Here is a 282,993-nt window from a genome sequence, read left to right as displayed (position 1 = left end):
ATTCCTGAGAGGCTCAGGTCAGGGCTGTGTGCAGAAGGCAGTTTCCCCTGGAGTCTGAGCCAAGATGTCTGGTGTTTTGACGCTGACCGGAAGCAATGCTTGCCTAGTGACCTCCTGTTCTTATCTTGACAGTAAGACACCAGGAATGTGGACCAAAGCCACATCCTGGGAAGGAAAAAGGAACAGGCATAAAGCAAGATGGAGTCACGAATGGCAACAGCCTGTCAGAACACTTCTGGCCAATAAGATCCAACCGGGAAACTGCACCAGTGTGGGGAACTCCTGTGGTGTTTGCAGAATGTTCAGATAAGATCAGTTCTTAGAGGCAAGGGTAGAAGCAAGCTGTGGTGGGCAAGGAACTGATTTGTCCTAACCAGCTGATCATTGCAGTCTGGGGTTACAGGATGAAAATGGTTCTGGAAATAGATGGTGGCTTTAGTCTATAAAGCATTGTGAATGGACTGGATTCCCTGTGTTGTATACATTAAGAATGGGGTCAGGATGGGCTGGAAGGATGATTCAGTGCTTGAGAGCATAGACTGCTTTTGCAGAAGATCCCAGGTTGGTACCCAGAACCCACAGGTCAGCCCACAACAATCAGTAACTCTAGTCTCGCGGAATCTGCCTTCTTCTGGCCTGCACTAGCACCAGGCATTCATGTGGTGAACAGACACACATGCAAGCAAAACACTGACACGCATCTAAATAAACAAAAAACAAAAAAGTAAAAATGGGAGCTTTGTGTGTGTGTTATTGTATTTCTTTTTAACAATGGAAAGAGCTAGGTGTGGTTTTGCACACCCTTAGTCCCACTACTCAGGAGGCAGAGGTAGCTGATCTCCATCGACTGTGAGGCCAGCCTGGCTCTACATACTGAGTTCCAGGCCATCCAGAGCTACACACTGAAACTCTGCCTCAAAAAAGGAAGGAAGAGAAAGATCTGGTGTGAACTTTTACATCGTATTCCAATCATTCCAGGAAGCTGAGGCAGGAGGGTTGTTGTGACTTCAAGACTACCTTTGGCTATAGAGCAAGACCTTGTCTCAAATTAAAAAAAATAAGGAGGGATGGTCTATAGAGATGGTTCAGGACTAGACCCAAACCAAAAAGACAAAAACAGAGGGGGCTTGAGGGGTGGATTTGGGAAGAGTTAGGAAGAAGAGAAGATGAGTATGTTAAAAATATACTCCATGGATCTATGAAATTCTTGAAAAACTAAAACTATAGTATTTCTTTAAAAAGAAAACATTTAAAATTGTCTAAATCAAAATGGAGACACTTACACCAGACCCTGATAGTGTAGAGTGGGGGGCCATAATAGAGATCCCTTGGGGTAACTCCAAATGTAGCCTCCGTGACTCTGCCAAGAATGTCTTAGAAGATGGTGCCGAAATGTCCCCAGTGCCAGCCACCCCTGACTGCAAATGTGCCTTCGAGCCCACTACCTTGCAGTCAAGAGTTGGTTACATAAGATCTCCTAACACAGCAAGCATGCATCACTGCCCGTGACAAATCACTGTGAGCAATGAACTATACTGTCTCAAAACAACTCCCATAGACTTCTAAAAATCTCCCCTTGCCTCAGCCTCCCCAGATATCCCGATGATCTGGCATAGCACTTGATGTGTGCACAGGTTCGTGTGTGTGTGTGTGTGTGTGTGTGTGTGTGTGTGTGTGTGTGTGAATTTTAGAAAAACATAACTCTCTCGTGCCAGGTAGGACTGGTCACACTGCAACAGTAGTGTGTGTGAAGCAAGAGTGTTGATACAAGTTAAGACCTGACTGGGAGCTGGAGAGCCACTCAGTAGTGACAGCACTGGCTGCTCTTCCAGGCCCCGGGTTAGATTTCCAGCACCCACATCAGGCTGCTCACAGCTCCCCGAGTCATCCGTCCCAGATGGTGCCACACCCTCTTCTGGACTCTGTGGGCATCAGGCACACATGGTGCACAGGCATATGTACAAGCAAGTACTCATGTACACAGAAAGAAATTTAACATTTAAATTTTTAAAAGGAATAGCAAAGGACTGTTTTTAAAGGCGGGAAGGAGATGACTGTACTACAGACAGTTCTAGACACACAGATACCCACCTTACACCCCAAGACCCCAGATGCTTCATAAAGACTGGATGTTTTTAACATCTTTGCAAAAAAGAAAGAAAAAGAAAAAATAAAGAAGCCTAAGCTATAAATCATGACGTTACCAAAGCAAAGGGAAAGAGGAGGTTTCTGTATATTGTAGCAGGGAGCCAGGGGGTTGGTGTGCTCAAGGGGCATCATGGGACGATTCACTATTGCCCCCGTTTGGTAAAAGCAAATAGAACCTTGAAACCATTCAGGTTATAGCTGCAAACCAAGGGCCAAGGGCAAGGTTAACTTGCTCCAGTAAACGCACTACCCCAGGACAGCCGCTACAGGGCCTCTTCATGACCACAATTCTCAGGTTTCTGATTTTCCAAGGTCTGTCTGACTCTTGCAGCCCAGTCTGGTGAGTATGTTTGGAAATGATTGGCATCTCCATTCCTGCTCCAAGGCTGGGCATTGAATGTGCTGAACAGGTCCTCTTAGACTTTGCTACAATCCTCAGCCCCTTCTCTGCTCCAGTATTGTTTCTTGTGGGAAAATGATACAGCAATGTGGTCAGGGTCAGGACCAAAAAGAGGCAAGTTAGACACCAGACACAAAGCTCAGAGAGACACTCACAGGACCGTCTGAGCTAAACCACATCTGATTTTCATCACTCAGGGACCTCATTCTTAACCAGCCCCTCACTTCCCAGGCCTGTGCTGGCTGACTGCATGGTCATCTTGAGATGATTAAGCTGAGAGACTCCTCCTTCTAGCAGGCACAGGCAGGGACTGGAGCCCTGCAGGCCAGCTATGGAGGTCTGGTTCTGTAAAAGCTGGGAACTGACCATCTGTGGGGTATGATGTCGTACAAGTCTTGCAAATAGTTGAGTTATTCTTCTCTTTGTATCTTCGTCCCTGGAAAGAAAGATGGCCCACTTAAAATGAGTCTTCATTAAAAGATGGATACACCTAGGAACCAAAATGAACAGGCATCTGACCATAGCCATAATGCAGAGCCAAGCTGAGCAGGAGTCTGACCCGCAGTACAGACAGATGCAAAATGAAGACGGAGAAGCCAAGCTCTCACTATGTGTATTGGGTATCTTCAGACCCAAGCCAAGAGTCTTTTAGTAAAACCAGACATTAAGTCCCTGTTCTGGGAGCAGAAGACACAGGCGAGAACAGAAGGCACTGGCTAGGGAGAGGAAGTACCAAGGTAAAAGACTGACATAATCCTTGCCACTGTGATCATGGCTTCCCGGAAAGCACCTCTTAAAGAAGAGTAGAGGTAAAGACAGACCTGTGTCCAGGAGTAGATTTCCGGGAGAAGGATCCATCTTCCTGGCCTCCGGGGTCAATACACCCATCCCATGGCGCCAGGACTCGCTTTGGATAAGATGTGTGCACCAACCTCTACTTCACCGACACCAACATCCTTCGTGTGATGTTGGTGGATTCACAACACAGCGCCTGCTAATGTGTGCCAAATTCTACTGGTCCCCCAGACCCTCCCCATCCCCCAAGCTCCAGCCCCTTGTCACAACCTCAGCAGGGCTTCCGCTGTGGGTGTAGGTCTGGTCCATTGTCTTATGCCCAGTGACATTATCAAACTCTCTAAGGGATTTCTGGGTAAAGCCTCTTACCATGTGGAGGTGAGTGGTGAGTTCATACATGTATCGTACATGTACATGTACATGTAATATCTGTACAAAGCACTGTGTATCGTGTAATATCTGTACAAAGTACTCTGTACCCCTCCCTTGAAGGGATTGTTTTCTCACTTTCCCTTAGTAAATTCTACATTCACTCTGCTACAGACATACATGCACACATACATACACATGCACACACACAAATGCATGCACCATATACACACATAGACACATACATACACACATGCACACATGTACATTCATATGCATGTACACATGCACACACATACACACACATACACACATACACATACATACACACACATACACACATGCACAAACACATGTGCACCCAATACAAAGCACATAGAAAACATGCAGAAACTGTCAATGTAGAATTTTCACTGTTTGTTGGAAGAAGCAAGAGGAACCGCCCTAAACACAGCCTGAGAGTGCAGAACCTGACCTTGTTGACAAGCATTGGTACTCTTTTGAACAGTCATGGCTGCCTGTGTGTTGGCAGTGTGCTTCCCTTGGAGACAGAAGAAGGGAACCATTAGAACACCATAACTAAAAGAATAGAGCAAAAGGCTCAGTATCTTCCCCAATGGCCAACCAGGGAAGCCTCTGTGCCTGGGCTGGCTGTCGGAGCATGAAAGATGAAGGTTAAGGTCACATCCGTGTGATGTTCCTACCCAGGGTAAAGGACCTTCCTTCCTCTCTTACAACTTCACAAGCCTCCATTGTTGGGTACACTATAATTGTTCCCCTGCTGCCCACTAAGGGCACTCGGGGAGTTTCCTGAGTGTTTCTGTAACAATGGAAGTGACTGATGTGGTGCCTGTGTCATTTTGCACAATTGCTACAGTATGGATCAGATGAAGTCCCAGAAAGGGCATAGCTGGCCTTGAGGTATGAGAGCTGTTGGCTAAATCCCCGCCCTCGGGGGCTCTGAAAATGATATCCTCACAGCAGTGAGCGAGGGAGCCTGGACCCCACAGTTTCATCACTTTTAAAAATATGAAGAATCTTTTAAGAAAGTGGAGTAACAGGTACCTAGGGTTGGGGAGGGGGGGGAGGTGAACCGGACAAATCACAAAGCCGTGACGAAACTCTTGGTGACAAGGACCGTGTGTCTTTCTCTCTTTTGTCATGATAGTTGCATGTGAATACATGCATGAAGGCTTACTAAGTGATATAGGTCATGTCTGCTCAGCACATAAGGCATACATTGGGTCTCAATAAAACTGTTTTTAAAAAGTGCCGGGCAGTGGTGGCACACGCCTTTAATCCCAGCACCCAGTAGGCAGAGGTAGGCAGATTTCTGAGTTCAAAGCCAGCCTGCTCTACAGAGTGAGTTCCAGGACAGCCAGGACTACACAGAGAAACCCTGTATCAAAAAAAAACAAAACAAAACAAAGCAAAACAAAAACAAAAACAAAAAAACCAAAGAAAAATAGGTTACTTTTTGTCCCATCAAATTAAAAAAAAATACAGTAAAACCAGAGAACTGACCCTACATGCTGTCATCTGTACTTCATCTTCAGTGTAACAGTGCATCTGTGTGCAGTCTGTGCAGTGCATCTGTGTGCAGTCTGTGCAATGCATCTATGTGCAGTGTGTGTAGTGCATCATATGTGTGCAGTGTGTACAGTGCATCTATGTGAAGTACATCTGTGTGCAGTGTATGCAGTGCATCTTTGTGCAGTGTGTCTGTGTACAGTGCTATAATGCATCTGTGTATAGTGTTGGAGTGCATCTATGTGCACTGCATCTGTATGCAGGGTGTGCAATGCATCTGTGTGCAGTGTGTCTGTGTGTGCAGTGCACCTGTGGGCAGTGCATCTGTGTGCAGTCTGTGCAGTCTGTACAGTGTGTGCAGTGTCGTGTACACATGACCACCACCTCACACAAGCTGTGGTCTGCCCTGCATCTGTGGGCAGTGACATGTACACATGACTACCACGTCACACATAAATGCAGAGTAAACAAATGACTGAATGGGATTTAAAAAAAAAAAGGCAGGCCAGGCAGTGGTAGCTCACACCTTTAATCCCAGTGCTCTGGAGGCAGAGGCAAGAGGATCTCTGACTTTGAGGCCAGCCTGGGCTACGTAGTAAGACTCTAACTTAAAAAGCTTGTATTGATCTTGCACAAAACCCAAAGTTGGTTTCCAGCACCCATGCCAGGCAGTTCACAACCACTATAACCACAGCTCCAGAGGATCCAATGTGTTCTTCTTCAATCCCTAGCACCTGTACAGACCCATATACAGACACACACATAGCACGGCAATTAAGAACACTGGCTGCTCTTCCAGGGTCCTGAGTTCAGTCCCCTGCACATGGTGGCTCACAGCCATCTGTAATGGGATCTGATGCTCTCTTCTGGAGTGCAGAGGCACATTCAGGCATAACACTCATATACATAAATATGTAAGGGTATATACATATACCCATAAGTATATAAGGGTATATACATATGCCCATAAGTATATAAGGGTATATACATATACCCATAAGTATATAAGGGTATATACATATACCCATAAGTATATAAGGGTATATACATATGCCCATAAGTATATAAGGGTATATACATATACCCATAAGTATATAAGGGTATATACATATACCCTTAGGCCATCCAGATGGCTTACTGGTAAAAGCACTCCACATACAAATTCAAAGACCTGTGCTTGATTCCCAAAGTCTGCAGAGGAAGGAAAGAATTGACTCCTGTAGGTTGTCATCTGATCTTCACATGAACCTCATGGCTTGATTGCAATCCCACACATGCACATATAAGCATACGTGTGTGTACATACACATACAAATAAATATGTGTCATGTAAAATGCTATTCCAAAAGGTCTATGTCTATGCCAATTTACTCTTCCACCAGGTAGTTGGTATCAACATATCTTCACACACACACACACACACACACACAGTGATAATTTTTTGAAGTGTTTTGATTTTTGTGGGATTAAAATTAATTATAAGCACTATTTATTCAGCTATTCCCAAGACTTGATTTCTCTCTTTTATCTCAGTAAAATTGAGTCCCACAGTGCTTTCTGTTACTTTAAAAGTAAATTATTGATTCTCCAGAGTCTGGCCCTGAAAATTGTAATACATGTCTTTAATTCTGGCACTAGAGAGGCAGAGGCGGGTGGAGCTTTGTAAGATCAAGGCCATTCTTGTTTGCAGAGTGAGTTCCTGGCCAGCCAGGGCTACACAGAGAAATCCTGTGTCAGAAGAGAAGAAGAAAAGGGAGGAAGGGGGAGGAGGAGGAGGAAGAGGAAGAAGAGGAGGACAAGGACGAAGGGGAGGAAGAATTCACAAGTAAGAAAAGTAATCCAGGACAACATGACAGTTCCCTTTTCCCTGAACATCACTCTGAATTCCAAACCCCAACGAAAGCTGCTGATTGGGTAAGCTTCTCCATTATAACCATAGTATAAATTTTGTTTCCCCATGAAAACTTGAAGTTGTGTGAAAATTCATAACTGTTCTGAATTTGCTGATTTCTTGGCAATGCAGCTGCCAATTAAAGAGTAACTTAAGGTTCCATTACTGTGAGACCAGGCTGTGGCAGTGTATGCCTTTAATCCCAGCGCTTGGGAGGCAGAGGCAGGTGGAGTTCTGAGTTCGAGGCCAGCCGGGTCTACAGAGTGAGCTCCACCTGCCAGGTTGTCTTTCTTAAGGTGTGCTGCTGTTGAGGGGGTGGGAGAGGCTTCTGGGATCCTAACTGGCTCACTGAAAACAGGAGATTCTCAAACAAGAAGGGTCTGCTCTCAGCCAGATGTCTCCCATGATAAGGGGCGGGGCAGCTGGTCTCACCTTGACCTGGCTTTTGTTACAGGAAATGTCTGTTAGCAGAAATAATAGAATATGTCATCACACATATAAAGATTCTCATTGTAGGGAGACCTGGAAATTCCCAAAACACCCAGGAAAAGGAAGAGCCAACAATGAGAACAGAGCACAATGGGTCCCCCATAATCAGTCCGCGCCCCCAGAAAGGCAGGGGCAATGATCAGTAGACAGAGCACACACACACACACATACACACACACACACACACACACACACACACACACACACACACACCCGAGGGCCCAGGGCCACACAGACCAAGCCTTTGCCCCAGGGTCTCTGAATCAACTCTGCTTCCCTGTCTCCAACTGCCAGGAAAACTCCACTGTCACACTCTGGGGGACCTGCAGCTTGCCTGTGGTGAGGGCAGAGCAGCCTGAGGAAGGACTCCAGGGGCAGGATGGTCGTCAGAGACCTAGGCCCGAGGGCCAGTTCTCAGGCTTAGTCAGAGTCCAGGACTTCAAGCCAAAGGCTTCAGGACTGGCTTGTGGATCCTCCTTGCCCTCTGGTGTTCATGACTCTTAACTCCACTCCCTGGCAAGCTCTGCTCCAGAGCCCCAAGGTGTGCGGAGTCCCTGGGGCCTTCACAAAGTCCAGGTTTTAGGAGGGAAGGGTTCTGCCTACCCCACTAACCTACGGGGCTGGATAGGAAGGGACCACTGGACAGGAGCCCATGTCCCTGGAGTCTGGAGGAAAGGCTATAAGCCATTAGTTACCTCAGCCACTCCACACAGAGGTATAATTTAGAAGAGCAGGATCTAAGGACAGTTCCAGCATCCTTTGGTAAGGATCGTGCTGCCCTGTGAGTTTCTAGACTTATTTAACAACTAAACAAGGGCCAGTGGCAGGCTCAGTGTGTAAAATCACTTCCCTGCCCAAACTGACCATCGGAATTAGATCCTAGGAACCCACGAGGTAGAAGGAGAGAATCCCCAGACCTCCACAGGTGTGTGAATACACACACACACACACACACACACACACACCTAAATAAAAATGCAAACTTTTTGTTATCTCTGCCAGTTTTAAACCAATGGGACCTTTCTGATCCCAGAAGATATGGGGCATCAGGCGGAAGGGAAACCGCTAACTCAGGGAGAGGGGCCACATCTTACCCAGGACAGTAGCCAACAGTGAGGTGGCCAGTCCAGGCCCATCCCCTCCCACTTGGCTCTGGGAGTAAGGGACCAAGCCCAGGACAGAGCAGAAGCTGGGTTATGCATAGAGTCACCAATCTAAGGTAGTGCGCCGCATGTTTTCTTCGCCGTTAGAAGAAAATCTGTAAGATCGCATTTGGAAGAGTAGGGTGACCCAGCAGAGTCCTTGATGGCCGATGGCAGATCCATCAACCCCCTGCTATTAAGGCCTGGGGCTCCTTCTGGATGTTGTCTTGACAATGCATGTCAGGTCCCTTCTGTTTAAGAGACTGTGCCTCAGATTGCTGGCCCCAGACAGGTTTCTGGAATCCAAGATCCTCTGTAAGGCAGTGGGCCTGGGAACTACAGGGGTAGGGGGAACACTCAGTGCCTCGGGGCTGGCCCTGGATATCGCGAGCTTCAGAAACTCATCTGGAGTCTCCGAAAGTCCCAGGGTCCTTTGAGGAAAAGGAAACTAGGCCTTGATCCCAAAGCTGTAGGAGGCTCCCCAGGGTTGCAGCCAGGTAAACCAGCTACCACAGGAGAAAAGTCGTCCAAGCGCAACTATTCATTCACTGAGCTGGTTTCGCCCCCTAGTGGCGAGCTCAGGTCCTCTTCCAGGTATGTCCCTTCTAGGCTTGGGTTAGCTATCTGGACAGCTGAGCAGCTGAGGGGTAGGTTAGGGTTTGGGCGTAGGTGAAACCCAGACCTCGGCCACTTTTTGCTAATGAACTCTCCCGAGTGCTTGGGTTATAAGAGTGAGTCAACAGAACTAGCTGTTTCTCTATTTTTATGATTTCATTGTTGTTTTTGGAGACAGTTCTCTGTGTAGCCCAATGCCTTGGAGCTCACTGTGTAGACCAGTCTAGCCTCCCTAACTCAAGAGATGCGCCTGCCTCTGCCTCCCAAGTGCTGGGATCACAGGCGTGAGCCACCCCTGCCTGGCTAGTGCATTTTTAAGTGTAAGTTTAAGTTGTTGTGAAGAATGTAACACCTAACTATTGGAAGCACTGGCTGTTTTTGCTGTTTGTTGGTTGAGTTTTCTTTGTTTTGTTTTGTTTTGTTTTGTTTTGTTTTGAACTGTTCTGAGAGAGACTCTTGGGTAGACCACACTGGCTTTAGAAGCTTGTCTCCCAAGCACTGGGATTACAGGAATTGGATTTTTAAGATAAGATCTCATTTTGTTGCCAGGCCAGGCTTAAATTCTTGCAGGCTGAACTCAAACTCACGGCAATTCTCTTGCCTCCATCTTTGAGTGCTGGGGTGACAGATGACATCCACCACTCGGTCTCACAGAATTGTGCGTGCCCCCACCCCTGTGACTTACCGTTCTTGCCTTGCTCTTTCGGCAGACCTGGGGCACGTCCTGGTGTCTGTCTTCTGCAGTCCTTGCAGAGTTCTTACATGGCTGTTGTACTGGTAGGACAGTCTCTCCATCGTGCACATCTGAGCATTTCTGCAGCTGGCTTTGCATGTGAGTGTGTGGTCTTTATTTTCCCAACTCAGGCTTCATTCACATCTTACACTGCTAACAGTTTTCATCATTTTTTTAAACTTTGGGCTGACTCAGCCGTTGCGCTTGTAATGTTTTGTCCAGTCCCCTCCTTCCTTCTGCGGAGACTCCGTGCACATGTAGGGAAGGCTGGATGAAGTTATCTTATGGCCCACTAATGTTCCACTTCTACTTTTAAATATTGCTTTTATTTATGTGTCGGCAAAGTGGACATGAATGTGGGTGCCCAAAGAGGCCGGAAGAGGGGAGGGCTACAAAGCTGGAGTTATGGGTGGGTTTTAGCCACCTGGTCGGGTACTGAGAATTGAACTCAAGTCCTCTGCAAAAGCAGTATCTACTTCTTTTTTTATTTATTTATTTTCTATATTCTTTGTTTACATTCTAGAAGCCTTCCCCTTTCCCAGTCCCCCCCATATGTTCCATAAGTCCTCTTCTCTCCATCCATTCTCCTGTCTTTCCCCCTCCCTTTTCTCTGTCCTGATACTCCCCTACTATGCTGGATCAAGCCTTTCCAGGACTAGGGCCCTCTTCCTCCTTCTTCATGGGAATCATTTGATATGCTAACTGTGTCTACTTCTAACCGCTGAGCTCTCTCTTTGGTGCCCTGTGGTTCTTCTCCCCCCCCCCCCCCCCACAAGACACGGTTTCTCTGTGTAGCCCTGGCTGTCCTGGAACTCACTCTGTAGACCAGGCTGAGTTCGAACTCAGAAGTCCACCTGCTTCTGCCTCTCAAGTGCTGGGATTAAAGGCGTGCACCACCACCACCACCCAGCTGTGGTTCTATTTTTAAAACTGTCTTTTCTTTGTGTTTAATTGGGGATAGTTGCTGTGTGTGTGTGAGAGAGAGAGAGGAGGGAGGGAGGGAGGGAGAGAGAGAGAGAGAGAGAGAGAGAGAGAGAGAGAGAGAGAGAGAGAGAGAGAGGAGTCTTGCTATGTAGACCAGGCTGTCCTGAAACACACAGAAATGTGGTTGAATCTGCCTCCAGCATGCTGGGATTAAAGGTGTGACCATTGGGTAGTTCCTGCTTGTGATGACTAATTGCAGTTGACAGTTTGACTATATCTGTGTATCAGCTAAATGGAATCAACTAGAACCCAACCAGTTCAGCATGCCCGTGTTGGGATTTTCTTGATTGCATCATCGGAGGTGGGAAACCCCACCTAAATCTGGTGGCAGCTCACATAAAAGGGCATGGAACAGGACGCCTTCACTTTTTGCCTGCTTGCCCTCACTCCAGCTGGCAAGTTCATCTACTCTGCTGCTGAGGCATTCCTTCAATGGTTCTAGAGCCTACTTCTTTGGGGTTCCAACAACTGAAGACAAGCTGAGACATCTAGCCTCATTAACTGAACAACAGCAGTAGTTTTGGCCTTTCCATGGAAAGACAGTCATTTTTGGATGAGCTGGGCCACAGACTGTAGGTCACACTAACAAATCATTCCTTCATTGTCATTTCTGTCCCTTTAGATAACCCTGGCTAACACACTTCTGCTGTGTCTTCAAGGTCAACTCTTTTCTTCTGCAGTGTTTATTTGGCTGTTAATATTGACAGCCTATCAGAATTAAAAAAAAAATGAGTCATTTGTGTCAAACTCTGCTGCCAGCCAGCAGCAGTGTGGCGGACCTGCCCAAAACATTAGCCTCAAGCTTCACTGTTATCTTTTGTACATGAAAAACACCTTCTGCTTGACACACTTCACTGAGCAAGAACAGTTAGCGAGAAGAGAAACTACAGAAGCCAAGAGGCGAGGTTTGTTCATTTAGGGACTTTCTTGGGTCCTGGAACTATGGACCAGGTTTTTGATGGATTAGGTCTTTGCACTCATTGGGACCTATATGCCAGGTTCTAAGGTCAGAATGGGGTCTCTAACATGGCGTCAGTCGTGCTAAGATCTCAGAGCCTGTTATGATATGATCCTTGTGATGAGAGTGTTGTATACCCCCACACTATGATGCTGACACAGACTCATGATTGAGGAGTCTCCTACGTTTAATACAGGTTATATATTCAGTATGGATCCCCGGACCAAAGGTTTGCACACCAGGTGGGATGGAGGAAAGAAAGCGGGAGGCGATTTCATTGTGCTGTGGGAGCATCAGAACAGCTTAAAACGCGTGGGTTGTTTGCTTTTGGAATTTTCCTTCATTACTTTTGAAAGCTGGCCGTGAGTAACTCAGACTGAACCTGGGGTGAGTGGGGATAAAGGCAACTGTTTGAAGCCAGGTGAGGGAGATGGGAACAGAGAGCCTGGCTCAGCCGCCTCCTGATTCCTGTCTGAACAGATAGGATGCGGAGATGAAAGCACACGTGGGTTCCTGAGAACAGTGCGTCCTGGGTATTCTGTGGGATAACGGGCCAGGCCATCAGTTTGCATGCAAAGCACAGCAGGTCCAACAAGGCCTGGAGCCAAGAGACATCATGAGGAACAAGAGTGTGTGAGGATCCTGGTCGCTGTCAAAGGACAGAACAAGGAAGAAAGGAAGGGAAGAGGGGGAACCACTTAAATGACCCAACTTTGAAAACCAAACCATTGAATGAAAACAATGGTTTGGAATAGTGCGTCTCAGTCTTCCCGGTGAGTCAACCCTTCCAGTAAGAGGTAGAGCCTGACAGGGTGCTTTATAAACTCCACATGGGCCCCAAGTCCAAAAGTACCCTCTAACATCAAAGGAAAAGTTCAAGGGTCAAAACTGGCAAAGTATGACAAATGAAATAGAATGACCGGTTTTGACCGCACCTCTCCGAACATGTGTGAGTGGACGCCAAGCAGGAGGGTCGCAGTGATCTGAGAAGCAGGGGGGAGGGGTTCTCCAGAGCTGTCCACCCTTGTGCAGCACGGTTGGCCCTGCGAGGTGCCATGGTGACATGGAAGACTCCCAGATCACGAGTGCTTTAGACAGAAACTTCAAAGCCCCGCATGTGGACCTCCCGTTTCCCAGAGATGAAAGGCCCGGCCTCTGCCCGCCTGGTCAGTGAAAGCTGAGCGGAGCAGGCGATCACAGAAAACCCTGCCTGGGCAATCCTTACATCAGACTGACATCAGGAGCTCTGATGAATGCACTAATACAGCTCACAAGCACAGCCACGGCCCATTCGGCAGTGCACGGGTGCAAGGTCATTGCCCTAGGCTGTTTTTCACTGACAGACCTCAGGGACCATCTCCGAGCGGTGGAGAGATCTAGCAGGATCTCTGCAGATCCGGAGAGGTCTAACCATCGTCGTGGAAAGTCAGCTTTATGGATGATGAGGTATGGTACACGATCAGCGCAAATCATGAAACCACGGGGGTTTGTAAACCTAGCAGAGGCTACCTAGGAGGTTGCATCCGGGAGGCCCGTGGGGACAGAGCTCAGGGATGTAGCGATAACTCTATGTCTATTTCCAGTGGTTGTCTGCCCTTGCGTCTCACCATCAAATGCACAGCTAAAAATGTGGCCCGATGCCCTGCCTGCCCAGGTCTCCTCCATCAAACACAGGGGTTTCTGCTTGAATGTCACCTGCCAGTTAAAAACCAGAAAGTTTTCAGGAAATATCTCTGCTTGTGCACCCTGCCCTGGGATGGGCAGGCAGGACCAGAGAAAGCTGCATTTTCTGATTTCAAAGCCAAGAGAGTCTGTAATTCAGCAGTGAGTCTGAACTCCAATTTCTTACAGCAGAGCCAGGATGAGAACCCTATAGCAGAAAGGACCCTATGTTTGTGTGATGACAAGGACAGTGACCCATGGACTCCTCTCCTTCTAGAAACTGCCCACAAGCTCTGTTTTCCCTTGGTGGGAGTGGCCTCCAGCTTCTCTCTCTCTCTCTCTCTCTCTCTCTCTCTCTCACACACACACACACACACACACACACACATGTGTACACACACACACCTGCACACCGCCCTGGCAGTGAACTTTACACTGACCTTTAGTATAAGTTACAGACAGCTGCCTTCACTCCTGCTCCTCCAGAGCGCTCTTGGCAATTCTCAGTCCCGAGAGCGTATTAACTTGTCCTCTTTTGTAAATGGACAAAGACTCAAAGGAGAAACAGAAATGGATGCTGGACGTCACTCAGGTGAGTAAGGAACACAGATCAATGTCAGCTCTGTCTGATTCGTGGGAACAGTCAGCCTCACGGGTTCACAGAAGGTCTGAGGGAAGCCACCTGTGAGTGTGTGTGTGTGTGTGTGGGGGGGTGTGTGTGCACCGTGCTGCCTGACAATGTGTGGGCTCAGCAGATGTCAGACTCTGTTGAAGCACTCTGTAGAATTAATTGGTAACAGGAGTGACAAAGACTGCTGGGTGGGGGTGGGGTATGTTGCAGTCTGGTACAGCGGTTCATGACTGCAGACCAAGAACGTGGGAGGCTCGCCACTTGGGAGGACAGCCAGGAACTTACTCTTGGACTGTACGACTGGAGCGTTACCCAAGAAAAATAAAAACAGGGATGGGAGATGGCTAGCTAAAAGGGTGAGGCCAGGTTCAGTGAAGAGAGAGTGGTGGAGGGCTGGAGAGATGCCTCAGCCGTCGGCCCGATGCCCTGCCTGCCCAGGTCTCTTGCCAGGCAGCAACAGCCTCTCTTCCAGAGTCCAGTTCCGGGCACCCACAGCCTGATGGCTCCCAAGCACCGGGAACTCCAGCTTCAGAGGCTCTAACGCCCTCTTCTGGCCGTTGCAGGCATTGGCACGTATATGGGAAATGATTTTTTTTTTCTTAAGGGTAGTCCAACAAGGGCCCCTAACTTCCCTCTAACCCCTCTCACTGATTCTCCAACTGACAGTGGAGCTCCCCACCAAAGGAATGAGACACAGTTATCACCAACGCTGGGGGAAGGGACAGAAGCCATCCTAGCCATGTGTGCTACTTGCCTGCCTGGTCTGGTTCTGGCACACACACCCGCTTTTTTTTTTTTTTTAATTTGGTTTTTTTGAGACAGGGTTTCTCTGTATAGCCCTGGCTGTCTGGAGCTCACTCTGTAGACTGACCAGGCTGGCCTTGAACTCAGAAATCTGCCTGCCTCTGCCTCCCAAGTGCTGGGATTACAGGCGTGCGCCACCACCGCCCGGCCATGCACCCGCTTTATAAAAAGAAATTGCCTTGCCTCGTTACTTCCATATTGTTCATGTGTTCCTTTGTATGATGCTGAAATTGCTCTCATGGGCATTCATCCCCCCCCCATGTATGTAGGAAGACATACAAACATACCCCAAAAAACGTAAATAAACAGTCCCTAAAATTACCATGGAGTAATGTTCACATCTAGGGCAGAACTCAAACCACCACACCCTGGGGTCAAGGGTAGCCCTCGTGTGCTGTGTAAATAAAGTTTGATCTGAACACAGTCTGTTTATCTGCTTATGTGCAGAGCGGCCCTCACACTCAGAAGCGGAGTGGTTGCGACAGATTGACAGCTCTTCAAGTACCCACTTCCTGTCCCTAGACCGCAACTTAGCTAATGACTGGAGTTTAAACCTGCAAACAAAAAAGTGGACCAGAGGCTTCAGTGGCCACATGCGGAAAAGCGGTGACCTTTTATGAGTCATTTGCTCCACCTGGTGACGGGCAGCCCCTGAGATGGCAGCAGTGGTCCAGTCTTTCTGCCAGTGGTTTCTCCCATATGCTAATCCCAGTGTCCCCCCAAACTCCTTTTGTATCTTACTCTCTGGCTTTGCAGGCAGATATATGACCGACAGCTGTTCTCCCCAAACACACCTCCAGATAGACGAACGGGAGCCCTTGGAACAGACACCCAGCGCCCCAGGATCCAGGTCACACAGGGCTGACCTTGGGTCTCCATGCCCTATCCACAGTAGTGACTTTAAACAGAAATAAGAAGTTCCCCGTGGGCCCCTAGAGGAGCCAGCCTTCCATACAGGAGACCTCTCCAAGCGAGGGGAGGGGCAGGGCATACCTGCTGGCAGAATCACTTTGTCCCATTCCCTCTTGGGGATCTGCAAACCTGGAGTTTTGGGGGTGGGACCTTGAGGCTCCATGGCATCTTGGCAGTCTCCTGGCAGCAGAGGGAGGCACAGACCTCAGACATCTCTAAGAAAAACAGCACAGGCTGCACCCTCGGGGCGGTCTCTGCTCGGCTGGCCCACCTCACAGGCTTCCATGACTGAGTCAGCCAGTTCTCCTGACCTCTTGCTGGGAAGGCATGGCTTTCTCTTCCCCATCTCCCTCTTCTGGGCAGCCTCTGAGAGCTCCAGCTTGTCTGTCCACACCGCTTTCCTTTTCTCCTTGACTCCAGTGCCCTAGGGTCTCCTTCAGAGTATGTTTTTAAATTCTTTCATCTTGGAGAAACTTTAAGAATCTACAAAAAGGACTGTGTAAAGAGATTCTGTTTCCCAGTGACAACATCGTGACAGTTAGTGTGAGCACACTCGTTCCATGCTGTGTCCGGCACCATATACCAGTTTGAACCTGAATATGACAAGGTTTCTTTTTCTCTCCCCTCCCCCCCCCCCCAGTTATAACTCCTCACTAAAACCAGTGGTCACTTGTTTAAAACTACCTTTTGCTTGTGGTCATTAAGAACCTGGAAAGTGTAGTGGAGCATGCCTTCAACCTAGCATTCGACACAGAGGCAGGTGGATTTCAGTGAGTTCAAGTCCAGCTTGGTCTACAGAGTGAGTTCCAGGACATCCAGGGCTATACAGAGAAACCCTGGCTCTACTTCCTGACTGGTGGGATTAAAGGCCTGTGCCACCACTGCTTGGCAAATAGGCAATTCTTAGCACTTAAGCAACATCTTAATTGTGTAGAGCATGGTTAATGATAAAATAAGTAAAATATCAAACAAGGCAGAGTTTCTCTGACTATCCTGGAAATCAGTCTATAGGTCAGGCTGGCCTTGAACTCACCAAGATCCACCTGCCTCTGCCTCCCGAGTGCTGGGATCAAAGGTGTGCACCACGACCACCCAGCTATTTAATGTGTTTACCTGAGCCTGTAGCCCACAGTGACTTCTCTGCAGACTTTATGGTGTGCTCACACTTGGAGAGATTTGTTCTTGGATGTCTATCACATTGGAAGGATTTGATCTTCTGGTATAGAAGAATACAACCCTGACCTTGTTCTAGTGGCTACATCTTCACTGGACAGTGGCTGAAGAATCAACATGTGAGGCGATTTTACAAGGTTTCCATATAGTAAAGTACACATTCCCCCTGGGCTGCTGCAGCCAGCGTGCCACAGGTCTATATACAGTATGATCAGCCCAGGAATGCTGGAGAAGGGGTCTCAGTGCACCCTGACCCAAGAACTCTGCCTCACGAGCCTGTCAGTTTTATTTCTATAATTTTTTTTAAAGATGAAATCTCACTATGTACTGCCAGCTGGTCTCGAACTTGAGACAATCCTGCCTCAGCCACCTGCGTGCTCGCTGAATTCTAGGCATGAGGCATCACATCTTGTTTCCTGCAAATGCATATAAAAAATTGCTTAGGGTTCGTCAACTATTTTGTCTGAGTTTTTGAATATCCTGGTGGTTACCCGAGTCTCCAGGACCCCAGCCTCTCAGAACGTGAGACCTTGATCTGAGAAAACACCACCTGATCCTGGGGCATCCCTTGAGCCTGTAGACATGAAGGCCACTCCTGGTTGGGCGTTAGGGAAGAGTCAGAAAGAGAGAATGACGTCACACAATTTAGGATGTTAGAGGTCTTCCCCGTGCTTTCCCTTGTACCCCAGGGTGCTCTCAGACCTCTGTGGTTCCTGTGCCTCAGTCTCGAGGGGATGCTCAGGCAGGATGAGGCCTGAGGTCATCGTGACTCCCATCTAGAAGAGAGGGATGAGGGAGGCTGCCACCGCATGGTGGGCTTCTGTGCGTGGGCAGTTGGTGTTCCTGCTTCATCTCTCTGCAGACAATATTGGAGGGGGACCCTGATCTTGTCTTGCTCTGCCAGTTCGAGAGAACTATGATATCTGTGTTTACCAGAAGGATGCCAGAGTCTTTCTGAAGAAGCGAGGCCTTCTCAGCTGTTCTGTCCCTGCAGACAAGCATGTGTTCAGACTGAGAAGCACCACCTACTGTGGCCAGAAGCTTGGAAAGACTGTTGTCCTAGTACTTGGGACTGCAGCAGGTGCAGCCAGTTGACAATTATCTTGTCCATGCCTACTGTGACCTCTCCCCCCATAATTCAAACCTGTGACCTCACAGGGAGGTCTTTGAGGACAATCTTGAGCCTGGTGCTGGACAATCTAGAAACAGAGGCCAAAGCCCAGCAGTCCTGCTGAGGGATAGTCACAGGAGTAGATAAGCCCACAGGTCAGAGCTGGCCATCAGACACCTCATCATCAACTTTAATTTTTAAAATATATTTTAATGATTTTTTAAATGCTTTAACATTCCTTTTAACCTACAACCAACCAGAGATAATGAAAAAGAACAGATACAGAGGAAGTGGACCTGTTTAGAAATGGTTCTTTGGAGCAAATCTTATCTGTGTTGTCAGGAAATTGGCAGTTTAGTTCACAGGAGTCAGTGGTGACAGTTCAATCCACTCATAAACACTTTACAGATATGTTAGTAGTCCAGTTGGGATAGCAAGCACACATCAGCAGTGGTGACCTATCTGGAACAGCCAGGCCTCAGCTTCCACACAAGTCAGTAAGAGGGACCAGGGAGAAACGCCAGAAGTCCTCAGCTGTGCTCTCTCAGCAAAGGGAAGATCAGCGAAGACTCAAGACTAACAACCATTGTACAGCCAGCTCTGTAAGCAAGCCAAGCCCAGCCTCCATCGCTGTCCACCAAGTCCTATTGTATTCGTCTACACAGCACGTGTCCTCCACGGGTCTTGTCTCACCCACCATGAGGGTTACCTCAGCACGTGAGACTGTCTCAGCGGACATCACTCTGCCAATCAGCCCGAGTATGTGGACGCTGCAGGGAACTCCAGCACACCACCACAAGTTATTTGGTGCGTTTCTCTATGGAGTCCAAACATGTGGCGCTTATCTATATAATTTAAGACAGAGCAATATATGTGTGCCATTAGTAAAGCACCCTTCGGGGCTGGAGAGATAGCTCAGAGGATAAGGGCACTGACTGCTCTTCCAGAGGTCCTGAGTTCAATTCCCAGCAACCACATGGTGGCTCACAACCATCTGTAGAGGAATCTGGCGCCCTCTTCTGGTGTGTCAGAAGACAGCAATAGTATACTTATCATATATATCAAATAAATAAAATCTTTTTTAAAAAATCCTTCATCATGTGCCTTTTTATGTGTTTCTTTTAGCAGAACATCCTTTCAGCTGTGTCTATTTCAGTTAAACGTTCCTTTATGAGTCTGTTTTAGTCTTTCACCGTGCCCACTTCAAGAAACCATTCCTTCCCATGTTTGTCCCAACAAAACACCATCCAGTATAACTGGCTTTTTAAAGGACCTCTACATTTCCACTTCACATCCGGGCTGAAAATATAGTAGGCCTGTACATGTTTGTGATAGTTGCTAAGACTTAAAACAGAATGGGAAGATTGATGAGGTACCCAGAGAAGAGGGAGGGAAGATGAGATTCTCACTGGTGTATCAGTGACTACATCTGTCACATCTGTCACCGCAGGGGCATCTACTGCAGGTGAGGAAGCCAATGACAGGGTGTGTGAGACAGTCCTTCCTGTGCAGTCAGCCTGTGCCCAGCCATTGAGGGCCTGTGTGGAGGATCCAGCCAGGCGGTAGGTAGGCTTAGCCTGGACTCAGCCCAAATGGCCTCGCCAAGCTGGTGTCTACACTGTTGGGTGTTCACTGCCAAAAGCCGTCAGCAATGCTGAGTCCTTATGTGGCTCAAGTAACAGCCAGCTCCTTGGTGGGAAGACTTGCCTTCACCACCACTGTGTTTTCTCCAGCATCAGCATCCAAAGGCTCATCCCTGCCCAGGCACCTTCACAGTGCTGTTCCAGCAGGTAGGGCATTAGGGAACCGGAAGGGAGGTGTCTCGGTTAGGGTTTTACTGCTGTGAGCAGACACCATGACCAAGGCAAGTCTTATAAGGACAACATTTAATTGGGGCTGGCTTACAGGTTCAGAGGGTCAGTCCATTATCATCAAGGCAGGAACATGGCAGTGTCCAGGCAGGCGTGGTGCAGGAGGAGCTGAGAGTTCTACATCTTCATCTGAAGGCTGCTAGCAGAATCCTGATTTCTGGGCAGCTAGAATGAGGGTCTTAAAGCCACAGTGACACACCTACTCCAACAGGGCCACACCTAATAGTGCCACTCCCTGGCATATACAAACCATCACAGGAGGCAAATTCTCAAAGATGTAGTCTATTAGTTTGTTCCCCCATCACGGCAAAGCACTTGGCAGAAAGCAACTTGAAGGTGAGAGGGTTTGGTTTTTAGCTGGGAGGATGTATCCTGGTGAGGAAGACATGGTAGCCGGGGCCGAGGATGCTTTCTCCTGACTCATCCATTAGAAAACAGTGGGATGGGTTCCTGCACTCCTTCCCGTTTTATACTGTCTGCTCCAGCCCTCATTACATGGTGCCGCTCGCTCCAGAGAGGGTCTTCCGTCCTCAGCTAACCCTTTCTGGAAACACCTCATGGCCATGCCCAAAGGTGTGCCTTACTGAGAAAACTGAGAAAACTTTAAGTGTTTCTTATTCCAATCAAAATTAACAATGCAGACAGCTTAGTTTTCCTGCGCAGACTCTGAATGTGCAACCTCGCCCGACTGTTGCTGTACAATGAATGGACTGAGAGTGCAGCTTGGGCCCCTGACGTGGTCATGGAACTAAAGGGTAAACTGGTAACAGCAAGCACAGTCAGCCGTGCCTTCCTGGGCCAGCGCTGACAAAAGCCACGAGAGAAAAGATCACGTTCACTCAGCTGCCATCCTGCCTCCACATCCGCCTGGAGCCTCACAGGTCAGCCTTTACCTGACCGCACAGCTGAAGGACAGCAATGGAATTCAGAATGGAGAGACCAAGTACACACTCACCTCATCTGAAACACACACACACACATACACACACACATTGAATCTTAAAAAAAAGAAGACCCACTAGACAAAATTGAACACCATCTCAAGATAAATGCATTCAACAAACTGGGGCTAAAAGGAAACTATTCCAACATGGGAAAGGCCATATGTGAAGTTAATTGTGGACGTTGTACTCCGCAGTGAAGCCAGGAGGCTGGGGGTGCACATCTTTAACCCCAGCACCTGGAGGCCACTCTGAATACGAGGTCATTCTGCTTTACATACTATGATGAGCCAGACGATAGTGGGTCATCTTTAGGACACCTTTAGTCCCAGTACTAGAGAGGCAGAGGCAGGTGCATCTTTCTGTGTTTGAGGCCAGCCTGGTCTACAGAACGAATTTCAGGACAATCAGGGCAAAACAGAGAAATCCTGTGTCAGGGGTAAAATACTGTAAAAGACTAAGCCCTTGTCAGCTGGCCTGAGGAAGTGGCGCTCAGGTTTCATGCCAGGGCTCATGTCACCCAGGACACAATGTATTTTTCATTCCGCCTCAATAGACAGACCCCGCCCGCTGGCTGGGGTCCTTTTGTAGCTCACCTGACCAGACTTCCCTCTCATCTAAGCTTGCTTAGTCTCCTTGGGAAAGTGCTTTAGAGACCGGGTGTTTAACCTTAGGCTTCTCCAGTTCTCTGGTGAAGGAGTTAATTTCACAAAGAAGTGAAGTCCCACCCTCATGCCCTCCGGACCCAGGGGCAGTTGGTGAGGTGGAGGATCAGAGGGAGTACTTTCCACCCTCACTTCGCTAAGCACCTGAGCACATCCTTCTTCCCAGAACTGAAGGAGCAGTTTGCATCTACGTGATGATTCCCCCACACACACCAGTTGAACTCACTCTCGTTTTCTTCCGCAATGGAGAGAAGCACAAGGTCCCAGTGGTCACTACAGCCATTCCAGAGCTATGATGTCAATTTCCAGACTATATTAATCATTCCATAAGCCAAGGCAGTGTCAGCTAATGTGCTATGCTTGGAAACAAAATCCTAAACTCCAGCTCTTGAAAGTCTGTAAAGTACTGGAAAGGAGGTGGCACCTGAAGTGTGGGTCCCCGTGTGCACAGTGTCCTTCGGAATGCAGACCCATGAAAGTCACAGTGACTTGCCTGTTGTACTTACTGGTTTTATGTCAACTTGACAGAGGCTGGAGTTATCACAGAGAAAGGAGCTTCAGGTGAGGAAATGCCTCCATGAGATCCAGCTGTAAGGCATTTTCTCAATTAGTGATCAAGGGGGGAGGGCCCCTTGGTGCCATCTCTGGGCTGGTAATCCTGGGTTCTATAAGAGAACGGGCTGAGAAATCCAGGGGAAGCAAGCCAGTAAGTAACATCCCTCCATGGCCTCTGCATCAGCTCCTGCTCCCTGGCCTGCTTGAGTTCCAGTCCTGACTTTCTTTAGTGATGAAGAGCAATGTGGAAGTGTAAGCTGAATAAACCCTTTCCTCCCCAGCTTGCTTCTTGGTCATGATGTTTGTTCAGGAATAGAAACCCTGACTAAGACAACTCACCTTCAGCCTTCTACTGGGAAACCTCAGCAGGCCACGGGCTACAGTGGGTCACCTTCAGCTTCCCAGTGTGTGGCAACAGGGCTCAACTAGGTGTTCATTATTCTGCAATCCCAGTTAAAAAAAAAATCTTTCACTTCCTTCTGAGCAGTCTTCCACACCTGGCATCCTTAAAGGCCGTCTCACGATGTCCTGCCTGGGGAAACTTTCACTTTAGTTACCGAACTCCTCAGAGAACAGAGCCAGGTCTACGTTTTCAGAGGTTTGCAATCAGAACCCCTTCCAGCCTCAAAGCTATCTTGGATATTTACTGATGTAAAGCGGAATAAACCAAAACCAAACTGACTCAAGCTCAGTGAACAGTAGTGTGGGTTCTCCATGCTGGGGGGGGGGGGGAGGGGGAGGGGCTTAGGGTCACTTTGGTCTCTGAAGATGTGATCAGAACTCCATCTTCTTCAGGCTCGCCTTGGAAGGACCCACCTCCAGGCTAGCCTGAGCAGCTGCTGCTGGCTGGAGACACCAGATCCTCGCTGTGCTCACAGGGCCTGTCAGCGAATGTGTGTGCTTCTCAAGGGACAAGCATGGCAGACGGTGACCCTTTTGTGATTTCGAAAGTAGCATCTCATCCCTTAGGTCATATTATGCCTCTGAAATAAAGAGCTCTAGTAGGGCAGACCAGCCTTGAGGGTCCAGGTCAACTAGGGGCACACACACTGGGGAGTGTCACTGGGGTATGGCAGAGACTGCCACCACAAGATGACACCACAGGTCAAGGTCCTGTGTTAACAAGGCAGAGCATGCAATGTAACACCAGTGAAAGGACTGGGCATTTCTCAGAAGAGGAAGTGATGTCACTTTAACCCCCCTCTCCCTGCCACCAGAGGTCCTCAGCCCCACAGCAGCCCTAATCACAGGTGCTTAGACAGCTCTGCCACGCCCAGGGCCGGGCCACTCACTACCTCCTTCTCTTCCCACTCCTTGGCCACTTGGGGCACATATTCCTTAGTTACACAGGATAGGGCCACAGTGCCAAGACTTAGAAAGGTTTCACCTCACCTGAGGTGCCTAGCCTGGGAACAGAACCTGCAAGAACCAACCAACCAACCACCCTGACCCTTGCAAACTCACTTTAGAGTCATTTAGGCCAGCCACTCTTGTCACCAAAAGGACACAGGCAACTTATGCCTGGCATACAGATGTTAGAAATATATGAAGGAAAATCCTGTGTGTATGTCTTTAACTGTGTGCATGTACATTTGTATCTCTGTGTATATGTGTGTAGATAGTCCTGTATGTATGCCTTTAATTGTATGTATGTAATCCTGTAGTATGTCTGTGTTTGTATATAATTCTGTGTATATGTCTTTAACTGTGTACATGTGTGTGTGTTTGTGTGTGTCTGTGTGTATAATCCTGTATGGATGTCTTTAATTTGTACGCGCGTGTGTGTGTGTGTGTGTGTGTGTGTGTGTGTGTGATTCTGTATGTCTCTGTGTGTCATGCTGCTTCTTCCACACTCCTGGGCACACTCCTGAGGGTAGAGGAGTTAGCCTCACACTCTGCTCAGTCAGGCCCACCAGCCAGTCAGGAGGAGCCTGGACTCTCCACTGGAAACTTGGATCTAACTGGGGGTATATGAGGTCATCCCAGAAGGCACAGGCAGAAAAGCCTGGCTGGAAACGATTCATTGGATCAAGGCCTGATACTCATAGGGACTAGGACCCAGGGACATATAAGCAGTCTTTGAAGACCTCAGCACAAGCCGATGGAGGACTGGAAGGAGCCACCCTGCTTCTGGTCCTGAGGCCAGCTTCTCAGGCTGGGAACTGCATTCCCTGCAGAGCCTTACTCTGCAGAATCTTACTGCTCATCTGCTCCAATAACAGGACTGCCTTTGACCACAATGTGGAGGCCAAGGAGTGTTCCCACTGTCCCCACAAACTCCTCCTCATCTCTGAAATGGAGCCTTAGAGAGATGGTTGAAGTCTGGAGGGAGGGACACACATACACACACACACACACACACACGCACGCACACGCACGCACGCACGCACGCACGCACGCGCGCGCACTTTCTTTTATTTATTTCATTTATATGAATACACACCAGAAGAGGGCATCGGATCCCATTATGGATGGTTGTGAGCCACTGTATAGTTGCTGGGAATTGAACTCAGGACCTCTGGAAGAGCAAGCAGCCAGTGCTCTTAACCACTGAGCCATCCCTCCAGCCCAATTCTAAACTTTCTTGTTTGTGTTAGAAGGATATTTAATTGGGTGAGGCTGCAAACTGAAAACTATGTTGTGGCTAAAGAGGACTTGTAGTAGCATCATCATCATCATTATTTTATCCACTTTACATCCCACTCACTGTCCCCCTCCCACAATCCTTCTCCCATCCCCCAGCCCCTTCTCCTCTGAGCAGGTGGGGACCCCTGGGAATCCCCCACCCTGGCACTTCAAGTCTCTGTGAGGCACATCCTTAGAGAGGACTTAACTGTGCACATGCACACCGCAAAGGTCAGTTTTTAAAGCTTATCCTGAACTACTAAAGTAGTGCACTAAGAACTCCTGTCACAGGGAAACACCGCCGAATGATCTACTGTCCTGCTAGATATTCAGACAGAAACAAAATGAAAAAAAAAAAAAACCGTTTGGCTCCTGGCAGCAACTCTGCAGGACTACACCAGGAGACAGGAGGCCCACTCCCCTTCTCCTTACAATCATTCATTTCCTGGAAAATAACACAGAGACAAGGTATGTGAACACTTTAGGAGTTAGTGGCCAGGAGGTGGCTCACTGGGGAATTCACTTGTTCTGCAAAGCTGAGGCCCTGAGTTCAAATCTCAGCCCGTGTCTATAATTTCAGTTCTCCTTCAACAAGGTGTGACAAGTGAACCCAGAAGTCCGTGAACAACAAAAAACACTCAGTCTCAAACAAGAGCGGAGGACCAAACCCTGGTTACCCCCTTCGGCACGTGTGCCCCCACACGATGTACTCACAGCACACAATACACACAATAAAATGTTTGTTTTTTTAAGTAAAGCTTTAGCAGTGACAGGTTTACACACAAGCTAGAAAGCCACATGTTAAAAATTACCGACTTCTAATTTTATTTCCAATGCAGGGGACGTGGAAACCAGCTAAATGTCAATTACAAGGTAGGGCCGAGCTATCTTTGAGCTATCTTTGTGTGTGTGCATAGTTGTCCCCCGTACAGTATCCCCTTTCAAACCAACATGACATAAGTCATAACTATATTTAGGAATTCGTGTTGAGGAAAATCTTACTGCCGGATTCAAGGCTGTAAAGGAGAGAAAACCCTCCTAAAGCTGAAGAAACCTTCAGTGCACACTTCCCAACCAATCAAAAGCTCCCGAGGTACTATTTACAAAAATTAGACGGGTGGTGGGAGTCCAGAAACAGACTGAACAGGGCTGTAAATTCTCTCTACGGTAAAATGTAAATTTTGGTTTCTTCTCGTAGCACAGTCGGAGGTCAACGGCGGGGATGTTCCGAAGTTTTTGCCTAACTTTGAGGAAAGAGAGGCAGGCCAACTGAAGCACCAACACCCTTTGCGGTGAATATACAGAAAAGCAGCCACTTGTTTACGGTTGGATAACTTTCTGGGGAAAGGCACAGGGCCAGTGGACCGTGGCGCGCTAGCCAATGAACCTCTCAGCAGGCCACGTCTCCGGGGCGTTGGCGGGGATGCGGGGAGCCTCCTGCCCCGGCGGGGCCAGGGCCTCCATCTCGCGCACCACCTGCGTGAACACGCGGTCCACCATCATTTTGCTCTTGGCCGTGATCTCCAGGAACGGGCAGCGCCATTCGCGGGCCAGCGCGCGGCCCTGAGCCGTCAGGACCTGGCGCTCGGCGTCTAGGTCGGCCTTGGTGCCCACCAACACGAGCGGCACGGCGCGCGAGCCCCGCAGCCGGCCCATGCGCTCCCGCAGCGGTCGCACGGCCTGGAACGAGGCCTCGTCGCACACGCTGTAGAGCACCACGAAGCCGTCGCTGTTCCTGATGTACAGGTCCTTGAGGGTGACCAGATGCTCGGCGCCCACCGTGTCCACGATCTCCAGCAGAGCGGGAGCCCGGTTCACCTCGATCACTTTGCTGAACAGCTCCTCCACCGACGGCTCGCAGCGCTCGGGGAAGCGGCCGCACGCGAACTGCGTGGCCAGCGCCGTCTTGCCCACCGCCACGCTGCCCAGCAGCACCACCCGGTAGTCCTTGGCGGGTCGCAGCACCAAACCCTCCATGGCCCGGACAAGGGGACGCGGGGAATGGCGCTGGGAGGCGGCGCGGGGAGGACCGGAGGGCGGGGCGCGAGGACGAGGGCGCGTGCGCGTCCCCTTGGCGCCCGAGAGGAGAGGTCCCGCCGCCGCCGAGGGTCCCCGGGTCTCGGCCCCGCGAGTCTGTTCGCCCAACGGCGCGCGCTGCTCCGGATCCCACCGCCCCACGCTGCGCCTTGGCAGCAGCCTCCCCTGCCAGCACCTCCTCCGAGCCTCCTCTCTCCGCTAGGTCCCTGGCCCTGCCTGGCCTCCCTCCCACACCCCGCAAACCAGCTGGGGCCCCTCAGTCTGTCCTGACCTGGCTATCCCAATGAGGGAGCCCCTCGGTTGACAGAGCAGAAGGTAATCTGATCCCTTCCTGGCCAACCCAAGAAAGACAGGGATTTCCGCAGCATTCCAGATGCAGACACGCCCGCTCAAGGTCACTCTGCTCCCTACTGCTGGCCCCTCCAGGCTGGAAAGACCCCAGGCTCGGAGACAGATGAAGCTGGTCAGAGAGAATCCCAATTCCCTCCGGGGCGCTGTGATCGCTCACCCTGGTCCCTTCTCCCCAAATTTTGTACAATGCAAACCACATAGCCTCTCCCACGCCCCCCCCCCTTCGTGGTTTCCCATCCTGGTGAAGACACTCCAGCCATGCATACACTTTGTGTTAATGAAAACTCACCCAACAGCAAGTAGAACCTGGGAAGTACCAGGCAAAGCCCATGGCCACCTCCTGCGTGCCCTCCCATCTGGGTTCCCTCACTGGCTGCTGAGGAGAAAGCCTGGGCCCCATTTCTGGCTTTGTTTCTCTGAGTGGAACTCTCTTCCGCCTCCTGCAAAACACAGCTGCCTAGGCTGTCTGCCCTGCTCTGGCGAAATTGAAGTGGTTCACCAGAGGAAGGTGTTTTTCAATAAACTGTGTGGTGACATCCTTAATGTACAGTGATTCCCAAAAAGAGATCTTACAAGGCATTCTGGGACGGGAAGTTAGCAAAAGTAGAGACAAAGATCAAAAATAAGTAACTAAACATCCCCTGAGACACTTGAGCTCCATCCAGGTTCAAAAGCTTCCTGCAGATAACTTCTGAAGGAACGCAGAGCAATTTACAACCGCACAGAACAGGCAAGGAAACCCCACACAGCACGACCACACCCAAATCTGTGACCCTGGCATCATCTGGAACAAAGAATGACTTTTGTTTTTTTTTTTTTTTTTGTTTTTTGTTTTTGTTTTTTTTTTTTTGGATTTGGGTTTTTCGAGACAGGGTTTCTCTGTGTAGCCCTGGCTGTCCTGGAACTCACTCAGTAGACCAGGCTGGCCTCGAACTCAGAAATCCACCCGCCTTTGCATCCCAGAGTGCTGGGATTACAGGTGTGCGCCACCAAAGCCCGGCAAGAATGACATTTTTGTCTGAAGAAATAAAATAAATGACAGGAATTCTCAGGGGACTGGTTTGGGAAAAATTCCACAAGAACACTGTAGAAGTGAAAAATACAGGGTTTTGTTTTAGTATGTAAACTAATAGGTACAATATCATTATATAAGAAATACGTATCTTGCAGGATTTTTGCCTAGGAGGGATCTGGAAGATAGAGGTTAAAAGGCACGGAGCTCATTCTCCAAGGAGCCGACTTTTACTGGGCTCACAGCAAGTGACCAAGAAAGCTCCCATACCAGCTCCCCACAGTTCCCACCCCTGAACATAGCAGACATCTTTAACTGTGCCTCAGTGACTGCTCACTAGGGCTCAAGATCTATCCTGCTGACTGCTGGTGTTCCCTCACAGGATTCCAACCACCCCACCTGTTAGCTTGATGTGATTGCACAGGACCTTGTGGTCTTGGGAGGTGCTTAAATAAATAGTGTGTGGGAGGTTAACAGAAAGTAGGGGGACCCCATCTATGGAGAAATTACTATCCATGCTGGGTGGCTGCTCTAGGGTCACCCACTCTTCTAAGTAGCCCTTCACGCGGCTCTGTCAGTGAACCAAAGAACCTCATTGGTTCCCCAAGTTGGACTTTGGTGGACTCATACTTTCATTTGCAATCAATGCCCTTTAAGTAAGGGGTACATAGCTGGATGATGGTGGCACACACCTTTAATCCCAGCACTCGGGAGGCAGAGGCAGGCAAATCTCTGAGTTTGAGGCCAGCCTGGTCTACAGAGTGAGTTCCAGGACAGCCGGGCTACACAGAGAAACCCTGTCTCAAACAAAATAAAAGGCAAAACCAACAGCCACAGAAAAGGAAGGGGTGGACAGCCTTCCTTTTGCACACAAAGACATGAACTTGAGAGAGATTTACATGTGAATTTTTCCACTAGAGAGTCCAAGCCCTTGAGGTTGCCCTGGAACTCACTGTTTACACCAGGCTGGCTTTGAAAGCCACCAAGTGCAAGGGTCAAAGGCATGTGGCCCCACTACCGGCTGCCTTTGAGATTCCTGTGTCAAATGCACTTCCACCCACTGGTTCTTGAGCTTCTGTTCATGCACTGACTGGCTGGAGAGGGAACTATCTGAGTAGAAGGCTGGGGATCCCAGCCCCATGTGAGACTCGTGGTGTTTATGGGGCTGGTGATTGAGTCAAGCCAATCACCATCGACTTATTAATCAAGGCTATGGAAAAGGACCACCATGAAAATCTTATCACAAGGGATTTGGAGAACTCCTGAGCTGATGCAGGAAAGTGGGACACCCCAACATCTGCAATAAGGACCCTCCGAGACCTCACCTCTGCACCTCCACCCTTCCCGAGGAGGCAGGTAAATGCATGGAGATCGCGCCCTGATTTCCATGAACCTTGAGAGTATGTTTATAGATGCTGCCCTGTGGAGTGTGGGAGGCCCAGGATTGTCACTGGCTCTGAACTGGAGGCCGTGCTGTGACCTGGGCCCCCAGCTTACCGAGTCAGCAGCCACAGTGTCCGGATCAGAATTAAATAACAGCTCCTCACTCACTGGCCTGTGGGGAGTTGGTCGGTGTGGAAACCCCACCCACAGCGCAGGCAGGGTGGGCAGCAGTTTCTTTAACAGTGGAGTCGCCTGAACACAGCTGACAAGATGAAACATCATTTGAAATTATAGACCATTCTGCTTCCCACCAGCAGCTGCCCCATACTGACAGACAGAAGGAAGGAAGGCTGTCCCTGCAGCAGGCCACAGAAGGTCTTGAATTGACAGGTGGCTGCTGAAGGGTTTGTTGTTGCTGAGGCTTCGAAGACTGCTGACAAAAGCCAGCTTGCCCCAGTCATTCCTATTTCTATTGGTAGAGTGGTCATTACTTGTTATTGATGAAATGAAACCATGATCCCACCATAGAGACACAGGCTTCACCTTGCAATGCCATCGAGTCCACCTGAGCACTCCACTGCACCTGTGTGACAGGATGAGGCTCCCTTTAGATCCTTCACCCAACACCAGCAAAGTGGACTTCACAGCGTAGCATCCAGACATATGATTGGCTGTTCCTGCAACCCTGTCCTGACCTCTGCTCCCTAATCAGAGTTCCCTGAGTTCACAGCATGGACTGTGAGCTGGGTACAAGTCACTGGTCTTTAGAAGTGGATTCAGGATCCAGGAATGGGGACCCTGGGCAAGTCAGGAGCACGGCACAGAGAATCCAATGCCAGCACGCATGCGGAGTAGGCCACTAAAGTAGAATGTACCTTAAAATTACCCTCTGCATACCCAGGAATGGACCACACTCGCCCACAGCAGCCACACACTGTCCACACTCATGGAGGGAGCTGGAGAACTTCTGGGTAGTGGCTGCAGAGAGCCTGGGGTGGAGCAGGCAGGCCGCACCTGCACGGCTGGCTGGCTCCTGCAGCCATGACCCGGGTGGGCACAAGAGCAAATACAATGCATAGGGGAATAGAAGCGGCTGATTTGGGGGTGTGCCAAGCACTGTGGAGGTCGGACTCACTTGCCAGTTTGATGACATGGAGGATCACTTGGAGACAGGCCTGTGGGATGGTGGTGGGTGCCACAGACTTGACATTCCAGACTATATTAAAGGAGAGAGCGCTAGGCACCTGCATTCTGCTTCCTGGCAGAGTATGCAGTGTGAGCAGCGGCCCCAGACTCCTGCTGCTGAGTCAAATGAGCCCCTTCTCTGTCCGGGTGCTAATGTCAGGGCACTTAGTTACATAGTAACAGGAGATAGAACTAAGACAAGTACAGCCCTCAGGTCCTTCCAGTCTAGCTTTAACTGGAGTCTGAAACAAAACCCAGCATCCGTGCCCTGGGGGATGATGGAGATGCTTCTGCAAGACGGTGGATTTGAGGCAAACTGCTATTCCCTGAGCAAGGTACCTACAACCCAAGGATGTGTTTTGCACACTTCTGAGTCAGGGTTCTTTTTAGGAATGAGCATTTGGTTTTTATAATCAATAAGTTAAATAAGAACACCCCACACACTTAAAGTTGTGATTCGTAGGTGTAAATTCCCCGCTACTGGCACTTCTCTCACCTCTGCCATCCAGACTGTCTTCTGTTTTTTGCTTTGCTTTGCTTTGTTTTGTTTTATACTGTGCTTAGCCGTGTCCGTCTTGGACCTTACACACTGGTCCTCCTTTGGAGTGCTGTTCTCTCAGAAGCCTGCATGATTTGCTTGCTCGCTGAATTCAGGTTTCTTGCTGCAATCTCCCTGGCATTCTGTGATCCTCCCATGCTGACTGTTACTTTCTCCCTGCAAGTCTAGCTCTCGGGATCTCGGGTGGCCTTGCAGATATAAAATTTAAATGCAGAATCAGTGCGGATCTATTAAGGTGAGCTCAGACTAGAGAAGAAGGATCCCTATTCCAAGATAACTAGGGTTTGATGAGGGTAAGGGGCAGACATTATGGCTCGGTCCGTCAGGTGCTTGCCTTGAAAGCATAAGGACCCAAGTTCAACACCCAGTACCTGCATAAAACACGCTGGGGTGGGAGCATGTGCAGAAGTCCCAGCTCTAGGGATTACAAGGCTCTTGGGTCTTGAAGGCCAGCCAGACTGGCCTACTTACCAAGTTCCAGGCCATTGGGGGACCCTATCTCAAAAAAAGAAAAAGAAAAAGAAAAAGGAAAAGGAAAAGGAAAGAAAAAGAAAAAGAAAAGAAAAAGAAACAAAGAAACTTGTCCAGTGCTTGGGGAACAATGTCTAAAGTTATCCTCTATCTTCTACATGCAAAGGCAAGTATGTGTACTTGCACACATACATGTACATGCACCCACCCACACACACATACACATATAGGAGAGAAATCTGGACACAGACATGCGTGAGTGGGGAACAACAAGTGAAGTCCGGGACAGAGCTGGAGTCAGCCCTCACAGAACCAAGAACCCGCAGCACCAGCAATGCAGTCAAAGCGAATGCTCCCTGAAGGCTCTGCAGCGTCCTGTCAGCATCTTGATCTCACACTTCCTGCCTGGAAACAGAGGCAGTCTGTCTGTCCAGGGTACCCAGTCCACACAGCTTGGTTAAGAGCAGTCTAGGAACTGAGCGCCTTCAACCTGAAGATGTCAGCACAGCCTTCCCGTCCCTCTGTTCAGACTTCCCATTGACCTGGAAGGTCACGGATTTATGGTTGAGTGTCCTGGTGTCCTTGCTGCAGTTCCTCTGGGGCCCAAACCTGAGAGGTGGTCCCTGGCACAGTGAGTGCCTGAGAGTGGGTCAGAATGGTATCAACAGCACCGGAGAGACTGGGGCAGGAGGGTTCAAGACCAGCCTGGGCTGCATGGCAAGATGGCAAGATGGTCTCACAGAAAAACAATGAACTCTCCTGTGCTGCTCACGTTGCTTGGAAAACGTGTTTGTCCGAACACACCTGGACAATTAGGGGCCAGCTGGAGCATACTGTGAAGTTTGCATTTGAGTTTGTCTTTGACAGTGTGTGTGTGTGTGTGTGTGTGTGTGTGTGTGTGTGTTCATGCACATGTGTGCACACGTGGAAGCCAGTGTCTTCCTAATTACTATTCACCTTATTTTTTTCTAGCTTTATTTTTTTAAGATTTATTTATTTATTATATGTAAGTACACTGTAATTGTCTTCAGACATGCCAGAAGAGGCCATCAGATCTCATTACAGATGGTTGTGAGCCACCATGTAGTTGCTGGGATTTGAACTCAGGACCTTTGGAAGAGTAGTCAGTGCTCTTAACCGCTGAGCCATCTCTCCATCCCCCTTCTAACTTTATTATTAAAAAATGTTACAAATAAAAAAGTTATCACTCTCCAAAATTAATCAGACCCAGGGACCATACAACTCAGAGAACTCCTGTACAGTTAACGGAACAGACGCTGTGGCTTTTTGTTGTTGTTGTTGTTGTTGTTTGGTTTTTTGGAGACAGGGTTTCTCTGTGTAGCCCTGGCTGTCCTAGAACTCACTCTGTAGACCAGGCTGGCCTCCCACTCAGAAATCCGCCTGCCTCTGCCTCCCAGAGTGCTGGGACTACAGGTGTGCACCACCACCGCCCGGCTTGATCAATTTTTCGAAGGCAGGTTCCACAGTCTCTACCTTCTCTCTACCACAAGGTCTAAAAGCCTAAGAAAAGTCAGCGTCAAGTCTGAGACAGGCATTCCCATCTTAATGCTCTGCACTACAGTCCTAGAGATATTCTTCCTCCAAGTCTTAGCACCCACATAAACATCCAGCATTGGCACTATTCCCTGACCCACAGCAGTGTAATTCACCAATTTGGAATACTCTTTACTCTCAGACCAAGGAAATCCTAACAGCTGAGTACTATTAGAGGTCACAAGTACTTCCGGATTTGACCACACAGAAGGATGCAGCACAGGGGTCAGGCACTATGTCCAGCACAGCTTCCCTGTCGCCATCGTCCGGGCGCTCAGGGAGCGCACATTCAGCATCATTCTCTGTCCCGGCATCAGCGTGGCTCACCAATCGCTCTGCCAGCAGCCACCGTGTTCCTTCAGCATCCCGTGGAGAACACAAACATGCCCTCTTCCCCATAGTAATGCCAGATCAGGGACCATGCCATATGCCAGTAGCAGATCCTTCCATTTCACTTGGGCATAAGTATGCCAAATTGTAGGGTGCCACAGACCCTCAGCAACAGAGAGCCCCTTGGCATCCAAGGTCAAAAACTTCAAAATAAAATTGTGTGGTGAAGGAGTATATAACACCCCTCCTTTTTTATAACTGATATTTTTACAGTTCTATGGCCTCATTCCATAATTCCTTGTCCTTGCGGAAGTTATATATTATATAGATTATAACTTATATTTTATAGATTTAACTCATATTTAATTCAAATTTTAACATATATAATTAATATTTAATGTATATAATTTTCATGTAAAGTATATACTTAATATCTGATGCATATTATTTATATTTACTGTATATGTTATATATTGATGTATATAATATATATTCAGTATAAATATCTCATATTTAACTTGTATAATTTATATTTAATGTGGATAATTTATAGATACACATGCATGTGTGAATATGTATGTAGTTATTGGGGACAGGTCATCTACTGATGACACATGAATAAAATATACATTTTACACACGTTTCAATATATATAAATTCCAACTTTATGATATATGTTATTTTTATATCATTTATATTTGGGGCCACCTGCTGGATTGGATCAGAAGGTGTACTTCTGTGTACTTAACTGGAGTTGGTTTGATCTGTGACAGGAGGGTCCAAGTCTTAGGACTCTTGGTTCCCTGAAGCTTATGTGAACTTTAATTGACAAAAGGATGTACATTAGTACTTAACATTGTATTGAAACCCATATTTTAGAAACATAATTGACAGGTGTTTGTTAGACAACAGTAGACTCATGCCTTTGAGACCTGGTAAAGCTATAGGTCTGAGTTAAAAGACACAGAACATTTTTTCCTCAATCCAGAGGTCTAGATACACAGATTGAACAGAGATGTTTTTAGCATGATGAGAAGCATCTTTAAGATCCTATTCAGAAGACAGCCAAAGGGAAGTTAAAATCTTAAGCTTGGGACTGAATTGTAAACTGCCAATATTCATTAGCCTCTCAGAACTCCATCGATCAAGGTTAAAATTCTGAACTTTGAAATAACAATAGCATGAGAGGGATATGAAACATTTCCCCTTTATATCTTAAGTCATGTCTTGCATCTCTGTAGCTTGCATTTAAATGATTTAAATCATCTTCTTAGACCCTCCAACATTTAAAACTTGCATTTACCAACTAACTTTAAACATCTTTCATCTGAAGCATTTTTTCATTCTAAATCATCATCCTCCAAGTTCTTTTACACCCTCTAACTTTCATTATTTTCACTTACCAATCTCAAACATTTTCCATAAACACTTTTTCTTGGACCTTAACCTGCTGGATTGGATCATAAATCACCTATGCCAGAGCTCATGAGGTCCACTTGAGGGCGGGTCGCTCAGGACTCACAACCTGCTCACTCTGCACAGACTCCTCCAACCCTGCCTGTCAGTTTCCTTCCCTTGTCCTGCCTACCGCCATCTCCTCTCCTCTGAGGGGTCAGACGGCATGCCCACAGGATTTAAATTTTTTAAAAAAAAGTTTTTCTAGCCGGGCGGTGGTAGGTTTTTCAAAACCCTGTCTTGAAAAAACCAAATCCAAAATCAAAAGAAATTTTCCCCCGAGACAGGGTTTCTCTGTGTAGCCCTGGCTGTCCTAGAACTCACTCTGTAGACCAGGCTGGCCTCGAACTCAGAAATCTGCTTGCCTCTGCCTCCCAAGTGCTGGGATTAAAGGCGTGCGCCACCACTGCCCTCAGTTAATCAATTTTCAAAATGTAAATCCTGTGTGCATGCCGGCCGTCTGACCCTCCAGAGGAGAGGAGATGGCGGTAGGCAGGACAAGGGAAGGAAACTGATCGGCAGGGTTGGAGGAGTCTGTACAGAGCGACATACAGACATACAGACAGGCATATACACTTAAACATAAAGTAAAAGTAGACATATACATACATACATATATATGCGTGTATGTGTGTGTGTGCGTATGTGGTGTGTGTGTGTGTGTGTGTGTGTGTGTACATTCATAATTAGGGGGGGGCCTGCTGGAGAGGTGGCTCAGTGGTTAAGAGCACTTCCTGCTCTTCCAGGACCATCTCTAACACCAGTTCCAGGAGATCATATATTCTCTTTTGGCCTCTGTGAACACGGCATGCATGTGGTAGACAGGGATACACGCAGGCAAAACACTCATGTATATGTAATGAAAATAACTAAAATCGCCGGGCAGTGGTGGCACACGCCTGTAATCACAGCACTCCAGGAGGCAGAGGCAGGTGGATTTCTGAGTTCGAGGCCAGCCTGGTCTACAGAGTGAGTTCCAAGACAGCCAGGGCTATACAGAGAAACCCTGTCTCGAAAAAAAAAAAAAAAAAACAAATCCAAAATGCCACAGACTGACCCAGCCGGGGAGTAACGACCGAGGGAAAATCAGGGCTTTGGTATTCAGGAAGGCACAGGTGCAGGGAGATAAAGACAGACAGACACACCAGAGAGCGGTTTGAATCTGCTGCAACTTTACTTTTTAGTCAGGCATATTTATAATACATTGAGGAACAGATCAAGGTTGGCACACCTCCAAAAACACTCAAACAATTGCTAAACAAGGTACATTTCCATCTTAATTAGAACAGTAAGTAGATATGACATTATGCTCACAGGAACTCTTACTCTGTGAACCGTGATCAAAAGCAAACTATGATCATGAACCTCAGACATATAGTGTTCGATTCTAACTTGTGGTTATTTATTAAAGTTGTGTTAATAATCAGCAGAAGAACTTGGGCCTTCAGACCAATTTGTATGCTTAAAGCCTTCTTCTGTCATCAAAAGTCAAAATGCTTTAAAAATGAACACATATACATTACAAGAGCCTTCTCTACTGCCTTGGACAGCAAACACCACGGTGGTCTGGCTCAAGCTAATCTATAATCTCAAGAACATTATAGGACCTTCTAACTTTCAATGTTTTTATCCATTTATTACCTTCTTATCATAAGTACCTGTATAAAGCAATAGCTCATCAGTAGTCTTATATTTTTTCATATTCTTTCTGCTACAAACTATTTATCATTACCTTTACTAAGGCTAGTGATAAAGACGGACCCTGTTGAAAAGCATTCCAAGACTTTCTTTCACTAAGGTTCAACATGAATTCATTGAGTTTAGGACTGGAAGCAGTAGGCATAATCGCCACATCTTCTTTTTCCTTCCACCGGAATACCAACCAAGTTTTATCAATTAACCGGCTTGTAGGCTGGGATTGTGCTGTATAAAGAATTAAGAATAGGAAGAAGAAAGACACAGTGCAGAACCCATAACCCAGGAAGCGCAATATCCTTAGAGAACATCAAGGCCCTTTCTAAGGCCAGAGGTGGGCACACCCAGGGACCTCCAGGGAGCCTAGCCCTGAGGGGCATTTTTCTCCCGTCTGCCTTAATGATGTACTGTCATGTCTCACAGACAACACTGGAGTTGGTGTGGCACCAAAAAGCAAAAAAAAAAAAAAAAAAAAAAAAAAAAAAAAAAAATGTTCTGAGTTTGTTCTAGGTAAAATATTACAAACTTTAAAATTGAAAAGCTTTCCCTGGGCCAAGAGTGGTGGCCAATGAATTTGATACAGCCAATGCTAGGGACAGAGGTCCTGTCTTAAAACAGAGCAGCTAGAGACAGGACCCAAGATGCTGAAGAGGTTTGCAGCCCCATAGGAACAACAATATGTACCAACCAGTACCCCCAGAGCTCCCAGGGACTAACCCACCAACCAAAGAGTACACATGGAGGGACCCATGGCTCCAGTTACATATGTAGCAGAGGATGGCCTTGTCTGTCTGACATCAATGAGAGGAGAGGCCATTGGTCCTGTGAAGGATGGATTCCCCAGTGTAAGGGAATGCCAGGTCAGGGAAGTGGGTGAGGAGAGGGTTGGTAAGCAGGAGGATGGAGGATGGGATAGGGGGTTTTCAGAGGGGTAACAAAGAAAATGTAAATAAAGCAAATATCTAATAAAAATTAAAAATAAACAAAAACAAAGAAAAGCTTTTTCTTTTTTTTTCTTTTCTTTTTTTTTTGGGGGGGGGGTTTGGATTTGGTTTTGCCCAACTTAAAACAAGCAAACGAAAATGCTTACCACACAACATACAATTAGTGATGGCTCTGACTCTTCAAAATACATTTAAATATTTACAAGAGCAGCAACTGTCCTCCCAGCTCCCTCCGTGACACTCACCAGGGTAACTCCCCTCGTCCTAGTACAATGACTGATCCCTTGGATGGGATTTGGAAGGGACCAGACCCCCTCCTCACTACCAGAGTTTTGTTTGTGTCTTCCCACAGGACCAGCCCAGGCATATTTGTCAGAAATGCTCCACCCTAACCCACCAACCAAGAAGATGGCCTGCCCCTCGCTGACAGACGAAGGACTGAGGAGGCAGAGGAGGCACCATCAACAAGATGTCCTGGCAGGACAGGCATAACCTAGTGGCAGCTGCCTAGGCCACGGGCCCACCACAGGCTTCCCTCTCCTTTGCTCTAATGGCTGTCTTTTTCTTCATTCCTAACCCTCCCAATACCCACCAGAGGAGATCCTTTGCTAGGGAGGCATATCATAAACACACACACACACACACACACACACAAAATCATAGGAACCCAGGACTGCCCGCTTGAAGGGTGTCGGACCAGGATTGAGATTCCTCTACACCCTAATTGCATCTCCACTACCCTCAGCCCTTTCCTCTGCTTTCCTTACCACAGTGCAGGTAGCTGCCTTCAGACAGCCTCCATAGATGGAGGCTGCAGATTTTGGAGATGCTGAATTGAATCCACCCCACTGGTCAAGGTGGTACTATTGATTTATTTGTTTGGTTGTTTGGTTGTTTTTTGAGGCAGGGTTTCTCTGTATAGCCCTGGCTGTCCTGGAACTCAATCTGTAAACCAGGCTGGCCTTGAACTCAGAAATCCTCCTGCCTCTGCCTCCCTAGTGCTGGGATTAAATGTGTGTGCCACCACTGCCCCGCCAAGGATGCACCATGCTCACTAATATTAATACTCATTTTCAGCCTTCTGAAATTGATTATCCCTGGGGCCAACGATGAGGTGTGGGTGTAGCCCACCTACACCTCTCCCAACAGCTCTTCCCTGCCTCCAAGTTGGTCTTTACCCAAGTTAACATCCTTTAACAGGAGAATCAACCTCAAAAGGAGGTTCAGCCCACCCTCTCCTGGCTACAATGTATCCAAAAGACAGCCAGCCTCCTCCCCAGCCCCTCCCCCTACCTCTCAATGCCTTTTCCTCTGCACTTCCACTCCCATCCACCACTGGCAGCTGTTCCCATTGACAACTCACTTCATGAACCCCCGTGGGCCTTACCCACACAACACTTACAAAACATTCCACCTTTTAATCTATCCTCCCCCTTTGCCTCATAGGCCCTCTTCAAGGTCCCATCCTATACATTCCTGCACCATCATCGTCACCACACCAGTGTTAACCCTTCCCCTCGCTATTCTCCGTTGCAATAACATTACCAGTTCCTGTGTTAAAAGCCCCTTTTCAAGGTTTCTGCACCCCTGTAATGATTCTTACCCAGGTTTAGCTCTATGAGCCCAGAGAATGCACTTTACAGCTGGGAGGGGACCGAAAGAAAAGGGGGGTCTCCATCCCTCTGCTCATTGGACTGGGTCTCACTAGCTCACTGCCAGAGCAGCCCAGGACCCAACACCAGCTGCTGGCGATTTCCAGGATAAGCTCTACGGGGCTGTACCTTCCACCTTGGACAGTGTCTAGTCCCTCCATCAACGGATCGCCTCCCTTGCAGAGGTTGTTCTACATAACCAGAGAACTCTGGGCTTATTGGCTGATGAGCAGGGAGGGGTGTGGCTTGCGTTGTGTTGGGGAAGAAAGTGGCTTCTATGTCAATGAATGTGGCTTCTCTGTCTGGGCTGGTGGAACAAAACATACAAATGCTCAAAGGTCCCCAGCGAGATCTGAGCATGCTATACATCCAGCACCCCTACCCCATGGTACTGGAATCCCCTGATGGTTTGGCCTCTCCCCTTCCTTGGTCCTGCATTGGTTCTTGGGACCCTTCTCCTCCTGGAACTTGCCTCATCCAGTTTCTAAAACAACAGATAAGTAGCATTGCAAAAACCACTGCCAAGCAGGTTCTGGTCCAATATCAAACCATTCCCCACATGGATGTTAGCTATGACAATATCGACCCTTTATAAAGCAAAAGGGACGAGCTGTGGGGCCTTAGTGGCCCAAGGTTACAGAGGAGGGTCAGGGGAGCTTCAACCCAGGATACCTCAAACTTGAGGACAGCAGGAGTTGGCTCCCTCCTGCCTCCCAATCTGTTCCATAAAGCCAGCTTCCCCCCCAACCCTAGTAAGAATTTATTATCCTGACAGCTCTCAAGCTTTACCCTTGTTTGATCTTATAGGGTTCCTACACACACACACACACACACACACACACACACCTGAGTATGTAGATAAAGCATCTTCCAACACTCCTGCCCCCTCCCCTGGCCAGTGGTACACACACAGCCACATAAACCTTGCTGCAGAGATCCTAGCCACCTCCCCAGGAGCATAAGTACCCCTCCTCAGTAAATAGAACCATTGCTCTGAAGCTGTTCCTAGGTGCATTCATTGCCCAAGCCAAATCCTTCAGCCAGCTAAGCCTGCACTGCACCCCCCTGCAGCCAGCTAAGCCTGCACTGCACCCCCCCTGCAGCCTGCTAAACCTGCACTGCACCCCCCTGCAGCCAGCTAAGCCTGCACTGCACCCTGCAGCCTGCTAAACCTGCACTGCACCCTGCAGCCTGCTAAGCCTCCCTCCCTCTCCTCCAGCCGGTTGCAGAATGGGCCTGGCTACCCTGGGGGAAAGCAGACACAGGGCAGACACAGAAGTGCGTGGCTGAAAACTCAGCTCAGGTCCTCTGAAGAGCGGTATCTCCCGCTTAGCCTCTAAGCCTTCTCTCCTGCCCCAGGTATTTTTTTTTAAAGCACAGGTAACCAGGTATGGTAGCCCATGTCTCTAATCCCAGCACTAGGAGTCAGAGGCAGATAGATCTCTGTGGGTCTGAGGCCAGCCTGGTCTACATAGTGAGTTCTGGGCCATCAAGGGCTACAAAGTAAGAACCTGCCTTTTAGAAAAAGTCACAGGTAAGCCTCAGCACAGGGTACACACCTCACAATGCTCCTACAACTAGGCCCTTCTCTCTTCATGCCCATGTGACTGTGGTATTCAAACAGCACTGCCATGAACCACCAAGGGGACCCTGGAGACCCCATCAAGCAACAGGCCGCAGAGGGAGTAGGCCCTGCATGCCAGAAGGACCCCCACAAGCTTCGGCACTGCCTCTTTGTCTTTTATTCTTCCCTCCTCCCCCGAGACAGGGTTTCTCTGTACAGCCTTGGCTATCTTGGAACTTGCTCTGTAGAGCAGGCTAGCCTTGAACTCAGTGCTGACATTAAAGGCATTTGCCACCACCACCCAGGCTCCCTTTCTATCCTAACACTACTGACATAACAACATCCAGCTCTGGCACTGTGCTAAGACCCAGGGGATTGTGCACTTTGTTTAATGACTTCTGTCTCTGCATACACACACATGAAAATGGGAAAAGCAGCGAGGGGGAGGGGAGACTGACAGTGGCTCTACTGATTTTTCAGCTTCCAAGTCGATATTCTGAACAGTGGATCAGTGGGGCTGAAAATGAATCAGGGATTAAGAACATTTGCTACTGTTTCAGGGGACCTGGTTCTATTACCAGCACCCACATGGCTCCTCACAGCCATCAGTAACCGCAGTTCCAAGGGATTTCGTGTCCTCTTCTGATTTCCTTAGGCATCAGGCATATGGTGCACAGACACACACATACATACACACACACACTGGAAACTTCAGGGTTCTTTGCAAAGTCAGTCGTGTCAGATGGTGTTTTTCTGGGGCAAACCCCCCAAGGAGTGTTTTCCTGAAGTGGACACAGGTGAAAGGCTGAGGCAGACACGTGAAGGAACGTTTAGCTGAAGCAGACACAGGAGAGAGGCTGTTCTGCTTAAGCAGGCACGTGAAAGGACACGTGATTTAGGATTCTTCGCTAACAACACGCATGTATTGGTCCACCTTACATTGAGTAGTTGAGCCGCATTTGTCGGGACTCTGTAGAGAGAATGCACCAAAATCTTCTGGTGGTGTGCTGCTGTTTCTTGCTACTTTCTCAGACAAGGACTGATTGGCAGAGTGATGTCAGCTGAGACAGACACACCCACTTCGAGCTGTGCACACACCGTGGTCTACCGCGCGAGCTGTGCGCACCCCGTGGTCTACCGACGCGAGCGCGAGCTGTGCGCACCCCGTGGTCTACCGCCGCGAGCTGTGCGCACCCCGTGGTCTACCGCTGCGAGCTGTGCGCACCCAATGGTCTACCGCCGCGAGCTGTGCGCACACAATGGTCTACCGCCGCGAGCTGTGCGCACCCCGTGGTCTACCGCCGCGAGCGCGAGCTGTGCGCACCCCGTGGTCTACCGACGTGAGCTGTGCGCACACCTTGGTCTAAGGCGAACCCTTCTGCAAAGACTCATAAGTGAACAAAACTTAGCTCTGGGGTGAAGACAAGGAAGGCCGGGCTTTTCATTCTAGACTTTTCTGCCTACTAAACTTTAGCTTGCGAATTAATTTCCCTTAGGTGCCAATATGCTGCTGAAAATAAAAGACTAGGTCATTTCAATTTTTTTTTACTTCCTTGGTTTATTAAAAAAAAAAAAAGGTGGGTGGGAGAGGAAGGAAAGGAAACAAAATGAAACAAAATTAAACAAACAAAGGGGGGGGGGAGACAAAGGCAGGCAAGGTGGCACCTCACAATCCAGGACTAAAGAGGCAGAGGCGGGGAGATGAGGAGTTCAAGGCTCTCAGCTACCCAGCAAGCTGGAAGCACGCTGAGCCCTGCTTGGTCTTAAGGTCCTCCACACTCAGGGCCCCTCCCACAGGGTCCACTCTCTCACTGAGACAGTGAGAGGGGTGTGTGCTCAGACCTGTCTGTGCTCTCTGAGGCAGGCAGCAGAAGCAGCCTCGCAGAAGATGGTTTATCTGGAAATTACCTGGTGGGGATAAAAGGGCTACCAGGGCCTCAGCTTTGCTGGGGTTACTCCCTGTCTCCCCACAACTACCCAGAACTCACACAACTGCCACGGCCACTAGACAATCCTTCAGGACCCATGATCCCCAACGAGGTTCAGTGCAGACATCTCTGTGACAGAGGTGAGGCAGACCTGTGACTCCCAGCCTGGTCACCTGGAACGGTCACAGCAAGGTCTACTACTCTGGTGTGATTAGCAATAATGGCACTGGGAGCTGGAGAGATGGCTCAGCGGTTAAGAGCACTGACTGCTCTTCCAGAGGTCCTGAGTTCAAATCCCAGCAACCAGTTCCCAGTGATGGTGGCTCACAGACATCTGTAATGAGATCTGATGCCCTCTTCTGGTGTGTCTGAAGGCAGCTATGGTGTACTTAGATATAATAAATAAGTAAATCCTTTTAAAAATGAAGTTTAAAAATCTAAAAAGGAAAAGGATAGCGGCGCTCTCCCTGTCAGCGCTCTTCCTATAGTCGCTCTATGTTTGAGCCACTGTTCACAGATTATCACAAATCGGATAGATCACAAGCACACACTATAGTTGCGGTGAGGGTAGGTAAGTGAACGATGTTCAGTTCCTTCTTCAAAGGATCCCTAACCCTCGCGCATTCGCTGCTGGGGTCACGATCAACCAAAGCTCCTGAAGCCCAGTCTGTCAAACAAATGCCCAAACCAAAGTATGTGGGTCCTGGAGTCAAACGCCCGATGACAAAACCCCAGTTAGCGGTAAGCAAGTCTCAAGAATGCAGCATCAATTTCGCCAGGACTACTGTAGTGAAATTCGTTCCCTGGCCCCACACTCCAGCCCAGAAGGACTTCTTACACCTACCCACAGAATTGGAACACGACTCCCGGAAGATAATCCCAGGGAAGACTCATCCGCTGGCTGCGCAGCCAAGAGCCGCCACCAACCGCACTCGGAGATCACAGCCAGGTTCGCCACCTAGCGGCGATGGGTGGAAGCATCTCTGGGGTTTGGCTCTCTGTCAACCTGGCCAGGATGTAGTCCAGGGAACCCTGAAAGCTGGGCAGTGTCTTAGGCTTGGCGGGAAGGGAGAGCAGCAGGGAACATTTTTAAAGAAACAGGACCGTGGACATTAAAAGACTCGGAATTCCTAGAGAACATCATACTAAGTGAGGTAACCCAGACTCAAAAGGTGAATCATGGTATGCACTCACTAATAAGTGGATACTAACCTAGAAAACTGGAATACCCAAAACATAATCCACACATCAAATGAGGTACAAGAAGAAAGGAGGAGTGGCCCCTGGTTCTGGAAAGACTCAGTGAAGCAGTATTCAGCAAAACCAGAACGGGGAAGTGGGAAGGGGTGGGTGGGAGGACAGGGGAAGAGAAGGGGGCTTACGGGACTTTCGGGGAGTGGGGGGCTAGAAAAGGGGAAATCATTTGAAATGTAAATAAATTATATCGAATAAAAAAAAAAGACTCGGAATTCTTTCCAGAAGAACCCTCTGGGGAAGAACAAAGACAGAAATAACAGTTCTTAGTACTCCCTGGCACTGTGAAGGTTCAGAAAATGATGTCATCGTAGTCTCCCAAGAACCCACCAGACAACTAGTGCAGTGTCTTCTCACCATTTACTCTAATCTTTAGCAAGGTACGAATTTGACACCTGTGATTCAAAACACACCGGCGAATTTGAAATGAGACACACACCCCCTTATAGACCCTCTGAAGGTTTTAAAGTGTGTAATCCACCTAACGACTATAATAGTGCTCATTTAAAAATAACTGCTAGGTGGTGGGGGTGGTAGGGGTGGCTCACACCTTTGATCCCAGCACACAGGAGGCAGAGGTATCTCTGAGTTTGAGGCCATCCTAGTCTAAATAGTGAGTTCCAGAACAGTCAGGGATATGTATGGAGACCCTGTCTCAAAAATACAAATTATAAAGGGGCCCAGAGAGGTAGGTCGGCATCTGAGAAGTATTGTGAAGACCAGAGTTCAGACTCCAGCACCCATGTGATAAGCTAGGTGCCCTGTACATGCCAGCAACCCCATCTTTGAGATGGGAGGAGACAGGAGGATTAGTGGGGTTTACTGACTTCCAGCCTACCCAAGAAAACTCAAACCCCACATTCAGAAAGAGACTCTTCCCCAGTGGGGTTTAAGTGAAGGGGCTGTAGGATGGTGTCCCTCTTCTGGGCTCCGTGAGAGTGTGGCTCTCAACCTTCCTGATGTCGTGACCCTTTAATGCAGTTACCACATGAGTTGTTGTGACCCCCAACCATAAGTTATTTTATTGCTACTTCATAACCATAATTTTGCCACTGTTATGAATATGATGTGATTACTGTTATTCAAATATCTGATATGTGATCCCAAGGTTGAGAAATATTGATATACAGCTACTCACACATATATAACTATGCCACACACATACAAATAAATAATTTATGCTGATGAGGTAATACAAACTTGTAACACAAGATCTCAGAAACTGAGGCAGGAGGATTTCATGTTTTAAGCCCCTGTCTCAAAAACTACATTTGTTATTCTGTTTATAAGTTCAGTTGAGGGGCTAGAGAGATGGCTCAGAGGTTAAGAGCACTGTGTGCTCTTCCAGAGGTCCTGAGTTCAATTCCTAGCAACCACATGATGGCTCACAACCATCTATAATATGATCTGATGCCCATTTCTGGTATGCAGGTGTACATGCAGACAGAGCACTCATATATGTAAAATAAATAAATTAAAAAAAATAAGTTCAGTTGATTTTATGAGGGGTTCAGTCTCATTTGCCAGCTGTTCTAAATAAAAACTCTTAAATCTTTTTGTATATGTAATTACTTTAAATACAATTGAACAGCTGACAAAATATTCTCTAATGTGTAAGACAGGTTTCTTTTTAAATTTTATTTTAGCCAGATGGGAGGCAGAGGTAGGCAGATCTCTGAGGTTGAGGCCAGTCGGTCTACAGATCAAGTTCCAGGACAACCAGGGCTACACAGAGAAACTATCTTGAAAACCCAAGGTGTCCTTCCTTTCCAACTTGGGCCCGGCAGGATGGCTTCTGCAAAGCAGGGAGTCGAGAAGGGCCATTCTGCCATCAACGAGGCGGTGACCCGAGAACACACCATCAGCATTCACAAGTCCATCTGTGGAGTGGGCTTCAAGAAGCGTGCTCCTCGGGCACTCAAAGAAATTCACAAGTTTGCCTTGAAAGAATGGGGACTCCAGATGTGCGCACTGACACCAGGCTCAATAAAGCCATCTGGGCCAAGGGAATAAGGAATGTTCCGCATCGCATCCGAGTACGTTTGTCCAGAAAGCGTAATGAAGATGAGGAGTCACTAAGCAAGCCCTGTACACTGGTAGCTTATGTGCCTGTTAACACATTCAAAAACCTACAGACGGTCAATGTGGATGAGAAGCAACCTGCTGAACGTCAAAGTTGCAGAACTGCCAGAAAGAAAGAAAGAAAGAAAGAAAGAAAGAAAGAAAGAAAGAAAGAAAGAAAGAAAGAAAGAAAGAAAGAAAGAAAGAAAGACAGAAAGACAGAAAGAAAGGAAAGGAAAGGAAAGGAAAGGAAAGGAAAGGAAAGGAAAGGAAAGGAAAGGAAAGAAAAGAAAAGAAAAGAAAAGAAAAGAAAAGAAAAGAAAAAGCAAACAAAATATCTATTGTTATGGCTGTGGCGTTGGCTCGATGGTTCAGAGCACTGGGTTCTCTTCTGTAGGACTCAGGTTTAATTCCCAACATCTACACAGTAGCTCACAACCATTTATAGCCCTGTTCTGGGGATCTCCCGCCCTCTTCTGGCCTCTGTGGCAACTGTATGTATATGGTAGGCGCACAGGCAAGCAGGAAAAACACATACATAAAAGTTAAAGAAGAATACACTTTTTGTTGCAGGATTTTCACATCCAGTCATATTAGGGCAGTGGACAGCCTATGATTGGACAGGAAAATGGAGGCAGAGCGAGGAGTTGAGAACAGAGATCACAGAAGGGAAGAGAACCGAGATGGCTTCAGATGTGGACCTGTGTGGCATTTACTAGCCACAAATAGCTAAGATTTTATAAGGTTAGAAATATTGGGATAAAGTTTTTATCATTAACAATTAGCTCTTAAGCCAGCGGTGGTGGCGCTCCCCTTTAATCTCAGCATTTAGGAGGCAGAGGCAAGTGGATTTCTGAGTTCGAGGCCAGCCTGGTCTACAGAGTGAGTTCCAGGACAGCCAGGGCTACACAGAGAAACCCTGTCTCAAAAAAAACTAAACCCAAAAAACCAACAAAAAGAAGAAGAAGAAGAAGAAGAAGAAGAAGAAGAAGAAGAAGAAGAAGAAGAAGAAGAAGAAGAAGAAGAAGAAGAAGAAAGAGTTTTGATTTACTTGGTTACTGGAAAGTGGGTCCACCGATCCGATTAAAGCGGTTTACGACAGAGAAAAAACACAGCTGGGATGTGTGGGAGTTGGCTGGGAGAGAATGGCCGGGCACCGAGCGGGACCCCACCAGGACATGGTATTGTGGCCTGGTGGGGCATGAGAGATGGTGGGCCATTTTTACTATTTCCCACAACACATTTTAAATGTTTATTTATATTATTTTCTCATGTGTGTTGGGGTGGACTGTTCTCATACAGGCCAGCCGGAGGCATCCTCTCTCCCTAGAGGTGGAGATATGGGTGGTGGGGTACCAGATTGGTGCTGAGCGCCAAATTCGGGTCCTCTGCAAGACACTGTTGAGAGCTCTTGGAATTTGGCACCTCTAAGAATTTGTCCCTGGGCTCTGACCAGGAGGCAGGCTCAGGTAAGAATATCAGAAACAGTGACAGGGCTTTGTTTACTGCTCTGCTTAATCACTACCTGTGTGACGTCCTTGCTTGCTGCTTCCCTTGGTTACTTTGTCTTTGATCTAAGAACTGACCACGTTTTGGGGATGTACCTAGAATGACGTGAACGTGGGCTGGAGAGAGACAAAGCTCCTTCAGCCGCAGCACTGGCTGGACTCATGTCATGGTTTTGTCTAAGTTTTGTTTTTCTTTTCAACCCTCACTCCCTCCCTTGAGACCCCGTTGACTGACTGAGCTGGCTTGGTCAGACTCTTAGTTTCTGAGCTATCTCTCCAGATGCCAGGATGGATCTTAAGTCTTAAAACACTGGCCAGTTTTTCCTATATCCCTCAAATCACAAAAACATGAGACCCAATTAATCATTTGACCTCCGTCTTCCAGGGACAGGGCTTCAAGTCTACAAAAGGCAAAGGTTTCATTTCAGCGGTGCTGGTCTCAGGTTAATCACAGCTAAGTCTTCCACCCAAGCTGACTAGAAACCACAGATTCTTAATTCAAAAGTATGGCAGGACTGACCTTGATGGAAGTGGTGACGGACTCTCAAGCTTCCCTGTGAACTGTCACAAGCCCAGCCTCCATCTGTGCTGATCTCCACGGAGAATCTCCCAACTCCACAGAGCAGTCATCTAAGCTCTGGTGCTCAAGGGCTTTTCCAGCCCTAAGCTCTGAAATCCTTCCACAAACCTTTCCCAGAGCAACACAGTCACGGCCTTCACAGCAATATCCCAGTTAATACGTGTGTGTTTGTGTCAGGGTGTGTACCAGTTCTGTTCTAGTTTGCCTTCTAGGATAAGCAATCAAAAGCAACTTGGGGAAAGGGTTTGTCCGCCTGACATCTTACTGTCCACCATGAGGGGGAGTTGGGGTAGGAGCCTGAGGGAGGAACCTGGAGCCAGGAACTAAAGCAGAACGGCAGAACCACGGAGCGCTGAGGTTCGCTGGCTTTCTTCTTTTGGCTTGTTCAGCTTGCTTTTTACGTAACCCAGGGCCCACCTGCCCAGGGCGGCACTGCTCACAGTGGACTGGACCCTCCCATCCACAGCTCACCAAGAGAATGCCCTGTAGGCGTGGCTCTACGGCCAATCTGATGGAGGCGTCTTCTCAGGTGAGGCTCTCTCTTCCCAGCTGACTTGGCTTGTGTCAAGCAGGGCCTTGGTGGGAGTGAGCAAGGATAATGAAGGGTAATGGCGAGTGTGGCTACGATCACAAACATTACAAACGTCTGCTAACATCTCATCGTAAACCCATGATTAAGAATAATTAATATGTGATCATTAATACATCATAGCACAAACAACCTTAAAAGGAAAAATGTTTTGTTTATGAAGAGGAAAAACAGTGCCTCTAACAGATGTACAGGCCAAGGATTCCAAAGACTCCTTCCTCCAGATGCCACAGCTTGACAGAGCCAATGCCAGGCTAGAGCTAGAGCAAGTGTGTTAAGGCCCGGGATCAGCACTGATCAGTCCTGGGATCAGCGGAGCGATGCAGGTTCTGCGATGTACTGTCTGCGATGAGCAGGCAGTAGCATCAAAGATCACTGCTGTCAGATCCACAGACGTGGAAGGCCACGCTAGGCTTCAGATGGTCTCTTATTGCTTAATCTTTTAATTTAATTTTTTAAAAGACTTTATTTTTAATTACACATAGATGTGTATGGATGTGTGCATGTCAGCGCAGGTGACTTCGAAGACCAGAAGAAAATATCAGATTTCTTGTGATCTGACTGATGCAGGTGCTGGGAATTGGGCCCAGAGCCTCTGCAAGAACAACCAGGACTTTAGCTTCCGAGCCATCTCTCCAGCCCCTGAAATGTTCACATTCTTACTAAGCCGTCGGCGACCCTGGTCACTTCCCTTCATTTTACTTCTTTATTGTTTTTCTTTTTAAAAAAAAATTATACACACACACACATGTATATATATATATAGCCAGGTGGTGGTAGCACATGCCTTTAATCCTAGCACTCAGGAGACAGAGGCTGACATCTCTGTAAGTTCAAAGCCAGCCTGGTGAACAAAGTGAGTTCCAGAACAGCTAAAGCTACACACACACACACACACACACACACACACAAAACCCTTGTCTTGAAAAATATATATGTGTGTATGTATATATATTATATGTGTGTGTGTTTATGTTTGTATGTGTGTATGTATGTATGAATGTGTCACCTGCATATCTGTTGGTGTACCACATGTGTACAATGCTCATGGAGGAGAGGTTGAAGGGAGTGTGAGCTCCCATGTGGGTGCAAGTGTTCTTGACTGATGAACTGTCTCCACAGCCCATGTAAACTGTTTCTAAACATGAACCATGAGAAAGCATGAAGGCTCCTTTGGATCCATGTAGCTAGGGGGATGGTAAGAATGAAGAGCGTGGCGTGGTGGTGGTGGTGGTGGCGGCGGCGGCGGCGGTGGTGGTGGTGGTGGTGGTGGCGGCGGCGGCAGCGGAGGTGGAGGTGGTGGCGGCGGCGGCGGCGGCAACAGAACACACCTTTAATCCCGGCACTCGGGAGGCAGAGGCAGGCAGATCTCTGAATCTGAGACCAGCCTGGTCCACAGAGCAAGTTCCAGGAACATCTAGCACTGCTATTACTTGAAAGAATGGCTTCCTTTGCCGTACACCTATTTACTTACATTGCTTTTTAAAATTTGTTGAATGGTAGCACTGTTTCCAAGCTAGTCTCCACCTGCAGACTGGATTGGATTCTCCTGTCTCAGTTTAGGCTGGTGAGATGGCTCAGCGGTTAAAAACACTGACTGCTCTTCCAAAGGTCCTGATCCAAAGGTCCTGAGTTCAAATCCAAGCAACCACATGGTGACTCACAACCATCAGTAATGAGATCTGATGTCCTCTTCTGGGGTGTCTGAAGACAGCTACTGTGTACTCACATATGATAATAAATAAATCTTTAAAAAAAAAAAAAAGCAAGAAAAAAGACTATTTGGGACTACAGGTACTCAATGATAAGCCAGGCCAAGGGAAGGTGACCATGACAACCAAAGGACTCGGTGAGTCTACTTGCTGTGCTCGTGTGACTGCCCAACCCAATTCCAAAGCAAATCGTTTTCTTTCAAAAAATAAGCAGGGGGGCTGTGGAGATGGCTGTGTTTGGATGCCCGGCACCCACATAAGAAGTCATGTGTGGCGTGACACTTGTAATTCCAGGGGCTGCCAGGAGGTGGAGCCAGGAGGATCCTAGAGGCTTGCTAGCTAGCTAGCTCTAAATCTACTGAGATACTGAATCAAAAGAAAAATGGCGGCGAGCCACAGAGGAGGACAGCGTCAACCTCTGGCCTCCACACACTCAAAGCAAACAGAAGACGGAGTCGGTGCTGGGAAGTTACACACCTAGGAGTGTGAACATTGTGGGTCTCTCTACACACAGCACCCCACCCCCATTCCACACAGGATGAGTTTACATCGCTCACCAGCTTTGGTTCCTCACAACCTTCTTTACTGCCTCACACCAAGGAAGAGGAAGGGCAGATGCCCAGTGATGGCAGCAAGGAGCTGAGCCGTTCTTAAATCCCTTCCGTGACTTGAGCCTCATGAGCGGAGAGCATCTTCCAGGAGTCCTGAGATCAAGGCTCCAACCCAAGACAGCAGTACAGTGGGAGCTGGCTTTGCTTCTCCCTTTAGGTGACCTGACTGAGGCCTGGCCCTGGAGAAGTGTGCTGAGATCTGCCTTGGGCCCTTCCAGAGTGACCAGCTAGCTCTGTTCCCAGCTAAGATCAATGTCCAATAGGCAAGGAGCAATGGCCCCGAGTGATTCTTCCCACCTGAGAAGCTCTCTGCCGGAAGACAGATGGGACTGCGTCAGACACCTCACTACACACACAGAAGGGCCCAAGGCAGAGTCCCTCTAACGCATTCTTTGGGCTGTGGCCCACTGTAAGATGTGCATTTTACAGTATTGCTCAAGAATTGTGTGTACACACTCACGTCTGAAAACACTGGGGTCTTGAGGACAGTAGCAGACAGGGGTCTGAGGTCACACGACTGGGCCTCTTACAGCCAACAGCACAGGGACATCCTATGAATAGGGGCCAGTTTTCTGGAGCAACCTCCCACCTAGAGCTCTGGGGATCCCCTCTTCCAGGTCAGTTGGAAATGTGGGAATCCGGGCTCAGCTTGCTTCTGTTCCTTATCCAGGAAGGAAGACACACTGGTCTGAAGACACTTCTGCAGGGGGAGAAGGCCTCGGCTCACAAGTGACTTTACGGGGTGCAGATGGAGCACAGAGCTGTACGGCTGGCCAAGGAACGTGTGCAACGTGCGACTATCACAGGAGAAGTCCTCCCACGCGTCGCACCTTACCGTAACTGCCCGCAGTTACATCAAACGGGTCACCTGGAAGGGAAGCTGGGGATGGATGGGAAGGCGGCAAAAAGAGACCAAGACAACATTGCTGTTCAAGGTCTCAAAGTTTAATGAGGAACTCCCAATATGTATAGGCAGGGGGAAAAGTCTAGAAGCTTCTCAGCAGAGTCAGTTCGGTTGCTCCACAGGTGGCTAGTGTGTCTCAGGAAACTGCAGGTCCTTGAAGAACAATAGGCTTCACCTTGGTCTGAGCGCTCCACCCTAGGTGGAGGGGATTATGGCTGACATAGGAGTTCCCTCTCAAAGGCTGGGAGAGGAACTTCATATTGGTCAATGTCAAGTTCCTGCCAGGTGGCATAGCACCTCAATAAGGCTCTGTACACCTTACTGTGGTCTTTCTTTCTATGTCCACACCTATCCATGGACATGTCTTTCCGTGTCTCTGGCAATGCCTAGAACACACCACCCTGGGAGTTCAAATAATAGCATTCCAGAGAAATCAAGCCTCATATGGCTGTGCAGAACTGAAAACCCAACCCTTGGGAGTGGTTAGAAGGAGGGGAATCAAGAGTTCAAGGCCAGCCTGGGCAACACAGCGTAACAGCCACGTGCCAGAGAGCCAGGAGCGCAGTGGGAGGTGCTTGCCTGGGGCTGAGGCTGGAACAAGCTGGATATAGCACAGTACACCTGTGATCTGAGCTCTCCGGAGCAGAAGCGGCAGAATCATTTAAGTGAGTTTAAGGATAACCTGGGCTACGTAGAAAGACCTTGTCTTTGCCCCGTCAAGAAAAAGTGGGCTGGGGACATAACTCGGGTGACAGTGTTTACCAAGCTTGTACAAGTCCCTGGGTTTGGTGTCTAGAATTTCATATAAACTAGTACTGTATGCACACTGTAATCCCAGCACTAGAGAGTGTGACAGAAGATCAAGGTCAAGATCATCCTCAGCTACACAGGGAATGTGAGGCCAGCCTGGGCTACATGAGACTCTACCTCAAAAACAAACAAAAACAAATAGCATAACTCACCAAAAAGTAAAATTAAAAGCTAAGTATCAAAAGCCTAAAGTTGTGCTAACAGTGTTGGTGCACACCTTTAATCCCAGCTCTCAGGAGGCAGAGGCAGGTGGATTTCTGATTTCGAGGCCAGCCTGGTCTACAGAGCGAGTTCTAGGATAGCCAGGGCTACACAGAGAACAGCCTAAGCCTGTGCCCAGCCCTTCTCCAGGCCCACCCCTGCCATCGAACTCGCCCCAACCACCCTCCTCAAACACTACCCACTGCCTGCTGCCTGAGCTATGAACGTCTTCAAGCAAATAGTGTGTGTGTGAACAGCTGACCCAGATTCCCGACTTGACAGAGGACATCTCCCAGGCAGTTGGGGAAGTGTGGGGATGAATTTAAATGTTACTCTCTGAAGCAGAAAGGCTGGATGGCAAGGTCAGGCTGCTTTTCCCAAGGGCGGGGGCTGGGTGAGGATATTGGTGCCAACATTCTCCAAAGGCCACAGCCCCAGGCTGGCAGTACCCAGTCAGCTCAGGGCCTCTCCTTCAAGCTCCGGGCCATCTGCAGAAGGATGTATGCTTTAGACCTTAATTATCCCGTATTTTATCCAGTCCCCGTGACCTGATTTTTTTCTATCCTCAGAGACCTACAGGGTAGAAGTAGAATTTTCTGTTTTAATCATAACGCTCATCAAATGAGGGCGTGACCCTTAAGCAAAAGACAGACACATCAGGAAGTAGGAAGGAGGCTGTGACAGACATTGCAGCCAAGGCCACTGTCCCCTTGGCCTTTCATCTATCACCGTGGAAACAGGGATACAGACAGGCCCAAGCCAGTCAAATCTAAGGGTGTGTGTTGGCATGAGACTCACCTCCCTCCTCCCCAGCTCCAGGGAATGTAAATGGTCCAGGAAATCCACGCTTCCCGCAGCCAGTGACCTAGTGTGGCAAGAATATTAAGGCTGGCAGCCGAGAGGTGAGGAGTCACGATGGTCAGTCCTGGTCCCATAATTCATCGGTGACCTTCCTTAGGCTGCTTGACCCCTGAGGACACTGCCAACCTTTTATCCTTCCTTGGAGGCTGACCTAGTCTCCCTCCCTAGGGAAAGCATACCTTGACCTGCAGGCATAGTCCGGGCTCAACCGCCCACCCCCTGGACAAGGCTAGCAGAGTAGCTGATGTCTCTGAGTGTGTGCAAAGCCAAGTGCCCAGCCCACAGAGGGCAGGACCAGTCTAAGGGAGAGGGACTGCCGACTGTTCCACGCTATACCGCTGCAGTGGGATGACGGGCCCGGACTACTAAGCAGAGCAGGCGGGGTGAGGGGAGATACTAGCAACCCACACATAACAATACGAAAGAGGGCCACCCGAAAAAGGAACCTAGCAAGAAAGCTCAGCCGTGGAAAGCACAGCTGGAAAGTCAGAATACAATAAATAAAGGGCTGACCGGACACATCCGAGGCACACATCAGCGGATGGGAAGATCTCACGGAGGAAGCAACCTAGAAGGAGAAGAACTAAGACGGACAGAAACTGAAAGTGCCAAGCGGGAGATGGAGTGAGAGGGGCAGTGCGGACCAGGCGTGGTGACCACGTTGTCCTCGGCTGCACGGTGTGGGAGTGGAGCTGGGGACCAGCTTGGCCTACATGTGGCCCCATCTCAAGACAACAGCAAGACAGAGAGAGTGCTGACCAAGGTGGTAGGGAAGGAACACAAGTCCCAGGCAGCCATGGCGGTGTGCACCTCTAACCCTGGCTTTCGGGAGGTGGGAGCAGTGACCACAGCTTCCCAGCCAGTCTAGGTACATCGGAGATGCTGCTCTGGATAGAGAATTTCTCTCAATCCTTTTCCTTTTTTAGATTTGTGTGTGTGTGTGTGTGTGTGTGTGTGTATGTGTGTGTGTGTGTGTGAGAGAGATATGTGAAGATTCCCATCAAGCCAAAAGAGGGCAGTGAATCCTTTGGTGCTAGAGTTAAGAGGCAGCTGTGGGCCACCCAGTGTGGGTGCTGGGAACTGAGCTCAGGTCCTCTGGAAGAGCACCAAGTGCTTAACCACTGAGCCATTGCTCCAGCCCTCCAACCACCCTTAAGGTAAAGATTTTATGTTGTAATTTTTTTGTTGTTTTGAGACAAGATCTCATGAAGTAGACCAGGCTGGCCTGAAATTCGCTGGTCTCCCAAGTGCTGGAATAAAAGGTGTGAGCCACCACAGTCAGCACTGCAACTATATATTTGTCATTCAATGAGTTTACACTAAGGCCAGCCTGGGTTAGGTAAGACCTAGTCTTGAAATAAACAAATAAATGAATGAATGTATTAGGTTGACTTATATAATATGGCTAAAGAGTCCAGCAATGGCTCTCTGTGCTCTGGGGAGGCAGAGAACCCAGAAACTTCTCATCCTGGGAGGATGGAAGCCTCAGCACTCCCACTGAGGTGCTGAAAGTCTAGAAGCTCCCTGGAGAGCCACCGGTTTGGAGTCCATATTGGACCACTGAAGAAGCTAGAGTCTGGTGCCTGCGGACAGGTCGCTCCAGCCAATCAGGAAGCAACAAAGGCAGGTACTTGCAAGACTGCTTTTTTCCTTGAACTCTTAATCTGGGCCACTGGCTGGAAGGTGCCACCCATATTCATTATGGAACTGTCCTCGGTCACTGTCCCTCATGGCAATCCTCTCTGGAATCAGTCCTCCTCAGACATACAGGGGAGTTTCACTAATGCTAGGTGTCTGTTAGCTTAGCCGAGCTGACAGACTAACCATCATACCCACAGACTAAACTGAAGAAATAGAAAAACCCTAGCCAAGGCCAAAAGGAGGAACATGCCGATGTTATTGAGAAGCGGAGACAATGAGCAAAAAGGAAGGCTGTGGCAGCTGCCTCTCCTGCCCTGCATGGGCTATCCCACAGGTGTTAAACACCAGAAGCCCAGGAAGAACAACAGAAAAAGGGTGGACGTGATCGTTCTCAGCTGCAGTCCCAGCACTCGGGAGACAGAGACAGGTGGGTCTCTGAATTCAAAGCCAGCCAGGGCTACGTAAAAACAAAGAAAAAAGAAGCCCACCGTGGTAACACAGGCCTTTAATTTGCCTTTAATCCCAGCAACCCAAGAAGCAGAGGCAGGTGAATCTCTGTGAGTTGGTGGTCAGCCTGGTCTATACAGTGAGCTCTAGAACAGCCAGGGCTATGTAGGGAGACCCTATCTCAAAAACAAAAATAAATCAAAATACCAAAAAGAAATACAGAAAAGGTGGAGCAAATGGCTCTAACGGTTAATGTGGTAGAGAAGTGGAAATGCGTCAATAATTACAGTAGACTAATCTCCTGCTAACCTCCTGATGCAGTTGACCACAGACATGTGAAGAGCGCTGAAGGGTGCATGGGAGGTGGGGAGGGGAGCGGGCCTTTCTGCGTCAGCAAGAAGCAGCTCAGAGAGACCTTGGCAGATTTGATTAGGGACAGAGACAACTCACCAAGATGATGACGTAGTTTAAAATCAGTATGTACCCAGTGATACAGCCTCACAAATACATGAATATCAAGAGGCCCCATGGGCTCAGCCGTCACTTATCGGGAGACTGTTGGTCTTGCTATACAGCTCAGGCTGGCTTGGAAGTCACTATGTGTTGCAGTAAATCTCCAACCCAAAAAGGCCTGGTTAAAGAAGTCACAACTCAATTAGTTGGAATACAAGGTACACGCCTACATTGGGCAGATCTAACGCTCCACAGCTCTATTCCCATCTAAGAGATCCCATGTCACCTGTGGTTTCTCCAAGCCCGGTGCTTCTCTCCACTCTCCTCCCACCTCCTCGTACATCTATCCTCCCCCCACCCCCCCAAAAAAAATCACTTTCCAGCTCCACCTTTCCTCCTCCTGCCCAATCTAGCCTTTATTTGAAAAGTTAAGGTGGGGTTCTCAAGGAACCGCTATATAAGATTCCTTCCTTATCTGCAGCCCCTCCCAGGAGTGGAATTAACACCAAAATACAAGCCCTGGGCTATCCACTGCAACTATGTGGTCACAGAAAGGCCTTCAACTAAGAAATCTTCGGGCCGGGCTCGGCCTCTGGAATGTCAGATTTACGGGTGTGAGCTACCACTCTACCTGGCTTCGATTCCCACACCTGAGACTACAGTGGCTTTGGCATTTTTATTGCAGTGCTGTGGATGAAACCCATGGTTTTGTACAGGCTAAGCAAACATTCCACCACTAAGTTATAATGTTTAAGTATCAATCATTCAAGGATTACATCTAATTCTAATATTAAAAGTGTAGCATGTTAATCTTAGATTTTTGTTTGTTTGTTTTTTGTTTTTCAAGACAGGGTTTCTCTGTGTAGCCCTGGCTGTCCTGGAACTCACTCTGTAGACCAGGCTGGCCTTGAACTCAGAAATCCACCTGTCTCTGCCTCCCAAGTGCTGGGATTACAGGTTTGCACCACCACCGCCCGGCGGTTTAATCTTAGATTTCAAGAAGTACAGACAGGTCCCAAATCCGGGTTCATCCAACACCAGCCACCTCCACCATGCCAGCCAAGTTCTCAACGAGATCGAAGTTGTGTACTTGAGGTGCACCGGAGGCGAGGTCAGCGCCACATCTGCCTTGGCCCCTAAGACCGGTCCTCTGAGTCTGTCTCCAAAAACAGCTGGTGATGGCTTTGCCAAGGCTACTGGTGACTGGGAAGATCTCAGAATTACAGTGAAACTGGCCATCCAGAACAGACAGGCCCAAACTGAGGTGGTGCCCTCGGCCTCTAGTCTGATCATCAAAGCCCTCAAGGACCCACCAAGAGACAGAAGAACATTAAATACAGTGGAAACATCACTTTGGATGAGATGGTCAACATTGCCTGGCAGATGAGACACCAGTCTTTGGCCAGAGAGCTTTCTGGAAGTATCAGGGAGATCCTGGGTACCACACAGTCTGTGGGCTGCAGTGTGGATGGCAGCCACCCTCATGACATCACAGATGACATCAGCAGTGGTGAGGTAGAGTGCCCAGATAGTTAAGAAGCAACAAGAAACATTTTCTGTTTTGTTTTGTTTTTCTGGGCTTTTTTTTTTTTTTTTTTTTTTGAGACAGGATTTCTCTGTGTAGCCCTGGCTGTCCTAGACTCACTCTGTAGGCCAGGCTGGCCTCGAACTCAGAAATCTGCCTGCCTCTGCCTCCCAAGTGCTGGGATTACAGGCATGCGCCACCACCGCCCGGCTAGAAACATTTTCAATAAAAGACTATATGATTAAAAAGAAGGAGAAGGAAAAGGAGAAGAAGCAGAAGAAGCAGAGACAGGAGGATCTCAGTGAGTTCCAGTCCAGCCTAGTTGGTCTACATAGTGAGACCCTGTCGCAGGACATTTATTATAATCAGGAAATTAAGCTGGGAAATTAAGCTACAGAGTGAGTTCCAGGACAGCCAGGGCTACACAAAGAAACCCTGTCTCAAAAAACCAATAATAATAATAATAATAATAATAATCAGGAAATTATATCCAAAAAGCACAGAACAGTGTGTCTGCCACTAGGGAATCTCATAATCCACAAAGAAGTACTAATAATAGGTGCTTTCAAAATCCTGCCCTGAGCTTCCTGGACTTTAGCATGTCGAGAAAAGTAGTTCTCACGTTGTGGAGAGCAGATCTGATGGGGAACATGAACTCAGACCATTTGCCACTGTCTGAGCTATTCCTAACACAACGGATGCACTTGAGACCCTCTCTGCAGAGTGGGTGGAGCATGCCTCTAATCCCAGCACTGGGAGGCAGAGGAGAGGAAAAGTCACTAACACACAGACACGGGAAGCCACCCTAACTCTCCCTCCGAAACCTGGGGCAGAGACTGTATTCCGGGGTACTAAGTACAACTGGAAACGCTCATTCCGTTCTTAGGAAATGAGAGTGCACCAGGATCATCCAGGTGGCACACAGATAAAATGTTTATTCATACACACTTAGCGCCAGAAAAGCCACCCCCTTCTGCTGATGCCTTCTCTGGCATGTGTGGCTTTGATATGAGTGGTTTGAGGGGTTGGTAACAGCATCAGACATGTTTGTCATGAAAGATAAGTGGTCCCCACTGGAGGCTGTCCCAAGGTACACAGAGCTCACAGCCCAGAGAGGCTCCAGCCCCAGAACACAATCACCGGCTCCTTCAAAGGCCCAGCTCAGCCATCACTGAAAGCAGCCCATATAAACGAACCAGCCTCTGTCTAAGCAAGGTGAATTGATCAAGTCCCTCCTCCTTTCCCAGAAGAGATCAACAATCAGGAGCCAAGTGTGATGTGAAAATGCCTTGGATGGCAACACCACTTACAACACTGAATGAACGAACGTGTCCCAACTCAAGAGCTGTCCCATCACTGCCCACACACACACACACACACACACACACACACACACACGCAGACCTTGATGGGGGTATGCGGGCTCACACTACTCTTTTCCACAGAGTACAGTCACTGGCCCTCAGCTTTGTTTCAAGGACAGAAACCAGTCGTCTCACCTGCCTGCTGCACTAAATTTAGGTGCAGGCCACACAGGCCTCCACAAATGACTATGAGACTTCTCTGTGCCCAGGTGAGTTCCTGAGGTAATCTTATGCCACCAGGTTGTCTGGGCCAGAAGACTTCAACGATCCCTCTGTTTGGTTTGCATCCAGACAGCATGTAGTGACGCCTCATGCATGCCTGTAACTCTCTTCAGGTTTCAGCATCTCATGTAAAACCCGAGTCTTCCTGAGGGGCACGTCCTGGATCCACAATAGGCAAACACACTCCAGAAAACTTCACAGTTCAGGCCTCTGCACTACATCCTAACGCCCTTCAATCCACCAGGCTCCAGACACTGTGCGGCTTCTTTTAAAGTTTTTTATTTAATAACATTGTGCAGGCTGGGCACGGTGACACGTGCCTTTAATCTTGGGAGGCAGAGGCAGGGAGATATCTGTGAGACTGAGCTGGCTATGTAGACCAGGCTGTCCTCGAACCCACAGAGATCTTCCTGTCTCAGCCTTCCAAGCTCTGGGATTAACGGTACACATCATTTACATGTAAGTCCTTCCCTAATTGCATGTGGCCTCATGCTCTTAGGAAGTTCAGGCTTTAGGGCGTTAACTCTGGGGGGGGCAGATGACAACTCTATCCACACAGCTATGTGCTGCTGAGTGAGACTTTCGGATGTGTGAGCCTTGGGGTCACCCATGCTTTGTAAGAAAATCACTGGTTCCCAAGTAAGATTTTGTGGAACTATCCATTGGCTTGTTGATTGATGCCACATGAGGAAGGTGTCGATGACTGCCTATGTCTCCCCAGAGAGAGAGAGTTCCTGCAATACCATTCCTCATCCACAGATCCCTCATCACGGCTAACCCCAAGATGCGAACTCTCCCAGTTGCCAGAAAGCAGCTTGGTGGGATTACAGTGTGAGCAGGGAGCCTCCCATGGGCCCTGGCCTCTGTCACACGCCACCTCATGCCCAAGCCGATGGAGGACAACCCACCTGTCCTGAGTGCACTGCTTGTACAGTGTCTAGTCGAAAAGTACCAACAACTTGTCCACAGGCAGAGGCACACATACCCAAGTCAGAGAAAAGTGTTTTGTTTTCTTTAGTCAACAAGTTCATGGAGTCCCTGTCATGCCCCAGGCAGGATATGAGCATGACTCTTCTGTTTCACAGGTCTGGTGTTGGGAACCAGTGAGCTTAGCTCAACGCCCCCAGCTGAGCTGTATGCACATGTTTCCTGAGAGTAAAACATCCTGCGACTTACCTTGATTCCTGCCTTCCCGCCCGCCCGCCCGGTGTGGTAGGGACTTCCCAGATGCCTGACCTATGGCTATGATTGTTTTTCCCTGTTGTTCTCCCTGGCCTCTAGTACATATTGCTGGTCCCTCAGTAAAGCTTTGGCATTCTCTAAGCTTACTGAATGACCCGTGTCTGTGCTTTCTGTTAATCCCCCAGGCCTACGCCCAATAGCGGTGCAGGCGACGTCAAGTGGAGGTTCTTGTTCTCAAGAGGTTCTCAAGAGGAGCTCCTGACGGGATCGTTCCAAGAAAAGCTGGTGAAAGGAAGAGGAACATATTGGGGAACATGTGGTGCCAGAGACAAAGTGAAAGCAGCAACTGCATCAAGCAAAGTGAGTCCAGGATGGCGCTGTGGGGACAAGTTCCACCTGACAATTAGCGGATCAGCTGGGGGTTCTGCTTAAGCAACAGGTCCTGGGATTAAGGTTAAAACAGCTAGGGTGTGACAGCAAATTGGGGTGGTAAATTTTATTAGGCAAACTGTCCCCAGTCTAGATCTGCATCAGGCAAGAGGAATAGGGCATAAAATAAAATAAAAAGAGTAAAAAAACAAAAACAAACAAGCAAAAAAGATGGATTTTAGAAACATGAGAGAGAAAGAGAGAGAAGGAAAATGAATTTCAAAACTCTCCTAGGGACAAGGGGAAACATGAAGACGCCCTGTTTCCTCTATGGACCCTACTGGAGATATTCTTAGTACTGGTTACAAGTGCTCTATTCCTCTCTATGTTATTGTCTTTGGTGCACCAATTTGTCTGTTTGTGTCTGTCTTTGTTTCGTTGTTTGAATGATTGTTCTACGTTTCATGTTAAAAAAAAATGGTAAAAAAATTGCTGGAGATCCATCTCTTGATCCAGTCTCAGTTTACACAGTGGAGGCTGATTTAAGCTGCCCTGCATTTAAATAGGAGTCAAGCACAGCTGGAGAGTCTGGGTTTCTAGAATGTCTCATCCTGTGGGTCAGTTGGTGGAGTACTTCAACGTCTGTGTTTTCAAAAGGAGTATCAGGTCCCTGTCAGACACAGGATGGGAAGTTCCCTAAACCGTGAAGGCGGCCCAGCTCCTGACAGCCATGCTCCTGACAGCACTCTGGCCCAGTAGTGGAGCCTAAGAACGCAACAGGGCACAGTCAGCATCTTCAGCCAGACAGAAGACCCAGGGAGCCGAAAGGTAAGTCTTCCTGCTGTTCACAGTTCTGCCCCCTCTTCCCTCAACAGTGACAGATTCACCATAGTTCCACAGTGTGAAAGGTCAGCACAGTAAACACAGGGGTGCTATGGGTGCTGTGGGGGTTGGGGTGCTATGGGTGCTGTGGGGGTTGGGGTGCTATGGGTGCTGTGGGGGTGGGGTGCTATGGGTGCTGTGGGGGTGGGGGTGCTATGGGTGCTGTGGGGGTGGGGGTGGTATGGGTGCTGTGGGGGTGCTATGGGTGCTGTGGGGGTGGGGGTGCTATGGATGCTGTGGGGGTGGGGTGAGGTGGACCTTTCTCCAGGTGCAGGGGATTGGAGGGACATAAAACATCTGCTCCTCTCTTCCCACGACCCCAGTGACAACCCAAAGTTCAATTCCAATAAGTTCACCCTTGGGAAGCTTGACTTTATTACATAAAATTATTATTATTATTATTACATAAAGGTCAAGCTGGGTAGTGGTGATGCATGCCTTTAATCCTAGCACTTGGTAGGCAGAGGCAGGCAGATTTCTGAGTTCAAGGCCAGCCTGGTCTACAGAGTGAGTTCCAGGACAGCCAGGGCTACACAGGGAAACCCTGTCTTGAAAAAATTAAAAAAAAAAAAAAAATTACATAAAGGTCATGGGGGAGGAGGTTGCCAGCAGAAGGGAAGCTTTAAGGGGCCCGCACTGGAAGGTGTAGGATGGTGTCTCCCCATGGTTCGTGGACAGCACTAATCCTGCACTAATCCCTCCCTCCCTACACTTCAGCCCTTTCCCTAAACCTCAACCATGGACAATGAGGGCAGAACCACATCCAGCGGGCTGGGAAACTCTGTTGAGGGAACCCCACGGGTCAGCAAGCCCAGCTGTGATGACCTATCTCACGCAGGCCCGGCTGCCGTCCTGGAGACGGTGTCTGCCCGACTTCAGTTGTCCTGTACAGTGGCAGGTATTGTCCCTTGCTACCCCAGGCTAGCCATCCTTCTGAATGGGCCCCATCCCTGCCCCTCCCAAAGCTAGGCTATAGATGGCTGCCAATCTGAAGCCAGACCATAATAAGAACCAAGTTGCAGTGTCTTCTTCCCCGTCAGTCACTGTGTCGAGGGTTTCGGAAAGTCACTCAGCTGATGCTCAAGCCAGCTTGCCCAGGCAGGTTCCTGCTGCCCCACCTCTATACTGGACGTTAGTAATATGCTGGGGTCAGTGAAAGGCCACCCCTCCAAACCGACCTGGGGATCCATAGCGCGCGCGCGCACACACACACACACACACACAGTGAGACTTCTATCCCCACGATGCCCGGTTCAGGTCAAGGTCATCTGGAATTTCTGCTTTGGGCTCAAGTGGTGACCCAGAGGTCATGATGGAAGCAGAGGCGAATGACAGAGCTGCTCACCTCATGCAGTCAGAAAGCAGAGAGGAGAGACAGAGGAGTGAGGGCCACCCCAACGACCCTCTCCCTCCAAGCAGACCCCACCTGCCACCGTTCTACCACCTTCCAAAGGTTCTCTTACACTTTATCCATTCATGGGTTAAGCTCTGGAAACACCTAGCCACACCCAGAAGGAGCTTCAGCAGTCTCCCCTTCAGCCCTCAATCCAACCAAATCGACAGTTTAGATAAACTATCAAACCACAGGGTGAAATCCAAGAACCAGCCACCCGTGTCCCACCCCTGCCCACAGCCCTTCCTTCCTGTGCCCTTCATATATCTGCTGTCCTACAACCCTCACCCTGCACTCTTGGGCCTTCCTTGGTTTCCTCCCTCCTCCTTCTGTCTTCCCAGGTCTCGGAGAACTCCTTCAGAGCTCCCTCACTGATCCCTGGACTGCCATGCTGTCCGTAAATGTTCTGTGACCCCCCTATCCCACAGTGAAGGAAGTTTTCCTCGTCATTAAGGAAAAGTCTCATGGGCAGTCTAAATCAAAGGTTTTATAGGACAATACTGTAGCCATATGCAGAGCACACACTGACTGCGTCTAGTCTATTTCATTTGTTTAAAATGCTCTTCTACCGGGCAGTGGTGGCGCACGCCCTTAACCCCAGCACTTGGGAGGCAGGCAGACTTCTGAGTTCGAGGCCAGCCTGGTCTACAGAGTGGGTTCCAGGACAGCCAGGGTTACACAGAGAAACAAACAAACAAACAAACAAACAAAAATGCTCTCCTGTACAGAACAAAACCAAAACTGAGTCCTAAAGTAAGTTACAGAGTATGGGTTACAGAGGTAGGTTTGTTCATACATATGTCAGAATTACAAATCTCATAACATCTCATAACAGATGTTAAACCGAGAGCCAAAGAAACCCTTGGCTTCTTTAAGACATGTTAAATTTCACTAAAGGTTACAGGGTCATGATTTCGATATAATGCTGACAAACAAATCCCTTTGGCATTTTAACCCAAAGAACAAATGAAAATAAATGCAAGGCTGGACATGCATTTAATCCCAACACTTGGGAGGCAGAGGCAGGCAGAGCTCTGAGTTTGAGGCCAACCTGGTCTACAGAGTGAGTTTCAGGATAGCCTGGGCTACACGGAGAAACCTTATCTTGAGAAACCCCCCCCCCCAAAAAAAAAAAGAAAAAGAAAAAAAGAAAAAAGAAAAGAAAGGCAATTCTAAGAAGCTAGCAAGCACTTATAGTAAGTATGCAGATCAAAGCGTCTGCCAAACAGAATTTGGGATTTAGTTGTGAAATGGCAGCTAATTTTTTTAAATGAGTCTGCAGAAGCAAACCCCTAGTGACTTCTTTTTTTTTTTAATATTTATTTATTATATGTGAGTACACTGTAACTGTCTTCAGACAGCTCCAGAAGAGGGCATCCGATCTCATTATGGATGGTTGTGAGTCACCATGTGGTTGCTGGGATTTGAACTCAGGACCTTCGGAAGAGCTGTCAGTGCTCTTAACTGCTGAGCTATCCTTCCAGCCCAGAAGTGGCAGCTATTATTAAAATAGAAAAGTATCAGACATGATAGGCAGTAAGATGAAATAAAATAAATTTATTTATATTTTTTAAAGATTTAAATTCAAACTTGGAAGGCTTTTTTTTTTTTAATCTAGTGGGTTGCTAGCTAGTGGTGAGGTAGAAGAGAGTCCTTAAATTGTCTAAATTGAGATTCCCCGCCAGCCCTGGCTGGACAGGCTGTCTCTTAGTCAAGCTTCTCTTCTGAAAAGCAGGAGTTCAGACTGAAGGCTCCAGTCCCCTTCTCCCCATTTCACAGCAGAAACTGCCAACTGGTACCCACCAGTTAGACACTGCCCACCTTGTTTGGTCCGTGGACTTTTAATCTGAGGGTTTATCTTCAGTAACTGAATGTCATGTCTTAGATGTTTTTAGAGTCACTGCATAGCTCAGCTAGCCCTGGACCTACGATCCTCCTGCACCAGCCACCAAGCACTGAGGTTACTGGTATATGCAGCCTTGCCCTGGCAAGTGTAACGCCTTTAAATCAGTCGTCCAGCTTGCAGCTGTCCCTGACATTCTAACTGCTACACCTAGGCTGTCTCGCTCTGACACCCCCTGCCCAGACCTGGAAGGACTGAGTTTACAGCACCCGCCCACTATGGAGTACTTGCTGCTCACCAGCTAGAGTTAGCAGTAGCAAGGTTCCGACGGAGAACTTCATCCTGCACTGAACTAGCTGACAGTGATGGCAGGAATTCTCGCCCCTGAAGAGCCATCTTGCCAGGAAACTGATCCAGAGATGTTTTCTGAGTGACCACTGACTGACTGATGGGTGAGGTGGAGACTTCTGGTTTCTTTGGAAAGTCAGTTATGTCAAATGATGTTTTGCTGGGGCACACGGGTGAAAGGATGTCTTGATAAAGCAGACATGAATGTTTTGCTATAGCAAACATGAAAGGATACATGGTGTTCAGAAGGAATATAAATATGACCCCACAGACAACGGGAGCTGGAGCATTGGTTTGCTTTTGTTATTCTTCACTAACAACACTCATGTATTGGTTCACCTCACAGTGTTGCTGGACTCTGTTTATGGTGATGGCTTAGGAGGAAACTCACAAAAGAACATCTCATGCAGTTCCTGCAACTTCTTACCACTTCTGCGGCCTTGGGCAGGCTGGTGAGTGTTTCGAGAAATAGTAAAAAGGACCAGCAGTCCCCACACTATGCGGGATGGCTCCGGCCAGGTGATCTCAACTCAGCTCTCTCTCTCTCTCTCTCTCTCTCTCTCTCTCTCTCTCTCTCTCTCTGGGCTGGATCTCCTGAGTTCTCTGGCAGATCGCTGCCAGATCCATGCAACAACCGTCCACCCTGCAGTCAGCCACCACAACACCCAGCAACCTAGTAGAGACAAAACTCTTGGTCCTGCCACCTCTACCTCTAGACGAGCCTCGTCAGCGACTGGTTGCGATCTTTCCAGCTCTGGCTCACTTGTCTCTTAGCCACGTGTACTGTCTCATCCATAAACCCTGTGGTTGGTCATCCCACGTTCTGGTAACCCAATTTAACAAAACTCTTGAAGCTTATAATTAACCAGTCAGATTTATATATCAACAAATTCTCAATTCACAAGATGCCCACACAATAATTTCTGTGCCAATTGATAATGATACAAGCTGCCCACCTGGATTAGACAAGTTGCCCCAACTATTCTATCCCTATATAATAACATATGCACCTGAGGCTATTCAAAGCCACGCTGCTTCTGAATCATCCTTTCCATCATCCATCCTGCTGCTTCTGAATCATCCTTTCCATCATCCATCTAGCTTCCTCAACCTCTGTGCTCTGTTCTGTCTCTCCAACTCTTAGCTCCACCTCCCTTTTCTCTGTCCAATCACAGCCCTCCTGCTGCACTAATCTTTAAACTAATTTGGAGAGGGAAAATCCTGCCACAGGTGAACCTTGTGATTACTTCTGGATTGAACTGCCCTTGCTGGTTTTTGTGTGGTGACGGCTGAGTAGAGACTGGACTGCAGCCGCTGTATTTGGCATTGCTACTGTGCTGAACTGCTGACACCCTGACAACAAAGACTGGACTTGCCCTCAAAGAACTATTTCCAAATAGGTCTACTTCCCCTGTGTCCTAATAACTTTTCTCTTCTACTGCCGCTGGTTGGGTGGTGGCCTAGAGGAGAGGTTGAACCCCTATTAAAGTAGGTTGAGAAAATGTATGCCTACAGAAGGGTGCCTTCTCACAGTCAGTCATGTGCATCTGATCCTGACGGCCAAGCACAAGATGTTTCTTGCCTGTGCACTTGTCAGTAATGAGCATTACTTCTGTGGGCTGTTCTCATTATGAAATCCTTTGCCCACATGCAGTTCCTGACATATGATGCAATGGGCAGGTTAGGAGGCCACCAGCCAAGCCCTTCTTCTAGTGGCCAAAATCAGGATGAGAAGAGAAGGCTGGCTTTACTTGGTTACTGTAGAAAGCAAGTGTTTGTGAGGTAACCACGGGATGCGGTAAGACCTGCTCTCAGGGCTCAGCCTCTTTCAGCCCCATTTAAATTTTGCTGGAGACTGATGCATGGTGTCCGGAATGACAGGGAGGGTGCGGCAGTGGGGGTGGGGGTGGGGGGTGAGAGATCACATCTCACACACACATTGGAAGCAGAGTGACAACCGGAGAGTGGAGCCAAGCTATAAACACTAAAAGCTCACCCCTAGTGAGCAAGACTCCACCACCTAAAGCTTCCGTGACCTCCCCCCAACACAGACACCGATGTGGAGGTAACACTGAGTGTTGAAATTCTTAAGCATTTGGGAGACATGTCTCATCTATACCGCTACAACTGATCTTAATTTACTTGTATTTTATTTGTGTTGCTGAATAAATTTACTGGCTTTATTTTAGATTTATTTAGTTTGCTTTATCTTTATGAATGGCTTGCCTGTATGCATGTATGGGCACCATGTGTATGTCCGTTAAATCTCCTTGAACCAGGTGGGATTACAGATTACAGTGAGCCACCAAGTAGGTGCTGGGAATTGAACCCTTGTCCTCTACAAGAGTAACAATTTTAACCACTGAGCCATCTCTCTGGACCAAATTTCATGGCTTTAAAACAATTCTGAGGGGCTGAAAAGACAGCTCAACAGTTAAAAGCACTAGCTGCTCTTCCAAAGGTCCTGAGCTCAATTGCAGAAACCACATAACTCACAACCATCTATAAAGGGATCTGATGTCCTCTTCTGCCATGCAGACATTTATGCAAATAGAGCACTAATATACAAACATACATACATACATACATACTGTACTAGCTGGTTTTGTGTGTCAACTTGACACAAGCTGGCGTTATCACAGAGAAAGGAGCTTCAGTTGGGAAGGTGCCTCCATGAGTCTAGCTGTAAGGCATTTTATCAATCAGTGATCAATTGGGGAGGGCCCCTTGTGGGTGGTGCCATCCCTGGGCTGTTAGTCCTGGGTTCTATAGGAAAGCAAGCTGAGAAAGCCAGTAAGGAACATCCCTCCATGGCTTCTGCATCAGCTCCTGCTTCCTGACCTGCTTGAATTCCAGTCCTGACTTCCTTTGGTGATGAACAGCTGTGTGGAAGTGTAAGCTCAATAAACCCTTTCCTCCCCAACTTGCTTCTTGGTCATGATGTTTGTGCAGGAATAGAAACCCTGACTAAGATACATACATGCAATACATACATACATATATATATACTTAAAAAAAAAATTGAGGCGGGCATAGTGGTGCATACCTTTAATCCCCGCACTCAGGAGACAGAAGCAGGCAGATATCTGTGAGTTCAAGGATTACCTGGTCTACAAAGCAGTTTCCAGGACAGCCAGGGCTACACAGAGCAATCCTGTCTTAGAAAACCAAAAAAAAAAGGGGGGGGTATTATCATCGGCATGTGCTGGCTAACAGTAGCTCAGAGCACTAATGTGGTTCCTCACAAGCACAGGGCACTAATGTAGCTCCTCACACCCACAGGGCATGAACACTGCTCCTCACACAGAGCTAAGTCAGAGCTTTTTTGCTGTTTGCCAAAGATGAATTATTTAATCTGAGAAAAAATCCAAGATAGAAAGCCAGTTTTGTACAAATAATCTTTGCACTGTAGGTGTGTGGACTGTAGGGAGATGAGCTTCACCTGCCATCCTCTGTGCAGATGTGGATATAGTCACTCTGGCTACCATTGTTGTAAGGCTGTGATAGGGTCTTTGATGGGGATAAATAGAGATATAGATGCGTAACACCCACCTGCACTCATCAAGTTTGCCTTGTTAGTGCTGTGCTATGCAGCCAGCACCACCTTCCTTTCCAGAACCGTTTTCCATCTTGTAAACCAACACTGTGAGACACAAAAGGGCAGCCCGTGCCCTGGCCATTGCCCTGTATGCTGCACAAGCTTGCTGTTTTAGGGAGCTTAGTTTTTTGAGACAGATTTCTCCTTGTCCTTTCATAATCCCTTATTTCTTGGTGTGACGGGTGAGCTTCGGAGATAACCTGTGAAGAAGACACAGCCCGTCATGGCTTTACAATCGACTGGGATTTTAAGGCAGCAAAAGTCTGTGTTAAAAATAGTTGATGGGCAGTGGTGGTGCACGCCTTTAATCCCAGCACTCTGGGAGGCAGAGGCAGACAGATTTCTGAATTTGAGGTCAGCCTGGTCTACAGAGTGAGTTCCAGGACATCCAGGACTATACAGAGAAACTCTGTCTCGAAAAATCAAAAAAAAAAAAAAAAGTTATGATGGGTCACTGAGGTGCCTCAGTGGGTAAAGACAGTGCCACCAGGTCTGGAGACCTAAGTTCCACCCCTGGGACATGCATGGTGGAGGAGAGAACAGACTTTCAGAAGATGTCTCTGGCTTCCACACATGCACTGTGGCACACGGGCACCCACACACATACAAACTAGTAAATATTTAAAAAAAAAGTTTTAAAGTCTGACTCTGAGTATTAACAGAAAAATAATAATACATGAACAACAACTGAGAAAAAGCCATGGACTTTGTAAAGCCCTGGCAAGAGAGACTTCCTTCTATGCAAAACACCCGGTAAGTAAACAAGCAGCCTCATGAGCTGGCCCAAAGAGGTGCTCTGCGCACCTAAAGCTCCAGTCACCCTTTAATAACACAGAAAGTCCCACCGGGAGAGCTGGACGTGGGAGCTCACCTAATTTAAGAAAACTCAGCGTGAACCCACTCTTTCCTTAAGAATTCTGCAGTCCCATCTGGCACTTGCTATATTTACTCAGAGCTGTACCAAAAAAACTAAAGGCTATTTAGAGCATGTTGTGAGAGCTTCTGAAAGGTCCTTCCATCTACTAGAGACTATCACAGACACATAGAAATGGGTTCTAAGAGGATATCTAAAAGCAGTGCCCCTGGCCAGGCCGAGAGAGAGAGAGAGAGAGAGAGAGAGAGAGAGAGAGAGAGAGAGAGAGAGCTATGTTGTGCACCACAATCTCAGCATGACCTGGGAGGCCGAAGCACCCAGAAGAGGCTTGCTCTACCTCTCAGGTGCTTGGAAATGAGGTTCCGACCCCACCGTGAGCACCAGATGGGAGGGTGGTTTCCTGCTGTCACTGTCACAATGACGGACAAGCGAACAAGCGTGATGGGAAAGGATGCAGCTCACAGAGCTTTCCATACAGACGCAGCAAACCTGCTCTGTTCACACCAAGCAACCTTGATCAAACTTCATAGCACCTCTGTGCTTCAGTTTCCATATCTGCCAAGATTTTAACAAGAGAATCTATGCCAGAGGGACTGTCGTGGGGAGTGTATGAGTAATACATAGGAAGCACTGAGCCCACCGCACCAGCCACGAAAGCTTGACGAGGAGGAGCTGCCCGCCCCCCCCCAGCACTAGCCAATCGGAGGTGGCTAACTTGATATAAACATGTAACACAGGGCATTCTTTAAGATGATGAGGTACCGACAGGCTCACTCAGAGAGAATGCTATGTGAAGACACAGACACATGAGGACACACAAACCACGTGACAGCCTAAGTGCAGGTCTCGGCTGGCTTTTCAATGATTTAATCTTTTTGAAACAGTCTTGCTTTGTTAGCACAGGCTAGCCTTCTAGTCTCAGTCCCTGTTCTTTCTCCCTAGAGCTGGGATCACAGGCATGTACCATCATTGCCAAGATCAGAACTTTAGCTGAGCATGGTGGTGTATGCCATTAACCCCAGCTCTTGGGAAGCAGAGGTAGGTGGTTCTCTATGAGTTCCAGGCCAGCCAGGACTACATAGTGAGACTCTATACTACTACTACTACTACTACTACTAATAATAATAATAATAATAATAATAATAATAATAATAAAGTTTGCATAGGTCAGCAAGATGGCTCATTAGTTAAAGGTAATTGCCACCAAACCTAATGCCTGAGTCTGATTCCCAGGACCCCCATTGTAGGAGAGAAATAATTCTCTCAAGTTGTCCTCTGGCTTCCGCTTGATGCTGAGTGTGTGTGTGTGTGTGTGTGTGTGTGTGTGTATGTAATAATTAAATAAAATATAATTTGGGAAAAAAAGAGCTTTGTAAATACAAGCAAGGAACACCAAAACTTGCCAGCATCCACTGGAAGCAGAACAGACAGCACGGCCTTGAGATCTAGGGCCCACTTACCACTTAAATTAAGGTAGGTCCAGCCTGAGAAAGTCCGTTTCTGATGTAACTCCTGCACTACGTAGTGCTCAGTTACCTGTGATGCTTAATCTCAACTGCCAACGTGATGGGGAGATACAGAATCTCGTGGGAAACAAGCCTCTGGGCAAGCATCTTCACCAAGGTGAAGGCGACAAGAAGCCCCACCCACTGCAGACTTGCCACGCTCCTGTGATGGTGCCTGCTCTACCAAGATAAACTGTTCCCTTAACCTCGAGCCAAAGTAAACCTTTCCTCTCTTAAATTGCTTCTGTCGGGAGATTTTATCACAGCAACAGGAAAGGAAATGAATGCAGTGCTCCAGTCTCCCTGGTTTCCCGGTCAGAGGCATGATCTGCTAATCCCAGTATGTGTGTGATCACTTATACATGTTGCCTTCGTGACACTGAACTTGTGGGACCACCTGTATTTTCAGTTTCCAACACTATGCAATAAATAGATCTCTTCACTCTAAAAAAAAAAAACATTAGCCTGCCTCAGCTATTTCTTTTTTTTTTCTATATTCTTTGTTTACATTCCAAAAGCTTTCCCCTTTCCCAGTTCCCCCCTCCCCATATGTCCCATAAGTCCTCTTCTCTCCACCCATTTTCCTATCTTTCCCCCTCCCTTTTCTCTGTCCTGGTAGTCCCCTACAATGCTGGATCAAGCCTTTCCAGGATTAGGGCCCTCTTCTTCCTTCTTCATGGGAATCATTTGATATGCTAATTGTATCCTCAGTATTCAGAGCTTCAGGGCTAATTAATATCCATTTATCAATGATTGTATTCCATGTTTATTCTTTTGTGATTGTGTTACCTCGCTTAGGATGATATTTTCCAGTTCCAACCATTTGCCTAAAAAATTCATGAATTCATTGTTTTTAATTGCTTAATAGTACTCCACTGTGTATATATATCACATTTTCTGTATCCATACCTCCATTGAGGGACATCTGGGTTCTTTCCAGCATCTGGCTATTATAAATAAGGCTGCTACGAACATAGTGGAGCATATGTCCTTATTGCATGCTGGGAAATCCTCTGGGTATATGCCCAGCAGCTATTTCTTTATAGTAAGAATACATATCATATAGTAAGAATGTAGTATACTATTTCAGACTGAAATGTTTTGTTGAATGTTCAAAATCTCTAAGGCTGGAACATGGAGGACATGTAAATGTATGAATAAAATGAATAAAGATTAAAAAAGGTGGCCGGGCAGTGGTGGCACATGCCTGTAATCCCAGCACTCTGGGAGGCAGAGGCAGGCGAATTTCTGAGTTCAAGGCCAGCCTGGTCTACAGAGTGAGCTCCAGGACTATACAGAGAAACCATGTCTCAAAAAAAACCAAATCCAAAAAAAAAAAAAATTAACAAAGGTAAACTAAGCAACAGTGAATGCTGAGGCAGGTGTGGGTCCATGCACACCTGGACGGGGTCAGTGCACAGGTGTGGGTCCACACACACCTGGATGGGACAGTGCACAGGTGTGGGTCCACACACAGCTGGACGGGGTCAGTGCACAGGTGTGGGTCCATGCACACCTGGATAGGGACAGTGCACAGGTGTGGGTCCATGCTCACCTGGACGGGGACAGTACACAGGTGTGGGTCCACACACACCTGGATGGGACAGTGCACAGGTATGGGTCCACGCACAGCTGGACGGGGTCAGTACACAGGTGTGGGTCCATGCATACCTGGATGGGACAATACATAGGTGTGGGTCCATGCACAGCTGGACAGGGACAGTGCACAGGTGTGGGTCCATGCATACCTGGATGGGACAATACATAGGTGTGGGTCCATGCACAGCTGGACAGGGACAGTGCACAAGTATGGGTCCATGCACACCTGGACGGGGGCAGTGCATAGTTGTGGGTCCATGCACAGCTGGACGGGGACAATGCACATACTTGGGCAGAGTTCATGCATAGCTGAATGGGGACAGTGGTGCTCCTTCATGAGCACTCAAGACCTTAGCTAGGGCTCTGATCATCCGGTTAAGACAAGACTATACAAGTTGTCTTATGAGAATGTCCATTATGCTGAGGATTTGAATTTTCCAAGTGCCAGAAATCTAGACATATATGTAAAATCCCCCATTTTTAAGACTCTATTTTTCATTTTATGTGCTTTTGCCTGTATGTAATTGTACCACATCCTTGCCTTTAGAGCAGTGAGTTCTTAACTTTTCTAATACTATGACCCTTTAGTACAGTTCCTCATGTTGTGGTGACTCCCAAACATGAAATTATTCTTGTTGCTACTTTCTAACTGTAATTCTGCTACTGTTATGATTCGTAATATTTTTGGAGATAGAGATTTGCCAAAGGGATCGTGATCCCCAGGTTGAGAAGTACTGCCTTAGAGGCTGGAAGAGGCATTAGATTCCCTGGAACTGGAGTTAAGAATAGCTGTAAGCCACCAAGTGGGTGGTAGAAACCAAACCCAGGGCCTTGCAAGAGCAATAAGTACCCTTAACCACTGAGTCATCTCTCTAGCCCCAAAGCCTCCTAATCTTTAAAATGTTAGCCGTCCAGAACCTGTAAGGTCTGTGTGTATTGCCTACAGGATGCACAGTGGCTGGTGAGGGACAATCAGTGGTGCCCTCACAGGAAAAGTATCCTCACAGGTCTGTTGCAGACTGTAAGGCACTAGGTGCCCAGTCTCCCCTCCTAGGACTCCCGCCCTGCCTTCCTTCTTATCTGTCTCAAACAGCATCAGAACAGCCAAATCATGAGTAAGGGAAGAGAAACACACTGCCAGAACATGGATGCACCAAGCAGGTCAACCTGTCCCTAACCGTGGGAAGAACCCGGAAGCGAGTGGGTAGCAGAACACTGCAGTCTTGCAGGTGCGTGCTAAGCACGCTGTGAGCAACAGAAGGGAACATGAGCACACGGACCTCACCAGGCATGGTGACCAGAGCACCTCAAGGTCAGGCTGATTCTAACAAGCATAGGCCAGGCCCACGCTGCACTGCTGGACCTGGGGCTTGTTCATACAACATACCGAGTCACAGGCCTGCCTCTTCACCTGCTGTCCTTTGCACACTGACCGCCCCGGGGCACCTAGAACCAAAGTTCCTAAGTCTGTGGTCTGTGGGGATCCGAAGTTAAAGGACATAGAGCTTTTATGCAGAGTGCTCTCCTGGGGTGCAGGACACCTGCAGCCTCTGGGGACTTGCCAGAGAAACACCCTTTGTCAGGCCCAATTTGCTGACTTAAAAACATTTTAAATTACATTTGTTTAGTAGTATGTGGGCATGTGCATTGCTGTAAAGTGCCCGAGAGACACGAGCCATTCAGTCCTCTTCTTCAACTATGTGGGTACTGGGCAGAAACTGAATTGCAGGAAGCCCAAGATGCGTTTGCCACTGAGCCATCTTGCTAGCCCCCAATCTGTGGTTTGATAAGCTTCTGTCCTGAGAAGAACCAAGTCCCACAAAGGTAAGCAGGAGAGCTTCCTTATAAGAACTGAATGGATCCTAGAGGCTGGAGAAGTGTGCGGTGATTGACTGTGCTCGCTATGTAAGCATGAGGACCAGAGTTCGCTCCCAGGTGCCCACATAACAAGGCAGGCATGGCTGTATATGCCTGTAACCCAGCATTGGAGGGCAGAGATGGGCAGATGCTGAGAGCTGGTCAGCCTGGCAGAATCAGGTAAGATTCCAGTTCACTAAAAGACTTCCTCTCAATAGGGCGGTGGTGGCACATACCTTTAATCCTGGCCCTGGGGAAGCAGAGGCAGGTCTAGCTCTGTAAATTCAAGGCCAGGCTGGCTACAGAGTGAGTTCCAGGATGGCCAGGACTACACAGAGAAACACTGTCTCAATGTCACCCCCAAAAGAGAGAGACAGAAAGAGACTTCCTCTCTCTCTCTCTTTTTTTTTTTGGTGGGGGGAGGGTTTCGAGACCGGGTTTCTCTGTGTAGCTCCGGCTGTCCTGGAACTCACTCTGTAGACCAGGCTGGCTGCCTCTGCCTGCCTCTGCCTCCCAAGTGCTGGGATTAAAGGTGTGTGCCACCTCTAATGGTGTGTGCGAGACTTCCTCTCAAAACTGAGTAAAGATTGATAAAGACATCCATCTTCAACTCCTGGCCTCCCCACAGACCTGCACACTCACATGCAAACAACACACACACACACACACACTCCCATACACACGCTGTACAGGGGTAGAGAGACAGATCCCAGAAGCCAGCCATACATATTGGTACTTGGTATCAGATGGAGATGACCCCCACACCCCAGGTAGCCCTAAGTGCAAAAATCTATCCAGACATAGTCCCAGGGAGTATAGCCTGACACTCCAATAACAGGGACCTATTTTCCACATATCATTAGGGATCAGGGGTCACCAATAGTGCCTTCATCTGGGTAGGCAACTCACTACACTCCTAGCTGATAGGAGGGAGAGAGAGGTAGGAATGAGCGCGCTGCTCTCTCAGATGCTTGCAGGTGGCTGTCAGACCCAGAAAAATGTAGCAATCGCAGGGTCTCGGGCAGGCGGAGCAAGCACTGTGCAACACCTCCACAAGCACTTACAGTACTTATGCCAAACATTCCTGTGGCCACTAGCAGTGGGGGTGGGGATTAAGTCCAGGGACCATGGACCTGCTGCAGTCCCCGGCCTGGTGTGGAGCAACTATCAAGCCCGGAAGCTTCCTCATTCCTGAGGCAGCTAACACAAGAGCAGAGGCAAGGTTCTCACTCAGAAGCCCCAGCACCATGTGGGAGAGGATGAGAGGGCTGACTCACCCCATTCTGGACTTCTTCCCCTTTCCAGGAATGGCAGACCAGGCGCTGCAGCCAGAGCACAGCTTGGCAGGAGGAGGGTGCGACTTCACCTGGCCGCCTATCTTTCCCCAGACACTCCTGCTTCCTGCTCCAGGCTTCCACAAAACCAGATTCTTTTGTTCTTCTCAAAAGCAAGGTCCCTGACCTCAAACTGTGAGGACTGCTAAGTGGCAGGGAGAGTGAGCAGAACCCTCAGGGAAATGATGTGCACCCCAGCGATGTGAGCTAGGGGAGGTGGAGTAGGCAGGGCGTAAAGCTGGCAGCGGGTCTCAACCTGTGAGTTGTGACCCCTTTGGGGTTCATATCAGATACTTAAATTACAGTTCATAACAGTAGCAAAATTATACTTATGAAGTAGCAACAAAACAGTTTTATGGTTGGGGTCATCACAATATGAGCAACCGTGTTAAAGGGCCACATCATTAGGAAGGTTGAGAACCAGCTGGGCTGGTGGCGGCGCATGCCTTTAATCCCAGCACGTGGGAGGCAGAAGCAGGCAGATTTCTGAGTTCGAGGCCAGCCTGGTCTGCAGAGTGAGTTCCAGGGACAGTCAGGGCTATACAGAGAAACCCTGTCTGGAAAAAACCAAAATCCAAAAAAAAAAAAAAAAGAAGGTGGTGTGGTGAGAACCACTGTGCTAGAGGGTCAGAGGGTCAGAACTTCAGGGACAAGCTTCAGTGGGGTGGGTGTTCACCAATCAAGCACACACACACACACACACACCTCAAACACATAAAATGAAAAGCAAATTCACATACTACCTGTGCATAGAGAACTAAATCTCAGCTAAATATTTGATGCTGTAGGACATAGAGCATCATCAACATTTATTTGGATGACCAATATTTTGATTTGCCGGGCGGTGGTGATGCACACCTGTAATCCCAGCACTTTGGGAGGCAGAGGCAGGAGGATTTCTGAGTTCGAGGCCAGCCTGGTCTACAGAGTGAGTTCCAGGACAGCCAGGGCTATACAGAGAAACCCTGTATCCAAAATCCAAAAAAAAAAAAAAAAAATGGATTTGCTAACCATAATGGCTAAGGATGCTACTATACATACATTTGTAGTGCAAAATGGCAGAAATACATTTACAGGAATTTCAAAGATTGAAAAATTTGTCCTAATCCAAAGCCAATATTCCCTAAGCAGTTTTGCTTTTTTGTATTGTTTTAATTTGATTTTTTTGGGGGGAGGGGAGTTTCAAGACAGGGTTTCTCTGTGTAGCCCTGGCTGTCCAGGAATGAGATCTGTAGACCAGGCTGACCTCAAACTCAAGAGATCTGCCTGCCTCTGCCTCCTGAGTGTTGGGATTAAAGGTGTGAACCTCCACTTCACTATGCAGCGCTCTATAAAACACAAGCAATCCAATTAGGTTTGGGGGTTGTTTTGTTTTGTTTGAGACAAGGTTTCTCTGTATAGCCCTGGGTGCCCTGGAACTCTGTAGACCAGGCTGGCCTTCAACTGACAGAGCTCTGCCTGCCACACACACCCAGTAGTGAAATTACCACACCCAGCCTCTCTCCTTCTACCATGTGAGCCCTCGGGAGCAAATTTAGGTTATCAGTCTTTGCCAGAAGTACCTTTACTTACTAAGCCTTCTCACTAGCTCCCAACTAACATGAAAGAGAGAGAGAGAGAGAGAGAGAGAGAGGAAGGGAGGGAGGGAGGGAGGGAGGGAGGGAGGGAGGGAGGGAGGGAGGAAGGAAGGAAGGAAGGAAGGAAGGAAGGAAGGAAGGAAGGAAGGAAGGAAGGAAAAAAACAACAACAAAAATTTCTAGCACAGCATATACTGACTGACACACGATGAAGAATGGCGTCCCTTAGCCAGAATGAAACCACTCTTTCTATAAGAGCAATAAAAACACTTCATAACTCACGGTGTCTTCTAACCTGAGCAGAGGTGACGTGTGTTGACATTGCATAGTGTGTCAGCACGTGCAAGGCACTCTGCACATGTCATGTGCTCAGAGCCTTGGCGGCAGGGAAGCCATTGGTGGCCAGCTAGGGTGACACTGTCCCAACACTTCAAAGTCATTCACTATACGTGCGACTTTGAGTTAAATTTTGGTCACTTAGGGATCGATGCCTTTTACTGTTGCCATAGTTCTCATGCTGCTACGCAATCCCATATGGTGGCAATGCACGGTTGAAGAAGCTGTGATTTAGGGTACCAGCCCTTAAAGCAGCCAAGGCTTCTGTACTCACCAGATAATGCCCACTCCCTTGTGGCATCATTGATGCCTTGTCTTCTCTGTGCACACTGAGGTATAGGCTAATGTGCCAGGAGAAAAATTATGCTCCTGTTCTCTAGCCCCTCCTCAAGCAAGAGTCCGTGACTGAAGTGACTATGCGCAGCCTTAAAAGCAGAGAGACAGATGTCATAAAGGGGGCAGAGCAGCCGACCAACCAGGGGGCGAGGGCTCAGAAACGCGTAGTTCTAGTTCGGGAAGAGTTGATTTCAAAACTCAGGGGACTAATTCAAACTAAACAGATTCAGAGACACCAATGTCTAAACAACCAGCCAGCCAATTTCCTCATTTGCCTCTTCAGCAGCTACTCATGTCACCTGTCCAGTGCCAACATGCACAACCCACGGACAAGGATTTCATAAGCACCAAGTGTCCATCACTTCACAAGCCGTGAGTACCTGACCGGAGGAAATAACCTCTGAATGAGGCGGGGATGGAAATAGGGAAATGACGCAATAGGCTTGGCCTCAAACAAGCTGGCGTTCCAAAGCTACCTGGCGAATATTAAAGGGCTGTCATCACCTGTAAGTATAGGCACAACACCCCTTGCCAGACTATTAGTTACATATAAACCACCTCATTACACTTCGGTATTGACTAGGGAGGGCTATGCCATATGCTGGCCCAGAGAAGCCCTGAGGTCTGAGAGAACTGGGTACGCGAGCTAGTTCTGCAAGTCACAGAGAAAACGGCCTTGGAAAAGCAGCTTCGTCCCCCCTACTCCTCCGACTTCAGTTGTTTGTAAAATGGGGATAAAAAGTCCTCAGTATTCAAAGTCTTATCAAAGTTGTAGGATATAAGAATCTGATAAATGGTGTGATTAAAGGTACTTCTTAATGTAAACAAACAAATTTAATTAAAAAAAAATTAAAAAGCACTTAGCACCGGGCAGTGGTGGCACACATCTTTGATCCCAGCACTTGGTAGGCAGAGGCAGGCAGATTTCTGAGTTCAAGGCCAGCCTGGTCTACAGAGTGAGTTCCAGGACAGCCAGGGCTACACAGAGAAACCCTGTCTCGAAAAACAAAACAAAACAAAACAAAACAAGCACTTAGCTGGGTGTCAAGTACATGTCTGTAAGCCCCCTACTAGGGAGGTTGAGGCATGAAGAAAAACTAATACAAGTTTTTATAGTTTCATTTAATTTGTGGCCGTCCTGGGACCCATTACATAGGCTAGGCTAGCCTTTAACAGAGATCCGCCTGCCTCTGCCTCCTAAGTGCTAGGATTAGAGGTGTCAGCACATCTGGCTATTACACATTTTCAAAATGAAATTAAACATCAAGCCATCGAACATACAGAAAAAAACACTTTGTATAGCGTTACCAAAAATACTTTTCTGAGACAAGCCTCTTACTTCAGACTAGTTTCACACCATTTTCTGAGAATTTCTAAAATATTGCTATCTGAGTTCAGCCAAGCGAAAGCTCAATCTGTTCCAATACTGCTAAGTCATGATCTATGGTTCACAGAAGCACTGCCTGAGATCTATCTTTCCACTTTACTGAGGGGAACCTGGATAAGCACAGAGCTGTAAAAACTGGACAGCCATGTACTGTGAAATAAAAGCTACAGAAGTGAGACAAATCTTTCAGTTCTGCATCGTCTTTATTCTGCCCCACAGACATGGTCAATTAGCTTTACAAGGCTTATAAATCATGGGGAAATAACCTTGGACTTGGGCAAAACAAAATTGATCTTTCCATTTTAACCTTCTTACAAATTCGACTGACTTAGAACAAAGGGCAGCCCCTCTTCCCTAACACTGCTCTTTCTCCCCATCCAGGAAATCACGCAGCTGCTAAGCCAGACTGCTGCTCTCAGAAGCCTTAGGAAGGTGGAACAGGTATTTCTGTATTATTTTAGTTGCTCTCTGGTATGATTTCAAGTGTCAATAGAAACTTTTACCAAAAAACGAAGTTCTTTTAAACAATGGGAGAGTGTCTACATAACAAAAAAGTCGGGGGGCTCTTCTTCCGAGCATAAATTGCCTCCTCGAGTCCACCTGCCAGGGGCCAGGCATTAGCCTGGGCTTCACAAACTGGGCTGGGCTGGAGAGTGGCCCTACGTGGCGGCTGAGCACCAAGGAGGGGATGGCTAAACTCCGAGGCACAGCCGGACCTTACTGGGGTCGAGACTATACCAAGATGCCCGAGGGCCCAGTTACACACAAAAGGTGGCGTTTCCATGGTGGGAAACCTCAGAGCCACAAAAACGGAGTCTCGGCTAGTCAGCGGCTTTGCTTCCCGAGCTCAGGGAGAGAGGCACCATATGAGATGGCAGACACGGGCCAAGTAGTAAGAATGGTGGTAGGGAAGAGGTAATGGGAAGCCGCACTTTCAGGAGCTCCTGGCGAGGTCTGGAGGAGCAGTTAGGTCCGGCGTGGCCCACAGAGTCTCACGGTGGATATACTCGGCCCCGCCCGCGGGGCCAATAGGCAGGCGCCATATTGCCTGAACGCATAAACTCACAGCGAGCCCGGCTATCGCGAGACCGCGAAGGCCTCTGGGAAGGACGGAGGGGGAAGGGAAAGGAAGGGAAGGAAGCTGGGACAGGCAGGAGGCGGGCCGAGACCACGAGTGGAGCCCCAGGAAGTGGAGGGCGGGGAAATGTAAGATTGACATGCCTCCAAGCCAATGAACAGAGAAGTTGGGAGGGCCTGCGGCCAATAAGCAGTTGCTGCCCTGTGCAGGGGGCGGGATCCGGGGCCGAGGGTAGCTTGAGCGCGGCGGCGGCGTTGTTCAGTCAGAGCGAGAACATTCCAGAGGTGAGTCCGCGGGGGGCGGTGGCCCGTGCCCCTGCCCAGCGCTCCCGCCCCTCCACCCCGCGGGCCGCCGGCGGGGGCAGGCGCCGCCCGCGGCTCACAGCCGTGTCCCCGCCAGGTCGCCAGGTTCGGCGCTGTTGGTGTGGACGCGGACGTCGCTGGGACAGTCCCTCCCGCTGCTCGGCGGCGGCACCTGCCCAGCCGCCCCTCCGCTCGCCGCCGGCCCCGCCGCTCCGGACCCGGTTTCCAGCGCCTCTTCCTCCCAGTCCCGGGCGAGCCGCGTTGGGTTTATGTCTTTATTTGACGAAAACGGTGAGTCGCGGGCGGCCGGCCATGGCGGCGGCAAGATGGCGGCGCGGCCGCGTGACCTGCCGCGCGTGTGGCGCAGTTTGGGGGGGGCCGGTCTCTGCGGGAGCGCGCGCGCGCGCGGCCCGGAGCCGGGCTGAGTCAGGCCCGGGGCGCGTTTGTGACTCAGGGAGGCCGCACCTCTGCCCCGCCGGCCGCCGGAAGAGGGAGGCCGGGCGGTAGGCTCCGACTATCGCGTAGCCATGGGGACGAGGGCGAAGGTCGGCCGTGCGCCCGGGGAGCGAGCGAAGGGAGCCGGGCGCGGCTTCGGCCGCGTTCCTCGTGCTCCGACGGAGCCAATGGCTCCCGGCCCGACCGTGCCGCCCTGAAGCCACCGGAGTCGGCGGTTGGCAGGTCCGGCTCGACGTTTCCCGTCTTACAACGATGGCAGCCGGGGGAGGCGCCATCGGAGAAGTTGGTGGCCCGCGGGCTTGAGCCGAGGGAGAGAAGGGCCCGGGCCCCGTTTCGGCGGTTACCACGCGGTCGCTCGGCAGGGCCAGCCCATGACTCGCCGGTGGGCTTTGACCTGACAGACTCGCGGCCGCTGAGGCAGCAGGGTTTGTGTCTCGTGTTGTTCTCCTGGTTTCGAGCCTTGCCGCGCCACCGTCACAACTCTGGTCAAAATGGTGGCCTCCTGGGTTCCGGGAGTTGCCGGGATGTCAACTGGTCTCTCCCGAGAACGGGGCTTGTGAGGCTGGGAGTGTTAGTTGTGTGAGGTGCTCGGGGACAGGAAGTCACCGGGTAGGAGTGATGCTAAAGCTGTGGGGTTGTTGTGTGTTTTCTCCTTGTCTCTTTCAGAGCTGTTGCGCAGCCATTGGTACCTGTATTGGGGAAACATAGCATACAAGCAAGAAGCTTACAGCCTCAGTGGCGAAAATTTTTTCATGTCAGAGACCGAGAACTCTTGCAGTCGTTTATGTCATCCCTTCTTCTCCAGACAGAAGATACCAAAAAGTTGCAATCAAAGATCTGTTCATCTTATTGATAAAGTCACTAATAAGCCAAAATGTCTGTCAACGTCAACCGCAGCGTGTCAGACCAGTTCTATCGCTACAAGATGCCCCGTTTGATTGCTAAGGTAACGCTGACTTTTATTTTAGTGGTCTGTTGGTCCGCACACTCTTGGTAGGTTTTGAAAGATTACGTTTTACAGGGAAGACAGTGCAAAATTGAAATTCTTATTTCCTTTAGGTTGAGGGCAAAGGAAATGGAATCAAGACAGTTATAGTCAACATGGTTGACGTTGCAAAGGCGCTTAATCGGCCTCCAACGTGTAAGTAAAGCTTGGAGAAGCCTGAAAAGGTATATTACGGATATAGTTTTTACAGTCTTTGAGCTATACATCTTTCTTCAATCATGATAATTAGCAAGCTGGAACTGCAGACCTACTTGATTGGGTGTCATTAAGCCACCCTGGCTGTATTTCAGTTGCCCTGTAATTTTAACACACGGTGAGTTTTTGTATAATGTTCATGTGCGGCCAGTGCTTTAGTTAACTATCTTGAAATGTATTGTCTTTATATAGATCCCACCAAATATTTTGGTTGTGAGCTGGGAGCACAGACCCAGTTTGATGTTAAGAATGACCGTTACATTGTCAATGGATCTCATGAGGCGAATAAGCTGCAAGACATGTTGGATGGATTCATTAAAAAATTTGTTCTCTGTCCTGAGTGTGAGAATCCTGAAACAGATCTGGTGAGTGCCTTTAAGGTTTCTTCAAGACTACAATGGAGTAAATTTGGGTTAAACTGCTTAGTATTTTAGATGTTTTCTATCACTTTTATAACGCAGCAATAACTACAATTTTCATCTTTCACTGTAGATGACACTTGTTTTTACTTTTCTTAACAGCATGTCAACCCAAAGAAGCAAACAATAGGTAATTCTTGTAAAGCCTGTGGGTACCGAGGCATGCTCGACACACATCATAAACTCTGTACGTTCATTCTCAAAAACCCACCTGGTAAGTCAAGTCTTCTTAATGAATTGACTAGGAGAATAAAAAAATTAAGGTTTTTGTTGCTGTATAAATATACAGTGTGAGCTCTTAGTCATAAGTGAATTTTATTGTTTGTGTGTGCATGTGGTTTTTTCAACACAGGGTTTTTCTGGAGCTCTGGCTCTCCTCTAGATGAGGCTGCCCTCTACATCTTAAGTCCTGGGATCAAAGTCATTCACCACCATGCCCTGCTCTGGACTTTGTGACTTTAACTGACTATAAGACTTTTGAAAAATGTCCTGTTTTATGTCGCAATAAGAATGAAAAAACCTCTGCTAAACCAGAGGTCTGCTGTTCAGAGTCAAGGCTTATCTATTAAGCTACAGTGACTTTAAAGCATTGCAAGCAACACTCTGTGGCAGATGAACAAAGCTGTCTGACACAATTTGAGCTTGCTATAGCAAGAAAGTCTAACCTATTCCGGTGTTCTCTTCCCTGTGAGACAAGCCGTTATATAGGCTCAAACATTTAAATTGTTGAGTTGATCTGGTTTTCTTTGTGGTTTTGTTTAAATTTATGGGGCAAACTACCTGATTTAAACGTTCTAATCTTTAGCATAATAATATGTACTGCTTCACCTTATTTTAGTTTCAAATGTAGATAGTAAATTTATTTGATCCCTGAATCCCTTCAGAATTCCTTTTTGTTTTTGTTTTTGTTTTTTTCCCAAGACTGGGTTTCTCTGTGTAATATCCCCAGCTGTGCTGGAACTTACTTTGTTAGATTAGCCTGGCCTCAAACTCAGAGATACTACCGCTGCTACCAGGGTGTTACTTTAAGTGTATTTTTGTTTGGGCATTCTGTGTGCATGTATGTCTGAACCACATGTATGTAGTGCCCTGGAGGCCAGAGGGGGGAGGCATTAGATCCCCCTGGAACTGGATTTATGAATGGTTGTGCCACCATGTGGATACTGGGAATCTGAACTTCCAGGAATTTGTCCTCTTAATTGCTAATCAACCACTCCTTTCAGGTTTTTTTGTTTGTTTGTTTGTTTTGTTTTGTTGTTGTTGTTGTTTTTTTTTTTTTTTTGGTTTTGGTTTTGGTTTTTTCGAAACAGGGTTTCTCTGTATAGCCCTGGCTGTCCTGGAACTTACTTGGTAGATCAGGCTGGCCTTAACTCAGAAATCCGCCTGTCTCTACCTCTCCCAGGGTGCTGGGATTACAGGCGTGCCGCCGCCACCACCCCCACCCCCACCACCCGGCCCTTTCAGAATTCTAAGTGGTGGTTTGTATTATGTTGGCTTTTTCTTCAGAGAACTATGATGGTGAGAGGGTGGGATTTGACGTTTGATAGTGATATGTGAACCATAGGACTAAGTTAACTCTTATTTCACTGTAGAGAATAGTGATACTGGTACAGGAAAGAAAGAAAAGGAAAAGAAAAATAGAAAGGGCAAGGACAAGGAAAATGGCTCTGTATCCACCAGTGAGACACCACCACCTCCACCACCAAATGAAATTAGTCCTCCACATGCTGTGGTGAGTATAGTGCTCTTAAAATAGTGTGAAAAATCTGGTATTTGGTTAAAGAAAAATACTTTAATTTATTAATGTAGTGCATTTAGTTAAAACAGTGTGCTGAGTGGTGGGTTGAGTTGAACTAAACTGAATGTATCTTTAGAATCAGTTTTTTTTTCCCTGTTTAGCATTTAGTTTTTGTTTTCACTAATGTGAAAGATCTGACAAGATCTGTAGGTAGAGGTGCTTGATCCTGTCAGTGTGACTAGTTCCTATATCTAATGATCTTGGCTTTTGTGTAAACAGGAAGAAGAGGAAGATGATGATTGGGGGGAGGATACAACCGAGGAAGCTCAAAGGCGAAGAATGGATGAGATCAGTGACCATGCAAAAGGTCTGACACTTAGTGATGATTTGGAAAGAACTGTAGAAGAGCGTGTTAACATCCTGTTTGATTTTGTTAAGGTAAAGTTGTATAGTTAAACTTTTTCTCTGATATCTTTGAATTTATTTATTCAGTGCCTTGTTTTCAGTCAAGGCCACAGAGACCTGGAGTCTGTTGGGATTAAAGGCATACGCCACCACAGCTTGCCATTAGGAAGGCTTGTATTTATTTCCTTGCTTATTCCAAGAATGTATTGAGGGCTGGTGAGATGGCTCAGTAGTTAGTCAAGAGCATTGACTACTCTTCCAGAGGTCTTGAGTTCAAATCCCAGCAACTATATGGTGGCTCAACAACCATCTGTAATGAGATCTGATGCTCTCTTCTGGTGTGTCTGAAGACACAGTGTCCCTACATATAATTTTTTTTTTAAGAGAAGTATTGGAAGATATTCGGGTTGTTATTAACCTGTCTTTGGCAGGTGATAAATTGGGTAGAAATCCTGGAGAATGAGGACTGCTCTCAAGTATAGCTTATATTTTATTGAAATAATTTTTTTTATTTTTAGAAAAAGAAAGAAGAGGGCATTATTGATTCATCTGATAAAGAAATTGTGGCTGAGGCAGAAAGACTGGATGTAAAAGCCATGGGTCCTCTTGTTTTGACAGAAGTTCTCTTTGATGAGAAGATAAGAGAGCAAATCAAGAAATACAGGCGCCATTTTCTAAGAGTAAGACTTTTTTAGGTTAATTATCCATGATTGTCACCTTAGGACTATTGCTTTAAATTGCTTCAGACCATTATATTGTCATCCTGAAAATAGATAATTCCCCACTTTACCAAGTCTGGGAGCACCTGCAAATGGTAAGGGTGTCTGTGCATGACTTTTCTGAGCCAGTTTCCTAGGCTATGCTTCAGGAAAGTGAATGTGCTTAGATACAGATTTGTAATAGAACAGACAGTTGATTGTTGATGCTGTTTGCCTGCAGTTTTGTCATAACAACAAAAAGGCTCAGCGGTACCTTCTTCATGGTTTGGAATGTGTGGTAGCAATGCATCAAGCTCAGCTGATCTCCAAGATTCCACATATCTTGAAGGAGATGTATGATGCAGACCTTTTAGAAGAGGAGGTCATTATCAGCTGGTCGGAAAAGGTAAGGAGCACATAAGTTGTATTATGGCATTTCAGAAGCATTGAAAGGGCTATTGGGGCATAGGTTATGTGAAATTGTATCTAATACCTAGTCTTGTCGGCATTAAATTGAATTCCTATGCTTATCTGATGTACTTTATAGTTAAGGCAGCAGAGATTGTTTTGACTTGTAATGAGTATTCTGTCTACTGAAGATTAGGATAGGACCCAAGCTCTTTAAATAGCTCATTTATTGTACAAATAGTTTAAATTATATATACACAAATCTTCACTTCTGGAAATTCTGGGATTTTTTAGGCCTCTAAGAAATATGTCTCAAAAGAACTTGCCAAAGAGATTCGTGTCAAAGCAGAGCCATTTATTAAATGGTTGAAGGAAGCAGAGGAAGAATCTTCTGGTGGTGAGGAAGAAGACGAAGATGAAAATATTGAGGTAAATGCTAATAAGCGTGTTATTGAGTACTTGGTTGGCAATGGGTATTGGAGATCTACCACACAAACAGGGTTTTTATGTGTGACTCTGGCTGTCCTAAAACTCAAAAGAGCTGCTTCTGGAGTGCTAGAATTAAACTTCTGGAGTGCTACCCAGCTATTGGGGTGGGGGGAATAGTTAAGGTTAGTGGTATGGCTAGGCAATTGGGGTGGTTCCAGGTTTCTATTTCAGGATACAACAAAATGGAATCTTGTGGGTGGAGGAGATTTGATTCGTATTTCTAGGAAAGTAAGCATTGTCTTACCTTGAGCCCTCTTTCAATGATTGACATTTCCCCTTACATATACATAGCCAGATATGATTGTTTACACCCTTAAATTCCTAGCACTCAGGCAGAGGATCCTCTTGATTTCCAGGACAATCAGGTATTATGCAAAAGAGATGCTGTTTATTTGTTTTGTTTTGTTTTGTTTTGTTTTTGTTGTTGTTTTTAATCATGGCTTGGAGCCAGGTGGTGGTGGCGCACGCCTATAATCCTAGCACTCTGGGAGGCAGAGGCAGGTAGATAGAGTTCTAGGCCAACCTGGGCTACAGAGTGAGTTCCAGGACAGCTGGAGCTACACAGAGAAACCCTGTCTGAAAACCAAAAAAAAAAAAAAAGGAAAAAAAAAGCTGCCTGAGGCAGAAGAGTTCTAAAAGTGGTGCTCAGGGCTGTCCTCCAAATCCAAAAAAAACAAAAAAAAAAACCCAAAAAACAAAAAACATGGCTTGGAGGGGGTAGTAAAGGGAAGCAAAAACACTAATTCTCTCAAATGAAAAAAATTGGAAATAATACAGTCCTGTGTTTGTATTTCCAGGTGGTATATTCGAAGACTGCCAGTGTACCAAAAGTTGAAACTGTGAAGTCTGACAACAAGGATGATGACATTGATATTGACGCCATTTAAAAGGATGGATGCAACTTAGCTTAACAGTGTAATGCTGCAAATTTTTCTCCATTATCAGCCAGAAGTGCAACATGTATGTGCAAGAGCTAAAGTGGCTTAACATCATGCTACACTTGATACTAAAAAGCTATTACTGTGAGTGGTCTATAATTAAGCCCAATGAGACATCTAGGGAGTCCATACATATCAGTGAGCAGTTGTAGTTTGCTTATTTATAGCATGTTTCTTTCGGGAAAAACTAGTGGTGGACACATTTGGATCACATTTATACAGTTATAAAAAAATAAAGATTTGATTTTGGTCATTCTTCAGACTTTGGGCTATGAATGACTTATACTGAAGTAATTGACTACTTTTAGGATGTTACACCATTTAATTTAGGCTCCTTGAGTTTGATAGGTTGTTAGGTACTGAAAACTTGAATACAAACAAATTTAATGACCTTACTCAGCCATTAAGAAATGAAGTATTTTGAAAGTTGTATCTCCAGTCCCAGTCCATTCAGATTGGCAACTGACAATTCTTGTCATTTTAAGGAAATTTGCTGATTAAATGACAGTGTGACATCCTCATGAGAAGTAAAAATTACCTATGTGTCCTATGGTTTAAGAGCAAATTTTAAAACTTGGGAGTTGTGGTTTTTCAGTTTGTGTACACTCACCCCAAATTGTAGTCTTTCAAGTTGTGTGCATTGCACGTTGGATAAGCCAGGGAAATTATTAACAAGTAAGTATTTTGTGTGTATCTAGTGGTTGCATTGTATTGAGAGAAAAGCTTTGAGGTGTGATTAAATCGTAAACTCTTGATTCTATTTGGGAGAAACAGGAAAAAAGGTGCACTTAATCTAGCTAAAACAGCATAATTTTTCAACTTTTACCCTTAAATTATAATTTCAAGATGTTTAGACATACTGTATCTTGTGTTTGTGTTCCTCCCCTCCCCAATATTATGGTTTATTCTTTAATGCCTATTAATTTGGATATAATAGCTTGTACTTTAGATTTTGGTTGCTATCTTGCCAAAATAAGTGTTACTGTTTTTCAAGCTTGATCCCCTTCCCCAATTGTCTTATTTAAAGAGAAAGTTAAACTCATACTTCTGAGTCAGAGCCTGTATTTTGGTGTAAGACTTGGGATATTTTTTACTTCACATTGAATATAGCTGGATACCTGAGAAGTCTGGTGGTGGCCGCTGGGTGGGTTCAGCTAGCTAAGGCCTGACCAGCCCATTCAGAGCCTTGGACTTCAGACACAAAAGTGAGTTCTTACCCACTTGCTGGTGTAAGCTCTATCTGGGGTCCTGACTATATTTGAATACTTGTTTTCAGTAGTAAAAACATAGCATATATTTCTTTCCACAAAAGTGCATTCTGGGAGTAAAAAAAACCCATGTGGTTGATTTGTGTGTGGCGTACTAGCTCATGCATTATTTGGATCTTACTCTTTTTGTCATCCATCTCACAGATTATAAGACTTTAATAGACATGTAAAAAAAAAAGTCTGCATTAAAATCATACAAATATTTGGTAAAATTGAAACTGTGGTAAGAGTCTGAGTGTGGAATAGGAGTCAGTACACTTGGAATGGTGACAAGGGAAGGTACTGTGTCACACCAAAGAAGTGGTACTTGGAAAATCACTTATCTCCTGGATTTCAGATTCTTTGTTGCAAAGCACGTCCAGCCCATCCATTTATTGTCATATTTTGAGATTCTCAAGTAGATCACATTCGGCCTCAGGCTGGCAAGATTTTGTCTTAGAACTGTTGTTTTAAGGGAACCGGTCAGGTCTTAGAGACTTAGAAAGGACTTGGAATTCTGTTCATTCTGGTGCCAAACCAGTGGGATTCAAATTTCACACAATCTGGGTTTTATTCATGGAGGTTAGCCTGATAAGAGTAATCCTTCATTGCTCTATTGAGGTGTCTTAAAAAGTTTCCTGTTTCAAACAGCTACATTACTTGATTAAAACAATGTTAAAATTAAATTTGTCTGCTTTAATATTAAAAAGCTGTTTTCATTTTATTGTATGTAAAAAGCACTGAATGCTGTACAAGATAGCTCATGCTTTGGATTTGAGTGGTGGGTTTTCTATGGAGAGAATGTTAGCCCTATGCATGAAAACATGTTGGTAATTTCATTGGGTCACTGGCTTTTTTTATATATAAAGAATTATATAGATTGAAGATCCTTTTTTAAAAAATAATGCCAAGTTTACTAGGGAATTCTGACTCCAATTGAGTCTAGCCTATCTTATATTCTGGTTTCATAAAGGCCTAGCATATGGGCACTGAAGCTGGCCTTGAACTCTTGGTTTGTATGGTCGTTCATGTTGTATTACATACACTAAGGCCAAGGTGTAAACTATACAAGTCTCCATTGTGCATCCTGGAGATATAAATCAGGTTGTCAGGATTGACAGTAGGCTTACAACCACCTCACCAGCCTCCCATGTTAATGATACTCCCTTGTGTGGAATTGTCCTGGGTAAATGATTAGCCAGAGTTCTCATTTCACCTCCTATATTGGGATTTGGCCCTGTGAACCTTCTGGGTCTTGGGAAATTGGGGCTTGTGCCCACCTATGGTAGTGACCTAGACATTGTTTTCCCTTCATGTGCCCTGATGTTTTGCCTGTGCATGTCTGTAAGGATGTCAGGTTCCCAGGAACTGGGATTGCAGAGGTACCATGTAAGTACTGGGAATTGAACCTGGGTCCTCTGGAAGGGCAGCCTGTATTCGGAGCCATCAATCTCCAGCTCCTCCCACCCTCTGTGCATGCACACAGCTTATTGGTTTTTTGAGACCACATTTCTCTGGTTTGGCTGGAATTCAACCAGCTCTGTAAACCAGGCTAGGCTGTTCTCTGCCTCCAAGCCCTGGGGCTAAAGGTGTGCAGCTGTAATGGAACTGACAGCCTGAAGAATGCACAGTATTAAAGAGGTGCATAGTTTGGCCAATAAGTATCTGCACAAAATATTCAGCCTTAAATCTAACCTGGAATGTGACCTCCATGTACCTGATGGGGGTAGTAACCGTGGGCATCCCTTTGAAGCTCAGCTGGAGTGTCGTAAGACCAAGGAGGAGGCTATTCCTTAATAGCTCCCACTTGTATTCTCCTGCTTCACTGAACAGAAAGGGGGTATGCAATGTGCCTTACATCAGGAGTGCATTAAGTCTAGATACAAAGCAGTAGAAGTATAATTGCCCAGATTTGTACCGTGCTCAGGGTGGTAGTGACATGGTGGTCAGGCTCCATGGTAACAGACATCACTGTGGGGAGCCTGACAGGGAATACTGTTGAACTTTATAATAAAGCTAAAATATTTTCTAACCACCCTCCAGGTGTATGTCACCACACCTGGCCTGTGTGAAGCAAGACCTAGCCAGAGAACAATAAAATGTTACTAGAGACCCACTAGAAAATCAAATGTAGCCGCCATTATACATAAAATTGCATGATAGGCTGAACAAAAATAGGAATTGTATACTGTGGATCTAGGGTTGGGTTGGCCCTGGTGCTCCATGTGAACATGGAGACCTGACAGACTGAAGCAGAAGCCTGGTTGCACAGCAGTTCAGAAGGGGCTTCTGGGCACTGCCCTGCCCACCCAGGTGCTGAGTAGAGGATTCCAGAAATGAGCCAAATCCCAAGGAGGCCTTACAAAGCTCAGCAGAAAGCTAGAGTGATTTGTAAGGCCACTCTAACAAAAGACTAAACCAGGCTGGGCGCTCACCGTGGGTACTCTGATCATCTATCTGGGTCATCATAAGACTCTGAGATCAGCCTCTTGCTGAGCAGCACACCTTTAATCCCAGCACTTGGGAGGCAGAGGATTTCTGAGTTCGAGGCCAGCCTGGTCTACAGAGTGAGTTTCAGGACAGCTAGGACACACAGAGAAACCCTGTCTTGAAAAAAAAATGTATGGAAGAATGTACTCTTAGCACTGAGCCATCTCCAGCCCTTGATCAGTATTTTATCACAGCAATAGAAAACAGCAGCTGCTATCAGTGGGTGAACATGCTCAAACGAAATCCAGCCTTCTTAGGCTTTTAGTCCCTCACAATAACTATCAATAAAAACAAAAGCCCACAACAGAGCCGGGCAGTGGTGGTGCATACCTTTAATCCCAGTACTTGGGAGGCAGAGTCAGGCCGATTTCTTAGTTAAAGGCCAGCCCGGTCTACAGAGAGATCCAAGACAGCCAGGGCTATACAGAGAAAATCTGTCTCAAAAAACCAAAAAAGAAAAAGCGACTTGGAGAGAAGGATTTGAGTTTATATGTTCCAACTGCAGTTCTGCATATAAGGAATGCAAGGCAGGAACCTGGCAGTGGGAACTGAAAGGCCATGGAGAAATGCTGCTCACTGGCTTACTCCCCAAGGCTGCTTCAATTTGTTTTCTTATACCTTCCAACTATCCAGGGATCCCATTGTCCTCAGTGAGCTGGGCCTTTTCACATCAATCATGATTCAAAGAAATTCCCCAAAGACTTGCTCGCAGACCGATCTGGATGAGGTAGTTCTTTACCTGAGGCTTCCTCTTCCCAGATACTCCCATCAGTAAAACAACATGAACCAGCTTGAATTTAAGGAAATGTATTTGAGAAATGGTCATGAAGGTTACCTGGGATTTCCTTCAAAAGAATTTTTTTTTCACCATTGGGGGTGTACACACACCCCCACCTCTTCTTTAGCTTCAAGCTGCTGAGAACTGCCTCAGCAGAAAAGTAGCCATATTTGAGAAGTCAGCAAGCCATGACTTTCCGGCAATAGCAGGCACATGTGAAGGTGTAGGAGTGGGGAGCATAAGTATTTTATCGTATAAAATAAGTATTATTGTATAAGACACTTGTGACACTCCTTGCCTTAAGCTAGGATCAGCTCTAAAATTCAGTCTGTGACCCTTGTGGCTGTGTATATCTATGAGGGACTTTTTAATTTTTTTTAAAAAAAAAAAAGTGGGGATTTTATGAGGGGGAAGTTACAGCTTTAATCCAAATTTTTGAGGTGGAAAAATCGACCTATCTGGGTTACCTTTTCTACTGGCAGCCTGTAAAAAATACATGGAAGAGACAAAGCTTGTTCTTTGTCTGCTTCCTATTGCTGGCATTTGAACCTATTTCTTTGGAATTCCAGCATGTATTGAAGATCAGCTGAAAACTACTGGATTCTTGGCACTTCTGTTAGTAGACAGCCATTGTTAGACTAGCTGGACCACAGTTTGAAGCCATTCTAATAAATCATACATATTGCACTGGCTGGTTTTGTGTGTCAACTTGACACAGGCTAGAGTTATCACGGAGAAAGGAGCCTCTCTTGAGGAAATGCTTCCATGAGATCCAGCTGTAAGGCATTTTCTCAATTAGTGGTGCCATCCCTGGGCTGGTAGTATTGGGTTCTATAAGAGAGCAAACTGAGCAAGCCAGGGGAAACAAGCCAGTAAGCAGCATCCCCCCATGGCCTCCACATCAGCTCCTGCTTCCTGACCTGCTTTAGTTCTAGTCCTGACTTCCTTTGGAGATGAACAGCAATGTCGAAGTGTAAGCTGAATAAACCCTTTCCTCCCCAGCTTGCTTCTTGGTCATGATGTTTGTACAGGAATAGAAACCCTGACTAAGACATATACACATACATACTATAAGCTCTGTTCCTTTAGAGATCCCCGACTAGTATGGCCCTCCTCCCTCACAGTCCTGCTTACATCTTTTCTTGACTCCATCCTGCTTCCTTATATACCTTCTCCTGAGAACAATAGATAATGAATCCCTGCTTGCAGGCTCTACTTCTAGGAACTTGAAGACAGTTGGGCCCAGAAGTAGTCCAATGAAGCAGTGGCAGGTGCGCTTGTCAAGCCCTAAGGCTGCTACCCCACTGCTCACCAGTAGGTTCCTGCTTCTGCAGAGCTATGCTTCTGCTCTGTCACGAATCTCTAAGGGACTTGACCTATTTGTAAGACAGCACACTACCTCACTGTACCATGGTATACTGTTAGAGCTGATGGGCAGGTGAGAAGGCCAACATTAAGATGCTCTTGCTCCAGAGGACAGGGAGAACTCATCAGGAGCCTCCATGTTCTATGGATCTTACTGAGGGAGGCCTGCTGAAGTTAAAGGTACATTATTGTACCTCGCGCCTTCCACCACTAGGAGGAAGTAGTACAGTACTGCTTCCTGGGCCACATCAGTGTTTGGAGGCAACAGAATTAGCCCTTGAGAATGAGAATCCAATCCTTCCATTCTCTGGATATAGGAAGACTCTTAAACTGGGTCAGGATCGAAAAGAAGGCTGAACAGTGTAGGCAGCAGAGCCCAGCTGCTTGCACCAGACAGTACAGCTGAGGATGTGTGCTGCTCTCCGTGTTTGGAGAAAGTTCCTAAAGCTCCTATGTCAGCGGTGTCTAATGCAGCCTTTGAGAGGTTCATGAAGGCCCCTCCTGGTGGTATGAACCGCTTCATAAAAAGAGGGAGAGATTCAAGTTAGAAGCACCTCCATCTGCTGTCCTTGTAATGTCGTGTACCATCCAAAAGGCCCTTTGCCTTCAGTGGGCATTTGGACTTCAGAGTCTCCAGGACCATGAGCCATGAGGCTTCCTCCCCTCCACAAGTACTGGAGACAGTATCACCATGCCTAGCTAACATTCTGTTAATTTCATCTTCTTTCTTTCTTTCTTCTTTCTATATTCATTGGTGTTTTGCCTACGTTGCCGGACATTGGTATGTCTGTGTGAGGGTGTCAGATCTTAGACAGTTGGAGCTGCCATGTGGGTGCTGGGATTTGAACCCAGGTCCTCTGAAAAAGCAGTAAGTGCTCTTAACCACTGAGATATCTCTCTAGCCCCTGAATTCTTTTTTTTTTTCTTTTTTTTTTTTTTAATGTGGGGAGATCAGAGAACAACTTGGTTTTTTTCTTTCTTTTCTTTTCTTTGGTTTGGTTTGGTTTGGTTTGGTTTGGTTTGGTTTGGTTTGGTTTTTCAAGACAGGGTTTCTCTGTATAGCCCTGGTTGTCCTGGAACTCACTCTGTAGACCAGGCTGACCTCCAACTCAGAAATCTGCCTGCCTCTGCCTCCCAAGTGCTCGGATTAAAGGTGTGGGCCACCACTGCCCGGCTAGAGAACAACTTGTGAGAGTGTTCTTCTAGTACATTGGTCTGAGGAACTGAACTCAAAGCTGTAAAGCTTAGTAGCAAGTGTTGTAGTTAAAACAGTGTCCTCACATAGTAATATGACTAGCTGGAATGATTAAACTCAGGGCAGTGACCTGTGCCTATAACTTTTTTTTCCCCCAAGACAGGGTTTCTCTGTGTAGCCCTGGATGTCCTGGAACTTAGTCTGTAGACCAGGCTGGCCTCAACTCAGAAATCCACCTGCCCCTGCCTCCCAGAGTGCTGGGATTACAGGCGTGCGCCGCTGCTGCTGCTGCTGCTGCTGCCGCCACCACCACCCAGCTTAAATAAAATCTTTAAAAAAATAAGTATTTAAAAAAAATTTAAAAACTAAATGAGGCATGTTCACATATATTTTAGATTCAGCACTAGAAGGTAGAGGCAGGCAGATCTCCGAGTTCAGGGCCAGCCTGGTCTACATAGTGAGTTCCTGCCTGTCTGTCTTTCCCATGGGGTGCCCAAGGACTACTGGCCAACTGCTCAGAAGAGGCAGAACACAGTCCATAATTGGGGTTCTCAGTCTGAGTTTTGGGGGGGACAGTTGGGAAGGGGGAAAGTTGGGGTGGGGGTCAAGGTCCAAGCTTCCCCTTAGGGCGTCTACAAGCCAAGCAGGAAGGGGATGGCTGAAGCTGGGACGGGGCAAGACCTGGTTGGTGAGTGAGTGCCAAGTGAGAGTGAGGGTCTGGAGGAGAAAGGGCCTTCTTCGGGAGACTTTTGGGGAAGCGGTCCTCGGTGAAGAGACGGACCTTGCTTGTCCAAACCGTTTTATTTGATGGCGGATGTGAATGCATACACCTTACTGAGGTGAACCAGGGATTAAATATGCTTTGTGGGAAGAACTGCCCAGGAAGGGAAGCTCATTGGCTGAGCACTCAGGGCCTATTGGACACCTCATCAGTACAGAGAACTCCAGGTTTTTATGCTATGTGACTGATGGAAATAGTACACTCGGTGAGATGTCATGGTTACATGTTCCAGAGCAGGTAGTTTGGTGGGGAGCTGACTCCACTCCTGCCGTTCTCAATTCTGAGATTCCTTGGGGTCTAAGCTGCTCAACCTAGCAATTCTTCTGTCTGGAGGCAAAGTCTACTTGCCCCACAAGTTCCAGGGAAGCCAGGGGTATGCAGTGAGACTCAATCTTTAAAAGAGTTTAAAAGTAAAATAATAATAGTAATAAAAAGCAATTTTCAGATCTTTAATTTGGTCTAACTCTACAGAAGGATCACTCCCTGCTTTGTGTGTCATTTGTTTTATTTTTTTAATTTTTGTTTTGTTTGGGAGTTGAAGAATATTAAGAAAATCTGGCTTGCTCTGGGAGGCAGAGGCAGGTGGATTTCTGAGTTCGAGGCCAGCCTGGTCTACAGAGTGAGTTTCAGGACAGCCAGGGCTACACAGAGAAACCCTGTCTTGAAAAAAAACCAAATACAAAAAACCCAAAAAACAACAAAAAGGGGAAATCTGGCTTAATAATGCCAGTGTGTAGCTGGGCGGTTGTGGCCCACGCCTGTAATCCCAGCACTTGGGAGGCAGGCGAATTTCTGAGTTTGAGGCCAGCCTGGTCTACAGAGTGAGCTCCAGGACAGCCAGGGCTACACAGAGAAACCCTGTCTCGAAAAAAAAAAAAAATGCCAGTGTGTGGGTGGAAAGGAAAGTGATAACTTGGTTGGTTGGTTGGTGGTTTTTCTTTTTCTTTCTTTTCTTTCTTTCTTTCTTTCTTTCTTTCTTTCTTTCTTTCTTTCTTTCTTGCTTTCTTGCTTTCTTGCTTTCTTGCTTTCTTGCTTTCTTGCTTTCTTTTTTGTTTTGTTTTGTTTTGTTGTTTTTTTCCAAGACAGGGTTTCTCTGTGTAGCCTTGGCTGTCCTGGAACTTACTCTGTAGACCACGCTGGTCTCGAACTCAGAAATCCACCTGCCTCTGTCACCCAAGTGCCTCTGTCTGTCTTGGAACTCATTCTGTAGACCAGGCGGGCCTCAAATTCACAGAGATCCCGTCTCTGCCTGCTGAGTCCTAGGATTAAAGGTATGAGCCATCCCTGTCTGTCAGGAAGTGGTATTTTAAAAGCATTGCACAGTTATGAGTGTCCTGTGGTGGCTAGTCTCTGTCAACCAGATTTAGAAGCACCCAGGAGACACATCTCTGAACATGTCTGTGCAGGTATTTCTAGAGAAGTTTAGCTGTGGAGAGAAGACCCATTCGACTGTGCATCTGCCACGGCTGGTCTTCACACTCACTGGCACTCATAGGCACACACCCATCCATACACACACATCTACGTGTAATTAAAATAAAATAAATCTTAAAAATTCTTTAGCGGGGGCCCACAGCCTCACAGTTGCCATTTCATCTCCACACTCCTGTCTCGGTGCCAGCACCTCTGGGATGGCCTTGCAAAACTTCGAACCAGCTGCTGACAGCGTTGCTGCCTTTGAAAAGGAGCCTGAGCCCTGCGGGGGCGCTGCTTGGGGCTCTGTGGGCAAGCAGCCACAGCAGGAGCTGATGACCCTCAAGCCGTCTGGTCACAAGGGAATTTCCACCTTCCCTGAATCAGACAACCTGTTCAAATGGGTAGGCACCATCCACAGAGCAGCCAGCACCGTATATGAATACCTGAGATATAAACTCTCCCTCGCATTCCCCAGTGACTACCCTTACAACACCCCCCCAAACACAGTGAAGTTCCTCACACCCTGCTACGGCCCCAACGTGGACACCCAGGGCAACATCTGGCTGTCCTCAAGGATAACTTGTCTGAACTATATAATGTCCCAACCATCTTGCTCTCTATCCAGAGTCTGCTAGGAGAACCCAAGGTCTTCACTAGCCCTTTGAACACACATGCTGCGGAGCTCCAGAAAACACCCACAGCATTTAAGACGTACCTGCAAGAGACCTGTCCAAAGCAGGTCTCCAGCCAAGAGCCCTGATGCAAGCTGTCTGCCTTTATTTTGTGTTGTTTTTTTCCTTAGACTGTCTGTCCTTTCTCCTTGATTTCTATCCTGTGTTGTTATTTTTGTTTTTGTTTTTAATTAAGTCTGCTTGAACCCTTACAATGTGTATTAAATAAATACACGTTGATTGTTTTTATATAAAAATAAAATAAAAAATTCTTTAGTTGGGCCTATGATCCCAGCACTTGGGGGCAGAGGCAGGCGAATCTCTGTGAGTTAGAGGCCAAGCTGGTTCACATAGTGAGCTCCAGGACACCCATGGCTATGTAGGAAGACCCTGTTTCAAAAACAAAACAAGCCGGGCGGTGGTGGCGCACGCCTGTAATCCCAGCACTCTGGGAGGCAGAGGCAGGCAGATTTCTGAGTTCGAGGCCAGCCTGGTCTACAGAGTGAGTTCCAGGACAGCCAGGGCTACACAGAGAAACCCTGTCTCAAAAAAAAAAAAAAAATCAAAAACAAAACAAAACAAAAACAAATTCCTTAAAGCCAAGAGTGGTAGAGCACACACCTGGAATTCCAGCACCTGGGAGACAGAGGCAGGAGAATCTGAGTTTGAGGCCAGCCTAGTCTACAGAGCAAGTTCCAGGACAGCCAGGGCTACACAGAGAAACCCTGACTTGGGGAATAGAGGGGGGGAGACCGGCTTCATTAAGATCATAGGAGACGGCCAGGCAGTGGTGGCGCACGCCTGTAATCCCAGCACTCTGGGAAGCAGAGGCAGGTGGATTTCTGAGTTCGAGGCCAGCCTGGTCTACAGAGTGAGTTCCAGGACAGCCAGGACTACACAGAGAAACCCCTGTCTCCACAAAAACCAAATCCAAAAAAACCAAAAAAAAAAAAAAAAAAAAAAAAAAAAGATCATAGGAGACTTGGACTATGCAGGTGGTGTGCTGATGTGAGCCCCTTTAAGGAATGCATCACGGTACTGTGTGGCACATGATCCCTGGCATGTGCTGCCATCCTAAGGGACATTACTCATGTCTCACGAGGACATGTGAGGAACTGACTCCAAACCCTACACTTGTCTCTCAACATGGTTATTACCCCAGCCCATCTACTGGTTACTTTCACAAGCTTCAACACGGGGCTCCAATTTCACTAAGCAAGCTTCTGTCCTTAAGAGCACCCTTGACTGCCCGGAGGGAAGGTGGACCTGTTTACTGCTCTAACCTGGCTTTCCAGCTCCGGCTTGAAACGTCTTTATGGCTCCTCTGAAGTAATTCTAATCCGTCTACAATTATAATAAAGCATGCTGAGTTTTATAGATTGAGTCAAAAGGTGACCATCTGTCAGTCCTGTTTGTGTGTGTGTGGTATGTATATGACTGTATGAGTGTTTCGCTGTATGTACATGTGTGTCTGTAGTATATGTACTTGTATGTTTTTCTCTGCGCATGTATGTGTTTGTGTGAAGTGTATGTCTCTCTGTGGGTTGTGTACATGGATGTTTCTGTGTATATATGTATGTGTGCCTCTGTGTGTGTGTGTGTATGTGTGTGTGTGTGTGTATGTGTGTGTGTGCATGCATGGAATAGAGGGGTCAACAATGAATGTCTACCATTATCACTGCCAACTTACTTACTTACTTTCTTTCTTTCTTTCTTTCTTTCTTTCTTTCTTTTTTTTTTTTTTGAGACAGGTTCTCTTAATGAACCTGGAGCTGATTTATAGACACATGTAGCCACAGCAAGTCTTTTTATTTTATTTTTTTTTTTTTTTTTTGGATTTGGTTTTTCGAGACAGAGTTTCTCTGTGTAGCCCTGGCTGTCCGGGAACTCACTCTGTAGACCAGGCTGGCCTCGAACTCAGAAATCCGCCTGCCTCTGCCTCCCAGAGTGCTGGGACTACAGGCGTGCACCACCACTGACCGGCTCACAGCAGGTTTTTTACACAGGTGTTTGGGACCTCAGTTTGCAGGACGGGTACTTTATCAACTGAGCCATCTTGAAGTTGAAGAGTAGTCTTCAACTTCTTTCCCTCCAGCCACTACCTCCCCAGGGTTGGGTTACAGGCATGGGTCGTCATATTTTTCTCATCTGAGTTCCGCCAGCATCCTCCTGTGTCTAAATTATTTTCCTTCCCTCCTTGTGTTCCCTTCCTTTCTTACACCCATACACTCTTCTAGAATCCCAGGGATACCCCAGAACCAGGGAAGTTCTGTCCAAATGCCTTTCTCTCAGCAGTATCGCTTCCCAACTCCTGTCTGTGGCCCAGTGCTATTGTCTGGGTCTTTCTTCTCTCTGTGAAGAGCTGAGTCCCGCATGTTCCCCTCTCTGTCCTCTCAAATCTCTAAACAGCTTCCAAAGAAAGGTCAGTGGGGGGGGGGGGTGATATTCTCTTACACTGTGTGACTTGGTTTGTTTGCTTTTGTTGTTGTCGTTGTTATTTTGGAGACAGGTTCTCTCTACATAGCCCTGGGTATCAGGGAACTCTCTATGTAGTCCAGACTGGCCTTTAAATCATAGATATAAGCTGAGCGGTGGTGGCGCACGCCTGTAATCCCAGCACTCTGGGAGGCAGAGACAGGTGGATTTCTGAGTTCGAGGCCAGCCTGGTCTACAGAGTGAGTTCCAGGACAGCTAGAGCTACACAGAGAAACCCTGTCTCAAAAAAAAAAAACAAATCCCCCCCCCCAAAAAAACAAATCATAGATATATCCCTTTGCCTCCTGAGTGGTGGGATTAAAGGTATGCACTACCACACCCTGCTCTGACAAGTAGTTCAACAAATGAGAAAATATCTGTTTACATCTGTGTGTGTGTTAGAAAATATCTATGTTTACATCTGTGTGTGTGTGTGTGTCTGAGAGAGAGAGAGAGAGAGAGAGAGAGAGAGAGAGAGAGAGAGATTAAAGGCATGTGGCACTTTGCCTGGCCATTACTTTGTTCTTGTTGCACAGCAAACCACAATAAACTTCGGAGACAAAATGCTATCGATTTCTTTCTACAAACCTGCAGCTCATCTCTGGTTCAGCTGATCTCCCAGGACTTGGCTGGACTTGACTCTAGGCTTGTCTTCGTGTTATTTCAACATGAATGTTTCTGGAGGTAAAAGTCAAGCCCAAATCTACAAGGAGCATAGTTCAAGCCTCTGTCTGAGTTATATCTCTTACATTTTATTGATCCAAAATAGGTCTCATGGCTAAGCCCTACCCTGATGGGGCAAAAAGAAAGCACACTCCTTCTTAGAAACCAAGGTAAGGGAACAAGGATTTTGGGGCAGGGACCTAATCTCCCACAGTGGGTAAGGTTGACATGCTTCTTTATTCTGCTCGTCATTTTACTGATAACTTAGCTGGGTATAGAATCCCTGTAGGACCTCCTTTTGGGGAGACCCCCACTCCATTCTTGGGATAGCGTACAGTCAAGGAAACTTGAGAGACCGAATTGATGGCAAACACATGAGGTAGTTTATTATCAGAGCTCTGGGCCAACACATATCTCACACAGGAGACAGAGGAGTCGACCCTGAGGCTCAAAAGTTAGGGGTTTATATAGGAAAAGTCAGGGGGGTTGTGGGGGGGGGGGTTGGCGCGGTTACACATGGTTTGCTGATTCAAACATTGGCCGGGTATTCTGGCGCGCAGGGTGGGGTTTTTGGCATACATGCAGATCGGGCCATCAGCACTGTAGGAGGGTGGTTTATTTTTGTTAGCAGGAAGGTCACTTTGACGTTAGTAGACTGCATCTAAGGGGCAGGAGACAGGAGACTCCAGTCCAGATAGTGTATGACCCATAGGAGTTTTCCCAGGCATGCCCCTTATCTTTTAGGGCCCGTCTGTTTGTGGAATGGCTCAACCACAACCTTGCTTCAAGCTTGTCCAGCATGCCCGGGCTCTAGTCTGCTTGCTGCCTCAACTATGGATTCTGAAAAGTCCCAACTCCCTTCATCCCAAGGCTCGGGTCATTTTTCCCTAACACTGAATACCTGGTTGTTTTTTTTTTAATTTTAATTTTTGTTTTTTTTTTTTTGTTGTTGTTGTTTTTTTCAAGATAGGGTTTCTCTGTATAGCCCTGGCTGTCCTGGAACTCACTCTGTAGACCAGGCAAGGCTCAAACTCACAGATAGCCATCTGCCTCTGCCTTCCAAGTGCTGAGGTTAACGGTGTGTACATTTAAATTTTTTTCTGTTTTTCTTTGTAATATATTTGGTATATACTAAAGAATACGTATATAGTACATAATGAACCATAAGTCAAAATTGTAATGGACAATTATTCATAGTACTTTTTTACTCCTTTGGAGAAAGGTTCTTGTGCAGGCCAGGGAAGCCTGGAATTCTGGATTCCCCTGCCTTAGCCTCCATCTCTGTGTCCTTGTGAGGTATCCACTGTCCTCCCTGGGTGGTGGCCTGTGTGCCTCTCTTGGCTGTAGATGGTTTACTGTGTTGTGCAAGCCTCCTCTTCCATTAGATTCTTCCTTATGCCTAGTTTACTTCACTGCTCTCCTCAGTTCCTGTGGCCTCTTTAAAAAAGTTATCAATTATGTTTATGAGTGGTCTACCTGCATGTAAGTATGTATACCATAGATATTCGTGGTCCCCCTGGAGGTCAGAAGAAGTTACATCCCCCAGAACTGAAGTTAGGAAGTCAACAATTGTAAGCTGCCACCTGGATGCTGGGAACAAGTGCTCTTAGCCAAACGAGCCATCTCCCCAGCCACACCACCACCACAATGGCCCCTTCTTTCCCCCAGAGCCTCAGCTTCTGTTTCTGTGTTACAGATTGCCTTCTCTAGTCCTGCTTCCCCCAAGGACTCCTCCTCCTCCTCCCTCATAGCCAGCTCCTCTCTAGTTTTGTTACCACCATGTAAACAAATCTGATTTAGTTTACAGAACTGGACGACTTCCTATTTAGGGATGAGTATGTAGTCTCTTCTTATTTAGCTTTAGTTTTTTCTTTTTGATTTGTTTGTTATTTGGAGTTTTGTTTGTTTTGTTTTGCTGGTTTTTTGTTTTTTTGTTTTGTTTTTTGTTTTTTTTTTTTTTTGTTTTGGATTTGGTTTTTTCGAGACAGGGTTTCTCTGTGTAGCCCTGGCTGTCCTGGAACTCACTTCTGTAGACCAGGCTGGCCTCGAACTCAGAAATCTGCCTGCCTCTGCCTCCCAGAGTGCTGGGATTACAGGCGTGAGCCACCAACGCCTGGCTTGTTTTGCTGTTTTTTGAGGCAGGGTCTTTTTCTGTAGGTTGGGCTTCCTGCTAGCACAGGTTGGTTTCAAACTGATAGTGATTCTCCTGCCTCAGTCTCTGGAAAGAGCTAAGGCATGTTATGGGCATGAGGCACCATGTCTAGGATTTAGTATGTTTTTGGGGAGCACATCTAGTAAGAATGAACTCTCTTGGCTTTTGTTTATCTGGGAATTTCTTATCCTCTCTTCTGTGTGTGTGTGTGTGTGTGTGTGAGAGAGAGAGAGAGAGAGAGAGAGAGAGAGAGAGAGAGAGAGAGAGAGAGAGAGACTGAGAGACTCTTTATGTAGACCAGGGTGGACTCAAACTTGCTGTGTAGCTCAGGTGGGCCATAAGTTTTCCACACTCTCACCTCAGCCTCACAAGAGCTGTTACATTTTTATTGGACCAGGGTCACAGGGAAAGGGACCTCCTCCTTCAGTGGGAGTATTTACAGGTTCTCCAGATACTCCAGGTTAGAGCCCTGAAGGGCCTGGGCGTGGCTGGGTACATCTGGCTGGTTCCCATTATCTCCCGTGAGCACTACGAAGCTGTAGGGTGTGGCCAGCTTGATTGTGGTGGCTCTAGGTTAGGGGCTGAGCGAGGGAAGAATTATGACAGTGGAAATGAGCGGCAGCCGGGTGGTGGTGTCACACACCTGTAATCCCAGTACTTGGGAGGCAGGGGCAGGCGGATTTCTGAGTTCGAGGCCAGCCTGGTCTACAGAGTGAGTTCCAGGACAGCCAAGGCTATACAGGGAAATCCTGTCTGGAAAAAAACAAATCCAAAAAATAAAAAATAAAAAGCAAATAATCTCTTGTTCTCTTTTTCTGCCCTTCTTCTCCTTTTTCAGGCAATAAGGCCCTTACCAGATGCTGACCCACACACAATAGCAGACTGGCTCCCGCCCTGTGAGACAGTACATTTCTGTTCATTATATTACCCATGGGACTGACTTGATAGTTCAATGAGTAAGGTGCTTGTGGCTCGATCATGAGGACCTAAGTTCAAATCCCCAGAATCCATATAAAAGCCAGACTAGGTGGCATGAATGTGTAACCCCAGCAGTACTGGAGAGTAGAGACAGGTCATGGGAGCTCACAGGCCAGCCAATCTAGCCAAAGCAGTGAACTCCAGCTTCAATGAGTGACACTGCCTCAAAAAAATAAGATTGCAACAATATTCCATATTGGCATAGGAAGACATTGGACATTAATATGCCCTACTGCATACAGGAACACATCAGACATCAATATATAGGAAGACATCAGACATCAATATATTGCATTGAATATAGGAAGACATCGGATATCAATATACTGAATATAGGAAGATACTAGACATCAATTTCTGTCCTCCACATGTGCAGACATGGGTAAATACACCCCCCACACACACGATTACCAGGTCCCAGTATCCTACCACAGTATGTCAGAGGGACGGAGCAGCACAGGCCTTGGTCTGGAAACTGCAAACTTTCCATCACATTCCAGGGATTTGCAACAGCCACATCAGACAGATTCTGCTGTGATGTCATCTAGACGAGGAGTCGGTTCCTGCCACTTCCTGTGTCATCCTCCTCCCAGATCTCACTGCTGTTTAAGGGACTTACAAATCAATAATGAGGAACAAGTGGCTTGAAAACTGGACAAAGGATCCCCGCACACCTGTCTCCCATGAGAAGGTCCCAGCATCGTTCAAACCCACAACGTGATTCCATGCCACACCAATCTCCCGATCTTCGTGTTACCTTATATGGCAAAAGGTGTAGGAAGCTTGAGGCTGGAAGCCTAACCTGAATCATCTGGCTGCTTCTCAGACTTAATCGCCTGTGCCGTGGTGAGAAGGGAGCATGAGTGTGGCTGGTCTGTTTCAGCTGTGAGAGGCTCTGCTCTGCTGCCCAGGCTGACCTCGGATCTGCAATCTTCTTACCTCTCTGCCTTCCAATTGCTATGGTTACAAGTGTATACCACCATGCCAGGCAGCACACACACACACACAGAGTGGGGTAAACAAAGGCAGAAATAGAGTGATATAGCCTCAACCAAAGAATGGTGACCTGCAGGAGTCATTAAACAGATTGCATTAGATTGCAATGTTGCCAGGGGAGAGGGAACGCCTGTTGCATTGTGCTACCCAACCTGTGATTTATACATACATGCAGGTGGCAAAGACAAAAGAGACCTGGCAGAGTGGGACCACCTTGCACACACACACTGCTGGGGGGAGAGTAGGCTGGCATTCCAGCTTTAGAAAGTGAGCTTCCGGTCTTCAAGAGCTTAAACACAGGGATAGCAAGGGAGTGAGCAGTCCCGCTGCTCAGGACACACCCAGGAGAGGAGGAAGTGCACCTCCAAGTAGCAGCTTGTCCGGCACTATTACAGCAGTATTAGTCACAATTACCCCAAATGTCCAACTGCACAGATAGACAAAACCTGGTGTGAGCACGCGGTGGAATACTGTACTGCATCTGTGGCCACTGTTTCTGGGTGTCCTACGAGAACTTTTATTTACTTACTATCTACCTCTGTCTGTCGGTCTGTCTAGAGGATCTCTCTATGTACTTCTGAGGCTGTCCTGAAACTCACTCTTCTCAAGTCCTGGGATTAAAGGCTGGAGCCCTTGGGGCTGGAATGATGGCTCAGCAGTTAAGAACACTGACTGCTCTTCAATTCCCTGCAACCACGTGGTGGCTAACAGCCATCTGTAATGCAATAAAGATGCCCTCTTCTGGTGTGTCTGAAGACAGCTACAATGTGCTTATATAAATAAATAAATAAATAAATAAATAAATAAATAAATAAATAAATAAATAAAAACAAAAGGGCTGGAGCTCCATTCTGGCTTAGAAATGTCATTTTTGTTTAGTTTTGTTTTTGTTTTTGTTTTTTAAGACAGGGTTTCTCTGTGTAGCCCTGGCTGTCCTGGAACTCACTCTGTAGACCAGGCTGGCCTCAGACTCAGAAATCCACCTGCCTCCCAGAGTGCTGGGATTAAAGACATGCACCACCACTGCCTAGCTAGAAATATCTTACTCAGGCACTGTTTGTGACTGGATCTCTTTACACCTAGAAGATGCTGGTCGTCCTGAGCAGGGGCATCTTTCCCCTCAGTGAATGCTTTTGGAGATACTCTCACAGACCTGCCCTAGGCTGAGCTGAGCTCTCAGCTGATTCCAGGTGCAATCAGGTTGACCATTCACAGCTATCTTATTTTTATTGTTTCTGAATTTCTGTTCCCTATCTCCCAACAGGCGTGTGCGCGAGTGCACACACACACACACACACACACACACACACACAACCACACAAGCATGTGTTCACACACACATGCTCACACATTCTTCTTTGAGACAGGTTCTCACTCTGTAGCCATCATCCAGGGCCAGCCCCACTGCCTGGAGCTCCCTTTGTAGATTAGACTCACCCTGAATACACAGAGATCCAAACCACCTCTGCCTCTTGAGTGCTATTAAAGGCTGCACCATCATGCCTGGCATACTTCTGTTAAAATTTGTATTGAATTTATTTTATATATGTGAGTGTTTTGCCTGTATGTATGTGTACCATGTGACTGTCTGGTATCCACATGTGGGTACTGGGGTCTGAGTCCTGGTCCTCTACAAAAGCAGTAAGTGCTCTTAACCCTGTCTGTAGCCCCCTCTCGGGCCCCTTCACACACACTTGCCTTTGTTGGGAGGTTAAGAGGGTGTTGTCTGTGATATGATCACATAGTTTGTTCTTCTTTCTGTTTTGGAGTGTATACATTGTGTCTTCACAGTATATTGGGCTGATTGAGCTCCCTTACTGTGACCCAATACCCAGAGAAAACCGCCTATGGAAGGGGTTATTTTGACCCTCAGTTGCAGAGGTTTCAGCCCATCATGGTGGGGATGAAAGGGGAAGGGGAGAGGCAGAGGAGGTGGGAAGAGATAGGTCTGGTTTAGGGCTTTTCCCTTTTACTCGGTTCCAGCCTCTCAGGGCCAGTCTTCCTTCCTCTGCGAACCCTCTGACTATGGGAAGAATGTACTCAGAGCTGGGCTGTATTGATCTCCTGGGGGCTTCGTCACCCAATAAGTTGGCAGTCCCTGGACCACCAGACTGTAAGTTCAAAGGCTGTCTGCAGTACAACTGTGTCCTCTCAGTTGACCATGGCTTTACTGTCTCGAGGCAGAGCTGCTCTGGATATCTGCCTTGGGTCAGGCCTACTAACTGTCCTTTATGGTGGGACAGCAGAGGGCCAGAATGCCCTGGGGGCTCAGTAGCGCCTGCCCCTCCCCAGGATTCCGAGAGCTACCATATAAGAGGTGAACACTTGCCTGGTGTGGAGTAGCTGCCTGAGTCACCAAGGTCTCTCTAAGTGGCCCAGATGTGCTAACTGATTCACCTGGCTGGCCTTGGGTAAAGTTCTTGTTTGCTTCTGTAGGTGCCCTCTCTATCTGCAGCGAACGAACTGCTTTTTCTTTGTCTCACAGGAAAAGCCATAGAATATCTCACCTTTCCCTTCCCATGAATACAATGATGTTTCTCAGAATCACTTTTGAAAGCCCAGAGATGGTGGCCTATACCTTTAATCCCAGCACTGTAGTGGCAGAGACAGGCGGATCTCTCCAGTCAAAGCCAGCCTGGTCTACATTCAGGGAGCAAGTTCCCTGACAGCAGCGACTACACAGAACCTCTTTTGAGACCATAAGCTACTCAAAGACCACAGTGCTTCCCGGGGCCCAATTACCCTGAAGTTATGCCTCAGAGGCCAAGAAAGCCACCACTGCCAGAGGCAGAAGGCTCTTGGTGTGTTGTTGAAATTATGCTCATCGTGTTGGGGACACCGGGTGTGTCTTCCAGATTTGGGAAGCCTTTTCTCAGTCTGGGGAGGTAACTCATTTGGGAAAGCAGTGGCTATACAGGCATGAAGACCCAGTGACTGACAGGTCTATAATTCAAGTGCTTCCGCGGTCAGATGGGAAGCAGAAGCAGGAGAGTCAGAAGCTTAAGGGCCAGTGAGCTGCCACACCTTATTTCAATGCGGGTGGAATGTGAGAATTCAGGTCCGGGGCTGTCCTATGACCTTCTGCGCTGGGGACACATGCATGCTTGTGGTCACAGAAAGAAAAATGCTAAATCCTTTCTTTTCAATTTCTTCCCTCCTTTTTATCCTACGAGCCTGGTAATCAAATTCCAAGACATGGCTCATCTTCACCTAACACTGAGACCTGGTCACAGAGATATGAAAGCATCCATGGCTGCTAGATGCCACAATGCGGCTGGCTTCACATTACCTTTTAATCTTGTCCCCCTTCTCTTAGAGCATATTTTTGTTTTGTTTTGTTTTTCGAGACAGGGTTTCTCTGTGTAGCCCTGGCTGTCCTGGAACTCACTCTGTAGACCAGGCTGGCCTCGAACTCAGAAATCCGCCTGCCTCTGCCTCCAAAGTGCTGGGATTACAGGTGTGCGCCACCACCGCCTGGCTTTTTTTTTTTTTTTTTTTTTTTTTTTTTTTTTTTAAGACAGAGAATCTCTGTGTAGTCCTGGCAGTTCTGGAACTCTCTGTGTAGAACAGGTTGGCTTCAAACTCAGAGACCCACCTGCTGTGTCCTGAGCGACAGGGGGAAGGGGAGCACCACCACCGCCTTGCTCAACTTCATTCTTTTGATGTGTCTGGGTTATCTCAGGGCCACATTCTTCCCCTCTGAATTGCCGTCTCGGGGTCATTAAAAAAAAAAAAAACAAAAAAAAAAACAAAAAAACTGGCTGAAGCTGGGTGTGCTGGCTAACTAGCATTTTTAATTCCAGCACTTGACAGGTCAGAATCAGAAAGATCCCTTTACATTCAGACAGCCAGAGTATATAGTGCAGTGTCTCAGAAAACAGCAATGGGCTCTGGTGAAATGGCTCCGTGGTTAAGTGCACTTAGTGCTCTTGCAGAGGACTTGGGCTTGATTCCAGCACCCACACGGTAGGTAGCTCATGACCCTCTGTTACTCCAGATCTGATGCCCTCTTCTAGTCTCTGTGGGCACCAGGCACATAAGGTGTTAAGCAGACATATATCCATGCAAACACTCATATACATAAAATAAAATGAATACTTTTTTAAAAAAATTGACTGTAATATAAGGGTTTGGGTGGGTCTGGGCTTAATTCTGTTAATTAAGCATGCTAAGTAAGTGTTGTCTCTAGCTCCCTTATATGCATATTTTGTGCTAGTACCATGGCATCTTAATAATTGTAACTTTAATAATAATAATAATGCTATTATTATTATTAATTATGGGCATTTTGCCAACGAGCATGTGTGGTGGTTTGGATGAAATTGGCTCCCGTGGGCTCATACATTTCAATGCTTGGTTCCCAGTTTGGTGGACTGTTAGGAAGGATCAGAAGGTATGGTCTTGTTGAAGTGGGTGCGGCCTTGCTGGAGAAAATACATCAGTGGGCTAGGTGGGCTTTGAGATTTCTAGGTGTGTGCCACCAATGCCTGACTGGCTTGGGGGTTCAAAAGTGCAGGTCAGGCCCCAAGCTCTCTGTCTGCCACTTGGGGATCAAATCTGGCTCTCAGCTACTACTCCATCACCCATCCTGGAGGCCACTGTGCTTCCCACTGTGACGACTATGAACTTAATCCTCTGAAGTGGTTAGCAAGGGCCCAAATCAGTCTTTCCTTTCATAAGTTACCTTGTTTGTGGTTTTAGCACAGCAATAGAAATGTATCCAAGACAGAAGGTCAGTGTTCAAAGAAGCCTCTATGCAGCCAGGTGGTGGTGGTGAATGCCTTACATCTCAACACCCTGTCTCGAAAATCAAAAAGAAAGAAAGAAAGGAAGAAAGAAAGAAAGAAAGAAAGAAAGAAGCCTCCAAGCAGGCCTGAAGAGGTCTTCAGATCCCCTGGAAATGAGGTTCTAGATGATTGTGAGGTGCCGCCTAAATCCCTAAGCCGTCTCTTCACACCTTAGGACTGTAGTCTTTAAAAAAAAAAAAAAAGAAAAGAAAAACAAGCCAGGCAGTAGTGGCGCACGCCTTACATCCCAGCAGAGGCAGGCGGATTTCTGAGTTTGAGACCAGCCTGGTCTGCAGAGTGAGTTCCAGGACAGCCAGGAGAAACCCTGTGTGTGTGGGGGGGGGGGGGGGACAAAAAAACCCAAAAACCCAAGGTTTATCTATGTAGTCATCCTGATGTCCTGGATCTCGCTCTGTAGACCAGGCTGGCTTTGAACTCACACATCCACCTGCCCCCTACCTGCAGAGTGCTGGGACTGAAGGTGTGAACCACCATGCCGAGTGGTGTGGTGTTTGTAGTTTTGTGCTGTTTTGAAATCAGATGTATTTGTCCTGGCGTCCAGCATCTCTGCAGGTTCACCGAACTCATCTGAGTTCTCTGATTTCACCCTACAGACTTCTTAGGAATTTTATTTTGTTGCGTGGTGCGAGGGATTCATCTTAGAGCCTCACACATGCTGGCAACTGTGCTGCTGCCCGTCTGTGCTGGCTCCTTGACACAGCCTGGAATCACCTGGTAAACGCTGGCCCAATGCAAGAAAGAGCTTGTCTGGGTTGCCTTCGTTGCTGTGGGAAGATCAAGGCTGGAAGCAGCAGCGACATTCCCTGGGTTTGAACCCAGGATTGTGTGTGGGTAGGGAACATGGAGAGCTAGCTGAGCACCAGGCAGGCAGGAGGCATGTATTTCCCTCTGTTCTTGACGTGGACTGCTTCCAGCTCCTGCTCTTGTGACTTCCTGACACGATGGACTAGAATCTGGAACTGTAAGATGAAGCAGATCCTTTCTTCCCTAAGAGGTTTTTGCCAGGAATTCTTGTTTTGTTTTCCTTTCCAAGACAGTTTCTCTGTGTACCTTTGGCTATCCTGGAATCACTCTGTAGACCAGGCTGGCCTTGAACTCGGAGATCAGTCTGCTTCTGCCTCCTGAGTGGCATTTGCCAGGATATTTTATATCAACAACAGAAACAGAACTAAATCAGATGGTGGAGATTGAGGATAGCCTAGGCTAAAGGGTAACTCAAGGCCTGGCCTAAGACAAAGCTATAGCTTAGTGGTAGAGCAGCTGGTTGTCTAGTATGCACAAAGTTCTGGGGTTGGTCCAGAGCATTAGCAAACAACAATTTAGAAGAATTTGCTGGGGTTTTCTTGTTTTGGGGCAGGGTCTCATTATGTAGACCTGGATGGGGATGACCTGGAATTTGCTGTGCAGGCCAGGGTAGCCTCTAACTCAGAGGGATTTGCCATTCTCTGCCTTCCAAGTGCTTGGATTAGAGGTGTGTGATACCGTGTCCAGACTGAAAGTGTAATTTTTTTAAAACAACACTTTAACATAAAAGTAGAATTTCTCCTGAGGTTTCCATCATTAGGGAGATTTAGGAATTTGGGGGCTTTCTTGTTTTCTATGTGTTTGACTTGCGTCTAGATTACAGATCTTGTTTTAAAAGAATCTGTTTTGGATTTCCTTGGCTACAAAAATCTACTTCCTAATAATATTCAAACACACCGGTTATCTGTCTGTACTTGGTCTCATTACGCCCTTGGTTTTCCTGGCCTCATTCTGAAAGAAGGCTTTGAGTCCTTACGCCCCACGGGAAAGGCGTGAGGTGGGACTGAGGGCTGACTCACAGGGCCAGCCCTAGACAGCTCATGTCTGAGGTCACACCACAGAAGAGGAGGCATGCTAGCTTCAGGAACAGAATCTGTCCTGACAACCTCTCTGGCTCCCTCTTGTCCTGCTTGCCTGGGTCGGGAGTTGCCCATGTGAGGTCAGGGACTTAGCACGTTGTAAGACTGGAATGCTGAGTGAGGTTCTGCACTCTCATTCCTCTCCCTTTCCACGCTGGCAGCAAATATCAGAATGTATACAAGTCGGGGGAGGGTCGCAGGAGTCCAGTCTCCCTCTTACTGTGTGAGTCCCAGGAATTGATCTCAGTTTGGTGTCACGTTTGGTGACGTGTGTCTCTACCACTGAGCCAACCTACCAGCTCCAGATTATGTCCCTGAGAGTCAGTCCCTTTACTGTACAAAGATAGATACAAAGCCAATACTCTTTTCCCTCTCTGTTATATGGTAGTTTTGGACAAACACTCCATGTCTCTGTTCGTACTTATAATGGATTTTTTTTTGTTTTTGTTTTTGTTTTGTTTTGTTTTTTTTGAGACAGGGTCTCTCTGTGTGGACCTGGCTGTCCTGGAACTCACTCTAGACCAGGCTGGCCTCGAACTCAGAAATCCCCCTGCGTCTGCCTCCCGAGTGCTGGGACTACAGGCGTGCGCCACCACCGCCCTGCTGGATAGTTATTTAAAGCCCTTTCCTTCTTTGCTTTTATTTACTTATGTACTTATTTCACGGCAGAGTTGAAGTATCTCTGTGCAGTTCTTGCTCTCCTGGGACTCACGCTACAGACTAGGCTGGCTTCAACCTCAGAGTCCTTCACACTGGAATTAAAGGTGTGCGCCACCAACATCCAGCCAAACCTTTCTTTAAAACACCTTTAAAGGTTTATTTGGATTTTTAATTATGTTTATGGATATATGTCTACGGGTGGGTCTGTGCATGGATGTGCCTAAAGTGCCTGTAGAGACCAAAGGGTGTCCGATTCTTTAAAGTCTGAGGTGACTATCAGCTGCCTATTGTGCAGGTGATACCTCGACTCTGGCCCCCAGTAAGAGCAGTACATACATTTAACCAATGAGCAGTCTTTCCAGCTACCTTACAGCTTTTGACAATCAGCCAGGCACTATAGTGAACACCTTTAATAGGTAGGCAGATGTTGGTGTGATTTTCCTTTTGATGCCTTTTTTTATTGGGTTCTTATACCTATTACCCTTCCAACCCCACAACACGAGGTAGGAGAGAAAGGTTAGAGGGGGAGGGGCATGACATCTTTCAGCCAACAAAATAGAGTATTTCCTGATGATTAGAGGCATTGGGTTCCTCGGGACTGTCCAGTCTTTTTTTGTTTGTTTGTTTGTTTTTGTTTTTTTGTTTTTGTTTTTCAAGACAGGGTTTCTCATATCTCCAGCTTCTTGTCTCTTTGCTCATGAACACTTGACAAACCTCAACAGCAGCAACCAGGAGTGGCAAGGGGAGCAACAGCCTCCTAGTCCCTCTGGGGGCTCTTCCATTTATCTCCTCTCCAGAATCCCCAGAATTCAACTATCTGAAGCTGGCAAGGATCTCACCCCTGCTAGTGCACGAGGCAAATCATAATCGCCTGCTGTGAGGTAACTTCTTATCCCACACCTGGGATTAAATAAAAAAAAAAAACACATATCATAACTTTTTTTAATTTTATTTTCCCCCACCCCCATAACTGGGTTTTTTAAAGAAACCAATATTCTCACTACCAGCAGAGGCTGGCTGATCTCTGAATATGAGGCCAGCTGGTCTACATAGCAAGTTCCAGGCCAGTCAGGGCTGTATAGTAAGACACTATCTCAAAAACAATAATTAAGAATTTTAAATGTATTCGTTTATGTGTGTATATTCACATGCCCGTGCCAAGGCAGGTGCAGAGGTCAGAGGGCGGCCTGCAGGAGCCATTGCTCCTCACCTTGGGGTTCCTCGGGACCGAGCTCAGGCTGACAGGCTTGGTGGCTCACCTTCATCCAATGAGCTACTTTGTTCAGGTGAATATTTTGCACAGGATTGTAGTTCTGTGGAGCATGCATAACTTGGTGCTGTTGCTAATGTTACTAGTTGTTGTTAAATTCTCCCAACATGTCATTTTAAAATATTATTTTGCCCAGGCGGTGGTGGCACACGCCTTTAGTCCCAGCCCTCTGGAGACAGAGGCAGGTGAATCTCTGAGTTCAAGGCTAGCCTGGTCTACAGAGTGAGTTCCAGGGCAGCCACTGCTACACAGAGAAATCCTCTTTTGAAAAAACAAAACAAGCAAACAAATAAATAAAACTTTTTTTTTTTTTTTTTTTTTTTTTTTTTTGGTTTTTTTGAGACAGGGTTTCTCTGTGTAGCCCTGGCTGTCCTGGAACTCACTCTGTAGACCAGGCTGGCCTCAAACTCAGAATTCCACCTGCCTCTGCTTCCCGAGTGCTGGGATTAAAGGCGTGTGCCACAACCACCTGGCTAAATAAAACTTAATAAAATTTAAAAACTTATCTTTTTTAATATTTATATTTATTTTATATATGTGAGTACACTGTAGCTGTCCTCAGACACACCAGAAGAGGGCATCGGATCTCATTACAGATGGTTGTGAGCTGCCATTCAGTTGCTGGGAATTGAACTCATGACCTCTGGAGGTGCAGTCAGTGCTCTTAACCACTGAGCCATCTTTCCAGCACTTAAAAACTATTTTAAGTATGTTTTGACTATGTGTGTATATGGGAGCATGCCTTGTACCTAAGAGCCAGAAGAGGGCACTGGATCCCCTGGAACTGGAGTGTCAGAAAGCTGTGAGCTGTCACATGGGTGCAGGGAACTGGACACAGGTCCTCTATGAGAGCAGCAAGTACTTGTTACTGCTGATACTGCAGCCATCTCCCCTGCACCCTGTCACTTTTTTTTTTTTTTTGAGACCGCATCTATGTCATCTTGGCTGGCCTGGAACTCTCTACACTAGGTTGGCCTCAAACTCATAGATCTCCCTGCCTCTGCCTTTCAAGTGCCAGAGAGATGTTCAGAATGTGAGGTGCTAGCCATGCAACAACAGGGACCTGAGCCTCATCCTCAGAATTGAGGTAAATAAGACAGGTGTGGTGGTGTGTGCTTGTGATGCTAGGGCTGAAGAAGCAAAGAAAGAAGGATCTCTGGGGCCTGCCGGGCAGCCAGCTCACTGGTGGGCATCTCCACACCAACGAAAGAGACATCCTGCCCTTCAAGCTCTGGAACACAGGCGAACTGCTTTGTCCACCTGGAATATACGTGGGTTTTGGGAGATCTAATCTTTCTGCTTGAGCACCAAGACCTTTAATGGCTGAGCCATCTCCCCAGCCCTGGGTGCATTTCTGAGTTGTAGTGGGTTTGCTGTTGTGATGCTCGAGGTAGGAGCTACTTCAATAGGAAGACAGGAAACAAACGGGGCATGGGTGTGCCCTTGCACCTTTGGCATCAGGGAGGCTGAGGCAGGGTAAGAAATGGAGGCTAGCCTGAGCTACGCAGCAAGACTGCCTAAAAAATAAATAAATAAAGGGGGGGGATCAGGCTGGAAACGAGAATATGCAAACCATAGTTTTAACGTTTAATTGCTCTGTCCCTCCTTGATAGATCACAGATGCACATAAGTTCCTCTGGACACAACAGTGTCCTTCTCCCGCTCACGCCCCGCCAGTCCCCTCTCCCTTTACATGGGTCACAAACATGCCTACTACTTCCAGATCTTCATGGTGGGTTTACATTTCAATAGCTTCCATTCCAAACGTTATGAAAACCTAGGAGGCGTCTCGAGGTGAAGGGCTGTCATCCTGACCCCTCACCTTTGGCATTCATTGACTCAGAGTTTAATGTGTAGCTTGAGTGAGGAAGTCCCCTAGGGGAAGCCTCGTGACCCTCTCTGGCCCATGTGGGGTGCTCTTAAGTGTCCACAGGCTTTTTTAAAGCTCCTGCTGGAGGCTGACAACCTTTTGGGAGGTTTCCCCAATTCTCCAGGAGCCAGTGTTGAAGCACCAGAATCCCTCGGGGCGGAGGAGGGGAGAATTAGTTTGGTGCCATGTCTCAATCTACCTGTCCTGCCTCTTTAGTCTGATTTCTCACCCTCACATGCTCTTGATGAATTTACTGACCTCACCCTGTTGTTCTCACCCCGTGCTTTTCTGTATTAGGCTAAGCTGGGTGTCCAATGGGCCCCAGGGGTCACTCTGTCTCGTCAGCTGTCATTCTGTCTTCAGAGTTAGCACACCTTCTGTAAGCTTTCCCCTACTTAGTACACTTAGTTAGCACAAGTGGGAGAGGATGCCCACGGCTGGTCTCCTAGCTCTGGAGCTCAAGCCCATTTATCACAACCTGCATTTCAGTTGAACTGTGTGGAGCAAACATTTGATTTAGAGGATCTCCTCTGTGGCCCTCTGCTTAACCAAAAAGGGAGAAAGAGGATGGCATTTTAAACAGGCCCATCTGGTCCCCTTGTGCACACCCCTAAGAGGGATAGGAGTTCTGAATGTATCTTAGCCCTGGCTTGTTTTGTTTTGGGACCCTCTCTGGAAGTGATGCTGGTGTTTGACGATCTGTTGTTTCACAAATCAGGATACATCAAGATATTGGGGTGTTGGGGGACTAGAACCAAAGCAAACAAGCAAGCAAGCAAAACATAAGAAGAAAAAAAAAAGCAAAGTTTAGTCACTCACAAGTTTAGCCATTTCTAAAGCTGAGGAATGGGGTTCAGATCCTTCTACAATCAACAACATCTATGATTTGGGTAAAGTAACTACCGTATCCAGACTCTAGATCACATGCTGTGTCTGTCCATCTTATACAGGCACACTGAGGCTTAATGAATAACCAGTACAAGGTGGACTGTTAGTAACAGTTTGTCTTACCCCAGCTCACACAGCCCTGCTTCCTCTACCAATGGATTCCTTCCTCAGAAGACGGAAAGAAGCAACAGGCTAGGCAGGCCTTCTAGAAGAGGCAGCATATTCAGAATTCCAGCTGCAGGTCACTCAACCCGACCCAAACCTATAGCAATATCACTCTTCAGAAGACTGAAGCAAGAGAAGGAGGGGCGAGAGAGGAGGAAGGAGAAGGGGGGGGTGTAAAGTTAAGGGTAGAGGGAGTGAGAGAGCGAAAGGGAGAGGAAGAGACAGAGAAATATTGATTATCTAAGCCCCTACCGGCATTTAGGAACTGATCCCTGGGAACGTCTACATGATCTCACCCAATCCCTCTTCCCATCTTTTTGTGCTACCTTTGTTATTATTTCATACTTCATTCTTTCATCCGAATGGGTATTCAGTTGGGCCGGGTCGGATAACCAGTGGCACCTTAGTCAAGAGACTAAAAAGTTCTTTGGCTGGATGCTAGATGCCTCCTCTCTCTTCTGCTAGACCTGTAACTGCTGCTTCGCTATGGTAGGTAGCTCCATCCTTTGCAGCATGGTCGCGGGAGAGAAAAGTCAACTTTTGCAAACAGTAGGATCTTCGTGTGTAGTATAATCCAGACAGCCTAGATCTGTACTCCGTAAATGCCAGCCCAGCAGTCGGGTACAGGAGGCCTACTAGGGCAGTGGTCCGGAGGAGGTGTCAGGGATGCCCAGCCGATCTGGACCATTGGAACTCTCCGCCTGCTGGAGCTGGAGAAGACCAAGCAAGTCCTTTCCTACGGCACCACCCCCTCAGACCCAACTGGACGAGTCGCCCCTAGCAACAGCAGCCGGCAGCTAGCTCCGGCCGCGCTGATTGGCGGAACTCCAGGCGGCAGTAGCATCACTTCCGGCAGCCGGAGGCAGCGGAGGAAGCCGAGGCGCGGCCATCTTGAGTCTGTAAGGCTCCTAAGGTGCCGGGGAGCGGCGGTGGCAGCCGGCAGGGCGAGGCCGGGCGGAAAGCGAGCCGGAGAAGGGAAAGCAGCCGGGCGTGGGCGCCTCCTCCGCGGCCCGCTCCATGGTCGGCGCCTGCAGCTCGCGGCGGCCTGTCTTGCGCTTCATCTCCGCTCCATCCTCCTGCGCTGCTGCCTCTTCAGGGGCTGCCGGCCGCTCTGTGTCGAGCCCCCGGGGCTGAGCTCCGCGGCGCTGCGGCTGCGAACGACGAGGAGGCGAGGGGCCCGCGAGGCCCGCGAAGCGCCCTGAGGCTTGCGGCGGCCAGCCGGCCCGCTTCCACCGCGGCCGCCGGCGCTGGGGGAGAATGAGCCCCGGGGCCCGCGGGCGCACGGCCCGGGCCAGGCCGGAGATCTAGACTCTGGCCCGGGAGGGCAGGGCCCGGAGGCTTGCGGCCGCTGCTCGCCGGCCGCCCAGAGCTGGGCAGGTTTGTTTTCGCCTTGGCGTTGTGCAGAATCAAAGCGCAGTAAGATGTCCACTAGGACCCCTTTGCCAACGGTGAATGAACGAGACACTGAAAACGTGAGTGGACTGCGCTGCAGGGTGGCAGACCCTCAGGGTGGTAGCAGGGGACCCAGCCCAGATGCTCCAGTCCGGGGTCAAGGCGCAGCCCTGTCCCGCGCGCGTGCGGCCTGCGCGCTGTCTTACGGTCGGCTGAGCATTACCCGTCCGTGCGCTGCTGCGGCCAGTGCGTGTTTGAACACAACTCTCCTCTTAGGTCGGGCGAGTTAAGAGCCTGCCTGTCCTTGGCGCAAATTAATAGGATCCAGTCGGGTCGGGTGGACCGTCCTTTAAAAGGGGACTTAAGTTTAATGACAACCGCTAAAACTAAGTGCCCCATGCAGAGATCCTTGTGGGCCCCCGTAGTTCCCGAACGCACCAGAGTAGTTCTGCTCGAGAGCCGCTGCCTTTATCAAGGAGTAGCTTCCCGTCCCTGCAAAGCGAAATCTGTTCGGAAGCAGTGGGCTAAGTGTTCCGAGAGGCAGATGTGAAGCTCTGCCCTGTTCTGCAGCCAGCCCAGCCGAGGGACACCCACTGGGGTGCCTTTTCCTTCCGCTGCAACGGTTGGCTTTGGAGTAGCTCCCGGGCCCAGTCCAGTAAGCCTATATGAAAGGATTTTTTTTGTTGTTCGAGAGGACTTGCAGAACCAAACCAAACCAAACAACAGTCTGGAGCAGCATTGCTAGGGAGTGACAAGCGTGTAGTAGACGTTCTACTGAAGAGATGTTTGACCTGCCCAAGTGTTTTCGAACCCTTCTTCCGCATCGGATTCCAAAGTGTCCCAGCCTAGCTTTGACCTCTGTAAGGCATTTAGTAAATAACTTGTAAAGAAACTTCACTGGCCTTTCATTATACGGAGCTATGAGGTAACTGCCGGCAAGCAAATGTTGTTTCTTTGGAAAAGCTTTCCTGCTCCGGGTGTTTTCATGCTTTGAAAGCCATCCTTAGACATGGTGACCTAGTGGTATCAGATGCCTTCACTTTACTCTTCAAAATGACACTTGTGCTTCCTAGCTATTAAGTAATTTAATCTATTTACGTAGACCTTGGTTCAAGTCGTCTCTGTGGTGTGTTAATATACACTTGTATATGTTCTTCCACCTGAGATATATTAGAGAATTACCTAACTAGAACTTAGAGTAGACTTTTCCCTCGTCTTCCTTCCTCACCCTTTCCCCTTCCTTCTTTTTTTTCTCTCTCTCCTTTGTTCCATAGTTCTTGCTGTGTTGCTTGGGCTGTCTGAGGAAGCCTTCTATCTCTGTTTCCCCATAGCTGAGGATACAGACACATGCACCAACCTTAGAATCCTGAGACCTTTCTTCTTTATGTTCTTTTGAAGAAAATTATCTTTGACCTGATTGATCATCATATTTTTTGGCCACTCTAAAAAATGAAGCAAGTAAATCAATTGATTGGCTTTGATCATTGATTTTTTCAACTCAAAATCAAAACTTTAAGTATAACCAGAACTTGTGCTTTCTAACTTGAAATAAGAAAGAGATTTATGATAATGAAAGACAGTGTTTTAGTCTTCTTTCAATTTGTATACTGTCTATCATCTGTCTCTCTCCTACCATGTCATTGTGTAGCTCTGGCTATTTTGAGCCTTTTTTTTTCCCTCCCGAGACAGGGTTTCTCTGTGTAGCCCTGGCTGTCCAGGAACTCACTCTGTAGACCAGGCTGGCCTCGAACTCAGAAATGCCTCCTGCCTCTGCCTCCCAGAGTGCTGGGATTACAGGCGTGCACCACCACCGCCCAGCAGCTCTGGCTATTTTGAAATTCACTATGTAGATCAGTGTCCTGCCTGCCTCTGCCTTTGAAGTGCTGGGGGTTAAAGGCATGCTCCACCATGCCTGGCTTTAATAGTATATTTCAGTGGGGGCGGGAGGACTCAAGGAGAAGAAATCTATTTTTAGTCCGGAATGCATGGTTTTAGGTGGTTATTTGTGATTATTTTAGACCGAAGTGGCTCATTCTTCACGTGTTCTTTGTCAATTTGTTAGGTTGTTTTGTGATGTTGTGTGTGCTAGAATTACTACCTTTTTTTTTTTAAAAACAACCTAAGGGCTAGAGATGTGGCTCAGTGGTAGAGTGACCGTCTCCTATATGTGATATCCCAGTTCAGTCCCTAGCACCACTGAGTGAGAAAGAAAAGCTTAGGATGTGAAGGATGCCTTATTTTTACAGTATCTGAGGTTTCAACATTGCTAAAATCAAGAACTTATGCCCCATCCAGCTGGTTGCACAAATTCTCCTTGTCATGTTCTGCATATAGTCCCAGCACATGCCTGATATGGAAATAGCTGTCTCTCTGCTACAGTGTGGGAACTGTGTCACCGGCATATCTCATGTTCACTTGAAGCATAGCCTGCCCTTACCTGTCATTTCTGGGCAACTTAAGTTAGACTTTTGCCAGTTGCATGAAAGTACAGGAGGGAATAAGAGATTTCTGCCTGTTGAGAAGCTCTTTTGTTAATCAGGGTTGTGGATGTACAAGATAACACATTTTAAGTGGACAGTCTGATAAATGTGACAGATACACAGTCATGTGGTCACTACCACAGTGAAGATCAAGACCATTTTTATGTCCCAGAAAGCTCTCTTGTGGCTTTTGATAGCCCTTCACTCCCTCTCATTTTCCAGGCCCTTGGCAAGCACTGGCTCATCTCTAGCCCTTTATCTTTACCTTTTCTTGTAAGTGGAACCATAAAATATATAACTTTTAAAATAATTTCAGACAGTCCTAGGATGTAGCTGAGGTTGGCCTCAGATTCACTCTTGTGCTTCAGCCTCTTTACAGCTGTGGTTTCTGTGTGGGGACCATGCCAGCTGTGTCTGACTCCTTCCATGTAACAGAAGCCTTTGCTTGCCTCTCTGCCTGCCTTTTTTAATACAGATTTGATTTAAATATCTTTGGCTGTACATAATGCTTTTGTTTTGAAGATAGGATTTCTCTGTGTAGCCTTGGCTGTCCTGGAACTCACTCTGTAGACCAGGTTGGCTTCAAATTCAGAGATCTGCCTGCTTCTGCCTCCCAAGTCCTGGAATTAAAGGTGTTTGCAATTGGGCTGGAGAGATGGCTCAGCGATTAATTTAAGAGCACTGACTGACTGCTTTTCTAGAGGTTCCGAGTTCAATTCTCTGCAACTACATGGTGGCTCACAACCATCTGTAATGGGATCTGACACCCTTTTCTGGTGTATTTGAAGAGAGCTACAGTGTACTCACATAAATAAAGCAAATAAATCTTTAAAAAAATGCTTGCCATCACTCTCCAGCCACTTTAAATTTATTATCTTTTTTGTTTGTTTTGTTTTGTTTTTTTGAGACAGGGTTTCACTGTGTACTCCTAGCTGTCCTGGAATTCACTTTGTAGACCAGGCTGGCCTCGAACTCAGAAATTCTCTTGTCTCTGCCTCCCAAGTGCTGGGACTAAAGACGTGCGCCACCACCGCCGGCTTAAATTTATTATCTTATTTATTTAGGATTTTTTTTTTTTTTTGATTTGGTTTTTTCGAGACAGGATTTCTCTGTATAGCCCTGGCTGTCCTGGAGCTCACTCTGTAGACCAGGCTGGCCTCGAACTCAGAAATCCGCCTGCCTCTGCCTCCCAGAGTGCTGGGATTACAGACGTGCGACACCACCGCCTGGCTAGGATTTTTTTTTTTCTTTTTGTATTTTGAGAGAGGGTTTCTCTGTGTAGCCCTGGCTGTCCTAGAACTCACTCTGTAGACCAGGCTGGCCTCAACCTCAGAGATCTGCCTGCCTCAGCTTCTCTACTGCCAGGATTAAATGCTTCACTGCTACTAGGTTTATAATACTTTTGAGATTGTGTTTAAAATGTATTAATAGTTCATTTCTTTTTATTGCTAATTAGTATTTCATCAGATGTATCATTATTTTTAAAAAATTCTTTCACCAGTTGGTGGTCATTGGCTATTATGACTAGAGCAGCTTTGCATTGTGTGCTTATGCTCTGTGTGTGTGTGTGTGTGTGTGTGTGTGTGTGTGTGTATATAGACGTTTAGTCTAGGTATTTTTCAATGATTACATTCACTTGTGTTAACAGTGTTGTTTATTTAATCAAATGTAATACATTGGGCTGAGGATGTACCTTAGAATGATGCCTAGCCTTTGTGCGCACACTGGGGAAGTTGGGTTCCTTTTTGAGACAGGGTTTCATCATATAACTAGTTGACCTGGACTACCTCTGTAGGCCAAGCTGGCTTCAACTCAGAGATCCACCTGCCTCTACCTCCCAGGTGGTGAGATGAATTTGTGGACCACTGCATCCTAGCTTTTAAGAAGCTCTGGCTTTTATCTGCAGTGTAAATATAAACCAAGGAACATAATTTACATCAATAATAATTGTTCCTCCTTGTATACTATTCTGTTCTCGTGTGTTTGGTTTTCATGTTACTACTCACCCATGGATAGGAATGTAAAAGTTCATCATAGCTCAGAAAACCGAGTTAAATTCTGGGGCCAGAAGATGGTTGTGTCTAGTGTCCTGGAACTGGAATTTAAGGTGTTTGTGAGACCCAGTGTGTAAACTGGGAACTCAACCTAGGTCTGGAAGACCCCTTAACCATTTAGCCATCTCTCGAGCCCACAAGCAGGAGGCTTGCTTATTTGTTTGTTTGTTTTGGATTTGGTTTTTTTTTTTTCCCGAGACAGGGTTTCTCTGTATAGCCCTGGCTGTCCTGGAACTTACTCTGTAGACCAGGCTGGCCTCGAACTCAGAAATCCGCCTGCCTCTGCCTCCCAGAGTGCTGGGATTACAGGCGTGCGCCACCACCACCCAGCTGGAGGCTTGTTAAAGATAAAGTTGTTGTATGTTTTGTTGTATTTTCTATAATTGATTTGCAAAGGGAGCCATTAGTGAATCCTGTTTTTATTTGACAAGATTAGGAATGAATTTTTCACTTAGATTTCAAAGCAGTTGATGTTTTGTAAGCCTGTTTCTTGCTAGAGGAGCGGAAGCAAAGGTTTGTAGCTAACAGCTCTGGGCATGTCTGTCATGGACCTGCTGTTTATTTCTCTGTGGTGGCAGTTCTCATGACTCCAAATATATTTACATTATGATCCATAACATTAGCAAAGTTACAGGTATGAAGTAGCAACAAAAAATAATTTTATGGTTGGGGTGACCACAGCATGAGACACTGTATTAAAGGGTCACAGTATCACAGAAGGTTGAGGACTACTGCTCTCTGTGCTCGTCTGGAATTTGCTGTGTAGACTAGGCTGGCCTGGAATTCACAGAGATCTTCCCACCTCTGCCTCCCAAATGTTCAAACTAAAGGTGTGCACCACCACACCCATCTATATCAGGGTTTTAGAAGTTAGTATATAGAGTGGTCAGGATTGTTAACTTCTGTGAAATAAACTAATGGTGGTATTGCCTAGCCAGTTGTTGGGTGATCAGTGAATGAAATTGTTGAACAATTTGGAATGCTCAATGAGTGCTACAGAGGGTGTTTTGTGCGACAACCAGATTGTTCTTGTTCTTTTGGACTTGCTTGTCCAGCAGAAAAGTGCTCAGGGCTGGACGTGGAACAAGTCTGTACTGTCTAACCTGAGCAGATAGACCTAGAGGGTTGCTGTTGCTGAAGTACTCACCTCTGTGGCTCACCTCAGAGCAGGCTGCATTCCTAACGGGTCCCAAGACAGTGACTGCTTGAGATGAGCTTGCTGACTAGGTTTCCTTTCCTTTAGATGTGCCAGGTTTCTAGAAGAGATTTTTACTAGATACAGTGGGGTTTTCAGATTCTATTATAAGATGTTTTTGAGACATGGTCCACCAAGTAGTCTTGGATCCTGGAACTGCCTACTTAAATCAGCTGTCCTCAAGTGCTCTGAGTTTTCATTAAATGACTTTAAAAGAAGATGTGGCCGTGGGAGGGACATAGGAATAGTTACTATTTGTTCTTCATTATATTCAGACAACAGGACAAAGTAGTTTATATAGTATGTGGGGCTGGAGAGAGGCCTCCGTGGATAAGAGCACTGGCTGCTCTTCTAGAGAGCCAGGTTCAGTTCCCAGCTCCTACATGGTGTCTTTAAACCTGCTGTAACTCCAGTTCCAGGGGATCCAATGGTATATATGTGGTACACACTCATACATCAGGTAAAACACCTGTACACATAAAATAAAATATTTTAATTTTTAAAATATATAGTATAAGCTGGGAATGATAACGCACACCTGCTGACTGGGGAGGCTGAATTGTATCATGGCCAGTCAATTTGAGCTCAGCCTGGGCAACCCAGTGACATTGTACCTTAAAGTTAAATTTTTCTTTCTCCTTTTTTTTTTCTTTTTCTTTCTTTCTTTTTTTTTTTTTTTTTTTTTGGTTTTTTGGATTTGGTTTTTTTGAGACAGGGTTTCTCTGTATAGCCCTGGCTGTCCTGGAGCTCACTCTGTAGACCAGGCTGGCCTCGAACTCAGAAATCCGCCTGCCTCTGCCTCCCAGAGTGCTGTGATTACAGGCATGCGCCACCATTGCCTGGCTATTTTTTTCTCTTTTATAAGCTTCTTGTTTTATTACCTTATGTATATGATTGTTTTGCCTGCCTGTATGACTGCACTATACGTGCCACTGGTGCCCCAAAGCCAGAAGAGGTGATTAGATCCCTCAGAGCAGTTAGATTGTGCTTTGCCATGGCAGTGCTGGAGTTCAAGCCCGTTCCTCTGGAGGAGCAACCAGTGCCTTTAAATCGGCAGTTCTTATCCTATGAGTCACAACCCCTTTGTCAAACCTGTCTCCACAAATATTTACATTATGATTCATAACAGTGGCAAAATTACAATTATGAAATAGTAATGAATATAATTTAATGGCTGGGGGTCACCACATGAGGAACTGTATTAGAAAGTATCACAGCATTAGGAAGGTTGAGAACCAATGCCTTAGAAATAGATATATACCCAGTTTGCTATGAGCTGATTGTACCTGTTACTGTATTTTCAAAGGAATTGTTGTGTTGGTAAGCAAGCTATGGACGGTAATTCCAGCACTTGAGAGGCAAAGGGTCCAGGGTGGATAGAGTTGAGTGGGGTAGGATCAGGGCTAATCTGGCTATATAATAAGACCCTGTCTCTCTGTGTCTTTGTTCTATCTGTCCTACTGTCTGTCTGTCTGTCTCTTTAAGAACACTTGTTGCTCTTCCAGAGGACCTACGTTTCATTTCTAGAGTCCACATGGTGGCTCACAACCATCCATAATTGTAGTTCTAGAGTATCTGATGCTCTTTTCTGAATTCCTTAGGCCCAGTCACTCAAGTGCTGTCCACACGTACATACATACTTACATACATGCATACATGCAAAACACTCATATATAAATACATAAATAAATATATCTTTTTTAAAAAAGTTTCTAAATTTTATCATTCTGAAATATAACCAAATTTTAGCTCTAAAGTTTGTCTAGCCTAGACTCTATAAGATCCAGGGAGTGCAGATTCTCCTGATAGCACGTCTATTTTGCAGTTTCAAATTAAATTTGAATGGAGAAGCATAAGTCTACCTGGAATGCTTTTGTGTACATTTGACAGAAGTTAAACCATACACTTGAAGGAGATTGTTGCTCTTGCAGAGGACTTGGGTTTAGTTTCCAGCTCCTGCCTACATAATGGCTCATAGTTGTAACTCCAGTTGGGGGCTCTGACTCTGTCTTCTGGCCTCCAAGGGCTCCCCACACACATAAAGTGCACAGATATACATGCAGAACATCCATATACATAAAATAAATTAAAAAAAAAAACACTTGAAGCATCTGAGGGGTTGAAACAAGTGTTTGTCCAGTATTTATTTATTTATTTTATTATTATTATTATTATTTTTTTTTTTTTTTGGGGGGGATTTGTTTTTTTTTTCGACACAGGATTTGTCTGTATAGCCCTGGCTGTCCTGGAACTCAATCTGTAGACCAGGCTGGCCTCGAACTCAGAAATCTGTCTGCCTCTGCCTCCCAAGTGCTGGGATTACAGGTGTGCGCCACCACCGCCCAGCTTGTCCAGCATTTATGAACAATCTAGGTTACATAGTTTGAGGCCAGCCTGGGCTCCAGTGTGAGACATTCTGTCCTTTCTCTGTGTGTGTTCTCTTAGAGTTGATATATAGACAAAAATGTGCTTATATCTGTTCTGCTGACCCATATGTGCCCTCCTTTAGGAGTAGGAGAACAGACATTTGCTTGGGGCGGGGGGCTTCTTTTCCTGATGGAAAAGGAATAAAGGAATATATATATATATTTTTCCTTTTCTTTTCTTTTTTCTTTTTTTTTTTTCTTTTTGAGACAAGGTTTCTCTGTGTAGCCCTGGCTGTTCTGGAACTCACTCTGTAGACCAGGTTGGCCTCGAACTCAGAAATCCGCCTGCCTCTGCCTCCCAAGTGGGATGGATTAAAGGCACCCACCACCACTGCCCAGCTGAGATATATATTTTTAAGTGTGATGGTTTGATCATTGAACGTTACCTGCAGGCTTTTTGTAAAAACCTTTCTCAGCCGGGCGGTGGTGATGCACGCCTGTAATCCCAGCACTCTGGGAGGCAGAGGCAGGCAGATTTCTGAGTTTGAGGCCAGCCTGGTCTACAGAGTGAGTTCCAGGACAGCCAGGGCTATACAGAGAAACCCTGTCTCAAAAAAAACCCAAATCCAAAAAAAAAAAAAAACCCACCTTTCTCAATTGTGTCAGAAAGCCCCTCTGTTGCTGGGGGCAGTCCCCTTCCTGCATCTCTTCCTGGCTCCTGCCGTGAGCAGGTTTACCCTGCCAACTATCTCATGGGCCCTCTGGAGTGGCATACCTGTGAGCTAAGTAAACTTGTCCTCTTGAGTTAGTTATCTCAGGTATTTTATTATAGTAACAGAAGCTGACCAAGAGAGAGTCCAACTGTTTAGTCTAGGATTCTTTTATTTGTTTTATTTTTAGAGACAGGATTTTTCTGTGTAGCTCTGGTTGTCCTGGTGTACTAGCTTTGTAGACTACTAGGCTAGCCTCTAACTCAAGAAATTGGCCTCTTTCTGCCTCTCAAGTACTGAGATTAAAGGCATGCACCTCCACACCCAGTGTAGGATTCTTTTGTTTGTTTTTGTTTTTTGAACGGCATTTCTCTGAGTAGCCTTGGTTATTTGCAGACTCACCAGGCTGGCCTTCAACTCACACTGATAGAGATCTGCCCTACTGTGCCTCCTAAGTGCTGTGATTAAAGAGTGGCTCCTACCCTAGTATTCTACCCTAGTAGGATCACTTAACTACTCAACTGTGGTTAATCTTGAGGCTCAACTCAGGAGGAATTTTGTCTGTATTTCTTGTTAATAGTTTGGTAGTTGCTTCCGCGTGGTGCCTAAATACTATGGGGTCTCTGTTAAATTTTACAGGAAAATTTGTATTTTTAGCATTTAATACTACATTTTGAGCACGTTAGCCCAGAGATTTTGATCCCAGGCTTCTGTATGAGCCATTTTATTTGCAGTCAGTCCTTTATGACTGTACTGTCTACAGGGGAATTCTAGAATGAGAATCCTAGAAAGAAGCAGACCCAGAACCATTCCTCATCTACCTCCTGCTGTAAGATTTAACCAGAGGTGGCATTTCAACTGGGCAAGCGGCCTTTGTTGTGGGAGGCCTTTGAGGCTTTTTGGTGTTCTTTTCACATTTTGCCCCCAACTCTTCCTTTCTTTTATCTAACCCTTGCCTAGCCTAGGCCTTTTGTGTTATTCTAGCTTTACTGGGAGAGTAGACTTAGGGGTTTATTCTTCTCTTAAATCATCAGAAGAAAGAAGATATTCGATGATAAAGTATCTTTTACACATTATGGTAATGTATTCTAGTCTCCTTTTCCCTTCTTAGTAATTTGGTTTTCTTGACATAGCTTTTCTCTGTGTAGCCTTGGCTGTCCTGTGACTGACTCACTCTGTAGACCAGACTGGCCTCAAATGCACAGAGCTCTCCTGCCTCTGCTACGAATGCTGGGATCAAAGGCATGTGCCACCATTCCTAGCTTTTGGGTCATATTTTAAAGGTGCTTCTAGGAATTGTTTTTTGGACTTATAATCTATCTTATATTTTATTGTGTGGCCTTGGGTAAATTATTTAACTTTGTATGTATGACATTGGGTAAATTACTTCCAGTGCCTCTGTCACCTCATCTATAAAACTGAATTGGTGATAGTGGTCATAACTCTCCTTCTACAATCTCTTCTCCTCTTTTTGTTTGTGTGTCTTACCTTTCTCTCCTGCTCTCTATACCGGTAGTCCCAGGCATTTCCATGCTGTTTGGGGACACTCCAGGGCTGTAGCTCATCTGTCTAGAGCCAGAAACCCATATACCAGTGGTTCTCACCTTTCCTAATGCTGTGATCTTTTAATACAATTCCTCATGTTGTGTAACCCCCAACCATAAAATTATTTTCAGTGCTACTTCATAACTACCTCTGTTACTGTTTGAATTGTAATGTAAATGTCTGTTTTCAGATGGTCTTAGGCGACCCCTTTGGAGGGTCAAGGCCCACAAGCTGCAAACTGCTGCTATACAGTAATGCTATACAGTAATGCTGACACCTTTAATCTTGGCAGGAAGTTTACTGTCTTCTTTATGCTTTCTCAGTGTCCAGTGTTACACTACACTCCTTGACTGCAGGATTGCTTTGCTTACTAATGTTCTAAATATCAGAAAGAAACCATTTATATATTATAGATGGCCAATAAAAAACAAGTATTTCTTGAATTACTGAATTATGAGATGAATAAATGGGGTAAGTCTGACAAAATATATGAAAATCAGTCATCACTGATAGTTAAGGTTCACCCCATCTCTGCCACTGTGCCTTCTGGATTTCACTCCAGTGAAATCACCTTTTTTCTCCTTTCTTAATTAAACCTCACACAACTTCCTTATGTGTGGCGCTGGTGATTAACCCCTCGCCTAGACATGGAGGCAAGTATTCTACTGCTGAACCAGACCCCACATTTCTCTAGAAATAGAGCAGTTTCTGTTGTGTTTGTCAGTTTAGTTGTTGTTGTTGTTTTTTTCTTTTTTCTTCTTTTAAAACAGGGCCTTTTGTGTGGCTCTGGCTATCTTGGGATGTACTTCATAGACCAGGCTGGCTTCAGACTCATAGAGATCCACCTGTTTCTGCCTTCTAAATGCCGGAATCAAAGATGTGCACTACTATGCTCAGACTGATTTCTTTAGGGGGTGCTGGGTGCTGGGTGCTGGGTGCTGGGTGCTGGGTGCTGGGTTTTGAGATAGGTTTTCTCTGTGTAGTCCTGGCTGCCTTGGAACTCACTCTGTAGACCAGGCTGGCCTCAAACTCAAGAGTTTGCCTCCAAGTGCTGGGAGGTGTGCCGGCACCGCCGGGTCAGACTGATTTCTTTTGTGTGTGTGTGTGTGTGTGTGTGTGTGTGTGTGTGTGTTTCGAGACAAGGTTTCTCTGTGTAGCCCCTGCTGTCCTGGAACTCACTCTGTAGACTAGGCTGGCCTTGGACTCAGAAATCTGCCTGCTTCTGCTTCCCAAGTGCTGGGATTACAGGCGTGCGCCACCACCGCCCAGACAGACTGATTTATTAAAGTGTGGCATGATGGAGAGAGGAAGATGGACATCTGAGGCTGTGACTGAGGAAGGAAGGGCTGAGTAGATACAGTATGGAGCTAAAGGGATACTGCTACTGGTATTTGAGCACTACTACAGATTTCAAAAGCCATTTGTGCGTGTATATGTGGAGGGGTCACACTTGTATCTCATGACATATGTGGATGTGTGGGGAGTTTGTAGGGGTCGGACGTTAGTTAAAATTCCTTGGGTCTGCTCAGGTGCTGCCCACCCTCTTTTGTTTTTGTTTAATGTTTTAGCATTTCTCTATGTGGGAGTGTGTGGCACAGCAAATGAGCTCAGAGGACAATGTGTGTGTGTGTGGGGTGGTGGCGATCAGCTCCTTCCATCTGCCTTCCCAGGCCCTGGGGTTAAACTCATGCCATAGGCCGGGCAGCAGGCTCCTTCACCCACTGACCATCTCACCTGTCAGTCCTGTGTGAGGCCCAGAAATCCCTGTGTTTTTGCTCCCTCAGCCCTGGGATTACAGCTAGCACCACAGTGCTTGGCTGTGTTGTGTGGATTCTTGGTTTCAACTCAGATTCTCATGGTTGCACAGCAAAGCACTTTTGTTCTCTCTTCATCCCGTGTGCTGGGACTAAAGGCATGCACCACCATGCCTGGCTTGGAAATATATTAGATTGAATTAGGGAAAAACCCAAAGCAGCAGCAGCAGAAACCAACCTGATAAGCATCCCTAGTGCTTGGTCAGAGTTTTCTGGAACTCTCAGAAGCCTTTTGAGTATATAATTTTGGGTTAAAGATGCACAGATTAGATTCTTTTATTTCTTAAAAGAAATTATTCTGGGACTGGATATTCAAAAGTTAAGAGCACCCAAGTTTGGTTCCTATCACTGACATGGTGGTTCACAAGCATTCATAACCAACTTGCAGGAGGATCCTTACAGAAGGAAGGGATACCCTCTTCCGTCTTTCATGGGCATGAGGCACACATATGCTGTACATATGTGTGGGGAAAACATAGAAAATAACTAAGTCCAAAAAAGAATTAAAATGAAGAAAGAAAATACAAGATGATGATTATTTTGTTGTTGTTGTTGTTTTGGGTTTTTTTGGATTTGTTTTTTTCTGAGACAGGGTTTCTCTGTGTAGCCCTGGCTGTCCTGAAACTCACTCCGTAGACCAGACTGGCCTTGAACTCAGAAATCCACCTGCCTCTGCCGCCCAGAGTGCTGGGATTACAGGTGTGCGCCACCACCACCTGGCCAAGATGATGATTCTTATATGTGGTAGTACATGCCTGTATTCCCAATACTAAAGAGTTTGAGACAAAGATCTGGGAGTTTGTGGCCAGCCTGGGTGCAGTAGTGAATTCAGAGAGGTAGGCATTAATGAAGGGGCAGGGGAAAGATTAGATCCTAAAGTGTTTCCATTAACTGTAACATTTGCTGGACTAGCTGCTGAGATGGAAGGGAGATGGAAGGGAGATGGAAGTGGAGGACCAGGAATTCAGTTATTCTTCAGTTACATAGTAGGTTTGAAGTCAACTTGCTACCTGAGACCTTGTATCCATAAAGCGGGGGAGGAGAAACAAGGTTATTTAATATACTGCAAAGAGAGCAGTGGGCAGCATGATAGTAATGGGATTATTAGCCAGGCATGGTCTGTGATTCTGTGATTCTTATCACACCAAGGAAGGTGATCCATTCTTTTGTTTTTGAGACAGGGTAGGTTGTCCTGGAATTGTGTAGATCAGGCTGCCTCGAACTCACAGATCTGCCTGCTTCTGCCTCCCAAGTGCTGGCATTAAAAGCATGTATCACAGGAAGGTCTATTCTAATCCTAGTTTGCTAATAGTTTTTTTTTTTTTAAGTCATAAATTGGTCAGTTTTATGGAGTCCTTTTCTGTAGTGGACAAAATAATATCCTGACCACCCCACCCCAGACAGGGTTTCTTTGTGTAACTCTGGCTCTACTAGAACTCACTCTGTAGACCATGCTGGCCTTGAACTCAGAGATCTACCAGCCTCTGCCTCCCACAAGTTGAGATTAAAGATCTGTGCTATTGCACCAGGCTCCCAGATGTTTTCAAAAGTAAAAATTGACTTTGTGTCTCTAAAGGACAAAATTTGGAAGAATAGCCACTTACTGTCACAATTTGGCTTTGTAGGTTATTTTTAAGGACATGGCTTATTGTTTTCAAGACTAGACAAGATGTATGGCATGTGTATTGTGTTAGAAGGACAGGGTCTGATGCCCTCTTCTTGCCTCAAGACCACCTTGGACCTCCTCAGGCACTGCATGCATGTGGTGGTACACAGACATACATTCAGGCAAAATAAGCATACACATAAATATTCTAAAAGAATTTGTAGGTTGGCTGATTTGGGAGATACTGAACTAGGACTCTCAACTTCAGGTTGGGACCATATTTGTTAAATTAGAATAAAACTTTAAAAAAGAAATACACACACATACATGTATTTCTAAAGAAAGTAACTTATAACATTTAGCTCTTTTGTTTTAGATTTCTTTATAGGCTTCAAGGTTTTGCCTGCATGCATGTTTGTACACCATATGTGTGATGAATGTCTGTAGAGGCCAGAAGAGGGCATCAGACCCTGGAACTGGAGTTATAGATGGTTTTGAGCTAATATGTGCGTGCTGGAACTCAGACCCAACTCCTCTGCAGGACGGCATTAACCATTGAGCCACTTCTCCAGCCCTATACATTGCTCTTCTAACAACAAGAACACCCCCCTCAACCCCAAAACAAACAAAAGAAAACAACAACAATCAACAAAACCCTTAAAAGCCCTAAAATGAAACTAGTTTATAAAATAAAAAAATTGATTGAATGTAACAAGAGATGGATTTCTCGCTAATTGACTATTGGCCCCATTGTCATCACTGAATGGTGACATTAACATTTGTTCCTTCACAGACTGTTGGTGAGCATCAGACATACAGATGCTGTTGCAGAGAATGAAGTTCTGTTTTATGTTCAAAATACAGATGTTAGTCTACTGACAGTGGGATTTCATTGTAGTAATTCTTCTTTCAAATGTCTAATTATTACCCTTAACCTATCAAACTTTACAGCTTAGTTAAGCTGGCCTGCTTTAACTTAAATTAGCCCACAGTTTTGCAAAAATCATCTAAAACAAACATATTTCCTAAGAAAGTGTTGTATCTCTTGGGTAATTTAACTGAATACCTGTACCCCTCCCCCTGCCACCCAAGAAAAAAGGCATTTTTTTCTTTGCGCTGCAGTCTTGACCATCATGACCTATTGGTGTTTTTAGACTGTTATACTCTGTATCAATGGCTCAGGAAAAAGTTGTAATGCAAAATTTGAAGTACAGTTTTTCTACTAAATGTACTCTATGAATGCTTTTGTACCATGATAAATTAGAGAAATCACAAATTGGAATTGTTTCAGCTCTCTGAATACCGGATTGAGCTATAGCACTTGGTATGTCTCTTGTGACAGTCTCTTGTTTTTATATCACGTGCTTAGGTCCTTTAGGAGTCAATGAAAGCCTTGATGTTTTGTTTCTAACCACTAGATGCTCCTAAACCTTGGCAGTACTGCTTGTCCTCTCACTTCCTTGTTTTTGTGTACATTACGTTTCAGCACATTTCACACGGAGACGGGAGGCACGAAGTCACCCCCCGCACCGGGCGCTCTGGAGCTCGGTGTAGAAGCTCGGTAGCTTCCTGTGCAGACGAGCAGCCTCACATTGGAAACTACAGACTGTTGAAAACAATCGGCAAGGGGAACTTTGCAAAAGTGAAATTGGCGAGACACATCCTCACAGGCAGAGAGGTAAATTCCAAATTCCTGTGCTTGCTTTTGCTGTGGTATTTGTTCTGCTAATCTTTTAAGGACCAGGATACATTTTAACAACTGGGAAGGTAGTTCTGCTTTCCTTTTGCTGAAAATACACCAAATGAATGATCTGACTTGAAAAATTGGTAATGCTATGTCTTTTTTCAGTGGAAAAAAAATCAACAAAATTGTCTTGAACTGCATGTCCTCACCCTGTATGTGCTCTTATTCAGAATGTAGGATAAGCCGGGCAGTGGTGGTGCATACCTATAATCCCAGCACTTAGGGAGGCAGAGGCAGGTGGATCTCTGAGTTCAAGGCCAGCCTGGTCTACAGAGTGAGTTCCAGGAAACAGAATATAAGATAATGTCATAGGAAAAAAGCTCTGGGTCAAAGTGGGCAAATAGCCTGACACTGTAATAGACACTGTTGAGCCAATTTTGAAGAATCATTGTATTAGCCTACAAAAATGAATGTCTGTTTTCCCACATTCTTGCCTAAGTTTTATAAGAAACTTATGTCTGATTGTCTCAGTCTGTTTTTGCTGATCTAATAGAATATCAGATAGCATACTTTATTGTAAAAAATAAATCATTTTTGACAATATGGGAGGCTGAGAGTTGAAGATTAAGGGACTAGATTCCTTTTATAATATCCACCCTACCCTGGGATGACAGCTGAGTCCATTTCTCAGTTTTGGCCCAGTCACCCCTACAGTGTCAATAGCAGTTAAATTTCAACATGGGTTGGGGAGGGCACAAACTTTATTTTATGAACCAAAGCATACTTTTTTATTAAAATTATGTAAGTTTATTATATTTTCTTATGTTTTGTCATTAATATCTTGTTTTATTTCATTTTTGGTTTTTTGGTTTGTTTTTTTTTAAGATTTATTTATTTATTATATGTAAGTACACTGTAACTGTCTTCAGATACTCCAGAAGAAGGCATCAGATCTTGTTATGGATGGTTGTGAGCCACCATGTGGTTGCTGGGATTTGAACTTAGGACCTTCAGAAGAGCAGTCAGTGCTCTTAACTGCTGAACTATCTCTCCAGCCCCTTATTTCATTTTTGTGTGTGAGCACAAAATGTGCACTGCCAGAAGAGGGCTTATAGGATTCCCTGGAAATGAGTTTACAGACAGGTGTGAGGGCCCACGTAGTTGCTGAGGACTGTTTGGTTTGGGTTTTGTGTAGCCCTGGCTATCCGGGAGCTCATTCTATAGACCAGGTTATCTTTAAACTCAATCACCTGCCTTTGCCCCTAAGTTCTGGGATTAGGTGTATGGTGCCCTGCCTGTCTCTTGGCTTTTCCCCTGAGAATACCTGGGCCTTTTTCTTGAGGAGCAGGTGCTCTTAACTTTTGAGCTATCTCCAACCCACATTGTGCATATTTTTATTTCCTTTTTACATCCTTTATTTTTAAAAATTTACATATAGTATGTGTATGTGCATGTATATGAACATGTGTGCATAAGTGCCTGTCATTGTTCACATGTAGAAGAGGACAACTTGTAAGAGTTGTTTTTCCCCCTCTTCCACTGTGGTTTTGGGGATTAGAATTAGCAGGCCAAAGTGCCTTTGTCCACTGGGCTGTCTCATTAGCCCTCACTTACTATTTATTTGTTCTTTTAAAGTGTTAGTGATTTAAAAGTGTTTTAGTGGTCTGTTAGATCTGGTGTGTGTGTGTGTGTGTGTGTGTGTGTGTGAGAGAGAGAGAGAGAGAGAGAGAGAGAGAGAGAGAGAGAGAGAGAGAGAGAGAGAAAGGGAGAGAGGGAGAGGGAGATTGACCATATAAACCCTGATTGGAACTAGATATGTGGAGTAAGCTGCCTCTCAGCTCACAGTTATCCTTCTGCTTCTGTCTCCTAAGTACTTCTAGTACCTTTTGATTTCTAGATTTTTAAACATTTTTAATTGGGGCTGGAGACCAGAGACCCAAGCTTGACTCCCAGTTACGTCAGGTCACAGAAACTCCAGGCTAGACCTCCATGGGCACAGTGACTCATGTGCACATATAAATTAATAAAAAGTAAATCTTAAAAAAATATTGACAACTGTGGTGGACCTTTAGTCTCAGCACTCCAGAGCAGAGGCAGAGGCAGATAGAACTCTTGAGTTTGAGGCCAGCCTGGTCTACAGAGTGAGTTCCAGGACAGCCAGGGATACATAGAGACTCTATCTTGAGGGAAAAATGTGGGTCTATGGGTCTGTGTCCGTCCATCCGTCCTTATGTGGTCACAAGGGGACATTTGTTTTCATTGGAGCTCTAAAAACATGTGTACAGGCTATGGCACCAAGCTTGCTGTTGGCAGGGGTGGTACTTTGTGGAGACCCTGACACTTGTCTTTCTCTCTTCTCTGGGTTACATTCATCTAGACAGGGGTCCTCTCTTCTGCCTGGAGCAGGGTTGGAGGACAGCAGCTTGTCCCGGGCACCACTAATTCCTCATTTTTTGTTTTCGTGTCTCACTCCTTTTTGTTCTTTAAGCATGTGCCTTTCCATCTGTGTCCTGTGATTGCTAGACCTTCCTACTTAACTGGAGTGTGTGCGCTCCCTCCTCATGTCCTGCCCCTTCCCCAGAGGAGCCGGTACCCTCTTTACTCTCCGCCCCTAATTCTTGTCTATTTATTTCCTTAGCAGTTCTGGAGACTGAACCCTCAACATTGTGTGTACTAAGCTCTTTACCCCCAGCCTCTGATTCTAATGACTGACAAGCATTTACTGTTGGCTGTAACAATGGTCCTGTGTCATACTAAACTTCCTGAGGTTTTAGCCAGATTTTCTTTTCTTTGCTTTTCTTTTTCTTTATTTTTTCTTTTCTTTTCATCTTTAAGACAGAGTTTCTCTTTATATCCCTAGCTGTCCTGGAACTCATTCTGTAGACCAGGCTGGTCTCCAACTCTCAGGTCACCGGGATCCTGTCTCTGACTCCGTTTGTTTGTTTGTTTGTTTGTTTGTTTGTTTGTTTGTTTTCGAGACAGGATTTCTCAGTGTAGCCCTGGCTGTCCTGGAACTCACTCTGTAGACCATGCTGGCCTTGAACTCAGAAATTCACCTGCCCCTGCCTCCCAAGTGCTGGGATTAAAGGCGTGCACCACCACCACCCAGCCTGTCTCTGACTCCTAATCGTTGGGATTACAGATGTGTGCTGCCACCACAGCCTGACTGGATTTTTTTCCCCCTTCCTTTCTTTTTATTTTTCTTTTTATTTTTTGGTTTTTTGGATTTTGGTTTTTCGAGACAGGGTTTCCCTGGCTGTCCTGGACTCACTCTGTAGACCAGGCTGGCCTCGAACTCAGAAATCCGCCTGCCTCTGCTTCCCAAGTGCTGGAATTACAGGTGTGCGCCACCACGCCCAGCTAGAAAGCTTTTTTTTTTTTAAAGATTTTTTTCTTGTATGTGTATTAGTGTTGAGTGTGTGTGTGTGTGTGTGTGTGTGTGTGTGCGCGCGCGCGCGCGCGCGCCTGTGCCTGATGAGCACAAAGGTCAAAGGGTTTGGACCCTTCGGATCCTGAGTTATGGATGGTATTGATCCACCATGTAATGTTGGAAACTGAACCTGGCTGGGTCCTTTGCCAGAGCATCAGATGCTCTTACTATCATAGCCATTTCTTCAGCCCCTGAAGTTTTATTTTGTGACCACCTGCTGTCATTATTTGGTTTACACCTACCATGGACTAAACAGTTTGTCCTCAAACTCGTTTGTTGAAGTCCTGGTCTATGCTATGGCCAGTATGACTGTTTGGTGACAGGGTCTTCATCAAAGTAAGCCTTAATCAGTAGTAGTTTTGTAAAAAGAAACAACAGAGAAAGAATCACTTGTATCTCTCTTCCCTCACTGTTGTGCCTGTGAGGACAGTGAGAAGGCAGCTGTCTGGAGCTAGGAGCAAAGCCCTCCCCAGATCCTCGCTGCTGGCACTTGGATTTTGAATATCATCCTCTAAAAGAGAAAAATTGGCTTTCTGTTGTTTAAGCTACAGTTGGTGGTTTTTATTACACCACCTTAAGTAGACTAGTGTTCAGGCTATTGGGAGTGCAAGGGATTTAGAGTTCTTTTTATTATTAAAAGTTTTATTTGGGGGGCTGGAGAGATGGCTCAGCGGTTAAGAGCACTGACTGCTCTTCCGAAGGTCCTAAGTTCAAATCCCAGCAACCACATGGTGGCTCACAACCATCTGTAATGAGATCTGACTCCCTCTTCTGGTGTGTCTGAAGACAGCTACAGTGTACTTAGATATAATAATAAATAAATCTTTAAAAAAAAAGTTTTATTTTTTAGTGTGTGTGTGTGCATGTCTGTGTAGGTTTGTGTTGATGAATGTAGATGCCCAAGAAAGTCAGACTCTGCCACACCCAGGTTGCAGGTGGGTGTCCGCTGCTGAACTTGTTCCTTGGGAGTTGACTGAGCTCAGGCTTCTGCAAGAGTTCTGCATACATTTGACTGCTCTTTTAATAGTTTTGGATACTTTAACACCTTTCAGGCTCAAAATGTTTGGATGTTTTGATCAGGAGGTAGAAGATAGGGCTGGAGAGATAGCTCAGTGGTTAAGAGCAATGACTATTCTTCCAGAGGTCCTGAGTTCAACTCCCAGCAACCATGGCTCACAACCATCTGTAATGGGGTCTGATGCCCTCTTCTGGTGTGTCTGAAGAGAACGACAGTGTACTCATATATATTGAATGAATGAATGAATGAATGAATGGAGGTAGAAGATAAACATTTTTCTCCAAGAGTATTTTCTTGGCCTTTTCTCCTGCATGAGCATTATTTTCAAACTTTCACTTTGCTTTTGGCGTCAGAGTTACTAAATTAAAATTCCCAGAACTTGATACAGGATGTGCCTGGTACTATCTTCTTCCCTCACCTTGGGAACCTTTGTGGCTTATTTTATACCACTCTTCCCTGAACCCCACCCACTACTTGTGAATGAATTGTATTCTCCTCTCTAGCCTTGACCTGACTGATCCACCACAGTGACCGTACCCTATCATGCTCTTTCTTCCTGATCACAAGGTTTCAGTGCTGTTTCAACTTTCCAGGCTCCCGGTCTGAGCCAAGGTTTATCTGGTATTTGAGTCAAGCCAGTGTGGAGGAAAAGAGAATTTCCTCATCGGGTTTCCTTGCTATATATATATGTTAAATGATTATCTTTCACTCACTGCAGCTTTGAGCATTTTCATATACTTTAGCGGAGCTGCATACAACATATATGACTATTTTTGAAAAGCAGTCCCTGAGTGGAGTACTGGCTCAGGAGTTAGGAGCAGTGCTGTACAGGGCAGTAATCCCGGCCCAGCCCTCAGGAGGCAGGCAGAGCTGCACAGGAACTCTGTCTCATAAAACCCCAAACCCCCAAAACATGTAAGAACAGAAACAGGATAGACTCTTTAGAATAGGAAGGTGTTTAAAACCAGAAGAAACTGGCAGTTGTGAAGAGCAATATTAAACTTAGAAACCAGGTTTCAGAAGAAAATGGGAAAATGCCTCCAGACTGCCGGATTTGCCCTGAGAATGCAGATGATGACCAGAAAAGAAATAAATTCCAAATATACCATGTAAAAATCCTTACGAAAATAAAGTTTAGGGGCTGGAGAAGCGACTCTATGCTTAAGTGTATTGCAGTTTGTTTTTCCAAAGGTCCCAGGCTTAATTCCTAGCACTCACATGGTAGTTCACAGCTGCCTCTTAACTGCAGTTCCACGGGACCCCACACCCTTACACAGATACACAGGCAAATATCGCCAGTGCACATAAAACTGAATATAGGTCATAAAAAAAGAACGTGTTTGAAGAAAATTCTACTTTGAAATACATTTAAAATGCTGGAGATCACATTTTTTCGTTGTCCTATCCAGTTTTAATGTATCTTTGGTTGCTTATTGTAAGTGCTCAAGGCCTTAGATCAGACAGATCATGCTCCTGTGTGACAAAACTTTTCCTGGGGAAACATTACACAAAAATCTCACCCCAGATAGGGGGGCTCATAACAAACCAGTGTATATACCACCACAGTCTAGCTTGGCGACTTCTAAGTCTTATTTGGATGATGTACAGGGATAGAGGTGAGGGGTTACTTCCAGGAGCAGAAATGACTCAGACAGCCATATCATTAAAGCCACCTCAGCACTGGTGGCAGCTCACAGGATTGGGAACCTGGAGTTGTAGGCAGCTCAACAGGTTGGAGAGTGTCGGCTGCAGGGGCCTGCCTCCAGGTAGCCGGTCTGTCTTGAGTCTTTGAAGCTGAACTCCATTTATCTGAGGAGGACTCTTCTGGTTTTTGTTGTTTTGTTTGTTTTGTTTTTCGAGATAGGGTTTCTCTGTGTAACCCTGCCTGGCTTTACTCTCAGGTTTTACTGTGGTACTCTGGTGACGAGGATCCTAGTGAATCTGGTCGGTTTCCAGGACTTCCTGAAGCTATTTTGAGTTGTTTATCCCCCTGATTGAAGGGGCTTCATTACAGGATGGAGTGTTTCACTCTCAGAGGAAACTGCCTAACCGCAGAACAAGTTGGTCTGTAAAGATTAGTAAATAGCCTGGCTCCTTCCCAGAGGAGGTATGTATAGGTACTATTCCAATATCTTATCAGCAAAGACCTTATTTTCTTTTTTAGTAGTTTCCACTTAAATTTATATTTCCCAAATATGGAACTAGTATTTTGACTTTCACATGCATACACATACATTCTCCACATTTTTCTCCATTCTGTGCTGCCCTGGAGCAGGTGGGCAGTCTTCTCACCCTGGAGGCAGAGTCATTGCTACAATGTTTCCCCTTGTTCCTGGAGGCTAACAGATTCACAGCCAATCAGCAATGTGTTTTAGACCAAGTTCAGTAGTTTTTAAAAATCATTCAACCTTGGCTGCAAGATGGTTCACTGTGGGTGAAGGTTCCTGTGTCTTTGCCTCGTGAGATAATCTAAATTTAATCTCTGGAACCCCTACAGTGGATAGAGAGAATTGACTTCAGACAGTTGTCATCCGTGGCATGCATGTGTGCACATACATATGTGTGTGCACAGTAGATAGATAGACAGACATACAGACAAAATAATTTTACTTTTTGAAGACAGGGCTTCTCTGTGTAGCCTTGGCTGTCCGGGAACTTGACCTAAAGACCAGGCTGGCCTCAAACTCACAGAGATCTGCTTCTGCCTCCTAAGTGCAGGGATTAAAGGTGTGAATTACCAAGTCGGGCACAAAAAGAAATCTTTTGTTTGTTTGTTTGTTTGTTTTTTGTTTTTTGGATTTGTTTTTTTTCGAGACAGGTTTTCTCTGTGTAGCCCTGGCTGTCCTGGAACTCACTCTGTAGACCAGGCTGGCCTCAAACTCAGAAATCCATCTGCCTCTGCCTCCTAAGTGCTGGGATTATAGGCATGCACCACCACCGCCCGGCCACAAAAATAAATCTTAAAAACAATTTTTGTACTAATACTTTTAAACTATTTACTTTTTAAATTTTTACACAAAGAGAAAGTAGAATTTTCCAGAGGCGATATGATAACATTCATCACAACAGATCAAGCATATATCCAGAAGCTGGCGCACACCACCTTTAATCCCAGCACTCAGGCAGAGGCAAGCAGATTTGTGTGAAGTCAAAGCCAGCCTGGTCTACAGAGCTGTTTAGTAAGAACCTGTTTTAAAAACAAGGAATTCCCAATTCCTCAGAAAATTAGACATAGTACTACCTGAGGACCCAGCTGTACCACTCCTGGGCATATAACCAGAAGATGCTCCTACATGTAATAAGGACACATGCTCCACTATGTTCATAGCTGCCTTATTTATAATAGCTAGAAGCTGGAAAGAACCTAGATGTCCTTCAACAGAGGAATGGATACAGAAAATGTGGTATATTTACACAATGGAAGACTACTCAGCTATTAGAAACAATGAATTCATGAAATTCTTAGGCAAATGGATGGAACTAGAAAGTGTCATCCTGAGGGAGGTAACCCAATCATAAGTGGATATTAGCCCAAAAGCTTGGAATAAACAAGATACAGTTCACAGACCACAGGGAGCTCAAGAAAAAGGAAGATCAAAGTGTGGGTGCTTTGGTTTTTCTGAGAAAGGGAACAAAATACTCACAGGAGCAATTATAGAGACAAAGTGTGGGGCAGAGACTGAAGGAAAGGCCATTCAGAGACTGTCCTGCCTGGGGATTCATCCTATAAACAGTCACCAAACCCTGACACTATTGTGGATGCTAAGAAGTGCTTGCTGAAAGGAGCCTGATATGTCTGTCTCCTGAGGGGCCTTGCCAGAGCCTTGCAGATACAGAGACAGATGCTAGCAGTCAACCGTTGGACTGAGTGCAGGGTACCCAATGGAGGAGTTGGAGGGAGGACTGGAGGAGATTTGCAGCCTCCTGGGTAGAATGATGATGTCGGCCAACCAGATCCCCCAGGGGTCCCTAATCCATCAACCAAGGGGTACACATGGTTTCAGCCACATTTGTGGTGGAGGGATATCTTGTTGGGCATTGGTGGGAGAAGAGGTTCTTGGTCCTATGAAGGCTCGATAGATGCCCCAATGTGGGGAATGGAGGTGGGGTGGCTGGAAGTGGGTTGGATGGAGGAGTATCCTCATGGAGGCAGGGGGAGGGAGGACAGATTAGTTTTCTGGGAGGAGGGGGGAAAAGGGAATAACATTTGAAATGTAAATGACTATATTCAATAAACATAAATAAAAAAACCCCAAGGAATTCCATTAAGTATGTTATGGTAACACAATGGGTTTATTGTTATTTTGTAATGAATGCTTGTTTTTATAATTTTTTTGTTTTCATTTATGCTGTGATAAATATTGACAGACACAACTCAGCCTTAAAGGATCATCAATAATCCTTAAGAAGGATGTAAAGGCACCAAGAAGTAGGAGAATCATTGGCATGGAAAGTTGACTTCTTGTCCCAGGCGCCGACTGCTATGCTTTCTTCAGTGGTTTACAGGATCCTAGTTGTGCGGGATGCACAGTAGGAAGTGGGCTGGCTCCCCTGCCTCTTTTCAGGCAGTCTGTTGACTAATCTGCACCTTAAATGGGAAGTTGAATGCAGTTCATATGCTACTCATAGCTAATCCTTTCCTTCTTAAGTTCCCCCCACTTAACACATGTAGTCTGTAGATCTCTCTCTCTTTTTTTTTTTTTTTAATTTACTTATTTATTTATTTTGGTTTTTCGAGACAGGCTTTCTCTGTGTAGCCCTGGCTGTCCTGGAATTCACTCTGTAGACCAGGCTGGCCTTGAACTCAGAAATCCGCCTGCCTCTGCCTCCCTAGTGCTGGGATTACAGTTGTGCACCACCACGCCCAGATGATCTTTTCTTTTTTTAATTTCTTTTTTTGTTGCTGGGTATCAATCAAAACCCAAGGCCTTGTGCTTGGTATGAACATGTTCTTAACATGGGACTTTTCTCCCGGCCATCTTAATGTAACAGGTGATAAGCTTACCAGGTGAGGACACTCATTCATCCATTTACTAAATATGAGTGAAACTAATGCCTTCTAATGCGTAAGAAATACGCATTATTAGAAGCTATAGTTTCTCCCTGTGTGCTAGTGGGCTTTTGTTTTTGTTTTTCCCCCCGCAAATACTATTTGCTAGTAGATGCTCTTTCTGAACAAAAGTTGCCAGGTGACACCCTTTTCTGCCTCTGTGTATGTTTTTCTTGACTGTCTTAAGGATCTTCCCCTTGTTCTTTGAGACCGGTTCCCAGTGTGTTCCTCAGATGCTCTTGAACTGTACTCACCCAGAAGGACAGATGCCTGTGTCTTACCAGGCCTTCTGTCTGGAGTGGGTTTCTTGCTGTTGCTAGATGTTTTCAGATTCAGCACCAACTTACTTCATTACTTATGAAAGCTCTGTGTGCAAGACACTCCCAGTATCTTAGGCTAAATATTCATTCTTTTCAGGTTTCTGCCCTAGGATTTCAAAGTCTGCTGAAATTAGTTTCAGTAAATAGCAGAGTAAGGACGGGGGATAAAGGTCAGGAGTGGCTTGGCGTGAGGGGCGCTCTCTAGCCAGCACTGCTGCCCAGGAACGAGATCTGCTACACTGGATACAAGTTTTGAAGTATTCATTCTGTGATATTTTGAGGGAAGAATAGAGTAGATAATTTCACTTTCTATATAAGTAACAAGTATAAAAAAATGTTAGATCATTTGCATAAGGTTTCATGAGTTGGTCTTAATCATATAATCGTCTTATGAGGTTCTAATTGCTTTGTCATAACCAGCTAAAATTTGCTTTTTAACAATGTGTCATATGTATGAGAATTTACAAACCTGATAATGGTTAATCTATAAGCAAGTTCTGAAAATGTGTAAATACTTTTTTCTAGGTTGCAATAAAAATAATTGACAAAACTCAGTTGAATCCAACAAGCCTACAAAAGGTATGTTGATTTAGTGTTTAATATTTTAAAAAAATGTTCTGTTTGAACTGCTATGTAATTTGCCTCTTAAATCTTTAACTGTCAGTAGTTAGTGCAGCAAAGCTTTCTGTCCTCCAGCGAGTGTAGCTTGCTGGGTGTGACTGTGTTGCATACCTATAACCTCAGCACTTGCAAAGCAGAGGCAGACCCTCCCTCAAGTTTTAAGGATACTCTGGGCTTTTTAATTAGGTATCTCCCTCCTCCCTAAAAAACTTAAGTAAAATTTTTCATCAAAATAGTTGGGTTTGAGGGCAATTTTTAAAAAAATATTTGACTTTTAAGCGAGAATTTTTAAAAACAACATGAAAATATTTTCATTTGAGACATCTTTCCTAAAGTGATACAAATTGAACCCAGTTGAAACAAGAGAAGCCTGCGTTTCTCTCAGCTCATGCTGAAATCTTCAAAAGCTGTGTTTTCCCTGGCTCAGTGATCCACAGTTCTTGTCCTGGGCGCTGCCGGCGCTCCTCTGTCGGCTGTAGTTTGGTGTAGGGCTGAGGCTTCCTGGCTTTTCCCTGTCCAGCTTGGCATGTCTATTGGTGTCATCCCTGTTCAGCTCTGAACTTAGTAGGAGACACAGTCTCACGGTTGTTCATGTAAACCTAGAGATAGCTAGAATTCTACCAGTTTTCCACAAGTTTTAACATAGCCTGTTTCAGGTTGCCTATACTTTCCCTTTGGTTTTGCTTGCTTTAGTTTTTTATTTTACTTGGCCATTGCTATTATTTATTATAAGATACTATGTTTTCTGATTAGCCCAATCATTTGATTATGCATTTTTGCACTTGCATTAATTATTTATAATAGTTAATTATACTTTATATAAATAAGTAGTTAAAACTTAACAATTTGTTTGTGGTATAAGTTCAGGTGTGAACCAGCCACTGAATAAAGACTTGTCCCAAAATTAGAGCTATCTAAAACAAGTAACTTGATAAGTATATTTGATTTATTTGGCAATACTTAAAGGGGTATTAAGTAAGTAGCCTTTTTTTTTTTTTTTGATGAAAATAAGTTACAAGCAGTCATTTTTGTTGTTGTTGTTGTTGTTTTGATTTTTGTTTTTTTGGATTTGGTTTTTTCGAGACAGGATTTCTCTGTATAGCCCTGGCTGTCCTGGAGCTCACTATGTAGACCAGGCTGACCTTGAACTCAGAAATCCGCCTGCCTTTGTCTTCCAAGGTGCTGGGATTACATGCGTGCGCCACCCTTCACCTGCCCCCCCCCACTTCCCCCCCACACACACACATAAGCAGTCTTTATATATTTGTTTCCTACTCTTTAACATTGTTGTTTTTGGGAAAATGGCAACAGGATATGTGGCAGCTTTGCCCATTTTTGGAGCAGTGCTCTAAGAGCTTGTTCTTTCACAATGGTGTTACAGATCGGTAACCATACCTCCCACACCCATCTTGTTTTGTATTTTTTTTTAAACTGGCTTTTTGTGAAGCTTAGGCTGGCTTTGAGCTTGTGGCCATCCTCTTGCCTCTCTGTCCTGGAGTCCTGGGATTACAGTTCCAAGACACTAGGTTCCCACAAAGAGTAATCCATGACTAGTGACATAAAGACTTGAATCTGCCCTGGAAATCAGTATCAGTTTAGTCACATTCTGCCGTCTCCTGTATAGTTCATTTATGTTGCCATTGCCTGAAGGTGTTCACCCGCTCACCCAGGCAGTTTTGAACATATCTTAAAATTGTGTTGGTTTTATTATATTCAGGCTGGCACACTGAGTCAGATAGGTTTACTAAATGCATGTAAGTAAATTGAAAATTGATATTATTTTCATAGATGAGCCTTTTTGTTTTTCCAAAGTGAAAAACTATAAAGTGAAGATTTCTTTTTCCCCATTGTTTTTGTATTTTTACCTCCAACTACTTTTAATCACTACTGGGGTCAGTTTTTAGTGAATTCTGTAATGTTTTATGCATGTAGTAGTTTTGAAAACAAACAGTAATAATAAAAATCTTAGTGTTCCTGGTTTACAAAGCATTATTAGATCCAGTTTGGTTAAATACTAGGTAGTTTTGCTCAATCTTGTTATATTAAATTCAAGTCTGTCATTAAGTGCAAGTAATGTTGGGCATGATGGTGCAGGCCTTTAGTCCCAGCTCTGGAGAGGCAGGAGCAGGCAGGTCTCTGTGAGTCTGAGGCCGGCCAGGTCCGTAAAGCAAGTTCCCGGACAGCCAGGGCTATTGGACAGAGAAACCCTGTCTCAAAAAACCAAACAAACAAACAAAAACAAAGCAAGTTATGCAGCTGTACTAGTGTGTTTATAAATCCTAGCCCTGGGGAGACAGAGGCAGGTGGATCTTGTTGGCTGGTCACCTAGTCTGCTTTGCAAGTTCCAGGCCAGTGAAAGGCCCAGAACATAAATAATAAACAAATAAATAATAGAGTGAATGGCACCTGAAGATTGACACCCGAAGTTGTTGTCTGACCTCTAAACTTATGTTTAAATACATTTAGGTTTGTTGAGACAAAGTTTCTTTGTGTATCCCCGGCTGTCCTGCAACTCCCTTCATAGATCAGTCTGGCCTGGAACTCAGAGATCCTCTTGCCTCCGCCTCCCAAGCTCTGGGATTAAAGGTGTGCACTGCTGTGTTGAGGCATGTCTGTGTATTAAGTGTAACCCAGCTAAAGAGAATGTTTTCCTTCAGTCTTGGAAATAGTCTGTCAGCAAAGGAGCAATGCTTAAGCCCATGTGAAGCCAGACTGCATGGACTGCCAGGCACTATTCTGTGGACAGTGAGCAATACACTAAGCCAGGTGAAGATCTTGCTCTCTTGGACAATACTGTGAAGGAAACCAAAACTGGCTGGATTCACTATTATTTTCTCGTAGTCTTCTTTCTGTGCTATATGGTTCTGTGATTTCTGGTTTTACCCAGCTTGAGCTAATTCTTAGAGATAACAAATTAATGTCCCTTAAGTGTGCCTTTCATATGTAAAGCAGACATTTCAGAGCCTGTATTTGAAACCACCTTCTCTAGCTAACTCTTAAATAACACCCCAGGGTCATAAGTCTGCTAGAGACAGCGTGTGTCAGAGTTTCTGAGATTCTCCCAAATAGCCGGTCCAGGCCCAGCTTCTTGTCTAGTTTCCCTTTCCCTGGAAGCCACAATGAAGGCCTACCTGTAAACACTTGTAATACGTGTTACCACATGACTGCCAACAAAGAGAACAGTTTTTCCAAGAGGAGGGGACCCACCACAATATGCAGAATTGCCAGTGACCAGCCTGGCACCCAGGTTAGACTGAGCAGGCAGCAATGGGGTAAAAGTTGCTTACTACTTGGCAATTTTATACCTTTCTTAAACCAAAAAGCTGGTGGCTTCTGGCCATTAACTCCTGCTGATAACAGCAGGAGATTAAGAAGAAAACTTAGTCCAGAGCAGCCAGAGCTACACAGAGAAACCCTGTTTCAAAAAAATTAAACAAAAGTGAAAAAAAAAAAAACCCTACCTTGTAATAGTCTGAATATTCTAAATAACAAAATGTGTTACTTTCTGTTAAGAGAAATCTGTCAACTGGGTGGCAGGCACATGCCTTTGATCCCAGCAGCAGGGAGGCAGAGACTGGTGGATCTCTCAGTTCAAGGCCAACCTGGTCTACAAAGCTAGTGCCAGGACAACCAGGGCTACACAAAGAAAGGATGTGTGGTGCATGTTTTTTTAAGCATAGTATCTGGGAATCAGAGGCAGGTAGCTTTCTGTGAGTTCAAGGCTATCCTGGTCGACTTAGCAAACTTCAGGTATACCAGCTACATAGTGGGACCTTGTCTTGTGGGGGAAAAGGAAAGATAGAGAAAAGAGGGAGGTGTTGGAGAGATAGCTCCGCAGTTATGAGCAGTGGCTTCTCTTTTATACGGCTCAGATTGGGTTCTCAGTACCAGGTGGTGGTTCATAGTTTTCTGTATTGTCTGTAGTTCCTGGGACCAAGCGCTCTTTTCTGGCCTCCACAGCACCGCTTGCACACTTACATGCAGGCAGAACACTTATGTCCATTAAATACATTTTTTTTTCCTGAGACAGGGTTTCTCTGTGTAGCTCTGGCTGTCCTGGAACTCACTCTGTAGACCAGGCTGGCCTCGAACTCAGAAATCCACCTGCCTCTGCCTCCCAAGTGCTGGGATTACAGGTGTGCGCCACCACTGCCCGGCAAATAAATAATTTTTAAAAATCCTTCAAAAATAATTATTTTCATTTGTCAAAAGAACTCTGACAGCTCTGTTATAAAACTTCTTGCAAACAGGATTTAAGAAATGTGGTCACTAGAATGCTAAGGAGGCTGGCTCAAACCCGATGAGACTTAATGTTTTTGTTGTTTGTTATTGTTGTTGTTCAAATACAGGCCTTCTTTGTGTGTCCCTGGCTGTCCTGGAACTTGCTTCGATGTAGACCAGGCTGGCCTCCAACCCAAAAGGTCTTCCTGCCTCTGCCTATTTAGTACTGGGATTAAAGGCATGCACCACCACACCTGGTTCCTTAGTGCTTTTTTGCAGATATCCATTAAGTGCTTTTGTTTCTGCTGTGTGCCAAACTTGGTTTCAGGTCCTGTGGAGGGATGACATGATAATAAACATGCACGTACAAGCCTGTGTAGAACATGGTAGTGCTTACCTTTAATCCTAGAACTTGGGAGCTAGAGGCAGACAGATCTCAGCAAGTTTGAAGCCAACCTGGTCTGCATAGTGAGTTCAGTACAAGCAAGCTAAGCCTATACAGTAAGACCTTGTCTTGGTGGAAAAAGGTGTCAGTATCCCTTCTTTTGGGGAGATACTCAAGACATTTCAGGGAAGAAGTGAGGTGATAATTGTGGTGTCAAACAGGAGACTCATTTAGATAATTCTGCCTGGTATTTGATGGATGAAAAGAAGAGATTTTCTAAGAATGGAGCATGTCCCAGTATGGGCATTTGTGGTCTTGGTACAGTATCCTAAGGTAGATTGTAACAGTGGATTGTGGAGTCTTCTAGTTTAGGGCTTGTGAAAACAGTTGAGAGATAGAAATGATAACTACAGATTCAACTCTAATATATTATAATATCTCTGTTATCTCTGTTTGCTTGGCAAAGGGAGGCCAGAAAAGAAGCCAGTCTGAATGGTTGTCAGGAGTGTGGGTGTGTTTGTCTGGTCCAGAAAATAATCTACAATAGTCAAAATTGGGTCTTGAATGAATGAGTTTATTCAGTATACAGCAAACCAAAATAAAAGAATAAGTAGCAAATAGAATTTAGACAGACAGCAACCAACAAACACCATCAAATCGCCATCAAATCGGGCATTTGGAAAATCGGGCAGACATCAACTAGGAAAGCTCTTTTAAGACAGCTAGCTGGAATTTCCAATAGAGAGACTCTTGGACAGAGGAGAGTGTTCCCCTCAGATGAGGTTTCCAAGTAAAAAACTTTAAACATCTGGAAGGCAACATCATTACATTAGTATTTGGAGCATCCAGTAGAAGCAAGCTGGCTGGCTATGGAAGTTGAGACAGTTAGATGGAGTTTTCAGTTGAACTTTGTCTCCGGGCTGAGCCTTCCATGACTTTTAGGTGCTTTTATATCGTGGGATAAACAATAGTAACCTCTTTTGGAAATAGTTTGCCTTCTAGCTGTTCTTAAAGCTGTTTTGACTTTGGGCTGTTTTGCTGTTACCTTCTCCCTGTCACAGAGTTAGGGGAGCCATCCTCAAACAAGGAGTCTTGGAAGACACTTGACATAACCACACTTGGGTTTGAGGCTCAGGAGGTGTAAGCCAGATTCCAGAATTCTTATAGCACATGACACGTTTTTAATATAATGAACATTCCAGAGTGGCAGTCTTCTCAACTCAGAACACAAAATATAGAACCAACAGAAGGTATTTCAGTTGGAAATAAAAGCATTTCTGTTCTGCTGGATGTGGTGGCTCATGACTCTGGAGGCATGGCAACTTACAACCATCAGGCACTCCATCCAGTTCCAGGGATCAGATGCTCAACTGCCCTCTTTGACTTCCTAGGGCACCAGGAGCACATGCAGTGCACATAAACACATGCACGCAACCCAGGCATTTCCTCTGTCTAGCTTTCTCAGGCACTTATGCCCGCTTGCACTCCCCCATAATTAAATATCATAAAGTGCGCTGGGCAGTGGTGGCGCATGCCTATAATCCCAGCACTCTGGGAGGCAGAGGCAGGCGGATTTCTGAGTTCGAGGCCACCCTGGTCTATAGAGTGAGTTCAAGGACAGCCAGGGCTACACAGAGAAACCCTGTCTCGAAAAAAAAAACAAATCCAAAAAACCAAAAACCAAAAAAAAAAAAAATCATAAAGTGCCTAAGATAGGAGTCCATACAGTCCTTGTCCTTAAGATATGAGCTCAGATTATACCAGAATCTGCCTCTAGCCACCTCCCTAGAGCTGTTCATTTAAATTTAGGTTAGACACAATGGACAGAGCAGGCAAAGTGGGAAGCCTGGGCTCTCTCACCAGTTCCTTCAGCAGATGCTGCAGTCTGTTGATCCAGGCCTTTCCAAGCTGTGTTCCCCATAGAAAGAAAGGAAATACAACTTTGGAAGAGGTTGGCCAAAATGAACTCTGCCTCTTGGTAGCTTTTGGATCCTGTTGTTAATCCAGTCCACAGTGGTACATTTCTTCCCCTCTCCAAGTCCTCAGCATATGTCTCTACCACACATTGTGTTATTTGTGTGTACTACATCTCTGCACATTCTGCCTCAGCCATATTGGCAAAGTCTGGTTCCCTGGTGTAGTTGTGTGCTGTAGCTTGGCAAGGGCTTGGCTCTCAGGGGAGGGCTCTTTCTTTGTACTACCTCAAACCCTGAAAGAGGCGGGGCCAATTTTATGCTGTTCTAAGACAGGGACCCTGATGGCCAAACATTTTCTCCAGCTTCTGCTCATTTTGACTTAGTATCACATTGGTAATCCAGCCAAGTGTAGCTGTGTGCTGTGTGGTTTGGAGGGCCTGCACTGCAGATGGCTCCCACTGTGCTGTCACCATTCCCCCTCTCCACCCAGGACTGCCCAACCCATACCATTCAGAATCTTACTAGAGAATCGTTTGGAATCATGTCATCTTAATAGAGTTCCCTGGGTCTGCACAGGTTTTTCTTGTCCCTCAGGCTTGTGAACAAGCTACTCTAATCTAAATCTAACCTTGTTTTCAAAGACGGCAAAGTAAATTGAGAGTGTGGCACTCATTCCTCTCAGGACTACTGCTGTGTCCATTAGTGGAAGCTTGGTAACAGGATATAAACGTACTGCAGGGTTATTCTGGATTTCTGTGTTATCTTATTCTTAGGAATAGGGTAAAAAATGTAAATAATGAAACAGTTATCTAAAAGAAAGTTTATTTGTACTGTAAGCAGAATATAACACTTAATAACATAAGGATTTGTCTTTTGCTTTTTTAGCTCTTCAGAGAAGTAAGAATAATGAAGATTTTAAATCACCCAAACATAGGTACTTTCTGTTTTCTTAATTACTTTGGGGTTTAAATATGCAGTCTTGAAGATATGTTATAAAGCTAAAATAAACATGCATTTCTGAAGTGATGGGAAGTTCCATTCCTCCTCCCCCACTCCCCCCTGGTTGTTTTGTTTGTTTGTTTGTTTAATAAAATATATATATAAGGTAGTTTGTACTAGCTCTTTGAAATTCAGGTATTAAGCATTTGACTTAAGTTTTAGTGCCATAAGAATATCTGTAATCGGGCTGATTAATTTACATTTCATTAGTTAGTAATATTTTCAAAGAGTAGTATATAAAATATGGGGTACATGCTGTATAATGTAATTGTATAGGAACTATCCATGTGTCCTGTGTACATGGCTGTGACAAGCATTTAGAGAAGAGGATAGGACCTTGTCCTGCTCTCATAATTGTAGGACCAAGATGAAACACAGAAATTCTGCACTAGTGAAAACATTTGAATCTATAAGTCATAACAGGGCCTTTTAAATACTGATTGTATTTTTATAAAATAATGGCTCCTTTATTCTTTTAGTTTCTCAGCATAGCCCTGGATGTACTGGAACTTGCTCTGTAGACCAGGCTGGCCTTGAACTCACAGATATCCACCTCTGCCTTCAGATGCTGGGATTAAGACCCAGTACCTCCCAACTCCTTTATTTTAAAAATATTATTTCAAGAGGAAATGAGATGGGTAATGTTATGTTTAACATTGTTGTTTTATGCACTACTGTGCAGAAAAATGTTACTAAGCTATCATTCTTTAAGGGTATTAATGAAAAATCACAAGAAGTATAATGATAAAAAAAATCTTTGTTTTTCATTTCAATTCTTTGAGGTTAATCATTAATATATGGATTTTAGATTCTAATTTTTCACCAAAAATGTATTTTATCCCTACTGGTCAGAATTTCATCACTAAATGTTTGATCACTATTGTCCCTGGGATCAAAGCGCAAGTGCAAAGTGAACTTGACAGGTCACAGTTCTCCACGTCCCTGACAGAACACATTTAAATTTTGGTTTGGTTTTATGGTTCTTTTGGTTCTATGGTTTGTTTGTTTTTTCATGTTTTGATTTTTGGGGTTTGTTTGTTTGTTGTTTTGTTTTGTTTTTGGGGTTTTTGGGGGGGTTTGTTTTTGGAAACAGGGTTTCTTGTATCCCTGGCTACCTCTGTCTCCAAAGTGCTGGGATTAAAGATTAATGCCATATTGAGTTAAAGAATTTTCTCGAAAGAGCTATTATCAGCTTTCACATATTAAGAATAGTTTCTTCTTAGGTTGCTTATTTACCAGCACTGCTCTAACCTTCTCGGACTAGTTTTCTTAGCAGTTTGAACCTAGAAGCTAAGTAATGGCCTGAGAATCTGATCAGTTCATTTACACTTTCAACCACCTTATCAGGTGTTTTCTCTGGTTTGTCTAGTATCTTATTAAGTCATCATAAAACACCAAAGAAATCATTTAATTGCATCCTGTTTTTTTGAGAAAAGTTTAAAGAAAATAAGAAACCAAGTAGGTCTGTATACTAGTGACTTAATAGCTTGAGATTTACTTTATTTTCCTTTTAAAATGTTTATTAATTGATATGTTGTAGCTTTTTAAAAAATATATTCTCTTTTCTTTTTTATTTATTATTATATGTAAGTACACTGAAGCTGTCTTCAGACACCCCAGAAGAGGGCATCAGATCTCTTTATGGATGGTTGTGAGCCACCTTGTGGTTGCTGGGATTTGAACTCAGGACCTCTGGAAGAGCATTCAGTGCTCTTAACCGCTGAGCCATCTCTCCAGCCCCCAATATGTTGTAGCTTTATGTAGAAATAGAAAGTTCTATCTAAACAAAGAAGCCATCATAGTAAAATTTTACTGACAACCCCCTCCTCCCTGAAAATCATTATTTTGTTTGCTTTGTTTTGTTTGGGCATTTGTTTCATTTTATTTTTTGAAACAGGGCTTCAATATGTAGCTTTCACTATCCTGGAACTCAGGACATCCTATGTAGACCAGGATGGCCTCTGTTTTTGTTGTTGTTGTTTTTGTTTGTTTGTTTGTTTGTTTTTTAAGAGTTCTAGAGGGTAGGAATTTAACTTGGTGATAGAATATTTTCCTAGCAAGCCTAAGATCCTGGGACCCTGGGCTCAGATCTCAGCTCTAGAGGAAAGGGGAAAAGTTATTTTTGCTGATCTAGGAACCCCCTCTTACCTTCTAGAGAGGCGGAAGCAGGAATCCCTAACTCCACAGCTGTCTGAGCTATAATGAGTTCAAGGCCAGCCTTACAATTTAGAGCTTATCTCAAAATAAATACTAAAAAAATTGGGGATACCACTTGCATTACTACAAAAAATGGAATTGGCACATTTCCCTTTAATTCTAGTTTTACTCTCAGATTATTAACAAGGAACCTAGTTCTCTGAGAGCTGCAGTGAGTTTCCCAAGTTCCAGAAGTCTCAGGTGGGCAGAGAGCTGGAGGGTGGTGGAGGAGAGACTGAAGGATAGTGAGCTGCTAGAAGGAAGGCTCACCCAGACTGACAGACGGCACACACATGCACAGTCGGCACACGTGCAGGAAGAGGTGAGGGCGAGCAGTGAGGAACCAGTCATGGCTGACTGCTGAGCACATTCTCAACACCCAGGAAGCAGCTTTGTGTTTATGCCTCCTTGTTCTTTTACAGAACTCTGTAATCCAGAATTCTTTTCTAACCCCTAAAAACACGTAGAAGGCCAGCTCTCTAAAAATCTTGAACAGGAAGGAGTTGGGGGTTTGTAGCTTATCTGTGCATGTCATGTACATACAGACATCTGTTCTTTTTCATTATCTGTCTTCTCCCCTCCCCCAGTGAAGTTGTTCGAGGTCATTGAAACAGAAAAAACACTCTACTTAATCATGGAGTATGCGAGTGGAGGTAAGCTCTTTATATTGCTACAGCGTGAGAGATGATGTGCATGTATTTTCCCTTTTTTTCTCTTTAAGAGCTATTGCAGCCACAGTGCCCGTATGGATACTGTTTAGGGGATAAGCTAACACTCACCGTGGCAAACAGGGATCAGAGCTAAAACGTTGCCCTGTCAGTGCTGTGGGTTGTGTGGTTGATTGTTAGCGTTCCTGTTTTTATTACATGTCCTTATTATGTATATGTGTAGATGTATGTGCAGCAGCACACTGATAGTGGCCAGAGGACAGTATGCAAGGCTTGGTTCTTTGCTTCCACCGTGGCCTTAAACTCAAATGATTAGGCATGCATGACCAGCACTTTAGCCTCCAAAATTGTCCCTCTGGCTTCACCATTAGCATTGCTGGTTGGTTATAGCCTGCAGCTCTCCTTTTCCATTGTGGTAAATATGTATCACATAAAATTTAGGATCTGAATCTCTCTGTCTATCATGATGACCTTGATCATCTTCCTTTTTTTTTTTGTTTTTTTGTTTTTTTGTTTTGTGTTACAAGATTTTTAGGTGTAGCCTTGGCTATCCTACAATTCATTCTGTAGACCAGGCTAGCCTTGAATTCAGAGATTCACCTGCTTTTGCCTCCCAAGTGTTGGGATTAAAAGCATGTACCACCAATGCCAGGGGTTCTGTTGTTATAATAAACACCATGATCAAAAGTAGGTTGGGGAGGAAAGGGTTTATTTGACTTATACTTCCATGTCATAGTCCATCATTGATGAAAGTCAAGACAGGAACTCAAAGAGGGCAGGAAGCAGAGGCCGGAGCTGATTCCAAGGCCCTGGAGGGGAGTGCTGAGCGGGCTTCTCCTCATGGCTTGCTCAGCCTGCTTTCTTAGAGCCCAGGACTACTAGCCTACGGATGGGGTTAAAAGCACTGCCTGCTCTTCCAGAGGTCCTGAGTTCGATTCCCAGCACCCACATGTCAGCTTGCAACTGCGTCTAACTCCAGTCCCAGAGGATCTGACATGCTCACACAGATATACATGCAGGCAAACATCAATGCACATGAAATGAAAAAAAAATGAAAATTATAAGTTTGTCATAGGATGGAATGTGTCACAGTGGACGTACTTCTGACACAACTCTTCAGTACTCTGAATTCGTTGTTGACTATGTATTGTGCTTATTTTTCTTTTATTTAAAATTTATTATTTTTATTTATGTATATGTGGGTGAGTCTGCACAAATTTTTGTATACCACATGGGTACTGGTGCCCACAGAGGGCATCTGATTTTCTGAAACTGGAATTAAGAACCAATTGTGCACCTTCTTATGTGGGTGCTGGAAGCTGAGCCCAGGATCTCTGCATGAACAGTGTATACACACACATACCTCTCCAGCATTCTCAGAACAGAGACAGGAGGATTGATGGGACTTACTGGGTCCAGCCCAGCTTTAGTTTCAGTGATAAACCCCAACTCAAGGGAATAAAGCAAAGTGTGATGCAGTAGTATACCTGATGTCTGTCTCTGCCCTCCTCAGCATCTGTTCTCCCTCCTATACATGTGATCATACACACACTGCACACACTTAAACTAGTGTCTTTTTAAAAGGATTGTGGCACACTTGTTTAACCCCATCACTCTGGGAGAACCAAAAGGATCTCTGTGAGTTCAAGGCCAGCCTCTTCTACATAGTAAATACCAGGCCACTGAGAGCTAGATCCTTTGCTTTGTCAGTCTGTTACTGCTTTCTGTTTAAAGTGCCCAGGCTATAGATTATAGCTTAACTGGAAGAGAGGGGAAAGAGCAGGGGTTGGGGGGCATTTCCTGGCTTTGTAAAATGAAGGTGGAATTTGGAAAAGACAGATTCTATAGTGAATCCATCATAGGATATGATGTCTGTTGGGCTGAGTGTCACAGTGGGTGTGTTGATGACGTTCTCAGCAGTATAACTTAAGGTGTCTCACTGTCTGAATATGTCATGTATTGTTGTTAAAATCAGCTAGCCATTCTACAGGACATAGGAAGGACAAAAGTTGTATTAAACTGGCTCATCAGCATCAACCTGAAGCCTTTTCCTTACCCACTCTTCCCTCCTTTCTTTGTGTTTGAAACAGGCTTTTACTGTAGTCATTGCTGCCTCAGAACTAGCTCTGGAGACTAGGCTGATTAAACCCATAGAGATCTACCTTCTGAGTGCTGAAAATGAGGGCATGCATGCTGTGCCTGGCAGGGCCTGTCCATTTGGTAGACTCTAGAATTGCAGAGAAATCATTGATCTCATCTACTTTTTACATAAAATCAAAGCTCAGAAAGGTCAGGCCGGCCATAGCTAGCTGGACTCAAGAATGAGAGGGCTTCTGAAGTCCTTCAGTCCTGGCCTAGCCGTGCTGGCCCAGCTGGGCTTAATCTGAGTGTTAATGCATTTGTAATAGGAACATTTTTTCTAGCTTATAAATTATATCCCTGATTTATAAAACTTACTTACTGTGAGTGTACTTCATAGTGGTAGAAATCTTTTAAGAGGTTTATATTGTATTTGAATTTATAAATAATGATTTGGATATTTGGACCTCATCTATGGTTTGTACAAGTGAGCTGGTTTCATTTACTAATAGTTTTCTTTTATGTATATGAGGTATATGTACATGTGTGTATGCATGGGTTTCATGCTTGTGCATGCATGCCACAGAAAACGGAATCAGTTGGGTTTCTTTCTCTATCATTCTGTTCCTTATTCCTTTGAGGAAGGATCTCTCCTTGAACCTAGAACTAGAGTTTTTCAGCTAGATTGTCAGCTAGTCCGCTGCAGAGATTCTCCTGACCCTCCCTCCCTCTATGGCACTGGGACTGTAGGCCTGTGGAGACCACATCTGCCTTGTTCAGGGATGTGCCAATCCACCTCAAGTCTTGGTTGAGTAAGAAGCACTTTTAATCACTAAGCCAGGTTTCTGCCCCTCCATTTTTTATTTGGTTTTAGTCTGTTTTTAGTGTGGGATAGTGGGGTGTTTTGCAAGGTTTCTTATATCCCAGGCTAGCCACGAGCTTGCTATGTAGCTGTTTGTATGTGTGTTAAAGCAACTTACAGAAGGAAGAGTTTATTTGGGCTTATAGCTCCAAAGAGATAAGCGTTCATCTTGGCAGGAAGACATGGCAGTCATGGCAGAAGGGTCAGGAAGCTGAGTGCTCCCATTTCAACCGCCAGCACTAGGCAGAGAGAACACACTGGAAGCAGGGTTCACACTCGAAAAGCCCACTCCAGTGAGCATGTAGTCTTTCTTCAGCAAGGCTGACCCATGAAACCTCCCCAAAGAACTGTGAACCAAGAATCCAAATACCAGAGTGCATAGGAGCTCCCGTTTAAACTACCGTAGTAGCCAGACATGGCACTGAACTTCTGGGCCTTCTTCCACTTCCCTGGCGATGGGGTTGCGGCTTGGTAGGCACACCACCATACCAAGCTCTCTTGGCATCACCTTCTTCCTCTCCTGAGCCCCACTGCTCACTACTGCTGCATACCCCACAACTTGTGTTTGGCTTGACTGCTGTGTGGACACTGCCATGGGCTCCCATCCTTCCTCCTCATCCCGACTCTTCCCGCTCTGGAATTCAGTGATCCTTCTATAAAGTCAGTGCTAGGTTCTCATCTCATTTCGAGTATAGCAGAGCTCTTTCCAAAATCTACTGAACTCTTGTGGACCTGCCCTGCATTTTCCCCACTGCTTACACTTCTCCAATACCTGTGGCTGCCTTACTGCCTCCCTCCCCTCAATCCCCACTCTGTGTGTGTGTGTGTGTGTGTGTGTGTGTGTGTGTGTGTGCGTGCGTGCGTGCGCGCGCGTCTATAGTTTCTCTGACAGCTCCGCTGTTTACTTCGTTAGATAGTCAGGAGAGCACAAACTTGTGCCCTACAAACTCTCGTTATTTTCTCCCTTGTTCTCCTCAGCGTTCATGGACCTCTGATACACTCTGTACATGTGTGTTTCCTGTCTCTCCTATTAGCTAGGGTATTCAGGAAAGGGGTTCTACTGAACTTGCTGCTCCGTCTCCCAGAGCATGGAGCATTGTTGTACAGTTAGTAGTTACATTTAATAATTAACAATTCATTAATAATAGAGACAAGTAATACTTGATTTGTTAATTAGTAAATTAAGACATTTGCTGAATAAAGTAATGCTTGGTGATAAATTTACAGGAAGATACTTTTTGAAGGGAGGCCTGGAGAGAGAGGGACATCTCTTTAGAGTAGCCTTACCTAGAATTCAGAGATCTGCTTGTCTCAGCTTCCTGAGTACTGGGGTTAAAGGCGTGCGGCACCACACCTGACTTACGTTTCCATCATAATGGCTCAGTTTCTGTTTCGGCCTGTTGAAAAACTGAAGGTGCACAATCACTTAAATGTGTTAGAGTCTTCTTATAGGATATCTTCAGTCTTAGGATTATCCTTGTGAGAGTAGTTAACTTCACTTGTAGCTTAATGACCATGATTTAGAACTGGTAACTTCATTCTTACATTTAAATGTATTTAAAATTTAAAAATAAGAGCTGGAAAATTGGCTCGACAAAAAGCATTTACTGGGTTCAGTTCCTAGTACCCCCAAGGTGACTCACAACTATCCATTTGTAACTCAAGTTCTAGGGCAATAAAGTACCTCTTTTTGATCTCTGTAGGCACCAGGCATAGATGCAGGCAAAACACACATACATGTAAAATAAATAAATCTAAAAATACTTTAAATTAAAAGAAGAATTTGCTAAAAACAGAACATTAGCAATTTGTGGGAAAATTAATGCTCAGTTGCCGGCTTTCTGCTTAATTTCGTTTCTCCCTGTCTCAGGTGAAGTGTTTGACTATTTGGTTGCGCATGGAAGAATGAAGGAAAAAGAAGCAAGAGCTAAATTTAGACAGGTATGAACTGACATGTCTTTATTAATTCATAAGCTACCTTGTCAGTCTTGGTAGTGCAATTAAGATAGAAAAAACTAAGATAGAAAGTTGTGCAGGAAGATACTCAGTGTTGACCTCTGGCCTCTACACAGACACACAATCAGGCAACCAACCAAGGTGGAACGCAGTTGACGGAAGACACCTAGTGTTGCCTTCTGGGCGCACAGCATTGTTTGGCTAGTAATATTTTAAAGAACTTTTTATGCCTGAAATGCTGTTATCAGCAAATATGGATCACACTTGGTGGGTTCAATAGGGTTTGAAAATTGTATTTATTAGCCGGGTGGTGGTGGTGCACGCCTTTAATCCCAGCACTTGGAAGGCAGAGGCAGGTGGATTTCTGAGTTTAAGGCCAGCCTGGTCTACAGAGTGAGTTCCAGGACAGCCAGGGCTACACAGAGAAACCCTGTCTCAAAAAACCAAATCCAAAAAACTTTAAAAAAAAAATTGTATTTATTTAGCGTGTGTCCATGCAAGCCCAGATTTGTCAGGGCGTGTATGTAGAGGTCAGGACAGCCTACAGTGGTCAGTTCCTCATTTGTTTTTGTGGGCCCCAGAGACTGAAGACAGGCGATCAGGCTTGACCCACTGGACTCTCGCAAAGTCCAAGTCTTTCTTAGAAATAATTGTTTCTAGCTTAATACCAGAAACCAGCGAGAAGTTTCATGTATTTTCCCATCATTATGGTATCAGGTTAGCTCCAGGTTGTTTGCAGGAAGAGCGCAGCAAGAGATTATGTGATTCAAAAGCAAAACTTGAAAATAACCTTTAAGAAAAACCTCAATATCAGAACAGTATGTTCCTTGGGGTTGGAGATACAGTGTAGTGGGTAGAGTACTGCTAGCATTCATGGAGCCATGGGTTCAGTCCCCAGCACCGTGTGAACACAATTTGGCATGCTGCATGACTTTAAACCTGACATTGGGCTTGGAAGCAGGAGGATCAGGCGTTCAGGATGGCCATCACCTATAGAGAAAGTTTAGGGCCAACCTGGGCTATGTGAAACTGTCTTTAAAATTTGAGTACAACAAAGCAGAGTGTAGTGGACATGCCTGCAGTCTGTCCGTGCACTGGAAGTAGAGTGGGCATATCTGTGAGTCTGGGGTTAGCTTGACTTATAACTGAGAGTCTGCACCAGTGGTGACTAATTCAACTTTTCTCGTGTCCAGATTGTGTCCGCAGTACAGTATTGCCACCAAAAACGGATTGTTCACAGAGACCTCAAGGTGAGCCCAAGCACTCTTACTAAGATGTGTGGTTGTCTTGGCAGCTGAAGATTAGACTGTGTTCTTCAGTGGGAAAGTTAAGTTCTGTCATGATTCACTCCTCTTGACGAAGATATATATAGTAAAGAGGTATCTGTTGTTTTAGGTAAAGCTTACGAAAAGTATTTCACATCTCAGTAAAGGTACCCAGTACTTCATTCCTTCACACAGAGGTCCCCTGAAACACAGGACCCACCTGAACAGTGGGTGCCTGTGCCTGCACCTGTATCTGTGCAGGACGACAATGTCCTGTAAGCTGAGGTACTACTGTTGCAGTCTTCCAAAGGCCACAGTGCTGCTCTCGCACAGCACTCAGGACTCAGAGTGTCCTCCTTGGCGACCTCAGCCTCACTGCCCACGTGAAGAGGCAGTGCTCTGCTCTCTTGTTCCTGGAACTCGGGAGCCCCTGCTGTCCCATCCTGCTTCTTCACAGACCCTCTGTCACACAGCACAGCCTCTAAACAGTTGCCAGACAGCCTTAGCTGAGTGCCTTGGTCCACTCTGCTCCTAAGGCACTGTCTACTTGCTTGTCCCTCTCAGCACCCAGCCCTGAGTGCATCCACCCAGTTGTGGTAGGGTCTACATGTGAATGATCCCAGTCTATACCCTGCGTCCAGAGCTCTCCTAGGACCCTGGCAAAGAGTATCCCTTGGACCGCTCTGGTGCAGCTAGTTCTAAGTCAGAATCTAACCTGGAGTGTCATTTTATTACTGCGACTAAAGCTTCTCAGGAGCCTTATGCATAGCTTCCAGTCAGTCCCCACATCCTTTTGTTCTTGTCACCTGTCCCTTCTATTCCATTGTCACTCTGCAAAGCCAGACCACAGCCATGTTATAGTCGCTTAAAACAATTTCTTGTCTTCTGCCCTCCTGACTTTCCCTCCTTTCCATTCTATCTTTATTTTATGTATGTGGATGTTTTTCCTGCTCTGTCTGTGCACTGTGTGTGTGCAGTGCCTGTAGATACCAGAGGAGGCAGTCGACATACCAGCCCTCACAACAACCACCACCACCAGGTGGTTTTTAGCTTCCAAGTAGGTACTGGAAATGACACCTGGGTCCTTCAGAAGAACAGCAGTGTCTTCTCTGCTAAGCCACCTCTCCAGCCTTCAGAATGACCTTTTAAAAACACTGTTAAAGGCATGATAGCACATGCTTCTAATTCCCACACTCAGGTGTCGGGGCAGCTGGATATGTGTGAGTTTAAGGGCAACCTGGCCAACATAGAGAGTTCCTGTGCAGACAGAGCTAAAAGGATGAGACCCTGTCACAAGAAACAAAAACAACAACAACAACAAACAAAAAAGACCAAAACGGTGCACATGAGATTTTCCTTTCCTTGTTTAACAGCTCTTGAGTTGTTTTCTCTCACCCGGAGTGTTTTCTTTCACCTCCCCAGCCGTCTCTTGGGTCTCTTGGCGTACATTGCCTTTCAGTTGTCGGTAGAAATGTGTGGCCTGGGGCTGGAGAGATGGCTCAGCAGTTAAGAACACTGACTGATATTCCAGAGGTCCTGAGTTCAATTCCTAGCAACCGCATGGTGGCTCACAACCATCTGTAATGAGATCCAATCCCCTCTTCTGGTGTGTGTCTGAAGATAGCGACAGTGTACTCACATTAGAGAGGGAGAGAGGGAGGGAGGGAGGGAGGGAGGGAGGGAGGGAGGGAGAGAGAGAGAGAGAGAGAGAGAGAGAGAGAGAGAGAGAGAGAGAGAGAGAGAGAGAGAAGAACACGAACGAACGCCAGGCAGCGGTGGATCACGCATGTGGGAGGCAGAGGCAGGCGGATTTCTGAGTTTGAGAGCAGCCTGGTCTACTCTACAGAGTGAGTTCCAGGACAGCCAGGGCTACACAGAGAAACCCTGTCTCAAAAAACCAAACCCAAAAAACTTAAAAAAAGATGTGTGTGGCCTTCCAGCCCTCCACTCTGCCCCAAACACCTGTAACACGCTCTGCCTCTCAGTTACACTCGTGCTGAGGAGTTTCTATGACTCGGGTGCTGAGCCTGCCGTGGGCGCCTGTCATGTACTCAGGGCTCAGCAGCCTGCTTCCCGCTCTCCCGCCCTCCCTATGAGCTCCTGAGGCAGGGCCCCGGCCTCCCCAGCCTGTCCATCCAGACAGCAGTCTAGTGCTTGCTGGGTAGCAGCTGCTTAGTGCCTGTCTGCTAAAAAGTCACTGGTTTGGGGGCTGGAGAGCTGGCTCAGCAGTTAAGAGCACTGACTGCTCTTCCAGAGGTCCTGAGTTCAGTTCCCAACAACCACACAGTGGCTCACAGCCATCTGTAGTGGAATTTGATGCCCTCTTCTGGTGTGTCTGAAGACAGTGACAGTGTATACATATACATAAAATAAAGAAATATTTAAAAGAACAACAAAAAAGTGACTGGTTTGTCTCTGGGGTGAGGTTGAGAGTTCTCCTTCCCCAGCAATACCCATTTACAGCCACTTAATAATAATTATCTAGTGTGACTACCTAAAGCAAACACCCGTGTTTGTAAAAGGCCTCTTGTTAACTGAAGAAACGTTCTGAGTTTCTTAGCCTTGAAGTGTTTTCTATTTAAAATTTTTCTTATACTTATGTATTTCATTGTTAATATCAAGTTAAGAATTCTAATTTATCTTATGTTTTTCTCTCAAAATAATGTTTTTACATTTATTAGAGAGAAGTCCTTGTAAAAAGTGTTTGTGAAATGTCTAATACTATTGTCATAATTGTATTTTAGTTAAGCTTCATTTTTGTCTTGATGTTTTCCCTCTAGGCTGAAAATCTGTTGTTAGATGCGGATATGAACATTAAAATAGCAGATTTTGGTTTTAGCAATGAGTTTACTGTTGGCAGTAAACTAGACACATTTTGTGGCAGTCCTCCATATGCAGCCCCTGAGCTCTTCCAGGGCAAGAAGTATGACGGGCCAGAGGTCGACGTGTGGAGCCTCGGCGTCATCCTGTACACTCTCGTCAGCGGCTCACTTCCCTTCGATGGTCAGAACCTGAAGGTATAAGATGCAGTTGCAGCCATGCACTTGAGAAATTAACAGCTTTTATAAAATTGACAAACTTGGCATTTAAATGTTTTATCTGTATGGGTGCTTTATGGGTTTGCTTCATTGTTACTGTTTTATCCTTAAAATGAACTCTTCCTTGGTACCTACATCCCCAAAGGAACTGAGAGAGAGAGTACTCCGAGGGAAGTACAGAATCCCTTTCTACATGTCCACGGACTGCGAGAACCTTCTCAAACGCTTCCTGGTGCTGAACCCAGTTAAACGTGGCACTCTAGAGGTAACCATGCTGGGGGGAGGGAGAGTGTACAGGACCGTGCTCACTCTGTGTGACACTGGGCATTGCTGGAGTCTTAATAGTAAGTGAGCAGTAACAAAAACTACCAGTGAAATGCTGAAAATCATGTTGCTAAGCAATGTGGTTGTTGAGATAACTGTTCTGTGCTAACACACAGTTTGCCTTTCAGCAAATCATGAAGGACAGGTGGATCAATGCAGGTCATGAGGAAGATGAGCTTAAACCATTCGTTGAACCAGAACTAGACATCTCAGACCAGAAGAGAATAGGTAATTACTTGTGTGTGTGTGTGTACACTATGCTGTTTTACTCCTCTCTGTGTGTTCTGTGTGGAGAGCTGCAGGTATCTATTTTAGTGGTAATTACTGTGTGTGTGTGTGTGTGTGTGTGTGTGTGTGTATGTCTGTTGTCTTAATTTACTCCCTGCAGGTGTGCTCAGTGGCTCTTCTGTCAGGAAATACAGAATGTTCTAAATGAAAGAAAAGTCTTTTTACAATGCTACCATGATTTCCAACCGAAATAAAATATATAAATCATATTGTATCTTTTAGATATTATGGTGGGAATGGGATATTCCCAAGAAGAAATTCAAGAATCTCTTAGTAAAATGAAATACGATGAAATCACAGCTACATACTTGTTACTGGGGAGGAAGTCTGCAGAGGTGAGTGCTTAGGGAGGGACACCCTGTGAGCCAGGCTGGGACAGAAGAGCCAGCTTCCACGGAACAGTCCTGGCGCCTAGGACATGGGCAGAATCAGCCATTCCGCTGAGTTCAGCCAGTCCACACCACAGAAAAGGAAAAAGTGTTCAAAAAAGTTGACTTTATTTAAAAACCAACAGTTATTAGTTATGTTTTCTTAATTTTTAACATAACATTTGATACTCATTTTAAAACTTTGTCTATAAATAGTACTCTAGCTTCATTAACCATTATAAGCTACATTTACATTTTTTGGTTGTGAGTCTAGCTCTAAAACTACTATTTTTAACTTTAAGATAATAACCCTTTATCATCAATAATGTCACAAATATGTACAATCATAAGTTAACTTTTGTCACTAATAGTTTGAAAATTATGTAAAATACCCAAACAAAGGAAACAGTATAGTATCTTAGTTCTTTGAAAAGGTCTAGGAAGGAGATCATTAACTTATGATTTTATTCCCAGAAGTCAGAAAAATAATTTTGACCTAGTTTAAAGTTGTTCTTTTGTACATTGTGATAACTCCTCCCTGGTTGGGAGGGGTGTGTGTGTGTGTGTGTGTGTGTGTCCTGACAAGCTTTTGGGCTTTGTGCATGGTTGCTGCTCTTCTCATTCTCCCATAGCTGGACGCTAGTGACTCCAGTTCTAGCAGCAACCTTTCACTTGCTAAGGTGCGGCCAAGCAGTGACCTCAGCAATAGCACTGGCCAGTCTCCTCATCACAAAGGGCAGAGAAGTGTTTCTTCAAGTCAGAAGCAGAGACGGTACAGTGACCATGGTAAGTCTGAGACCATTCCTGTAGTTTCTGAATGTGTTCCCTTGTATAGAGCCTGGTGGGGCAAAGATTGGCTTACTGTTAGGGAGCTGGTATGGTTAAGGTCCTCTATTTGGAGCAGTTGGTAGATACTGTTGGGTAAGGCTTAGCAGAATAAAAGCCATAGTATCTCTCTGCACTTTGTCTAAGGTAATTGACCAGAGCATTGCAGCTGGTGGAGCTCTCTGTACCAGCAGAAGTAGTCTCTGTTCAGAGAGGGTTGGAACAGCTAACTATTGGAGGCTATTGAGCATGTAAATAGAGGAAATAAATTTCAGATTTTTCCTTTTATGTGTATGAGTATTTTAACTTCATGTATATATCTGTACCATTTGTGCCTGGTGCCCATGGAGTCAGAGAGTATGTTAGATCTTCTGGAATATAGATACTTGTAAGCCATAATGTGGGTACTGGGTCTTCTGTAAGAGTAGGTAGTGTTCTCAACTGCTAAATCATTTTTCCAGTCTCATGGTTTCTTTCTTTCTTTCTTTCTTTCTTTCTTTCTTTCTTTCTTTCTTTCTTTCTTTCTTTCTTTCTTTCTTTCTTTCTTTCTTTCTTTCTTTCCTTATTTATTTTAGATTTTTCTCAATAAGGTTGTTTCACTGTGTAGCCCTGGCTGTCCTCCATAGACTAGGCTGCCCTCATAGAGAGAAATAGATCTCCCTGCCTCTGCCTCCTGAAGGCTGAGATAAAGATGTGTGCCACCACCACCCAGCTAGGGTTTTCATTTGTAATTTCAATTAAAAGTGAAAAATCTGAGGCTGGACATTTTGATAAATGCCTGTAATCCCAGCACTTGGGAAGCAGAGACAGGCAGATTTCTGAGTTCATGGCCAGCCTGGTTTACAGAGTGAGTTCCAGGACAGCCAGGGCTACACAGAAACCCTGTCTTGAAAAACCAAAGAAAAGAAAAGAAACCAAAGAAAAGAAAAGAAAAGGAAAAAGGAAAAAGGAAAAAGGAAAGGAAAAAGGAAAGGAAGGAAGGAAGGAAGGAAGGAAGGAAGGAAGGAAGGAAGGAAGAAAGAAAGAAAGAAAGAAAGAAAGAAAGAAAGAAAGAAAGAAAGAAAGAAAGAAAAGAAAAGAAAAGAAAAGAAAAGAAAGAATTTAAGGTTGAAACTAGAGAGATGCCTTGTTTTTGTTTTTGATTTTTTATTTTATTTTTTTATTTTTTATTTTTTTTATTTTTTTTATTTTTTTGGTTTTTTGGTTTTTTTTGAGACAGGGTTTCTCTGTGTAGCCCTGGCTGTCCTGGAGCTCACTCTGTAGACCAGGCTGGCTTCGAACTCAGAAATCCGCCTGCCTCTGCCTCCCAGAGTGCTGGATTACAGGTGTGCACCACCACCACCTGACTAAACATTAAGGCTTGAATTTCTAGAGATCTGTCTCTACTTCCTAAGTTTGGGAATTAAAGACCTGTATCACCACACCAGATGAGAATTAAATGTTGACTGAAGTTTTGATACTACAGGACATAGAACACTAATACTATTTTTTCAAATTGATTTCTTATTTATAATAATCCTTTTAGATTATAAAAATATTTTATTATCTTTATGATAATCCTTACTGAGATTACCACTTCATCTGAATGCAGCTGATACCCAGGCCTGGAGAGAGCACACATTCAACTTCTCTTACACACAGGACTGTAGTGTGGTTCCCAGTGTCCGTGCGTTTTCTGTAGTGCGGTTCCCAGTGTCCGTGTGCTTTCTACAACCACTTGTAACTGCGGTTTTAGGCAATCCAGTCTTTCATGGGCTCTTACATCCAGATGTTGCTCATAAGCCCACAAAGGCAAACACGGACACATAAATAGATAGGTCTTTAAACGTATACTATAAAGTGGCCTTCATACTTGACCTCCACCCTCAGCACGTGTACTTGAGCAGCAGGTGACCATGCTTGTTGACAGCTTGACTCCCTGAGTTTGGTACATGGGACCCACACTGTAGAACGAATGGGAGAACCTGTTTCTGCAAGCCAGCTTCTGACCACTGTATGTGCACCGTAGCATGTATACACACATAAAGAAAATAAATGGTTTGTGGGTTGTTTTTTGTTTTTGTTTTTGTTTTAATTTTTAAAGAAAAGGAAAAGCAGCCAGGCAGTGGTGGTGTACGCCTGTAATCCCAGCACTCTGGGAGGCAGAGGCAGGTGGATTTCTGAGTTCGAGGCCAACCTGGTCTACAGAGTGAGTTCCAGGACAGCCAGGGCTATACGGAGAAACCCTGTCTCAAGAAATCAAAAATCCAAAAAGAAAAAAGAAAAAGAAAAGCAAAAGCAAACTGCCTTGCTTTGAGTTTGCAAACAACTTGGATATATGTGAAGGGAATGATTAAAGCAGAAAAAATAGCTCAGAGGCTGGAGAAACAGCTCAAGTTGTTTAAAGTACTCATTGCTCTGGACTGGCATTCAATACGCAGTCACCCACAAGTTGACTTAACAACTACCCATAACCATAACATAAGGGTTCCAACACCTTCTGATCTCCACAGACACTAAACATCCACATGAAGTACATACTTAGATTCAGGCAAAATATTCATACATCATTGGGCCAGCAAGATGGCTCAGGGGATTAATACCCAGGACTGACACTGACATAGTTGGGGGGGGGGTGTATGTGTGTGTGTTTTCTCACAAACTAATTAAAAAAAACTTCACCCCAGGCAGTGGTGGTATATGCCTTTAATCTCAGCATTTGGGAACCAGAGACAGGTAGATCTCTGAGTTCAAGGGCTATCTAGCCTGGAGCTACACAGGACAGCCAGAGCTACACAGAGAAGTTCTGTTCTGGAAAAAATAACAACAAAAACTTCAGGTCTATACTATTGTTTATGTTTAAATAATATTCTTAAAATGACAGGATAATAGAAGCGGTTAGGATTGCAGGGTTAGAGGGATGAGGAGTATCCGATGATGTAATCCAGCACACTTACATGAGACTCACATGAAACGACATGACATGATGACGGATGTAAAGTACAGAGACACATAAATGAAGCAGCCGGTCCAAAGGAGGTTGCAGATTTGACCATTATCTGTTTGCATTTAGAACGTCGTTGAATCTAATGTTGAAATGGTTCACAGTGTCGTTTGACCTTGAGAAGACAGATAAGTGCTGATGGCAGCCTCACCCTGTGCCTGATGGATTCTCCGTTTTATGTCATAGTTTCACATCTGAGAGCTAAATTAGTGCTCTCACATAAACCAATCCTTTTTAAGATCTAATTTCCAAATAAAGCTACCGTTTAGATTTGTCCAGAAAATAGTCCCCCTTCTTTCGGTAGAGCTAAGATGTCTCCTTTTTGTGTTTGCTGCTGTTCTGTTTTGAGTCAAGGTCTTGCTCTAGAGCCTAGCTGGGAACTATCTGGGAACTTGTGGTCTTCCTGCCTCAACCTCTTCAGTACTGGGATGATAAGTGTGCAGCACCATAGCACAGGTCTGCTACTGTCCTTTTAAGATCTTACGTGGTATTGTATCTTCATGTTTGTGGTAGCTTTGTATCACTTCCAATGTTTAGAACTCCAGATCACCTGTGTTAACACTGGGGCCTCTGGGTGGCTAACTGTAGGAGACCAGTCGTCAGTCATCTACCAGGGTCCCCCTTGGATGTGCTCTCCTAAAACATGGCTGTGCGCATTTTCTCTCTAGCATTCCAAAAGACATTTCTTCGGCTTCTTACTTATCTAGAAATCTGTGCTGTCTTATTCCCACAAGATGCGAATAGCTCAAACATAAAGAATGTAATATGCTGGTTGTACCAGAATGGTTTGTTCTACATGCTGCCTGTGCATCTAGTTAATTTGATAGTGATCTTCTAGATAACATCACAGTATTAAGTTGTTTTCAAAGGACCATTCAACTTGTTAATTTTTTACAGTCATGTTAAGAAATAGAATGTTTAGCCGGGCGGTGGTGGCGTACGCCTGTAATCCTAGCACTTGGGAGGCAGAGGCAGGCGGATTTCTGAGTTTGAGGCCAGCCTGGTGTACAGAGTAAGTTCCAGGACAGCCAGGGCTACACAGAGAAACCCTGTCTCGAAAAACCAAAAAAAAAAAAAAAAGAAAAAGAAGAAGAAAAAGAAAAGAAATAGAATGTTTAAATAAATGATCTTACAAATGTTAATTTTCACAGAATAAAATATGAACTGCATTCTGTCTTTTAAAGAATGAACTCTTTATTGTAGCTGGACCAGCTATTCCTTCAGTTGTGGCATATCCAAAGAGGAGTCAGACCAGCACTGCAGATAGTGACCTCAAAGAAGATGGAATCCCCTCCCGAAAATCAAGCGGCAGTGCTGGAGGAGGAAAGGGGATTGCTCCTGCCAGTCCCATGCTCGGGAATGCGAGCAATCCCAATAAAGCGGATATTCCTGAACGCAAGAAAAGCCCTGCTGTCCCCAGTGTAAGTACCTGCTGGGATCGCAGCCCCAGGTGTGTGGGACTAGAACCAGCTGCACCCTTGCACCCATCTGTCCATTCTCCACACTCTGCCTGTTTGTTCTTCCCTCCAGGCTGCATACCCTGTTTTCCACATTGCAGGGTTCGTTGGGTTTTTTGTTTTTTTTTTAATTCCTTTTGTTTTTCTAGTTCATTCCTACTGCTTTAACAGAATATCTGAAACATATTTATAAGGAACAGAAGTGTATCACTTGGGTTCTAGAAGCTGCAGAGTCTAGGATCAAGGCACAAGCATGTTCATTGTCTAGTGGGGGACAATAGTGGGAAATAGCATTGTCCCCTTTATAAATCACTAGTGGCCTCCTAAGAGTCCAGTCCTTACACCATTGTACTTCAGTGCTCCACCACTGCCCATCTATAGGCTAGCTAAACTACAGGGGAAGAAACGTTACATAATAGGTATGTTAAAATTATACAACTCGCCAGGCAGTGGTGGCCTGGCGAGTTGTATAATTTTAATCCTAGCACTTGGGAGGCAGAGGCAGGCGGATTTCTGAGTTCAAGGCCAGCCTGATGTACAGCGTGAGTTCCAGGACAGCCAGAGCTATACCGAGATGAATACAATTCCCTCAGCAAGAGGTTTCTGTTTGTTAGAGTGAGTGTCATCCATTTAGTTCCAAGAGCCTTTTTCTCATGAATGGAAATGGTTCTGTCTGACATAACATGTTAATTATTACTGCTCATACAAGTAATTTTGGGGGCAAGCGAGATGACTCAGCAACTAAGAGCACTGGCTGCTCTTCCAAAGGTCCAAAGTTCAATTCCCTGCAACCACATGATGGCTCACAACCATCTGTAATGGAATCCGGTGCCCTCTTCTTGTGGTCTGAGGACGGCTACAGTGTACTCGTATAAATGAAATAAGTCTTTAAAAAACAAACAAAGAAAACATTTAAAGGGCTGGAGAGATGGCTCAGTGGGTAAGAGCACTGACTGTTCTTCTGACAGTCCTGAGTTCAAATCCCAGCTCACAAGCATCCATAATGAGATCCAATGTTCTCTTCTGGTGTGTCTGAAGACAGCTATAGTGTACTTACATATAATAAATAAATAAATTTAAAAAAACATTTAAAATACCTACATTTTGGCTTCAACATGCCTTATAAAGTGGGAATGTAGCTTTGTACTTTAATTTCAGTCTCCTGCATTCTAAACTCAGTCTCTCACATGTGAGGACAGTAGACATTACAGTTTGCGCTCTCTCCACATTGTGGCTTTTCACCTCATATCTCTTACTTACACATTGAAAGTGTATCCTAAGGACTATCAATGGTTAGTACTATTTATAAAGAATAATATGTTATAGAATATAGTTATAAAGAATAATACAAAGAATAATATGAGCAATATTTTATAGTCTTGATCCTATAGCAGAATTCCAAGGCATTTAATTTAACCAAAATGGGTTAGGTCTATGGTTTCATCCATAGAGCTGTGAAGGTGGCCCCCCTCACAGAGCACATGAAAGGAGAAAAACCTCTTCTTTCCTTGTCAGGCAGGAAACAAGTGACTAGATGAGCTAGAGACACAACACACTTTTCATGGACATGCTCAGGTGACCTTAGAACCTCCCACAGGTCCTGCCTCCTACACATTCTATTATGTCCCAGTGGCCCTGTCTAGGCCCAAGCCTTTAATTTATGAGCTGTTGGTGCATTCATCCAGAGTGTAAGAGCCACATCAGACACTTTCCCCCAGTCATCCTTGGAGCACCATTGCACGGATCCACTCGCCGTATATTGAAACTTTACCTTCACTTAAAATTTATGGTTGAGGGCCGGAGAGATGGCTCAGCAGTTAGGAGCACTGCCTGCTTCTCCAGAGGACCAGGTTCAATTCCAGGCACCCAGATGACACTTCATAACTGGTAACTCCAAAATCTGACACTCAACAGACATGCATGTAGGCAAAACACCAATGCACATAAAATTTAGGATTTATTTTGTGTGTAAAAGTGGTTTGCCTAACAATGTGAGTCTCTGTGCCATGTGTATGTAGTGCCTAGAGGTCAAACAGTATATTTACAGGTGGTTGTGAGTTGTCATGTGGGTACTAGTACTCCTGGACCGTGCTTGGGCTGAGAGACGGCTCAGCGGTTAAGAGCACTGAATCCAGAGGTCCTGAGTTCAATTCCCAGCCACCACATGGTAGCTCACAACCATCTATAATGGGGTCTGATGCCCTCTTCTGGTGTCTGAAGACAGCTACAGTGTACTCCTATACATAAAATAAATAAATAAATCTTAAAAAATAAATCTTTAAATTAAAAAAAGAAAAAGCTTACGTCTCTTTCAGAGAACCTGGATTTAGTTGCCAATATCCACATGGTAACTTACAACTTTCTCTAACTACAGAGTTCTCTGTAGGCACCAGTCATACATGCAACAAACATTCATACAAATAACATCTTTTAGCTTAGTGATGGTGGTACATGCCTTCAGTCCCAGCTCTTGGGAGGCAGAGGCCAGTCTACAGAGTGAGATATGGGACCACTAGGGCTACACAGAAAAATTCTGTCTTAAAATTATTTTTCATTCACTCACTCTTTAGATACAGCTGGTCTCAAACTCGAGATCCACCTATCTCTGCCTTTCAGAAGTTGAGAGTAAAGGCATGAGCCACCACACCCAGGCGTGCTGGCTGTTTTCGTATTATGTTTTGAAAGCAGGAAGGGCGAATCCTGCAGGTTTGTCTATATGTCTCCCATCTGCTCCACAGGTTCGCTAAATTTATTTGAGTCTGATTTGCTATATCATTCTTAGGAATTTTATTTTGTTGTATGGTGCCAGGGTTGGTAGCAGTGGCTTTTTAATCCTTGCACTAGGAAGATAGAAGCAGGTGAATTCCCTGAGAGTTTGAGACCATTCCTGGTTTGTAGAGACAGTTGTTTTTTTTTTTTTTTTAATTTGTTTTGTTTTACTTGTTTGTAACATGGTCTCTTTGGCATAGTCTAATCTCTGATCAGCCTCAGTATCCTAAGTGCTACAGTTAGAAGCATAGGGCACTACCCAGCTCTAACTGTGACAATGCATCATTTTCTCCTGCCATATACCATCCTACTTTCTGCCTTCTTTGATAACTCCTCATATATGGAGCAGAAAGTGTGTGTGTGCATGTGCGCGTCACACACACACACACACCCTACCTACCTTTGTGTTTGTTTTCTTTAATTCAGTGTAATGTTTTAAGGGTTCATTCAAATATTAACATTTCATTCCTTCTACAGCTTGAGAGCTATTCTGTTGCATATACAGACTACAATTCATTGGATCATCTCTTGATAGACATTTAGATTATGTCTACCTTTTAGGCATAAAGAATGACATTGTAAACATTTATATAGAATGTCTATGGACTAGAGTTCTCTGTTCTGTTTGTCTGTGTGGTGTGTGCTCGTGCATACACTTGCCTATGCGGGTGAGGAGGTAGGATAGAGGTTGATAGTGGGAATGGTTTTGACACTTGCCTTCTACCTTTATTTTTAGGGTGCTCTGGCTCACTCTTGGGGTCTCCAGCTTCTGCCATAGGACTTTTCTCACCTTAGTTCTTTAGACGGAAGAGCCTCTGAACCTGACACTCACTGATTAGGTTAGACACCTACATGCCTGTAGAGGTCAGAGGACAACTTCGTAAAGTTGTTTCTCTGGACCTTGTGGGTCCTAGACATTGAACCAAAATGGGCTCTCACTATGTAGTGCAGGGTAGCCTTGAACTCACAGCAGTTCTCCTGCCTCAGCCTCAGAAGTGCTGGAATGACAGCTGTGATACCTAGGACTGGGGTTTTAGGTTTTCATTTCTCTTGACCTCATGACTAGGAACTCAGTTGCTGGCTTGTATTGTAATCAGATCTGTGAGGAACTGCCAACTGTTGGTTTTAAATTCTTTCCAGCGGTAAATGAGAGTTGTTGTCCTTCTGACTCTTTGTCAACACTTCTGTGTTTATCATGGATGCTATATATATGTACATGTTCCTGGGCACACACAAGTGTGCATGTAGAGGCCAGAGGTTATTATATAGGTGCCTCCATCAGTTAGTCACCAACTTAGTTTTTTAGACAGGGCTTCTTGCTACTACTAGAATCCAGCCTGATTGATTGGCCGGCAGTTCACAGGAATCCACTTGGCCCCATGCTCCCAGAATGCAGCTGCACTGCACACTCCATGCATTCCATGTGGGCTGCTCGGATCTAAACTCAGGTCCCTCTTAGAAAGTGCCTCGCCCTTCAGGTCCCTCATGTTTTCATTTTTTATTGTAGCCATCCTTAGCAGGTTTAAAGTAATAGTTTATGGTTTGGAATTGTGTTCACTTAATGACCAGCAGTGTTTTCATGTGCCTTTTTGGTCATTTGTATAACTTCTTTGGAACATTGTCTTTTCAAATTGCCAATTTAAAAATTTTTTTACTACATTTATGTTGTGTATGAAATGTATATGCATACAACTCATTGCATACATGTGCAAGAGAGTTGCATGGAAATTTTTCTTGTTTTCTACTATGTATGTCCTAGGAATCAAACACATTACCGACTAAGCCATTTTGGTGGCCTTTGGGTCGCCTGTTTTTAAGCTGTCCTGGGATTGTGTTATGAGAGTTCTTTGTGTATTCTGAATACTAGACACTAGACAGACATAAGGTTTGCAACTATTTCCTGACCTTGTATGTATTCTTTCTTCATTTCCTTTCAAAATATTCTTGGCACTCTTTTTTTTAAATGTGGAAAAGCTGACTAAATACTCCAACCTCAGTCTGAGAGCTGAGTTCAGGTATACTCCTCGGGTAGTGGAGAATAATTCAGAAACAAAGGAGACACAAAGCTCCACCCTGCAGGCACAGGCAGCAGCACCCCTCACAGTTCTTTTGTTTGCATAAATAAATACTGTTTAGTTCTATTTTGGGGGAGGGGGGTTTGGGGAAGTGGTACTTCCTGAATTATACTTACCACCTAATAGCCCAAAGTAAAAATGCTCTTTTCTTGCAGAGTAACACAGCATCTGGTGGGATGACACGGCGGAACACTTACGTTTGCAGCGAGAGGTGTGCAGCAGACAGACATTCAGTGATCCAAAACGGCAAAGAGAACAGGTGTGAAAGTTACCTATTGCCAAAAAAAATGTTTTCTCCCAAAAGAAGTAAAAGTGTGTTACTTCTCACTTTTATAATCAGTTTATAATTCAAATGGCTACCAATTATTCTTTTAAGGTAAGTAAACTTTAAATGCTAGTTTCTAACAAGATGTTAGGATTCCAAATTTTTCTCTTTGTCCAGAGCCTCTACCCCTATAATCAACAATTGTGACAAGGAGAAGTTAGGGCAGAGCAGGGAGTTTCTTGAGCATGTTGATGAGGGGATGCGGATGGACACTAACAACTCAGAGCCAAAGGGAAGCCAGAGACTCCTGGGGTCAGGGGCCACCCTGGGATGGGACGGGCTGAGAGCCAGCCCCAGGGCAGGAGGCCAGGGCCAGCTGAGTCTCCGCCTCAGAGACACACCTGAGACTCTGGAGCACAGAGTGGCTCTGTCTTCTGCATGGCTTGAACTACTAATGAAGTCATGCAAACAGCTTTTCAGAATTTATGGAAGAAAATGGGATTAGGTAGCTGCAGGAACCACGAACTACTATTTATTTGAGGACTGGGGAGGAAAAGAAGTTCACTTGGTAGGATTTGGTTAAATACCTATTCTATATAGAATAAACTAAATTCTGAGTGAGGAGATGAAAGAACTCCAAGATACAGGTTATCTTTTGTTGTCTTCTGGCTTGCATCTTGATCACTCTCCAGTCATATCATATTCAGTATCAATGGTGTGTGTGTTTGTGTGTGTGTGTTTTGAAAAGGCATGTATGAAACCCTGCATCAATAGGAAAAGTGAGAAGTATCAGGTTACGCTGACAGTCAGTCATTTTTCTTTTACTGAAAGCTTGAAACTCCTGATCTTCCTATCTCTACCCTCGAGGACTGGGGTGGCAGGTGTGTGACTGGTGTGTGTTGCCATACCTGTTTTGAGACATTGATTTGTTTTATTGAATTGGAGGTTTCTGTTGGTTTGATCCTATTAGTTACAATGTATGTACCAGTGACCTGACTGCCTAAGAAAGATCCATATTAATTTTGTACTTTTCTTACTACTAGAACAAAATGCCTTAACAAAAAAATACAGCAGGAAGGGCTTGTTTGGGTTTACAGTTCCAGGGTATAGTTTATCTTGTTAGGAAGTTGTGGCAGCAGGAGTGTGAGGCAGCTACACACATTGCACCCAAAGTCTGGATACAAAGATACAAGTGCTTGTGGTCTACTTTCTCTCCTCTATGTAATCCAGGACCCCAGCCTACACAACGATGTCTCCCACAGTTAAGGTGGTTTTCCAAACTCAGTTAACCAACTTTAGATAATCCCTCACAGGTTTGCCTAGAGACTTGTCTCGTAAGTGACTCGATCCTATTAAGTTAACCATTGTCAGCCGGGCGGTGGTGGTGCACATCTGTAATCCCAGCACTCTGGGAGGGAGAGGCAGGGGGATTTCTGAGTTTGAGGCCAGCGTAGTCTACAGAGTGAGTTCCAGGACAGCCAGGGCTATACAAAGAAACCCTGTCTCGAAAAAACCAAATCCAAAAAACAAAAACATAAAAACAAAAAGTTAACCATTGTCTTAGGGCTTCTATTGTCACAGAAGCGACTAAGAAAAGCAATCCAGTTTTTCTGGAGATGGCCCACCATCTTGCACGCTATGATGGGTGAGCTCTGAGGCAAGGCCCCAAGAGATCTCATCCCAGGATTGCTTCTTGTTATTGTTACAGCTTTTCCTCTCACTGTTACATAGTCTAATGATTCCTGGGTTATTACCCCACCCTATTAGTCAGATTTTCTATAGATCAACATATAGATGTACTCTCATATAGTAAAGCCGTGTGAACAAATTAATGATTTCATGATTCTTATTAATGATTTTATGAATTTCCTAAATTTATACAAGTAATTTTGAGCCCTCTAAAAGCTGCAATTAGAGCTCTGTAAACCTTCATGTGTCATGAGCTAATTGCAGTAGCACAAGAAAGCAGACTTGAAAACACATTTACAATCAAGGAAAACATTCTTTCTAGGCTAAGAATAAGGCCACTATCTGGTAACTAAAGGTCATAAACTTGGAATACACAATTTATTATAGACACAAGGATAAAAAATAAAATATTGACTAATTTATTCAAAACTAATAAGACACAAGGCAGATGATTTGTCTCTTGACAAAACTGCTGAATTGTGACATAAAAATTGCTTTAAACTTATAATGAATGTATGGGTCTAAAAGATAATGGATGTTTAGTCAGGTACTAGTCTTAGTGGAAAGACATTCAAACAATTCTGTTGTTATTCCTTAAGTCTTATCAATTTATGAAATGAACGATTGTCTCGAACTTGCTATGAACTTATGGAATGTAAAATGCTTGGAAGTCCATGTGATCCATTTTCCCGAGAAAGCACAGTGCTAAGAGACAGTAGGGAAGCGATTTAGCCCTTCTGTGCTTAACCCAGTGTGTGAGTGTGCCGCTCCTCAGCGTCCTCAGAGAGAGGGAATGCTTTCTTTGTGCATGAATTTTCTTCTTTCATTCTTTCTTTCTTTCTTTATTTTATTTTTTTTTTTGTTTGTTTGTTTGGTTGGTTTTTCAAGACAGGGTTTTTCTGTGTAGCTTTGGCTGTCCTGGAACTCACTCTGTAGACCAGGCTGGCCTCGTCTTTCATTCTCTTTTCTGTCTGGTTCACAAAGAGCTCCAAGCCTCACTCCTGGCCAGTGAGAGGTCCTTGAGCCAGATAGAAAAAAAAACACCTAGCAATTAAGCCTTTTCTTCTTGATTACCTGCTGCTGTATAGAGGAAGGAGTTAATTTACCAGAAGTCAGCAGCTTCTTGCCTTAGAATAGCAAAATGTTAAAGAAAGGTAAATATTACTAAAAATGGGCAACTTTTACTCTCACAGAACCAAGTTTTGCCCCTGAAACTGCTGACTCCCTATTCGATGCCTTCCTCAGGAAAATACTGTGTTGCTAGTCTAGTCACCAGTATCCACTGCTGTGAAGAGAACCATAGCCAAGGCAAAGCTTACACAGGACACATCTAGTTGGGCTTAGCTTACCAGGGTCAGAGGCTCAGTCCCTTATCACGAAAGAATAAAGCACAGCAGCATCCAGGCAGACGGCTCTGGAGAAGGAGCAGAAAGTCTACATCGTGACCCAGCTGCATCCAGGAGAGGACTGTCACAGCTAGGAGGAGGGTCTCAAAGACCACCCCCACAGTGACACACTTCCTCCAAAAAGGCCACACCTCCTAATAGTGCCACTCCCTAGTCGAAGCATATTCAAACCACCACATTCCACTCCCCTGGCACCTATAGGTTTGTTCAAACACATGTCTGTGAGACCATACCTAGCCATCGCATAATGTAAAATACATTTAGTTCAACTTCAAAAGTCTCCATAGTCTAGAACAGTCTCACCAATGTTTAAAAGTCCAAAGTTTCTTCTGAGATTCATCCGGTCATTTAACTGTAATCCCCTAAAAAATCAAAATCAAAAAGCAGTTCACATACCTCCAGCATCACAAGATATACATTACCATTCCAAAATGGCATAGTGAGGAAATAACTGGATAAAAACAAGACCAAAGCCAGCTGGGCAAATCATACACTCTGCATCTCCATATCTGATGTCTAACTCTTTTTTGCTTTATTGACTGCAGCACAATTCTTTCTCTTTGGTTGGTTCCACTCCCTGTTAGCAAGTTTCCTCAGCAGGTATCCCATAGCTCTGGCATGTCTAACATCTTGGAGTCTTCAACATTACAGCTTCTTGTTCCAGTTTCTAGGTTCCATTCATGATCTTTTGGGCTCCTACAAACAGCTTGTGTCACTTGTCCAGCTCTGCCCTCTGTAGCACTCCAGGCTCTGGTTGACTCCATTCCACTACTGCTGCTGTTTTTGGTGATCATCCCATGGTACTGGCATCTCCAGTATACTGGGGTCTTCTACTGCAACTAGGCTTCACCAATAGCCTTTTGTAGACTTTCTTCATGATGCCAAGGGTCAACTTCTTTGCATGACCCCTGGGCCATCAATTGCAACTGATGCTGCACCTTCACCAATGGCCTTTCCTGGCCTCTCACAATGCCAAGCCTTAACTGCTCTCCATGACCCCTTCATGCCTTCAAAACCAGTACCTCCTGGGTGATTCTTACACATTACCAAGTACAGCTGCAGCAAGAGCTACAACCTTGACTATCTCTGGAACACAGCTTCTTTGTGCTCACAGAAAACACTTCCAGAAGATTTCACCTCGATGATATGGGTCTCTTTACTACTCATTTCTTAGCTCCAGCTAGCCAGCATCAATTGTCCCAGTAGTCCCTCTGTTCTTCATTCTAAATCCAGAGCCACATAGCTGAATGTGCCAAATTCTTCTGCTTGCAGGAGCTGGAATACGGCCCTCTTGTTCTATTACATTATCAGCAGCTTTCTGTCTTCCAGTTCCCGCAGTACCAAAGCTTGGCTGTCATGGAACTTGCTCTGTAGATTGACGCTGAGCTCAGATCTGCATGCCTGTCTCTTGAATGCCTCCAGTAAAGGTCTATAGCACAGCTCCTGGAGTAAAGTTTTTCTTTACGTAGAACTTGCTGTGTCCCCGGCTGTCCTTGAACTCAAGAGAGATGTCTGCCTTTGTCTCCTGAGATTAAAGGTGTGCACCACCATGCCTGAGCCTCTGCTTCTCATGGCTACTATTCTTAAGGTTACAGATCAAAAGCCTGTGCCTTCCAGCCTTAAGATCTGGATCACAAGTGTGCTCTCCATATCTGCAGTGTAGTTCATTCCAGATTAAAAGTCAAAGTGAAAAGTCCAGGTGGTAACACCTAACTTGACGTAACTGTTTCTTGTTCAACTACAAACCCAAACAGTAAGCTTGGAGGCGGGGGTGGGGGGGTGGGGGGGATCTCACCTGAGATCACCAATCCCTTAATCCGTTCATCTTGGTCACAGGATTGTTCCATTTCACTTCCTGGTTCCCCTTTATTGCTCGAACCAAGCTTTTTTTTTTCCTTGCTCAGCTTGACAGATGAAAACGCTCTCGATGAGAGAAGTAAGGCAGGCCAGGCTTCTCTGAGGCTGCCTCTGTCAATGCAACTACTCTGATTCTTTCCACCTTAGACTTAGCCTCAGGCAGACTCCTCAGACACAAAAAGCAGCCTCATTCTTCACTAAAATACCACACATCTCTAGGCAACATCCTAGCATTCTTCTCCTCCTCTGAAACCTCTTGAGCCAGGCCCCCACTGAACCACCCTCAGAACCAATATTCCTACGAGGATACCCCACTTAAAGCATGCCACTGCTTTCCAAATATAAAGTTCCCAAATCCACATTCCTCCAAACAAAAACTTCATCTGGCCTGTCACAGCAACGCCCCAGTGCCTGGTGCTAGCTTCAGTCTTTGTTGTTTTGTTTTGTTTTGTTTTTTTGAGACAGGGTTTCTCTGTGTAGCCCTGGCTGTCCTTGAACTCACTCTGTAGACCAGGCTGACCTTGAACTCAGAAATCCGCCTGCCTCTGCCTCCCAGAGTGCTGGGATTAAATGCGTGCGCCACCACCGCAGCTAGCTCCTGTCTTTGTTATGGTTTTCTTTCTCTGAGCAGAGACCATGACCAAGGCAACTCTTCCAGTGGACATTTACTTGGGGCTGGCTTACAGGCTCAGAGGTTCAGTCTATTATCAAGGCAGGAAAGCATGGCAGTGTCTAGGCAGACATGGTGCTAGTGAAGGAGCTGAGCAGTCTACGTTTCGATTCCGCCGCAGCCGGGAGAGAACTGTCTCCCAGGAGCATCTCAAAGCTCACCTTCACAGTGGCACACCTGCTCCAACAAGATCTCACCTAATAGTACCACTCCCTGGGGCAGGCATGTTCAACCAGACACAACCATCAGTAGCTTTTCTTTTATGACATTTCCATTCTCAAGTCTTTGAGTATATTCTAGATCACAGCGGACTTAATAGAAGAGATATGGGTTACAGCCTAGAATTTGTTTTAGAGATTTCCTTCCACAGGACTCAAAAGTTGATGTTTCATGACCTTTGCTTTGGTTTGGTTTTAGAAAGTTTCTTAGTTGTTGTTGAACTACTAATATCCTTGGGGCTTTAAAGTGTGAGGGTTCTCTGGGCTGGGGTCCTGAACGGCATACAAAGAAGGTACTTGTTGAGGACAAGCATACAGACAGGCCGGCTCCTCCCTCTGCTCTGTCTGAGTGCGTGTGCGACCACTTGATCCTCACACCCTGCTCTTCCAGTCTTTGGAGATAGCCTGCAGACCCCTCACTCCACGTCTTTGCAGGCACTTCCTTCCTATGTTCTGAAGATTGTCCTCTTTCTTGGGCTTGGTTCCCATGTAGCCTGCCAGGGCCTGTTTGCTTCTCTCAGCCACATTCACTGAAAAATCTTTGCTCAGCCTAGGGACGAGCATCTCCTCTCTAAAGATGAGGGACATGAGTTTGAATTCCCAGCACCTGTGTTAAAAAGCCAGGCATGGCTGTGCATGCCTGTCATGCCAGTATTACAGGGTGTAGATGGGTAGATCCCAGGAGCCGGCCAGCTGGTCAGCCGAGCCAAAAGGGTGAGCTTCTGGTTCAGTGAGAGACCTTGTCTCAAGGCAGTAAAGAAAACATCTGACAAACCAGAGCATACCCACATTTGACACACTTATAAGGAGAAGGTCAACAGACAGACAAATGTCTCCCTTTTTTGTTGTTTGTTTAGATTTTTGTTTGTTGGGGGCGTTTCAAAACAGGATTTCCCCACGTAGCCCTGGCCTTCCTGAAACTCACTCTGTAAACCAAGCTGGCTTGAACCTGGAAGATCTGCCTGCCTCTGCCTCCACACTGCTGGGCTAGAGCATGCGCCACCACTGCCCAGCAAGTGCTTTCCTCCGTGAAGATGTTCGCTTTAGCCAGTCTCAGTACCATGCCACACCCTGTAAGGTGGATGGGGTGTGTGTGTGTGTGTGTGTGTGTGTGTGTGTGTGTGTGTGTGTGTCCTTGTCCCGTGTGGTTCTTTTTGTTTGAAGAGTTTGGGGGATTGATCTCCCCTCTGTGGCAGATAGGCTTTAAATGTTATATTTGCATTTCCTTTCTTTCTTCCTTTCTGTAACAGAATTTTAGCAGAGCCATTGTATCTGCTATGAATTCCAGAGGGATGGCGCCTGGGCCTTTGTCAGTAAGAGATTATTTCTATGAGCTCCGAACTCAGCAACCCTATTATTTAATGAGCTAATGACTGGTTTGGTTTCAGGTGTTACATTTTTATAGAACTTTACTGAGAGTTTCCATCTTTGGTAGTGATAAGCAGATTAAGAGTGTGCCCAGTGATGGAGCTCAGTGTTGTGAATTTTGCTCTCTCTGTTTATCTACTGTGAAAGCGAAGCATTCATTCAAGCAGTCATTAGACATAAAGAGAAGACTGACGCCTCTGGAGCTTCCGCCAGCATTGCTGGGGGCTTTATGCCCTGGTTGTGATTGGTTTTGGCTTGAAAGTTTGGCTTGTTTCAATTTTTTTCCCATGACAGGGCCATTGATATTGAGTGTTTCTTGCTATTAAGGAAAAAAAAAAACATTTAAAAATCAAGCAAGCAAGAAAATTATAGGCTAGCTCATGCTAAATCCAAGAGTCACTGCTCCACACTAGGATCCTTGGGCAGAAAGAACTACAGTTGCCACCACCACCACCACCACCACCACCACTACCACCACTACCACCACCATCATCATCGTCGTCGTCGTCATTTTCTATCAGGAAGAGCCTTCTTCATCTATTTCTACCAGGAAGAGGCTTTTCTCTCTCTGTGTTTTTTGCTTCTGGAGACTTTCTATTTGTAGGCCTTGATTAAACATTTCTCCTCCTTCTACCAGGAAAACAATTTAAAAAAAAAAAAATATCCTTTGTCTCTGGAGCTTTTTTATTTGCCTCTGTAGCAGCTGTACAGTCCCCACCCAGTGCCGTCACTCCAGAGCTCAGGACAGACATTACACTTCTGCTGAAACTCTGCCACACTCTTTATCTTCGAAATGAAGTAGAAAGTTTTAAAGCTAGGTATGGGGACTGGAGAGATGGCTCAGCAGTTAAGAGCACTGACTGCTCTTCCAGAGGTCTTGAGTTCAATTCCCAGCAACCACATGGTGACTCACAACCATCTGTGATGGGATCTGATGCTCTCTTCTGGTGTGGCTAAAGACAGCTACAGTGTACTCATATACATTAAGTAAATAAATAATTCTTTACAAAAAAGAAAGAAAAAAAGCTAGGCATGGTGTCAAGGACCTCTCTAATCTTAGCTTGGTTACATTCTAGCAGAATGAAACCAGCATTCTACAAAGTGTCCTGTACTAACCCTAACCCTGAATCATTTGGAAGACAAACTTACACTTGAGAAAATGCCTCCATAAGATTGGCCTATGGGATGTTGAGGAAGAAGTGCTTCCTGGTTCAAGCCTTGCTCTAACAGCTGAGTGAGACCGCCACAAAATGCTCAGTGGTAGAGCACTGGCCTAGCAGGGGCAAACCGGAAGGGTCATGTGAGACTGTGCTCTTTCGCCTGAAATGGTTGCTGAATCTTCGGGTGAGCAAGATGAACCTTGCCCTCTCTGATCAGGACTGTATCTCCCTCTCACTGCAGATCTTAATTCCTTTATTCACTTAAAATACACAAGCCAGGAAGTGTTGGCACATGACTTTAATCCCAGGCAGTGTTGGCACATGACTTTAATCCCAGGAAGTGTTGGCACATGACTTCAATCCCAGCACTTTAGGAGGCAGGTAGGATGGTCCATATGAGTCCCAGGCCAGACAGGACTGCACAGTCTCAGAAAACCTAAATAAATAAAACTAAAATAAAAACTAAATAAAAACCTAAATAAATAGATAAAACCTGATGTGAGCTATCAGTGCTATTTCCTAGCACCCTAGTGCATTCACACTTTAAACACAAAACAGTAGTGGCCTGTCTTAGGACTTCTGTTGCTGGGACAAAACTCCTTGATCAAAAGAAACCGGAAGAGGAAGAAAAGGTGTGTCTAACCTCACAGGTCACAGTCTATCCCGGAAGGAAATCAGAGTAGGAACCCAGAGGCAAGAACTGAGGCTGAGGCCATGGAAGAGTGCCCCTCAGTCTCTCAACCACCCACCTGCAGGTGACTCCACCCACAGAAGGCTGTGCCCTCCCACTTCAGGCATTAATGAAGAAAAGGCCTAACTGACTTGACTTGCATGTAGGCATCTTCTCAAGTGTGAGGTCATCTTCCCAAATGGTTCAGGGTTAGGCTTAGCACAGGACACTTTGTAGAATGCTGGTTTCACTTTGCTCAAATGCTACAAAAAATGCTATTGGGGGGAGAAGGGGCGGGTGCTCACGCTTGCCTTTATCCCAGAACTGGAGAGGCAGAGACGGGTGGATCTCCGACTATAAGACCCGTCTGGTCTACAGAGGAACTTCCAGGATAGCTAGGACTATGCAAAGAAACCCTGTCTTGGGGAAAAAAGAGGAGAAAAACACTATTCCTATTAGATTTTTTTTTTAAAATGAGGCTAAAATCTTTTATAACAACTAACTTAATGAACTTCTAGAATATGTTGCCTCTTATGATTGCTATATCATAAATAGAATGTTTTTGAGAATTTGATTGTACCTAAACTTAAAATTTAGCTAACAGTAAATCAAAGTGTTAACCCTCATGTAGACATTAGAAACAGATCTGTTGCTGAATGTGGTGGAGCAGTCACCTCTCACCATTAGGAGGCAGAACTCTGTGAGTTCAAGGCCGGCCTGGGCAACATAGTGAGTTCCAGTACACCTAGAGGTACACAGAGACACCATGTTCCAAAGACAAAAAAGCGAGTAGAGGGTGGTAGGCTGGAGAGACAGCTCAGCAGGTAAGAGCATTTATTGAGTAGAGACGATACCCAGAGCAGCTCCAGCTCCAGGCAATCTAGTCACTGACACACACACACACACACACACACACACAGATACACCACCTTAAAAATAATAATAAAAAATCTAACCTAATAGCTCATAATTAAACTGTGAATTATCCTCTTTAGCTAGGTCTTGTAGTTGGAAGAGGATCCAGTCAGCATTGCAGAGTGTCTGCGGCTGCTCCCCCCATGCCCATGAGCCTGTAGACCTCGCCCAGACCTTTGCGCCAGTCTCCTCTGTAGCTACTTCTTGGAGAAAGAGAGCAACCTCTTGCTCTCCCCCAAGCCCAGCCCTTCTCCCAAGTCTTTAAGACCACTTACCTTCTCCAGAGGAGAAGCCAACCCTCTCTGCTTTCTCTTTCCTTGATGTTTTGCTGTGCACATGTTGATGCTACCTTTCAGCTAGATGAAAATTGCTAGCAGCTGGCAGAGCAGTCAAATGAGACACAGGGCTCTGCAGGGAAAGGCATTTGTCATTTGCCATACGAACCTAGTGAGTGGACGTTGATACCCAGAACTCATGCAGAGGTGAAGAGAGAACCGACTCCTAGGGAACGACTATGTGGGTGTCTGAAGCTGTTGTACAGGTGACCCTGAAGGCTGTAAACCGCCGTGAATACTCTCCATAAGGAGTCCATAGGCTGAGCTTCCCATCTTGCTAAGAAGGGCTCTGCACCTATTAGGAGTCCTGAATGCTCTCTATGACAAGTAAATGTCCTCTGAATGGGAAGGTTCTAAACTGTGATGTAATGACATAGGGTGCTCTGATTATCATAACTAGTATGCCCATGATTCAGTCATTCATTTAAAGGGGAACAGGAGAGAGGTACCATGTGCTAGCACCAAGTTCATTTTACCAGAACATTTAGACATCTCCTTTAGGATGTGTTATTTTAGGCAGAGTTTGGAAAGTGCATATAGAAGTAGTCAAACACGTAAAAATATTACTTTCTTTAAGAAAATGAGCTTTTTAAACTGCTATTTGCAAAACCAGTTACAGGCCAGTCAACAATTGTCCCAGAATCCCTAGACAAGTTAAAGAGATTTTAATCTCAGGAGGTCTGCAGGGTCTGGGGAGAAGGGGTGTGTGTTAGACAGTAGGCTGCTCTTTGGTCACTGTTCCATCACACTGTTGTTTCTGCCTCTGCCTGAACCCAAACCCTCTCCCAGCCTGACAGAAGTGTTCGCTCACGCAGCTAGCCCTGCCTCCCTCTGTGCCACATCTACCTGTCGGCTGAGACATCAGAGGTCGATGTCCGTGTCAGCCTCTGGGCACCCCAAGATGGTGTTACCTCCAATAGACAGTGAAGGAGATACCTTCAAGGCTATGTAAGAAAATGTACATTCCTGTAAAGCTAATGTGTACCCGCTGCTGCTTAATTTTGTGCTGTGAATTTTATGGTCCAAGATTTTGTTCCAGTTGTTCACAAGGTGTTCTTCATATAGTTTTAGTTAAGCCCATCCTGTTACATTGTGTCTGTGGTGTCTGTGGGTGTATGTGCCTGTTTTCATGCCTTGGCGTACTACTGAGGGTATAAGAAATCCCTCCCCAACCTGCTGTCAGCATGTGGGGTTTTATATTTATACCATCTGTGTGCTTCCAGAAATTTTTGGTTGGCTGTTTGTTTTCACATGCAAGTCTTTCTTTCCTTTTGTCATAGTTCTCTGTGTGGAAGCGGCTTGAGAGGGAAGTAGGGGAGCTGAGTTAGCCGTTCTCCACCGAATAGTAATCGTGATCTTGAAAATGTACATATGCTGTACCCCTAAATTCTCTGAGCTTTGTCTCTTGTCCTGTTCTTTTTATATCCTTTCCCACTGAGCTCCTTTGCTCCTAAGTCCTGTAAAATATCCCTTGGTTCTGGAGTCACAATTACTTCACTTTGTGAAAGATATGTTGTGCCTGTAAGTTTTCCTGTGTCATATTGGGGACAAAGATGTCTCTTTCTCTGCCTTCCTAGCACTGTTCCAGATCCAAGAACTCCAGTTGCTTCTACCCACAGTATTAGCAGTGCGACTACCCCAGATCGCATCCGCTTCCCAAGGGGCACAGCCAGCCGGAGCACTTTCCACGGCCAACCTCGGGAACGGCGAACCGCGACGTATAATGGCCCACCTGCCTCACCCAGCTTGTCCCATGAAGCCACACCCCTGTCCCAGACTCGAAGCCGAGGTTCCACTAATCTTTTTAGTAAATTAACTTCCAAACTCACGAGAAGGTAAGTGTCATGTGATACTGATTCTGTGCAGTAAAAGCAGAGAGCAAAAGTAAATGCCTCTCCTAATTCCAGAAGCTGCTGTTGGGTCCTTTCCAGTCTTCTCTTAGCTCATGTTTCTAGTTTATGTGTCTCCAACTTTTAGAGTTCTAACTAGAATTTCTAGGCTCAGCATCATTTCACAGTAGTAAAGGGGAAGAATTCTTCTTCAGTTATTATTTGTATTGTCCACACATCTGTCCACATGACATGCCCATTGCAGTTTAGCTGTCACCAAGAAAACCAGTGTCCCTGTGAATGTCTCTAGACACGCAACCATCTCTCTCTCCCATGTCTGGCTTGTTACTGAGCGCCTTAACCACTGAGGCATCCCCCCAGCCCCTAGAACTGGCACTTAAATAATAATTTGAGAATCATTAAAACCCTCCAACTTACTTGCCTCCTTTTTGCTCTTTGGTAATGTACACCTAGCAATGATGTAAAATCACAGCACTTGGGAGCTGTATAAGTGTCTCAGCAAGAACGATTGCTAACTAAGCTCGTGGCCACAGATTCCGTGCTCATGCCTATGACTACAGCACTGTGGTGGACAGAGACAAGACTTGCTGAGCTTACTGTCTGCTACACTAGTTTCAGGTTCAGTAAAGGCCCCATTTTAGGAGCTTATAGAGATGGCTCAGCAGTTAAGCTGCTCCCGTAGAAGCCCCAGGTTCCGGTTTTTGTGCCCACATAGCAGCTCTCAAGTTAGCCATAACTCCAGTTCCAGGGATCTGGTGCCCTCCTCTGGCCTCCATAGGCACAGCATGCAGTTGGTGCACTTACATGCAGACAAAAGGGAAATACAGGGAGGGAGGGAGGAAAGGAAAGAAAGGAAGGCGGATCCTGGCTGCAGGAGTAAGGTGAAGAGTGATAGAGCAGAATGCCTGATGTTTTCCTTTGGCCTCCGAGCTCACTTGCACACACACCACATAGATCCATGCAGGAAACCAACAGCGGAGTGCCACAGTGGGGTTGTTGAGATGGCTCAGTGTCCTCTGCCCTTCACCTGTGGGCCATGTGGACATCAGACACATAAAACCTACGTTTGTTTGCTTGTTTGTTTGTTTGTTTGTTTGTTTAAAGATTTATTTATTGTTGTTATTGTGTGAGTACACTATAGCTGTTTTCAGATACCCCAAAGAGGGCGTCAGATCTCATTATGGATGGTTGTGAGCCACCATGTGGTTGCTGGGATTTGAACTCAGGACCTTCTGAAGAGCAGTTGTTGCTCTTGACTGCTGAGCCATCTTTCCAGCCCACACATAAAACGTTTTTTAAAGAGGAAAGATTAGCTAATATTTGAAGGCTATTTTGTGCTAAAATACATAGGCAGATAGCTATGCATATGTAGTTTGTTTGGTTTGGTTGTTTTGGGTGTGGTTTTATTCTTGTAGATCTATTTATTTTATGTGTAGAGGTGTTTTGCTCAAATGTGTATCTATGTGCCACACTCACGCCTGGTGCTGGAGGAGGACAGAAGGGGGTGTCAGTCCCCTGAACTGGGGTCTGGAACTATTAGGGGACATCATGTGGGTCCTCGGAAGGTGCAAGTGCCCTGGCTCTGTCAGTTTTTGAGACAGGGTCTTTCTGTAGCCCTGGCTGTCTTGGAATTTGCAGTGCAGGCCAGGCTGGCCTCAAACTCACAAAGATCCACTCTGCCTCCCTAGTGCTAGAGGAATAAAAGTATTCAAGGCCACACCTGACTGTATAGTTATTTTCTACCTATACATATATATTTGTATATTATATAACATCTGTATCATGCACATTTTATGTATGATATCTCTATAAGTAGTATACATATTTCTACATGTACAATGAGTACATACCTAAGTATTCTATTCCCTATGTCTCTCTCCACCTTTTTTTTTTTCCTTCCGGTTTTTCAAGACAGGGTTTCTCTGTGTAGTCCTGGTTGTCCTGGAACTCACTCTGTAGGCCAGGCTGGCCTTGAACTCACAGAGATCTACTGCCTCCTCCACATCATATTTTATAATTTATAGGCACCTCTAGTTGTTTTTTGTTTTGTTTTGTTTTCTCTTTCTTTCTTTTTTTTTTTTTTTTAAGATTTTAGGCTGGACAGTGTGGGGGCTTATGGGTTTGATCCCAACATTTGGGAGTTCAAGGCCAGCGTGGTACACAGAACAAATTCCAGTACAACTAAGGCTACACAGAGAAACCCTGTCTCAAAAACCAAAAATCATATCGAATAAAAAAATTAAAAAAAAAAAAAAACAAAAATCTTACTTTACATATATAAATGTTTTGCCTACACGCATGTCAATGTACTGTATATGTGTCTGGTGCCTGTATACATCTTAGATTCCCTGAAACCTGAGTTACAGAGAGTTGTACACTACTGTGTAGGTGCTGGGGTCAAAGCCCACACATCATCTGCAGGAGTAGCTAGTGCTCTCAGCCACTGAGCAGTCTCACCAACCACCCTGCCTCCAGTTTATTTAATTATTTTATTTTTTATTTTTTATTTTATTTGAGGCAGAATTTTCCTCTGTGTCCCAGGCTGGCAGAATCTTCCAATCCTAAAGATGGTTCAGTGTTTAAGAATACCAAACTGAGCCGGGTGTGGTGGCGCACGCCTGTAATTCCAGCACTCTGGGAGGCAGAGGCAGGCGGATTTCTGAGTTCGATGCCAGCCTGGTCTACAGAGTGAGTTCCAGGACAGCCGGGGCTATACAGAGAAACCCTGTCTCGGAAAAAACCAAATCCAAAAAACCAAAAAAAAAAAAAAAAAAAAAAAAAAAAAATAGAATACCAAACTGATCCTGTAGAGGACAGGAGTTTGATTCCTACTACACATTTAATGTTGGTCACAGCCACCTTAACTAGAACTCCAGAAGGATTTGATGTCATCCATGTATGCACAAATACACACACACACACACACATAAACAAGTCTGCGAGACCCTGCAGGCAGTATACAACTTTAGCCCAGACACAGGTCCACATGATCCCAGGCATATAACACAGGTCCTCAGTCTGTTTTCCATTATCTTCTCTCCACCTTATTTGTATATTAAAAGAGGTTTGAGGGAAGAAATATTAAGAAAAGTATCTAAGTTTTATTTGACAGTAACTTTTGACTTACCTAGAAAATCAGGAACTAAAATGTATTTTAAAAACTTTGTGAGAGGCTGGAGGACTGTCTCAGGGTAAAGCACCCACTACTATTTCTGAAAAGTCCCTGTTGAGTCCCCAGCACCCACATGTCCACTAATGGTCGTCTACTACTCCAGTTCTCTCACACGGTCCATCACTTCTTTTGGCTTCCTTGGGCTCGTTACACTCACATACAGGCAAAACCCTCATAACACCTAAAATATATAAATAAATCTTTTTTAAAAACCCCTGTTGTCCAGGCATGCAGTTGAGTGACATGATCCAGCAGGCCTGCTGTGATCCCCAGTGCTGGGAGAAGAGGAAGGGACTGGGATTCATGTGAAATAATAGATATTTTTGTGGTGTCTAATTAAAAGTACTTTATATGCATACAGTGTTTATCCTGCTGGGCACCATTGCGTGGTCTGTATGATGTGGATAGCAGCTGTCTATAGCATAGACTGTAATGGAGTACCTTTCATTCTCTCTAAGCAAGTGTGTCCAGCCTGTGGTTCACAGGCCACATGCACTCTAGCTATGGGTGGAGCCCAGCTCAGTTACAGGTGACAGGGCAAGAGTTTGAACTTCCCTAAGAGCAGTACAAAGTTAAACCCAAAGGGAACCCAAAATTCAAAGTATTTGTTACACCATCATTTGGTGAATATGTGTGTGTGTATTATAACACTGGACCTACACTTGCCCAGAAGTGCTTATTGTGAGAAAGATCTTGTCAGATTCTTTTCAGCACAGCCCATATGTCTCTTTAAATTTGTTGTGTTTTAGTTTGGTTTTGTTGTTGTTTGAGACAGGGGTTCGTGTAGCCCAGGCTGGGTTCAAGCTCACTATGTAGCCAAGGATGACCTTGAACTTTTGGTCCTCTTATCTTCGAGACAGATATGCCCAGACATTCTCATTTCATGAAGTACTATAGATGAACCCCAAAGTTTTCATGCATGTTACACAAAGCTACTAGACAGAATTACCAGCTCTATCTCCTTTTTAAAATCCACAATGTTGTTGTGCAGCACTGGCTCTGGAACTCGACATCAGTAGACCTGACTGGCCTCAAAGGTCCAGCACGTCACATCTCTGTCACAGTTAGATTGCAGAACCATGCAGTCACACACAGCTCAGTGATGACCCTTTCCTTGTCTAAATGACGTGTAATTAGAGCTTTTGTGTTTATGCAACAGAAGGCAAGAGTTCTGCTTGGAAGATAATCTGTAGAAATTTGAGAAATGGTATTTATTACATGTATATCACAAAGTACTTGTTAGATGACATTGCCTTTGCAGGTGTGGTGGCAGTCTGTAATTTCAGCACTCAGGTGGAGGCAGGTTGCAAATCCAAGGCCAGCCTCTGACACAGACAGCAAGGCCCTTAAGCAATAACAGCATTATAATGAGCATGATAATTTTTTGTTTGATTGGTTGGGTTTAGGGGCTTGGGGTTTTGTTTTTGTTTTTCGAGACAGGGTTTCTCTGTATAGCCTAGCTGCCCTGGAACTCACTCTGTAGACCAGGCTAGCCTCAAATTCAGAGTTCTGCCTGCCTTCTCTGACTCCCAAGTGCTGGGATTAAAGTCATGTACCACCACACAACCACTATTCATGATAGTTTTTAAGGGCTGAATTTTATTTTAAAAGATCCTGTAATGAATTTAGTTACTATAGCGAAACAAGTTTTTTGTTTCAACTTAAAAACCACAATCAAGTTAAATGTTTACAATAATTTTACTTTTTCAACAAATGCTGCTTTTATTGATATTGACCAGAAGAGGAGCCCTGATGTTTGTTTTTTCTATTCTTTATATAATTAATTAGATTTTCTGTTTAATTTGTACAAGTCTTTTCTGTTAATTTTTTTTTTTTGGCTTAATTTCTTCTAGAAACCTGTCATTCAGGTTTATCAAAAGGTAGGACTTGTCTGTGTGCCCTTGCTCTGCACCCCCCCCTCCCCAAACGGCTCCTGCAATTAACCTCAGGTTTGGCTGTTGGTCTTCTTGTTGTTTTTGTTATTGTTGTTACTTTTTGTTGTTCTTTGCTTTAAAACTAAACTTTCTGCTAAGAACTAAATCCTCATTTCCTTAAAAGGAAACTGGAAAGAACTAGATTAACTCTGAGCATTTTAAAGGCACTGCAGCACCCACTCAGCAAAGGCCCGTGCATGCTGTGCACTCTGTCATAGTAGAATGGTTTAGCATTCAGATCATTCTGTCCTGGTACTAATAACACTGAGCATGCGCCTGTTTAAAGATGATGTGTTCAGTAATCAGTGTACAGTCAGTGACTTAGCCTCAGGCATGCAGAAGGTAAGTGGTGATTGGGTTAGACATTACCGTTACTCACTGAGGACTGAGTTGGCAAGGACATCTCCGGTGTGAAGAACTCAGTAACGTCACAGCAGAGATGTCAAGTTCTCTGAAGCCACCTCTCAATGAGGGACGCATGTGCCATTGTTTTACTAGAGCGAGACAGTAAACTGGCTCCATTTGGGTGAATATCTTTGGTTTTGACAATAAGAGACCAAAAATACTGATGTTCTTGGGATGTGCACGTAGAAGCTCTGCTCTTAAGGTGACTGCTGCCAGGTGTGTGACGCCCTTAATCCTGTCACCTGGGCAGCAGAGAAGACTGACCTCTGTGTCCCAAAGCCAGCCTAGTCTACATATGGAGCTCTGTGGAGTTCTAGGCTATCCAAGGCTACATTAAAGACCCTGTTTCAAAAGGGGGTGGGGGGGGCGGATTACAGTTCCTGTCTGCCTGTGGCTCTCAGGAAGAGAAGACCAGGCTGCATTTCCTGTTTATGAAACATGGTCTCTGGGTTGAACTGAAGAGAGCTGTTCTTGTGACAAGTCCCGCTCCATGGTGATTCTCAAGCGGTCTTCCCAAATAGCTGATTCTTCATTAACACATTCGTTAGATTTGAAAATGGAGGTCTGCTGGTAACTTCATTTCCTTTTAAATGGGAACTGCACTGTGTAGAGCGGTACTAGGACATAGAACAGCTCTAGTCCAAAGCCGGGAGTGTGCAGAGCTGGAAGACAACTCTCCTGAATGGGCAGTCTGCCTCTACACAGCTCTGTCCTCATAGAGAACAAATCCTCAACTGAGTCACACAGAGGAAGAGGAGGAGGAGGAGTTTTAATAGTTCAGCGGTAACTAAAGAAAAACTTATCCATTGTGTAATGTTCTGTTGATGTACGTGGTTGTGTGCCAGTTTGTAAGATTTCTTTTCTCTTTCCCACTTCCTTTGCTTCTCCGTTCTGTCCATGAGACTTCCAACTGAATATGAGAGGAACGGGAGATATGAGGGCTCAAGGTGAGGGAATGACTTTTACTTGAAATATTTTCTAAGTGCTTACCTACCTCAGTGTTGTGCCGGGGGATCAGTGCTGTCTCATGCTTACTCAGTACTGGGCCTGGTAATGTGCCCAGGTTCCGGTTCTGGGATGTTCTTGAGGCTGCTGGCTCTGCTTGCGGGACCTAGGAGACTGCTTTTTGCCCCAGCAGCCATAAGAGGGCAGCAGTGTGCCAGGGAGCCTTCCTAAGCACCCTCAGCCCCAGTTCACCTTTGTCTGTCTCTTGATGCCTAAATAAGTTCAGGAGGGCTGAGATGGCATTTCTTTTTAAATTATAATTATAGAAGTTGTTTGTTTGCCTTTTGGTTTTGTGTAGCTCTCATTGTGTGAATATGGAATCACAGATTGGCTCAGGATTCCATGTCTTATAGTAGGCCTCCTCCTGTTCTTCCCAGTACACTGTGGTAACGCTGCAGTCCCAAGTGGCACTCTTCATGACACCCACTGCTTGAGCACTGTCTGTGAGGTCCTGAGCACTGTGTCTCTCCCTTTAACACAGAGTTGAGGTGAGCAGGGAGTCTCCTCCCAGGCCTGTCCCTGCAGATCTGTATTGTCCCCTCCTCAGAGGAAGGTGGTAATGGGACCTGCTTCCTACACAGAACAAGACAAGGCTGGCCAGCAAGTGCTCTGTCAGGGCCAGCGCTTTGGGGTGTGTGACTCTGGTGGGCCTTCAGTGCATTCTGCACTTTCCTACCTCTGTGTTTGAAGCAATATCTCTGTTCAGAAACCCAGCAGTCGTGGTGGCATACAACTAGAGTCTGTGCACTGGGCAAGAAAGCAGCAGGCCCAGTGGGTAGAGGTCGGGTGTGAGCTCCATGAGACCCTAGAGTCAAGAAAGAAGACACAGACAAGCGGCAGCCCCAGACCTGTTTCTAGTTGCCATGAGGTTTATTTTCTGTGCTGCCTCTGCCTCCTCACATAAGGTCTCCTGATCCCAGAAACACTGCCAAGCTCCTGCTTGCCTTCGTAGGCCACGGCGTGTCTAAGGTAGCAATTGAGCTGCGTGCCGGGCTCTCGCCTGTGCAAACCCATCATTTCAGTGCTCCACAGACAAGTGAGCTGCAGCATTTCAGTTTTCCCTCTGTCTCATTAAAATGAGGTCATCTAAGCTGTGGTATTTGTAGGGCTTGGTTTTGCCCATTTTGAGTGGGCCTCACTGTTGTTCAGTCCCTCAGGGTCATGGCCTGCGGGACCCTTCCTTCCCAGCCTTGTGAGTAGCTGGCAGCACAGGAACAGGACCAGTGGTTTCAGCAATGACGTTAGAACTGTACCAAAAGGGAGCAGCAGTAGAGACTTGGGACGGTGAGACGGTGCTGACGGAGCCGGGGGCCTACCTGTGCACTCAGCCTCTGGCCATGGGACAGGAGCCCTCAGCTGGGGAGGAAGGCTGAGTCAGCCTCTGAGCACTGGTTCTGTGGCACTCATAGCAAGCATAGCTGTTGGAAATAGAGAAGCGGTGTGTGGTAGAGCAGAAGGGTGCTGCTCTGTGCCCTCCCCAGTGCAGGAGTGGGCGCGCTTGCCTGATTTCAAAGATTTCCAGGCAGGTAGGATTTTGTGTGCAGTTTTTACGTTTATGGGTTGAAGATCTACGTTTACGCCTCATATGCCTTTGGTAAACGTGTGGGATCAGCTGTCATTTGAGCTGAAGGAGTTGACAGCTAGCTAAGGTTTAAAAAAAAAAGTTCTTTTTCCAGTACAATTAAAAATCACACTGCCCTGTGCATTTCAGTCGCAATGTAGCTTCGGAACAAAAGGATGAAAACAGAGAAGCCAAACCCCGCTCGCTGCGCTTCACCTGGAGCATGAAAACCACGAGTTCCATGGACCCCAGTGACATGATGCGGGAGATCCGCAAAGTGCTGGACGCCAATAACTGCGACTATGAGCAGAGAGAGCGCTTCCTGCTCTTCTGCGTCCATGGCGACGGCCACGCAGAGAACCTGGTACAATGGGAGATGGAAGTCTGTAAGCTGCCAAGACTGTCTCTCAATGGAGTCCGGTTTAAGCGGATATCAGGGACATCCATAGCTTTCAAAAATATTGCTTCCAAAATTGCCAATGAGCTAAAGCTGTAACCCAGTAATTATGGTGTAAATTAAGTAGCAATTTAAGGTGTTTTCCAGAGCACTGACGGAAATGTATAGAGTAATATTTAGGCAATAACGTCTGCATCTTCTAAATCATGACATTAAAGTCTGAGGACGAGAGCGCGGCTGGGAGCGAAGGCTGGCCTTCTCTACGAATGCACTACATTAAAGTCTGTGACCCGTGCCTCTGCCTTGTTTCCATTGCCCTGGGAGTCAGTGCATCACCATCTGCACAGGACTCCCTTGTGTGTGTGTGTGTGTGTGTGTGTGTGTGTGTGTGTGTGTGTGGTGTGTGAGTGGATGATGTGTGGGGAGCACGGTTGCGAATAGCTCCTCACACTGGCAGCCAGCATTACTAGTACCTCTGTGGGAGATCATTTGGTGCTAAAACATTACAATTGCCAAGAAGGAAAATACTGAATTACTGCTAAGAATTAACCTTAAGACTAGTTGATAATTAATACAGGTTTACAGTTCATGCCTGTGGTTTTGTGTTTGTTTCGTGATATTTTTTTTGCTTTTTTTTTTTTTTAGTGCAAAAGGTTTAAATTTATAGTTGTGAACATTGCTTGTGTGTGTTTTTCTAAGTAGATTCACAAGATAATTAAAATTTCACTTTTTCTCAGTAAAACCTTGCACTGTCTCCTAATGCTCTATTGAAGCCTCAGCCTAAGACAGACGGGAAGCATGCTGCTGCCTCCCATTGGGCTGAATGGCGGCAAAGGATGTGTGTACTGAATGCTCTGCGAGGAGCCCTTTTCCCAGCCGCCCTGGTCCCTGGGAGGACATGGTGGCTGCTCAGTCCTTGGGGCCCGTGCACTCCCACGAGGAAACACCAGGCCCTGGCCTCACTGAGTTGGTTTTTTCCATGTGGTGCCTGATAATCCTCGCCTTCCCAGTGACTCATACACGCATCGGACTTACAGCTTCTCCACAGCACATACGGGGGTGGGCAGTGAGCCTGACACTCAGTTTAACAATTTAATGTCACAAAGAACTTGTCACAGTGATTGAGAGTGTGTTTTAGGTGGTTGATACCTGGGGCATGAAGTCTGGACTAGCTTAAGTCATAGCTATTTGTTGTCTTGTCTGCCATGGTCAAGACATACAAGACAACATGGATGAATAAAAACACAGACCAGAGACCTCAAAACTTACATTCCAGCAGTCAGTCAACAACAAGGAGTCCAAACTTAATGCTGGAGAAATTGCTGAGTGGTTAGGAGTACGTACTACTTATGCCAAGGACTGGGTTACATTTCCAGCTCACAAACTCCTGACACTCTAGGTCCAGACGATCCAGCACGTCTGACTTTCATGGATACTTGTTCTCACATGTGTATATAACACACGTACACACCACGTTTACATATGTTTAAAAGTGAGGGTTCCGGGATAGTCAGAGCTACACAGAAACACCGTCTTGAAAAGCTTTAAAAAAAAGAAAAGAAAAAACAAGCAAGGCAGTGGTGGCGCACGCCTGTAATCCCAGCACTGTGGGAGGCAGAGGCAGGCGGATTTCTTTTTTTGTTTTGTTTTGTTTTGTTTTTTTCAAGACACGGTTTCTCTGTGTAGCCCTGGCTGTCCTGGAACTCACTCTGTAGACCAGGCTGGCCTCGAACTCGGAAATCCGCCTGCCTCTGCCTCCTAGAGTGCTGGGATTACAGGCATGCGCCACCACTGCCCGGCGGATTTCTGAGTTCAAGGCCAGCCTGGTCTACAGAGTGAGTTCCAGGACAGCCAGGGCTATACAGAGAAACCCTGTCTCCAACAAACCAAATCCAAAAGAAAACAAACAAAAAAGATTTTAAAAAAAAAAAGAAAAAACAAGCAAGGACTTGGAGTGGAAGCCAGGGCTATACAGAGAAACCCTGTCTCCAACAAACCAAATCCAAAAGAAAACAAACAAAAAAGATTTAAAAAAAAAAAAAAGAAAGAAAAAACAAGCAAGGACTTGGAGTGGAACAGGGTGGGATTCGCTGTCATGTCCACCGCAGAGCATCCTGGGACTCTGGAGGACCGGCTCTCTAGGACCTACAAAGGGACAAAGAGAGTGAATGACGAGGGTGGCTCACTGGGCCTTGTGGCAAAAGGAGAGCTAAAGAGCAAGCCAGGGAAACCTAACAGAGGCCTGGGCTTGCCAGCTGTTGGCACCCCAGTGAGGCAGCCTCATGAGCCCTTTGATTGGTCTGGGGTGAGGGAGAGAAAAAAAAATGGGCAGCGCTGTGTAAGCAGCAGGCAGCAGCAGGGACTCAGTGGGAAGGAAGAACAGGTTTAGAAGGAAGCAAGTGGCTAAACCAGGACCTTCAGCAGGGCAGATAAAGACAATACAGCCCTGACACCAGCTGAGAAGTGGCCAGGCAGACAGCAGCCCGTCAGTGGAATGCTCGGAGCTGCTTGTCCTATGACCCTGACATCTTCCCATCTCTTACTCCCTGGATGCAAGGCCTCTAGAGAGAGGTGCTGCTGGAGCTGAGTCCTGCTAAACAGGGACCACCCAGCCCTGTGGCCTGGTGCCAGCTCTTTTCCATCCCCTTAAACGTTAAAGGGTCCCAGAAGAATGGGTACTGCACATACGCACGGGCTTCTCTTGAGATCTGCATGTAGACTGCACATGGGTGCTCTAGGTCACTGGATCCTTGCCAGACAGACAGACAGCCATATATGACTTTCTTTATCAAGACAGAGCTGCTGAGCTGTTCTTTGGGAATTAGACAAGCCGTTGGTCCATGAATCCTGCCTTAAGCTGGGTATGGTGACATGCCTTTTATCTAAGCACTTGGGAAGACCACAGTAGGCAGATCTCCATAGCGAGGTCGTAGACAGCCAGAACTACCTAGTGAGGCCCTGTCTTGAAGACTCTTGCCCTAGAAATCCAGTCAGGGGGATGGCCCACAGAACTCATGCAGAGGTCTGTCAGAGGCCCACCCCGCTGCGGCTGCCGCGGTGCACAGCTTTAACCTCAGCACGTGGGAAGCAGAGGTGGGAGAGCTGAAGCCAGCCTGGGCTACTTAGCAAGTTCCGAGCCAACCAGAGCCAAAGCAAGGGAAAAGAACTGGCTCTGGCTAACTGCTTCTCTCTCCATTCTCTACGCCAGCCGGGTGCTACAGGTCTGCCAGGGCCCTGATCCACATGGCCACCTTCTGTGTGGACGCAAACACTCGTGGGGTTGTTCCAACTGCCATCTGGCTGCACTTTAAGTTACGGTCAAATAAATAACTGCCTCTGAGGAGTACAGACAGCCACTGGGTTCCTGAGCTGGTTGGATTTAGAAGGTTTACTAATTTAGTGTTTGTTTGTTTGTTTTTTGAGAAAGGGTTTCTATGTATAGCCCTGGCTGTCCTAGACCTTAGGTCAAAACACGAAAACCTCCATCACATATGGTGCTCCTGGCTGAAGAGATGACTCAGTGATTAAGAGCACTGACTGCTCTTCGGGAGGTCCTGAGTTCAATTCCCAGTAACCACATGGTGGCTCACAACTATCCGTAGTGAGATCAGTCGCCTTCTTCTGATGTGTCTGAGACAGCTACAGCGTACTTACATCGAACAATAAATCTTTAATAAAAAAAAAAAAAAAGCCAGGCAGTGGTGGCTCACACCTTTAATCCCAGCACTTGGGAGGCAGAGGCAAGTGGATTTCTGAGTTCAAGGCCAGCCTGGTCTACAGAGTGAGTTCCAGGACAGCCAGGGCTACACAGAGAAACCCTGTCTCCAAAACAAAAAAAACCCTGCCTGTGTCCTTCCTTAGAGTCCAAAATAAAGCATTAATATTGCACATTATTTCACAACACCACTTTTTTTCCCCTGTCTACTTCCTGGGAGTATCGCTAATTAGGGAACCTGGCAGGCAGTATGGTCCTGAAGATAGGGTTAATATTGCAAACTTTCTTACCGGAGAAAATGTGCCAGGCTCCTAGGACCTCTGGAAGGGCTGGTCCACCATATAAAGGTCAGCCTGAGGCCAACAAGAAGGCCGCCACTTTGTTAGCTCACTGTGGTGGAGCACAAGGACTTTGCAAGGAAACCAAAAACCAGTTCCAGCAAAGGCACCAAGTTTCGGCCCTCCAGTTGAGTGTGGGAAGGCCAGGCAAGAAAGCATTAATATTGTCATTCTGAAGCAGGACCACTTCAAAATTAGGCTAGATGTGGTGACGCACACTTGTGATCTCTGTCCTCAGATGGCGGACAGAAAGACTAATGTCAATAGTAAGTCGCTCAGTACAACCAATTCCAGAATCTTGCAGCTGAGCGTACTGCTCTTAAAGACAGTTGACCACAGCAAGACCTTGTCTAGGCTACAGAGGGTGTGGGTAACAGGTTAGACAGAATAGTCTAATGGTTGGGGGGTGTGCTTTGGATAGGCCTGGCAGTCTAGTATACAGCCTCCTTTGGTTTTTCTTTTTTCTGAGAGTATTTCACGTACCCTTTGCTGATCTTGAACTGCTATTAGAAGTGTACCACCATGTCTGGGAAGACTGTACTTTTTAAAGTTAGAGAAGATGGGGGAGAGGGAGTTTGTGTTTCTCGAATTGAACTGAAGGCCTTAAACACGCTAGTACCACTGAGCTGAGTCTAAACTCCACCTGGTGAACAACTGGTGGGTCTAAACTTCACCACCTACCTCCTCCAGAAGTCTGAATGACACAGCCTGGTATGTTGGCATACACCTTAAATCCCAGCACTTGTGAGACAGAGGCAGGTAGATTTCTGTGAGTTTGAGGCCAGCCTGGTTTACAGAGTGAGTTCCAGGACAGCCAGGGCTCTACAGTGAGACCCTGTCTCAACAAAACAAATTAAGAAGATTGTAACATCTGTGGCCTGCTGGGCAGACAACATACAGGACAGACTGGTAGCCTGCCCACCACAGCCACCCTGAAAGCACCCTGACAGAATGTGCCAGGGCATGCCTGTGGCAGAGCACATCCAAGGCCTGCTGTGGGTTCCATTTCCAGAAACACAAGGATGAGAGATGACCGCTCTTCTGGCTTTGCCCACTCGTGGTTCCCATGGCTCTGGGGAGAACACACTGCCAGCCAGCAAAAACTTAGTAAGACAAGTAAACCCCATCACTTGCAGGGGAACAATGGGGAGAATTGACTTTGAGGACAGAGGGAGAACAGATCCTCTGGAGAGGGGTCAGGGGAGAGGTACTGAACCCAGCACAAAGGTCTCTAGGCAAGTGGGAGGCTGTGGGTGCTGCTCAGACCGCAGCCAGCGCAATAACAGTCCACAGCTGACTGTGGGCTTTGTTTACAAATCTACCCAGTCTGGGCCATCTGCCCTCCCTAGGGAAGTTTCATCTCCATTTCCTTCACCCCAGGGACCAGCGTGAGCCAGTCTGGAGTGTGGAATGAATGTGTGCAGAAGTGCTAACTCTTGGGGGTCCAGAAAACCAACAAAATAACCCAAGTAGGCACAAGAGTCCAGCAAAGCAAGATCCTTATTTGAATTAGGCAGCCAAACCTGACCAGTCAGGGACAGCAGCACAGACTTGGGAACTGAGTGCATCTTTGAATGTTCATCTTAGTATTTAAGCAGATGACAAAAATCTATTGAATTCAGGCAGCTAGCTATTCATCAGGACCACAGAACAGACTCAGGAGCTGAACTCTAATCCAGAGCCAGAACAGTACAGGTTTTAAGCCTGAAATCCACAAAAGTCTATGTCAAGTTATCCCACCAGTCAGGGTTTAGGTATAAGGGACTTCTTAGGAACATGCCTTCGTGGTACACTTATCCTGTTCCCATTGTGGTTGGTGACATCTCAACTGTCCAACTAGAATGTCAGTTATCCAGGGAGGTCTTGGGATCTTAACCTTTATTTGACCCCTATTCAAAATGGAAATTTTATCGAAAATGGCTTCAATTTGGTTCCTTCTTACATTAACAAAGTTTTAGATGTCTGGAAAGGGCAAGGTATCCTTAGTGGCCGAGTCCTGTGTCCTTGCCCCCCGCCCCACCGAACTCCCCCTCCCCTGTGGCTGCGCCTCTCCAGACAGGCAGCTGCAGTGGGTCAGTTAACTATCTGATCTATTGGTTTCTAGCCATCCCTCAGAGCTCTTCCTTAGGACAGAGTGGGTGGAGACCTAGAGGTCGTCTGGGAGTAGATCCAAGGTCTTAGAGGGGTCCTTCACTTTGCCTTCCGGTAACCTGCCTGTACTTTTGGCAATTTTGTTATGGTTTGCCTTTTATTTTGAGACAGTTTTATTATGTTGAACATGTTTGCTTCAAAGTCAAAGAGATCTTCCCGCCTCTGCCTCCTGATTGTTGGGATTGAAAGTATGCACCGCCACCACCACCACGTCTGGCTTAATGTTAAGACTATCTCAAACAAAGTTTGTGCTGTTCTTACCACCATGGGTAGACCTTGCCAGGCTGCCCGTTACTGTGCCTCATGGCTGGGTAAGAACAGTCTTTACTTTCCTACCTTGTTTTATTTTGGGGTGGGTTTGTGTCTTAGTTATCCGGGTGACTTAGTTACCTGGATAACTTAGACACCTGGGTGACTCTTATTCATAACTCAATACAGCTGCATCGTGAGGTACAACCCTGGCTATCTCTGGGACACAGCTTCTTGGTGCTCTCAGAAAACACTTCACAGATAATTTCACTTCAATTATCCTGGTCTCTTCTTTTATTTGTTTGTTTGTTTGTTTGTTTGGAGACAGGGTTTCTCTGTGTAGCCCTGGCTGTCCTGGAATTCACTCTGTAGACCAGGCTGGCCTCAAACTCAGAAATCCACCTGTCTCTGTCTCCCAAGTCAAGTGCTGGATTAAAGGCGTGCCCCACCACTGCCTGGCTTCCTGGTCTCTTTTTAATCACCGCTCATTTCTTAGCTCCAGCTAACCAGCATCAATTGTCCCCATAGTCTTCTCTTGACTCTAAAGCCAGAGCCACATGGCCAAAGCTGTCTCATTCTGACGCTTGCAGGAGCTGGAATGTGCCCCTCCCCCCTTGTTCTATTATGTTATCACTAGCTTCCTCTTTTCCTACTCCTTCACTGCCTAAGCTTGACTGTCCTGGATCTGAGATTGACTTTGAACTCAGATGAACTTTGAACTCTTTAGATTTGCCTTGAACTCAGATCTGCATGCTTATCTCCTAAAATTAAAGGTGTGGTCCTCCAGGCCTGGATTTAAGCTTTGCTTCACCTAAAACTTGCTCTTTCTCTGGCTGACCTTGAACTCAGAAATCTCCTTGGCTTTATCTCCTGGATTAAAGGTATAGACCACTCTGCAAGGTTCTAAACTTAGCTGGGTGGGGTCTTGCCCCAAGGTCACCACTCCCTTACTTCGATATAATCGAACACAGGATTCAGTTCCATTTCACTTCCTGGTGCCTCGTTAATACTTGGACTATATACTTTATATTTCTCCTTTCTAAGCTTGTTATACTTATTCAGAACGTCTTCATGAGACTTAACCAGAGAACAAAGTCTATGATGGGCCTTTCTGAGACTTCCTTTGTCAGTGCAATTCATCTGAGTCTCTTCCCCTTCACCTCAGGTAGAATCTTCTGACAAGGACAAAAAGCAGCCACACTCTTTACCACAATATTGCAAAGACAGTCTCTAGGCCACATACAGAAGTTCTTCTCCACTAAAACCTCTTGAGCCAGGTCTTCACAATTCAAACCACTCAGTAACAAAGTCTTCCATATCCCTACTAGGAGAGCCCATTAAGCCCCATTTAAAGCATCCCACTGCCTTCCAAACCCAAAGTCCCAAAATCCACATTCTTCCAAACAAGCATGGTCAGGCCTATCACAGCAATACCCCAGTCCCTGGTACCAACTTCTGTCTTAGTCAGGATTTTACTACGGTGAACAGACACTGTGACCAAGGCAAGTCTTAAAATGGACAACATTTAATTGGTACTGGCTTACAGGTTCAGAGGTTTAGTCCATTATCATCAAGATGGTAACAGTTTGTTTTTTGTTACTGTTGTTGCTTTGCTTTTTGAGACATAGCCAAAGAAACAGGCCACATCTGCTTTTGTTTTGTTTTGTTTCTGGCACTGATTTTGGTTGCCTGTGGGGTTGGTTGTCTCATGTCAGCTGTGGCAAGGCTGACTGCAAAATCAGAGCTTGTTTTTCGATAACCCTAGATACTCATCATGTAATTCCTGGATTTTAATAAGTTGGGGGCCTTTTGGAGTCTCACCTGAAAGAACAAATGAGCTGGAAAGGTTGTTCAGCTGTTCAGAGCTTGCGGCTCCTTCAGGGAACCTGAATTCCTAAGCACCCACATCAGACAGCCTCAACTGTATCTACATCCAAGTGGTCCAATCCCCCTTTTCTGGCATCCACAAGCACCTGCTTGCGTGGCACACAAACACACATAAAAGTTATTTTTATAAAGAATAAGCCAAGCTGGGCGGTGGTGCATGCCTGTAATCCCAGCACTCTGGGAGGCAGAGGCAGGCAGATTTCAGCCTGGTCTACAGAGTAAGTTCCAGGACAGCCAGGGCTACACAGAGAAACACTGTCTCAAAAAAAAAAAAAAAAAAAAAAAAGCCAGGCGGTAGTAGCACACACCTTTAACCCCAGCACCTGGGGGGCATTGGCAGATGGGTCTTTTGAGTTTGAGGTCAGTCTAGTCTACAAATCCAGTTCCAGGACAGCCAGGGCTACAAAGAGCAACTGTCCCTAAAACGATAAAAAATAAATAAATATATAAATAAATAAATGAAAGGAGGAAGAAGTGCGGCTGTGGTTCTTGCCTGACTCTGGCCTCGTGCAGACCCCTGCTCTACCACAGCCCGCCCTCTCCACCCTCCAGAGCTAAGCTACCATCTACACTTAGTGGTACACCGTCAGTGTCAGGAGCCCAGCCTTGTCCAGGGCCTGGGGAGCCGAACCACAGCTGCGCTTTCCTAGTAGACAGCTACTTCCTGAATTGTCCCAGAGACTTCTCTCTTGGGAACTTCTGAGTAAATCAGGAGTCAAGTACTGAAGATTAAATTAAAGTCAAAAGTTGAAAAAACTGGAGACCTTGCTTCTGTTGGTTAACTGCTCCACGCCCTTTGCCAGCCAAACAGCGCATCTGATTATTGATGTTTAAATGGTGGGTGGCTGAAGGAAGGACCGCGTGTTGATCCTAGAGATACAAAAGTGAGCAAGGGAGAGGCTGTGGAGAAGCTCTGTTTCCAGACTGGAAACGACTATGTGGGAGGCCAAGGGGCGGGGCCTGCAGTACGGAGGCAGGGGGCATGCGGAGTCTGCAGGAAGTGGGAAGGCAGGCGGCCCAGAGCCCCGCTGTCCCCCCCACTCGTGCCTTGTGGGGCCATGACACCAGCAAGTCCCCAGTAAAGTCTGCAGGACGATGCCCTTCTCTCAGCGGCTCTCTTCTCAGAGCTTCACCAAGGAGCTCCCTAGCTCCTCGGGCAAGATGTGTGCCTGTGTGCCTCGGAATGGCTTGCACCCTGTGTCTGGAAGAAGGGCCTGGCCTGCAGCGCGCGCTGCCATGCCTTCTAGAGCGGGATCTGCGCTGGCTTGCCTCCTCGCTGGAGCTGCCAGCAGGCGTGGGCCGCGCAGACACATTCAGGGAAGTAGCAGCTAGTCCTGGGTGGAGGAGCGCCAGAGCATCCCCTCCAGCCTCAGGAGGTCCCATTCCAGGCTGCCCTGAGCAATCTAGGCCTGGACCTGCTGCTCACCACCATCTTTCAGGCCAGCCTCTTGGACGCACAGCTCAGCTTTGCCAAGTCTGAGCCCCAGCCCCCTGGCCACACCCCTCCCCCACTTGGTAAGCCCTAGGGAGCCCACTTGTCACCTAGAACAGCTTTAAGTTTTTGTGCTCTGGTGGCAGTAAGTGCACCATACACTTTTCAGGGCTGCACTACTGAGTGGAATATCATTAATGAACTTAGGCAAATACTGGGACTTTGCTAAAAAAAAAGCAAAGTCATGTAATCCTTGACTGCAGGCCAGAGAAAAGCAATGTCTGGCCCCTCCTTTCTGTCTTCAGGACTAAGGACAGGGTGAGGCCTCTAGTCCAGGCAGCAGCACAGGTGGTCCTTGTCAAGCCAGAATCAACAGCTGCAGGTCTGACGGATGATCGGCTTATACTTCTGGACATCTGGTCTACGCAGGCCCCTGTGTGACGCGGGGCTGAAGAGTGGTCAGAAGCGTCTAACAGACCAAGGCTTTGCTTTCCATGCAACAGGCTTGGTTAGGGTTTTTTTTTTTTTTTTTCCATTTTGTTTGTTTGGGGTTTTTGTTGTTTGTTTTCTGAGACAGGGTTTTTCTGTAGTCCTGGCCACCCTGGATCTCGCTCTATAGACCAGGCTGGCCTCAAACTCAGAACTCTGCCTGCCTCTGCCTCCCAAGTGCTGGAATTAAAAGCATGCACCACCACTGCACAGCTCTACCTGTTTTGTTGGTTTGGTTGGTTGATTGGGTGGGTGGGTGGTTAGATGGTTTGGTTTGGTTTGGTTTGGTTCAACTAAGGTGAACACACTTGCTTCTGAGCACCAGGTTGAAAAACTGACCAAGAACATAGGCTAACAGTGAGCCAAGACCACAGCAGCAGAGTGGAACCCACTGTGACAGTTCCACCCTTGCTGGTATAGGCATGGCAGAATTAGCAAAATGGAGCCCTGCCTGAGCCTAGCAACAAGCTACCGGACAGCCTGACACTTCCATCAGGTGACATAGCTAGTCATCCTCAGGGTGGATAAAGCCAAAGCCAGGTTACCCTGCATTCCACCCGCGTTCCAACCCCGCTGACCCGCAGCCTGTTCTGCCTTGCAGTGAAGAAGAGACTTGGGCTGCAGTACCAGTTCATCTCTTCCGCAGGAGTGATTTAGGTTCCACACGCTTCTGTTAGGACCGAGTGACACAAGCACAGGAGTTCCACCTGTTTTCTGCATGATGGCCTTGTCCCCAGATCCCAAGGCAGCAGCTTGATGTCTGTCTTGTCAACCAAGCTAAGCACCAAAACTTTGTAACTACAGCAGGGTGGTCACCAGGTCCCCTTAAGCCATCAGTACCTTAAAACTTGGCTGGAGGGAGCTCCTGCCAGTCCTGCTTCTGTCCTGTTATAGGGGTGTGCCACCATACCCAGCTATTGTTCAAGTACGGACTGTATCTGCCAAGGTGTGGTAGTGAGGACGCCAGAGCCTTGGTGGTCTTAGCAAATCAGAGTAAGGTGTTAGTAACGGCAGGAAGCTGTGGACATGGCTCAAGCCCCGGCCGACAGAAAAGGTTCTCTAGGCTGTCACCCACTACTCTAGTAGGTTGACTCTCCTTTTGGCCAAATGGGAAAAATATCTAACTTGAACCCCTGTGGGTACAACGTCTAGCTGCCTCGGGCATCTGGGAGGTTTGTTAAGTACCAGGCTAGGTCAGAAATAGAAGTGCTGTGTAAGGAGGCCTGTGGGCAATTGCAGCCTTCTAAGCTACTATTGGGAGAAGCTGGACCCACCCCTGAAGAGCCCTGAAAGCCCCAGAAGTTAAAGAGCAGAGCAATCAACCCATGCCTGGGTTAGGCTTTTCTATCTGAGCCTCAGTTTCCCCCTTGTAGGGGAGAGTAGCACTGGACACCTTCTTGCTATTGCCTTAATGGACTTATGCCAGCTGTGATGGGATTTTAAATCCTCAAAATATAAATAGAAGAAGAAAAAAGAAAAATATTTCCAATTTTACTGGGACAGGGCCAAGGCTGTAGCTCAGCCAGCCAAGCGCTCACTAGTACAAAGCCCTTGGTTTAATCCTAAACACTACACTGAAACAATGTAACAGGGTGAGATCGCACAAGCCGCTGGTTGGTGGTTGGTGGAGGCAGGAGGATTTCAGTTTCAGGTACACAGGGAGGACTGCGAATGCAGCTCAGTGGTTGAGCACTTACCCACCATGCACAAAGTCGAGTTTGACCCTTAATGTGGCCCAAAACATTGCCTTATATAAGCAATACATGCTCACTGGAAGAAATTTGGAAAAAGAAGTATAAAGAAGGAAATCACCTGTTACCACCCACAGCCAGACTGTTCTGGGGGTTTTTCCATACATAATCTGTGTGGGCTCTCGGTGCGAGCTGTTTTATAACCGCGCCTGCTTCTCAGCTTTCTCAGCCTGTCTTCATAGCACTGAGTGTGAAGTTTGCTTGCGCAAACTAGGAGGGGTGGGGTTGGCCAAGGTTTTTTTCTTTTTTTTTTTTTCAGGTAACCGGTCCTGACCAGTTCTTTCCTTCTCTCTGAGCAGTGTATTCCCTTGTTATTTCTTTAGGATAGTGGTCTTCCTGGGTCAGCGTCTAGAAATTCTACCAGCACCAGGGTGAGGGCTGGAGTTCTTGTTAGTAAGGTGGGTTGGTGTCTTGGTGGGCAGAACACCCGCCTCTGTCTCTGGACCTCCCCAATGTTGGTGGCTCCAAGGTGAAATCCTTCTCTGACTGCTCCCGGCGAGAAATCAGGGTGATCCCAGGTGTAGCGTGGCCGGACTGTCCCAGAGGTATGGATATGCACCCATCCCTGCACCCAATGAGCACAGCACCTTCCTCTCTGCACCCATTGCCACCACAAACAACCAAGCTCAACACTCATTTGGATCTCAGATCTGGAGAAAGAGCAGGGCTGTCCAGACTTCTGTGAGTCCCGTGGGTCTACTGAGCACGGGAGAGTGGCATGCAGTGAGATTCTTCCGTCTGGGAGAGGCTGGGGTAGAGTCCTGAGTTTCTGAATCTACAGAGGCCAGGATACATACCTGGTCCAAGATGTCCATGAGGTTCACTGTCTGGGGGGAAAAAAAAACCTTTCTAGGCCAGGTCCCGCCCTCTGCACCCTGCGTAAGTAGAATGAATGGGGTGTCAGGCTGCAGCTATCTGGGTCCTTGGCATTTGGATGGGAAGGAGGACAGTGGTGCACCCACTTCCAGTGGGATGGCATCTGCCTTACCCTAGCCACATCCAGTTAGCTGTCCCTGACCCTGCTGATAGGAAGGGGCCAGCCAGCAGGAGAACCTTCTGGGTTCAAGCAACAGGAGGAAAGGTGGTATTTCAAGAATGAACTTCACAGGCCTGAGGCAGTTATAGGAAGATAGACAGGAAACCCTCACCCATTATGGGGCCCCGCGCTCTGCCTTCGCTCCCTGCACCTCCTGTCCCTCTCTGGTAGTCTGGATTGTCCCATCAGAGAGACTCACTGTTCGTGGAGATGGTTCGAAAGGCTTTTCCCCCCTAGTTTTTCAAGCTAGGACTTTTGAGGTTCTGTCTGTCCTGGAACTTGCTCTATAGACCGGACTGGCCTTGAGCTCAGAGTTCTGTTTGCCTCTGCCTTCCTAAAGGCATGAGGAAGGCATGCCCCGCCTACCACTGCCCCGCTGAAGGGCTGCTTTTTGCCACCAGACTGTCTACAGTGTGCCTGGCCAAGCCCCACTGACTGGAAGACCTTAAAACTGAGGGAAAACAGATACACTAAAGGGTCCCACTCACACCCTTTAGTGTCTTTCGGACAGAAGTGCTAGCTGCAAACTTGTTAGAACATCTGAGGAGACTGAAGACAGGAGTGAGCGCTATCCCTGGACACTAAGGAGAGATGCAGAGATTCCCTGACCCCTCTGTGCTTCTAGGGAACCTGCCCTGTCCTGTGCCCAGCTCACCCAGTGAGGTACATTCAGATAACATGCATTTCCCCAGCCTGAACAGCACCTAGATGAGCCCGTAGCTAGAGTCTGGCCATTGAAGCAAATACCAGGACAGTCTGTAGCTCCCAGCAGCTCAATGCTGCCTTCCTGTCTACTGGGTCTGGGTATGAAGTCTGGCTTGACCATTAGGCCTGCGGTAAGCCTGACCAGCAGGTGGCAGCACAAGACTTTCTTGGAAGAGTCACTGTGGGGGCAGGGAACGGTAGTCCCACCTCCCTGGTTGATGTTTTTTCCTTTCTCAGCTTTCAAATGTGGGCCAGATCTTTTCGTGAGGCCCAACCAGGATAAGCCACCATGAAAGCAGCCAAGCCTTGTCGGTGACCAGGACCCCTCACAGCAAAGCCCCTCTAACTACCGTCCTGTCTCCTAGATGACGTGGCACAAACTCTAGGAGTGGAAGCAGAAGGCTGTCTCCTCCTAACCACTGGGGCCCCAGAGAGGAAGCTGCAGAGGAGATGACATCTGCATGGGGCTAGAGGGCTGGGTGGAGGATCAGGAGGAGGCACCTCAACCTGAGCAGGGAAGCTGGAGAAGTAGGGAGGATTATTTAGGAATTGGAGGAGTTGGAGCCTGGGGTGGGGGTGGGGCGGAAGTGCAGAGATAGAATTTAGGATCTTCAGGCTGCCAGCAGAAAGAAACTGGGGAAGATGTCAAGTTTCTGACTCCCTTCAGCTGGCTCCACCCTATGAGCACAACTGTCCTGAGCCGCTCAGGCTGGGCTCAGCCTCTCCCTCCCTCTCTGCCCTGTATCTTGTATGGTTAATGTTTCATCTGCTTGGTGAGATGACACAGACGGCCAGGTCAGACAGACGGACGGACACACACACACACAAACTATCCCTAGGAAAGGAGAAGTGACACTCAAGAGACATAGGGCAGGCCAAACCCTAGTTTATTTCTGTGTCAGCAACAGCTTAGCCATCAAAAAAATAAACTCTACCCAGGGCGACAGAAGTCTCTACAGCGAGGCTAAGGGCTCAGCTGCCAGGTGGCGGAACATCAAGAATGCGTGGCGGGCACTGCCCAGGTAATAAGTTAGGAAGCGGCAGCCTGGTGGTGGTGGTGCGGGCCAGGCTTCACTTCTGGGCCGGCATGAGGTCGTCGATAGCCTGACCCTGTTCCAGCCGCTGCTCCATCTCAATGAGTAGCTTCACTCCGTCCACCACCATCTGCACCAGCTCCACCTCCGAGAAGCCCAGGCGGTCAGCGTTGGAGACATCGAAAACTCCGCCGACAGCAGCGGTGTCCACACCACCTGGGAGGGAGACAGGCAGGTCGGCGGTGGCCCGGGGAAACCCATAGCTGCCGCCCCTCACCTGTGCCGGCCGCCCCTCACCTGTGCCTCGCTTCTGCAGCCGCAGCCGCTTGAGCACCTCCGAGAACTTTTCGTGCTTGCCCAGGTGGGGCAGTTTGATGTGCACCCCTGCCCGGAGTCCAGTGCCCAGGTTGGATGGGCACGTGAGGATGTAGCCCAGGTGAGGGTTCCACATGAACTCGTAGTTCTTGGACTTGAAGAGAGTTTCGATCTGAAGGTGAAGAAGGGAAACTCAAGAGGGGAAGCCTGGCCGGAAGCCCTAAGCACCCTGGGAGATGTGGACAGCCCTTGACCCCTCCCCGGCACCAACCCCCTAGTGAGCAGGCCCTGGGTGAGGCCCCAGGCCTGACCTGAGTGAGGCCAGTGCAGAATCGAGTGAACACTTCCTTCATGTTGCCCCCCTTCTGCATGGAGATGACCCGCAGGTGGTCCTCCTCGTTGATCCACACCAGGAAAGTCTTATTGTCATTGTGCCTGGAGGGGGGAGGGGTACAGTCAAGCCAAAGTCCCTGCCAGAATATGGCCTTCGATCACACCCAGAAAGACGCCATAGGTGGGTGACCTCAAACAAAAAGAGCTGGAGTGTGGGCTGTCACCAAGACGCCAATCCCAGCAACGCTGGAGGAGGGCAGCTCACACCTCAATCACCAGTCCTGTGCTGTGTGGCCCGCAAGGGTCTGGAGCAGCCAGAGCAGCCCACCAGAGGAAGCACGCCTCCGCCCGCGCAGCCTGCAGGGTAGGAGCCCTGCCCGGACGGGTGCGGAGGCTTTTGCGTCACTGGCACCTGGCACAATCCCGGCGGAATAAGGGGGTGAGAAGGAGGAGAGAAAACAAGAAGCGCCGGCTCCCAGGAGGAGGGCGGAGAACAGACGCCAAAGAGACTGGTCACCACCCTTGAATCCCTGGAGACTGGGCCTCCCGCAGCGCAGGGACCTCAGTCATCCGCAGAGCCAAGGTCACCTGCGCGGGAGAGGGTGGTACCGCACGAGCTAGGAATTCAGGCCCGGCCCCACCTTCCGGCGACAGGGAGAGAGGGCGCGTACCATATGCCGCGAGCATCGGGCCAGTCGCGGGCCATGCCCGAGGCCAGCAGCAGAGGCGACACGGGCTTGTCGAAGAGGAAGTGGTCGTCAATGAGCTGCTGCTGCTCCGCCTCGGTCATGCTCTTGAGCGCGTAGTACCTGCCGGACAGGTCGCCATCTAGGCTGGACAGGGCTGCGGAGTGCAGAGTTCAAGGATCCGGTGGGCGGATGAGCAAGGTCCCCCCCGCCCCGCCCGGCCCCAGACAATGTGTCCCCGCCGGCGAAGGCGGGTCTTCCACCCTCAGTCCCCCGGGGGAACGCGCGTGCCGGGAAGAGCGCAGCAGCTCAGGCGGCTGATACCCGACCCCACCTTCTACCGCCAGCTTCTCGATGGCGCGGCGCTCCCCGCGGCTGCAGTGTGGGGGGAGACAGAAGCCGCGGATGCTGCGGCCTGTGCGCACCCGCGAGCTCAGCACGTAGTTGGGATCCAGGTCATCGCCGCCCTGAGGATACAAGGGGGTGGCCCGAGTGAGCGCCGAGACCCCTCTCCCCAGCACGCCCGGACCCGGACGGCCCGCACCTGCAGGTTATCTGGGTTGAGGTCGGTCTTGTGCTCATCACTGGGCTGGTAGCCGCCGTGCCGGTCCTCAATAATGGGGTCGAAAAGGTCCTTGAATACTTCGTAACTCTCCTCGTCGCCCGCCACGGCACCCACGGTCAGGATGTACGGGTGGCCTGGAGGAGGGGCGCGGCGACAAGTGACGTCACCGCCAGGCAGGAGCAAGCCGAGGCCCTTAGGGCTAAGCGAGAAGGGACCAGGGCACCCCAGGCCACCGAAGTCTCAGGGAAGAGCAGTGGTGGGGGGGGGGGGGCTTCTTGGGGAGGCGGAAGCCTGAGGCTACAGGGATGTGCATACCCGGATTGTCTACGCCAGTCTGAATGGCGTCGTCCAACGTAAAGCCGCTCGGCGTGCACTTGGCACGGAGCTCGGCGTACAGCTCGGGGGTCAGCACCTTGGCCATATAGTTGTTGTGGCTGCTCAGATCAGGGAACTCATCCTCGGCCGGGAAGCGCAGCTTCTGCGTGTTATGACTGTTGGAGAAGGGCATGGCGGCGGCAGCGGGCTGCGGGAAAGAGCGGGGTCAGAGGAGCTTTACACGCCGACCTCCAGGGACCTACAAACCAGTTGGGACCCCCGAGGCTTTCCCAGGACGCCACCAAGGTCAGCGGGGTCTGCATCAACTGAGTCCCGCGCATCCCAAGTTCCCCGGCGGGTCCAATGCGCGCTTCCGGCAGCTAGGCTGCGAGTGATGCCCCGATCCCACACCCCACCGCGTAGCGCCCCGCAGGGCTACCCCCGACCCTTGGACCCGCTCACCGGGATGCCGGACGGAGAGTGTCTGTGCTTGCAGCTCCAGGCGCAGCGCAGAAGAACGGCGGCCGCCCGCTGCTCCCTGAGCTCTTAAGGGGCGCGTCGCCGGCTTCCCATTGGCGGCTATTTATAGCCCATTCATTCCATTGGTCCGCGCTTTGGGGTGGTGCCGCCGCTTTGTCCTAGGCAGCAGCCCTCGACACCCCCAGCGGCCCACCCCAGCTGTCCCCAAGTCTCGACCCCGCTGCACAGTTGGGCCACCCCTGAGGTGCTCGCGCAGGATCCGGAATACAAAACCCCAGGGCCATAGATACCCTAGACCTGCTTCACACGCTGCCTCGGGGCAGGAAACTGAGTCTGGGAAGCCAGTTGGCACTTGAGACTCCCGCCTTCCCTGCCTCCTGCCTCCTGCCTCGTCTGGTCGGCGGCGGTGTAGAGGGGGTCATGGCGAGGAGAGTCCGGGTACGGCATCCATCCACTGCATCCAGGCGTACAAAACGGCACCGAGCCGCTGACCTTCCTCAAGGTGCCTGCGGGCATCTCCTGGGTGTTCTTGGTGCAACACCAGAAGCGCAGTCTGGCAGCGGTCCCGCCCGGAAGCACCCAGGGTGTTCTGACCTTGGGCGGGTTCTAAGGAACCGAGCCAAGACCCTTGGACCCAGACCCTGAAAGATTCAAGACACTTAGCTCCTAGAGACTTTTTGAATCTCCAAATCCCCATCCCCTGACCCTTTTCTCTGGGGACTGGTTTCTACCACCCTACCCACAAAGACCTACCCACCATGGGCAGGCAAACTGGGGGTGGAGGAAGCACCAGTCAAAAATAAGCTCATTAATCAGATCCAACACATTGAGACAGTCTCCCCGTGCCCCACACACGCAGGTATGGGAAACCTGGAATTTGACCACAGCCAGTGCCGGCTGTGAACTGGAATGTGTGAAAACAGGCGTTCGCACCCTGCCTGCAGCTGCCAGCAGCTTCATCTTTTTCTGGAAAGTAATTTGGCACTATTTATTAAAATTTTTAAAATTGCTCCATGACCTAGCATTCCCACTTCTAGGAATCCAACCTATAGAAGGACGGTGTCCCTTCTCCACAAACAGAAGAGGAAGTGTGTAGAGGGAACAAGTTCGGATTCGACCTAATGCTCATTAGGGGATGGCCTTGGGTATAAAGGTGTGCTGAGTGGTAGGTAGACGGTGCAGCTGATACCCACCCTCCTCTACAGATACAAAGTAGAGGAGAGGCCCTGCGTGGTGGCCACGCCCCTCCAATCCCCGCACTCAGGAGGCAGAGGCAGGCGATCTCTGTGAGTTTGAGGCCAGCCTGGTCTACAAAGAGTCTGGGACAGCCAGGGCTCTGTTCCACAGAGAAACCCTGACTCAAAATATCATGCTTTCATGTTTAATCTCCACTCACATACCCTCACTCGCTTCTGGGCTAATAAAGCAAGAATGAGCGAACCCTTCATCTATGTATGTTTGTCAGAATATCTTCAGTCTTTGGCAGTCTGTCTCTATAGCCTTGGAACTCACGATGTAGACCCAGCGGGTCTCAGAGATCTGCCTGCCTCTACTTACCCAATTCTGGTCTTAAAGGCGAGGTGCACCCTGCCCTGTGGGACTGCAGTTCAAAGCCTAGCTTCAGAGACCTGATAGCACACTTGAGCCTAAGAGGAAAAGAAGCTGGAGATGCCTTTGGGGGGGGTGGGGCTCCACCAGGACCTCCAGCCACACCCACAGGGAGATGTTGGCTGCAAAGAACACAGAAGGAAGTACAGGAGAGGCATAGGGACCCTGCCTTTCTGTGGAGGCAGGCTGCCCTGAGCAAACTGTGGGAAGTATGACAGGAATTCCAGGCTGAGAGAGAATGTGAAGGTGTCTGGGTAGAAGGCTCTGGAGTGAAGAACTCGGGGCAGAAAGCCTGCCTGTCTCTGCCTGGGTGTGAATGAAAGGTCACCACTGTTCTGTCCCCAGCACTGCTGCAGAGCCTATTCCTGTCTCTCCTCGCTCACCTTGGCCATCTTCAAACTACTGTGTTGAGACGAGCTCCCGTAGACCAGGCTCTTCCTGTCTCAGCACCCCAAATTCTGACATTATAGGACTGAGGCATGATGCCCGAGTCAAGCCGCCATTTTCTAAGCCAATAAAACAACCTCGCATAAGGAGGTATTGCAGCAGTCAGGAAAATGAGGCAGATGGGTGTCTATCTGTGTCTTAAGTACAACCTAGTCTACATAGTGAATTCTGGGGCAGTCAGGGTTACATAGAGAGATCCTGTCTCAAAAAGTAAAAAAAAAAAAAAAGGTGGGGGCAGGAAGATTAGGAATTGAAGGCCAGCCTGGGCTCCGAGAGCTCTGGGCTCTGGCTAGATGGCAGCTGTGGCGTCAGCCTGGATTCTGTGCTCCCTGCAGCCTCTCCCCGCCTCAGAAATGTCTGCAGCTGCCTCCCCAGTCCCTACCCCTTTCAGGAAAGCTGGTTCTGCTTGAGCCCCAAGTGCTCAAGTTTCTGTTTGTAGAAATAGGAAGCAAAGTTATCTAGGCTGGAGGTGGGGGTGGGGGGCTCAGGGCTTCCTCTTTGTCTCCAGCTTCTTAGCCTTCTCTCGTTCCTTACCCCTTTCCATCTCCTATCCCAGCATTAAACCACACCCAGCACGGGCACAGGTTCCCGTGACCTTTGACCCCTGTCCCATTCTACTGCAGATACACGAAGGAGCACTGGCTCAGAAGTGCAGATATGCCCCCCAATAGTCCTAGGGTGACTACCCTTGGGACATTGTGCAGATTCATAGAGTATATGACAGCTATAGTGGAGGTGACAGCAGGGTAGGGAGGAGAAGGGGCCTTCATAGCCTTCAGATCACAATCTCAATGTGAAGCCCCCACTGGGGTGTTGCTTGGAAGTCCTGATAGCCTTCAGAGCAAGGAAGCACGGTGAGGGTCTTCTAAGCCAGCTGTGTCCCTGACTGGGGACCCACTGCTGTCCGTTGGACTCAGTAGCTGGTGTGGCAGCTTCTGTGTGAGAAGCTGGATGACATCACCCCCCAGATTTATGGTCCCGCTTCCTTCAAAATCACACACAAGTTATACATTAACCACAAAGACGGAAGGGGCCTCAAAGGAGTCCTAAGGTTTTTATTCATAGAGCATGGTCCAGTCCAGCAGGGCAAGTGGAGAGACAGGCCGGCCCGGGGGTTCCGGGTTCCACAGAGGCCACCCACGGTCCTGGCCCAGGGTGCATCTCCCTCTCTGCTCCCTTGCTCTTGGAACACAAAGGGGGAGTTGGCAGGGGTCAGCGCAGCAGGAGGCTCTTGACAACCCAGGCCCAGCCAGGCTCCAGAGGCCCTGAAGATGCCTTTGGAACAGCCTTCCCCAAAGGCATCTTCAGCTGCTTTTCCTCTGGGGCTGCCTCTGTTCTAGCTCAAGTGTGCTGTTGGTTCTCCGAAACTAGGCTTTGGACTGTAATCCCTCAGGTGGGGGTGGAGCACACCTTTAAGTCCAGTATTTGGGAGGCAGAAGCAGGCAGATCTCTTGAGTCTGAGACTAGCATGATCTACATAGTGAGTCCCAGACCAGCCAAGGCTATGTAGGAAGGCTGCCTCAAAAACAAAATTCAGTCCTGCTTGAACCATGCTGTCTGTATCATGTTACACAAATTAACCTTCTGTTTCCCATCTGTAAAGTGTAGGGGGGAGGGTTCAATGACATGAGAGTCAGCTGGCCGCATGCAGTATTTCTTCTTACTAGGAGAACTCAGTGTATAAACTGGGAAATCTCCCCACCACCACCTTACCAGCTAGGGTCTTCCCCCCCCCACCCCCAGACAGGGTTTCTTTGTGTAGCCCTGGCTGTCCTGGAACTCACTCTGTAGACCAGGCTGGCCTCGAACTCAGAAATCTGCCTGCCTCTGCCTCCCAAGTGCTGGGATTAAAGGCATGCGCCACCACTGCCTGGCGACCAGCTAGGGTCTTAAGGAAGCTGATTCTGCTTGAAGACTCCAGGCGGAGGTAGGCATGAGAGACAGCTAGCTCTGAGAAGGTAGACTGGAGAAGTTACACAGGAAGGACTGGGAAGCCAGCAGTGGGTAACTGGAACCAAGGGAAACCCCCGTTGAGTTCATAGGTTGGGTGGGGATGTAGTCAGGCCTGGTCTCCATGCCACCGAGAAGCTGGGGAAGAGGAACCTCCCAGGAGAAGTGGAAAGTCTTAACTCTCCGGAGGAGCAATTAGGATGTGTGCTGGGCTGTGTACCACCAGGGGAATGAAGTACCCTGTTAAACAGGGGTGGTGGAGCCATGGATATGTCTCAGCTGAAAGTGCAGCTTCACAGCATGGGCGACCAAAAAAGCCCCTCATTGCCTGTCCTCCCAGGGACATATTAAGGTCATATTAAGGTCAGCCAGGGCAGAAATCTAAAGAGGTCTGAAGTCAGGCACCTGAGTTTCTAGGGCAAGGACATTACAGGTTAACCTGGTCTGGCCTCAGAGGATCCCTATAGGCCAGCCGGATTCTAGACAAGGTAGGCTGCAATAGCCTCCTCTCTGGAGAGTGTAGCCTGAAGTTGGTCACTGCCACAGGTTCTAGATAGCTTAAGTCTCATTCCCTCCAGTTCTACGAGCAGAGAGGCCTGCAGGAAGACTGTCCACACTCTCTACCCCATCCCTATTTCCTTCTCCACTGCACACACCCAAGGAAGCCCCTCAGGCAGGACCTGGCCTAGGCCACTTTGCAGAATACTTCAGACTAACCCTACTCCTTTCCTTGTCCCCCTAGCTAAAGTCTTTGAGCCGACCCCCATTCCTTTGCCCTGCGGTTCCACTTTCTGGCATTTATCTTGGAGCCCAGACAGGGTGTTTCAGAGCTGTTTGCAATAACAAAATATCCTGGTGGGCTATAGTAGGGAGGCCCTGGGGTTGCATAGCTGTCAAAGTGCGCTTTAGGGTCAGGCGTATTCTGCCGCGGGCAGAAACTGCATGCACTGGGCAACCCTAGAAAGAGAAGCCGCTGGCGAGCAGGGCACTTTTATTTTGCACAGTGCTCGGATCTCTTAGGCAACGCGCAAGTATGCACAGAAGAAAACAGCCGCGGAGACGACAGCCAGGAAACGTCCTTTAGGAGCGCGCAAAGGACAGCGCGGCGACTCCCAGCAACCCCTGCGCTGGCTTGACGTCATCAAAGAGCACCGGAAGTACGGCGGCCGCAGCTGAGCCACGTGTGGGGCCGAGAGCCGGCTTAGGCTGAGTAAGTTTCCGAGCTAGGAGCGGCGCTCCGGGCTTGCTGGCAGGTCCTGCGCTGTTCGGCGGGAAGCCAGCCTTCCCTGCCGTCGGGAGCCCTCCGTGGAGACTCTGGGCAAGGGGTTACGGGAATCCGGCCTCGGAGGTGGCTTCTCTCTCCTGCTGGTGCACGCCTGTCAGAGGCTGTCGCCTTCACACTGGGGAATGGAGAAAAGACTATATTCTGGCCCTTCCTGTGTGGGAATCCTTGGGCTTCTGCCACTGCGCACTCTCTTGTGTCCTCCGAGAACAGAGCCCTCCAGAAGGGCTTCATGCGTTAGGCTATAGAGTGCAGCTCTGTTAGGTTGCCTAAGCAAGTCAGCTAACCCTGCTCAGAACCCAGCCCCCACAGACCTCTCTATCCAGGCCATCCTGCCTCCTGGTCCTCTGACCTCAAGCCCGCACACCACTTCTCCAGGTCCCTGACACTTGACAAACGTTAACATCATGAGTTTCGTGGCATACGAGGAGCTGATCAAGGAAGGCGACACAGCCATCCTGTCACTGGGCCATGGCTCGATGGTGGCAGTGCGTGTACAGCGTGGAGCACAGACTCAGACCCGGCACGGTGTCCTGCGGCACTCAGTGGACCTCATTGGCCGCCCATTTGGCTCCAAGGTGATTTGCAGCCGAGGCGGCTGGGTGTATGTGCTGCACCCAACTCCTGAGCTCTGGACAGTGAACCTGCCCCACCGCACACAGATCCTCTACTCCACCGACATCGCCTTACTCACCATGATGCTGGAGCTGCGGCCCGGCTCTGTGGTCTGTGAATCAGGTGAGCTCCTCTGGTGTCTTCAGGGCTGGGCACATATCCACAGCAGGAGTCAGACCCACAGTTAAGACAGTTTGCTGCCAACCCTTCCTGCAGTTGTGTGCTGAACTCTGTGGTTTTTATCCTAGCAACTCCACATGCCAGGGAGGGTGTGCCTGCAGGGAGGGAAGACAGAAACAGTACTAACTGCAGTCGGTTGAAATGGCAGCGAATGGGGGCTAACCTGGGTTGGAAAAGAAAGAGGAGGAGGTGTGCCCTAGGAGGATCAGAGATTATCTCCAGGCCAGCTCCCTGGAGGGAGGCTGGTTACTCCAGAGCTCATTGTAGAGAGAATTCTGTCCCATGCTTACTCACAGCCAGGCCCTCCCCTAGTTCCATCCAAGATTAGCACTCTCACTGATACAAGGCCAGGGGGTGACTATAAGTGTCTCTCACATACCCGCCCTTAGGTACTGTGGCCACTGGGTCAGCAATCTAGGCATGCACCTATTTTGCTAGGACCTCCAGGATCAGATGTGGCTAGATCCCTGGTGGTGTGTTTCTTTTTTTCTTTTTAAGATTTATTTATTTATTATATGTGAGTATACTGTCACTGTCTTCAGACACCCCAGAAGAGGCCGTCAGATCTCATTTCTGATGGTTGTAAACCGCCATGTGGTAGCTGGGATTTGAACTCTGGACCTTCAAAAAAGCGGTCAGTGCTATTAACCACTGAGCCACGTCTCCAGCCCTGGTGGTATATATTTCTTGTGTGCTAAGAAGCTAAGGTTTGGAGTCACAGGAGGTCCTATTCTCCCTGTTGCTGGCTTTCTGGGGCTTTCCATTGTCCTCTTCCTCTGAAGCAAGAGAGCGGATAGCAAGTCTGTTCTAACAGCTCTCCTTTTGTACCTTGCATTAGGAGCTGTGCTATCCACTATCCTCTCTCAGGCCTTCGCCCTGTTTCACACACCCCTGTGCTCCCCTGTGGTACCAGGTCCCTTCCCTGCCCTTCAAAAGACATGACAGGCTGACCAGTCAGTGCTTGTGGGAAGCTTGTTTGAAGATGACTTAGAGGGATCCCCAAACTCAGGGGGATCCTAGAGATCCAAGAAGGTGACCTTTGAGGTAGAGATAATGACTACTACCAAAAGCCAAAGAAAAGCGCTGATACCCCAAGGTAGACACTCGACATCTGGGTGGACTGGTGAGGAGAGCAGTGCGGCTGGATCAGGACATGAGGGCACAGGAGAGCTGAGTGGGGCACCTGCGGAGCGCTGGCAGGAGTCAAGCCCTGCCACTGCAGGGTCAAGGGTCTGAGTGACAGCAGTGAAGAACAGGGGCTGCCTGCCGAGCAGAGAGGGAGGGACCTGGCGGACGAGGCTCAGAGTGGGAGGAAGGAATTATTGGTGGACTGGAGGCGGGCTGGCTGTGCGGATGGGTGACTGCACAGTCTGGTCCCTGAAGTAGGAGCGAGTGATGGGTCCATATTTGCTCTTTGGGTTTTTGTTGTTGTTGTTGTTTTGGAGAGAGGGAGTTGAAAGAGCACTTCTACAGTGAGGCACATTGCAGGAAGTGGCCACCTGAGGGAGGAAGGCCTGAGAGAGAGACTAGCATAGCATGGGTACCTGGAGCTGTGGAAGGGGCAGCTATAGGGATGAGTGGAGAGAGAGCTAGCCTGGAGTATGTGAAGTCAGGTAAAGGGTAGCCCTGCCTCTAAGGAAGAGCTGAGGTCTGCTTTTTCGTTTTGCTTTTGTTTTTCAAGTCAGGGTTTCTTTGTGTAGCCCTGGCTGTCCTGGAACTCATTCTGTAGACCAGGCTGACCTCAAACTTAGATATCTGCCTGCCTTTGCCTCCCAAATGCTGGGATTAAAGGTGGCAACCACCACTGATTGGAAAGTCTGGTTTTTGACAGACTGATGACATTCGGGGAAGGGTGGTGCAGGTTGGCTTTATATCATGGGGATAGATTTAGCAGGGCTGGTGTCGTGGGCAGGATTGAGTCAAGGAGCTCATAGGGCTCAATGAGACAGGCAGCTGAGGCCAGACCCATGGGTTAACTGTAGTGTGGAAGGGATTAGGGCCTGGGATAGTGCAGGCCCAGCTTTAGTTCTGCCTAGACTCAATGTAGGCCCCACTGAATCTGTGCTTCACCTTTGTTCTGTGTGTAGGACTGCCCCGTCCTTCCCTGTGTCAGTACCACACAGCCCATCAGCTCCAGCCCCAGCACCCCAAACCCAAGACTGAGGCTGCCAAGAGCAGGCATGTAGCTCATGATGTGATACCATCCCTGCTCTCATGCCTGTTATGAACCCCTTCCTCCCGGAGAGGAGAACCATTGATGGGTGGGTGTGGTCCTCAAGGGACCCCTCAATGCTTCTCATTTCTCCTGCCAGGCACGGGCAGTGGTTCTGTATCCCATGCAATCATCCGCAGCATCGCCCCCACTGGCCACCTACACACAGTAGAGTTCCACCAGCAGCGGGCAGACAAGGCCCGGGAGGAGTTCCAGGAGCATCGGGTGAGCCAGTGGGTGACCGTGCACACCCAGGATGTATGCCGCAGTGGCTTCGGTGTGGTCCATGTGGCTGACGCTGTCTTCTTGGATATCCCATCACCCTGGGAAGCTGTGGGCCATGCCTGGGATGCCCTCAAGGTTGAAGGTGCGTCAGTGGTGTTGGTACGGGTGGGGGACTGAGCTTCTGGGTCATCTGGAACCCAGGAAGACATGGGTACCTGAGGGCCACACCATAGTAATGGCCAGATCACCACAGTGAGGACTGGCTCAGGCTGGCTGGAGACCAGGGTTAGAGAGATGGGTCTCATTCTCCAGCCAAGATGGGAACTCACTGGGGCCCTGGGGCCCTGACAGCTCCGTCCAAGTGCAGGCAGGATTTGCATGATGGAACAGGCCAGGATCCAAGATGGAGGTCATAGGCAGTCCCCTACCTCTAGCCGTTTTCTACAGCCTCCCAACACCCATGCTGCAGAGCCAGACAGCTGGACCCTTTTAGGGAAGATGCTGAGTGCAGAGGCGGGGCAGTGGGAAAGCCTGGAGAAAGAAGGTCGGCCGCGAGCCAGGAGGCTGCTGCTCAGTCCCAGGGAGCTCGCCTTTTCTGGAGAAGAAGCAGGCTTGGCAACCAGGGCTGCTCTCCGCCCAGCTCTGTACAGAGGGCGGGGGAGGCTCTCCTGCTGCCTCAGGTCCTGCCCAGACCTCTGTGCCCCACTGTCTGCTGAGGTGACCAGAGGGGAAACCTGGAGATCTACACCTCAAAGGTCCCTGATTCAGGGTCATTGTTCAGTCCAGCCTTGGTGAAGTCCACACCATACAAGTGAGGCTCCTTACAAAGCAGTCAGGGGCACCTCTGCCTTCTTTTTGGTCTTGTCCCATGACCCGTGTCTGCCTCTCTGGCTTCTTTCCCCAGATCTTCTTGCTCTGGGTCCTTAGGTGTTTTTTGGTAAGTTTGTTATCTTGTGACACCCTATCTCTGATGGCCTCTGACAAGGAATGTATCCTGTGATCTGCTGTTTAGTGACGGCGGACTCGCTCCTGGCATCAGGCCTCCTGTCTCATCCCTGCAGATGTCCTGTGTCAGGGACACTGTGGGTACCAGGCCTAGGGACATGCGTACACACTCCATCTCTGCCATGACTTGCTCTTGAGCGCTGCCAGGATAGGGAGAGGGCACTTCACAGTCCCTGGGCAGGCTGAGTAAAGCCTGTGGGCTGCCCCGTGGGAGGCAGCAGGGAGGAGCTCCAATCGTGCTCGCTGTAGGCTCCTCCTGTTCCCAAGAGCCAGCGACAGCCTCTAATTTTCTGTGACAGCAGCAGCCCACACACCGCCCCATGTTGCCCTGTTGTTAGAGCTATTCTCGGGACTGGCTCTGACAGCCCTGACCCCCAGCCCTACACAGCCTCCTATGAGGCAGGATGGGGATGCCCAGTGGCAGGAGACCTGGGCATCCTGGTTCGGGGCCTGGCTGCTGACCTTGTCTTCTGCCCAAAGGTGGATAGCTTCCAAGGCCCTTGCCTTGCGACTCGGCCTGAGGGCTTACAGTCTGCAGTCAGTCTTGAGGCAGCCTCAGATCCAGGGTGGGCTGCGGGTACCACGGCACTACCCTCTGACCCATGTCTTGCTCCCGCAGGTGGGCGCTTCTGCTCCTTCTCTCCGTGCATTGAGCAGGTGCAGCGCACATGCCAGGCACTGGCAGCCCATGGCTTCACAGAGCTCAGCACCCTGGAGGTCCTGCCACAGGTCTACAATGTGCGCACTGTCAGTCTGCCCTTGCCTGACCTGGGGGCCAACGACTTAGAGGTCAACATGGGCTCTGATGCTAGCCCCTTCCGAAGTGGCACACCCATGAAGGAGACTGTGGGCCACACTGGCTACCTGACTTTTGCCACCAAGACCCCAGGCTAGTGGGCCTCCAAATGAGTGCCACAGGCAAGCAGGGAGGCCGGAGACTGCCTTATATGGTCAGCCACTGCTGTGGGACTTGTGTTTAGAAAGAGAGCCTCCTGGGGGGGGGTGAGGGCGGGAGTAGGCTGGCCCTGCTCAGTCGGAGGAATTCCTGTCTCCAGAGAGGAGCCTCCTCACTGCCCAGCGCTGACTCTGCCCTGGCTTTCTGTTGTAAACATGACGTTTCCTCTCCATAGACTTGCCTGGGTTTTGAGACCAAATGGTACAAGTTAAGGGCGGCCGAAGCTCTGGGCACTGCCTGAAGCCTGGTCTGACCTGCAGGAGCGTGGACTGTCCCGTCTTCCCTGGTGCAAGGCTCCAGCCCTGGTGGTCCAGAGCTTAGCCAGAAGCTGTGGTTGAGCTAGTTAATCAGAAAGCCTGGCCCTACCCTCGTCTCCCTGTACTTCCCTGAGGCTGACTGAGGGACCAGCCTGGCCTTGGATCAAACGAGGTGACTCCATAATCCTGTGCTGCACAGGCCGTGTGTGAGCACACCTGTGTGAGCACACCTGCGGTTAGACATCATCCCATGGAGATGAGTGCAGCAGGGTCGGTCCATGCTTCCGGTGACCTGTCAGGCCCTTGTTGGAGCTGGGGTCAAAGGGGTCATAAAGGAGGCCATGCATAGGCTAAGAGCCATAGACCTGCTGCATGTGTCACCGAGGGCCTGGTGTCCATTGCCATATGTGGCTAGCTTCAAGGGAGTTCCAATGCTCAGGTCGTATTGGCATGGGGCTGCCCTGTTGGTGATGCGTGGACCAGCCATTGGGAGACGTAGCCATGTCATACCTGAGGGTACCTAAAGGAGCAATAAATGTTTGCCCCACTGCACTTATTCTCCTGGCTGCCAGAAGGGCTGCCCTTCGGCTGTGCTCCAGACCCGCTGCCCCACACCTGGCTTCCTGACCTTGTCCTTTCCTCTCTGCCCTGAGTGGGTATTAAGGGGTTTCTGAGCTCTAGGACAGCACCACAGGACTCTTCACAAAGGCATGTCCTGGGCTCCTTCCCACATTCCTATGAGGACCTAACTCGGCGTTCCTGGGGTTGGTTTCTCCTGCTGCCAGTGTAATGTCAACCGTAGGTCCTGGAATCCATGTCCTGAGGCCTGTGTGCCCACATTGCTGTCCAGGCTGCCAGGGTCACGGCCTTGTTCCGGGTTTGTCCTCCCTGCAGGTCCTGGCCTCAGCTCTAACACAACACCTAATCTAAAGGACTGAGACGAGGTCCCCAGGCATGCTCAACATAAAGTGGGTGCCTTCAGCACCAAGACCTGCTAAAGAGTTGTGAGCTGTATGATCTGGGCACCCCACTACCTGGCCTGACCAACCCTGGGGAAGGGCTCCTGGCCACAGGTGAAGGTCATCAAACAGCATTACTGTGGGACAGAACCTGCTCAGTTGTGGGACACACAGGCCATACAGCCAGTAAGGCCCATTTATGTTGTTTTTTTCCATATGGGTCTCACTGTGGTTAGATGTCCTGTAGAAGGGACCCTGGCCAGGCTGGAAAAGCCCAATCTATTTACTGTCCCTTAGGATAACTAAATTCTGGCTTTTGTAATCTCTGGGACTTGGAGAGTATCCAACCCCAGTTTACCTCTAAGCCCAGCCCAGACTGGAGTGCCACTGGCACTGGATCTACCCACAAGTCTTTGTGTCTCTACCACTCTGCTCAAATCATCCTCTTTTTAGTTTGTTCATTCCTTATTTTCTGGGGGGCGGGGTTTCTCTGTGTAGTCCTGGCTGACCTGGAACTTGTTCTATAAAACTGACTAGCTTTTTTTTTTTTTTTTTTTTAAGAGTATTTATTTATTATATGTAAGTACACTGTAGCTGTCTTCAGACACTCCAGAAGAGGGCATCAGATCTCGTTATGGATGGCTGTGAGCCACCATGTGGTTGCTGGGATTTGAACTCAGGACCTTTGGAAGAGCAGTCAGTGCTCTTAACCGCTGAGCCATCTCTCCAGCCCACTGACTAGCTTTAAAAAAAAAAACAAAAAACAAAAAACAAAAAAACACTAAACCACACAAACAGACAGAGCAGGTGGTGGCGCACGCCTTTAATCCCAGCACTTGGGAGGCAGAGGCAGCCTGGTCTACAGAGTGAGTTCCCGACAGCCAGAGCTACACAGAGAAACCCTGTCTCAAAAACAAACAAATAGCCTTGAGCTCAGAGATCTGCCCATCTCTGCCTTCTGAACAACAGTGTTAAAGATGTGTTGCCCCTTGCTTAGCTAAATCGTCCCCTCCTGATTGCTTCCCCAGGACCTACCCACTCTTAGGCAGGAGCCTTCAGCTCGGCCATCCTCATATCTGTGCCCTACACTGGTTTGCCGAGGGCTACCTCAGCATGGAAGCCTCCAAGGCGAAGGAGGGGCTAGGTCCCCAGGTCCTGCAGACTGAGCCTGACTCCCAAAGGTGCATCCCTGCAGCCATGGTTGGTGAGTTCAGTTAGCCCGTCCTGGGTGCACCTGACTCAGAGGCTCGGGAATCGTCATGGGGCAGGATCCTGGAAACTTCCCTTCCAGCCTGACTCCCGTCGCTGGCCCTCAGATGTCCCTTAGATAATTTCCTGGGTCACAACCTGCACCGTGACCAGGACAGCAGCACACCTCTCAGCCTCCTTGGTGAGAGTCTACTTGCAGTGCCAAGCCATGGATGCGTCTGTAGACGCAGATCCTGGTTCACCGCTGGAAGGCCCCTGGGCCAGGGGAGTCCGCTTCCTCTGGCATTGTACCTTCCAGGCCACCTGTAGGCTGTGCCCAGGCCTGAAAATATGCTGCCCTGTGTTTGAGGGTCCCCAGCAAGGGCACCGGCCGGGATCTAGTGTTGAGTCTCTGGGTGAGGGGTAGGTAGTACAGGGGTGCTAGGGACGCCTTTGCCTCTTACACTGTCTAGGTCTCTTGGAACTTGACCTTCATGCTGTGTCCTCTTTTCCCCTCCGGCCATTGGACTGTCACCTCTTCCTGCCTCCGCCTAGTCTGAATCCTGGGAACAGACAGGCTGCCAGGGACTCCAACAGCAGGGAGAAGCGCTTCCTGCCCACTGCTGAAAATACTACCGAGGTGGAGAAGTCTCTACCCCAGGCTTTTACATCTGAAGCCAAAGGGATGGGCTGGTGAAGGCCAGCCTAGGGTGCTCTTGCTAGGTCAGGTGACTAGGATTCCTTAGGGAGGGGCCTGCTTCGGGCCTGAGTGCAGGAGGCCATCGGCAGTCTGGGAGCTGTCGGTGCCCAGTGCTCCCAGCTCTGCATGTCCTTTGTGAGGAGCTTTACGTCCACTGCCGGCCTGGTTTGAACTAGACACACAGCGTGAGAGACATGAGCAGCAGAGAAAGGCAGGGCCTTAACTCTCTCAGGTTTACAGACTTGACCTGGGTAGCAGAGCTTGGAGTGCCCTTAGGAGTGCAGGGGTCCCCAGGGATGCGCTCGGTCTCTGGATGGCGGTGAGTCACCTCCCGGTGGGGATGAGACAGTGACTGCCTCGTGGCTTACTGAGAGTGTGTCATGCCCGTGGTTGGGACAGAGGCCTTCCAGATTGCCCAGGGCTACTGCCACCTTCTCCCAGAAGCCCTCCCTCGGGGTGGGGAGTGGCTGATAGAATGGCTCAGCAGGTAAAGGCAGGCTCCTGCCCCAAACTTGATGATGACCAGACGTCAGTCTCTGGAGCCCACGTGGTGGACAGAGAGAACCAACTCCATCTGACTCACATGTGAGCACCATGGGACATGCAAGCAGCCCTGCCCTCCATGCCAAAGAAACAAGCAATAGAAATGTGTATGTGCGTGTGATCACGCGTGCATGTGTGAGTGAAGGCCAGAGAGGCACAGGAATCGTCCTCGAGAGCCACCCACCGCCTTCAAGACAGGGGCTCCTTCATCCGGAGCTCACCAGCTGGCTGAGACTGGCTGGCCAGTGACCCCAGAAATCTTGAGTCACCTCCCAGGACTGGGATTCTAAATACATGTCACGTCGGGTGGTGGTGGCGCATGCCTGTAATCCCAGCACTTGGGAGGCAGAGGCAGGTGGATTTCTGAGTTCGAGGCCAGCCTGGTCTACAGAGTGAGTTCCAGGACAGCCAGGGCTACACAGAGAAATCCTGTCTCGAAAAAAAACAAAAACAAAAAATAAACAAAAAATTAATACATGTCACCATACCTACCAGTTCTACATTGATTCTAAGGATTCAATGAGACATCGGGCCTAGAAGGCGTGCTTTAGCAGCTGAGCAATCACCCTAGCTCAGCCCCCTTTCTGCCTGTTTCAGACTCTAAGGCCTGAGTTTGGGTTCCATCTCTGAGCCATCTGATAAGTATCCTTTGTGCTCTAGGCCATAAAATAGCCTTTGCAGGCACTGAATGGCCTTCGCACTCCAGGTTTGGGGCTTTGCCCAGGCTTGGGCACCTCTGGGGCACTTGAGTCTTCAGGACTGTGGAAGATTTGCAGTTTTCTATAAAATGAAGGGATTTGCCTTGGTTTCTTGTGGTTTGAGGCTGACTAGAAGCCCTACCTGGCCTGGGTCTGAGCACACAGCTTCTCTTTTGACCTTTCCGATTCCCCAGGTGGGGGTACAAACCCATTAGCTGCTGCCTTAGCCATGCTGGGTAACAAGTAACCCCCCAAAGGACTAAGAGCAGTGATGAGACCCTCTCTTACCCATCTCAGGGTAGAGCTGAGCTGACGTCAGCCTGTGCTGCTGCCGCTGGCCGCCTCTCCTGTTCCTGGGACGTGTGCCAGCATCACGAGCTTAGGTACAGTAGGTCCCAGCCCAGCTGCACTGGTGCTGGCCAAGCCTTTAGTCTCATTGTGTCCACAGATACCTCCTAGTCACTGATCGAAGCCTATCCCATGCCTGGCCTGGGGCAGACAGATCCTGGGGAACGGGAGAAGGAACAGCAGGTTTGGGGAGAAAGGAGCGAGCCCTAGCTGTCTTCCTTTGTCCTGCTGTGTGTCTGAAGAGACGAAGCCCAGCCTATGGGCTCTGCACGGGGGTCATCAGCAAGCAGGCCCCTCCCTGTCCATTGCAGAGCAGCCTGCTTGGAGTCTGATGCCAGGACGAGGGCGTTTCAAAGTCAGGCTGCCTCCAGGGCGGGATCTTTAGCGGGAGGGAATAACTTGGCTCCCACCAGGCTGAGAATAGCTCAGAATTGGGTCACGCTCACCGAGCACTCCGGTCACAGCCTCCAGCCTTTGACAATAATCAGCTTTTTCCCCGACATCTGTCCCTTCCAAGAGGGGGGAGGCAGACTCGGGCACATTTTTAGAAGAATGTGAGGGGATGGGAGAGGAAGCTGTTTTTGATGGATAAGCCTCCCTCATCTGAACACATCCCCCTCCCCCCATGCTGGCCACTTCAAACCCTCCTGCCCATCCTTAGCTCCATTCCCAGAATCCCTCAGACTCTTGCTCAAACAAAAGCAATCTTGGTGCCCCTCATGGTGGGTGAGGATAGGGACTATCTACCCTGGAGCCTCGATTTGTCTGCCCCTCCCCACTCTCAGCAGCCTAGCCTTTTGTGTCTTGAGGGGTCAGGTGGTGCCTGCAGCTGTCCTCTTCTGTGGATGAAGGAATGGTGGCTGTGCTGCTTTTCCTTAAGGACTTTGGACTTAAGTTTCTCTAATCCCAGTGATCTTCACCGAGGCAGCCCCTCATCCTGTTCTGCCCATCATGAATTTAAGAAATTTTTTACCTAGTTTTACCCAGCCACATTTCTGTAAGACTCCAGTAGGCTTCCCCTGGCTGCACTGTGGCCCTGGCCCTCCACAGCTTCATTGGCCTTGCCCACACATCCAGATACCTCTGCCTATCCTGATCTGCCTCCTACAGGTATCAGGCTGAGTGCTGAGTTTCCAGGATCTTGCCCCTTGATGAGTCCCGAGTAGCTCAGCTGGAGTCTTCTGTTCTGAGCCTCCTTGATCTGTAGTCCTAGGAACAAAGGTGACCTCAGACCTACAGCAATGTCCTTCACCATTTGGACTGATGTCCTGGGAGAACAGGTCTATACCTTTAAATTGAGTTCAGTCCTTCTCCCGACTCTGGCGGTGCCTACTGTGTGCTCTACACAGTAGGACTTACCCCAGAGCCTCCCAGGCCCAGGCATCCACCTGCTTAGCAGGCTCAATCTGTGCTTGACAAGGAACAGCTTCCGGCCTCCTCTCCAGATACGGCTAGTTGGCTGTGTGCTCCAGCAGTGCCCGTACTAGAAGCTATTGACCAGTCGGACTTAGTCAGGTCGCTTTTGTTTGTTTTGTGCATTTGTGTGCGGTTGTCACATGTGTGGAGGTCATAGGATGGCCTGTGGGGGCTGGCTCTCTCCTTCCACTGTGTGGGTCTTAGGGACTGAACTCAGGCTGTCAGGTTTGGTTGCAAGTGCCTACCCACTGAGCAATCTCCTTGGCCCAGAAAAGATACTAGCTTGAGAAATCTTGGTTCCCTCCTTGATTTAGCTTCTGGGAAGCTTACATCCTGTTGCTGTCCATCTACTGGAAGTGTGCAGAATTTTATCCCATCTACTACATCCTGGGTCTTGCTCTTCCGCAGCAGCCTTGATAGAAGGTATAGTCACAGGACTTTGGAAGCCTGGTCCATACTTCCACTTGAGCAAGCTGTCAATGCCTCGTACATCCTGGCCTGTACCTGTGAGGGCGCCACCTGGACCAAAGCGCCCCCTCCTGCACAGGTGTTTGCTTCTGAGAGCTTAAAGGCCACAAGGTGGATCTCATGCCAGGCAGCAGGTCAAGCCACAGCTTGAAGCATCCACCGAGGTACTCACGTGTCCCACCCAGAAACTCAGACAGGCCCAGGAACTACACCAGCTCAGAAGGTTCAAGCCTAACAGCCTCTGCTGGAAAGACCTGGAATTCCTCAAACTAGCTTTCTTAGTCTTTGTTTCTGCATACTGTAAACAGTTATTAACTTATGAGAGACCCATTGCTCCTTCTGAGACTGTCACTCAGAGATGCTTGGCCGTTCAGTCTGGAGAAATGTACCTTGGAGCCCCCCAAACACTTCTCAGGATTGCTGTCTGCAGCTGGCTCCCTCTCGCAAAGGCACTGGGGCTCCTATGGAGAGCTTGCGTGCTCCACTGTGCAAGGACCTCATGGTCCCAAGGTGAGCAAGCCAGTTGGTCTTTTGCTTGATTTTTTGAGACAGAGTCTTAGCCAGACATGGTGGTACACATCTTTAATCCCAGCACCCAGGAGGCAGACACAGATGGATCTCTGAGTTCAAGACCAGCTTGGTCTACAGAGTTCCAGGACAGCCAGGCCAACATGGAGAAAAATTTGTCTCTAAAAAAATCAACCTGGTAGGGGTCTAGTATATCTCGGATCCTTAGGACTCCGCCTCCCAAATAGTGCGCTCTGCCATGGTCGGTTTCCACGTGCTTTCTGTCATAAGGCATCTACCAGGAAACTTGAAATGAATTGATTTTTGTTTTTTGTTTTGATCCAGCTGCCTCTGGAGTACTGGAATTAAAGGTGCGGGCCACAGCTGCCACCACCGCTGCCCGACCTGGAATGGATTGATTGTTGAGTGTTTGAGGCATGACAACTTTCTCAGGGTGCTTACGGTGTTTGTGGGAGCATATGGTGGCTGAGAGTTGCCTCCAAATAGCCTGGGTGCAGGCGAGATGGGGTGGATAGAGACATAGCAAGTCAGGCCCAGCTGATGATGCTGGGTGGGTCTGGGTCGTCAGGAGCCAGCGGCTGGCTCCTTATGCGTGTCTCTCCTGTGGCACCTGTGGTAATCACTCCCAGCAGTCCCTGCTCCGAGCCTCACTCTCAAAAGGAATCCCTCAAGTTGGTGAACTCCAGGACCTCGAGGCCTCTGTCACGGGGACCACAGCAAGGCTTGGGATGGCCAGTAGGGTTACATGCTTTGAGACTGATGTCAGGAGGTGGCCCTGTCCCCAGCCACAGGTCACTATGTGCATCCATCCTCCTCTCCTTCAAGTAAGTCAGGATGTTCCCCCAAAACATCAAAGCATTCTAGCCTTGCAGGGTAGGACCGGAAGAAGGGGCGTGGAGCCACCCTTCACCCGCATTGGCCTCTTTGGTCAATGCTGGAGGCTCTAGTCCCTCTTAGAACTTCCGTAGCCCATCTGCCAACAACAGGTCTGGTCTGTCCTTCCCAAAAGAATGTGTTTCTGTGGGGGATCTCCCTGTGTAGACTAGACTGGCTGGAACCTATAGTCCTCTCTGCCTCGGAGCCCTGAAGGCAGGCAGGAGCTATGCCCAACCAGAACCCCACTTTCTGACTCTGATTTGTGCCCTGGAGAACCCTCCAACCCCACCCCAGCCTACCCTTCTTTGAGCACCCTGACCAGCCCGTGTACCTGTCAGACTAATTTGGCACTTGGCGGTCTCTCTCAGCCCCACTTTAAGGCATCCATGTAGCCACTTCCCGTTTAAGTGTTGTGTTTGCCCAGAGTGAGGGTGTCAGTGGGGTCACGGGGAAGCAGGAATGCGGTGAGATTTCAGAAGATTGTGTGCGGTCACCACAGGAATCAGCACTGTGCAGGGAACCAATCCCTGGTGGGGAGCAGGGGCCTGGCGGCCTGCTGGGGCAGCCTCTGTCACACAGATCACTGGCCCCTCAGCGCGCGCACATACATACATACATACATACACACACACACACACACACACACACACACACACAGTAAATAAGCATCCACCCCAATCTGGCTTCTCCAGGAAGCTTGGGCCTGCTGAGGTCCTGGCCTTGCTGAGGAATGCAGGCACCCATTGTGGGTGGTAGGGCCAGCTGTGGGGTGGAGACAGTGGGGGCGACAGAGGCTCCGTTGCTAAGTTACAGGAGCAGTGGACATTCATTGTGGCACTAGGCAAGGAAAAGGGGATGTTTGGGGAGGGAGATGGAGCATCACTGTCTCCTTGACCCGCCTTCCTGGTTCTGCTACGGATTCTGCAGGAAATCCAGGCAATTACCGGGGCTCTTCAATGCTGCATGTGGCCCCTGGCCAGCCCCTCCCCCTCCCTCGCTCCTGCAGCCTGGCTGGGCGTGGCCGGCTTGCCCTACCCACTCGCCCTCCTTCTCTTTTGCCTCTAGCTGCTCTGGACTCACTCACTGGTGCACTCCTGCGTCTGCTCCCCCAGAGAGGGCCATGGAGGATTCAGTCAGTCAGGATTTGACTTGGATGTGGGTCCATGCCTCGAGGCACTCAGGCCTTCCTCAGGGGGTCCCTGGTGTGCATGGTTATCCTTAGAAACAAGCAACAGCCGGGCAGTGGTAGCGCATGCCTTTGATCCCAGCACTTGGGAGGCAGAGGCAGGCGGATTTCTGAGTTCGAGGCCAGCCTGGTCTACAGAGTGAGTTCCAGGACAGCCAGGGCTACACAGAGAAACAAAACAAAAAGAACAAAAAATTCCAAGCAACAGCCACACCCTGCCCCCTGCCAAATGATTATCCCAGCTGGGACTGCTGACTTACTCCCGGAAGGGAGGTGAGGCCAGGAGCCCCTTGTCTGAGCAGCCATCTGCCTTTATTGGCCCCAGGAGTGGCTATAGTATATAGACCAGGGAAGGAAGACTAAGAGGGCCTACTCGTTCCTGCTGGGAAAAGGCTTTCCAGGCACACTCTGTTGGGAGAGGAGCAGCCACACCCCTGTAAGTAACCCCTCACCTCTGTTCTGTAAGGCAGCCGATAAGCTTACTGGTCCCCTAGAGAGAACTTTGTCAGAATCATGGCTTGATTTGTGTGTCATTAGGACCAAAACAGAAGGGGAAGATGTCGAGTCTCTCCTTGGGAAGGAGTGTTAGCAACAGCCCTACCTGAGCCCAGTACTCCCAGTGCTCTCAGTGCTCCCGGCTCCTGCCTGGGACAAAGGCTCGCTGTCGGAGGCTTTTCCTCCTCCTCCTCCTTCCACGGGGGACTGCTAAGGAGTTGTGGAGTTTCTGTGCTGCCAACTATTGGGGGGAGGGGGATGGGGGCGGGGAGACAGAGCACTGCTATGGTCTGAACTTCTCCCCATCCTGTGGCCATCTGGTTGTCATCCCTGCCTATGACGGTTTCTGAGTTGCTAGGTCTGGTCGCCAGGCCTTTACCCAGGAAGCTCCAAACACACACCCTCACCCTCAGAGCCACCAGGCTCTCCCCTGGGTGCCAGGTCTCAAAGTCCCCTCTGCCTACCCCCAACCTCTGTCTCTCTCTTTTTGTTTGTTTGGTTGGTTTTTGGGATTTGGTTTTTTCGAGACAGGGTTTCTCTGTATAGCTCTGGCTGTCCTGGAACTCACTCTGTAGATCAGGCTGGCCTCGAACTCAGAAATCCTCCTGCCTCTACCTCCCAAGTGCTGGGATTACAGGCGTGTGCCACCACCTCCGGGCCCCATTTCTGTCTCTTAAGGAGATGCCTGCATGTTCCATCTGAGGCTGGGGGTGTAAAATAGGCACCCAATGGATACACCATAGCGCCTGGCAGGCACTACCCATTGCAGTGTATTCTGGGGGACACCCCTCCCCTCCTCTCCCTGGCTACATTGCCACTTCGTCATCCCTGTAGTTGTGGCCTCCCTAGCCCGAGGCCTTTGTGCAGCCCCAGTGAGGGCGTTGCGGGTGGACAGTGTAGAGGCAGTGGTGCTGCAAAGGGCAGTTCCTGGGGTCCTGGCTCGGACTGGAGCTGGGGGCGGGGTGGGTGGGGGTTGGGGAAAGAGCTTGCTCTCAGCTCTAGTCTGCCAGGCCCACGTTTAACTCTGGGTCCTCTCCTGGGTACACTCAGGAGCTCCCCATTCGTGCTCCTGGGGACCCTTGAGAGCCGCACAGGGAAACCCCACAGGCTCGTCCGTCCGTCCTGCCACTCAGGCATGCACACACTGCATGCCAGGTACATGCCAGTGCCCCAGGCCAGGAGCTCTGGTTTCTGGCTCGTTGCCCAAGAGCCCGCCGCTGGTCAGGAGATGAGTTGCCCCAAATGGCTCATCTAACCTCCGCCTTTCCCGTCAAGCACCCCTGGAGTTTGCCTGTTCGTGCTGATGGACAGATAGCTGCACAAGCCTCTTGACCAGACCCCTGGCTTAGCCTGGCCTCTGGGTGGAGCCTATACCAGCAGGTGCTGATACTTGATCAGGAGCAGCCTAGGGGACGGGTTATATCTGCCCCTCCCCCACCTGGTGAACTTCACGGAGAGGGAGCCTGGGCCCCTCCAAGGCTGAGCCAGGGCCTTGCAGGGTCTCTCCTAGACCAGGAGCTGAGGACAAAGCGGCAGCTGCGGGCGGGTGGGGTGGGGGCCCACAGCCTTTGTGCTTGTGGCCCCCTCTTGGTGACCTCACCATCCACCAGAGAAGGGCCCTTTCTTCCCAAAGGCGGCCCTTGGGAATCCGCCTGGGGACAAAGCCGCTGCCAAGTGGGGGACCAGCGAGTGGCTGGCCCTCCTCATGGCATAAATTAAGGGGGGCCAGAGGAGGGCAGTTGCAGCTGGCGCCTGTGAAGGGCACACAGCCCCCCCCCACTCACACAGGGGGTTGGGGGGCTGCTGCCCACCCCGCTGCACTCATCATACATCCTGTTCATAGATGGCTCCTGGGTACTGGCCCAGGGACAAGGGGGGAAGGCTCCCAGATTTGGGGAGAACTGGGACTTGTGGGTCACAGCAGCAGTCCAGACTTGAGCAGATTGGGGAGAGCCTGTCACAGGATCTGAGCTACAGCAACTGGAGGCCACACAGTCCTCTGGGGGCTGCGGGGAAGTCAGAAAAATGTTTGCTTTTCTGTGTGTAGTGTCCAGGCCAAGGGTTTCCTGTCTCCAGGGTGCTTCACAAAGCTTCCTCACAGCTTCCTGGCCCTCAGCCCTGTCCGCACTCTGCAGGAGACCCCACGGGATGGGGGTGATGCAGGGCAGACAGACAGCGTGGAGGACTTGCCAGGCCCCAGAAGTCATCCTGCGGCAGGCCTGGGATCTGAGCACACTGAGTCAGAGGCTGGGGTGTGAAGGGACCCTGCCCAGTGACAGTGAGCAGGAAGTTTCCAGCAGGATGACACCGGCACCCTTCCCTGAGTGCCGGATTCCCCCAGAACTACCAAAAGCCCCGAGACTCCTGAGGATGGAAAATTTATAAAGATCTTTCCAACCATTGAGCCTAATGTTGCCGCGAGGCAAGGGCATATACAGTATGCTGGGCCTCCCCAAATGCCCACTCTTCACCCCATCACAGACAAAGCGAGTCAGTCTCGCAGGCCTAGCTCGGCCAAGAGGAGGCCACGGGTCCCAGGGCACTGGGCTCCCATAGGGCAGAGGCACAGAGTTCCCCAGGGGCCCCAGAGGCCCTCTGCCCACCCCCAGCAGATCAAGGAGTGGGGGCGGGGTGTAAGTAGGCCAGCACTTTGTTCTGCGTTGCTATGGTGCCTTCGCCTGCCTGTGCAAGCCTCCTTCTGGGCCCGTTCCCAGGACACCCCGAGCTAGTCCCCGCCGCAGCCCCCCCCCCAGCCTGTCCTCAGTCAGGGCTGCTCCCAGGCTCCAAGCCCCTCGTTATCCAAGCCCTTCCCCATCCCTGCCTTGACACATACAGTTGCAAGCACACACGTGTGCTTATATATACATACAAGCACACGCACAATGCATGTTTACACTTGCGTTAACGTTATGTAATGTTGCACACTATCTGAAGATCGGAGCTCAGCCTCCGGAGATCTAGGCACTATGGGGCTGTTCAGACCAGAGAGCAAGGGGCTCAGAGGCCTTGGCCAGGTTTCATCTTAACCTTACCCATCTACCTGTGGGAGGGTCAGGGGCTTAGCTGGGGAGGAGCAGGAGGGTAAGACCCAGGATATAGGACAGGAGGCGTAAATGGGGCAGGGAATTGGGGCTTGAGTGGGACAAGGAACTGCGTAGCCTTAGGAACGTCTGTCAAATCATGCAGGCCCGGAGAGCAACACTGAGGGTGGCTGTTTGGGGAGGGTGTGTTCTGAAGGCTTCTTTCAGGGAGTGACATTTGGTTTGGGTTATAAAGATGACTACATTCTACCAGGGAGCAGCCAGAGTTTAGATGGGGGAACAGGCAGGGGTGGGGTGGGGTGGGGTGGGGGTAGCACAGATCTGCCCTTTCTGCCCCACACCCAGAGTTGCACCTCACTACCCCAATGACATTGGGATCACATGGGGACAGTTGGAGAGCGGGCCAGGCAGGGCCAGGGCTGAAGACGATCCCTCTCTGGTCAAGTTAAGAGCCTCAGGGTGAGATTAAAGCTGCCAGATTTGCAGGGCCCATGCCAGCTTACACTTGTTTATGGTGGGCAGTCACCGGAAGGCCAACTGGGGCACTGTCTCCCACCGGGCACAGAGGTACTGCTCAGGTGGGATCATGGCCACCTGTCCATGTCAGCTGGGACAGGTGCACGCAGTGGGGGAGACCTGGGCCTGACAGCTGCGCCAGTTGGCTGGGCCTGACCATTTTGGGTGGTTTATGCTCAGAAAAGAAAAAAGAAAACTGGCTTTGAGTGCCTCCTGGTGGTCACGCGTGGAGAACCAAGCAGGACTGAGGGACTGTGAAGAAGCTGCTGTGTGTTTTGGAGGTGCTCCAGAGTCACGGGCTCTCTGCTCTACGCAGGTGAACTCACTGGTCAGTAGACTGGATGTTGGGGGGCAGGATGTGGCCAAGACTGTCTGGAGTCCCCTCTGCACAGCCTGGCAAGCCGAGGCACCTAGCAATGGGGGCACAAATGAGGACACAGCTGAAACCAGGAGGATCCCCATGCAGTCCCTCCCTGGCACAGAGCTAGGCCTCTTCCATCGCCACGTAGAGGCCCCCCCCTTGGGGCTCATGCTCCGTGACTGGGTGAATGCCCACGACAAAAGTCACCTGACTAATGGGGACAGAATCCTGCAATCTCTCTATTCGGGGCCACAGAGCCTGTCAGAGCAACAGAGTGGGTTCAAGGCCACTCTAGCCACAGCAAGACCCTGCCCCAGACACAAAATAAAAAGCTGCTGCTATGCGCAGTGGAAAGAGCCCCGGCCTAGCATAGGCAAAAAGCCATGGTTTCCATCTTAGCTATGAGGAAATAATGTGTGAGGAGAGGCTACATGGGCTGCCACCTCACATGACTGAGTCTAGGGTTCTGCCCCCAATGGGGGCCTATACCTATTCCTCGTTAGTTTTCAAAGACTTTTCCTGGGGGGTGGGGGGGGTGTTTGCCTTTAATCCCAGTCAGTGGCAGGCAGATCTCTTGAATTCAAGGCCAATCTGATCGATAAAGCAAGGTCCTTTATTTTTATTTTAACCGTGTGTGTGTGTGTGTGTGTGTGTGTGTGTGTGTGTATGTGTTTTACCTGTTTATAGCTCTGTGCATCATGTGTGTGCCTGGTGCTTGTGGCCAATAGAAAGGGTGGTAGATTCCTTAGAACCGGAGTCACAGCTGTCATGTGACTGCTGGGAATCAAATTTGTGTCTCGAAAAGTTGCCAGTACTCCTAGCTTTTAACCCCTGAGCCGCTGTTCCAGCCCTGTCCCCTCATGGCACGTTCTTTTTTTTTTCTTAAGATTTATTTATCTTATGTATATGAGTACACTGTAGCTGTACAGATGGTTGTGAGCCATCTTGTGGTTGCTGGGAATTGAACTCAGGGCCTCTGCTTGCTCCGGCCCAATATTATATGTGAGTACACTGTAGCTGTCTTCAGACACACCAGAAGAGGGCATCAGATCTTGTTGCAGATGGTTGTGAGCCACCATGTGGTTGCTGGGATTTGACCTTGGGACCTTCAGAAGAGCAGTCAGTGCTCTTAACTGCTGAGCCATCTCTCCAGCCCGTCATGGTACATTCTCTGGAGATGCCAAGATAGCCCTCGGTGTGCCCACAGTCTGCACGCCCTGGGAGCCAGCCCTGCAGACTCTTTGCACTGGCTCTTCTCATCAGCTGCGTGTTCTCGCCTGGGCCCTCACATGGTCCTGGCCTGTAGGTCCCCTCCAGGAACCACGTCAGTTCTGGGATGCCTGCTTTTCCTTTGGCTGCCTTGGTCAGGAGTGAGAATCAACAGAGAGCCTTCCGAGGGGAGGTGTAAGCTGCAGCATCAGGAGAAAAAGGAGCACGCATCGGAGCGCAAGGTGCGCTGAGGAGCCTGCTACAGCCAGCTCATAGGCAGCACCTGGGCTGGACTCGGGCTGCAGAGAGAAATGGACTGCTTTGCTCCCAAGGCTCATGGGCCAGAAGGATCCTTGCACCTTGAATACCCCCCAAAGCCGGCTTATCCTGTGATCTCATCCCGTGACTAACTTTTCCTGCTGTCAGGCAGGCCAAACCCAGCAACTGTCCCTAATGCTGGTCTAATGTTTGTCTTTCTGAGTCCTGCTGCTCTGCCTCTTCTCTTCCTGGCCACACACATGGGGACAGTTAAAACAGTATCCTGTCCTAAAACCCAAATCCTTGTACTACACATCCAGAGTCCACCTCTGAGCCAGGCCCTTCTAGGTTTTTTTGGTTTTTTTTTTTTTTTGGATTTGGTTTTTTCGAGACAGGGTTTCTCTGTATAGCCCTGGCTGTCCTGGAACTCATTCTGTAGACCAGGCTGGCCTCGAACTCAGAGATCCACCTGCCTCTGCCTCCCAGAGTGCTGGGATTACAGGCGTGCACCACCACCGCCCGGCTACCATTCTACTTTTTGACTTGTCCCTGCCTCTGAGATCTCCCAGGCTCTGAGATGTGGGCCTTGCTCTGAGCTTCCCATGGCTGCTCCCACTGGGATGCCTCCCTCTCTGGGGATTTGTAAAGGGTGTGCCCCTAAAGTGGCCTTCACTGCCTTTCCTGTAAAAGTAGTCCTTTCCCCCTTTCTCCTGGTATGCTTGTGGCATCAAGGTTGGGAAGTCAAGACCTGTGTCTGCCTTCTTAGAGTACCAACCACACTGCTGCTGACACAGCACTTCTTGCCTGTGAGCATCACAGGGCTTTGATTGGGCCGGGTCCTAGGGATGAAGGGGAAAGGACAAGTCATCTTATGTCCTCAAGGTCTAAGGTGACTCATCCAGGCAGGGTGCTGCAACTGGACTGCCTGTAGGCACTGCTGGGCTTTTCCACCCATTCTCTAGTCAGGAGCCGCCTTCTCCAGGCCTTCCTATGGCCAGATAACGATCTCCCCATTCTCCACCTTACCTCAGTGGCCAGAGCCAGCCTCTGGCTGTGAGACAGGCCATCACAGCTGCTCTGGGTCAGGTCCGAGTTGGGAAAGGTTGCCTGGACCCCACTGGGGGCAGATGGCTCTCAGTTACACTTTCAGTCTGTCATCTTGGTCTTGTTCACCTTGCTGTTTGGATGGTTGCTAGACCTCTTCCCTACCCTAGGCCTGGCCAGGAAGATGAGGAGACACAGAAAGCTACAGTGTGTACACCGCAGGCCCTCTCTGCTTCTCGTTTGTCACAAGGGCAACTACTCCCTGAAGCAGGATGACAAACAAGGACACTAGGGAACACCGGAAGGGAGAGGAACCCCACCAGTGCCCACTGCAGAGCCCATTGAAGCCTCTTGCTAGTTGAAATCAAGAATTCTTAGCCAGAGATGGGCAGTAGTGGCTCATGTCTTTAATCCCAGCACTCAGGGGCAGAGGCAGGTCAGTCTCAAGAGTTTGGGGCCAGCCTGGTCCGCAGATCAAGGTCCAGGACAGCCAGGGCTACACAGAGAAACCCTGTCTTGAAAAACCAAACAGACGGGCTGGAGAGATGGCTCAGTGGTTAAGAGCACTGACTGCTCTTCCGGAGGTCCTGAGTTCAATTCCCAGCAATCATCTGTAAGAAGATCTGAGGCTCTCTTCTGGTGTTTCTGAAGATAGCTATAGTGTACTGTTAATAATTAATTAAAAAAGAATGAATGGATTCTGACAAACAAGAACATTTGCTCTTGCTCGTTTGTAGGAAAACATTCATTTGTAGGAAAATAATATTCTCTTTCTATTGGGCACATGTGGTGCCCTGGGGCTAATCCTTAGCTCCACATTAACTGGGCATGGTGCCCCAGGCCTGTGATCCCAGTAGGGGGAGGTGGAGGAAGAAGAATCCCCAGGAGCTTCAGGGACCCCTAGCAGGGTGAGAGGACCAGGGTCCAAGACCCTGTTCTAAGTTCAGCCTGTGTGTGCCTGCACTCATAAGCCAGTCTGTGTGTGTGTGTGTGTGTGTGCGCATGCGTGACACATACACACACACACACACACACACACAGTTCCACAAGCTGCAATCACTGTGACTGTGCTCAAAGTCAGGCCCGAGGGTTGTGACCTTTGGCTATCTAGTCTACTTCCTCCTTTGATGGTTTCTAGGACTCTCAGGAACAAGACCACAAACCTCTGTATACAGTAAAAACCGCCAGCTTCTCTCCCAAGCCTGTGGTGTAGGCTTTTCTCTTATCTGCTGTAATCCTCCCATGCAGGAGCCACTCTCTGATCACATTTACTGAGAAAAGTGGTTCCTTAGCAACCTCTCGAGATGTAACTAAAGAAGCCACCAAAACTGAGCTTAAGTGAGACTCTCTTGAGAAGTCCACACCCACGCTTGGATGTGTCTCATCTGTTCCCCGAGGTCCTCTCCATTAACCCCAAAGTCTGAAACCTTGTTAAAACTTTCCTTCCTATTAAACTCCATCGCTGCTTCATTCCGTCCTTCGTTCCCTTCTCTTAAGAATCCCCACTTCACTGGGCCTGGTGCCACACACACTAATCCTAGCACTCCAGAGACAGAGGCAGGCAGATCTCTGAATTTGAGGCCAGCCTGATCTACAGAAAGAGTTCCAGAAAAGCCAAGGCTACATGGAGAAACCCCATCGTGGAAAACCAAAAACCAGAAAGAATCCCTGTGTCACCTGCGTGAGCGAGCTGCCTCGGGCAGCAGTGTGTCTTGGGCTGTAGCTCTGCCTCTGACCCACCAGGTCATGGCTTCTCAACCTCTGCTCTTTCCTGGCCGGTCTGGTTCTGAAGCTAAGCACAGGCCTCTCTGCCTGAGTCTCTCCCTGCCTAGTTCAGCCAGGACTGTTTTTTAGACTTCACCTATTCATCCACTGAGCTCCAGCTGGGCAGAGTTGGGGTGCAGCAGGCACAGTCTGGGGATACTTCAGCCACAGGGCCTTTTCCCTCAATTCATGGTCTTGGGCAAGGGGCTGGGTGGAAGCGGAAGTGGCAGCTCAGGACGTGGCTGATGGGTAATGCTGGAGAGGGGCAGAGGTGGGCAGGAGGGTGGGAGACCCTCCCTCCTCCCCCAGAAGAGGTTGTGAGGGCCATTGTCCCCAAAATTAACACTGCCTCTCTACTTTATGGATACAACCAGCTAACAACCCATTAGTGATCTCAGTGCAGCCCCAGACACCAGAGAGAAAAATCCCCACCCCTGAGCACATTACAAGCACTACAAGGCAGCTGGGGTTGGCGGCACACACTTTTAATCCCAGTACTTGGGAGACAGATGTGGGTGGATCTCTGAGTTCCAGCCCAGCCTGGTTGGTCTACAGAACAAGTTCTAGGACAACTTTGGCTACATGGAGACTGCCTCAAAATACCAATATAAAACCAGAACCACAGAAGGAGAAAAGAATGGACATCTTGTGGGTGGGGCGTGGTGGGTGCAGAGGGGAAGGGGGAGCTCGAGGCTGGAGTCCCAGGGTCACAGTAGGGACAGGTTCTAACCAGGAGCTAAGCGTCTGCAGACGCTCTCAGCCTCTCCTCTGTGTTCTCAGAAACCGGTTCACACACCCATCAGGTCACCTCCCTCCTCCCCACTTCCAGGAAGGTTCTGGAATAGGCATGGCTGATCCCTCCTTCCTGGTGGAAACTCCAGGATCTGAAGTGACAACCATCTACATAGGTACATCTGTCCACCCCACCCGCAAAGCAGCCACGAGAGGCTGAGGCGCTCTGCAGCTGTGGGTGGGATCTGGACTCCTGAGGAGGAATGCCTCCCCAGGGCTGAGCTGTCTGCGGCTGCAGGCTTGTGGCATGGTGGGGATGGGAAGCAGGGTGGCTGGCTTCTTGAGCTCACTCACACATCACGTGCCTTGGGCATCCAGATAGGGCAGGCAAGCTCTGGATTGTTTAGCCTGGGATCCCGTTTGGTTGTGTGCCCCTCCCCCCTTGAAATAATGCACCTGGCAGTCCAGCCCGCTCACCTGCGCTTACCACCAACCGCACACCCACTCTAAACAATGCATCCAGCAACCTCAGAACCCCTCCTCCCCTGGCCTCCACTGAGCTACACACAATCCCACCTCTGAACAATGGTGTGTAAATGCCCCGGGTAACAATGAAGTTTAGAAAGTTTTTATTCCAGTGCATTCTTAAGGTATTGATCTGACTAATAATAGAAGGCCTGATCCAGCCTGAACTGGTTTTGTGTGTGTGTGTGTGTGTGTGTGTGTGTGTGTGTGTGTGAAGTAAGGCAAACTGCTCCGTAGAGCTGGATGGGGCACACCTTTAGTTCCAGCACCTGGGAGGCAGGGCAGGTGGATCTCCTGAGTTTGAGGCCAGCCTTCAGTCTATATAATGACTAAGGACAAAAAAAGTCCTTCGATAAACTTTCAGGAATAATCCCCTATTTGCCATCTTATTCTTGTGGATGACTGAAGATGCGTGAGTAAATTTAAAAGTAGATGCATTATAGGAAGGAACTTAAGCAATAGGCAAAATGGACATATATGACCTCATCTATCTGTTACAGTCGAGAACCAACCACCCAGGAGTCAGAGAGATGGCTCAGCATTTAAGACCACTAGCTGCCGGGAGGTGGCCTGTAATCTCAGCACTCTGGGAGGCAGAGGCAGGCGGATTTCTGAGTTCAAAGCCAGCCTGGTCTACAGAGTGAGTTCCAGGACAGCCAGGGCTACCCAGAGAAACCGTATCTCGGAAAAAAAAAATCCAAAAACAAAAACAAAAACAAGGAGCACTAGCTGTTCTTCCAGAGGACCTGGGTTCAATTCCCAGTACCCACAGGGCAGCTCATGGCTATCTGTAGCTCTAGTTCAGGCGATAGGACACCCTCAGACTTACATGTAGGCAAAACACCAATGCACACGGAGTAGGAGAACAATCCAGACTACATCTCGTAATAACCGACTCCTTTGTTTAGACCCTAAAGGAAGACGTTCCCAACAATCCTTGGGACCCTTGAGCACCCTCCCTTCCGTGGCCACTGTCATCTTGATAGTTTAGCTTGCTATAATAATCTCTAGGTTCTTTCATTCCAAATAAGGTTGGCTTGCTTCTTCAACAACTTTTGTTTTTGTTTTCTGAGACAGGGTTTCTCTGTGTAGCCCAGGCTGGCCTTGAACTCAGAGATCTGCCTGTCTCTGCCTCTGCTTCCAGACTGTTGGGATTAAAGGCCTACATCACCACCTCCTGGATTATTTCAACTCTAAGAGGCCAAGAACTTGAAAACCTCTGACCCCAGGCCCCAACCACCAACACCACACGGGTGAGAGCAGTGGACAGGCTTGAGTGTGACCTGCTGCCGTGACATGTCCTCTGTGAGCACCTGTTGGTGGGCAACAGCCAGGTGGGCTCCAGCATGGTACCTCTCAGACAGGAATGAACCCAACAACAGAACTGGGCCAAGGGTGAGGAGGGGCAGGACACCACAGGGCACCTGGTGCCACGCAGGCTGGAAGGACAGGAGGCCCAGAGTGTGGCTATTGGGTGGAGACAATCCCCAGAGGAGCAGGTGAGGTGTGGCTTTCGCTGGTCACATGGGCTGTGTCTACTCCTGGCTCTGCTAGGGAAATAGGGCTGGAGCCCCCTAATAAATGATAGAGATATGGCTGGAGCCCCCTAATAAATGATAGAGATATGGCTGGAGCCCCCCTAATAAATGATAGAGATATGGCCGGAGCCCCCTAATAAATGATAGAGATATGACTGGAGCCCCCTAATAAATGATAGAGATATGGCTGGAGCCCCCTAATAAATGATAGAGATATGGCCGGAGCCCCCTAATAAATGATAGAGATATGGCTGGAGCCCCCCTAATAAATGATAGAGATATGGCCAGAGACCCCCTAATAAATGATAGAGATATGGCCAGAGCCCCCCTAATAAATGATAGAGATATGGCTGGAGCCCCCCTAATAAATGATAGAGATATGGCTGGAGCCCCCCTAATAAATGATAGAGATATGGCCAGAGACCCCCTAATAAATGATAGAGATATGGCCAGAGCCCCCCTAATAAATGATAGAGATATGGTTGGAGCCCCCTAATAAATGATAGAGATATGACTGGAGCCCCTAATAAATGATAGAGATATGGCCAGAGCCCCCCTAATAAATGATAGAGATATAACTGGAGCCCCCTAATAAATGATAGAGATATGGCTGGAGCCCCTAATAAATGATAGAGATATGGCTGGAGCCCCCTAATAAATGATAGTGATATAGCTGGAGCCCCCTAATAAATGATAGAGATATGGCCAGAGACCCCCTAATAAATGATAGAGATATGGCTGGGGCCCCCTAATAATGATAGAGATATGGCTGGAGCCCCCTAATAAATGATAGAGATATGGCCAGAGACCCCCTAATAAATGATAGAGATATGGCTGGAGCCCCCTAATAATGATAGAGATATGGCTGGAGCCCCCTAATAAATGATAGAGATATGGCTGGAGCCCCCTAATAAATGATAGAGATATGGCTGGAGCCCCCTAATAAATGATAGAGATATGGCCAGAGACCCCCTAATAAATGATAGAGATATGGCTGGAGCCCCCTAATAAATGATAGAGATATGACTGGAGCCCCCTAATAAATGATAGAGATATGACTGGAGCCCCCTAATAAATGATAGAGATATGGCTGGAGCCCCCTAATAAATGATAGAGATATGACTGGAGCCCCCTAATAAATGATAGAGATATGGCTGGAGCCCCCTAATAAATGATAGAGATATGGCTGGAGCCCCCTAATAAATGATAGAGATATGGCTGGAGCCCCCTAATAAATGATAGAGATATGGCTGGAGCCCCCTAATAAATGATAGAGATATGGCTGGAGCCCCCTAATAATGATAGAGATATGGCCGGAGCCCCCGAATAAATGATAGAGATATGGCCAGAGACCCCCTAATAAATGATAGAGATATGACCAGGGAGCCCCCTAATAAATGATAGAGATATGACTGGAGCCCCCTAATAAATGATAGAGATATGGCTGGAGCCCCCTAATAAATGATAGAGATATGGCCAGAGACCCCCTAATAAATGATAGAGATATGACCAGGGAGCCCCCTAATAAATGATAGAGATATGGCTGGAGCCCCTAATAAATGATAGAGATATGGCTGGAGCCCCCTAATAAATGATAGAGATATGGCTGGAGCCCCTAATAAATGATAGAGATATGGCTGGAGCCCCTAATAAATGATAGAGATATGGCTGGAGCCCCCTAATAAATGATAGAGATATGGCTGGAGCCCCCTAATAAATGATAGAGATATGGCCAGAGACCCCCTAATAAATGATAGAGATATGACCAGGGAGCCCCCTAATAAATGATAGAGATATGACCAGGGAGCCCCCTAATAAATGATAGAGATATGGCCAGAGCCCCCCTAATAAATGATAGAGATATGGCCGGAGCCCCCTAATAAATGATAGAGATATGGCCAGAGACCCCCTAATAAATGATAGAGATATGACCAGGGAGCCCCCTAATAAATGATAGAGATATGGCTGGAGCCCCTAATAAATGATAGAGATATGGCTGGAGCCCCCTAATAAATGATAGCCCTGCTGCTGCAAACCCAGAAATGATGATGGGATTATGACTTCCGTCTTGAAGCCACTGTGGTTCTGGGCTGGCCCTCTCCAGTAGACACCAAACGTCACACAGTATCCTTGTCAGTTAACAGCTGTGCATCTCTTCCAGGGAGCCTCCCCAGATTTCTCAACCACATATGACCCTGGGTGGTGGTCCTCGCCCCAGGGTGCAGGCCCTTGCATGGGAATCACTTGTGTCCCAGTCTGACACCTAACCTTAAGTACCTGCTTTGACCTTTGACCCCAGCCTTCCAGGAGATGTAGTGGTTCTATGTCTTCTCCAGGCCAGTGATTTTTGCATCCAAGAAGTGGAGCCATTTCCTGTCCTTTGGAGTCAGCCTTTAAGAGACAGATTTGTCACAACCCCTCTGTTATCACCCTGCCCCCTGCAGATAGCACTTGTCATGGAACGGCCGTGGATTCAGCATTTATAAGGCTGAGGACAGTTCTGTCTGAGGTTCTGGGTGAGGTTTTTTGTGTGTGTTTTGTTTTTGTTCTTTTATTTATTTATTTATTTTTTTGAGACAGGGTTTCTCTGTGTAGCCCTGGCTGTCCTGGAACTCACTCTGTAGACCAGGCTGGCCTCGAACTCAGAAATCCGCCTGCCTCTGCCTCCCAGAGTGCTGGGATTACAGGTGTGCGCCACCACTGCCTCGCTGTTTTTTTTAAATATTTATAATATTTACATATTATAAGTACACTGTAGCTGTCTTCATATACACCAGAAGAGGGCGTCAGATCCCATTACAGATGGTTGTGAGCCATCATGTGGTTGTTGGGATTTGAACTCAGGACCTTTGGAAGAGCAGTCAGTGCTCTTACCCACTGAGCCATCTCTCCAGCCCTCTTGGTGAGTTTTAAGGTCAGAACCCAATACTGCATAGTGGAGGCAGCAGCATCAAAGGCAAGGTAGGACTGCCAGCCCTGGGGGCCATCTGTCCCATAGGTGGCATATCTGAAGGTCCTTTTTTTTTTTTTAAAAAAAGATTTATTTTTTATCATATATAAGTACACTGTAGCTGTCTTCAGACACCCCTGGAAGGGGGCACCAGATTTCATTATGGATGGCTGTGAGCCACCATGTGGTTGCTGGGATTTGAACTCAGGACCTCCTTCAGCAGAGCAGTCAGTGCTCTTACCCATGGAGCCGTCTCTCCAGCCTGTTATCTGAAGGTCTTATGCATACAGGTCACTCTGCCTCCCATTAGAGCCCCTGACAAGGGACACCAAAACATCCATCAGCAGAGAGGAGGTCATTTGTGCCCTGGAAAGTCTCTGAAGCAACAGGATTGAAACCTCCTCTCTCAGGAGTTGTTCAGCAGCTCTCCTGAGCGCACAGAACAGCCCACGCACCATCCTAAAGAACAGCTCGTCCCAAAGGCACGCACACACGTGTGCTCCTCCCAGCCCTGGGGCTGCGAGCACAAAGGGCAGCCTGGCCCAGGACGAGCAAGGCAGTGCTGGGATGGGGAACCCAGCAGCCTGAAGACCTAGGGACCGGAAGGGGTGAGGGGTGGGAAAGCTACGGGAGCCAGGCTACATACAAACAGGCTAGCTGTTACGAACTCTGCTAGCTCAGGACTCTCCGGGGTTGAGTCTGGGGACCTCGAAGGGACACAACTAGCTCATCATTCAGGTGGGAAGAGGGTTGTTTCAGAAAAGGCCTAAGCATTCAAAGGCCTTAGGCACACAAGAAAATGAGAGAGGGAGAGGGGGAGAGAGAGGTCAGAGGAAATGGATGGGCAGCCTGAGGCTCTGCTCTGGAAAAGGTCCTGCTCTGGAAAGGTCTGCACATCCTAAGTAGTTAGACGTGAACTTCACATGGGTGTAGTTTCTGCAGGTGTGATTCACAGCTGGAAGACACCAGACCTTAGGAGATCCACCGAGGTCTTTTTCTCTGAAAGGGACTCAAGTTGCTGACATTGATGTGACAGCTCCAAGCGTGACTCACCCTTCAGCGACTCCTACTCACCCCCCAGAAGCTGAGGGTAAGCTCACCAGTAGCCCTGGTTTTGATGGAGCTGCACTGTGAGCCCTGGGGGTGCTGCCTGCCTAGTCCTATCACCTCCCTGTACTCTCGGCTGGGGCTTTACCAAGCTGATGAACTCCATTGTCCTGACCTTCCCACTGGCCATGGTCACAACCTTAGTGACCTTCTGTGGAGAACACTGGCCCTGCCTCCGGAAGGTGGGTCTGAGGACTCTGAATGCATGGGTAAACACTGCTTGGTGCTTGGCCCGCAGAGGGAATGGCACTTACAAGTAAAGCACCTAATTATAGCAACGGAAAGAGATGGCTTCAGACACTCCCAACCAGGAAGGGTGGGACCCCGCCCTGCTTCCAGGGCTGGACTTGGGCCATGCAGCAGCCTGCTGGGGTGCTGCCCCGACCTGTGCTTATCCTGGCGCAGCTGTCCTTTGAGGTTGCTTGGCTTCCCTATCTCCTATATCCTATAAGATACTGCCACTCCTCCGAGGTCAGGTGCAGGGTGATAGGTAGTGTTTAACCTTAGCACTACTGTGAGTTTGTAGGGAAGCCTGTGACATGCCTTAATGCTACCCAGTGTTCTGTGTGGTGGCATCAAATCCCAAGTTCCCTATAGTACTCTTTTTAACCTGTACAACTCACATCTTCAAAAACAAAAGAAATAAAACCCACACGGTAGCCCAGGTTACCTCTGCATCTGCCTGGGTTACAGGATGGTTCCATGCAGGAGGAACGACAGAAGTTCTAATGGGAAACGGTCAGAAGCAAAAAATGCTCCCCTACTGTCTGTCAGACTTCTGACAGGCCAGATGCTCTCCCACTGTGTGTGTGTGGGGGAGTGCATGTGATTGGGGGTGGGGCACAGACAGGCTTCTCAGTAGCAGTGTAACAGAATCTTCTAAAGGATGATCTTCCTCGGGAAGATGATCTTTCTAGAAAAGATCCTGCAGCCGTTTCTCATTTATACGAGGTCAGCTCCTGTGCAGCAAGGGAGAACAGTGTGCTGGGCCCATCAAAGGCACTCTGAGGACATTACTTCCGTACAGTGCCACAGCCAGTCCGAAGCCCACAAGGTCATAAAGGGTCCCCCCTCAAAGTCAGACGGACGAGGTCAGCAGAGAACGTGGGCTCATCTTTCTCCACACCAAGCTGAGCTACGAGTTTTATTTAAAAAAACAAAAACAAAAACCTTAGAGGCATGCTACCATGTCTGTCAAGAGAATACTGACTTGTTTTAGAAACCCTAATAGTCACGTGGTTACTAGTGATGAGGTGGGATCCAGCATACGGGAAACACTTCTGGATTCCACATCAAGATCATGGGCAGGTGTTTCTGTCCTTAAGGGAAAATACCCAAATTAAAAAACCGACAGCGCCTTTGTGTTCAGCCCTCGTGACACACATTGGGAATCTTCGTACTGTCAAGGCTGAAGTGGAAGTAACACTGTACATGTGAAGCCAGCCAGGGCTAGAGTGAAACCCTACCTTAAAAAACCCAACCCAACCCAACCCAACCCAGAACAATCTATATGCATAGAATTATCAGAGACAAAAACAAAACAACCAACCTGGGGGCTTGCATTAAAGCAGCTAGAAGCCAAGCATGAGGGCACCTCCGTTGTGGGGTGGAGGAAGGAAGCTCAGGAGTTCGAAGCCAGCCTCAAAAACAAGAAAAAGAAATGTGAAATGAGGGAAACTGGTTGGTACTTCATTACCGCTAATAGGTGGGTATTTTTGTTTTTGAAGATTTATTTTTTTATTATATCTAAGTACACTGTAGCTGTTTTCAGACATCCCAGAAAAGGGCGTCAGATCTCTTTATGGATGGTTGTGAGCCACCATGTGGTGGGATTTGAACTCAGGACCTTTGGAGGAGCAGTCAGTGCTCTTAACCACTGAGCTATTTCTCCAGCCCATATGTGGGTATTTTTAGCAAAATAAAGCATTAAACGAAATACACATTTAACAGGGACTTTGTCTTAAGACTTTTATCTAGGTGGTCAAAGAATGAACTGAAGGCAAAGCTATCTGAATTTTGGTGAAGGCAGCGAATACTTCTTTTCAGAAACAGGATTGATGTGGTTTAATGCTGGCAAAGGGCACGCTTCTCGGGAAGGTTTTACTCGTAGAAGTTTCTTCCCTTCCGATCCTGAAACCGTCACAGCGATGAACCCACGAAGCAGCCCAGTGACACACGTGACTCCCAAGAGGGACAAGAAACTTCAGTCCGAACTTCGCTCTTATTCTTTGTAAACAACTGGGTCCAAGGAGCTGTGATGCAGACAAAGCTTACTCCAAGGGCCACACAAGGTCATGTGACCGCCCGCCTCCAGGACCCAGAGGATGCACTCTGAAACCCCGCTGGCCTGGGAAAAGCCTCTTTCGCTACACAAGGCTCCAGGCTCAGCAGCGTGGGATGTCTTGGCAGGTTATAGAAATGCTACTTTAAAGAGACCAAAATCTGCCCCAACAGGACAATGGTCACTTTGAGAAAAAAGGCTGACTCTCAAAATGAAGCTAAAGAATTAGTAAGCGGTGAAAGCGACACAGCTAGAAGTGACTTGTATGTACAGTGGTCCCCAGAGCTCAGTGTAAGGACCTTTAGTCAGACTTGAGCTAAAGCGAGGACACAGAGAAGCAGCACCAATCAGCTCTGGCCAAACTGACAATTCCAGGGATCGCAGTGGACCGAAGCCCACAGGACCCAGTGTTGAACAGCATTCCCAGTAGGAGAGCTGTAAAGGGCTGTGGATGAGATGGTGCACATGAGCATGGGGCTGTGTGCTTATCACTTTAGCTATCATTCGCCTGTCATACTTTTAGCTGTTTAAAGACAATTTCCTTGCAAGAAAATTTCCAAATTAAACCACAGCTTGTCAGAGTTGAAAAGGTCAGCTCTCATAGGATCATGCAATGAGATGGGAACATGGAATGGGGTCTGTTAGTTACGTTGGGGCCTGCATTATCAAAGTGCTGCAGAATTTTGGGGAGTTTGTTTGCATTAATAGACAACCAGAGTGTTGGCTACTTAGAAAATATTCATGGAAACACACAGAAGGATAAAATAATAGAACCCTTTATATAGCTAACAGGTTCTGATGAATTTTCAGGCAGGAGTCCTAGTGTCAGTATGAGCTATGACATCAGCAGGTACCCAACACTCCAAGGAGGTACAGGTGATTATTAACTGCTAGCTGCAGTTAACTTTGTCTGATGGCTGCAGAGACCAGTCCCTTGGATTTACTGTAGTGTTTCGTATCATGGTGTAAAAAATGTTGTGGTTAACAGGCTTGTCTCTCTCCCAGCTATGATGGACAGACGGAGGAGGAGTCCATCTCATTTATGATACAGGTAAATGTTCCTGGTAGCTCTGGGGTAACCTGACACCGCACACTACGACCTCCATCCTGCAGTTACAGGTAGAGTGATGCTCTTTTTTTTCTCTAAGGGTCCACTGGCATCATTTCAATGTTCCCTATCCTTATAAGCTAATAAGGAGAATTTTAGGTTGAGATCACACAAGCAAAAATTGCTTGAAGGCATCATAGGTGATGTCCCGCCCCTTCCTAAGCATGGTTTCAACCTCAGGCCGTTAGGCTCATTAAGTCTGTGTGTGTTGTATACAAGACTCCCCCCTCTAAAATGAAAAGCACAGGGGAACAGAGTTTTTTCAAGCAAAAATGTTTATGACAAAACAGACCATCCAAACAAAAACCCTACCCCATTAAAATCGGGCAGGCCACCGGGCAGGCCACCGGGCAGGCAGGCCCGTGACTGTGAAGCCCAGCTCGCGTTAGCTCTGCGCTGCTTTTATGTTCAGACTTCATTCAACCCCAGAATTTCCTCCTCCTCTTAATTTGGCCAGTTAGAAAAGTCTGATCTGTCTCTAGACTCTTAAATTCTGCATTTAATGCTTGCACAACCCTTTAAAACTGAGGAATGCTGCCCATTTCATGTTCCCATTAAAACACACAAAATAGACACAAACCACACATCGTAAGGAGAGGGAGCCAGATGGAAAAGGTAACGTGCTATAATGATATTCGTTTCGCAACATCAAAAGCAGCAGAAATACCGAATATAATTTGATTAAATCATAAATACTGAGATTGACTATGCACATAGAAATCACATTTAGGCTCCATGAGCAGAAAGCTCTCTAAGGAGATCAAGTGCAAACCACCGAGATCAGCTCCTGGCCCTTCAGTACTCCCACTCGTCAGACTTCATGTCAAGGTAGCTGAGGATGTTCTGGGCCAGCTTCACAGCCTGTTTCCTGGCAGCCTTACACTTCTCTTCCCCCTGTGGGTCAACAGCGTCCAGAGCCAGCAACTGTTTGGTCAGTAGCTCCTCCAGACGAATGTAGTTCTTATCACTTCGATTTCCACCGAATGAGAGGACTTCGCCCTGGATCTCTGACAGGTTTCCAAGGACATCCCACACGGCCTTATGTGGGGGGGTCTCCTCACATGGGAACTGCTTCCTCTTCTCAAGGGCTTCCTTCAGGTCCAGGTATGTGATCAGGGTCTGCACCTCGATCACCGCTCTTCTCCTGGCTTCCCGGATGCAGGGGTTTTTCTCAAGACTCACTTCATCCAGCTGTCCGATCAAGCCCTGCAGTTCTGTCTTGGACCTCAGGTACAATTCAGGAGGGCTCTGCGCCTGGAGAAGTTCATTTTTGATTTCTCTCATCCTCTTGAGGACATTTTCTATTTTTATAATGGAATGGTTCTGTCCCAGGTCAAATGCATACGTGCTGTCAGCTTCCTCTTCTAAATCTAGATATTTCAGTAATTTGTTGATATCTTCCACCACCTCCCTCCGATAATTTCTGATCTCTGTACGCCCACACACATCCAGAGCATCTAAATCAGCAATCAGTCCTGACAGCACACATGATAAGTGCCTGCAAGTCTCAGAACTGTCCACGCCCATCAGGAGTGCGATCAGAGTGCCCCTGGCCTTGTTGACCTCACACATCACAGAGTTAATTTTGGGGACAGAAGGATGCACATCCTCAGAAAGTGGCAGGGAAGGCTGTCTCTTCATGCAGTCTTCAATGATCTCCTGCACCGCACAGATCTTGGTTAGTGTGCGGTACCTTGCTTTCCGCAAGGAGATCTTCCCTCCGGTTTTAACATGTGTCAGCCTCAGAATGATGTCCTGGATGCCTTCCTCAAACTCGCCGGTCACACAGTTGCCTCCACTGTAAAAGGGCACAATCTTTTCTTTCACAAGGGCCTGAGCTTCCTTAAAGATATTCTGGATTTCAATCCGGTGTGGGTGGTTTGCATTCTGCTCCAACTCTTTGAGGAGGCGTTCTGTCTCCTGTGCTGCCCTCTTCCTAGCTTGCTGGATGTCTCCTTTTCCTTCTGTATCCACAGAGTCAATTTCAAAGAGTTGTTTCGTCAGAATCCGCTCCAGCCTCTTGTAATTCTTGTCATCCGACAGGCCACTAAAGCCAACCACTTGCTGCTCTATACTCCTGACTTCCCGTTGGATCTCCTGAAGCCTACTAATAGCAGGGTGCTGGTTTCCCATATCCATGCTTCTGTGTTCAGCTTCACAAGCACTGAAAGACAGCAAGGATGGTAACTCAGTAGAGTCTCCGCAGGACAATAACCCATTCTAAACACTCCTCGGAGTACACTCTTTAACAGGGCTCATGTGGGTTGTGGAGATACTTCTCTGTCAAGTATCCAAGTTGGAGCCCCAGAACACATGTAAAAAAAAGCCAGGGAAGGGGCTGGAGAGAGGGCTCAGTGGTGCTCTCTAGAGGACCTGGGTTTGATCACCAGCACCCACATGACAGCTCATGACCACCGGTAACTCCAGTTCCGGGACATCCGATTCCCTTTCTGTATGCACAGGCACACATGTGATGCACAGACACCCACCCAGGCCAAACACCAATGCACATGAAATAGGAAAGCCAGGCAAGACGGGGCTCAGTTAAATTACCAGTGCCAGGGGGACAGTGATAGACGGAGCTCCGTGATTCACTGGCCAGCCTGACTAACCTAACTCAGGAGTTTCAGGACAATGAGAAACCCTGATTTAAAAAACAAAGTCAAAGGACGCCATAGAAATGATTGTGGATGGGAGGCCAAACTCTGGCACCTGGGCATGCACCAAAACACACAGAGGGTTTTGTCAAAGGTTTAAGAGACAAACGAGAAAAGGGAAGATGTGACATGCCAAGTCCCTCTCCTGAAAATAGTTGGAGAGGACAACTATTTTCCCAAACACCAAAACAACCCAAGTTGGTGTGCTGGTGTATGCCTACAATCCTAGCACCAGGGAGGCAGAGGAAAGAGAATTACGAACTCAAGACCACTAGGGGCTACACGGTGACCCCAAAAATCAAAAGCATAAAGAAAATAGGTGAACATGGCTGAGATTTTGAGTACAGACAGAAGGTACTCATGATCCGGCCTGGGTGGATGTCGAGGCTATGAATCTCTTAAACCATGAGAGCGAGCTGTGTCCACCTTCATACTAGGTCAACCCATCAGGTTAGCAGCACGGTTTCCTTAGAGCCCACCATCCTAAGCTACCCAGCGGGTACCCTTGTGGAAGTTAACAGTAGCTCCTCCAAACTGGCAGGAGCACCACTGGGCCAGACAGCTAACTTTCTACTTTTCAGAAAGAGGAACTAAGAAACTTGCAAATCCTCGCCCTCGACTTCATCCAATACCCGCCGCAAAAACCTGACGACTGCGATTAACTCGGTCGGTCACTCGCCTCCCCGTAAGTGTGCTTAGAGCATTTCCCACGCTCTCAGGTTTCTGTCAAACAGCTCACTTCTGGCGGGCAGGCCACAGAACTCAGTCCCTGGGAGGGTCCGAGCCCGGCCCTCGCAGCGCTTTACCCCGAGAGGTCTGGGTGGCGGCGGTCTTGGCTGCCGCGGAGGGCGGCGAGGTGGGAGATCGGCCCTTCACGGGGAGCGGCACCGGAGCGGGGCCCCCAGCGGCATCCCCCCTCGCCCTTCCCGGCTAGGTCTGACCCGGGCAGCCGGTGAAGGGGCCGGCGGAGGCGGCGGCAGCTACTGGCCGCGGCGGCCGCTCCCGGGTCTCGCCCGGCCGGACGCGCCGCCGCCTGACCTCACAATGGGCGCGCGGCGGGCGCGGGCCTGCGCAGCTAGGGCGGCGAAGCGCGCGAGTCGGGGAGAACGGAGCTCGCGCCCCCGCCCTGCGCTCACCTGCGCCGCACGCGCCATCGCGCTCCGCCACTTCCGCAGGGTTGTCGCCGTCCTCGCAGAGCGGGCCCGCCAGCTCCGAGCCCAGGGAAAACCTCTCCTCTCTTCGTCCTGTGCGGGCCTCGCCGCCCGTCGTCTCTCCCAGGGAATGAACACGGTCGGCCTCTCCGCGGCGCCTCAGGCTTTGCGACGCTGCCGTAAAAAGCCAACCTTTCCACTGTCGCGATCCTGCCGTACGCGCGGGCTATGGCGGCTTTGCGGCCCGGAAGCAAAGCGCTTCGCCGGCTTCTCTGCCGGTCTTTCTCCGGTGGCGGTGTTAGGCCGGCCCGCGAGCGCGTTACGGATCGCAGGGATGCAGCGTCCGGCCGGGTAAGCGGGTCGCTGGCAGGGAGGAAGGCAGCTGAGCAACTCCACGACGCCTGCATATCTCCGGCGGGCTGAGGATCATTGCAGCGGATCCGCTGTGGAGAGTTTTGCTTATTCCCAAGTTAATCACCATTTGTATTAACACAGCTTTTGAAGTGTGTGCTTTCTCATTTTCGCTTCGTTAAGATTAGTGTTCGCGCCAGGCGTGGTGGTGCACGCCTGAAATCCCAGCACCTGGGAGGCAGAGGCAGGCGGATTTCTGAGTTTGAGGCCAGCCTGGTCTACAGGGTGAGTTTCAGGACAGTCAGGGCTACACAGAGAAACCCTGTCTCCAAAAAACAAACAAAACAAAACATTAGAGTTCGACTTAAAGCGGTGGCTGACTTCATCACTCCACTTTGTAGACTTCGCATTGTTTGTAAATAGACACGGGATGTCTGAGATCTACAGTGCACTTCTGCAGGAAGAAAGGGCGTGAAGCCTTTTTAAAAATATCAGTTGTGGGGCTGAAGAGATTGGCTCGGCTGTTAAGAGCACTGAAGACAGTAACAGTGCACTCACATATACAAATATAAATAAATCTTTTAAAAAAACCCTCAATTGCACTTCTTTGCGACAGCATGTTTTGCTTAAGGAAGGCCTAAGTTTAGAGTCTCTCAGTCAGATGAAAATGCTAAGGCTGAGGGTAAAACATTAATCAGTGGCTACTAACACTTCATTTGCCTCTAGGATAGTGATAGAGACTGGAGAGCTTGGTTTTTAAACAGTAATTAAGAGAGGGAGGGGAGGGATGGGGAGAGAGAAGAGAGACAGAGAAAATTAAGAATTATAAAATGCGCTTGCTGTGAAATTTTTCATTTTTGTTATGCTGTGTCTCTTAGCACACTTTTATTATAACTACAGCTTTGAAGTTCTGTCTACTCCACAGTTTAGATTTATTGCCTAGGACCCTGGCCTCTGGCTCAGTTTCTTGGCACGAGAAAGAAACAAGCCTTTACTTCTGTCTTTAGAAAATAGAACTTTAGTCATTGTGCAGAAAAAATGAAACAGGTGTCTGAACATGCTTTGGGAGGGAAAAGTTTAACTCAGCCAACAGCTTTCTCATGGTGAGAGTTTGCCTTAACGTTCATTTTTACTTTTTAAAAAATTACTCTGATTTTGGGTGGTGTGCCCACAGTGGAGTTGAGAGGACAGCTTTCTGGAGACCCTTTGCTCCTTCCATGGTAGGTGCCAGGGGTGGACTCAGACTTTCACGTGAAATGCGTTTACCAACACCCTCTGAGCCATCTTGCCTGACCTTCCTATTTGGTGAATGAATGTTGGAAAAGACTAACAAGGCTTTGAAGAGTCTTGCTGGCACCGCCTTTAACTGGAAAGGCAAGCTGGTCTGCATAGCTAGTGCAGGCGAGCCAGGGTTCCGTAGTGAGACCCTGTCTCAAAACACGTTCCCTGAGGTCTGGATCCTCAGGGTAACCCTTCCGGCTTTTGGAGTTAGAGGGGCCAGCCTGTGCTGCTCACCTACTTGAGAGTAGCAGTGGGGTGACTGTGGCTAGGGGACCTGGCTATGGTTTTTAGGATCTAAACGTCCCATTATGGTAAATACTGGGTGGCATAAAAGAAAGCAGTTTTGCCTCAGGTCTCTTTCGTTGGTGTTACCATCTTTCTTGTTTCCTGATTAATTAAATGACTATAAGACAGATCAATGTCTTGCAAAGAAACTTTGTAAATCCCAAGTCTTAAAAGTAACTTTGTGATTGGACGGAGAGGCAGGCCTAATAGATCTCTGAGCTTGAGGCCAGCCTGGTCCGGCTACACAGAGAAAGAAACCCTGTCCTGAAAAGCCAAGCCAAGCCAAGCCGGGCGGCGGTGGCGGGGGCGGTGGTGGCGGCACACGTCCTTTAATCCCAGCACTCTGGGAGGCAGAGGTAGGTGGATTTCTGAGTTTGAGGCCAGCCTGGTCAACAGAGTGAGTTCCTGGATAGCCAGGGCTACACAGAGACACCCTGTCTCCAAAAAACCAAAAAAACAAACAAAAAAGAAAACTCAAGCCAAACAAACAGATAAGTAAAAATTAAAAAAGGATGTTGCAAACCGTTTCTTGTTCAATCAGACAAAGCCTCTAGCTTACGCCCGTTCTTCTCCAGCTCTCCGGGATCGCTGGAGGAGACCCGCTTTGCTTACTGACATAACTTCATTTCTGCTCTCTCTGCTCCCCTTCTTTCCTCCTTTTTATTTTTGCCTTTGGCAGGGTCTTGCATGTCCTGGTTAGTCTGGAACTTTGTGTGTAGCCGAGGGTGACCTTGAAATCCTCTTCTCTGCCTCAGCCTTCTGCAGCTCCAGTACTGAACCACATCAGCCACCCTGGTGTTTTGGTCTTTTGTCTGTTTTGTTTTTGATTTGAGACAGGTATTCCTCTGTATAGCCCTGGCTATCCTAGAACTCACTCTAAAGACCAGGAAGGATCTCGGACTCACAGAGGCCTGCTTGCCCCTGCCTCCCTACTGTGAGGGTCCACAGCAGCACTACTATGCCCTGCTGTGGGGAGGGTTCATAGCAGCACTACCATGCCCTGCTGTGGGGAATAATTTTTTTTTTAATTTTATGTGTATAGGTGTTTTGCCTATGTATATATCTGTACATCCCATGCATACAGTGTCAGTAGAGGCTGAATGCAGTGTGTTGGATCCTCTGGAAATGGAGTTACACATGGTTGTCAGGTTCCACGGGGTGCCGGGAAATGAAGTTGGGTCTTCCGGAAGAGCAGCTAGGGCTCTTAATCACCAAGCCATCTCTCCAGCCTGGGGTAAAAGTTTAATGAGATGCAAGACATTTATGCCATTTACATCCTCATCATTAACAAAAGAAAAAAACTGGGTAATTGTACCCTGAGCAGGCCTGTTGCCCACTACTGGAACTGTGGCCTGACATGACATCATTACTGCTGTGGCAGTCCTCACATATGTTAAAAGAGGTCAGGTATAGGAAAGCCGGGGCTGCATGCTTATGGGGAAAAGCCTTTCTCAAAAAAGAAAGGTCACTTTTAACTTCATAAAATGTTGCCAGGCAGTGGTGTCACATGCCTTTATTCTCAGCACTTAGTGGGGAGGCAGAGGCAGGTGGATCTCTGAGTTCCAGTGTAGGAGAATTTTAGCAGAGCCATTGTGTTTGGCATGAACTCTGGAATGATGGCACCTAGGCATTGAAGTAACCTTTTTAAGCAGTCAGCAGTTGTTATCTGAGGTTTATGAGATTGCTCTTCCTGAAAGATTCACAGGCTTTTGCATAGTGCAGTCCTAGGACATACCTGGCAAACCAGGAAGACTGGCTGAAACTTGCTTAGGTAATAGTTCCTTCAGACAACTCCTAGATCAGATTAGAGGTTTTGGTACACAGAAAGTAACGTCTTTCTTTCTCTGGTCAGCCAGCCAGCCTGGTCTGCAGAGAGAGTTCCAGGACAGCTGGGGCTATACAGAGAAACCCTGTCTTGAAAAACCAAAAGGAAAAAGAAAAAGAAAATGCACACAGATATAGACAGGGCTCCTGATGAAGCCCCCTCTGCAGTTTTTGGAAGCCATGTCCTGTAATTTGTTACTGAAGCAGCAATGGAGTCATGTCTTGTGATGGCTGGCATTTCTGTGTGGTCCCTGAAGTACCAGGGGTACAGACACACTTATCAGACACAAGTGGCTATGCAGGTAGGGCTTCATTGGTAAGTTGTGTTTTATGCAGAAAAGCAGGCTGAGTCCTCTGCTAAAGCTGCCACTTCCCAACTCCATAAGAAGTTTGTAAGTCTGCAGCTTGAGGCGGGCCCTGACCATCCGAGGAACACCTCCGGGGGCTGACTTTTAAGAGGAGTTGGAGTTGGAAAAAGCCAGCAGTAAGGTTCTTAGGCAGTGTGGTAGATAGGTTTGTGCCAACTTGACAAAAGCTAAAGTCATCTTGAGAGGAGGCAACTTTAATTAAGAAAATGTCTGCAGCCGGGCGGTGGTGGTGCACGCCTTTAATCCTAGCACTTGCGAGGCAGAGGCAGGCGGATTTCTGAGTTCGAGGCCAGCCTGGTCTGCAGAGTGAGTTCCAGGACAGCCAGAGCTACACAGAGAAACCCTGTCAACTAGGAAACAGAGGCAGGCCTGGTCTACTGAGCTCCAGGACAGAGTTCTACAGAGTTCCAGGAGAGCCAGGGCTACACAGAGAAATCCTGTCTCGGAAAAGAAAAGAAAAGAAAAAAAAGTCTCCATAAAATCAGACTGTGTGCATGAAAGCAAGCCTGTAGGTCATTTTCTAAATTAGTGATTGATGGGAAAGGGCCCAGCCTATTGTTGTGGTGCCATCCCTGGGCTGGTGGTCCTGGGTTCTATGAGAAAGCAGCCTGAAGGGCTGGTGGGATGGCTCAGTGGTTAGAACATTGGCTGCTCTTCCAGAGGTCCTGAGCAAGCAGCAGCTCACACACACACATCCACAAAGAGGTCTGCAGGTGTACATGCAGGTGTGCATGCAGGTGTGCATGCAGGCAGAGAGCACTTCTGTGTTTAAGAAAAATACATTTCGGGGCTGGAGAGGTAGCTCAGTGGGTAAGAGCACTGACTGCTCTTCCAGAGGTCCTGAGTTCAATTCCAGCACCCACATGGTGGCTCACAACCATACATAAAGAGATCTGACGCCCTCTTCTAGGGTGTTTGAAGACAGCTACAGTGTACTCACATATAATAATAGATCTTTAAAAAAATTTTTTTGAAAAAGGCCGGCCGTGATGGTGCAAGCCCTTAATCCCAGCATTCTAGAGGCAGAGGCAGGCAGATCGCTTAGTTCAAGGCCAGCCTGGTCTATGGAGTAAGTTCCAGGATGGCCAGGGCTACACAGAGAAATCTTGTCTTGAAAAACAAAAAGGAAAAGAAAAAAAAAAAAGCTGGCTGAGGAAGTAAGCAGTGAGGAGCAAGCCGGGGAAGCACCCTCTGTGGCCTCCGCGGGAGCGCCGAGCCTTGCCGCTGTTATATGGAACTGCGAGGGAAATAAACTCTTTCTCCTCAAGTTGCTTTTGGTCTTGGTGTCTATCAGAGCAGTAAGTCAACCTGACTAAGACAGCACTGCAGAGCCCACCTGTGAAGTAGGCCTTGTGTCTGGAGATGGTAGGAGAAGACAAAGATAATAAGGCAGTAAATATGGAGGAGTCCAGGAAGGCAACTCCAGCTGTGGTCAGTTCTGTGTGCTTTCCCTTGCAGACATTCAAGAAAGCAGATTCTGCGACTTGCATTTTTTTAGTATTAAACCTTTGCATGCCTGGTGGGATATCATCTTTGCGTTGGCTCGGTGTGGTTTGCTGGTTTATGCACCACCTTTATGCAGTAGGGGGCTGCAGACCCTAACTCTTAGCTCTTAGAGGAGCCTTGTAAAGCAAGAGGCCTCTGGCAAATGTGCATTCTCCCCGGCATCCCATCTCCCACTGTGGCTGTGTCTGCAGCACCGCCTGGAGGCGGGAGCTGGGGAGCCGTGGGCGGGGCTGTCAGGTTGGCTGCCACAGGAAGTGTTGGATTCTTGTCTGGCTCACCGCAGGGTCCACGGCCTGTGCAGCCTCCCTTCCCACGCATAGCCTTCCTGTCAGGAAGCCAGGCATTATGTTCTTACGGTGGAAGAACTTAAATTACAGTAATTATTCACTCTCAGAGGGAGATTTCTTTTACAAAAAGGGTTTTCCCCTCCCCCAAGCCTGCCTTTCTTTCCTGATACCATCTGCATGGTGAACAAAGACACAGGTATTTTCATGTAGGGAAAGGAGAGGAATTAACTCATCATAGCTAGAGATAAATATCTTTCAAGTTATTATGAAAAGTGGAATGGTCAGAACATTTGGCACATGGGTTCCTCTGTGGCAGCAGGTGACCTGACACCAGCAGCAGGTCTGTCTGAAGCCACTGTCCTGCTGGCCGCTCCCTGGGCTCACTGTGCTGTGCATGGCAATCAGGCAGAGAGTGGCAGCGGCGGCCATGATTCATTTTTGAGCAGGATCACATTGTATATCTTTAGCTGTCCTGGAACTGTGTAGATCAGGCTGGCCTGGAATCCTTTTTGCCTCTATCTTCTGATGATGGGAATTCAAAGTGCACATAAAGTGCACACAAAGTGACTCTTCACATTTGCTGATGAGCGCAGAGCCTGTAAGAAGAAGACATTCTGCTCAGTGAACGTGCTCCTTGTCGGTTTGTGAAGCTGTAGGCAGGAAGTGTAATACGGAAGCGTGTTCTAAGTGGCGAAGGGCTGCACCGAGTGGACTGTGCTAGGCTTGCAGTGTCCCGCACTCTTTAGCAGCAGGAGCTGTACAGCATGTCTCCACCAGCCTCTTGAGTTCTCCATCTCCCCCTGGGTAAGCATAGCCTTCCACTGCTCCCGCTAGCACAGACTGACCTACCTCTGCATCTTCCCATTCCTGAGAAGTTCTCACTCAGGAACCTGGCCCAGTCTGCTTGCCTACAATGCCAGCATTTGAGCCTTTGTGGCTAGACCTAGGAAACTCCAGAGCTAGCAGCTTGAGTTCCTAGGACCTATGAACATGTTGATGGTGACTCATCCAAACTTGTCATACATGGTGGAGTAGACTGTAAGTTAGGCCTGGGTCGGGAAGATGGCTCCGTGGTTAAGTGCTTGCTGCAAAGGCCAGGCTTCTGTCTGATCCCTAGCATCCATGAAAAATCTGAGGAAGTGTGATTGCTTAATGGAATCCCAGCATGTGAGAAGCAGAGACAAAATCCCTGCGATCTGTTGGCTCACAAGAATAGCTGAAACTGACTTAAGTTCAGGAGACACCTACCTCAGTATACAAGGTGGAGAGCAATAGGGGGAAACAGCCAGTGCCAACCTTGGGCTTCCACACATGCAGTGCATACACACGTGCACACACACACACACACACACACAAAGGAGAGAGAAGCCTTTAGAAGGCTGGGAGCACTGGCTTAGTAGGTCAGGTGTGTGCCACACCATCAGGAAGGCTGGGGTTTGGACCCCTAGCACCCATGTAAAAATCTAGTATGCCTATAATCCTTGTGGTGGCAGGAACACGGAAACAGGCTGCCACTTGTGACTGCACTTAGCGCTTGTGAGCAAGCATGTTTATGCTACCTCATCCAGACGTGCCAGATGTGCTTCGGTTAAGTCTGGGTTGGGGAGGTGCTCAGTGGCTCAGGTGCAGTCACTGGGGCTCACACCTCAACTGTACAACCCAAACTAACACACACACACACACACACAAAGCTAAGCCGCGGAGGCTGCGACTCTAGCTCAGGGCTAGAGTGCTTGCCTTAAACAGATTGGGTTCAGAGTTTGCTACAGCTCCACAAAACCAAATAATAAAACATATATGGCGAATAGGTGGCTCAGTGGGTAAGAGCACTGGCTGCTCTTACCAAAGGCCCAGGTTCGATTCTCAGCACCAAATAGCTGCTCCCAATTGACTCTGTTTCCAGAGGACCCAACACTGTCTTCTGGCCTTTACAGGTCCTAGGCATTCATGCAGGTAGAACACCTGTACACATAAAAATAAACTTTAAAGAATTGAAATACTTCTATGCCAGGCAGTGGTGGCACACGCCTGTAATCCCAGCACTCTGGGAGGCAGAGGCAGGCAGATTTCTGCGTTCGAGGCCAGCCTGGTCTACAGAGTGAGCTCCAGGATTCCAGGATAGCCCTACACAGAGAAACGCTGCCTTGAAAAAAAAACAAATTAAAAAAAAAAAGGACTTTTATTTTGGGTTAGGTGCTGTGTGGGTGCACGTGCTGGTGTGTACGTCAGTGTGTGTGCCCACAGAGGCCTGCCTGCCACGAGTGCCAGAAACTGCCCTTGGGCTCTGCGTAGGTGCGCCAGGTGCAGTGAACCACTCACCTCCAGCCTCACTGCAGGGTGCCTTGTTCGCCTTCTCACCCTGGCTGCCCTGGAAGCTGCTTTATAGACCAGGCTGGCCTGAAACTCAGATCTGCCTGCCTCTGCCTCCTAAATCCTGGAACTAAAGCTGTGCATCGCCAGGCTGGGGTTTTAAAGAAGCACTTGGAGTCAGGGATGCAGCTCCGTGGTAGAGCACTTGTCTAGCAAACTCAGGCAGTGGGTGTGGTCCTGGGGGGAGGGGAGCACTTAGAGATTGCTTTGGCTGCCAGCTGGAGGAGCATGGGCTGAGGTGTAGCGTGTCAGGGGTACAGGCAGTGTAGACACGCGGTTCCCCATGGTGTTTCATTGGAGGGCTAAGTTAACTTCTACCTCAGCCTCCTGCATGCTGGGATTACAGACACAGCCACTATGCCAAGATCATTCCTTTTTGTTCTTTTCTATTAAATGTATATAGCAAAACATAAGGTCTGGTTTAAATTTTCTTTTTAAAGAGACTTATTTATTTATTTATTTATTTATTTATTATATGTAAGTACACTGTAGCTGTCTTCAGAAGAGGGCACCAGATCTCATTACATATGGTTGTGAGCCACCATGCGGTTCCTGGGTGTTGAACTCAGGACCTCTGGAAGAGCAGTCAGTGCTCTTATCTGCTGAGCCATCTCACAAGCCCCCTGGTTTAAATTTTTACAAAATAAATAGATGCAGTAGAGGCTGGGGCTGGGGCTCCTGTGGCAGAGTGCTTGTCTGGCGCTGGAAGCACTGTTCACAGAGCTGCATCTCCAGCCCAGCACTCCTGACCTGATCTTGAATGACAGTACTCACAGGAAGAGCCTTTGTCCTAGGGTGATTGATGTTAGGCCTGGAGAGGTGTCAGTCCTAGCCCTGACTGCCCTTCCAGAGGATCCAGGTTCAATTCCTAGCACCTACTTGGCAGCTCACGACTAACTCCACTCCCAGGGGATTCAATACATTTACACAGACACACACGCAGGCCAAACAACAATGCCCATAAAATAAAATTAAAAAAAAACAAACAAAACACAGCTGGGCGGTGGTGGCGCACGCCTGTAATCCCAGCACTCTGGGAGGCAGAGGCAGCCGGATTTCTGAGTTTGAAGCCAGCCTGGTCTACAGAGTGAGTTCTAGGACAGCCAGGGCTACACAGAGAAACCCTGTCTCGAAAAAACCAAATAAAAAAAAATACACAAAAGATGATTGATATGATAAGCATCCAGTTTATACCCAACAACAAACATATGGTCAGAATATTGGTTTTTCTAAACATTTATTTTAAAGGATTTATTTTTATTTTATGTTGTGTGTGTGTGAATATGTGTAATGTGTGCATGTTTGCTGAGCCCTGGAGGTACTGGCCTCCAACAGCCTTAGTAGTATTTTCAGAAGAGCAAAGTATATATATACACACACACACATTTTAATTTTGGGTGTACTGGTGGTAGAACCCAGAGCCTTGGGAGTGCTAGAAAATGCTCTTACCTTCAGGTACATTCCTGGTCCTTTTATTTTATTTATATTTATAATTTTGAGACAGGATTTACTAAATTGTCCAGGCTGGCATTAAACTATGATCCTGCCTCAGCTTCCTGGCTGGAGTTACTGGCCTGCCTTCGAGGCCTGGCCTCCTCTGTCAGGGTGTGGAACTGTTTCAACATCATTTGGTGAACAGTATAATCATGTTAGTATTTAAGCCAGGTATGTGGTGTCTGCCTGTAATACCAGCACTTGGGAGGCTCGGCAAAAGGATTGTGAGTCAGGCCCAGGTCACATTGTTAGATCATGTCTGAACAAACGAAAAAGGAAAACAAAACAAAATTATGGTATTATAGCTCTTTTAGTTTGGAAAATGATCAGATGGATACATCGTAGTCTTTCACAGAGTAAGCTGGTGAGGGCCTTGAATAAATGCAGGTTGTTAATTTTATAATGGCCAGGGTCTGGCTTAGTTAACAGGTTGATTCATTTCATTAAAGGTCTCAGGATTCTGCCCTCCAAGACAGTCTTGCCATGATTGGATAGGCCCCCCAGACAAATACTCAAACCTTCGTCCTGTTCATTTTCACATCCCTGAAAACGAGTCTCCCTTGGAGCAAAGGCTTAGAGAGTTGAGACAAGAAACGCAAGAATGGAATCAGCAGTTCTGGGCCAAGCAGAATTTGTCCTTTAATAAGGTAAGTGTGGGGTTCAGATCAGTTAGGGATAATCCACTCAGCCACTTGGGGGCGCTACATCCATAGCAGCTACATTGTTGCCTTTCTGTTGCAGCTTGTGAGAGTAAATAGAATACTTTGTCTCTTTCTAATAGTGTCTTTAGCAGCCATATGTGGCAGTGCATTCCTTTAATCTCAGCACTTGGTCATCAAAACCAAGAGAATCTCTAGTTCAAGGCCAGTCTTCATTGTGAGGTCCAGACTAGCCAGAAATATGCCTGTGAGATATGTCTATGTCACTATGTATAGGAGATCCTGTGTCAAAAAATGTTTTTTAAGAGATAGATTGTAACTGTGTGGAAGACACCTTGTCTTAAGTCACAGTTTGAGGCTTTCTGGAGAGAGCAGTAGCAAGGGCCAGGACTAACTCTGTCTTGAATGCATTGCCTGTTTATAAAAAGTCACTGCCTTTTATATATATTCAGATAAATATCCTGATAGAAAAGAAAATATACAGAGTGTTTGTTGTATTCTGTGGATTTATTAACAACCCACCTTCTCAGATTCCTCGAACATCTTTTAAATTCCTGTTTCAAGCTGGGCATGACGGCACACACCTGTTACCCCAGCGCTGTGGAGCAGGAATTCAAAGCCAGGCTAAACTTACTATAGAGCACGTTTGAATCCATCCTAGGCTACAAAAAAGTATCCTGTATCAAGGACTTTTATCATTATCCTGAATTTTTAACTAGGTTGAGATGGTTGAAAATAAACTTATATTTTTTGAAGATTTTATTTATGTATTTATTTTATATATATGAGTAGCTGTACTGATGGTTGTGAGCCATCATGTGGTTGCTGGGAATTTGAATTCAGGACCTCTGCTCACTCCAGTCGAGCCCGCTTGCTCTGGTTGGCCCTGCTGCCTAAAGATTTATTTGTTTATTATGTCTTAAGTACACTATAGCTGTCTTTGGACACACCAGAAGAGGGCGTCAGATGGTTGTGAGCCACCGTGTGGTTGCTGGGAATTGAACTCAGAACCTTCAGAAGAGCAGTCGGTGCTCTTAACCGCTGAGCCATCTCTCCAGCCCATGGGTTTTAATATTTTTAAAATGAGATTTGATTTTTTTGAGACAGGGCTTCATGTAGCCCAGGATGAGCTCAAGGCTTGTAGCTGAGGATGGCTTTGGTCTCCGGGTACCCGTCTGCACCCCACTTGTCTGGTTCAGGGAGTGCAGGTGAGTACCAAGCAGCTGGCTAACAGAGCTCTCATGGACACCTTTCAGGAAAAAGAAGAATTCATTTACTCAAGACTACAAGCTAAAGGCCTGCGAACCAAGTCAGGTTAGTACGTTTGTGCTGTTACTGTTGTAGAAAAAAGTGGTAATGAGGGGGGAACACTGGACAGCCAGCCAGACAGCCTCTGTGTCCTTGCTTACCGTCTCACTACCTGCAGAGACTCCTGCCCTGTGCGTATGTGTCAGCGGGTTCCCACAGGCTCCTGGCCCCCTCTCTTCTCTTCATCTTCAGGCGTTTAGCTCAGAGTTTAGCTCTTCCCTGTCCATTGATTTTCCTCTTTGTGTACTGTGCTGGAATAGAATCCAAGGCCTTGAGCATTGTGGGTAAGCACTCAAGCCATTGGACAGCACAACCTTGCCTTCAGATGAATGGCTCCCCCTAAGGTCACTGTCTAGACCCAAACATCAGCTGCATGGGAACTGAAAGCATCTGAATGGCTGGGGCCCCTGTAGTGGGACGTCCAGTTGTGGTGGATGCTGAGGCCCCGGGACATGGGTCGCAGGGGGCCAGCAGTGGGCTGTCCTCAGACAGTGGGACCAGAGCCCCAGGACTACCACTTCCTTTGTTCTCAAAATCCTCTCCTGTGCTGTCTTACCTTTCTCTTGCTTTGCATAACCTGGCCCTCTGCCTCCAGGTTAATCCTTCTGTCCAGTGGTGAGCCTTCAGGCCGGCTTCCAGCCATGCCAGGCAGGCCCTGGCTCAACAGACAGAGATGGGGCTGTGCTGAATGACCCTGGCTGCTACTGTGGGGCAAGGATGGAGGCCCAGAGGGGCCAGACAATGTCCAGGGAACACACTGTTCATGACAGAATAACAGATTGGTGGAGTTTGTAGCCAAGAGGACACGGACCATCTGGACTTTTAAACAGGCTACAACGAATTTGCCTTAATAACAAGACCTGTGGACCAGTGACTGGGTGTGTAGGGAGGAAAACTCTGGCTTTAAACAATCAGGGCATCTCAAGCAGCAAGGTATCCGTCTGTGCTTTATTTTTTTTTTTTTAACTATCTAAGTACACTATAGCTGTCTTCAGTCGCACCAGAAGAGGGAGTCAGATCTCATTACGGATGGTTGTGAGCCACCATGTGGTTGCTGGGATTTGAACTCAGGACCTTCAGAAGAGCAGTCAGTGCTCTTAACCGCTGAGCCATCTCTCCAGCTCTGTGCTTTTTGAGTTCATAGGAAAGGTTCCTCCGGCACTCAGTCCTGACGGAGTTGCTTTGGTGCCTGGTGGTGGCCTAGAAATCCCCAGCCGCTCCCTAGAGGAAAGCAAGTGGAGCGGTGGCCGTGGACAGTGAGCTCAGCAAGTGTTCCTTACAGGCCTTCTTTAATTGCAGAGTGGGGACCTCTAGGTGCTGCGGGATTGCAGACCAGCTAGAGCGGCTGGCCGCCTCCTGGCTGCAGGTTCTGCTGCAGTGTGGGGAATTCACTGACTCCAGGTGCAGGAAGCAGGATGCCCTGATTGCATGTAGACAGCAGTGTAAGGAGGGGTTCTTCCTTCCCGTTCTTTGACTGCGTAAGTGTTTGTGCATCCAGAAGAGAGGGAGCTGTGGGGACAGATCCACTTTCTCAGATGGCGTTTGTGAGACACCCACACATGTTCAGTAATGACGTCATGTGATTGAGTTTCCCCTCTCCATCCTCCATTAAGGCTCCTTCCCCTCCTCCCTTCCTGGCCCCAGCCCTTCTCTTTACCCTCCTCCCTGCTCCAGTTAGCTTTATGTTCATTAGTAAGAGGCAGAGAGATAGAGGAAGGAACAAGAATTAACGTGGCAGGCATTGATGGGGTTCCTCAGGGTGTTTGGGTGAGCTGACCCTAGGTCTGTCTGAGAGCTCCTTGGGAAGGAAGCCTTAGGTGTGGGCAGCTCTGCCTTCTTCCACCCTGCAGTTCACTGCACTGCAGCAGCGAGCCTGCCTGGAGCCCCGTCACCTCTCCAACTACTGCCAAGAGTCAGAGGGCTCTGAAGGCGGGTGTCTGACCGTTGATGAGAGAGAGAGAGACGAGGAACTGGGTGTAGGGAGGACCGGTAGGAGTCTCCAAAGCCAACAGAGAAACAGCTGTGCTGCTGTTGCCAGGGGAACAGATTTCCTGTCTCGACAGTCCCTCCCTTGTTATGAAAGGCCCAGAGATGCTGCTGGAGCAGAGGGGGCTCCCTTCTCCAGGATCAGCTGTGTTGCCACCCTGAAACCCTGAAAGCTTCTCTGGACTGGATTCCATCCTGGCCCTCCCTCCATCCTGGCCCCTCCTTCCTCAGACTCCTCCCTCCCAGTGCCCTCTTATTTATTGTATGTAAGTACACTGTAGCTTCTTCTGACATTCCACAAGAGGGCGTCAGATCCCACTACAGATGGTTGTGAGTCACCATGTGGTTGCTGGGATTTGAACTCAGGACCTTCAGAAGTGCAGTCAGTGCTCTCAACCAGCTGAGCCATCTCTCCAGCCCCGCCCTCTTCCATCTTGGTTCCCTCTTCCCTCCTGGTCCTTCCTCCCCCTTGCCTGTGTCATCCTTTGAGACCAGCTTGTGTGTCCCCTTCCCTGGGAGCCTTTGGCGTCCTCACCTCTCAGGTGGCAGGTGCTCTGCACTTCATCTGAGCAGCATCTATCTCCACTGACTTCCGGGAAGGACATTGAGCAGAACTACAGCCCTGGCCTTTTGGGGGCTGACAAGCCAACAGAGCAGGGTCAGCATACAGGTGGGTTCACAACGCACTTCTTGCATGTGGAACCTTGAAGAAAACTAGCAGGGACTTAGGGAAGAGAGTGGGCACCTGTGTGTGTGTGTGTGTGTGTGTCCGTCCGTGTGTTTCCTCAGAAGAGTCCTCTAGGTGGAGGAGACAGCAGGAAGGCTGAGTCAGAAGCCTAGGTGAATAAAGTACTGGGTGTGGTTAGCACAGTGGAGAACACTGCTGAGGCCCTAACCAGGGCTTGACTCTCCCACATGCTCTGCACAGTAGCAGGGTTGCACAGCACACAGGCCATGTCCGTACCTGTAGTAAACTGAGGCACAGAAGATGGCAGACCACCTACAGCTGCCTAATAGGATGGGCCGAGGGTAAACACAGAAGTGCAACTGTGGGCTTGAACCAGTCTCCTCTCTTGGTCTCATCCTCAGCCTAGGGCCGCCCAGGAGGGGTCGGTGGGAGGGTGGGGAGGGCTAGAGGAGGGTCTACTTGTTTCTGTCATGCTGTGACAGCTCTGAGTTTGTCTGTTCTGTGGGCTTGCCTGACCCCTCTTCCCCCTTTTAGTGCCTGTCTCTGTACCACCAGACAAGAGGCTCCGCCCGAGGCAGGTCTGCTGGAGGTGTTAGCATAGCACCCCACCTGTGGAGAAGAGGGTAGGGCTTGCCAGACGCCCCGCAGCTCACAGAGTGGTTGGTGTTAGGTTTTCAGCTTCTGAGTCAGAGCACCCCTTCCCACGTGCACCCTCTGCTACCACACTGGCTGTCGCATCCCCTGCCATCGCAGTTACTTGAGACTGGTCTCTGGACCAGTGACACTCCAGAACTGGTTAGTTTTCATGCGTAGATTATCCCTGAGAGTGGGTGCTACCCACCAGATGGGAGCATGGGGTCACCTGCCCTAGATCCACTGTCCCCAATGCCTCAGTGTGTGCTCACTGACTCAGAGCACACAGTCACCTTCCCCAAGGATGTGCTGACTGCTGTGACCAGTGTGCTGAAGTTTATCTCTGGGCCCAAGTTCTGCCCGTGCTGCGTGGCCCCTGCAGCGTGGCCCCCACAGCTCCATGTTAAGTCTGGAAACAGAGATGCAAGCCTTCGTGCGTCCTTTGTTTTAGTTTTGGAGACAGGGCTCTTCCCAGGAAACCGTGGCTAGCCTGGAACTCATTGAGATTGCCTTCCTCCACCCTGCTAGCTGGCATCAGAGGCTAACTAACCTTGTCCTGCTCTTCCAACCCACCTTTGAGCTGTTAACTTCTTTGATGAGTGTTAACATTGTAAACAAAAGCTCTGGGCTGGAGCTGGGAAAGCCAACTGCAGTCCTGACAGAACTTTGCTGAGTCTCCTAGGCGGAGGGCAGTGCCCTCTTTTTGTTGGTGGTTTTTATTTTGTTTTTATAAGGTTTCTCTATGTAGCTCAGGGTGTCTTGGAACTCACTCTGCAGACCAGGCTGGCCTTGAACTCAGGGATCCATCTGCCTCTGCCTCCCAAGTGCTAGGGTTAAAGGCATGTGCCACCACGCCCCTGGCACGCCCCTGGCTAGAGTTAGCATTTATGTGTTGATCTTCTGTAAGTTTGTTGAATGTATTAACTCTTTACACACATACCACACACACATAATTTAGTTTTATGTGTATGAGTGTTTTGCATCTATGCATGTTTGTTGCCCTCAGAGACCAAAAGAGGGAGGGCTTTGGATTCCCTAGAGTTGTGAGCCTTCCTGTGAGTTCCAGGAACTGACCCAGCACTCTTAACTGCTGGGGCCATCTCTCCAGCCTTTGTTTTGTTTCTTTTGAGACAGTATCTCTTGTAGCCTGCAGTGACCTTGATTTTATGCTCCTCCTGCTTCCTGATCCGTGTGATGCTGGGTCAGCTGACGCAAACTAGGCCTGTTCTTTTGTTTTCTTTTCTTCTTTTTCTTTTTAACACTAAGAAAACAGAACTACAACAACCCGGCTAGTGAAATGGCTCAGCAGTTAAGGGCTTGGCTGCTTTCCTAGAGGACTTAGGATTCCGTTCCCAGCACCCACACGCTGGCTCCCAACCATCTGTAGCTCCGCTTCCAGGGGTTTATGGGCAGCAGGCAAGGGATGCACAAACAAGGGCTGCAGAGCATCCCTACACGGAAAACAAACAGGAAGTGATGAAACTTTTACTTGGTGGCTGGAGTGATAACTCAGTGGTGAAGAGCTTTTACTGTTGTAATAGAAGACCCAGAGTTGGTTCCCAGCAGCCATGTCAGGTGGCTCACAACTGCCTGCAACTCCAGTTTTCAGGCCACTTGATACCTGCTGGCCTGCAGGCCCTGCACCTACACACTGTGCATAAACTTGCGCGCACACACACACACACACACACACACACAGTTGAATTAGAATCTTTAGTTGGGCATGTCAGCACTTGCCTTGGGAGCAAAGGCAGGTGGATCTATGTGTGTTTGAGGCCACCTGCTTTATAGTGTGAGTTCTAGGACGGTATGTGGGGGTCAGAGGACAACTAAGGTGAGAATTGCTTCTCTCCTTTTACCTTCTGGATCTCAGGGATCAGACTTGGCAACAAGTGTCTTTAGCCACTGAGCCATAGACAGTGCCCTGGTGTTTGGTGGGTTTTTTTTGGTGGTGGTGGTGGTGGTGGTGGTGGTGGTGGTGGTGGTGGTGGTGTTTCCAGACAGTGTTTCTCTGTGTACCCCAGCTGTCCTGGAACTGACTCTGTAAACCAGGCTGGCCTTGAACTCACAGAGATCCGCCTGCCTCTTCCTCCTAAGTGCTGGGATTAAAGTGTGTGCCCCCCCCCCCTTGGGTTTGGATTTTTAAGACAGGATCTCCTATAGCAAGGCTGGCCTCAGACTTTGATCCTTCTATTTTTAGCCACAGTGCTGGGTTCTAAGCGTGTTGTGACTTACTTCTAGGCCAAAGAGCAACGCTGGATGCAGAGGAGATGGCCGACTTCTATAAGGACTTTCTGAGTAAGAATTTCCAGAAGCACATGTGCTATAACCGGTAAGCGTTCTCACCTTCCCTGAGGTCACCTAGCATACCCACATCTGTACGGTTCACCTCGAACTCAGAAATCCACCTGCCTCTGCCTCCCAGAGTGCTGGGATTACAGGCATGTGCCACCACCGCCTGGCTCACTTTTTGCAGTTTTAACTAAACTTGTCAGCTTCAGTATGTGTGCACGGTACCCACAGTGCCTCCAGAACTTACATCAGCTAGTAGGTCCTGATGACGTCCCTTAAGTATCTTTCTTTGGAAATATGGGGTCAGTCAGAACCCTTGGTCAGTAGAGATCAAGCGCCACAGGAGAGCCATACAGGAACTAGCAAGGAGCCTGAAATGCAGGGTGAGTCACCCTCCCATGCACTACACGCAGAGGATTACAAAATATCACCGCACACAGGTGTCTGCGAGCACTCAGGAAAGCTCTGGGTCTCTTCTGGTTATGTGTGGCTCATGTGGAAAAGCTTCCCTGCCCCTGGGCCAATATTATTTAAAGGCGACCACACAAAAGGACACTCAGGCTTGCTGCTGTTGGCACACACCTTTAATCCCATCACTAGGGAGGGAGGCACAGGCAGGTGGATCTCTGAGTTTGAAGCCAGCCTGGTCTACAGAGTGAGTTCCAGGACAGTCAGCACTGCCCTGAGAAACTCGTCTTGGAAAACAAAACAAAAAGAACACTTAGATATAGTGATGTAATCATTTCCCTGATGGCCACACAGGTCTAGACACTCGTCTTCTCTCATTCCTGGTTAAAACCACCGGTCAGCAAAAGCTGTGGGGATTGGATGGTGACTGATGAGGGCGCCACCCCTGAGTCCTCAACAAGTCCTTGTCTTACACAGTGGGCCCGCCCAGTGGGCTGCAGGCGGAGGGACGGCCCACGCCTGCAGCTGTTCTCATGAGATTTGCCGCTGGAGTGTGCTTAGGTTTTCAAATCCACGCAGCAGCTCGTAGGCCAAAGTCAGGGCTGTGTTTATGTGGGGCCGGCATGAGAACCTGAAGATGTCGGCTCAAAGTACTGGGAACCATTCTACAAAGTGCCCGGTCCTGAGCTCTTGTGACAGGTGTCCAATGGAGATGAATAGGTGTGTCTGGGTTAGCTGATCATCCTGCATCCTGGCAGATTAGTGGATTGGTGTTTTTTTTGTCTTTTTTTTTTTTTTTTGAGACAAGGTCTCATGTATAAGCCTGATGGGGTGGAAACTTGCTATGTAGACCAGGGCTCTGTCTCAGGAGTGATAGAAAAATAACAAGTAGGTGTTACCATAAGTGTCTCTTTTTTGTTACTGTGGTTGTTTGGTTTTTTGTTTATTTTTATTTTATTTATTTATTTATTTATTTATTTGGCTTTTTTGGATTTGGTTTTTTCGAGAAAGGGTTTCTCTGTATATCCCTGGCTGTCCTGGAACTCACTCTGTAGACCAGGCTAGAGTTTTTTGTTTTATATTTCTTGCTTTTTTTTATTGGATATTTTATTTATTTACATTTCAAATGTTATCCCCTTTCCCGGGTTTTCCCTCTGGAAACCCCTCTGCTTTGTTCCTTTGGGATTTTTTTGGAGAAAGGATCTCACTGTGGTTCTGGATTTTCTGGAACTCACTGTGTAGACCAGGCTGGCCCCAGGCTCATAAAGGTTCCACCTACCTTCACTTCCCAAGTGCTGAGGTTAGAGGTATAGGCTGCCATGTGCTTAGCCTGATAATCTGATTTTTTTTTTAAACGTTTTAGTTTTTTGTTATAGCCATGAAGCAATTTAGATGCCATTTGAGATTTGCATTAAAATGTAGCAGTGACAGGGTTGGGTGTGGCCAAAGTGGCTAGGTTTCCGAGAACGGGTGGCTTTGGAGGGAGCAGAGTGTGGAGTGTGTGTTGTGTTGCTTTGACCCTGTTAGGGGACCCTGAGCTCAAGGACACAGCGCACGGCTGCCCCCTGCAGGCTCCGTGTGTACAGGGCCCTCGGGAGGCTTGGAGCTGCCCCCAGTGGGCGGGCTTCCACTGACGACGAGTAGGCAGCAGCCCATGTGTTCTCTGTACAGATTCCGGCAGGGTGTGTATGAGAGGATCAGAGACCTGTCACCCAGGAGAAGGGATTTAGAGCCCTGTGACATTCAGCTTCCTTCTGTGGAATGCTTTGTCTCCTACAAATTAGACCAAAGCAGGACACCCTCCACCCCGGGTCCCTAGAAAGCCTGGTAGGCTGTTCCATAGGTACTCCTCAGTGCCTGTCCTGGGATGCTGCTGGGTCCCCAGAAGATCCTAGGAATCTGCTAGGAAAGGCCAGGGGAAGATTAGAGCTCTCTATATACATAGGGGCACTATGTGTGTCTCTGTGTGTGCGTCTCTCTCTCTCTCTCTCTCTCTCTCTCTGTGTGTGTGTGTGTGTACGCGTGCGCGCGCGCGTCCTATAACCTGCTGGGGAGTCAGGTGACCATGGCACCTTCAAGGGGAACTGCCATCAGGCCTGACACTGCAGTTGACTGGGGTCCTCTCTCTCTGTAGAGACTGGTACAAGCGTAACTTTGCCATCACCTTCTTCATGGGGAAGGTGGCCCTGGAGAGGATGTGGAGCAAGCTGAGGCAGAAGCCAAAGAGGACGAGCAGCTAGGAGGAGCCACCGAGCCAGACCCGCAGCACCAGGTTCCGCTTCTGAGGCCCTGGAAACTGAGTGAGCACAAGTCCTGTGGCCTGGGTCCAGATCTTTCCTGACTGCATCCCCACCTGGCTCAGCCTCATCAACTTACTGTATGCTTATTGTCTGTATTTTGAATTATATCAGTTCAGAATATAGCAATGTAAAAATGTGAATAAAGGTTCAGTGCAAGAATTTAAACCAGTGCATGTCGGGAGTAAGCTGGCCCTGGTGGGGGGTGGGGGAGTCCTTGGTGGGGTGGGGGGGGTCCTTAGCCCCGGTGGTATGTCTGTGTGTGTGTGTATCCTCGGCCCTGGTGGGGTGTGTGTGTGTGTGGGGGTCCTCAGCCCTGGTGGTATGTCTGTGTGTGTGTGTGTGTGTGTGTGTATCCTCGGCCCTGGTGGGGGGTTGTGTGGGGGGGTCCTCAGCCCTGGTGGTATGTCTGTGTGTGTGTGTGTGTGTATCCTCGGCCCTGGTGGGGTGTGTGTGTGTGGGGTGTCCTCAGCCCTGGTGGTGTGTGTGTGTGTGTGGGGGGGGTCCTCAGCCCTGGTGGGGTGGGGGGGGTCCTTGGTCCTGGTGGTGGTGGGAGGGGGTCCTTGGCTCTGGGGTGGTCTGGGAGGGGGTCCTCGGCCCTGACACAGTGAAAGCAAACAGTGGGTGTAGCTTCTTCGTGATCAGAATGATGTCATCATTCCACAGTGAGTGACCCCCTCAGCATCCAGAGGCACTGCATAGCAGCCATTGTCACCATGGTTAAAGGTGCCTCTGAGAACAGAGCAAACATGGAAGGATGTGTGGTGAGGTGCGCTCATGGTCGCCATTATGGTTCAGATCTCACATGTCTCTGGAAGGCTTGGATGCTGGAGGCTTAGGTTCCCGTGACGGCTCTGTGGGGAGGTGGTGGAACCTATTGGAGTCTACACGGGGGTAGTAGGTCATAGGGCATCCCCTGAAAGCGGCTAGTAGGAGTCCAGCCCCTCCCCCGCTCTGTCCCCTTTCTACGAGGTAGTCAGTGTCCTCTGCCACGTGCTTCCTGACACCAGGTGCTACCTCGCCAGCTGCTGGAAGACAGTGAGGCAGAGTGATGGGACTGGAGACGCTGAGACTGTGACCCCCTCCTCTGCAGTCGTTTGTCAGTGGCAAGGAGCTGATGTCGCCGTGCATGCAGCTTATGGTGGCCCTCGCCAGACCTATGCAGAGCCACATCACCAGGGTTCTGCTCTTTCTCTAGGTGGCAGAGTTGCCATCTAGAAGAGGGATACTGCCACTGATGAGCAAGCGGGCTCTGCCCCTCACTGGCGGACCAGTCCAAGTGTACACGTATAGAAGGTGCCATTGGGCCTCACGGCGCCAGCCACCAAGCCTCGTGTGTCAGGGAGAGAGACTACTATGTTGCTTTAGGTAGCATTAGAGCCAGGGGCATTTGCAAACAGACTCCCCAGTCCCCACAGCTGGAGGCCAGGGACTATGCCCAAGTGTCATGTCAGCAGCTGTCTCTGCAGAAGCTGCTGGCTTTGTGCGGACTGGCAGGGACTTGGTAGGCTCTCTCTTGATGGTAGTAACCTCAAGTAGGTGACAGGGACTTGGGATGAATGCCAAAGCTATCACCTACTACCTCCTCCTCCTCTTGAAAGTTGGTGTGTGTGTGTGTGTGTGTGTATGTGTCTGTGTCTGTCTTTGAGGAGGGGCTTCACATGAGCTGATATGACTCTGCCTGAAGCCAGACAGGAAGTCTAAGAAGATCTGTCCCAGATCTGCAGACTCACCAAGACCAGTCGATGACCTCTCTGGCCGCTCACCTCTGGGTTGGACCTTTGGGTGATGTTAGGCACAAAGCCTCAAAACAGCCACTTTTCACAGAGGACCAAGGCTGGTGGGAAGACATGGCTCACAGCCTTGACCTTGAGATCTGCTCTCGGGACAGGGAGCACTTCCTTGGCCCCCAGCTGCTGGCTCTATCTTGAGAGGTTCCGGAAACGTGGGGAGATGAGGCAGAAAGTAGGCAACTGGGTGAGGGGCGTTGTTTGTGACAACCGCTTCCTTCCCGTCTCTCTTCACTTCCTGGCCACCATGATGTGAACTGCCCAGCGGTGCTCCCCTGTGTCCTCCCCTGTGATGGACCGAACCCTTGTAAACTCGAACTCCTTTCCCCGCTGACTGCCCCTGTCAGGCGCTCCCTCCCTCAGTGTGTAAGAGGAGAGACACAGGAGTGGACAGAAGCAAACGCAGCTCTTCCTCAGGACAAGGCCTGGCTCTGGGAGGAGAGTTGGCAGCAGGGAGGCAGCACCTGGGACTGTGGATCAGGATCTTCGAAGAGCACACATTCTTCTCCTAGCCTGTACTGCTCCTATGGGTGTCCTTGGACTGTCCTGTTGTGGGCCATGTGGCAAGGAAGGCTCCAAGGTCAACAGGACACCATCACAGGTCTGTGTGAGGTTTGTCTCCCTAGCCTCTGCTGTCCTGTGTTTATACACCCAAAAGTTGAGCCCGATCCTGTAAGAACACTCAGTAGCATGGTAAGAAATGATACACTATTTTTTAAAGACAGGGTCTCACTGTATAGCCCAGGCTGGCCTCTGACTCACAGAGATCCCTCTGCTCTGCTTCCTGACTGCTGGGTCCAAAGGTGTGCGTCACCACACCTGGCTTTTCTTGGATGTTTTAAGGTGTGTGTGTGTGTGTATGTGTGTGTGAGCCATCCTGGAGGACGTGGATTTTTAAAGTCTAGTAAACGTTATGTTAGATCACAAATATGTGCAAACAAATTGTAATTGCAGTTATGTTGACTATAAAATTTATTTTGTTTTTAAAAGTCAGGTCAAGGAGAGTCTGCTTTATAGGCACATTCCTTTTTTTTTTTGTTCCTCCAAGATTTTTTTCTTTTAAAGATCTTATTTATTTACTTTATGTATATGAGTATACTGTAGCTGTCTTCAGACACACCAGAAGAGGGCGTCGAATCCCATTACAGATGTTTGTGAGCCACTATGTGGTTGCTGGGATTTGAACTCAGGACCTCTGGGAGAGCAGCCAGTGCTCTCAACTGCTTAGCCATCCCTCTAGCTGTTATAGGCACATTCTAATAAAGTATTGCTGTAGACGTTTTGGCGTTTAGGGGTGGGGCTTTTATATTTTATTTTAAGGTGTGTGTGTGAGAGATGTGGGAGGGGTGCAGGCATTATACTGTGGCATTTATAAGGAAGTCAGAGGTCAGCTTCAGGGAGCTGGTTCGACCCTTCCACCTGGTTGAGGCTGGGTCTCCCTTGTCTCTGCACTGTGCTGCATGCACTGGTCCCGCCTGGCCCCTGTGCCCCTCCTCAGTTGCTTCTTGTGTTTCTGCTTCCCATCTTGCTGTGTGAGTGATGGATTACAGACATACACCACTACATCCAGTAGCAGCGTATATTCCTGCCAGGCCATCTCTGCAGACTGAAGCATTAGCTTCTGACACACAGTCTTTCTGTGTAGCCCTAGTGGGCCTGCAGCCCTGCTTGCCCTCAAGCTTAGGATTTTCTTGCTGCCTCTGTCTCCAGAATGCTGGGATGGTGGGTATGTGCCACCAGCTTATGGACTTGTAACATAACATGTATGTAACATATATAACATATATGTAACATACATAACATGTTATATCTGTAACATAAAGGCTGTCTCAGTGACATGCTTTATAATGGTCTCCCCACAAAATACTTCCTTGATAAATCTCAATATATCTTATATTTATGTTGTGTGGTTGCCTTAAAAAGTCTCAAAAGCTCAAAGGGGGCAGGAGAGATGACCCAGCAGTTAAGAGCACTGGCCGCTCTTCCTGAGGCCCTAGGTTCAATTCCCAGCACAACCACCTCTGACTCCAACTCCAGGGGATCTGAGGCCCTCTTCTGACCTCCGAGGGCACAAACACACACACGATGCACAGAAGTACATGTAGGCAAAACACGTAGATGCTGAAAGCAACAGCAACCGTCTCAAAAACTGTGACTGTCCTCTGTGTTGCATTGTGCTTCAAGATGCTACATTTCATCTGTTCATAGTCACCCAGGAAGGGAACTGGTGTGGTCCTTAGGAACTCAGGCACCCTGGGGGGCGGGTTATAACAGTCATAGCAGGAAGTTTGGACATGAGCTGTTACTTAATACTGATGCTCTGGGGGCTGGAGAGATGGCTCAGCGGGTAAGAGCACTGACTGCTCTTCCAAAGGTCATGAGTTCGAATCCCAGCATCCACATGGTGGCTCACAACCATCCATAAAGAAATCTGACACCCTCTTCTGGCTGTCTGAAGACAGCTACAGTGTACTTACATATAATAAATAAATATTTAAAAAAAAACACTGATGCTCTGCAGGGTAGCCTGGTCCAGGCCTCAGCGGCTTTGACTAGAACAGCACAACAGAACCTCGGGTGGCCTCAGGGTGGCTCCAGTTTCAGTGTCTTTTTGGTCCAGGCTCTTCCAAATGCTGAAGCTACCATGACTAAGAGCAGTGACAGGTCAGGTCTCTGGCATGGCCTTCAGGACACTCCTCGTCCTATGACCAGAGAAGCTCAGCTTCTAGGCTTTTCTCATTGTATGGATCCTTAACCTCCCATCTCAGAAATCAAGGCTGTGCATCCCACCAGCTCTGAAAGCCAAGGCCTCTTTGAGGAGCGCCTTAGTCAGGGTTTCTATTCCTACTCAAAACACCATGACCAAGAAGCAAGTTGGGAATGAAAGGGTTTATTCTGCTTACACTTCCACATTGCTGTCAGGACTGGAACTCATGCAGGTCAGGAAGCAGGAGCTGATGCAGAGGCCATGGAGGGATGTTCCTTACTGGCTTGCTTCCCCTGGCTTGCTCAGCCTGCTCTCTTATAGAACCCAAGAATACCAGCCCAGGGATGGCACCACCCACAAGGGGGCCTCCCACCTTGATCACTAATTGAGAAAATGCCTTACAGCTGCATCTCATGGAGGCATTTCCACAAGGGAGGCTCCTTTCTCTGTGATAACTCCAGCCAGTGCAAGGAGCAACAGCTTCTGAGACCTAGTGCCTGATACTGAGGCTTGCAACCTTCAGGAGAGCAGCCGGGCCCGGGCTCCGTCTGCTGTCCTTGCTGTTGCTGTAAACTTGCCTCAGATATCCTGGACTTCCTGTTCATGGGGAAGTCACGTGGGAAGTGGTATGACCAAGTTTTACATTTGCTGATCTATTTTGCGAACAGCTTTGCTTTTTAAAACAGTATAAAACACCCCGCCTTCTGCTGATGGTTTCTAAGGCACACCACAACGTGCTCAGCTGAAATCGCACTGGAAGGAACAGCTTGTCTCATGAAGAGGGCTAATTTTCTAGGTAGAGGTCTGGGGCTCGTATGTTGACAGCCCTTCCCCTCGGGGGTACTTTAAGTCATTTTACTTTCCCATTAATGCCTATTATGTTTTTTAATTTGTTAAAAGCACATTTAATGCTTTGAGAATTGTATGTACCGTGTTGGTGTGTTGGTTATACTCAACCCATCTCTTCCTCCTTCCCTCCCTCCCCACCCAACTGAGAGTTTTCTTCTTCTTTTCCTTCCCCGCTCCTGCATGCTGGGCTTTTGTCTGGAGATTTGAGCTCGCACAGGCTTGTGCATGCAGTCGCAAGCTGCTGTGGGTCCATGTGTGTCTGGAATGCCAGTTGCTTTAAGCCATCCGCTTCTGCTGCCTCTGCCCTCTTTTTTTGGACAGGGTTTCTCTGTATAGGACTGGCTGTTCTGGAACTCTCTATATAGACCAGACTGGACTGGAACTCAGAGATCCACCTGCCTTTCAAGTGTTGGGATTAAAGGTATGGGCCACCACTACCACCAGGCTAATTTTTTTGTTTTATTTTGTTTTGTTTTGAGGTAGAGTCTTACTCAGCCCAGTCTTGCGTAGACTTCCTAACAGGGATGCCTTCAAATTTATGACTTTCTTGCCTTAAATTAGCCATGTGCTGGGATTACAGGCCTAAACCATATGCCCAGTTGCATATATATTTATATAGTTTTTTGGGCTTTTTTTTTTTTTTTTTTGAGACAGGGTTTCTCTGTGTAGCCCTGGCTGTCCCAGAACTCACTCTGTAGACCAGGCTGGCCTCAAACTCAGAAATCCGCCTGCCTCTGCCTCCAAAGTGCTGGGATTAAAGGTGTGCACCACCACTGCCTGGCCCCCAACTATATTCTTAACTTTCAATTTACAATCAGCTATTCTCAAATTTTATAGTGATTATATCTAGGTGTTAGTTAATAAAAATACCTTCTCAAATTAATGGCCACATTTCATTTTTTTAAAAAAATGTTGAAAGTGATTGTTTTTATTTTAAGCATATGTGTGTTTGCCCGCATGTATATTTCCTTGGAGACCAGAAGAGGGTATTGAGTCCCCTCAGACTGGAGTTGCAGATGGTTGTGAACCATCATCTGGATGTTGGGAACTGAACTCCTGGGTTCTTTGGAAGGGTAGTCAATGGCCACATTTTACAGTATGAAATTTCAAGTAGTGAGACACGTGCGATGTAACCCTTATAGGCGCCTGTCCTGTCCTGTTCCTCACCTGAAGTCCAGAATGCCTTCATGAACTCTCTCTCTCTCTCTCTCTCTCTCTCTCTCTCTCTGGCCTAATGATGTCTTCCAACCTTCCCAGGGTCTCTTGCTGGAGAGGTATCCTGCCCTGTGTCCTAGTATTCCGGGCGAGCTCAGACATCTATAGCACTTAGCATTATTACCACTATTTTCTATTAAAACTCGTCTGAGTGTTTTGCCTGCATATATATGTATGTACCTGCAGTATATATATGCAGTGCCTTCGGAGGCCAGGAGAGGGCACTGCATCTCCTGGAACTGGAGTTACCGACAGTCAAGAGCAGCTATGTGCACGTGACTGTTTGTGTCCTCCAAAAAGCAGCTAGTCTTAACCATCTCTCCAAGCCCCAGTATTGTTAATGGCCTAGAACTCATTATGTAGACCAGGCTAGCCTTCCAAGTTAAAGGTTCACTCTACCAAGTATTTTATCAACTTAAATGTCATCCACAATCCTTACACACCAGCTTCTAGATGGAGCCAGGAAGTCCTTACCTCTTCTCTGGGATTCTCCAAGTTGGTATCCATTGCTTAATGAGGAACAGA

The 282,993-nt window shown here is 47.5% G+C and overlaps 7 protein-coding genes, 1 non-coding gene and 3 pseudogenes across 15 annotated transcripts; 8 read left to right on the top strand and 3 right to left on the bottom strand.

Moving 5' to 3' along the window:
* Window positions 1–25,731: 25,731 nt before the first annotated feature.
* LOC127687830 (ras-related protein Rap-2a-like) lies at window positions 25,732–27,330 on the bottom strand. The gene has a single exon (XM_052186678.1). The coding sequence runs from the start codon at window positions 26,979–26,981 to the stop codon at window positions 26,379–26,381; it is 603 nt and encodes a 200-aa protein (XP_052042638.1). The 5' UTR covers window positions 26,982–27,330; the 3' UTR covers window positions 25,732–26,378.
* Window positions 27,331–46,166: 18,836 nt separating this feature from the next.
* Window positions 46,167–47,870, top strand: LOC127687806 (60S ribosomal protein L31-like; annotated as a pseudogene).
* An 8,960-nt stretch (window positions 47,871–56,830) lies between these two features.
* LOC127687805 (60S ribosomal protein L12-like) lies at window positions 56,831–58,292 on the top strand (annotated as a pseudogene).
* Window positions 58,293–81,549: 23,257 nt separating this feature from the next.
* On the top strand, window positions 81,550–90,352 carry Eif5 (eukaryotic translation initiation factor 5). The gene is made up of 12 exons (XM_052184975.1): window positions 81,550–81,649; window positions 81,765–81,958; window positions 82,790–83,069; window positions 83,183–83,264; window positions 83,517–83,689; window positions 83,846–83,957; window positions 85,336–85,475; window positions 85,761–85,919; window positions 86,405–86,566; window positions 86,826–86,990; window positions 87,287–87,421; window positions 88,279–90,352. Exons 3-12 carry the CDS (start codon window positions 82,998–83,000, stop codon window positions 88,366–88,368), a joined length of 1,290 nt encoding a protein of 429 aa, XP_052040935.1. The 5' UTR covers window positions 81,550–81,649; window positions 81,765–81,958; window positions 82,790–82,997; the 3' UTR covers window positions 88,369–90,352.
* Window positions 84,337–84,462, top strand: LOC127688200 (small nucleolar RNA SNORA28). The gene has a single exon (XR_007978610.1). It is a non-coding gene; the product is annotated as a small nucleolar RNA SNORA28 (small nucleolar RNA).
* A 7,109-nt stretch (window positions 90,353–97,461) lies between the features above and the next one.
* Window positions 97,462–98,562, top strand: LOC127687829 (ubiquitin-conjugating enzyme E2 C-like; annotated as a pseudogene).
* A 19,465-nt stretch (window positions 98,563–118,027) lies between these two features.
* Window positions 118,028–196,301, top strand: Mark3 (microtubule affinity regulating kinase 3). 6 transcript variants are annotated; one of them, XM_052184974.1, is made up of 18 exons: window positions 118,028–118,642; window positions 133,819–134,010; window positions 144,360–144,413; window positions 151,863–151,911; window positions 154,760–154,825; window positions 159,652–159,722; window positions 160,931–160,987; window positions 163,783–164,019; window positions 164,186–164,305; window positions 164,493–164,592; window positions 164,875–164,987; window positions 165,653–165,806; window positions 170,032–170,249; window positions 175,285–175,388; window positions 186,472–186,630; window positions 187,260–187,517; window positions 193,946–193,990; window positions 195,760–196,301. In XM_052184974.1, exons 1-18 carry the CDS (start codon window positions 118,592–118,594, stop codon window positions 196,103–196,105), a joined length of 2,394 nt encoding a protein of 797 aa, XP_052040934.1. In that variant the 5' UTR covers window positions 118,028–118,591; the 3' UTR covers window positions 196,106–196,301. The 6 variants fall into 6 exon arrangements, with proteins under 6 accessions (XP_052040934.1, XP_052040931.1, XP_052040929.1 ...); XM_052184971.1 differs by lacking the exon at window positions 186,472–186,630 and adding an exon at window positions 192,558–192,584 and having other exon boundaries at window positions 118,029–118,642; window positions 165,701–165,806; XM_052184969.1 differs by lacking the exon at window positions 186,472–186,630 and adding an exon at window positions 192,558–192,584 and having other exon boundaries at window positions 118,029–118,642.
* Window positions 196,302–210,625: 14,324 nt separating this feature from the next.
* On the bottom strand, window positions 210,626–213,578 carry Ckb (creatine kinase B). Its single transcript, XM_052184966.1, has 8 exons — window positions 213,470–213,578; window positions 213,008–213,215; window positions 212,672–212,826; window positions 212,462–212,594; window positions 212,113–212,284; window positions 211,420–211,543; window positions 211,091–211,280; window positions 210,626–211,009 (listed from the first exon to the last, which is right to left on the bottom strand). Exons 2-8 carry the CDS (start codon window positions 213,198–213,200, stop codon window positions 210,831–210,833), a joined length of 1,146 nt encoding a protein of 381 aa, XP_052040926.1. The 5' UTR covers window positions 213,201–213,215; window positions 213,470–213,578; the 3' UTR covers window positions 210,626–210,830.
* Window positions 213,579–218,622: 5,044 nt separating this feature from the next.
* Trmt61a (tRNA methyltransferase 61A) lies at window positions 218,623–224,775 on the top strand. Its single transcript, XM_052184967.1, has 4 exons — window positions 218,623–218,702; window positions 219,153–219,512; window positions 221,882–222,148; window positions 223,631–224,775. The coding sequence occupies exons 2-4, from the start codon at window positions 219,182–219,184 to the stop codon at window positions 223,903–223,905; spliced, it is 873 nt and encodes a 290-aa protein (XP_052040927.1). The 5' UTR covers window positions 218,623–218,702; window positions 219,153–219,181; the 3' UTR covers window positions 223,906–224,775.
* A 25,836-nt stretch (window positions 224,776–250,611) lies between these two features.
* On the bottom strand, window positions 250,612–256,025 carry Bag5 (BAG cochaperone 5). 3 transcript variants are annotated; one of them, XM_052184962.1, is made up of 2 exons: window positions 255,856–256,025; window positions 250,612–254,226 (listed from the first exon to the last, which is right to left on the bottom strand). In XM_052184962.1, exon 2 carries the CDS (start codon window positions 254,199–254,201, stop codon window positions 252,858–252,860), a length of 1,344 nt encoding a protein of 447 aa, XP_052040922.1. In that variant the 5' UTR covers window positions 254,202–254,226; window positions 255,856–256,025; the 3' UTR covers window positions 250,612–252,857. The 3 variants fall into 3 exon arrangements, with proteins under 3 accessions (XP_052040922.1, XP_052040924.1, XP_052040923.1); XM_052184964.1 differs by lacking the exon at window positions 255,856–256,025 and adding an exon at window positions 255,526–255,734; XM_052184963.1 differs by lacking the exon at window positions 255,856–256,025 and adding an exon at window positions 255,399–255,503.
* Window positions 256,026–256,032: 7 nt separating this feature from the next.
* Window positions 256,033–276,075, top strand: LOC127686919 (cytochrome c oxidase assembly factor 8). Its single transcript, XM_052184965.1, has 5 exons — window positions 256,033–256,221; window positions 266,086–266,283; window positions 267,552–267,609; window positions 273,152–273,242; window positions 275,745–276,075. The coding sequence occupies exons 1-5, from the start codon at window positions 256,099–256,101 to the stop codon at window positions 275,848–275,850; spliced, it is 576 nt and encodes a 191-aa protein (XP_052040925.1). The 5' UTR covers window positions 256,033–256,098; the 3' UTR covers window positions 275,851–276,075.
* Window positions 276,076–282,993: the final 6,918 nt, after the last annotated feature.

The sequence above is a fragment of the Apodemus sylvaticus genome, chromosome 6 (genome assembly GCF_947179515.1).
Source record: "Apodemus sylvaticus chromosome 6, mApoSyl1.1, whole genome shotgun sequence".
NCBI lineage: Eukaryota > Metazoa > Chordata > Mammalia > Rodentia > Muridae > Apodemus > Apodemus sylvaticus.
The sequence above is the reverse complement of the archived record's forward strand: the minus strand, read 5'-3'. Positions and strand labels throughout refer to the sequence as shown.

Coding starts and splice junctions, on each gene's coding strand:
- LOC127687830 (XM_052186678.1), bottom strand. CDS start 26,981: ATGGAGGGTTTGGTGCTGCGACCCGCCAAGGACTACCGGGTGGTGCTG.
- Eif5 (XM_052184975.1), top strand. CDS start 82,998: ATGTCTGTCAACGTCAACCGCAGCGTGTCAGACCAGTTCTATCGCTAC. Junction 83,958..85,335: donor CATTCTCAAAAACCCACCTG/GTAAGTCAAGTC, acceptor ATTTCACTGTAG/AGAATAGTGATACTGGTACA. Junction 85,920..86,404: donor TCCTGTTTGATTTTGTTAAG/GTAAAGTTGTAT, acceptor TTTTATTTTTAG/AAAAAGAAAGAAGAGGGCAT.
- Mark3 (XM_052184974.1), top strand. CDS start 118,592: ATGTCCACTAGGACCCCTTTGCCAACGGTGAATGAACGAGACACTGAA. Junction 165,807..170,031: donor GAGACGGTACAGTGACCATG/GTAAGTCTGAGA, acceptor TCTTTATTGTAG/CTGGACCAGCTATTCCTTCA. Junction 186,631..187,259: donor GGAGATACCTTCAAGGCTAT/GTAAGAAAATGT, acceptor CTGCCTTCCTAG/CACTGTTCCAGATCCAAGAA.
- Ckb (XM_052184966.1), bottom strand. CDS start 213,200: ATGCCCTTCTCCAACAGTCATAACACGCAGAAGCTGCGCTTCCCGGCC. Junction 212,595..212,671: donor TCAACCCAGATAACCTGCAG/GTGCGGGCCGTC, acceptor TTGTATCCTCAG/GGCGGCGATGACCTGGATCC. Junction 211,010..211,090: donor GCTGCAGAAGCGAGGCACAG/GTGAGGGGCGGC, acceptor TCTCCCTCCCAG/GTGGTGTGGACACCGCTGCT.
- Trmt61a (XM_052184967.1), top strand. CDS start 219,182: ATGAGTTTCGTGGCATACGAGGAGCTGATCAAGGAAGGCGACACAGCC. Junction 219,513..221,881: donor CTCTGTGGTCTGTGAATCAG/GTGAGCTCCTCT, acceptor TTCTCCTGCCAG/GCACGGGCAGTGGTTCTGTA. Junction 222,149..223,630: donor GGATGCCCTCAAGGTTGAAG/GTGCGTCAGTGG, acceptor TTGCTCCCGCAG/GTGGGCGCTTCTGCTCCTTC.
- Bag5 (XM_052184962.1), bottom strand. CDS start 254,201: ATGGATATGGGAAACCAGCACCCTGCTATTAGTAGGCTTCAGGAGATC.
- LOC127686919 (XM_052184965.1), top strand. CDS start 256,099: ATGGCGGCTTTGCGGCCCGGAAGCAAAGCGCTTCGCCGGCTTCTCTGC. Junction 256,222..266,085: donor GGGATGCAGCGTCCGGCCGG/GTAAGCGGGTCG, acceptor ATTTCATTAAAG/GTCTCAGGATTCTGCCCTCC. Junction 267,610..273,151: donor AGGCCTGCGAACCAAGTCAG/GTTAGTACGTTT, acceptor ACTTACTTCTAG/GCCAAAGAGCAACGCTGGAT.